Here is a 288,358-nt window from a genome sequence, read left to right as displayed (position 1 = left end):
TCTGTAGATGATAAATTGTCAGCAGTGTTTCCCAAACATACTAGACTATCACAGGTGTAAGAGTAGTGTTTTGTTATGCATTGACAAAATGACTGAATTGAAGATAAACTAATGTATTAAATGCTAATAGTAAAAGTATAAAGAACCACATTCCTCTTATTTTACACGTTTGTGTATCTCGGCTACATTTCGTATGTCCTTACCAATTTATACACAAAATATGACTTGTGAATCTAGTGAGCTGATGACCCAGACGTAGACACCAATGATATCATCAAAACATGGCTCACACAATCTAATGAGATTTTACATGAACATGCAAATGAATCGATGTGCATGTGACTTTCAGCTCAGACCAATAGTGGTATGAGATTTCAGTAACCATGGGCAACATGCAGTCCACACCAAATTATGTCACCTGTGAATTGAACATGAATATCAAACCTGTCGTATGACTTATCTGCTCTCTTTTGCTTTTTGCTATAAATGGAAATGACAAAAAAACCAGAAATTACACAACTTAATGTCGCATGCAAACTAATTACGGCTCTAATAGCTAATGATGTCATTATCCTTACACGCTAACTATATTGATGACTAATTTCCGTTCAATAACTATTTTTGTGGTTTCCAATATATTGCTGGCTGGCTATCGGTTTATTGGTTTAGTCGTTTGAAAATATCTTCACTGTATAATTAGAATCGTCAGTTCTGACTACTCACTTACAATATTAGATCATTTTTCATTCATACAAATGAGTATGTAAATGATATTTGAAATCATGACGTAACAAAGCACGTGAAATCATGACGTAATAAAGCATGAATAGTTTATGCTATGAAAACAACGTCATGTCATCACGTGTCTTGCTAAGTTCTATAAACATAGTTTTCATAACGTCAGAAAACTAAATGGTAAATCTATGTACATCATACAAATACAGGCTGTTATCGGTTAAATTGCCAATTACCATACCAGCGTCACAAGTCTTCAGGCATCCTGTTGACTACCTTGATAGATTTCCTGATAAACTGACAGCTTTCATGTTTGTATGGTCTATTTTTAAGTATGTCTTGTTTTTCGTAAACACTCAACATTCATTAGCGGCGGTTCTCATTTTTTCGTGTTCTTGAATATTTGACATTTTCAATTTTATTTTGGTTACGTATAACCAATCAACCAATCATATCGGGAAATGTGTTTATGTTCCACACCATTCTATCACTAATTGTCTTGTCCTACTTTTCAAGGGCGTACTCAGATTTCATGTCAACAATGTACCCCGTCATAACGAGTTTGGGTAGCCCTATATCACCCCTACAACCCGCAACATTTTTACTCTTTTATAACCCAATGTCCTCCATGAAAGCATAAAACAAATCATAATTAAAGTGTAATAAGTCCAATGTATTAATCTGATGAGTTATAAGGTTGAAGGCATTTTGTTCGTTGGAAAGTATGTCAATGTCAAAATTTCCGATTCAAATATCAAATCTTTCCAACTTAAATATCAAATCGTTCAATTCAGATGTCGAATATTTTAATTAAAGTGTCAAAATATTTCAATTACGTCAAACATTTCAGTTCATGTAGTCAAATATCCCAATTCAAATCTCAAATATTTCAATTCCTGCGTCAAATATTTAAAGTAAAAAACCAAATCTTTCGACTCAAATGTCAAATCTTTCAATTCATTTGTCAAATATTTCAACTGAAATGGCAGATATTTAAATTCAAGTGTAAAATAATTCAGATATTGCAATGCGATGTCAAATATTTCAATTCAAGTGTAAAATAATTCAATTCAAGTGTCATATTTGTGTGAAATAATTCAATTTACATGCCAGATATTTCAATTCAAGTGTAAAATAATTCAATTCAAGTGTCCGATATTTCAATTCAAGTGTAAAATATTTCAATTCAAGTGTCATATTTGTGCAAAATAATTCAATTTACATGCCAGATATTTCAATTCAAGTGTAAAATAATTCAGACGAAATGACGATATACTCACAGTTTAACCATAGACGTTGGAGCTTGTCTATGACGTCATTGTAATCCTTTTGATATGACATCATTTTTACAGTCTGTCTATTGTATTTGACATCATTGTAATCATTTTGATGTCATTTTTAGTCTGTCTATTGTCTTTGACATCTTCGTAATCATTTTGATATGACGTCATTTTTAGTCTGTCTATTGTCTTTGACATCTTTGTAATCATTTTGATATGACGTCATTTTTAGTCTGTCTATTGTCTTTGACATCTTTGTAATCATTTTGATAAGACGTCATTTTTAGTCTGTCTATTGTCTTTGACATCTTTGTAATCATTTTGATATGGCGTCATTTTTAGTCTGTCTATTGTCTTTGACATCTTCGTAATCATTTTGATGTCATTTTTAGTCTGTCTATTGTCTTTGACATCTTTGTAATCATTTTGATGTCATTTTTAGTCTGTCTATTGTCTTTGACATCTTCGTGATCATTTTGATATGACGTCATTTTTAGTCTGTCTATTGTCTTTGACATCTTTGTAATCATTTTGATATGACGTCATTTTTAGTCTGTCAATTGTCTTTGACATCTTTGTAATCATTTTGATATGACGTCATTTTTAGTCTGTCTATTGTCTTTGACATCTTTGTAATCATTTTGATGTCATTTTTAGTCTGTCTATTGTCTTTGACATCTTCGTAATCATTTTGATATGACGTCATTTTTAGTTTGTGTATTGTCTTTGACATCTTCGTAATCATTTTGATATGACGTCATATTTAGTTTGTCTATTGTCTTTGACATCATTGTACATTGTACATTGTACATTTCATGTACATATATCCACCTGATGACATATTTACAGTTTGTCAAAGGTTTTTGACATCAATGCAATCTTTTTGAATGACGTCATATTTACAGTTTATTTATTGTCTTTGACATCATTGTAATCCTTTTCATATACTACACCTGATGTCATACTTACACATTGTAGATTGTCTTTGTAATACTTTTCATATGACGGGCATATTTAACATTTTTGTATTGAATTTGACGTCAGTACAATCCTTTTGTATGACGTCATACTTAGAGTTTAAGGGAGCCTTCAGTATTTACAAAGGGGGGAAAGCCGGAGGAAATCACACATGGTCTGTTATGAAAAACATGACCCTCCCCCATTCCCCATTTGTAAAAAGTTACACTCCCCTTTGTCCCATTTTGTAAAACATGACCCTCCATGACAACTGTATATAATGAACGTTAATCAATATCCCCATTGTATGTATACATACATACATACAAATTAAATGATTTTGACTCTGTATTAGAAAGCAATATGTCTACATATAAAGTGACAAACAGTAAACAGTAAAAGACTGGCTAGTGACCTATCTCTTATAATCATACACAATCTAGTTAGTATCTAAAACGTGCTTTCCATGTTGTGTATACTTTGTCTGATCTGGTCACTTGTAAAAGTTCCCTGATATCATCATCATCATCATCATCATCATCATCATCATCATCATCATCATCATCATCATCATCATCACCTTCATCTTCAGTATTGCCATTATCAGTGTCACTTTAATCTGACTCACTGTCACTACTTGAGTCAGTACATGTATCACTGTCCGTGTTCTCTATGACATTCAAAACTAAATCATCATCATCATCATCATCATCATCATCATCATCATCATCATCACTGCTACCATCACCATCATATTTTCACAACAACATTCACGGACAGTGTGAGTGATAAGGTGAGATGGTACTCAACGATTTTCTTACAATATATGTATTTTTATTTGTGTATTGGCATGTAAAGTACTTGTAAAAACTATGTTGAGTGCTCATCTCACTTTTACATCTCAAAACACACACACACACACACACACACACAAACAAATTGACAATAATTGAATCTTCAATTTGGTCACAAAACTACGGATTGTAAAATGTTAAACTCCCCCAAATATTTGTAATGCAAACTATGACCCTCCCCTAAGAATAGGTTTGTAAAATGTGACCCATCCCCGATTCCTCCGGCCTTCCTCCTTGTAAATACTGAAGGCTCCCTAACTATTGTACTTGACGTCATTGTAGTCCCTTCCGTATGACGTCATACAGGTTATCTATTGAGTTCGATGTCATTGTCGTCCTTTTGGTATGACGTCATACTTAGTCTTTCTATTGATTTTCACGTCATTACAAATCTTTTCGCTTGTCGCCCACTATCCGACGTCATACTTACATGTTTTCCTAGTATCTTTGACGTCATACTGACAGTTTGCCTATTATCTTTGACGTAATTGTAACCATTTTCGTATGCCATGGCATCATACTTACAGTTTGTCTGTTATCTTTGACGTCATTGTAATCCCCTTCGTATACACGTCCACGTTCTGGTTGATGGTTTGGTTTCTCTGTTGTACCAAGCAGTTCAAATTCCCAGTCTTCCAAAGTACCAGGTTCGGATTTTTCATTATGCCCTCGCTGAAATGAAATGACAGTCAGTCATACAGTCAGTAAGTCAAGCACTCGGTCGATAATTGCAGCAAAATGCCTATTTAATCAGCTCTTTATTTTTAAATAACGCATATAGTGTACATTATTATGTAACCAAACGGTTAGAGAGGGGTTGTGTTAGTTATTACCTAACATGAAATTCCCATGAAATAAGTTAGTACATTAATATATATATATATATACGGTACCTTTTAAAACCAGTTTCTGATATAACTTTTGACATATGTTGGAGGTTTTTGTCAACAACTCTTCCTTGTAATTTAGTTCGAACTGAGGTTTAAAACAGATTATGTATTTTCGATCCTTTGGTCTATCAACATAGATACGTTGATTTCATCATTTGCTGCCGTGTAAACTTTCGTACAAAGATATCTGTCAACGACATTTCATTTTATTGCCCCTTGCACAATACTTACCAAGTCGCTTACAGTAAGTGTCCAGTCACCCTCCGGATTTTCTCCCCATGTGTGCACTGACATAAATGCCCAGTTTTTAAACCCTTCTCCGGATTTATCTTCTGACCGTTGTGAAAGGAGCATAGTTTTCGTGCCTATGGAGAAATCAATAAGAGTAAACCACTTGTTTCTGACACCTCTAAATAGTTAGTTCTAAGTACAATATAATTTAAGAATTGACTATGCTAATGACATGTACAATTACACAAGCTATTGTAATTTTCAAGCAAGGGTGTACCTACCGCTAGGAGATTCCATGTACATTTGAATTTGTCCACGGCAAGGATGAATTATAGATACTATCATCTTAACATGTTCCAAATATTTAACATCAGCAGACTTTTGATTTTTACAACGACTGCCATCAATCTTGATTGTGATTGAATCACCAATAGGTATCGTCCTGTAAAGATAAACTGACTTAACACAATATTTTCTCAGAATATTCAGCACATGATCGTTTGGGCTACACGGCAACGTACCTCGTTTTGACTACTAAATTTCATTGGGACTTGAAAAATCACAGATATAGAGCTAAATTTCTTGCATAAATCATGAAATTGCAAGACTATACCCTTAAGGAAGGCATTCAGTTTAAATCTGGTAATTAGGTTATATCTTTGGAACGCTTACTTATTCAATATAATTTGGTACATACATTAACCATGAGAAAGCGCATATGTCATAAAGTTTGCTGATTTAGCTTAAAGATTTAATGAATAATTTGCATTAATGTTCGGTAATTAGGCTATATCCTAAGACGGCATACTTCAAATTCATTATAATTCAGTACATACACTAACCCTAACCAAGCGTATGTGTCCTATAAAAGTTGTTGATGTAGTTTATAGTTTTATTTTGAAAAAAATGCATAATTAATATTTTAGGTAATTAGGAAGCTCCAAATTTCATATAATGTGGCAAATATACCAACCATAATAATACGCACCTGTCCTGAGCAGTTTGTTGATACAACGTTTACTTTTAATGAGTAATTTGAATAATTAATTATTCTCAGTAATTAAGTTGTATCTTAAGTATGCACTCCTCAAATTCCATATAATTTGGCATATACATTAACCCTATCAATGCACACTTATCCAATAAAGCCTGTTAGCATAGATTGTAGTTTTAATGAGTAATTTGCATAATTAGTATATATGTCAACCATAACAATGCGCACATGAGGTTGCTTGACGTAGCTTTTACTTTTGATAAGTAATTTGAATTGATGGTCTTAAACAATTAATTTAGCCCATACATAAACCAAGAGAAAGCATACATATCCTCTAAAGCCTGTTGGTATAGTTTTTACCTCCCGTAAAGGGACGTATTAAAATGACGATGTCTGTCTGTGTGTGCCTGTCCGTCCATCTGTTTGTGTATGTATATATATATATATGTGTGTGTGTGTGTGTGTGTGTGTGTGTGTGTGTCTGTGTCTGTGTGTGTCTGTGTCTGTGTGTCTGTGTCTGTGTCTGTGTCTGTGTCTGTCTGTCTGTCTGTCTGTTACATAATTTTCTTTAAAACGGCTTGCTCAATTATAATGAAATGTGGTACATATAATGGTAGGGATAATGGCTAGACCTGATTAGTTTTTGAGCAAGGTCTGTTTATGTTAATTAGGACAATTTGCATATCAATGAAATCGAATAATTAAGCAATATCTTGTTGCTGTTAATTAGATTCGTGTGTAATTTGCTTGGCACATTGATAACGATAAGATATAGATTGAAAGATCAAAAAAGTTAGTAATATCTGTGACTTTTAAATTACAATTTGAATTATTATATTTACTAGAATATGAATTTAAGAGAAATCGGAAGGCTGCCCTCAGCTACCTTCCGATGTCAATGCAGTTAGTGTTATATGTTATCGAGTGAGGACACTGCCTGAGCTAGATATGTCTCGATCAGACCAAATCCAAAACATTTGGTGAGTATACATATACTATATATTTAGATCTCCCTTTGGGTCTAGTGGGCCTACATTTCAATTGAGTAAAAAAATCCCTGTACGATGTTCAGTTCCATCAGAATGCAATGAAGTCACAAGACACGCCGCCAAAGGTAATATATGCGCAAGATGTCATCTGACCGGAAACTCTTGAATGTCTGTAGCTCTGGACTTATCATACATACCATGGGCTCTCCACTGCTGTTGTTCCCTTCAATGGGAATATCCCGATGATGAGCTGCCCATTTTGCTAATTGATATTGTTTGAACTTTCAGGAAATGGGCCATATCTTAATAAGAATGCATTCCAACAATGTGTGTAGGAATGAAAACCTGTGATTTGCCCTCATGGGAGGCATTCAGTTTAAATCTGATTAATTTTAATGCATAATTTGCATAATGCTTTTCGGAAATTAGGCTGTATCTTAAGAATGCAAACTTCAACATCCATCAACCTTATCAAATCATACATTTGTGATATAGTTGCTTATGTAATTTTTAATTCTGATGTGTAATTTCCATAAATATCAATATTAATATTCGTGGGATATAATCAGTTCTTGCCATTACCCTATGGAACATGTCTACCAAATTTCGTTTGAATTGATGCAGCTGTTTTTTTAGAAAATGGTGATACAGATAGACAGACAGACACACACACACACACTTCAACCCCTATTATAAATACATGTACATCTCCTTCCTTACGGAAGGAAAACACTGTTTTTCCAATCTGTAATGGCTGTACATCTGATGAGAAGAAACCAATAACACAGAGACCATATGGAAACAATGGAAAACATAACTACCTGAACTAGACACTCACATAAAAATTTTTAAAATAAAATAAAAAATCTACCTACCCCATCTATTCTAAAATTGAATAATCGGATCCACACATTTGTTTACGCCTTACCTGGCTTCATAGTTAACATCCTTAGCAGTAATGATACATTTTTTGGATTCAGCGACAGAGATCCATTTATCTGGATTAGCCATGTCTATCATAGCCTTGGCATTCAGTATACCAAAACCGAATCTTTCGTCGACCTTTAACCCTATTCCATTTGTTTTGAACGTTCCTGGACTATTGGCCTTTTCTACCGGTCCCGGTTCAGATGTCCATACAATGATATGTTGTACGTCTCTCCATGTCACTTCAGGACTGTAAGACATCATTAGATAGGATTAGTCACCAATATATGTCTTAGGACAATACCAGTCACATTGTAACTACAAGTCATCGAGGAGAAATGATAAAACCATTAAAGCATGAATATTTCTGGCTAAATAAAGAAAATGTTTCAAAATAAATAAAACATGTCAAAATAAAACATGACACAACATGACATGACATGACATGACATGGTTTGTTTAGTAGTTAAACCCCGGTCTATTGTACAAAGCAAAGACACAGGATGGATAACTGAAAGAAGAATACACCAAATTTAATTGTACATTAGCATCTACATCTATTTCTACGCTTACTTGGGTAGAATTTGAATCTGGTTAATTTGTACAACATTATAATTCTCCATCTTTCATCAATAGGAGAATTTACTGAAAATATGTAGTTATATATTTCTCAGGTAGGTCAACATGAAAGTAATAAAACTATGCCTAAAAAACGTAATTTGTGAAAACCTGGAAAGGTACTTGGGATTATGAATGTTTTGGCTTGCATTTCGAACATCACAGAACCAGTGACGCAGCCTCCCATTGTTACGACGTAAAAGGTTAAGGGTATAAATCTCGTATTTGTTTGTTCGAACGCCTACACCTTTGGTTGCATATGGTAAAACAAATGATATAAAAATAAAACGAATTTGTGACATTTATGCCATATATGTTTTATAATTTTTAGGAATTGGGATTTTAATGATAGAGAGAGAGAGAGAGAGAGAGAGAGAGAGAGTTTGAAGACAGTAGTTGAAAAAACAAATCTGTCGATGGCCACATTAATCACCATAATTCCACCAAAAGCATCTGAAAACTTACTTTGCCTCCAAAAGTAAAGCGATTACACCTGCTGCTAATGGAGCAGACGCAGACGTGCCAGTATGCGATGTGGTACATTCATCATGTAGATCGGCACTAACGATCTTAGCATCGCCACCATTGCCACTACTTAGAGTTGTTGCCAAGGTCGAAGAACATCTTTCAGCATACCAAGGGGATTCCCCTCGTTGTGAAGCACTGCTAACTGATACAGTGTATATACTATCGGTGTAACCATCACAATCGCAGTTGTCGTCAGAACCACCACCATTGCCTGACGCCCACACGTAGATGGCGCCCTTGCCTTTACGACCCTGCACACAAAAACATGATGCTTTTCAATTGATCATTGAAACCTATAGTCAAAGAGAACGTTATTGTCGACTTGTAAGCGCTTTTATAGACATGACTGATTCTTTCGTCAACAACTAAATACGGCTTGAGATTGACGCAAAGTACAGTAATTTGAAGGAATGAGCCAATCACCAACATTTTTTTTCTAGTAGTTAAACAGCAACAGTTGAAAATTTCGGAGAGAATGTGCCAGTCTAAATTTAGAATTTTAGTGTCCTTTAGATATGTCTACAGTATGAAATTCAAGCGGGAATTCATTGTTAGGTATCTGACAACTAGTATGTAAGAACACAGACAAGTAGCAGGTCAGTTTCTTTGGCCGGAGAGGGGGGGAGCTCGCTCCATAATTAATATCGAAAAGACTGACCCCAATCACTAATTTCTAAAACACGATGACCCCCTCCACAAACACACACACACACACACACACACACACACACAGACACACACACACACACACACACACACACGTCATATTCACGTGATGCTAGGTATTTGATCGTGACTCAGAGTAGACTGCTTGACCATATGTCTCCCAAACACCATTATGTCATTAGTGACTACACAAGGATGAAATAATTATTTTTAAAAAGTTTAATAGCAACATGATTATAAATGGTAGGGGGAAGAGCTTGAGATGCCGGGAATATGTACACATTTCAGTTGAGGTCCTAGGGGTCTTCATAAGCTGTAGCCAATGTGTAGGTTATTAAGGCAGGGGTCAGAATTTACCGCAGGGGAGCTGGGGAGAAATCATTTTGGTCAAAAATGTTCGCAGCCCCCGCTTTGCGCTCTCAAAAAATTTTATAGTCCCCCGAAATGAACCCAAGACTTTTCGTAACCCCATCCTTTAGCTACACAAATTTTAATGAGTACACCCCGCACACACTTCAGTAAACACTTTGAAAAATTAGGGCATGTAGGAGGCCATTTAATGGCATAAAATTTCAAACCATACACATTATCGAAAGACATAGAGTACTTGAAAATTGTCTTCAATACCCCAATTTTACTCGAGTCAGTACATTAGCATACAACTGCAGGGCTATATTAATTGCACTTTAACTTACCTATTCAGATATATGTTGGCAGACACACACTTTTTCTTGGCTATTGACTGCCTCATAATTATATGTATGGTAGGTAAATAAAGTGTACAATTTTGCAAACTACAAGTTAAACGACTACTCATGAGGTTTGAAAGTTCAAAAAAGTCTCCAGAGAGAGAGAGAGAGAGCGAGAGAGAGAGAGAGAGAGAGAGAGAGAGAGAGAGAGAGAGAGAGAGAAAGAGAAAGAGAAAGAGAGAGAGAGCGAGAGAGAGAGAGAGAGAGGGGAGAGAGAGAGAGAGCGACCGAGCGACCAACCAACCGACAGACAGACAGACAGACAGACAGACAGAGGAGGGCATACACAAATACATTCGCATGGCTGTCATCGAACTCATCACTGAATATAGCTTTTAGAAGGTATTGCGGAGAAATCGCGAGAATTTTTTAATTTACTCTAAACGACCGCTCCTGTGGTTTAAAATTAGGTCCAAATCATGAGCAAAATATCCCCCCCTTCAGAATTTTCATGCCCCCCCCCTTGAACCCTCAATTTGTCCATGCCCCCCCCCCACAATTTCTCCCCAGGCCTCCCCCTGCATGTAATTAGCAACTACATAGGGTTGAAATATTGTTTAAAAGGTTTAATAGCGAATCTTGACAGTTAAAAGATAGGGGCAAGAACTTGACACGGGAATATGTCCATCTTTCATGGGGTTCCAAGGTTCCAAACTTTACAAGACAACACCATCAAGTATTAGGAACTACTCTTTATACGTAGGGTTACAATATGTTCTTTGAAAAGTTAAATAGCATCATTACTGTATAGGTCAGCTCACCTAATGGTAGTATCATTGGTAATTAGTTATTCTAGGTAACATTTCGCAGTTTGGGGTAATGGCGTATTAATCTTTTCACTGAAGAGTAGAAGATCTAGATTAACTTCTTTTTATAAAGTATCTATGAAATTACACCATTACGAAACCTTCAGCTTAGTTAAGCTGGTGAGCATGTTACATGACATGTTCTGTAACAAGTGTGATAGGTAATACATGTGTATAGTTATGCTTGAGCGTCACTCTAGGTGAAGTAATAGAGAATATAGGTAATACACGGGGACAAGAACAACAGCCACAACGCAGACAAAGTCATACCATTTTAGAAATAGATTTTTGTTTCATCACGATCTAAAACACGATGACTCCCCTCCCCATCCAAAATTTTCAAAACAGGATGACCCACCCCCCCACACACACACTGTCAATTTCTAAAACAGGGAGCCCCTCCTGGCTGAATAAACTGACGGGTCCCTAAGGTACACCGTGACGTAGATTTTCTCAAGTCTACGAGATACTTTTAATCTTTATTTGAATAAATATTATAAACATAAATTTGTTCTTTAAATTTTCTTGTGCGTGAAATAGTCAACTAAGTCAGTGATTGTAAAGCAGTAGTGACATCATTTGTAGCCCTTGGGAGACTACTAGCAACTGGAAAACGTTTTAAAATAAGTTGACCACATTTTCCTTCACAAAATTTGAAATGAATAATAGATTCAAAGACATTAACAAAAATCTCCCAAGGAACTGATGCCAGGCAGGCCTTGATGGGGCGCCCTCACACACCCGTCAACTCCGGTGAGGGCAGAGCGACTCGACTCGACATACCGTACTGTCTATCTGACAACGTACCTTGGTGGTTCCTGTTATAAATGCTTGACGAGCCAGAGTACCTGGTCCTTCTACTGTCTTGCCATCATCATTAGGTCCCCAACTAGCACTGTAGATATCGATATGTTCCAGATTATGACTCAGTGAACTTCCCTCTACACTGTCTGTAACCTCTCCATCTAACATTCGAATCCCTGATTGGAAGGAGATGAACATACGTGGTTAAGTTCATACAGACACACGTCTTGTTCTTGAACGATTCTTGGACTGATTATAAACCTAAAACTTTATTTTAAAACGTCAGCGTTCACACATCACATAATGTAGCTTTAGTCTTCTCACTGTGGTAACTCTATTATTTACCATATTATAAGTTAAGCATTGCCATTTATCGATTTTACAATTCCAAACTAAGACTGCAAAGTTGTATTTTAAAATCCGATCTCAATAGACAAGGCAGAAATGACATGTGACAAGAACACGTCCAACTTTATGCTAATTACATACTAAGTTCACCATATAACTTTTAGCATTATTTCAGTATTAATGCCTATAAGGCCAAAAAAAAATCTGGTTCCGGTCAGGGTAAACTTTCTAAAGTGGTGCGACGACGCGCGTTTTTTTTTTCCTAATTTTTTTTTTCGCAAATTAGTAAATACACATTTTTGACACTTTACATGCTCTCGGAAGATGTCATACAACTCTGGAAGTTGGCACTGTTGTATGGCAAGTTTTGTACGATGCGGATCAATCATCCATTAGGGCATCACTAGTCACATTTACAAATTTATCTTATCGCCCAGTGATTTGCAGTTATAATCCCATCCAAGATAATAACGAGTCTTGCCTTGCAACCACTGTATAATGTCATTGTGCAACTTGTAACGTTACATAACGAGAAATAGGTCTGTCCAACGGACGTAGAGGAGGCAGTGTTTTCATTCGAGCACCGTCCATCATCAGTCTGATACGCAGTCTGCATACGCTACGATGTTCGACACGTCTTTCCATCTCATCGCAGATGGAAAGACGTGTCGAACATCGTAGCGCATACATCCAGAGCTAACTGCTTACGCTACAGGAAAATCTTTGTATTCAGAAGGCAGAACGAAACGATCACCAGAACTAAGAACACCTCGAAAGTCAGCTGAATTGATATCAACATTTCGATTACTCACGACGTACTCAAACTTCAGACATTTTCGAAACATGTGAGCGGTTTACCACCTAGCACAATGAACACACTATTTCCCGTGATTCCCATCAACCACGCTCATCGTACATATTACGTACACATATCGTACGGGGGGTTATATTATGGGTATGCAACAGTACTAGAAGAAAAGGGTACCCGTTACCAAATAGAAGTGCGCCATCACACGAGTTAAATTTTTCCGCTAGCCTTGCATACAGTGTTGATCGAAGGGAAATTTTAAATAAGGAACGGGAAAGCAAAAATTATCGGAAAAAAAAGGATCGACGCGGGGGTATTCAGGGCACGCGCGCGCTGACCAGAACCAGAAATATTTTTTTTTTGGCCTAACAATTAATTGGTACACTGCATTGTGGGTAAATTAACAGATACGGTTATCTTGTGAAGTGAAATAATCACCAGTAAGTAAACACAAAGAGTAATTAGTATGAAATGCAATCGGGCCCAAATTAAACGTGTCATTTTATTCTAGTCAATGTCACATTTTCACCTAGGCTATAGTCGATGCCATATCCTGTTATCGAACGATGCCATATTCCGCTAGTTAATTTTGGCCTTGTTTGCTCGCCATATAATTATAACTTGAGGGACAATATTAAGTAATTAAAACACTACCTCCAATTTTAGCATTATAAGAAACGCCAACCCCGCAATATTTATTGTCAGCAATCATGCCAATTTCTCCAATACACCGGGTTCCATGTCTGTAAAAACAAAATAAAAACCCGTCGAAAGTGACCTTTTGATACTAATACAGTTTATAAATGTGTGAACAGGTAGGTTCCATTGGATGTATACCGTATGAGTAAATTCCATTCCATTGCCATCATATTGTGAGATTAAATATGCAAATCAAATATGTACCCTTGTCTATACATCATATTAATTAATCTTAATAATTAAAATGAAATTTGTTATAAATTAAATTAAATTAAATTAAAGTGACACGTGTAGGAATTCCCCTGAGTGCTATAACCAGCCGAGCTAACGTGCCAACTGGTAGAATTGTTCCTGATGTGTTCTTTCTTTCCTGAACCCGAAGGCGAGAAATTTACACACCACCATATTTCTACACATGATAAAAATCTCCATCTATGAGGGCACTAGTCACCGACACACAAGAAAAATGATGCGCTATGAAAGCGACGCATGCGCACATGTAATGGTAAGTGAAAATTTGCATGCCATCAGCTCATTTTTTCCTTCCGTAAGGAAGGATATACTTTGGGTTGGGGGGGGGTGGTGGAAAATTCTGTTTGTTTGTTTGTCTGTCTGTCTGTCTGTCTGTCTGTCTGTCTGTCTGTCTGTCTGTCTGTCTGTCTGTCTGTCTGTCTGTCTGTCTGTCTGTCTGTCTGTCTGTGCCATCGTTTTCTCCAAAACGGCTAACTCAGTTACAACGAAATTCTGCACATGTGTGCTGTAGGGTACTGGCAAGAACTGATTAGGTGTTGATAATTAGGCTATATCTCAAGAACGAATTGCTTCAAATTCATTATAACTTGGTACATACATTTGCGATACCGAAGCGCACCTGTCCTGACAATATTATCGATGTAGCTTTTAGTTTTAATAAGTATATTTTCGGTAATTAGACGCCATGACCTAAAGTGGGGTGACAACGCGAATGTTTTTGTTGATTGTTCATGATTAGTTGTGCAGTTGTCTTCCCTGAAGTAGCAATTAATGTAGGGTTGGTTGATTGGACAAACACGAGAAAAAAGAAGATCGAGGCAGGGTATTAAAGTGATGCAAACTCACCAGAAAACATTTTTTTTCTCGGCCTTAAAAACGCCCACTGTGAAATTTATGCTACAACTTTCTATAAAAGCTTCCCATTATTACATGTGTGGTTAGCTGTACGATCGCATCTGCAGGCAATCATGCTGGAGATTTCACCTTCATAACTACATACCATCTCTTCACTATTTCAAAATTGAAAACCTTGTTTTTACTTTGTTTGATAGTCCGAGCAGCCTAGGAAGCTGCCAGTGAAAACTGTGCCAATGCCAGTGAAACCATAAATATAGGCATTCAGCAGGAGACATTCTAAATTTCCTGGTATATAAACGGTGAAATTTCACATTTACTGGGAATTTACCGGCAATTTTGATTGTTGCGCTTGCAAGAAATTTATACGTCGCAGTGTAGACTCTGACTATGATCGTCAGCAACGAGTAGTAATAGACGGTGCATCATCAACCTGGAAACCGGTCACCAGTGGAGTACCTCAAGGGTCTGTGCTTGGTCCCGTGCTATTCCTGATATATATAAACGATAATGATTGTGGAATGCTGTCTAAAGTTAAGAAATTTGCTGATGACACCAAACTATATCGCCCAGTTTATGATGGAAATGACACCAACACATTACAAACAGATCTGGACAAATTGTACAAGTGGTCACAAGATTGGCAAATGAGTTTCAATATTAAGAAATGTAAATCAATGCATATTGGTACAAATAACCCATCAAATGTCTATCAGATGAACAGCATACCACTACAACATACTGAAGAAGAGAAAGATCTTGGTGTAATACTCCACTCAAATCTGAAACCTTCTACTCATTGCATACAGTCAGCGAAAAAAGCAAACAACATGTTGGGTAATATCAAAAGAACTATTACATACAAATCGAAAGACATCATTAAGTGCCTGTACAAGCAATTAGTGAGACCTAGACTAGAATACTACAAGCATGGTCACCATGGCTACAAAAAGACATTGCCACATTGGAAAAGGTACAACGACGGGCGACCCGACTTGTTCCGAAGCTAAGAAAATTGCCATATAACCAGAGACTTCATCATTTTGGTTTAACAACGCTAGTGTTACAAAGTATATAACTGTATTATAAACACAGTAATTGTATCTAGGTTACCCGACCGTGTGAGGTCTAATTGATTAATGAGATAGTAATACGAGCTAGACCATGTTATTACTTGTAATTAAGTGAACGTTTGCAAGTGTCACTACAAGTGATAAATCACAACTTTTAATGAATTCAGCCTTAGTAGAAAAGAGTATTTTCAAAATAGATTATCTCTGAATTAAATTAACCGTAGTTCATAAACACTTCCTATATAAGGAAAAGAATTGAAGTTTACTGTAAACATGTTATTTACTAACCATATTTGTATTACGGAATGAAGATTTTAGATTTGAATAAAATGTGAATGTTGGGTGTATGCTAATAAGCTACTTTACACGGAGAGATCTTGCGGGGCGGAAGAGAGCAACACGTCTGGATTTACGGTGTCTGATCTGCGTCGTAGTAGGAATACTACGGGGAACTATTGTTTCTATCTAGTTTGAACAGCCGTAAGTGAAGGAAAACGAATTCAAAGCTCTCGTATTGTCGGTTTAAGCATACACCTACTTCACCAAAAGTAATATTCTGTGTGCTTGTGAGTTTATCCCCTGAATACGTGTCCTGAGATTCTGGTACCTCTGAGATTGACTGTGTGCGTTTGAAGTTACAACTTGAATTTGGTCAATAACTATCAACACCAAAGACAAGTCTGTAGCACTGGTGTGAGATCCGGGCAGTAAAACTGGTGAGCGACTCCAGGCAGGATAGCGTTATTCAAAGAACAAAATTCGTCGAAAAAGGACTTTGATATGATATAAAGAAAGGGAACCAAATGACTTTGAAAATGCGTTCTCTGAGGCGAAGACGGCAGAAATATCTAAACTACCGGTTGAAGATTTTCAACAATCGTCCAACGAAGGATTAAGGAACATTCCGAAAAACAGGACTCTGGAAAATTTGTTGCAACACACAATGGATTTCACTGAACAATTGCGCCAACAGAATGACATTCTCAATCGCCAAAGTGAAGACTTGAGATCTAAGGTACAATCTCAAACATTTTCTGACAATAAGGGGGAGGGAGAAAACTTTTGTTAGGCAGACAAATTTGCCGCAATTTCAATAAGACGGGACATGCATGTTCTCAGCAACAAAGCTGCTATTCATGTGGTAAATATATCACATTGCGAGAAATTGCCAGAGGCTTCCTCGGGGTAGATTTTATCCAAAAAAAAAAAATTACTGAGGCGTGTGAGAAATGTCAAATCATCAAACACTTCTCACAAGCCAAAGTGAAATTCTGTAAAATTTGCTGATTCGATGGTTCTTAACAGTAATTGAGCAAGGTTAGAACTTTTATCAATACTATTAGTACCTAAATTGCTACTGGTGCAAATGTCACCATCATATCTACAAAATAATTTGATAAAATTCTTCATTGAGATGATTTCTGAAAATCTGAATACAATTGCATAAATTTACCAAACAATCAGCAAATTCCTATTTTGAGTTTTGTACGACTTCCAGTATATTATGACAATCAAGTGGTCAAAACTCCGGTGCATTTAGTTAAAAATTTAGACAGAGATTTCATTCTGGGGATGGATTTCCTAAACAAACGACATAGGGTAATTATTGATCTAGCACGTCAACAAATTATTTATACATCGAAAAACCGCTCTAGGACCATCTCAAAAATATCATACCCTCTAGGTGTAAATGTGTAATTTCGGCTAAGCTAAGGGGCACATTCCCAAATGGACTTATAGGATCCACTATTAACGTGACGTTATTAAATTATGTAGGAATTCAGACTACACGAGGTTTAGCAACTACTACTTTCAGCCACTCCCAGACGGTACTACTTTACATAACTTTGACATGACAGACAAACATTTGCATAATGAGGTACAACCCTCTTTGGAACGGGAGGAATTCAATTCATTATTCAACTTTACTGGGCAGTAGTCTGATTTGACAAGTAGCTATGGAGAAATAAACAGGCATTTGTTGATAAATCTAAATAGAACATGTACACTTAAGGTCAATTTAGGAAACAACCTGTTTGATTGCTACAGACGGTCTCTCATACAAGACGTTAACATATCGCGTCGTGTGAAATTGATTATATTTGAATATTGATATCACATAGTATAAAAAGTTATTTAAGGTCAATTGTTTTGAGCTGTCATTTAAGAGTGCCTGTATGATTGATTTTGCAAGTTTCTTATTTTATCTGGAACAAAGACAGCTATGATTGTGTGAGTGATTGAATTAGTCTGGCCAGACGTTGAATGATAGAGGCCCTGAAAGGTACTTCTTCAATGATTGCTCAAAACAACGGGAAATTTTTGATAACAAAGACATAGTCACTATAATTACCTTTTCTCATTTATCACTCCTATCAGCGAAAAATGCTACCATCTTATTGCCTTATTTGGTGAGGACAATACTGTTGTTGACTGTATAGTTAGTGAACCGTCTCATTTGTCACCGCTCTCAAACAAAAAACAACAACATTTTATCACCTTATATGGTAAGGAAAGTGTTTGGCTACACCAAGCCTTGTTTTCTTTCTGATGGAAAATTTCCAAAATATTTTATGCATGGTCACACCATGTATTTGGTATGTAATTATGTTTTGTTTTAAATGTCTACATTTCTGTTCATTTAAGGTACTCTAAATTATCGCTACACCGACTACAGTTCCCCTAGGTACAAGTCTTGACAATAACTGACAGTGACCTTTTGGTAGAAACAATAATTTATAAACAGATTATAGATTGAATAAATCTGTTTGATGAATTTACTGTAGAGTCTGTCTCACTTCGTTTGAGTCTAATATGAAAACATACATGTTTCTTATAGTCTGTTTGGCTTTACATGGTTTTCGACTCCAAGTTGAGTAACTCTGATATTATAATGTTTAGAAATATTAAGTTGGATTATATAATCAATGTTAATTTAAGAGCATTGAATATCGTATAAAATAATTGTGTTGATTAAGACATGGTGGAGAAATGCGTTAGTATTGATGAAACAAGGCATTTTGTTAATAGTGTATAACACTCCTTCTATAACGTTGGCATATTTACCTTTCTTAAATAGGTTATGTTAGATATATCGTTGAAGGTAAAAGTCTTGTATTGGGTCTATTTATTTGATAAGATTGCTATTCAAATGATTCACGGATGCAATCGACTAGTCAGTAACTTGTTAAAACTTAATCGGGAAATTCCTGTTGGGAACTGTATCTCTAGATGACAAGGTCTAACAGCTGTACAAAGCTCGACATAGTAACGACAGTTCAATCAATTTTAAAGACGGTTCACTAGGATATATCTTCTTATTCTTCACTCTGAGTGGGGTAACTTTACTCTTATCATTTTTTTTTACTTGGCCTTAATATTATAATAGATGTGGAAAATGAGAAATGTGAATATAGCATTACAAATACTACTGACAAACAAGTTGAAGCACAGCAAATTTCTTGGGATAAATCTACGAACCCATCGCCTACACAAGCATTTGAACCTAAGCAGAACACCGATTATATCAATATATTATTGAAGCACTGTGTATCTTTGCTCTCTGTTTCATATTCATGGCCACCTATAAATACTGCCTTCGTACAATTAAACAATATTGGCGAAAACTAACAATTAAGAATAGAGATCGTGAAGAGGGTCCTGGTGAGATGTCTAGCATTCCGATGCTACCCACTCAATCTAATGATAGTATGAACAATAGTAATAAGGACATGACACCCTTGACTGTCTGTACGATTCATGACAACCCCTTAGAAGGCCCCTTCATTCATGAAAATAAGGACGCACCTAATGCGACTATTGACATACCAGACGTGACTGATACACGGTATCATAGTGTTGATGCTAGTAAATCCAGCGCTAATAAGACCTTAAGTACTCCGGTTAAACATGATAAGGCTAATTCACAGTGTGACCCCTTGAGTTTAACTTGGTTTACAATATAAAGGTAGCGTCACTGGAATTTTGATGGTTGACTATAGTCAATTTTGATTTCTGACTTTGAATTTATTATTAATGGTACCTATTATAATGATGATTTCAATTTTGACGTCAATTTGTAACATTTTATTGAGTTTTTTTTGTATAATTACTTTTGAACTTTATTACTTATTGAAATGAGAACATTGAACTCTGAACGATGAGATCATTTCAACTATGACTGTTGAAATAATATTGAACTCTACACTGTGAGACAATTTTGAACTTCTGATAAGAAGAAACATTTCAACTATGGACATTTTGAGTAATAATTAAGATAATGCGTTAAGATTAGATAAGAGATATTTTAATTTGTTGAAGACAAGTATTTTACGTTTATATAAGACACTTTTTCCATTTTAAGATAATTAGATAAGAGTGTTTACGATTTTGGATAAGTATATTTTAACTTTCAATGCCGACGTGTGATTTTCTGTCGACATAAGTGATTTCAATAATTTTATTAACATACTTTTATTAACATTCTAACATTTAAGTAATTTCAGAGACTTTGAACTTTTACTAATATTTTAACATTTTAACTACAACCAAAAACAACAAAAAAACAAAACAAAACAAAAAAAATAATTATTACCAATTTTCTATTCTTTGATTACATTTTACCTTACACAGAATATCTTTGAATTTTGAATTTTACTCAAATTATTAACATTTCTATACCTTTTATTACTCTTTTATTATTCTTTTCAATTTCAATTGCTTAATTGTTTTGGGGACAAAACACTATGGAGTAGGGGGTGGTGTTACAAAGTATATAACTGTATTATAAACACAGTAATTGTATCTAGGTTACCCGACCGTGTGAGGTCTAATTGATTAATGAGATAGTAATACGAGCTAGACCATGTTATTACTTGTAATTAAGTGAACGTTTGCAAGTGTCACTACAAGTGATAAATCACAACTTTTAATGAATTCAGCCTTAGTAGAAAAGAGTATTTTCAAAATAGATTATCTCTGAATTAAATTAACCGTAGTTCATAAACACTTCCTATATAAGGAAAAGAATTGAAGTTTACTGTAAACATGTTATTTACTAACCATATTTGTATTACGGAATGAAGATTTTAGATTTGAATAAAATGTGAATGTTGGGTGTATGCTAATAAGCTACTTTACACGGAGAGATCTTGCGGGGCGGAAGAGAGCAACACGTCTGGATTTACGGTGTCTGATCTGCGTCGTAGTAGGAATACTACGGGGAACTATTGTTTCTATCTAGTTTGAACAGCCGTAAGTGAAGGAAAACGAATTCAAAGCTCTCGTATTGTCGGTTTAAGCATACACCTACTTCACCAAAAGTAATATTCTGTGTGCTTGTGAGTTTATCCCCTGAATACGTGTCCTGAGATTCTGGTACCTCTGAGATTGACTGTGTGCGTTTGAAGTTACAACTTGAATTTGGTCAATAACTATCAACACCAAAGACAAGTCTGTAGCACTAGAGCAAAGAAGGACTCAAGGTGATATGATCCAAACATACAAGATTCTAAATGGTCTGGATTCCTGCAATGTCTCATTTCAAATATCATCAACGTCTACATGAGGTCATAACTTAAAGCTTGCAAAGCCATCCGTCAGACTAAATACAAGGAAATATTTTTTCACTCCCAGGATCATAGACAAATGGAACAGTCTACCATCACATGTGGTGAATACAACATCAGTCAACATTTTCAAAAATCTGTACGACGCTCTGCCTTAGTATTATTCTTGAACTAAAGGGATTTCTATTATCCATCTTGGGTACCTTATCCCTGAACTGAACTGAACTGAACTGAACTGACTAACATACTCTGACTCCAATGTGAAGACAGACAAAGTTGTTGACGTTAGATTTGATTGACACTTCCTTTAGATAACAATGGACGACCATTCACGTGAGCAGTGTACTCAAATTTGGTACGTTTGTATTTGGACATGACTATGTCGGCAAGCCTTTGATTCCGACACAATTTGCCCTGTTTCTGGTTTTTTCATTGGCTCCTCCGGTTTGCCCCGGACATTAGTGATTTTAAAGATTTTTCTTTTCTCCAGCTAGTAAGCCAGGTACAAGTGATGGAAATGATGAACAACCTGCTAAGGAAGCGATCAGTTTTTACGCGGCCGGGGGTGGGCCGGTGACTTCTTGTTCGTGTTGTACTTAAATATAGTGACCCCCCCTGTGATTCATCTACAAAACAACCCAACCCCCAATCCCTGACAAATAAACATACTGACCCCCCCCCCCGACATCTGTTGGCAAGAATTATTCTTCTTCTGCTTGCAAAAGACACTCTAGATTCTCAAAGCACAATACAGCACACTCCATTGTTAATTTTACTTCTCACATTTACAGTAATTTTAAGTGTATCTGGTAAATTGCTGTCCCAAATCCATTGCTCCACATGTATAAAGCTCTTTAGACAGGAACCCTATGAGAAGTGTGATTGTCTGTTCATGGACATGCAAAATATTCATGGTTTAGTAACCAAATGTTCTAGGATATCACTTAGATTGAATGAACTATTACCATTATAAATCAGTTCAGCTAATTATAAAGTACAATATTAGAAATGGAGTAATATAATTGTAAACCTAGAGATTTCAGTAAGTTTCAAAGTAGAGAGAGAACTGGAAACAGTATGGGGAGAAGTGCACGCTACGCGCGTGTGCGCCTGCTATACAAGCACAGTGGGGGAGGGGATGTCGGGGTATCCCCCTCCCACGGTAAGAGCTTTTTGAAAATGGAACACCATTTGGATGCCATTTAGAGCACCATTCAGAAGTAAAACTTAACTTAGTTATATCATGAAAATATTACTAATTTTAGGGTTTCAAAATTTTAAATCATTTCAAGTCATATTGACACAAATAATAATAAAAAGATCAAGTAGAAAGTGAGAAAATTTGGGGAAACATGCACAGTGGAGGTCAGTTACCATATAAATATACAAATTCATTGAAAGTGTTTCTCTATTGCCTATGTTTGTGCGCAATTGAACATGTTCAGGTCAATGGAGGCACAGATTTTAGAGTCAGTCCATCCAGTAAATTTCAAGGTATTTCATTTCTTATGTGTTATGTGTACAGCTACACATGCAAGTTTTTATATCACATGATGGCACAATGCAACTCATGGCCTGTAATATTGAGAAGTCATTTCTAACTAAACTGTTGCTTAAAAGGTGCAATGTTATGACTCCATGTCACATGCTTGGGTTGTATCAAGAGACAAAGAGCTTATGTTATAATTGAACGTGTATCTATAGCCATTGTTACAGTTTATGGTTTATTGTATGCACATACATTTGTTATATAGATATTAAAGTACAGCAGGGTGGTTCATGATTTCGTTCAGTTGTTGAAAATAAGGTGACCCCCCCCTTTAATTCACTTTGTAAAAATGATGGCCACCTTCTGTAAGTCCCAAATTAAGGTGCCCCCCCCCCTGCCGTAAAAAACTGATCGCTCCCTAATCGCAACAAGACAACAGGCGACGTTTCAAATGTGGTGGCTTCAAAAGACCAATAGTCACAGTCTGGAAAATCTGAAGATGTAAAATTGACATGATGGCTTGGACAATTTGAATGGATGAACATCCATACCAGAGAAGACAGCAAGTACCTAATAGATGGCAATATTTACAGAGTATGATGTCGATATTGGAAATTCTCGAAAGGGAAGTCTGATTTCGCGTTGGCACGGGAACATTGGTTGAAAAACAAACATACTTTAAATGGAACACTCCATTTCGGCGATACACGTTCGAGCGAATTCAAAGACATATATTTCACGAAACCAGCGGCGGCCACAGTCCCTTGGTGACAGCCTTCGGTATAACTAGTAGTTGAATGGTGATAACAAAATAGCAGAAATAAAAATAAAGATATTATCTATATGACCTATCTCATAGCCAAACAAGAACTGCCATTTTCACTATTTCCGAGTACTATTGGTTAGGGTGTGTACAGTTTTAACTTCGGGGGGGGGGGGGGCGGAGGATTTTCCGGGGGGGGGGGGCACCAATTTTTCTCAAGAAAAATTAGGGGGGGGGGCTAAACAAAAATTTCACTATTTGTTAGGGGGGGGCACAAAAAAACCCCTAAACCTGAATGTCAGGATGGACAAGTTCCAGATATGTATATAAAATAAAATATAGGCAAAACCGAACACTTGACTGTGCACAATGTCCTACAGAAGTAGCATTTAACATGGATTGATGATAAAACAGTGCACAAACCTATTAAATCACAATATTTGTATTCAGTGAAACAAAAATTGACCGGCGACTCTGCCACTTCTCAAGGTAACTTTCCCATGAAATTGTGTCGGACTTGTTTCATCACAATCACTGTCTGAGATATCAGCCGTGCTTGAAGTTTCAGAGTTATCAGAAAAACAATCATCACTGTCTATAACACCTATTATAGCATTTTCACTTTCAATCTATGTGTTGCTGTATCTGTGTTTCATCTGTGCGTATTTTTGTTAGTGGTTTCAGGGGGGGGGGGCATGAAATAAAAACAAGAAGTCTTAGGGGGGCAGATAATTTATACCAGTTTTTGTAGGGGGGGGCACCAATAAAAATCCCTTGCTTCATTAGAAATCCTCCGGCCTCCCCCTGGAAATTAAAAATGTACACTCCCTTAGAAAAAATGGCGTCGGTTTGAATTTCGTTTATTATTTGCCGTAGAAATGGGTGTGCATATTCCGCGTACTAGGGGATCACGAAAGCCAAGTGAAGTCGGGGATGGCAAGCTTTCCTGTGCTGAGAATAGGAGGCGGGCATTTGAACAACATTTTTGACAACTAACTGCCATTGGGACTTGAAAAAATCACAGATATAGAGCTAAATTTCTTGCATAAATCATGGAAGTGCAAGACTATACCCTTACGGGAGGCATTCAGTTTAAATCTGGTTACACACATGGTTTAGTGAATCTTTTTGCAATTGTACGCTATTCTAGGTATTGGCTTAATCTGTACTCATCGTCAACGAGATCGTAGATTTGGGTAATAAAAATTAATGCATGCATACATACATACATACATACATACATACATACATACATACATACATATACATACATACATACATACATACATACATACATACATACATACATACAGTATTGTAATAGTAATCATGAACTCTTTTTTATATTGACCCGGGTTGACATTTTAAATAAGCTAATATCTCTATCTTCTCTGCCTTTCACTTGGTAACTTACAATACGTACTGTGGAAGGTACATGGGGGGGGGGGGGAATCGGGGGTTTGTGGGGGAAATATCTTGTTTAATTTATAGTTGAAGAAGCAAAATCCACTTGGTGACTGGAGTAGTACTATTACAGTAGCTGAATAAAGAAAAGTTAATGAAATATTGACTGTTCCCTACTTACTTGTTTGCCTCTGAGTATGTCTTTGTGTATGTTGGAAATGGGTCTTCATCGTTATCGTTGTAGTCCCAGCATGCATCGGGGTCGTAATTTTTTCGTAAGTCTATGTGCGTCCATTCAAAACCTGCCGTCAAAACATCACGTGATTATTTAGGATATTTACTGTAAAAGATTGCGATTTTGTTGATGATACATATACAAGTGATTAGGTGACCATTTCGAAATCATTACTTTACCCGCTAAGTTTTAGAGTTGGTTGCTATAGGCAACGGTATCACTATGTCAATGTAAAACAAATAATAAATATTAATAGCTTCACCACTTATTCTTAAAAACTTTTTGGGGTCATGTTTTTCATATCAAATATATGACTGTCCTTTATCAAACCTATAATCGGGGCAACCCGTTGCTTCTTGAATAAATAAACAAGTAAATAAATAATGAAATATGATTAATTTTCATCTTACTGTAACTGACCTCCACAATCTGTCGATATGTCACGGGAATGTAAATGAAAGAAGTGGAGAATCACTAACATTCAGTATAAACGTAATAACCATTCTATGTCATAGCTAGTTATTTTATGAAGGTCATTTGACGTACGACAGCTGTTTTACAGTCTTGCGTAGATGAAATACACACAGGATAAACGTTAGTTGGCACTAACACTCACCATCATCAAGTACTGTTACAACTACACCTTTTCCCGTGATTCCTTGTTCCCACACAGGTATGACGTGGAGGTCTAGCTTTGGCAAGTTTGTGGATGACCGTGTGTCGTGCTAAGGTGGAATGTGAATGATTGGTTAGCTTAAACTTTGCAAAATTGAAAATGTCTTATCAGTGAAGGGTAGTCGTTGTAATACACAGAGTCTCAATATTATAATGTTTTTTTTTGTCCGACTCTTGTTATGTTTCTTTGACTGGTGGTGCCAAAAGCAGTCTTGTTACTGCTGCCTGTCTTTAGTTTTAAGTCATTTTTTTATTATTATTTCAATTAGTTAATGTGGTAATATCATTCTTACTAGGACTTTCTTAGGATTAGAATTATTGACATAAAAGTCCAATGTTTATGATCCATGGCAATATCGTTATATTTTACCATGTCGGACCTAATACACAGCTAAAATCTATCTGGTCTGAATCAGGACTGTGGCATGCCAGTTTGATCAGCTCTGTCGCACACCTGCGGCAGGATGTATTTTTAGCTGTGTAGGAGATATATAATCACTTTATTCAATTCAATTCAAAATAAATCATAACATAGAATCTTACCAAGTACCATTGTTTTGGCCACTCATCGTCGTTAAATTTTACAGCATCTTTTTCGACCAGATCTCTCTTTACTCTTGTCCTAACGATCTGCTGTTCTACCCAGTGAACCTAAAGTGCAATTCAACGGTAACATTGTATAGCAATCTAAGTAATACAAAAACGATGTAGCTCTTAAATTTCCTTCTTTCTTTTTTTTTTTACATTTAATGAAACTGCGTCCTCAAGTGGTAAGCTTGGATTTATAGATGCCGTCGATTAGATTTTTGATTAAATCATCCACGTTATCATCATGTATCGGTTATTACACCATGACGTCACCATGTACTAGTTTAACAATATGACAACACACAATAAGTTTAACTACGGCATTTTGTCTACACGACTGAGTTTTATTGTCTGTGTTTTTTGGTTAGGGTTTTTTCACCACACAGGTAGATTTACCGGCCGGGAACACCCACACAGGTAGATTTACCGGAACCCCTCCTTAACTAATGGTTGTTTGTGTAAGGATAATCTAACATTTAACAAACAAGGAAATGTAACAATACTTTTTCGTTATGTAAATATCGTCGACGTAATCAATACGGTTGTCAACGTAATCGACAAGGTATCAATACCGTAGTATTAAATAATAATAATTCCCTGGCTAAAAAAATCACTGGATCTTTCTCGACAGGAAATATCAGATTCACAAATATAAATACAATTGTACATCTTCTAGCATCGAATTTCACGTATTTTATACCTTAATTTTGTTAATACGGACTGTAAGAGCTGATCGTTTGACTACAAAATATAGAGAAGGTGTGTTATTTACTCTTATGCTAATAACTCTTCAATAAGTTCTAGTCGGAATGGTGTACACGGTATGTAGACATTGTTAGTTACTAGGCTACTTACCCTTTGGTCTTTTTCCAATCTTTTGGTATGGTGATGTGCACTTCGCTTAGAACGTTTGGCTATTTCCCGATGAGAGAATACAAAGTAGTCTTGTAAGCCACCAACCTACAGATTTAGACAGTATACGCTTTACGTTAGCACGTTTATCGCTCTTTTGGCCAAAATCATTCTACACGCCATACTCTACATTCACCCTATGAAATAAATATGCGACTGCTGAATGTTTGCATGTTATATTTCACCTCAGAGAATGTTTAGAAAACAATATGTTTAGATGAAAATTCCAGTTACTATATGTTCAGTGGTTCACAAAATGTGATTGTTTCCACTTTCCAACCAGACCATTATAATCCGTCAGAGGGCGCTAGATGTATGCATACGAAAGGAACTGCCACGTAGTATGACGTCATCATATATAAACGAGAACAAACATTCTTATAAAAACAATACGAAAAAAACTTATATGTTTTGTTTATCTGATTAGATAACACAGCTGTCGCCGACAGTCCACGTCGGAAATGAAATACTGTATTTCCAAACTAGACGCTATTGATGACAGTATGACGGGGCAATATTCGCTTATTGCAAGTTTCCATACATAGCAAGGATATTGTTAAAATGTATATTTCGGAGGATACAATATTAATGGTCTTTGATTTTTCATTGCTATGAAGACTTCTTTTTTCATAAAACGCTATGTGAAGGTAATGCTAATATTTTCCATATGTTTAATACCTTAATAATAATATAACCGAACTGGCCCCTGTATCACGCTAAGAGAATAAAACATGCTGCCACTTTCCTCAGTTTTATGATATTATAAACATTAGTTAGATAGTTCTTTCAAGCATTTGTTAACAAAGTAATCACCCCTTGTTTCAGCTCCAAAATAGAACATGTGCTCTTATATTAGTATTTCATTTGTGCAAATGTGTACAACACTTTTTAGTGTGTTTGTACATCATTCTCCTCCACTGTGTAATAACCATGTTTAATGAGTTTTAATAGCAGGAAGTACTTGAATCGAGTGATTCAATATGAGATCTAAAAATATCTTTACTTGAACGCATCAGGTAACCTGCTATAACATATATTTCCATGTTGAAAGGAAATTCAAAACAGGAAAGCCATAAGTCACACTTTATGACTCTGTGGATGTCTTCATTATCTGTGTTGTGTAAAGTAATATAAACGCCGAAAGTAAATTATAGTGTTTAGGTTTATTGTGATCGATGTAATTCAACGATAGAATATGTGAATGCTAGAGTGGCTAGTACAGGAGGTACAAACAGACCGGATATCAAAGTGATGATACACGTTAGCTTCATCTTCAATGCATGTTTTAGGTGAGGTTCTCACTTAATACAATTTACTTCGTCAAATTCTTTTCAGTAGGTGAAAATTCATAAAACCTATTCCTTGGAGATATGCATTTGACCTTACTTCTGTGAGCTCTGTTCTGTACTGCAAGAGTCTGCGTGGGGCGATCGATACACTTCAGCTCTTCTAAAGGCTGGAGATATTCCTTATACGTCTAACTGGACATATTCCACTAAACACTACTACGTGTAACCGGAAATATTTCACTAAAAAATAATACGTCTAACTGGAAATGTTTTACTAAACACTATTATGTCTAACTGGAAATATTTCACTAAACACTAATACGTCTAACTGGAAATATTTCACTAAACACTACTACGTCTAACTGGAAATATTTTACTAAACACTACTACGTCTAACTGGACATATTCCACTAAACACTACTATGTCTAACTGGAAATATTCCACTAAACACTAATACGTCTAACTGGACATATTCCACTAAACACTACTATGTCTAACTGGACATATTCCACTAAACACTAATACGTCTAACTGGACATATTCCACTAAACACTTATACGCCTAACTGGAAATATTCCACTAAACACTACTATGTCTAACTGGACATATTCCACTAAACACTACTATGTCTAACTGGACATATTCCTCTAAACACTACTATGTCTAACTGGACATATTCCACTAAACACTAATACGTCTAACTGGACATATTCCACTAAACACTAATACGTCTAACTGGACATATTCCACTAAACACTAATACGTCTAACTGGACATATTCCACTAAACACTACTACGTCTAACTGGACATATTTTACTAAACACTACTATGTCTAACTGGAAATATTTTACTAAACACTACTATGTCTAACTGGACATATTCCACTAAACACTACTATGTCTAACTGGACATATTCCACTAAACACTAATACGTCTAACTGGAAATATTCCACTAAACACTGCTACGTCTAACTGGACATAATCCGCTAAATAGTATAATGTCTAACTGGACATATTCCACTAAACACTATAATGTCTAACGGGATATATTCCACTAAACACTACTACGTCTAACTGGAAATATTCCACTAAACACTAATACGTCTAACTGGACATATTCCTCTAAACACTATAATGTCTAACTGGAAATATTCCACTAAACACTAATACGTCTAACTGGACATATTCCAGTAAACACTACTATGTCTAACTGGACATATTCCACTAAACACTAATACGTCTAACTGGACATATTCCACTAAACACTACTATGTCTAACTGGACATATTCCACGAAACACTACTATGTCTAACTGGACATATTCCGCTAAATATTACAATGTCCAACTGGAAATAATCCCCTAAACATATCTATGTCTAACTGGACATATTCCACTAAACACTACTACGTCTAACTGGACATATTTCACTAAATACTACTACGTCTAACTGGACATATTCCACTAAACACTATAATGTCTAACTGGAAATATTCCGCTAAACACTACTATGTCTAACTGGAAATATTCCGCTAAACACTACTACGTCTAACTGGACATATTCCGCTAAATAGTATAATGTCTAACTGGAAAGATTCCACTAAACACTCGGTGATGATATTGACAATATTCTACAAACATATTTACGTCTAACTTGAAATAGTGCGCTAAATGTTGAAATAATTCACCGAACAGTTGTATGGTTAGTTAATATATTCATTGACGCACTCTGATGCACATTTAGTTCGATGTGTTCTTCTAAACACTGCACACACATACTATCTAATAAAACCACTGCACACAATACTCTATTCCTCTATTGAAACTACTGTTTGTACATCTAGCATGGCATGTGAGGTTATTAGTTTATTTAGACTTAGTCCAAATAATTTACTAAAAATACGTTCGTCTAAGAAAAAAGTAGTATTTTAAGCACGTATTCTGACTCGTTTCAGTTAGGTATAAAATATATTCATTTTCATCATAGAACTGTTTACATGACCAGAAGTATTCATTCTCCTGGTTGATCAAATAAATCACAAAAGTTATGAATTATGATTAGGTTCGTGAACCACGACAGATCAAAAGTAAAAAGGTTGAACGGTTTGTATGTTATAACCTTTGTCAATTAACTTTTTCAAATATCTATGCAATTTCACAGATGAACACTTTGATAATAACATATTTCCTAGCTGTGTATATTTGTACACTAAAACTTGTATCGTTAAAATCTGTTCTGCTGAAACACTCAGTAATACATTACAACACAAGCCATTTTCCAAATTGGATGAAATTTAGCGGCATCACTCGATGAATATATCCGAAGGCAATTCTTATTTTAGAAACAACGAATCTCTAAAACAACTATAGTGAAATTGCCTTTAGATCTTTCCTCAGATGTCCTAAGGAGATATACGCGAACGAATGGATCCAAAATCCACGATTTTTAATTCGTATGCTGGCAATGCTACGACATTATACTTTCTATTCATATTGATTTCCCTAGCGGACAAGGCCTTGATAGCATTTTCCTGAAAATTGATATTTGGTCTCAGTTGTTTTCCTTGCGAGGATTAGATTAATCTTTCATATAGGACATATAGGACTGTTTAGCTTACTCTATAATAACTAGGTTTTCTTTTAATTCATGGCTATGAAGTGGCTTATAGTACAAAATGGACAGTGTTTACCACAACTCTCGTATAGTTATCTTTTAAACAATTAGCGATGTTGGCTGACAATTTCACATATATATAAAAATTGGGAGTGTAATAATATGTGTGGTACAGTTTGTGGTTTATACATATAGTATTGTACATATGGTATTGTACATAGTACAGTTTGTGGTATTGTACATATGGTATTGTACATAGTACAGTGTGTGGTATTGTACATATAGTATTGTCCATAGTACAGTTTGTGGCATTGTACATATGGTATTGTACATAGTACAGTTTGTGGTATTGTACATATAGTATTGTACATAGTACAGTTTGTGGTATTGTACATATGGTATTGTACATAGAGTTTGTGGTATTGTACATATGGTATTGTACATATGGTATTGAATGTGGTATTGTACATATAGAATTGTACATAATATCGAGTGTGGTACTGGACATAGTACTGTACATATTATTGCAAGTGATAAGGTATGTGGTATGACGTATGTATGTATTGTAAGTGGTATCACATTTGGTATTTTAAGTGGAATGCAATCCACGTGGAACATTGCTATTGGTGTGAAGTTTACACTTTTAGAATAATTTTATATATGATAACATACTATTACATATCACAAATTAGATAAATATGTGTCAATTAACCCTAACATGAAACATGAATCATGACGGAAGTAAAAGTATAAAGAAAATATAGATAGCGTCAAGTCATAGCATCGCATGAAATCATAATACATTAGCATACCCTTATACTAACAATAAAACATGAAATGAATTGTTAACAGGTGGCATGTTACATGACAGAAGGGGGGTGTAGTCATGAGTGGAGACGGTTAGTCTAAAAAACGGTTTAGTGAAGAATTAAACCGATTATTTGGAGGCCGTCCTAACCCTGTCCAGTTACATACATCACGTTTTATAATAGCAGGTGTTTTGTTATCATCTTCAATGGGTTATTTACTTCATTCAAAGGCCATTGGCCCAAAATACAAGTCACTATCAACAACAACACAATATGGTAAAAAGTTACAGTTCCAATTTAAATGCTCCAGCTCTTACTGACAGAGCATGCTTGAGAAAAATTTCAAGACTTTGTAAATCAACTACTTCACCAGATGATAACTGTCAGTACGTTCACTGACTTCATTTCTAGGTCTAAGTACTTTCACTGACTTCATCCCTAGGTCTTAGTACTTTCACTGACTTCATCCCTAGGTCTTAGTACTTTCACTGACTTCATCCCTAGGTCTTAGTACTTTCATTGACTTCATCTCTAGGTCTTAGAATTTTCACTGACTTCATTTCTAGGTCTTAGTACTTTCACTGACTTCATCTCTAGGTCTTAGTACTTTCACTGACTTCATCCCTAGGTCTAAGTACTTTCACTGACTTCATCCCTAGGTCTTAGTACTTTCACTGACTTCATCCCTAGGTCTTAGAACTTTCACTGACTTCATCCCTAGGTCTAAGTACTTTCACTGACTTCATCCCTAGGTCTTAGAACTTTCACTGACTTCATCTCTAGGTCTTAGTACTTTCACTGACTTCATCCCTAGGTCTTAGAACTTTCACTGACTTCATCTCTAGGTCTTAGTACTTTCACTGACTTCATCTCTAGGTCTTAGAACTTTCACTGACTTCATCCCTAGGTCTTAGTACTTTCACTGACTTCATCCCTAGGTCATAGAACTTGCACTGACTTCATCCCTAGGTCTAAGTACTTTCACTGACTTCATCCCTAGGTCTTAGTACTTTCACTGACTTCATCTCTAGGTCTTAGAACTTTCACTGACTTCATCCCTAGGTCTTAGTACTTTCACTGACTTCATCCCTAGGTCTAAGTACTTTCACTGACTTCATCCCTAGGTCTAAGTACTTTCACTGACTTCATCCCTAGGTCTTAGTACTTTCACTGACTTCATCCCTAGGTCTTAGTACTTTCACTGACTTCATCCCTAGGTCTTAGTACTTTCACTGACTTCATTCCTAGGTCTTAGTACTTTCACTGACTTCATCCCTAGGTCTAAGTACTTTCACTAACTTCATCCCTAGGTCTTAGTACTTTCACTGACTTCATCCCTAGGTCTTAGTACTTTCACTGACTTCATCCCTAGGTCTTAGTACTTTCACTGACTTCATCCCTAGGTCTTAGTACTTTCACTGACTTCATCTCTAGGTCTTAGAACTTTCACTGACTTCATCCCTAGGTCTTAGTACTTTCACTGACTTCATCCCTAGGTCTTAGTACTTTCACTGACTTCATCCCTAGGTCTTAGAACTTTCACTGACTTCATCCCTAGGTCTAAGTACTTTCACTGACTTCATCCCTAGGTCTTAGTACTTTCACTGGCTTCATCTCTAGGTCTTAGAACTTTCACTGACTTCATCCCTAGGTCTTAGTACTTTCACTGACTTCATCCCTAGGTCTTAGTACTTTCACTGACTTCATCCCTAGGTCTTAGTACTTTCACTGACTTCATCCCTAGGTCTAAGTACTTTCACTGACTTCATCCCTAGGTCTTAGTACTTTCACTGACTTCATCCCTAGGTCTTAGTACTTTCACTGACTTCATCCCTAGGTCTTAGTACTTTCACTGACTTCATCCCTAGGTCTTAGTACTTTCACTGACTTCATCTCTAGGTCTTAGAACTTTCACTGACTTCATCCCTAGGTCTTAGTACTTTCACTGACTTCATCCCTAGGTCTTAGAACTTTCACTGACTTCATCCCTAGGTCTAAGAACTTTCACTGACTTCATCCCTAGGTCTTAGTACTTTCACTGGCTTCATCTCTAGGTCTTAGAACTTTCACTGACTTCATCCCTAGGTCTAAGAACTTTCACTGACTTCATCCCTAGGTCTAAGTACTTTCACTGACTTCATCCCTAGGTCTTAGTACTTTCACTGACTTCATCCCTAGGTCTTAGTACTTTCACTGACTTCATCCCTAGGTCTTAGTACTTTCACTGACTTCATCCCTAGGTCTAAGTACTTTCACTGACTTCATCCCTAGGTCTTAGTACTTTCACTGACTTCATCCCTAGGTCTTAGTACTTTCACTGACTTCATCCCTAGGTCTAAGTACTTTCACTAACTTCATCCCTAGGTCTTAGTACTTTCACTGACTTCATCCCTAGGTCTTAGTACTTTCACTGACTTCATCCCTAGGTCTTAGTACTTTCACTGACTTCATCCCTAGGTCTTAGTACTTTCACTGACTTCATCTCTAGGTCTTAGAACTTTCACTGACTTCATCCCTAGGTCTTAGTACTTTCACTGACTTCATCCCTAGGTCTTAGAACTTTCACTGACTTCATCCCTAGGTCTAAGAACTTTCACTGACTTCATCCCTAGGTCTTAGTACTTTCACTGGCTTCATCTCTAGGTCTTAGAACTTTCACTGACTTCATCCCTAGGTCTAAGAACTTTCACTGACTTCATCCCTAGGTCTAAGTACTTTCACTGACTTCATCCCTAGGTCTTAGTACTTTCACTGACTTCATCCCTAGGTCTTAGTACTTTCACTGACTTCATCCCTAGGTCTTAGTACTTTCACTGACTTCATCCCTAGGTCTAAGTACTTTCACTGACTTCATCCCTAGGTCTTAGTACTTTCACTGACTTCATCCCTAGGTCTTAGTACTTTCACTGACTTCATCCCTAGGTCTTAGTACTTTCACTGACTTCATCCCTAGGTCTTAGTACTTTCACTGACTTCATCCCTAGGTCTTAGTACTTTCACTGACTTCATCTCTAGGTCTTAGAACTTTCACTGACTTCATCCCTAGGTCTTAGTACTTTCACTGACTTCATCCCTAGGTCTTAGAACTTTCACTGACTTCATCCCTAGGTCTAAGAACTTTCACTGACTTCATCCCTAGGTCTTAGAACTTTCACTGACTTCATCCCTAGGTCTAAGAACTTTCACTGACTTCATCCCTAGGTCTAAGAACTTTCACTGACTTCATCCCTAGGTCTTAGTACTTTCACTGACTTCATCCCTAGGTCTAAGTACTTTCACTGACTTCATCCCTAGGTCTTAGTACTTTCACTGACTTCATCCCTAGGTCTTAGAACTTTCACTGACTTCATCCCTAGGTCTAAGTACTTTCACTGACTTCATCCCTAGGTCTTAGTACTTTCACTGACTTCATCCCTAGGTCTTAGAACTTTCACTGACTTCATCCCTAGGTCTAAGTACTTTCACTGACTTCATCCCTAGGTCTTAGTACTTTCACTGGCTTCATCTCTAGGTCTTAGAACTTTCACTGACTTCATCCCTAGGTCTTAGTACTTTCACTGACTTCATCCCTAGGTCTTAGTACTTTCACCGACTTCATCCCTAGGTCTTAGTACTTTCACTGACTTCATCCCTAGGTCTTAGTACTTTCACTGACTTCATTCCTAGGTCTTAGTACTTTCACTGACTTCATCCCTAGGTCTAAGTACTTTCACTGACTTCATCCCTAGGTCTTAGTACTTTCACTGACTTCATCCCTATGTCTTAGAACTTTCACTGACTTCACCCCTAGGTCTAAGTACTTTCACTGACTTCACCCCTAGGTCTAAGTACTTTCACTGACTTCACCCCTAGGTCTAAGTACTTTCACTGACTTCATCCCTAGGTCTAAGTACTTTCACTGACTTCATCCCTAGGTCTTAGTACTTTCACTGACTTCATCCCTAGGTCTTAGTACTTTCACTGACTTCATCCCTAGGTCTTAGTACTTTCACTGACTTCATCCCTAGGTCTTAGTACTTTCACTGACTTCATCCCTAGGTCTAAGTACTTTCACTGACTTCATCCCTAGGTCTTAGAACTTTCACTGACTTCATCCCTAGGTCTTAGTACTTTCACTGACTTCATCCCTAGGTCTTAGAACTTTCACTGACTTCATCCCTAGGTCTAAGTACTTTCACTGACTTCATCCCTAGGTCTTAGAACTTTCACTGACTTCATCCCTAGGTCTTAGAACTTTCACTGACTTCATCCCTAGGTCTAAGTACTTTCACTGACTTCATCCCTAGGTCTAAGTACTTTCACTGACTTCATCTCTAGGTCTTAGTACTTTCACTGACTTCATCTCTAGGTCTTAGTACTTTCACTGACTTCATTTCTAGGTCTAAGTACTTTCACTGACTTCATCTCTAGGTCTTAGAATTTTCACTGACTTCATTTCTAGGTCTAAGTACTTTCACTGACTTCATCCCTAGGTCTAAGTACTTTCACTGACTTCATCCCTAGGTCTTAGTACTTTCACTGACTTCATCTCTAGGTCTTAGTACTTTCACTGACTTCATCCCTAGGTCTAAGAACTTTCACTGACTTCATCCCTAGGTCTAAGTACTTTCACTGACTTCATCCCTAGGTCTTAGTACTTTCACTGACTTCACCCCTAGGTCTAAGTACTTTCACTGACTTCATCCCTAGGTCTTAGTACTTTCACTGACTTCATCTCTAGGTCTTAGAACTTTCACTGACTTCATCTCTAGGTCTAAGTACTTTCACTGACTTCATCTCTAGGTCTTAGTACTTTCACTGACTTCATTTCTAGGTCTAAGTACTTTCACTGACTTCATCTCTAGGTCTTAGAATTTTCACTGACTTCATTTCTAGGTCTAAGTACTTTCACTGACTTCATCCCTAGGTCTAAGTACTTTCACTGACTTCATCCCTAGGTCTTAGTACTTTCACTGACTTCATCTCTAGGTCTTAGTACTTTCACTGACTTCATCCCTAGGTCTAAGAACTTTCACTGACTTCATCCCTAGGTCTAAGTACTTTCACTGACTTCATCCCTAGGTCTTAGTACTTTCACTGACTTCACCCCTAGGTCTAAGTACTTTCACTGACTTCATCCCTAGGTCTTAGTACTTTCACTGACTTCATCCCTAGGTCTTAGAACTTTCACTGACTTCATCCCTAGGTCTTAGTACTTTCACTGACTTCATCCCTAGGTCTAAGTACTTTCACTGACTTCATCCCTAGGTCTTAGTACTTTCACTGACTTCACCCCTAGGTCTAAGTACTTTCACTGACTTCATCCCTAGGTCTTAGTACTTTCACTGACTTCATCCCTAGGTCTTAGTACTTTCACTGACTTCATCCCTAGGTCTTAGTACTTTCACTGACTTCATCCCTAGGTCTTAGTACTTTCACTGACTTCATCCCTAGGTCTTAGTACTTTCACTGACTTCATCCCTAGGTCTAAGTACTTTCACTGACTTCATCCCTAGGTCTTAGTACTTTCACTGACTTCATCCCTAGGTCTTAGAACTTTCACTGACTTCATCTCTAGGTCTAAGTACTTTCACTGACTTCACCCCTAGGTCTTAGAATTTTCACTGACTTCATTTCTAGGTCTTAGTACTTTCACTGACTTCATCCCTAGGTCTTAGAACTTTCACTGACTTCATCCCTAGGTCTTAGTACTTTCACTGACTTCATCCCTAGGTCTAAGTACTTTCACTGACTTCATCCCTAGGTCTTAGTACTTTCACTGACTTCATCCCTAGGTCTTAGTACTTTCACTGACTTCATCCCTAGGTCTTAGAACTTTCACTGACTTCATCCCTAGGTCTAAGTACTTTCACTGACTTCACCCCTAGGACTTAGTACTTTCACTGACTTCATCCCTAGGTCTTAGCACTTTCACTGACTTCATCCCTAGGTCTTAGTACTTTCACTGACTTCACCCCTAGGACTTAGTACTTTCACTGACTTCATCCCTAGGTCTTAGCACTTTCACTGACTTCATCCCTAGGTCTAAGTACTTTCACTGACTTCATCCCTAGGTCTTAGTACTTTCACTGACTTCATCCCTAGGTCTTAGTACTTTCACTGACTTCATCCCTAGGTCTAAGTACTTTCACTGACTTCATCCCTAGGTCTTAGTACTTTCACTGACTTCATCCCTAGGTCTTAGAACTTTCACTGACTTCATCCCTAGGTCTTAGTACTTTCACTGACTTCATCCCTAGGTCTAAGTACTTTCACTGACTTCATCCCTAGGTCTTAGAACTTTCACTGACTTCATCCCTAGGTCTTAGAACTTTCACTGACTTCATCCCTAGGTCTAAGTACTTTCACTGACTTCATCCCTAGGTCTTAGAACTTTCACTGACTTCATCCCTAGGTCTTAGTACTTTCACTGACTTCATCCCTAGGTCTAAGTACTTTCACTGACTTCATCTCTAGGTCTAAGTACTTTCATTGACTTCATCTCTAGGTCTTAGAACTTTCACTGACTTCATCCCTAGGTCTTAGTACTTTCACTGACTTCATCCCTAGGTCTTAGTACTTTCACTGACTTCATCCCTAGGTCTTAGAACTTTCACTGACTTCATCCCTAGTCTAAGAACTTTCACTGACTTCATCCCTAGGTCTAAGAACTTTCACTGACTTCATCTCTAGGTCTTAGTACTTTCACTGACTTCATCCCTAGGTCTAAGAACTTTCACTGACTTCATCCCTAGGTCTAAGTACTTTCACTGACTTCATCCCTAGGTCTTAGTACTTTCACTGACTTCACCCCTAGGTCTTAGAATTTTCACTGACTTCATTTCTAGGTCTTAGTACTTTCACTGACTTCATCCCTAGGTCTTAGAACTTTCACTGACTTCATCCCTAGGTCTTAGTACTTTCACTGACTTCATCCCTAGGTCTAAGTACTTTCACTGACTTCATCCCTAGGTCTTAGTACTTTCACTGACTTCATCCCTAGGTCTTAGAACTTTCACTGACTTCATCCCTAGGTCTAAGTACTTTCACTGACTTCATCCCTAGGTCTTAGTACTTTCACTGGCTTCATCTCTAGGTCTTAGAACTTTCACTGACTTCATCCCTAGGTCTTAGTACTTTCACTGACTTCATCCCTAGGTCTTAGTACTTTCACCGACTTCATCCCTAGGTCTTAGTACTTTCACTGACTTCATCCCTAGGTCTTAGTACTTTCACTGACTTCATTCCTAGGTCTTAGTACTTTCACTGACTTCATCCCTAGGTCTAAGTACTTTCACTGACTTCATCCCTAGGTCTTAGTACTTTCACTGACTTCATCCCTATGTCTTAGAACTTTCACTGACTTCACCCCTAGGTCTAAGTACTTTCACTGACTTCACCCCTAGGTCTAAGTACTTTCACTGACTTCACCCCTAGGTCTAAGTACTTTCACTGACTTCATCCCTAGGTCTAAGTACTTTCACTGACTTCATCCCTAGGTCTTAGTACTTTCACTGACTTCATCCCTAGGTCTTAGTACTTTCACTGACTTCATCCCTAGGTCTAAGTACTTTCACTGACTTCATCCCTAGGTCTAAGTACTTTCACTGACTTCATCTCTAGGTCTTAGTACTTTCACTGACTTCATCCCTAGGTCTTAGTACTTTCACTGACTTCATCCCTAGGTCTTAGTACTTTCACTGACTTCATCCCTAGGTCTTAGTACTTTCACCGACTTCATCCCTAGGTCTTAGAACTTTCACTGACTTCATCTCTAGGTCTTAGTACTTTCACTGACTTCATCCCTAGGTCTTAGAACTTTCACTGACTTCATCCCTAGGTCTAAGTACTTTCACTGACTTCATCCCTAGGTCTTAGAACTTTCACTGACTTCATCCCTAGGTCTAAGTACTTTCACTGACTTCATCCCTAGGTCTTAGAACTTTCACTGACTTCATCCCTAGGTCTAAGTACTTTCACTGACTTCATCCCTAGGTCTTAGAACTTTCACTGACTTCATTTCTAGGTCTTAGAACTTTCACTGACTTCATCCCTAGGTCTAAGTACTTTCACTGACTTCATCCCTAGGTCTTAGTACTTTCACTGACTTCATCCCTAGGTCTAAGTACTTTCACTGACTTCATCCCTAGGTCTTAGCACTTTCACTGACTTCATCCCTAGGTCTTAGTACTTTCACTGACTTCATCCCTAGGTCTTAGTACTTTCACTGACTTCATCCCTAGGTCTTAGTACTTTCACTGACTTCATCCCTAGGTCTAAGTACTTTCACTGACTTCATCCCTAGGTCTTAGTACTTTCACTGACTTCATCCCTAGGTCTTAGTACTTTCACTGACTTCATCCCTAGGTCTTAGTACTTTCACTGACTTTATGTATGTATGTATGTATGTATGTATGTATGTATGTATGTATGTATGTATGTATGTATGTATGTATGTATGCATGTGTGTGCGAGTTTGGGTGGGTGGTTGGGTGGGTGGATGGATGGATGGATGGATGGATGGATGGATGAGTGAGTGAGTGAGTGAGTGAGTGAGTGAGTGAGTGAATGAATGAATGAATGAATGAATGTGTGTGTGTATGTGAACAGATGGATGGATAATGTACAGTGAAAATTTAAAAATTGGAAAGATTGATCAATAAATCAAATTGATTTGTATATTTACTTTGGTTATATATTGTGGTATGTATATTATATTTGGTTACGTAATGTGGTATGTATATTTACTTTGGTTATGTATTGTGGTATGTATACTTACTTTGGTTATGTATTGTGGTATGTATATTTACTTTGGTTATGTAATGTGGTATGTATATTTAATTTGGTTATGTATTGTGGTATGTATATTCAATTTGGTTATGTATTGTGGTATGTATATTTAATTTTGTTATGTAGTGTGGTATGTATATTCAATTTGGTTATGTATTGTGGTATGTATATTTAATTTGGTTATGTATTGTGGTATGTATATTTAATTTTGTTATGTAATGTGGTATGTATATTCAATTTGGTTATGTATTGTGGTATGTATATTCAATTTGGTTATGTATTGTGGTATGTATATTTAATTTGGTTATGTAATGTGGTTTGTATATTTAATGTGGTTATGTAATGTGGTTTGTATATTTAATGTGGTTATGAAATGTGGTATATATATTTAATTTGGTTATATAAGTCAAATTCAAATAAACAGATTAGTAACGTTTTAAAACTTGTATTTTATACATGTTAAATCATAATAGCATGAGCAGTGGAGTCTTGACTTTTCGAAATCAGAACTGACCTAACGAGCTTGCCATTTCAGAATAGGTATTGGAAGTAATAACCGATAACCGTGGTTTTGGTGATACAACATGTACAGTGTGGTTTTATCGAATTCCTTGTCATAAGGTATTACAGACCTTAGAACAGATACACCTTGGTGAAATGGCCAGACGAAGTGATTTCTCACCTGCCAGCTTTGCCCTTTGACAGAAACCAATTTGACACTAATCACTATTTTGATGCAATAAAAACAACATTGGGTGCACATAATCATGCACTTAAAGTTTCAAAAATCAAATTGCTTTTCATTAAGACAATGCATGACCCCATTTCTCACTCGTTTCACAGAAAAGAATGTCCATTTCGGAAAATAAAGAGAGATTAAACTGTGACTCTTATTGCCCTGACCTATCCGATCGTTTCATCATCTCATCTCATCTCATCTCATCTCATCTCATCTCCAGGTTGATCCATAAAGTCACTCTTGTTCCATCTATCATGGCAAGTCACAATAATCTCAGTTGTTCATTGTTTTCTGTCATCCTATTACACATCTCACAAATTTGGTCCAAATAGTGATTGAAGTCAACCGAGTGGCATCAAATACGAATGCAATAACATAAAGTGAATTCAAACTTTGAAGCTGTACGAATTTTCATCAATATTATAACAGAGGTCTGAAAGTTACAATGACATCACGCCCTAGTTCAAGTATTTTGATATAGTCCTGCATGTCAACAGTTCAAAGTAATACTCGTACGTCTTCAGCTTACGTCAACTCATCTTACCCAAAAAACCCAACATTTCCTTGTTTTTTCTTTAAGTGTTTTTTCTATCCCATATATGTCATACTGAACAAGAGTACATTTCAGATTTCGGAGGGCTTAGTGGATGTGAACAGTCAAAACTAAAACAGCACTGCATGGGGACCAATCTTTTATTTCAAAGCGGATGTTGGAATAGGATAAAAGCGAAGGACAAGTCGATTTGATTTCTAAAAGCATTTTATAAGCCCCTGTTATTAAGAAATAAAATGGCCTAGGCGTGTTTTTGATTGGCCCTTTGACTATCTCCTGACTATAATAACAATTACAAATGGGAGATTCCTAGATTTAAATTCACCTGAAATATACAATTCAAGATTCATTGAGGAAAGAGAAATATATATCAGTCAATGTTTAAATCACTTTTGAATTGGCGAAGAGTAAAACGTGCAGTGTTATCATTAAAGGTCACCATGATTGAGTAGATGTTTACACATCGTAGAAGATCAATCAATGACGGTATGCATTTCAACACGTGCAAATGTTATAGGAAATTAGTAAGAGTGGAAATACAGTGATTAGGAGAAACACGTCCGACTGTCAGGCTAACGACACATCTATTTTAGAAAACCCTATAAATGTGACAGAAATACTTAAATTGTGTTTGCTAGCTCCTTTAATGTGAATTTCAACTCAAGCCTCTCCTATTCGTAACCTATCACGAATTTGTTAGAGGTAAGACACTCATCCGTGATGCTCTTTTGTGCATAAATGTGGCGATTATCGACTTCAAACATTAAACTTGTAGCCCTCGAGGGTACATTGTTGATTTAATCCTCACCTGTCCCGGAAATTGACCCCAAGAATGAAATAACACGGTTTTATAATGCGTTAATCGAGGCGTTGATAAGGTTATGGTGTTATTTTACGGGAAACTGTACTGTTCAGCTGGCCTTTGTGTCAACATTACATCAACATCTCGATTGGTAGATAAATATCCACTATTTGTTCACAGGCGGCACTACTTCTTACTTCTTAATCTATTCATGGTACTAGTATATATACGAGGACTATCCTTGTAAAAACGCTTTCGTAACAAGACAGCTTTTGAACTTAATCAAAATCACGTACACAATATATATATATATATATATATATGTATATGTGTGTGTGTGTATATATATATATATATATATATATATATATATATATATATATATATATATATATTAATCGTTAGCTGACAAATGAATTAATATATTGTCATATTTAATTTACATGAATTTTTTATAAACCCTACGTTATCATTAGTTATCACCCCTGCCAAAGATTATAATCGTGTAAGTGTGTTCGCCATGTGTGAACTATTGTCATAGGTTTAGTGATTTTTTTTTTGGAGGAAGGGGGTTCTGACATCGGTTTTTGTGTATTAATTTGTTGCGCTCTCTCTCTCTATCTCTCTCCCCTCTCTCTCTCTCTCTCTCTCTCTCTCTCTCTCTCTTTCTCTCTCTCTCTCTCTCTCTCTCTCTCTCTCTCTCTCTCTCTCTCTCTCTCTCTCTCTCTCTCTCTCTCTCTCTCTCTCTCTCAATTTTATTCATATTTTAACTGTTAAAATGTAAACCCAAGTATTATTTGAGTCTTGCTTGTGGGCACAAATTTATTATAATAAACTACCAATTATTAGACAAAATAATACCATAAAGGTTAAATGTGACTTTATAAAGTTGAACTGTGTGTACATAGAACATTGGTAATTACGAAGATGAAGTCACGATGCACATCAGATTGAAGGGCTACACGTATTCGATGTGTAAGCACTGATATATGATAAACGGGATTATTTATCAGCGAAGAGAAATGATATTGTCAGTTCACGGTGGATTCTAATTTTACGCTACAATATGTGCGTACAGCTAGTATATAACAGATTAGTTGGTGAACCGTACCATACCGAATCATTGTTCACATCACAGCTCTGTGTTTTGATGTGCGCAATAGCCCATGTTGAAATACATAGCAATTGATGCAAAGCTCGTTGGGTATTGGTGTGTGAATGACATTCTGGCGTTCTTTGCATGGATGGATACAGTCCAAACATAATGGGGATATGAAATTGACATACAAAATGATCAAGGTGTAATTATTTCTGTCTTGGAGTGATAACAATAAGTATTTTTAATTTGCTGTCTGTCAACAAATGAACTATATGCGCTATATATGCCACACACACACACACACAAAAAAAAACAAAAAAAAAAAACAAACAAACAAACTAACTAACAGGCAGGCAGGCAGAAACACAAACAAACAGACAGACAGACAGACAGACAGACAGACAGACAGACAGACAGACAGACAGACAGACAGACAGACAGACAGACAGACAAACAAACAAACAAACACATATGTGTTTAATAACTAATTACAAATGTACAAGAATATCTCGAGAAAGTGACGTCCTGTAGAAAATTGTCAATCTTCATTGTTTTGAAGGTATATACGAAATAAAAGTTTATAATGGCAAAAATAACGTTGATGCCCAAGTGAATGACACGATGGCTCAATCCTGATAACTGCCTGTACATTAAGGACAACACGGGCAAGTATATTTGAATTCTCACTGTACAACTATGCTATTCAGCATAGATCTATGCAATGCATCCAATCTAGACGTCTACGCACACATTAAACAGTTCAATCGAAATTGTAAAACTATATGGCGTCTTGTCTTTCGACGTTGGTGAGAAAAATAAAACCTAATTATATCTTTAATGGATTCAAAATTGCTCACAATAACAGTCCAATGTTGGCATCAGCCTCGATATCAGAAATAGACTAATTAGCCCAGCTGACAGTCACATTGATTCATGTTCTTAACAGCTTTATGCCTTGCCATAATTCCCGATAATTGTGTCCAATTTCGACAAGCCATCACCAACGTAATCTTGCCGTCGCCATGCAAACGATGTAAGATTTTTAACCAGGTCCGAATCACGACAAGTATACATCTTTAGTCACGACACAACCATTTGTTTTCATTTCATCCATGTATTTAAAATTTTAATCCATTTGCACCGTACATGAGTGACACATCATATTAAAAATTAACTCCGATGCTTTTAAAAAAACCGATACCCACGTTCTTGACATATTTCAAATTTCATTCATTTTCAATCTTTTTCGTTCTTCATTTTTGGTGATATAACCATAGCAATCCTGATTCTGGATAAAGTATATGTGAATGCAGCTGTGACCTTTATGTAAAAGTAATTTTGAAATCATTGAGTATCCCCAGGTTATGATCATACATTATTACATCACAATTAATGTTACAATTATCGCTACTTCACTTTGTACTTTCGTTTCCAATAAATAGTCATCCATTTGCTATTTGAAAGGTTGTATTTCAGTTAAGGAGAAACACAAGACGAAAGAAAATCAGAAAGAGCCGTCAAGCGCTTCGGGGAAATACTGTCTTTCCAAATAAAATTCCACCGAGCATTGTTTGACATCTATTTGCGATTCAACAAGATGAAGAACTTTCTTATTCTATCCACGTTAAGAGGGAAAAACACGATAAGACTTATTCCCAAGTCTTCTTCTCCTTCTTTCTAAAAAAACAACCATTTTCAACATGCTAACGATTCTGAGATCTGTTTAATATTTTGTCAGAGTGAAGCCACAAGAGGCTTGCGGAAAGAAATAGTCTGTGTTCTGCTTGGCGAACTACACCTGCCTACTAACAGCCAACTACGGATCCTATTTCGTGATATTTACAAAATTGATGAAGTTAGCCCCAAGAAAGAGATCGAATAACGATTAAGGGTTATAAGTATTCTTTTGAATGGCTTCAGTTGAACTTAAAACACTGCAATGATTCATTTGAAACACTGGATCAGATCAATATAAGCTAGTCACAAATACTACGTTTAATTGAGCAGAATGTTGTGCAAACCAGTCGGGGATACTGTTACGTAGATTGGTGTTACCAGGTGTATAGGGGTCTCTTGGGTTGCACTGTAATGTGTTCAATGCATCAAATCAACGGATGAAGCCTTTGCTGTTTTACTTACATATGGAATCCTATGGAATGATAAAAACAACTGGTTAACTGTTCTGTTCGCCCACTAACTCCGTATGTTTGCTGATTGTTTAGTCCGTATGTATGTATGTATGTATGTATGTATGTATGTATGTATGTATGTATGTATGTATGTATGTATGTATGTATGTATGTATGTATGTATGTATGTGTGTGTATGTATGTATATATGTATGTATGTATGTATGTATGTATGTATGTATGTATGTATGTATGTATGTATGTATGTATGTATGTATGTATGTATGTGTGTGCGAGAGAGAGAGAGAGAGAGAGAGAGAGAGAGAGAGAGAGAGAGAGAGAGAGAGAGAGAGAGAGAGAGAGAGAGAGAGAGAGAGAGAGAGAGAGAGAGAGATATTAGGCGAATGAGTCAGTAAGTGGATGAATTGCCGTGTGTATCCGTATTGGATTTTATGGGTGAGTGGGTGGGTGCGTGGATGAGTGCGTGCGTGCGTGCGTGGGTGGGTGGGTGGGTGGGTGAGTGAGTGAGTGAGTGAGTGAGTGAGTGAGTGAGTGAGTGAGTGAGTAAATCAACGATATATTCATTGGGACGTCGGTATGTTTAATATATATATATATATATAATATATATATATATATATATATAATATATATATATATATATATATATATATATATATATATATATATAATATATATATATATATATATATATATATATATATATATATATATATATGGTACGTATAATCACAAGAAAGTCGAACTAAACGTCAGTTAGCTATACAGCCGGCGAGATATTTTCATTGTTGACGACAACATTAATTTACAGGCCTTTCTCTTGAGTATTCCGTTTCCTTGGGGAGCACTCAAACATGTACATTTAATATAGAAACAGGTAGTCTTGCTGCTCGTATGAAATTACTATTTGCAGGCATGGAAAGATAATCAACCAATAATTCAACTGTCTGTGGAATACTCCAATCCGCGACTGGGAAGAGCACTTTCCTTATCTCTTTTTTTTGTCATTTTGCCGTATACCAACTGACTATCTGCTTTCATTGTAAATTACTTCAAATTGCTAGATGGAATCAATTCATCCAAATAACTTATAATTTTCTACATCAAAGGACAAGTAAACCTTTGGGGAAATTAAAATACACCGACCTTTTACAAATGCAGCCCCATGAAAAGTTCAACGATGAAATTAGTGTTTTTCAGGAGATAAATTATTATTTTGATTAAGTCTGTAAATCTGTTTTGTAAAACCTTTCAAGTGACTAACTAACTGTTCAAAAGTCTAGTGTGTTTGATAATATATACATATATCTGTGAAACTGTGTTTTTTACGTGACTATACATGTACATAGATTAATTCTGATTCATCACGATGTGCACTATGCACAATACCCTAACAATCGCTCACTTTACAGCCTTGTCGTTACACTATTCTCTGCATAACCTAATTTTTATTTGCATTTTGATGTTTAATAAGGAAATGGATTGCCACACAATTTAACCGAACAGACGATATATGTATCTAGCTGACAAATACACTCTTTGGGTTTCTATCGTGGCGTCATTGTTTCAATATTGACGTCATCAACTTTCACTACATAAATACATAAATAGACATTCAAATACATCAAACATTTCAGATTTAACCTGGTGTGTACGTTTTTAACATATACATATTACACCAATTAACTACTATATCATGAATAATTATAAATGCACGATCTCAGCTGTGTCAGATCAAATGATTGTGTGTGTGTGTCTGTCTGTCTGTCTGTCCGTCCATCTGTCCGTCCGTCCGTCCGTCCGTCTGTCCGTCCGTCCGTCCGTCTGTCTGTCTGTCTGTCTGTCTGTCTGTCTGTCTTACCGTATGTACATGCGTGTGTTTCTATGCAAGTTAAAGTGTGTGGTACTAGCCATTGCTAACGTAGTATAAACGTTTCAAATTCCCAACACAAACAGTATAGAAAGCTGTATCTGAGTTTATACTACGTTAGTATATGCGTATGTATGTATGTATGTATGTATGTATGTATGTATGTATGTATGTATGTATGTATGTATGTATGTATGTATGTATGTATGTATGTATGTATGTGTGTGTGTGTGTGCGCGCGCGCGAGTGTGTGTGTGTGTGTGTGTGTGTGTGTGTGTGTGTGTGTGTGTGTGTGTGTGTGTGTGCTGTTAAGATGTGTTGTTCATAACGCTGTCCTACCTCCACACATAGATAACCAATCGTTCTGTCTGCACACATTCTGATTTTTGCCTTACGTACGTAAATGAACCGAGACGATATGTGTCTATTACTACTAGTATATCGGATTAAACTTACAAAGACGATGTGTGTTTCTTTTAGCTGCTTTAAGAACATTACCCGCTTTCAAGAAATGAACCACCAATAATAAATATTGCATGTAACATTGGAACGGACATATATTGTCTTCAGACAACAAGTGAAACCCGAGTGCGAGGAAAAGCGGACGTATAAATTATTCAACGTCTCGTTACATTCTAATCTTAAGAATATGCATTGTAATCGGCATCATTAGTAGTAGACAAACACTATTCTATCAAGTGTACCACGCACACAGCTTTATGATACTGTGCTCTCACAGCCCATCAGTAGATGAAATATTAAGTCCTGTCCTTTGGGTATACGGATACTTGTGAATATCTGAAGCTTTCTTTTAAAAATGAATATCCACACCCGCAGCGACGAGGAAATAAATATGTTACGGTCGGAAGAGAGCAAATACACATGGTAAACACTATTAGTTGTAACAAAGCTATTCTGTCAAGTTTCATCAGAAATCGAAGAAGTCGTGTATTCCACCGCTCTTAAATTAATTTCATCTGACATTTAAGCTACATCTGGGAGTAATTATGGTGGACTAGATTAGATGTTCTTCTCCCAGTAAACCCTTTCAATCAATCACTTTATATTTGCAGGTGTTCAAATTAAATACGTGATATGACGCAAACCTACAGTTTCTCACATAGTCAGTGTCTCATATGAATAAATGCACACAAAAGCATATTTTGGGGTAATGAATTTATTTCACATTTTTAAAAACTTATTACGCTGTTAAAATGGATATGAAATAATATTTGACATAGACAGAAAGTCGAATGATATCACCATCTTTGTTGTATGAAGTGTGGTATTCAAAATGACATTTAAATCAATCCCACTCATTTTGAGACAAGTGTGGTCGTCAAAAATGACAAGTACATCAACCCATTTCATTATTGTCTATAAGATATAGATAGGTCATGTCAAAATTACTCTCCATGGCATAAAGAGCGTTGATGTCATAGTAACTCCGATATATATCATATAGACAGTATGACATCACCAATCTATATCCTATAGACAGTAAGTATGACATCACCAATCTATATCTTGTAGACAGTAAGTATGACATAACCAATCTATATCGTGTAGACAGTAAGTATGAAATCACCAATCTATATCCTATAGACAGTAAGTATGACATCACCAATCTATATCCTATAGACAGTAAGTATGACATCACCAATCTATATCCTATAGACAGTAAGTATGACATCACCAATCTATATCCTATAGACAGTAAGTATGACATCACCAATCTATATCCTATAGACAGTAAGTATGACATCACCAATCTATATCGTGTAGACAGTAAGTATGACATCACCAATCTATATCCTATAGACAGTAAGTATAACATCACCAATCTATATCCTATAGACAGTAAGTATGACATCACCAATCTATATCCTATAGACAGTAAGTATGACATCACCAATCTATATCCTATGGACAGTAAGTATGACATCACCAATCTATATCGTATAGACAGTAAGTATGAAATCACCGATCTATATCCAATAGACAGTAAGTATGAAATCACCAATCTATATCCTATAGACAGTAAGTATGACATCACCAATCTATATCCTATAGACAGTAAGTATGACATCACCAATCTATATCCTATAGACAGTAAGTATAACATCACCAATCTATATCCTATATACAGTAAGTATGACATCACCAATCTATATCCTATAGACAGTAAGTATGACATCACCAATCTATATCCTATAGACAGTAAGTATGACATCACCAATCTATATCGTGTAGACAGTAAGTATGAAATCACCGATCTATATCCAATAGACAGTAAGTATGAAATCACCAATCTATATCGTATAGACAGTAAGTATGAAATCACCAATCTATATCGTGTAGACAGTAAGTATGACATTACCAATCTATATCCTATAGACAGTAAGTATGAAATCACCAATCTATATCTATAGACAGTAAGTATGACATCACCAATCTATATCCTATAGACAGTAAGTATGACATCACCAATCTATATCCTATAGACAGTAAGTATGACATCACCAATCTATATCCTATAGACAGTAAGTATGACATCACCAATCTATATCCTATAGACAGTAAGTATGACATCACCAATCTATATCCTATAGACAGTAAGTATGACATCACCAATCTATATCCTATAGACAGTAAGTATGACATCACCAATCTATATCCTATAGACAGTAAGTATGACATCACCAATCTATATCCTATAGACAGTATGACATCACCAATCTATATCCTATAGACAGTAAGTATGACATCACCAATCTATATCCTATAGACAGTAAGTATGACATCACCAATCTATATCCTATAGACAGTAAGTATGACATCACCAATCTATATCCTATAGACAGTAAGTATGACATCACCAATCTATATCCTATAGACAGTAAGTATGACATCACCAATCTATATCGTGTAGACAGTAAGTATGACATCACCAATCTATATCGTGTAGACAGTAAGTATGACATCACCAATCTATATCCTATAGACAGTAAGTATAACATCACCAATCTATATCGTGTAGACAGTAAGTATGACATCACCAATCTATATCCTATAGACAGTAAGTATGACATCACCAATCTATATCCTATAGACAGTAAGTATGACATCACCAATCTATATCCTATAGACAGTAAGTATGACATCACCAATCTATATCCTATAGACAGTAAGTATGACATCACCAATCTATATCCTATAGACAGTAAGTATGACACCACCAATCTATATCCTATAGACAGTAAGTATGACATAACCAATCTATATCCTATAGACAGTAAGTATGACATCACCAATCTATATCCTATAGACAGTAAGTATGACATCACCAATCTATATCGTGTAGACAGTAAGTATGAAATCACCGATCTATATCCTATAGACAGTAAGTATGAAATCACCAATCTATATCGTATAGACAGTAAGTATGAAATCACCAATCTATATCGTGTAGACAATAAGTATGACATTACCAATCTATATCCTATAGACAGTAAGTATGACATCACCAATCTATATCCTATAGACAGTAAGTATGACATCACCAATCTATATCCTATAGACAGTAAGTATGACATCACCAATCTATATCGTGTAGACAGTAAGTATGACATTACCAATCTATATCCTATAGACAGTAAGTATGAAATCACCAATCTATACCCTATAGACAGTAAGTATGACATCACCAATCTATATTGTGTAGACAGTAAGTATGACATTACCAATCTATATCCTATAGACAGTAAGTATGACATCACCGATCTATATTCTATAGACAGTAAGTATAACATCACCGATCTATATCCTATAGACAGTAAGTATGACATCACCAATCTATATCGTACAGAGAGTAAGTATGACATCACCAATCTATATCCAATAGGAATAAAGAATAACTATGACATGTCCACTCTGCGTCCTACAGAGACGGGTTACATCTTGACGACCGTTATATAGCCGATACTAGTCCAACTGTTAGTCTGTGATTTGTATTGTCACAGTGATTAACTATTATATCATAAGGATATTTTAATGGTTATTATAAACAACATTTATTCTTGACAGCAACATTGGATATTAATCATACCGATGTAGATGTGTGCATAAGTAAAAGATGGAAAACCTCATTGTAGTAGAGATATGATTAAATAGTGTACTGCTGTCTGGGAAGCCATCAAAGTTCACCTCAGTTATTTCGAACATGGATAGTGCAGACCTAATGTCATGCTGGAAACCAATGTTTGCCTAAATCGATATTATTCACGAATATGATCCAAGCAAGTTTCCCTTTTTTGATGAATATTATGTTTTTAGCCTTCGATATGAATGGGCTTTATATTAAATCCAGCTAGATTTCAATTGGGTTGACATTTAATAGGCAACTAAGAGATGACAATGGCTTAGAGATGGAATATATAGCAACACAATTTATGTAATTTGCTCAACAAGAAAAAACACCATCGTCATTTAATATCGATCATAAATAGCTACACCCTTGGCTAGCCATTATTTTCTGCTAACCTTTACCACTGCATGATATTACATTATAATGAAAGCTGATAAATCATATTATATTGAAATTGTTGTCCCTGGAGTCTAAACATGAAATGGTTGTCCATAATGGAACAGGTGTGGAAAGCAAATTACTACTCTCTAGGTTTATGTTGTTAATGTATAATCCAATAGGCTAGTGACTAGTAAATCAGCAATCAAATGCTACCGTTCTCTTTTCAACGGATATCGTACCAAACTAACAAAATATCCAGATGTGGATGATCCTACATTTTAACAACATTCATAATAGCATGTAAACGTTGTTTTGGTTAGCTTTGCGTTTTTACTCAAGGTTTAGATGAATGTTATGTTAGTTAGTCGTATCGTTGTCGGTACAGAGATGTATACTTTGTAGAATTAATTTTAAGCCGCGATGTCGTCGTTACGATAACGTTTGCCCGTCGATGGATTCTTCATTTAGAAATGCTTAACTTAATTTTGGTTTGTTGTTGTTCGTTTATCTTAAAAACATTTATTTTCCGAATTGACGGCCTTTATACTGGGCATAAAAATGACAGTTATTAGTTTCAGCAGTGTAATTACACATTATCAATTAAATTTATGATTTCACGTAGTAGCTAATTTTACCAACAAAATATATTTAATAAGGAAGTAATCCCAAAAGACTATTGTCTTGTCAAAGTAAAGCTGTCATAATTTGTATATCGATGTTCGTGATATGCTGTAACTTCAGAGTTTAAATAAGTGACTGTGTATCTATTCGCTGTGCGAAGAAGTTCAAGTACGATAGGTTTCAATCCAGGGCTTAATACCCTAATGAAAATACGACGTTACAATAAACCATAGGTTATATATACACACGGAGTAGGAATACTAGAAGATTAACAACATAACATTATAAACTGAAATGCACACATGGCTAGAGAATGATTAGGAAATCCACTCAAAAATATATTTTGAAAGAAGAACATATAGCTTAACAAAATAAAATGATCATTTTTTTGCATAGTCATTAGTATGTATCTTGGGATATGGATTTGCGATGTCGCTTTATTGTATATTACAACAGCCCTAAGCTCAATTCTTCGTGACGTAAGCAAGTTGTATTTTATGCATCCAAGTAATATATCAATGACCCATGATTAGTAATATATTTATTCCTAGAGATATAAAGATAGATTTACAGTAGCATTGAAACTCATTAACTATAATACATTGTGAACAAGGGGACAAAAATGTGTTACAATCTTAAAAAATTACTAAATTCAGGGCAGCTTTGAAAGAATGGAAAAATCGTGAAGTATTTAAATATCAATATCAATATGTAATATTATATATATATATATATATATATATATATATATATCAGACTCGACATTTAAGAATGTTCTGCAACTAATATTACACTGAGCACTGTTCTCTCCAGTGAGACACATATGAATGTATATACAAATGTATATACACACATATATAATCAGTAATAGTAGTAATAGTATATAGACGTAATTATAAATATGTGTACAACAAGTGAAAAATAACATGATAATCAGTATTGACATATGTGAGTATGGTCAGGGAGTATGGTAAGTCTGCTGATTGGATAAAGGTTTTTAAATCTGCTTTGAAATGACCTGAGCTGTTGGTTGGTTGCGGATGTTGATTGGGATACTGTTCCACACTTTGGTACCAGCATATTTGACAGTGGCAAGCCTTATGGTTCACTTTTGGGTTGCTGAGGTCATTTCTGGCTATCAGTCGTGTAGTGTGAGAATTATTTATTGAGGTGACGAAATCCCAAAATGTGTCCGGATAGCTTGAATGCAATACGTCATGAGCAAAAATGACAAGCTGTAGTTTGTGTTGTTTGAAAATGTCAAGGATATTTAGTTTTCTAAAATAATGGTGCTGAGTGCATCAGCAACGGTGTGGTTTCTATGGTAGTAATTCACTTCTTCTCAGAATTCTTCTGCCACTAGAAATGATATACTGATGTGTTTTCTGACATTTTACCGTTTGCAAATTAACTTTCCTTAGGTTGCTTTTATTTCTACCTCTGGGAATACAACGTAGCTATGATATGTGTATATTACTGCAAGCAAAAGGCAAAATATGAATACTTTGCAAGTTGTTGTCTTTTCATGCAGCACAACATTACAATAATGCACGGCGTAAAACACAAAAAGAACCGAAATGTTAGACAATAAATTAAATATGTACAGCAATCATATAATTTAAAGAGCATCAGACAGCATAGTGCTATACAAAACAATCATAAAATAGTTGAATACTTGGAAAATGTCTGATTGACAATGATGTAAAGGCAAGTAAATAGATAGACACTAATTATTCCTTGGATGAAGTGGACTTTAATAAAGCCAATAAAATTATAAGAATAAGATTACGTTAAATAAAACATTTATGAAATGGATAACATTAATCAATTGCTCTCCATATTACTTCACCAATTGGCTGGCTTAATACACACGAAATGACCTTTCAATCCGAAAAGGACAAAGGTAAAATTGTAGTCACTATTCTGTAAGGAAGTTACAGTATGTCGGAAAATACTTTGTACTGATACTCTACAGTTACGAATGTTACGCCGGTCAAGCATGAAATGACGTCTTTTGAATCAATGCAATGAATGTGACGATTATTAGTATTATTATGACGGAAAGAAGATCTACTAAAATAACTCATGAGCTGTGTTCATCTTTCACGCTTGATATTTCACTACCTAACTTGTTCATACACAAAGCTTGACATTTAATGTTAGCGAAACAAACCTAGAAGATGGGATATTTCCTTTTGTAACAGATTTCAATTAAGCAACCTGTATAGACAGAATTTCCTCCCCATGGATGCAGTCAACTTGTTGTGGTTTATATACAGAGTTTGAGTTGATAAACTATAGTGTCTACTTTAAATGTCCTCAAAATATAAGAAGAAATCACATAAAGGGCTTTCATTTTCAGGCGATGTAACTTGATATAAAAGAAGTACATTATTTCTGATATCGTTCTCAGCATGTCCTTAGGCCTCCTACCAATACTTCTACCTCCAGGGACTGCTCTTAACAGAAAGTGTCTGCACAAGAATACTGTTGACAGCAGATTGCATATCCTGTCCAGTAGAAATTCCACCAGGGTACGGAACTAGTGTAATTGGCATTGACGAGCACTTAAAAGATAAGTATGTTGAATTCGCCCGTGTTTTTCAAACTGTGAAATTTCACTGTTCACTGAAATGAGCGTTGATTAACTTTGTTCAAGATGTTTTAATTTAATGAATACGACTAGTATGAAGACTAGTTGCTTTGTTCGGTTTAAAAAGTGCCAACACTTAAGAGTATTGTGTACTAAGTGATATAAATACAGCTATTTAGGTTTCCTTCGTCTCTCAGTAGTTTCATTTATTCAGCCTAACTCAATATTACTTTAATGTGGTCATGTAATAACGACGATGCTTGATCCATTTTTACAGATTTTGTGAGGTGCTCGTAAAGTATCTGGCATATCTATTTTAATGTATTTCCGTGCTTCAAACGTGTACAATCTATTGTAAATAGATATATTTTAGCAGGACATATTTTTGCTAGAAGATGGCTGAGGAAGTCTTCATTTCCTAGTGCCATGACTTCTGATGTCGATATTATTTCTGACCAGTTCAAAGGACGGCTATGTCTAACAAGTAGAAAATGACCCCTATTGGGGGTAAATTTTGTTAGTTGACCATCGCCACACCCCTCCTCAACATGATCTATTTTACCAACAATTGATATACTATATAATACAAAAGAATAGCATACGATAGACAAGTAGTGCCTTTCCATAGTGACGTCACTGAATAGTGTCATTGTTTCTCCTGTTAATTCTACGATGAATACTGGAGCCTTTCGACAAAAGTGGAGTGTGTTTAAAGGTTGCTGCATACTCTGATTGCTCAATAATGCATACTCCACTTTTTTAGACTGGAAGGAATGCACGTCACGACATGACAAATATTCATATGCAGATTTACCACCACCAACCCCTCCTCTCCGACATAACTCATCTGAGTCAATTTACTCTTTTTAACGAAATACACATTTTCTGAAATTTGCTGGTAGTTCTCTGCCACTCACTTTATATGATGTTGCCGACGGGTGTATTATTCAAAGTAGCAATCACATGTATCAATGTGGAGGTCAAAGGTCAGCCAGGTCGAGGATAGCTCATATATTTTCCTAGTATGAATCGTGACATGTTTGCAATGCTGACATTGACTTATCGATCTCATCAGTAATGTTTTCAGTCTAAATGTAAGCTAAGCATGAATTGAATGAAAATAGAATGTACAATTTCCATCTATCGTACAGATGATTATCATAAAGAGGCATTGTCATATATTTCATATTTCACTTTAGAAGACATTTATCACATACAGTGATAACATGGCGATGTCAATTCTACCATACCCTTACCCATAATACTATTGTTTTCAGAGACACTCTAACCTCCATCATTTATTAATTTGGATATAAATATTTTCGTGTGATAGTTCATTTCGAATGTACGTCTGTGTTTTAGATGTTTTTATCTTTCATAAATTGTCCTAATTATAATTGTAAAAATCAAGGCATTTTGCATTTTAAATCATGAAACAATGAGGAAGAGCGTCGTGACGAGTTATATCTGTGTTGTGTGCATACGTAAATGATGTCAGCTTGACATATCTCGCCAGGTGAATTTAATGTGACCTTCCAGAATAAAGGTGATAGAGTTGAATTGTTATTCGAGTGTGTTGATATCAATGTTATTGTACCAAGTCCCTCAGGTACACACGATATAGACCTTTACAGTTTAAGACGAAGGGAGAAAATACACATGACGATTACGTACATATAGACATTCAAGTAAGATGTCAAAGGTGAAACTAAGTGATCATAGTAAACACGATGCAGGTACTAGGTTGTCCTAAGACCATCGCAGACTTTCAAAAGACAGTGTATTAGTATTACATTATTCAGTTGAAAAATGATTCCATTGAGTCCAGCAATGAGAGAGAGAGAGAGAGAGAGAGAGAGAGAGAGAGAGAGAGAGAGAGAGAGAGAGAGAGAGAGAGAGAGAGAGAGAGAGAGAGAGAGAGAGAGAGAGAGAGAGAGAGAGAGAGAGAGAGAGAGAGAGAGAGAGAGAACTCGTGATCAAAACATATGGACAGGGTTTACACTGCAGAATACCCGTATAAAATTTGAATAACAAAATAAACATGACACACGAATGGATTTGAAAGAATGATATAACTTTGGCGATTTGTCATACGAGGATTCCAAAATGCTGATAATACACATGTAAGTTGACCTTTTAAAGCGAAACTTCGCTCTATTAAAAAAATCCAATCGGATCCTGGATTGAAATCACTATAAAAGGCAGACTATTCGCAAGATAAATGTAAAACGTACATTAAGCATATCCTTTTGTTTGTGTGACATTTTTCAAAAGTGACGTCTGCGACGTTATCTGTTATAGCCATAATATTACAGATCCCTGTATTGATTGTCGTAAAAGCAATCTTCTAGATCTTTATCCAATGCAGTATGCAGACAATTGCAATGATATGAAAGCACTGCGTTTTACATGTTTTAGCATTTAGTCAAGTCCAGTGAATGTCATGATACGGAATTATGGGTAATATGACATCGTCGTTTTCCATCCTCTCTGGAATGTAGTATGCATGGTATACATAGAAGTCAAATATAGCTACTTACTATAAAGTACTATTTTAACACCCCACTCCCTGCACCATCCACCACCCCCATCCCCTGCACCATCCATCCCCTCTTGATAATAAAAACACGAAATATCCATAGCAGCATGGAGACTTACACTCTTTTTCTATTATATCATGTATATTTATCATTCGATAAACCTATCTAGACCAACCATTTCCACACTTATTTGCATCGATGAAATTCGCAATATAAAATGTAAACTAATGTATAAGATAGAGCTAGTTAAAACCAGCAAAGTCACAGTAATAAATTGTGATCAACCGATACTTACACTGGTTATTGTGATAGGATTAATACTAAACTAACCATTCATGATATTTTGTACACCTATTACTTTTCAACCATAAAAACGTAATCAATTTTATTCAACAATCACTCCTATTCCATGTGGTGTAAGGTCTTTGGTATTTATTACCTCTCTATTATTCAAATAGTAGAATTTTTCAAATAAAATGATCAATTCGATATCTAAATCAGTGATTATCGTGTATTTCAATATTGGGTAGTATTATTATAGTAGACTCACATATCTACTGATACAATTTACAATGGGAAAAGTTTTGAGTACGACAGAGTCCCGTCACATAATGAATGTAACTATGACACAGTGAAAGTACAGCAGAATATACCTCATATACGAGTGTAAATATAAAAAGACACATACCTAAATTGATGGATTCTATTGTTGTTACATATGTTTCACCCCGCAAAAAAACCAATTTCATTTAAATAATATAACCGTGAGTTCAAGTAAGTGCTTGCGTGTAATGATCGCGCGCGCTCATTTGTATACTCATAATTTATAATAATGTTTTCGGTATTGCACCAGTCAGTGCAAATGCCACTAGCGTGCGCGAACGCAAATACAAGTAATGATTGGTAGATAATATTAGTAATACATCATACTGTGACAATCAGAGTTTAAAAAGTATGCAATTGCCAGAGAATGTCACAGAGATAACCTCATACAGAGATTTGTTTAAGTCTGTATTGTTGCACAGTTCACTTGTCAAATCCCGGCTTAAAAACGTTTAGGACTCAAGAGGTAAATTCTTCACAGAGAAAATATTAAAATTGCTGAAATTGCTCTGCGAAATCCGAATTCAGGAAAACGTCTCAGAAATGGCAGACGTTCTTAGCAATTGAGGTTGAGTGTTACGCTACTATGTGACAAATCGGTATTGCATGACAAAGCTTCCGATCTCCTAGTGATCTTCATCTCTCATTACCCCTAGCCAATACAACCATTTACGTATTACCAGATACGGATAACCTGTTATGGCTTCATATATCACAAATCTATCAAGTTGCCATGGCAACAAGGTAATCAGGGAGGGGTGGGGCAATGTAACAATTGGTGCGGGAGTAGAGAGCTCGAAATGTGTGTTTATGTTTCCCTATGTTTTCCTTTTTATATCTTGGACAATACCTATTTTACCCTGCCCTGTATACCGATGATATGTAGTACATAGTACAACAATAAATGCCACAAATTTTGGGTTAGATATCCAGTTGTATATTCTCAGGCACAAATGTTGGTTTGATCCGTAAACAAAGATTAACAGGTGATTTCCTAATCTTTGATTAAGATCATTAACATATGACAATAAAACATCGCAGAAGATAGCCAGCTTCTAAATTGTCTTGACTCTGTACATCTAAGCTCTAATATACGTTAGATACACTTACTAATAATAATATAGCTCTAATATACGTTGTATACACTTGCTTCAGAAAACCTTGTCACGTTTGCCTTTAACTTCTCTACAATCGACTATGTTCACTAGTTTATGTGTTCACATTTTATTGTCAAATTACTATGAAAACGGGGAAATGAATAATGTGACGTCATATTGTATTAGCGACGTGGCAGATATTGATGCAAATTGAATAAATGATTATGAGACCACTACAGAAAATCTAGCGTTTTAGTTTAACAATCGTCTATGGTTTGGTAAATATAAACAGAAACGAAGAGAGGAGAGGAGAGGAGAGGAGAAGAGAGGAGAAGAGAGGAGAGGAGAGGAGAGGAGAGGAGAAGAGAAGAGAAGAGAAGAGAAGAGAAGAGAAGAGAAGAGCAGACCAGAAAATTAAGAGAGAAGCACAACGCAGAAAAGAGGAGAGAAGGGAAACTAGGTGTTTTAAATTAGAGTAACTGTACGATTATAGAATTATTTGTATTCCAATACAGGTCACGATCAGTTTGGCATAGAATTATGATTGCTGTATGACACGACATATTGCAAAAAGTAGACATAAATAGCTACATGTACATGACATGTTTAAATAATTCATCATCAGACGGCAAAGAGAAAGCCATCAAGTATGATCATTATTTTTTTCATTATAAAAGAGCATAAAGGATCATCCGTTGACACGAGTCTTGCTCGATTCAATATTTTTCATTTGCTATGTACAAGATAAAGCAGAGGTTTTCTTGTAGCTGTGCCTTAATAAGTGTTTAGTACTATGCTGTATATTAGAAACTCGTCTCTGACATCACCTAATTATACATAAGTACTGTGACGTCAGATCGGAGTCTCGTTGCTACGTGACAGCTGTACATTTTAACATGACTAAGGTATAACTCTCCCCACTCACACTTGTTGATCTAAAACAGTGGATCCAATGACTTACATCCCAAACGAATATACACAGCTGTTCTGTGACGTCATACTGTACAATCATTGTGTCAATACGACAAGGAGGACAAAGTTGTTTGAAAAATGAAGCAGCTCGAATCACTCGAAACTTTGTCACGTGGAAAATTTGAAGTCAACAATAGAATTTGACTGTTCTCTATCTTGCCTTCAAGAAACCCATCAATATATTAGTATCCCATAGAGTGAACACACTGTTTGACGTATAATATGGATACATTTGTAGATCGTTTTCTTCTATTAAAAACAATGCATAATAACTCCTGTTGTTCTGAGATCGGATTGGAGTTTTCGTGAATAAAATGACAACAAAGATTTATACTTTTAGTTCTGAGGCATATATATAACAATAATAGGAATCTCGTTTAATGTGTATCAAAATCTATCCCAGCTAACTATCTTTGCTTGTACGACACATTTTCCTTCACATTCAATATCCGAATTTATTATCGTCATAATCGTTCACCGGCTTCTTATTGAACAGCATAGTTGTTATACTGCAGCGTTAAAAGAATTGCTACCACTTGGTAAACCTCGCCATTTTAATAAGATATTCTTTTGTTCAAGGCATTTACTATGACTTCACGTTTTCTGCAAATTACTGCCAGATGAAAAAACTCGTAAATTCAAGATTATATGTGCGCTTTTCTACCTTTGTTTAGTCAATACCGCTTCACATCTAAATAATATACTGGGAATCACCCAAAACGTAATGGTATTTGTTCAATGTTATTTCAAATAACATTGACACTCAGTAAACTAGTCAAGTCATCTCGGTAAGTATTTAACATGACTTGTATTAGCTGACATGAAAAAAGATAATTGATGTGAGATTCGTATTTTATGATTACTTGTACAGAATATTGTGTCATAACACCGTACAAGTAGCAGGTTCTCAAAGAGAATACTCTAGCATAACAAAACGAGGAAATCTTTCGAAAGACGAGATGAGTTTTTTTATTCCAATATCGTTGTATTTCAACTTTTCAAAAATATACTTTGAAAATTGAAACTAAGTGTATTATTGAAAACATACTTTGCTGAGCCGTTGTGGAGAGAATTTATACACCTATGACTGAAATGTTAAAATCAGGCATCTAATGTGTAACATGTTTTAAACATCTTTCTAAATCCTTTGAACTGTTGCGATCTTATCACCTGCCATTTTAAAATCCCATTTGAATGTATTGACCTACACTCAGCTCACTTACATTATCACTCAATACACAACCAGTCGAAATTGCGCAGGAGTAGGCATTCTGAAGATCCATTTGACAACACTTACTTTTCAATGTGAATTTCTAGATGTATTCTGGCCTGGAACGTATGTCACATGGGAGTTGACACGTGATCTGACGTCGTCAGTTCATTGTCCTTCAACCTACAATTGTAATATATTTTATCTACTTCTGATTCGATGAGGGACTTTGGAGACAATTCTCAAAATAAAACATGATGATAAGAAATGAAAGCGGTTGATATTACTGTTTGTGAGAAAAAAAGCCAGACGTACCAGTTGTTGTTCAAACACAACAGCATCATTTATTAATCTTAACCCATTTCAGTTTTGCTCAGTGAAATGACGACTCTTGCTGGTGCACAACAATTTTTTTCAATATCAAAGGATGTTTAGTTTGTGGTGTCGCCGCTGGAATCTTTTGAATATACATTGAGATAGGGTTGAAAGAAAGTGACCTTAAATAAGACTTAGGTAAGCTACTTTGAGGGGGTGTACCTGCAGCTTTGTCGATATCTTCTTATCACCCTGGTATAAATACTAAATTCATATGAACCTACATAAATTTTATTGAATGCTAAACCACCATGTCATTGTGTGACTGGTGTGGTCTGTAAAGAGGTTATGTAATTGTCAGGCGTGTACCTTCCTATGTTGTCAAACACTTATTTAACAAGTTAAATATTGTAGTATAAATACTAAATTCATATGAACCTACATACATTTTATTGTATGCTAAACAACCTTGTCATTAAAGGATACATTATTATGCAACCACACACATTTTACTGTAAGAACAGCGGTAAACGTCTTATTTACAGTATAGCATATTTTCTTTCCAAACTCATTAATATTAATCATTTCTCAAAAGATAATTGCCTTTATATTTATCCCATCTTTTCGATATACATTTAATTCCACACACTATTCCTATCATTAATTCCACACAATATTCCTACACTTAATTCCACACACTAATCCTACCCTTAACTCCACACCTATCCTTATTTCCACACACTATGCCTATCCTTAATTCCACACACTATTCCTATCGTTAATTCCATACACTATTTCTATCATTAATTCCACACACTATTCCTATCGTTAGCTCCTTAAATTCCACACTATTGAATTCCTTAATTCCACACACTATTCCTATCGTTAGCTCCTTAAATTCCACACTATTGAATTCCTTAATTCCACACACTATTCCTATCGTTAGCTCCTTAAATTCCACACTATTGAATTCCTTAATTCCACACACTATTCCTATCGTTAATTCCTTAATTCCATACACTATTTCTATCCTTAATTCCACACTATTCATATCGTTAATTCCTTAAATTCCACACATTATTCCTATCCTTAATTCCACACACTATTCCTATCGTTAATTACTTAAATTCCACACTATTCATATCCTTAATTCCACTCTGTTCCAATTTCGAATTCCCTACACTATTCCTTCTCTAAGTCTTTACATGTCCAACACTCTCATAAATATGTAAGATTTTTGTAAATGTGAATGGTGAAATATTTACATGCTAGCAACAAAGAAACTGTTGGCTGCGATACTATGAAATATTTTTGTGAGTAAATCACTTAAAGCGGGAACTGACGAGTGAAATTGTCCTTTGTAGAAAGTATCCATCTCCTCCAGTGCTAGCATTTACGTATAATCCTATATTTATACATGCTTTAAGGTGTTCATGTAAGAAGCAACTAAATTTGCCTTTAGTGTATCCGAATCCGGTAGTCTAGATTTCTAAACTGGTACAGTATTACATTTTAAAACCTCATTATTAATACCAGTCTAGTCAAAACGGTTGTTCGAACACATATAGTTGTGCCCCCCCCCCCTCCCCAACCGTGTTCATATAAACACGATGACGTCGTGGCGTCCCCACATGATTTTAGTTTAAACAGACTGGAGGTGGAGTCCTTGTTGGAAATTTGCATATCAGTGCAGTCCTAGAAACGTTAGAAAGGTCAAAACGTTTCTTTATCAAATGAATATTAATGATCGATGATGACAGCCTATCAGCGTGTGATGGATTCCTACTGATATTCACCCTTTGCGCTTCGTTCACTACAGGGGAGCACCACAATTTAACACCTTTTGTAACCGTCTTGCCTAGACTGGTATTAGTAATGAAGTTTTTAATACGTAATACTGTAGCAGTTTAGAATTCTACACTAGTGTATCGGGAGAGTACAACATAGCTAACAAACTTGTGTTGCTATACGGAGCTAGTCGATCCAAACCAAATGTTCATTTATTTATGTGTAATAAGACACATATGATAGATTTTATCAGTGATAGGCAATAGACGGATATCTATAACACACTTTATCAATGGTAAGCAATAGACAGATATCTATGACAGACTTTATCAGTGGTAAGCATTAGACAGATATCTATGACAGACGTTATCAGTGGTAAGCAATAGACAGATATCTATGACAGACGTTATCAGTGGTAAGCAATAGACGGATATCTATGATAGACTTTATCAGTGGTAAGCAATAGACAGATATCTATAACACACTTTATCAGTGGTAAGCAATAGACATATCTATGACAGACTTTATCAGTGGTAAGCAATAGACAGATATCTATAACACACTTTATCAGTGGTAAGCAATAGACATATCTATGACAGACTTTATCAGTGGTAAGCAATAGACAGATATCTATGACAGATTTTATCAGTGGTAAGCAATAGACAGATATCTATGACAGATTTTATCAGTGGTAAGCATTAGACAGATATATATGACAGACGTTATCAGTGGTAAGCAATAGACAGATATCTATAACACACTTTATCAGTGGTAAGCAATAGACATATCTATGACAGACTTTATCAGTGGTAAGCAATAGACAGATATCTATGACAGATTTTATCAGTGGTAAGCAATAGACAGATATCTATGACAGACTTTATCAGTGGTAAGCATTAGACAGATATCTATGACAGACGTTATCAGTGGTAAGCAATAGACAGATATCTATGACAGACGTTATCAGTGGTAAGCAATAGACAGATATCTATGATAGACTTTATCAATGGTAAGACAATTGAAATATGTTAAACCATTCTTCCAGTTTCAAAAGTTTAATCTCATTTACCTAACTATTTAAACTAATGTCCAATATATCACTTTCTGTCGTTCACGTTTCAACTTTGTAACCCCTATACAGCTTCCTTTGTTCTTTTTTTCTTCTTTCCATTGACTTGAATTTCATAGCACAGTATCGCACTTTTAACACATATCAGAATGTTACTTTTGTCATATAGTTGTTATGTTTCTATTGTTATCGATTTTACTTTATCTCAATACGACAGTCCTAGCCTCTGTAGCATTGACAGGCTGAAAAATTGCCTGGTAATCATTTCCTCAACACTGCCTGCAAACTCAATAGTTACACTTAATTAATATTTTTTCAAGTCACGTGATGCCTATATTGTCAAGGTTACCCGGATATTACCTAGTTAATTGTATAAATATGTTACCTTTGTGCAAATAACCTCGAAAGTCATATGCTAGTTAACGTTTTGTGCTGATTTTTCCATGGTTGCAGATAATGAGGTGTGATCAAAATATTAATTACTTGCAATGTAAACCATCCAGACTGTCACGAAGGCCAATAGAAGTTAAGCTTATTAAAACTTTCGCCCTAACTTGTTTTTCCTATATATGTATGTAAAATCAGATCAGATAATTCATATATGTTGCAAGTGAACATATCTATTGTAAGCGTTCTTAGGAATCTATTTGCTTACAAGTTATTAGCGTAGTAGGCATACAGATATCGTGGTAAACGAACCTTGCTTTCCAGTGCTAATGCGAAGCACTAAGAAGTGCCTTTATACTGATTGCAAGCATACATGTACAAATATACTATAATATCAATATAATAATATATGTTAATCATAATACACATAAAAGATGGTGTTTTCTTTTTCTTCTCTTTTCCTGACCAATATATATTTCGTAAAGTCTCAAATAATGTCTATCTCTAGAGTAAAATATACTGGTATAATGTCTGGTCTGATTTGTCCAAATAACGCCATTAATGGTAAACTTAGACACGTGGAAGACATGTAGCTGCAAATTTTAAGTACTTAAAGTATAAGAGTGATGTACCAAAAACATGGGGAAAACGGGGAAAACGGGAAAACGGAAAAGAACAATGTAATATAATTAACTTTTGTGAGTTATCTTAAATGCATCATCTTGAAGTTTGTGGACTACAATAGTGTTGATCATATCTATTCACCAATACTCCTCTGTACTTACGCTATAGTTACTAAATGTTGATCGATTGTTAAAAATAGATGAATAACATTAATATCGATATTTCTTGCCTTGGTAAAGAAGCCGACACTATTTTCCAATACTTGCGACTGCACATATGTGAACGGCGTCAATTTGGGGAACGGTGAAGAATCGTGTAAAAAATGTTACAGTTTTGGGTCAAAACAAGGTGATATTTCAAAGATAAAATACCACGCTAGATTGAGTATCATAAAATCGTTTGCTATTAATCAATAATATAAAATCATGACCTCGTAGAATCCAAAATCGAGAGATATATTAATAACTATTGATGTTTGGCAGCTGCAGCAGAGTGAGCAATCGATACGAGACCGCTGCTTCAAATTGTAGTGTATGAGCAGTCGTGTGAAAGAGTGAAAATTGAAATCCAAACAATCAAACATAGCAATTGATGTGATTTCTGTCGACATCGAATCTAATGAAATCTGTGATGTGGCCATATTATTTCTACGGTGATGAGGTCACCATGGTAACGTCATCCCAACTTATCCTGCTGTGTAAATATCAATTAGAATTATTCAAATTGATATAGATCTGAATTTAATATTTATAACATTGATAACATTGTGTATCAATAAAATTCGAAGGGGTAAAGTTTCTATTATTTAAAAATAACTTGTAATAGTTACAACCACCCATTATTGTTGGTGTGTTGGAAAATTTGGTACACCACGAAACAACGTCATTATACATTCAGTAAAAAGACGCTATGTTTTTTCCAATACAGTTTTGAGATTTATTGTTATTATGGGGCGAGGTATGTTCTTTGCCGTATGGTTTTTTTTTTTTTTTTTTTTTTTTTTTTTTTTTTTTATTTATTTACATAACTGCTCTGTCAAAAACATCTTACATATCACAAGCAAGCTGGAAAAAAATAAATATACATACAACAAAATAGTTACAGTTCGTAACAAATAAATATAAATTAATCCGTCAAAAAAGCATTGCCCCGAATAAAAGTGTTTGTCATACTGAAAGCAAATACAAAGGTTAACAATAGTACACTCTCAAAATAATAATCTTTTCCAGAATGGTAAATAAGTACATTTCTTTGTTTGATTTATTTTGTACATAAAAGATAGATATTTGTGAAATAAGTCACATTTGCCGTATGGTTGGTCTCAAACTAAATTACAGTCGTGGGCATTTGAAAAATATTTGGCGATTGGTATGTATATGTGGTGTTATGGTCTGACGTCACCATTCACGTTAGTGTAAATTAATAATATTTTCATGAATATGAAATTAATATCACGATTCGTTGTGAATGGATTTCCGACGACCTGTACAAATACCTGTAAAGCTGTAAATGTAACACAGACGTTAGTTGACAGGTTATTAATGATAGAATTACAACATGTGCAATGTCCATATGGTATAAACATGCCAATCTTACAATGTAGACATCTGTTGTACGCATTGCCGATTCTGTGTATCTTCAAACATATCAGTTGAATTTTAACCACAAATGACAAAATGTTACCTTTTTTTCGTTTTGTGTCAGACTTCATCACATTTTGTACGTTCAGAATGCGTGCTTGATGAAATGTGTAGTTAGTTATATTAAAACAGCGATGGTGGCCATAAAACGTATAGTTGTTTATTATTTCGTTACTCAAATACAGGTGGAATAAAATGATGTGACAGCTATCATGTATTTTTTAGAAAAACATGTTTCATCCTGCCAAAATGCCCTCTGCCATGCATGCTAATAATAATAACTCACTATGATATCTGCTGATAATTATAACCCACTACGATGCATGCTGATAATTCTAACGCACTGTAATACCTGCTGATAATTATAACTCACTATGATGCATGCTGATAATTATAACCCACTGTGATATCTGCTGATACACTCTTTGTCATAAAAGCTTAGCATTTGTGTGTTTATGAGACACGCACAATCCTTGTTTGAGACACACTGAATCCTGGTCATAAGAGCTTAGCATTTGCCATTTTGTGAAACAATTTACTCTAAAACAGGACACATCAAAATATGCGTCAGTTAGAGGCGACAAAACAAACAGCCCGTGCGAAACCACACACCAACTTACGTCTGTATCGACTGTGGTTGACGCAACTCTTGACGTCTTCTATTTTTCATTCATTCATTTCTTGTCAATTTGAAAGTCAATATGTACATGTCAATGATGACCACATAAGACAAAAGGAGAAACAAAATGGCAATTTGGAGTCCAAAAACTAGTTTTCCGCTAATCGAGTTTGGCTCCATCGCTAATGGAAATAATAAGTTAATTTACGGGCTTAATTAAACGAACGTACAGATTATAAACATAACACAGACACAGAACTAATTATGACAAGACAAAGAACCATAATGGAAAATTTACACATCAGAAATGATATATTTAAACGCTTTTCTGAATTTTAATTTTTATGTCAGATTTTTCATATGTATTGGAAGACTATTCCATAGTTTAGCACCTGCATATGAGATTGAAAATTGTCCGACAGTCGTGTGTGTGATAGGAATAGATAGATTTTGATAACACCTTAGCTTAGTTTCATAACTATGGTCTACACTTTTGAAGTAATCATTCAAATGATGAGGGAGATATCCATTACATAATTCAAAAATAAAACTTCCAAGACTTAGTTGATAAAGTTTATAAATATCGAGAAGATCTAAATTCCTAAATAGGCGAGAAGACGGCTGCCTGAAGCTGGAGAATGTAATACAGCATACACACATTTTCTGTATTTTCAGAATAGAAAGTAGATACGATAGGAATGTACTCCCCAGAATTCCAAACCATAGGTGATGTTGGGCTGAATAAATGCTTTGTACAGTAAGAGTAAAATGTGTCTAGGTACAAAGTGTCGCAAACGAAATAGAATACCAGACCTTTTCTGAATATTTTTGTCACCTCCTCAACATGGTATTTTCAAGTCAGGTGTTTATCAATTTTTGAGTAAATTGTTGCAGAAAACACCCAAATGCTTATGCCCAGAATTGAGGTGTTCGAAACACACTGAATCCTGGTCATAAGAGCTTAGCATTTGGGGATTTTCTGCAACAATTTACTCTAAAACAGAACACATCAACCGGCCGTCAACATAGATTGACAGTACAGGCAGTCTTCACGACGGGTGTTTTCGATCATGGATGGGTGGGTACCCATGTTTGTTAGCGAAATTTCTTTTCCAGTAATATTTCAATGAAAAAGAACACCCCCCCCCCCCATTATTTTCTAGTGAATCCGGGAGAAAATCACAGGAAAACCCCTTCTTTCCGAAATCCGGGAGGTTTTACCTTCAAGGACACCTAATCCACACACTGCACACGGTCCTGGATTTAAATACATACTGATAATTCTAACTCACTATGATGCATGATGATAATTATAACTCACTATGATACATACTGATAATCGTAACTCACTGTGATACATGCTGATTATTCTAACTCACTATGATACATGCTGATAATTCTAACTCACTGTGATACATGCTGATAATTATAACTCACTGTGATACGTGCTGATAATTGTAACTCACTTTGATATATGCTGATAATTATAACTCACTGTGAAACGTGCTGATAATTATAACTCACTTTGATACGTGCTGATAATTACAACTCACTTTGATATATGCTGATAATTATAACTCACTATGATACATACTGATAATTCTAACTCACTATGATGCATGATGATAATTATAACTCACAGTGATACATGCTGGTAATTATAAGTAACTGTAATACATGCTGATAATTCTAACTCACTATGATACATGCTGATAATTCTAACTCACTATGATACATGCTGATAATTCTAACTCACTATGATACATACTGATAATTCTAACTCACTATGATACATGCTGATTATTCTAACTCATTTTGATACATGCTGATAATTCTAACTCACTGTGATACCTGCTGATATTTATAACTCACTGTGATACATGCTGATAATTCTAACCCACTGTGATATATGCTAATGATTATAACTCACTAACTATGATACCTGCTGATAATTCTAAATCACTGTGATGTCTGCTGATAACTATAACTAATTATGACGCCGGCTGATAATTATAACCCACTGTGATACCTCATGATAATATAGCTATGTCTGCTGATAATTATAACCCACTGATACCTCATGATAATATAGCTATGTCTGCTGATAATTATAACGCACTGTGATGTCTCATGATAATATAGCTATGTCTGCTGATAATTATAACACACTGTGATGCCTCATGATAATATAGCCATGTCTGCTGATAATTATAACACACTGTGATGCCTCATGATAATATAGCTATGCATGCTGATAATTATAACACACTGTGATGCCTCATGATAATATAGCCATGTCTGCTGATAATTATAACACACTGTGATGCCTCATGATAATATAGCTATGTATGCTGATAATTATAACACACTGTGATGCCTCATGATAATATAGCCATGTCTGCTGATAATTATAACCCACTGTGATGCCTCATGATAATATAGCTATGTATGCTGATAATTATAACACACTGTGATGCCTCATGATAATATAGCTATGTCTGCTGATAATTATAACACACTGTGATGTCTCATGATAATATAGCCATGTCTGCTGATAATTATAACACACTGTGATGCCTCATGATAATATAGCTATGTCTGCTGATAATTATAACACACTGTGATGTCTCATGATAATATAGCTATGTCTGCTGATAATTATAACACAATGTGATGCCTCATGATAATATAGCTATGTCTGCTGATAATTATAACACACTGTGATGTCTCATGATAATATAGCCATGTCTGCTGATAATTATAACACACTGTGATGTCTCATGATAATATAGCTATGTCTGCTGATAATTATAACCCACTGTGATGTCTCATGATAATATAGCCATGTCTGCTGATAATTATAACCCACTGTGATGCCTCATGATAATATAGCTATGTCTGCTGATAATTATAACACAATGTGATGCCTCATGATAATATAGCTATGTCTGCTGATAATTATAACACAATGTGATGCCTCATGATAATATAGCTATGTCTGCTGATAATTATAACACACTGTGATGTCTCATGATAATATAGCTATGTCTGCTGATAATTATAACACACTGTGATGCCTCATGATAATATAGCTATGTCTGCTGATAATTATAACCCACTGTGATGTCTCATGATAATATAGCTATGTCTGCTGATAATTATAACACACTGTGGTGTCTCATGATAATATAGCTATGTCTGCTGATAATTATAACACACTGTGATGTCTCATGATAACATAGCTATGTCTGCTGATAATTATAACACACTGTGATGTCTCATGATAATATAGCTATGTCTGCTGATAATTATAACACACTGTGATGCCTCATGATAATATAGCCATGTCTGCTGATAATTATAACTTGTTGTTTTTAAAATGTTGAAATAGTCTCTGCTTATTTATGACATTGTGTTGAAATTATATTGTTGGGTCACATGTAAGTCCTCAAAGTCTAGTCTCGAAATATCAAACGTTACATGTTTACTTTAGCGTGAGTCGCCAAACTATAAAATTCTCGTTAGTTTTTACCATAATTGAAAATGCAATCCAACGCCTCAACACTTTAATGCAAAAATCAATTTCAATCTCGGAGTGCAATTACTCCCTTTGTGGTGATAATATTTCGGGGAAGTTTCCGACAGATTTGATGGAACTAAGTAGTGAAAGTTAATGTCAGACCAACTGCTCGTTTGCTCTAAGTTGATCGTAAATCGTAATTAATGTGTTCATCCTGTGCATGCTGACACTACATTTCAACATTCGTTCATTCATTTTTACCGCTTCTAGTCTTATGGGGCATGATCTTGAGTTACACATGTGCAGATAGTAGCCAATGGGAAACTGTGTTCTTAAATGGTTTGGAATTTTTTAATAATTGGGACTGGAAAGTGACAAACGTAATATACGCACAAATTGTATGTCACAAAATCTAACGATAACAGAACTACATGTTGACACATATGTTTCATTTCACCAATATTAATTTTCTGAATTCAAGCTGTTATTAATCTTTGTTTGTAATTCCGGCCATATTGCCATACGCAGTTTCACCAGCTGACAGATACAATGCAAATCTGATGTAGTACTGTGCAATTTTGAATTTTAAACGTAGCTTCGATTTCTTTGCAAGTAACTACAAGCTTAGTATTGAACAGAACTTGTCTGCAACGTGCAGTAGATATCAATGACATATGTAAGTACTGGCAGAGTAATATATGGGAAGGACGTCGATCATTTCTGAATACGTTCATTTGGTTATAAATGTGTGTTGATTTGAAAATAAAGTGTTCTAAAATGTAACCTTTCATCCAGGAGTTATGTTATAACGTCACAATGACTTTGCGAAAAGCTTCATATGGCCCATTGTCACGTGACATTAGACACAATCTAATACCCGTTCATTTTTGTAGCATTTCGCTCATTCTTTTTCTGACTATATCGCTATCAAACGTAGATACAATTGACAAAACGTTGAACTGATAATTCAAAGCTATAAAATTGTAATGAAACATTTCTTCCTTGAGTTGGATATAACACTGATTTTTAGCATTGAACGGTTCACCAACGACAGCAAAGCCCCACACTAGATGAACGGTGTCATCGGTAACGAATTTGTATGATACATGGTTGACGTCTTGCACCAAATGTTACGACAATGGTATATTTGTACATTATTAATTTGACGGTATTTATGGATGATTGCGCTAATGTAATGCTTTTTTAAAAGAACAATAGCGAAAATAACATTCTGTCTGTCTGTCTGTCGGTATGTTTGTCGGTTTGTATGTCTGTGTTTGCCGGTATGTTTGTCTGCCTGCCTGCCCCTTATCATCATCTCATGGATACAAGCGTTATAAACAATAGAACGCAATTTGACATTTGGAATTGAGTTTCAGCTGATCAGCCATAAATAGTGATAAAAAAGCAATTACTAACAATAGTTTTAATTAGAAAATTCCCAGGGTAGAATGGTCCATGGAGAATGTCGGCATGATTGAATGTGTATAGTAGTACTTACAAACATACATTGGATCTTTATTTGTACGTGTGCGTCAACGAATGTTATTGAATATAAGTTATAGTGCTTGATTTTATTTCATCTACGTTGTAAATACGATTACACCTGGCATTCTGTAACCTTTGACCTCCCCATATTGCATTGATTTGATCCGTTTAGTTTGACTGTAAATATCAGTCTGTTTGACTCATGCTTGTGTCACTGTCACCTTTATAGAAGTAATAACGAGCAAAGGTAATACTTAGGATTTTAAAAACCTGACTTAGATATGGATGCGGCACTGAAGTAAGTGTGAAACTTTCTCACAGATGTAACACTTTATTCGTAACACAAGATTATACAATGACGTATGTATTTCTATAGTAATATAATATTTTTGATCCGTTACACGCAACTTTCTCTGGGGTTAGGAGCCGCTTGTTACCTGTGAATACTTTGATCCTATATGTATGGAAAAACAGATTTCGCATGAATTATACAAAACTTGTGGAATTAATGCATCTGTTTGCTATTAGGATAGCATATCTTACAGCATGGTTAAGGACTTGGTGGTAATGAACACTATGTACAGAAACGGAATAAATAACTCTATAGAATTACAACATGAGGTTATATAATAGACGTCTATCTTTCATGGCCTTTTTGCCTTCCTTGATGTTCATTCAATTTATAAAATATTGCTGTTTTTCTCTTATGTGTATCACTAGTGCTTATAGATCATTGGTAGTTGCGATAATTTTATTAAGTTAATTTCAAGATTTCTTTGGGGAATAAATCGTTTTTCTTGTAATGTCATAGTGAATCCTATTGTTTCAGCCTAATTGTTCCATTCTAACCAGGTTTTTCATGTCATCCATCTGTTTCAAGCGTCTTGTTACTTGTTCTCGGATTTCTTTATAGGTTTACTGCCTTCACGTTTAAGCTTTCTTTCTTTCCAGCACAGTTTTTCGTCTTTCCTTTTATTGGCCATGGCGTAATGCCTTTCCTTAATACACTGTTGATTTTAATAATGTATAGCACTAGGATCACACTGGGTCTTTGCATTTTGAGACTGAACTCTATCTTAGCTAATGGCAATTTTAGATAATTCTTCCGTGACCATTTCCTGATAATTGTGATAGGAATGATTTCAAACCATAGCTCGTAGCCATGTGCGCATTGGTAACCTGTAACAGGTGTCGGGGCGAACTAGTAATAAGCTTCGGCAGACAAGAGGTATTTTGCTTAGAGAGATTTGATCTTATAGTTTTCACATCAAGGGTAAATGCCAGAGGCGGTGTAATCCGGGTGAAGAGTTAAGAGTAAAAAAATCCATCTATGGAAGCAACAAGGTCAATCCTCTTGTATGGTTTGGTGACTGACAATCTATATTGTACTTACATTCCCTTCTCAAATTGTAAGTCAAAATATAACTTAAACAACTGGGTACAATGTAAATAGCAATTTCTGCCAGAGAAGGATCTTAAATCTAGTCTGAAGATTGACAGTTTACATACAAACTATATGACGACGTGTAATTTACATATCAGTTGTTGTATCGTCATTATTGTACACACATGTTTTACGCTGACACATCTGTGATATCTGTGAATATGTTTTTTAGTTTTTGGCAGTAGGTGTGATTGTATACGTGGTGATTCCTGTCAGTTATAGAGATAGTACTATGCGTTTGACATTGTTGTCGTAGTGATGGTAGTCATATTGGTGGTGGTGATTTGCAAGTCTATTTAACTTGCTGCGTATTTGTTTGTTTGTTTGTTTGTTTGTTTGTTTGTTTGTTTGTTTGTTTGTTTGTTTGTGTTGTTTGTTACAGCACATATGGAGATGACTATAGAAAGTTTACTTTAAACACGTCCACAAAGCCAGTATAAATATTGTCACACCATTGCCTCTATGAATATAAGGAATGTGTAAATAAAATGATAGAAATTTAAATGTAATACTATTCGTCAATACTGTCAAGGAGTAGATTAGATTAAAGACATGTCCGTATTCAAATTACTAGCAGACATACACGATCTCTTTGACAGCACGACTCTAATAATTATACATAGTTGATTAACCGTGGAACAAATGGCGTCAGGTCCATATTGAATTAATCGTGTGTCGTCGAGTGCTGGATTGCCCTTATATAATATGCAAACATTATCAGTTTTGACACAGTTATGTTATTTCATATTCCGTGCTAAATGAGAACATTCAGACTAAGTTTAATTTTGTCGCTATAGTTATACATCTTATTTCCTCAGATGATTTTCAAATTAAAAAAATTATTAGGACTGTGCTTTTCACAATTTATGACCTTAATTGGTAGTTCCAATAATTATGTCTTGTAAATTGTCATAATTGAAATAATGAGGCAACGGAAAATAATTAGGAAATAAACGTAATAATAGTGAAGTGTTCGCAAAAATTGTATAGATTTCATTATTGAGATGTGGTTGACAAGCTACGATGTTGTAGGGTTAATTATGTACGGAAATTAAACAACTGAGTATCGGTGATTCAGGTTATGGAAATAGTAATTGTCATGTTGTTAATATATAGCATACCTTCAATCATACAACCAGCATATTATAATAAACTACATTGAACAATGTAGTTTGTATTTTTGGACGTGCCTCTGTTATAGGTAAAACATGACACAATTCAAATATGAAACAGCTTTTCATTTTTGTTTCATTCGACAACAATTTTCATTGTGGTGAGACGATAACACTTTTACTAAACACCCGTTGATAGCATGAACAAAGGAAACCATCGCATTGTATGCAATCGATAATGAATGTCGTTTTATGGCCCTCATATCCAAAATCCACACGTGAAATGGTCTTTACGGTTTATTCTGTATTGCCCTCTATTCCAACTGTGCACTGTCCACAGCCTTGTTGGAGACGATTTATATCAAATAGTCCACTGTTAGCAACTCAGTCAATTCAACGTCCATACAACTAAATCATCGTCACGGGTTAATTCAGTGCCGTACAAAGTGCTATCGGAGCCGATGGGAGTTATAAGCATTTGGTAATAGAACTGTCTCTCACGGTTAGACAATCAGTCTATATTCAGTATTAGATATGCATATATGTATACAAATACTATCCAAATCTAACCATGTATGTACAAATTATAGGTATAAGGGAATAACATCAACGGCAGCGTGTGGCATACATACAGTGACGCTTAGAGGAAATACGAATTTCCTATATTGAAAATTGACTATTTGTGAAATCGAGAGCCAACATATAACATACAGGGATATACTGTATTATTCTCGTCTTTGTTTCTACATCCACCCATCCATCTATCCATACTACCGGTCTAGTCCTCCGGTATTAGGCGACGGATGTTTACCGGTATCTTACAAAAGTTCTGTATGTAATCCCACCTAGCGTGATGCGGGCAATGATGTTGTATTTTATTGATATTTTTTAGCAGGCTTTGATTGACGGCCTTTTTGCATTAGTTATATTTAGATCTTGATTGTTTAATTAACAGCGTTGGTCATGTGGTCACCATATTTTGTGTTTGAAATAACACTCTATAAGTGTATACTGCCAGAATGTCAATTAATTAATTAATTGATTAATTAATTAATTAAGACCTGTGTAATTAATGTAAAAAGGGTCATTGGTATATTTAATCACGAATTCGTACCAATGTGTCGAGATCCGTATTGACATAACCTATATTATTAAAACTATGTATTCCACAGTGTTAACAATAGAAAGAGCAACGTACCTTTCCTATATATTCGTACCCATGTTGTTCGGCTACCAAGTGAGCCTCAGTTTCTCCTCCCGGAATATGTACGGCCCAGTCGTTAGTGAAGTGACCATCGTCGGCATGGACGCCAACAACTGTATACACTGCAACCAGTACTATGATAGCATAGCTGAATGTAGACGATATACGGCTTATCATAACTTTGAGGAAAAAATAAAAAATTCAAACCAAAATAATAATTTGAGGCGATAAGTTGATCACTTCGCTCTTTCGCACTTAAACTCTCCCCAGATATGGTTGGATGTAGGAATATTTCTCACAAGCGTTGCATATTAGTAAAAACACAAACAGATTCACGTTTATAATCTCTCGCTTGAGAGCGTGTCCCCTCGAAGACAGCTGTTGAATTAAGCTGGGCGTATTTATTCGCTGGAAAAGCTGGTACTTTTTTTCTGATATCAGGCAACGTCACTAATTACCCACAATTCAGTGCGGGAATTCGCGCTCTGCAAAGCGCTAAATGATGGATGGGTTGATGGCGGGCGATGCGTGTTTATACATGCATATGCTTTTTAGAGAGCATGTCAGTCACTCCCTTGAGATGTGTATTAGTCAGCTTTGTGTGGTTTGGCAAATAAAATCGTCATTAAAAAAAAGTGTTAGGAAAAGAAAAGTACCACCCGAAATCATGAAAATAATATTAAACTTTTGAAGTATAGAGATAAAGCGTCTATCAATGCGAGTTAAATAGATTCCAATTCCTTTCACATTAGATTTTATTTTGTCTGTTTAGATGTCATGTACCTACAGCAACATACATATGGCGACGGTCTTGGTTAGAGGTTGTAGTGAGAGTAACACTATCAACTGATAGCCTTGTCACTGACGTCGCTCAGCAACCGATCTATTTCAGGTTTACCATCGTCGTTACTGTGATAGGCACCAGTGTTGTCATACAACATAAGTACTAAATAGGCTTTCGTAAATGTTATTATTTAGAAATTCGAGTGAATGGAATTCTCTTTAAAATGGAGACATAAATGATAATGATTGAATGAATTGGAAGAAGCTCCAAGGTGACGCACAATCGTAGACAGAATAAAAGACGCACCCTTTAGTCTCTCAGCTAATCATGTGTAAATACCACATCATTTTGACCGTTTTTCCCAGACATTTTAAAGTGCGGATATTGTGTCTCCAAGATTTATCGTCTTGCGTTCGTCTTTGTTATATATATATATATATATATATATATATATATATATATATATATATATATATATATATATATATATATATATATATATATATATATATATATATATATATATATATATATATATATATGGAATATTCTTAATATCATGGCGTTTATGGCTCATCGTAAGTGCCACAGTGATACTCGAATACTATGTCGCATTTACACAACACACCATGTTCACGACAACATAATTATTGGGATTCACAACACGGGGAAAGAGTGTGTTTATTATCCTCTCACAAGTCCAATATTTACTCTACAGAACGATTGACGAAACTGTCTTGGCTATTGAGTTTCTCGAGGGATACTAAAGGGTCGCTTAATTATTCATGGCAAGGGACAAATGTAACATTTTCAATCTGTCTGTGTTCGAATGTCAGTCAATCTCAGTTTGATGCTGTCCATTTGCATTTAAAGCGAATCGATAATGGTATGGATATAGTCTATTTGTAGCTATACAATGATCATCGGGGACAGCTGGTGTTGAAAAACTTAGCCCGCCAAAAGGTAGAGACTGCCGTCTTTACCGTGACAATACAAATGTGCTGCCCGGGTATCGACTAAATGGGTGAATGACATTCATCCAGGCAAGCAATGTATGATTTGATAGGTATACTACGTACACATTCTATTGGATCGACGGAACACAGAAAGAATGATGACTATATCCGCCGATAGTGTATCACCCCCTGAACTGTCAATAACTGGCCAGGGCCTAAGTGGGGGTTTTGCGGCCCATGTGATTAGATGAGAAAATAACGCCATGCAAACTGGCATGCAAAGTGTGAGGAATTTGTGTTTTTAAAAGTGAAATTGCTAGAGATAATATTTAGTTCTATCACTATAGTTTGTTTAGTAATGAAATCACATCAGTTCAGATATCAATCCCATTGCATTGCAAAGACAGATAACATAACATGTATAGCAATAACATGACAGGATAGATTAATGCATATGTAAATCTTTACACTGACGACGTCTTTACAAAAGTTATGTACCTGACAAGGCCTAGAGAGGAGGAAAGGAGGACGTTTGTACTGCCTACTGCAACACTGACAAGCCCTAAAGGGGAGGGAACATTTATGTTTCCCAATACAAAAGTGACAAGGCTTAGGGACCGGTCAGTTTCTTCGGGCCGGGGGGGGGGGGCGGTGGATTGGGAGGGGGTCACCGTGTTTTTGAAATTGGCAGTAGGGGGGGGGGGTCATGAGGCTATTTTGAAAATTGTGGATGGGGTCATTGTGTTTTGGATTGTGATGGAAGAAGACTTTTCTACAATGGCATATAGCCTTGTCTGAACTGACTGGTACATGTATAATTTATTTTATTGTCCCTGTTTCTTACATAAATTCTTTAATATTACTTCACGTAAGAGTTCAAACATACCTCTACGCTATACATATAATATGTATTATCTAGCTACCACACTAGTTACAGAACATGTTATGTAAATGCTTGACTGTTTCACAATTAATGCTTCACTTATTACAATTTGGAGCAAAAATGAACTTGAAGGTTTCGTAATGGTTATCTTCAGAGGTAGTTTATAAAAGAATTTAGTCTAAATCGTTCTACTCTTCGGTATGACGAGTAGATGCACTTTCTATTTTGGACACTACATGTTATCGACACTACAAATCACCACATCTCATCAGATTCTATTTTCTATTAAGTGTTATACACTAGGTATGACCATCTAAAGTTCTCTAACATACCAGTGACTTTTAATACTATACATGCAATATTAATGCCACTGTACCAAGTTACGGGGCCATTTTTATGTGACATGGGAAACTCATTTAAAACTTACATTTACGTTAGCTATTCAAAGCTTGGAAACATTGCCTTAATAGAAGCCAAAAACTGCAGATCTGCCAGGAGGAAAACCCCAAGGACTCCCTCACCCCAGAGGTCACTCATGCAGTTAACCAACAATCAGACGAACCAACCTTTTTACATGCAGCCATAATGGTATTAAACTTTTCTTAAGAATTTCCACCCTATGCTAATTTGAGATGATATTGACTTCTAAGATTCGAAATGTTTGCCAAGATAGTCAAAAAATTGCCTTAAAACTCCAAATCTTCCTTACCAATGATACTACCATTAGATGTGCTGACCTTTATTATAATGATTATGAACATATTTCAACTCTATGTAAGTATGTAAGATATAAATAATTTCTGATACTTGATGGTGTCTTTTAAAACTTGGAAATTATTGCCTGAAATTGTCGTAATAGCCTAAAGATGGGCTTCAAGAGTAACAAAACCTCCAGAACTTCTCCCCCCCCCACACACACACACGAGGTGGACATAATTTATCCCAGTGTCAAGCTCTTCCCCCTACCTCTTACTGTCAAGATGCTATTAAACTTTTAAGTTACTTTAAAAATATTTCAACCCTATGAAGTTGCTTTGTACATGTTGGTGTTGTCTTGTAAAGCTTGGAAATTATTGCCTGAAAGTGTCTGAATAGGCTAAAATGGGCTTTAAGAGTTAAAAAACAACCTATAGAGCTTCTAGGGGGAGACCCCAAGGACCCCCTCCCCCATGAGAGTGTATATATTTCCTTCTCAAGCTTCCCCCTATCTTTCAAGGTCTGGATGCTATTAAACTCCATTTTGAATATATTTACCCTGTGTTGTCAATAATTATGTGATAGTGCTATCCCAGGATCTTGTAAAGTATTTGTGAGACAGTCAAGCAGTCCACGCTGAGTCACGATCAAAAAATACCTGTTATGTGAATATGGTATATGGGGGGGGGGGGGGGGAAATCAGCCTGTTTTTGGTTTTACAGATGGGGGGGGGGGGGGGTCAGTGACTTTTTGTCGGCCCGATGGCAAAATCCCCCCCCCCTCCTCCCAGGCTCGAGGAACTGTCCGGTCCAAGAGAGGAGGGGACATTTATGTTTCCCAATACAACACTGGCAAGCCCTAGAGAGGAGGGGATATTTGTGCTTTCTACAACAACACTGACAAGACCGTAAATAAGAGGGGCACACTGACAACAATGATGAAGTCATTAAATTAGAGAACTTGTGGCTATCAATTTCAGTCAAACATAACAATAAAAGAGGGACATATTTGACTACTAGTAAAACAGTCCCTATCACTATGTACAATGCTTTATTACATAGTCCTAATTTAAATCTATAAAACCTCGACATATACAGAATGAGTGCAGTCTTTATTATTATCATCACCATCATCATCATCATCATCATCACCACCACCACCACCACCACCACTACCACCACCACCACCACCAGCATCGTCATCCACAATCATTACCATCGAGTGGTATTGTGCTGAAGTTACAAGAACACATAATTAAGAAACCTTAATAGGATATACTACAGTTCAGTTTATGAAAATATAAGTCAACATTGATAAACACAAGAAACTTGGGAAATTTAGGCGTTCTCTGTCTGTCTGTCTGTCTGTCTGTCTGTCTGTCTGTCTGTCTGTCTGTCTGTCTGTCTGTCTGCATGCATGCATGCATGCATGCATACATGTATGTATGTATGTATGTATGTATGTATATATATGTATGTATTATGTATGTATGTATGTATGTATGTATGTATGTATGTATGCATGCATGCGTGTGTGTGTATGTATGTATGTATGTATGTATGTATGTATGTATGTATCTATGAATGTATGTATGTATGTATGTATGTATGTATGTATGTATGTATGTATGTATGTATGTATGTATGTCTGTCTCTCTCTGTCTCTCTCTGTTTCTATCTATCTATCTATCTATCTATCTATCTGTCTGTCTGTCTGTCTGTCTGTCTGTCTGTCTGTCTGTCTGTCTGTCTGTCTGTCTGTCTGTTCACCAACGAACGACAGCAAAACCCCAAACTAGATGAACGGTGTCATCGGTAACGAATTTGTATGATACATGGTTGACGTCTTGCACCAAATGTTACGACAATGGTATATTTGTACATTATTAATTTGACGGTATTTATGGATGATTGCATAATAACACAAGTTTATTACGCTAATGTAATGCTTTTTTTAAAAGAATGATAGCGAACATAACATATCTGTCTGTCTGTCGGTCAGACTGTCTGTCGGTATGTTTGCCGGTTTGTATGTTTGTGTTTGTCGGTATGATTGTCTGCCTGCCTGCCCCTTACCCCCCTACCCTCTCTATCTCTCCCAACCCACAATGACTGATTTATTAATTTATACTCAAACATTTATTCGAATCAATCTGCCTTAAATAAATAGTAGGCGTTTATTCTAAAATATTCAAGATTTCAATATAATTATAACTAATATCACAAAGAGAACGTAGTGACTTGGTTATTAATCATTCAAGTCGTTATTTATTACAACAATATTTACAATAATTGAGGTTCTAAGTGCCCTCGTAAATTATGCCATAGCTGTTAACTCGAAATAGCGAAATTCGGAGATCTCATCAAGTTTTGCACCCACACATTTTTGTCCTGAAACACTTGGCGAACTGCCAAAAGTCGTAAAACTGTTAACAGTGCGTTAGTGTATCTTAAAAGTACAACAGTACCCTTAGGGTTGTTAAGACGCCTCAATTTAGTATTCATTAACAAAATACTAGGTTTTGATTAACTTGTAGTGTCATTAATTTGCATAGTACAACCATCATTGTGTTATTTGAATAGAAGTGTTATACCATGACGTCATCAAAATAGGTATATCAAGATAAATTCTTCTTTATTGCATAGTTGTGAGTTTGAATTGATCTGTGGACGATAATATATGTGTACATGTTAGCAATGGTATAACTTTAAGATAGTCGGAATGTCGGAGTATTTCCTATGTCGAAGAAGCTTATTTGTGTATTGTAACTGATACTATTGATAGTAATACAAATATTATTTTTATAACATATATCGATTTTTAACCTGTTGAATAAGATATTAAGTGAAAACTTTGACCTTTGTCCTTTTCACGAGCAATTCTCCATCTTGGTGATGCCAGGCTGTCATTCATTAACCTGACATCACTGAGCTGTCACTGATTTGGTGCCAGGAGATTTCATTTTACTATGGCAACAGGATCAGTTTTAATAAGAAAAGTGGATTTCAGTAATGCTCTTGTCAATCTGACTTTGTTTGTGTACGGATTTAGAGATGACTGTGTGACCCTTAACCTTTGATAGGTTAGATTCATTTCATTTGAATGTAAACTTCCTTAAAATGTGCCTTGTCAATCGACAACACGATATGGTCAATGTGGTGACATTTAGTAGTATTTTATAAAGTAGAAGGTGCCTTGAAGTAAAATGTCTTGGGTTTTGTTTGTATTCTTAACGTTCTTAACATGTATTAAGATAATAGTATGTAAAATGTATGTACATAGAACGTATGTAATATCTACAAATACATTGGAGTTGATCAGACATCATTTGTATTAACGCCTGTAATTAGTCATTTTATAATGACTTAAACTCTGATCAAATTATCTGATCTTAACCTACGCCAAAACAGTACAATTGTATGTGCCTCAACCGTAGTTAGGTTTCACGTCTCAAAGTCAACCTTTGGAGAAAGCCATATTTTCAAGCACAGAAACTATTACACACGTCAATCAAATGCATTGTTTTGTATTTATCGGGCCATGAACTCGTATGTTTTTGAAACGGATATCAAAATCGCTTTAAAATGGAGAATTTCTCATCTAAACTTTAAACGAACATTTAGAGATAAGTGTGTGCAAGCAATGCATTAGGGCTGTTAAATTATCCATGACATATATAGGTGCTAAAATAGGGTTATTCTTATCTTCAACCGCCAGGGGAGATAACAGATTTCAATCTCAAAAAATGAAAATGAATTAAACTCATTTGGAAAGATCTGGCGTCAAGGGGAATTGTCTAATTAATAAAACACGTCAAAAAAGTGTTGTACCTCAGGCGAACATAGGTTGTAGTCGTTGGGGTATAGTAACTCAGAGGTTTATAGTGCATATGTAGAATTAAGGGTTTTTATATCATAGTCGCTGGAAGCTATAATATCATAATAGTGTTTGGGATTATCATCATCATGTGTACCTGTCATGACGTATTGAACAACATCTTTAGCGATACTGATAAAAACTGACCCCTTTTAACGAACAAGAAGATTGAAGACGGCGGCGGCCGTGGTGATGATGATGGTGGTGGTGGTGGTGGTGGTGGTGGTGGTGGTGGTGGTGGTGGTGATGGTGGTGGTGGTGGTGGTGGTGGTGGTGATGATGATGGTGGTGGTGGTGGTGGTGGTGGTGGTGGTGGTGGTGAGGAGGAGGTAGTAGTAGTTGTAGTAGTAGTAGTAGTAGTAGTAGTAGTAGTAGTAGAAGGTGGTGGTGGTGGTGGTGGTGGTGGTGGGGATGATGATGATGATGATGATGATGATGATGATGATGATGATGATGGTGGTGGTGGTGGTGGTGGTGGTGGTGGTGGTTACGACGACGACGATGATGATGATAATCATGATAATGATGATGATGATGATGATGATGATGATGATGATGATGATAGGCAATAGAGGAGGATAAAGGAAACATATAAGCTGCACAGTGGAAAGGAGTCTCTACTACCTAACATGGAAACAAACTTTGCCACATCGAGATGACAATGAAGCAGAGAGAATAGATGTGACGGAGAGGTGAGCTTGGCAAACTATCATTGCTCTGCAAACTATTATTCCCTGGGATTATATATTTTATCGTACTTGTGCTAGCCATCATCCCCAGGGGCGTGCATATTGTACCGAAACTCTGCTAGCCATCATCCACAGGGCCTAGGGTAGTGTATATTCTATCGTGGCTCTGCTAGCCATCATTCCCAGGTTATGTATGTTCTGACATGGCTCTGCTAGCCATCATTCCCAGGTTGTGTATGTTCTGACATGGCTCTGCTAGCCATCATATCCAGAGTAGTGTATATTCTATCATGGCTCTGCTAGCCATCATTCTCATTGTAGTGGATATTGTCTTGGTTGTGCTAGCTATCATTCCCAGGGTCGTGTATGGTGTATTGTAACTCTGCTACCCATCATTCCCAGCGCCGTGTATAGATATTGTGGCTTTGTTAGTGATCATTCCCAGGGTCGTGTATGTTCTATCGTGCCTCTGCTATCTACCATTCCCATGGTCGTGTGTATTCTATCGTGCCTCTGCTATCTACCTTTCCCAGTGTCGTGCATATTATATCGTTACTGTGCTAGCCATCATTCCCAGGATCGTGTGTATTCTGTCGTGGATCTGCTAGCCACCATTCCTAGGGTAGTGTATCTTCTATCATGGCTCTGCTATCTAGTAGTAATTCAGTACAACGGCTTTTAATGATCAGCAAAGTGATATACACGGCAAGGCAACAACGTAAATCCAGTTGTTGTACAATTTGATAACAATCGCCATAGTACTCCTGATATTTCAATTTCGGGTGTTTCTAAGGCTACTGAAAATGAAGATCTTCTCAGACAAAAAGAGGAACAAGTCATATTTCATCTTGGAACAATGGAGAGAATTAATAGAGATAAACGATTCAATTAATTCCCTATTAGTTCGTATTAGCTGCTATATTCTTCTTTTCTTCATTAATCATAACATAATAGATTTCCTACACTTTCAGTATAGTATATGGATTTAGGTCATAGAAGGGTTAATCCCATGACATCATAGAAGGATTAAACCCATGACATCATAGAAGGGTTAAACCCATGACATCATAGAAGGGTTAATCCCATGACATCATAGAAGGGTTAATCCCATGACATCATAGAAGGGTTAATCCCATGACATCATAGAAGGGTTAATCCCATGACGTCAGCTATTTATATTTTTACTGGACAGTATAATTATTCCAGTTCTAGCATCGTTTACAATTACATAATATATCACTAGCTCTATTTTACATACTTGTTTCAAAGTGTTGCACTAGTAACTGATGTATTTATCAATTGTTTGATTTTATTTATTTATTTATTCAGTCATTCATTCATTCATGGTACTTTATTTGATTATTGTTTCTTTGTTCTGCTGTTTGTGTTTGTTTCTTTGGTTGTTTATTTATTTATTTATTTATTTATGTTTGTTTGTTTGTTTGTTTGTTTGTTTGTTTGTTTGTTTGTTATTTGAGGATGTGCTAAATGATAATGTATTTGTCGTCAAAATAGGTATTCGTTTCAGACTGGTCTTGTCTCGCTCACTTTCGCTATAAATAAATTAACTACAATCGTATTCATTCTTAAAATTATGGTCTTTACTGTGAAGTACCGACATTTCATCATGCATCGATTATTTTACAATTAGCGTTCATTCATATCATCTATACAATGGGTTTCGTTAAAAACAAGACTGCTCACAGCAGTTGTCTCATTGTCAGTTTTTATGACACAGGGATTATAATGTTGTGGCCTACCTGGTACAGTTTTGTTGAAATTGTCGGCATGATTGCAACAAATATGATATAAATAGCTAAATATATAAACTTCGTAAATAAGAAAATCATATTGATAGTATTTCAAATATTGGGTGACTTGTAACCGGCGAATCCCTGTAAAGAAATATATAGTTAGGTTATTAGTAATAAGAAAGCAGAGTTTGTCAAGGAACGACCACATTTATCAATCATCATGGCACAGGTTATTTCATTATTCACTTCGCTATTTACTGACATCAAGTCAGTAATTAGTATAAAGTATAAAGTAATGGGATCAACCCTGTACATGTTTTCCTATTTGTATTTTACATCAAAATTACCAAGTGGAGGAATGCATCATACCACCCCCTCCCCCCACCCCCATAGTAGATGCGTTTTTCGTCATGTACGGTTACATAATATATACTACATGTGATGTAGATTCATGATGTAAACATCAAACACTAAAATTTTAAAACGTGTGGATTCAACTCTAGTTTATCAAATTTTGATATTTTCTCTTGTCAGATGTGAGCTCCATCAACAACATAGCCAGGATGTTTTAACAATTTAGCTGTACAGCAGGTACTTGTACCGCCTTAAAGGAAGTATATTGATTTCATGAGAAGAAACTCACATGTGACCTGTCTTCGTCCCTTAGGCAATACCGGTTTCTATGTATTGCTTAGCTTATAATAGCTTGCATGTATATTTTGTGTTATGGCCTGATTTGTATCTATTGGGTATGGATTGAAAGTAGAGGAGAGTATTATATAGTGAATATTGCCACCTGTTTGTAAGAGACTTGACTGTTACATCTCCTCCATAACGGTTAATGGCAGCATTATATATTCAGGTATATCGTTACAAATGATTTCTATGTAAGGTATACATCATGACTTAGATTGACTATCGACATAGTACATGCAGAAAACGTTCTCAATAACAAGTTGGCTCTACCACAAAGTGCTTTACGCTTTTTCAAAATATCTTTATTGTCTTTCAAGCTATCAATAAAACAGATCGATGGTGCATCTGTCAATCTCGGTCGAAACAGGAATGTATACACTTTACCCAGGGACGAAGTAGGCCAATAATACCATATCACTTCCCTGTATTAAAGTTATTAAACTGTTACGATGCTTACCATGAAGTATATAAACTTTCTCATGCGTAATAGCATTATTATGAGGGTTTAAATTTCTAGTTTATTATTTGCCGTGGAAACGGATGTACATATATATCCCGCACATGTAGGGGATCACGAAAGCCGAGTGAAGTCGAGGATGGCAAGCTTTCCTGTGCTGAGAATAGGAAGCGGGCATTTGAACAACATTTTTGACAACAATGTTCTTGTAACGGCCAGTTTCAATTGGCAATATATGGTTTGAAATCCTTAATTTTGTAACAGCTATTCTATCAAAATTGTTTCTTACAATAGATAAATATTTTTTCACGTTGAAAAGTTAACTTAATTTTTGAATAAACATGAAGTTTGTTGTTACTTGCCACAGATTTCTTCCATTTCTTTCTAGTAGGCGATTTATAATTCTCACCAAGTATAAAATGGGAACAGTTACAAAATGAAAATACTGAATGAACAAAATCAAGATATATGGACTGGTGTTTTTCATGCAACCTCATTTCTAATTTGTATGAATAATCAAGTAAAGATGCCTCTTTAACTTGTTTTAACCGAAACCAATATTTGAGAACATTTTCAATAACAGTAATTAATAATGGAAAACGACCCAATTCATCTAAACATGCATGAATACATGATGTTTTGTTAACTCCAAGCATATATCTGCATGCTTTTATGTGTGTTGATTCAATATCATTCATCACAGGCTTAAGAAAGTATTCATTGAATTTGCCAACATCAACTCTACGGAATATGTAGGCACCCCAAACTTCAGATCCATATAATAATATTGGTTTGACCAAGAGTCAAAGAGATGCAATTGAACATCAACTGAAGCTCCATTATGTGTATTCAGTACGTTAGTGTAAGCAAACAGAGCTCTCAAAGCTTTGTTCTTCAAAGCTACTTTAGTATTTTTGAAATTACCTGAAGGGGTTAATGAAATACCTAAATAAGTGTATGATGCAACAATATCCACTCTTTCATTATAAATAAAGAAACTATATTTAAGTGGTTTAAAATTAGCATTGAACACCACAACTTTTGTCTTTTTAAGACTCACTGTTAGTTGCCATTTGTTGCAAAAGGATTCAAGTAATCTGAGTGAATGTTGTAAACCATGGTTAGAAGTTGACAACAGTACAATATCATCAGCGAACACAAGGATCGATAATTTCTTATCTAGCAAAAAGGGAGGATCAATACATTTTCTGTGAAGTAATATTGGCAAATCATTAATGAATAGGTTGAACAGTGTGGGACTTAGATTACAACCTTGTCTTGTACCAATACGAGAAGAAACGAAACCAGTATGACCAGTTGAGAGTTTGATACAAGACTGAATATTATCATAAATACACTTGATGACATTCAAAAATTTACTACTGAAACCTTGTTTTGATAATTTGTAGAACAATCCTAAATGCCAAACACTATCAAAAGCTTTCTTAGATCTACAAAACAAGCAAACACATGTTTTGATCTAGTTTGTAGAAGTTAATCAATGTCTTTAAAACAAATACATGATCTGATGTACAACAACCTTTCTGAAAACCTATCTGCTCACAATTCAACAAGTTATTCTTCTGAATGAAAATATGAATTTGATTATTTAAAATAACAGTAAAAAGTTTACCAACACAACTACTTATAGTAATCCCTCTATAATTTGAAGGGTCATCTTTTGAACCGGACTTATGAATAGGGACAATGAAACCTTTACTCCAAACAGATGGAAATATTTCACTTTTCATAATTGTATTAAAAATTCTTTAGGATCATTTTTCTCAGCATCGGCAATAACAGACAGCGTATTTTCTCTAAATTTCCTTTTACTATAACGCAATTGGTTTGTGTATATTTTCTGGATCATTTGGAGATTTGTGCAGTAATTTGCCAATCCTAATGATCTCTTTCTTCAAAAGATAGCAGGAATTGCAAGGCTTACTAGTTTTCCACTTGTTATTGCGTGATTTCTTTCTGAGATGCTTACAAGCAGAGTGAACAGTATCAGTAAAGTCGCTAACTAATGAATTAATACCAGTCATATCAGTTTCATAATTCTTACTGACTAAGTTATTGAAATTACATGTGACTACTGAATCTGTCAAACTCTTGACAAAATGGTTAGGATCTGACCACACAAAAGATTGGTGTGAATCATTAAGATTAGAACTACAAGTTATTGAAGTATTCACTACATCTGTCTGAGTATGTACATGTGGTAGCCTAAACCCAACAGAAATCATACAATGATCAGAAAAATGAGTTGGATAATCAACTGTGTAGTATACAGGCTGACGAACCTCTGGCTGTGTTCTCACTCTCAGTCACATCCAACTGCTCTCAACCTTGCGAACAATGCATTATATTTTGCATGTATAAATGACTGGTCTTCATTCACTGACAAGGAAATCAAAGTCATACAATAAGGTCATGAATATATCTAAAAGGAACTGCACCGTACTATAGTAATAGTACCGTTGTACGTATGCGTACGTGTTTTGTTTTTGTTATTCATCGGCGCGGCGATATATGGGCCGGTACGTAAACGTTGCTATCGCAAGTAAAAATTCCCATTATGTGGTACCAGCTCATAACGTTATACTAGTATGTTCTTTAAAGTGTAATTTATGTTTCTTATCTAGTGAAATAACTTTCAATTCAATTCAACATTAGGACTCGTAATCACAGCCAACAAAAGACATCGTATAAATGTAATACAATACACCAGGACACAACATCTTATCATTCATGATCGTTTTTCGTGAGTTTGAGAGTAGTGCAGTAGTAAGACATCATTGACCAGATTTAAACTGAATGCTCTTCCGTAAGGGTATCGTCTTGCTATCATAAATATAATTCAAACTCCCTGGTCAAACCACACATTGCGCCCTCACTGTGCACTGAATATATAGAGGTCAATGTAAAGGTCACCGGTGTTACTACAATTTTGTAAAGTAATACACGAAGGCTAGATGTGAACAACAGTATTGAAGACCAACAATTTATTTCCGTAGGCTTATAGATTACATAATATTGTTATAAATCATACTTTATTACACCTGATGAATGTGTTCAATGAAAGTGTATATTTCCCGAGATACTGCGTTAATTACACGATCACATGGCTCACACCAAACAGCAGTAGCGTGATATTGGGAGAAATTGCAGAACAACACGGTAAAATTAGAAAGTTCGATGTTAATATCATACTTCCTAAATTTCTCATCGAAAATCTACGAGATTTAAATTGAATGCCTCCTGTAAGGGAATCACCAATTATGCAAATTACCTAATAAAATGATATTCAAAAAAATATGGTAATGAACACACAGACATTTCTGCCCCTATATTATCTCCTTCCTTATGGAAGAAGAAAACGTTTGGAAACTTATTCTCTGTATGTTGAAAAGAAGCAAGCTGATTAGAACTTCCAAATCTTTTGTGAGAAAATCAGTGTAGACTCAAGTGTTGACGTCCCCCTACCAAGCAACATTCAGGCATGGTTTAAAAACATGGACGCTGCGATCGTGTTCCGGCAGTGACGCAATTTTCCAAAGACTCGAAGCAAAATGCTCATCGCAAATTTCCAAAAAAAATCAATTTTTCATAATAGATATCGTACTTTTGTCAAAAATGTCATACAAATCTTTAATCACCTATGAAAACTACGTAATTTGCAGGCAAAAAGTCAGAAACTTTGGAAACCTATTTACATACACTTTGTATATTGCACAATTAGTAGATGCCATTTACCGGAGTTTTCCGAAAACAAGCCCATCCGAAAAGTTGCCCATGGGCGATCATTTGGCCGGTGGGCGTCTAATGGGTTTTTCAGATTCACTACAGCAAGAATTTTGCCTTGTTATATTGGTAATGTTAGTTTTTATTTAGTTCGAATGTTCCATTGAAAAAAACCCATAAACTTAGAGTGCCAATAAAAAATGGATGTTTTTTACACGAGGAGAATGTGATCGTGAAGGTAGGTACATACACGTTTGTGCTGAGATCGATCAACAAGTCGGCAGATGACTCATGGAGACCCGCAGACGTCACTGTCAATGCGACACACTGGGTCTAAAAATAGGTCAGGGTAATTTGCATGATGAGTGTGCACACAAAGTGAATTACATCGAGTGAGAGTTGAAGTAATGTGTAATGTCATGTATATATGAGTTCATGGAGATTTAACGATCAGTATAAGGCTAATGTCAAGTTTATCCAGGGTGAACAAATCATTTTGTGAACTGGTGGTCCCCGGACCAGTGATGAAAAAAATGCAGTGGTCCTGCTAAAAAAAAATAGTGGTCCAAAGTCCCGCTAATGTGAAACATTGAATCTTGCCTATGAATCTGTATATTCAGACGTACACTATTTTTAGTTGAACAATATCCACTTTATAATAATAAATATAAAGTTGACATGCTTGGTTTCAGTCAATTGACAATTCTATTCTATTTGTAATGGTTATTTTTGAGGCATTGACACAACAATACAATCAATGCTGATAGAATGATAGCAAATAAAATGTTTCATTTGATATATTTGAATTATTATAAAATGAAATTATTATTCTTGTCTTCCTAATTGTTGTGTCCCTAAACTGGTATGTCCCCATTAGTTATGATATAGCCACATGGCTGTTGAGTGTTGACTGCCAAATAATCGCCCTGAGCTTCTATTTAGTTCCTCTGTTGTGGTTCCGAATATGCTGATTTTTCGAATAGTGGCCCAAGGCTAGTTTTCGGAAAACTCCGGTATATGCAAATTTCCCTAATTAACATGAACAGATCTCTTTCAAAAACTAATCAGTTCTAGCCAATACCCCAAACATTACATGTACCAAATTTCAGTATAATTGAGCCTGCTGTTTTTAAGAAAATGGTGACACAGACAGACATACAGACAGACATACAGACATACAGACAGACAGACAGACAGACAGACAGACAGACAGACAGACAGACATACAGACAGACAGACAGACAGACATCCCCCTTTTAATACCTCCCGTACCCTTACGGGAGGTAAAAATGGGTGCACAGAAAGTTCAACATGATGGCAATAGGAGAGCATCAGAAACGTGTTATTGAATTGATTCATCTTGTTTCTGTTCCCAATGTCACTTATCAAGTATAAATTAAAACTTTGGACATCTTGTTATCAATCTTCAGTATTATAGACATTCAATGAAGTACAGCAAACCGTAATATAATAAGTTTAAGATTGCCAGTGAGTAAATATATTATAAATGTTATAAATTTACCGTCACATTTACTTTGCCATAGTTGTTGTGGTGTGACATTGTTACAGCCAATGGGTAAGGATCAATGAGCCAGAAAATAATGCTAGCCACTCGAAAATCCAATATGGCGGCCATTTTTCAAGATGGTCGCCAACCTAAATTATTTCAGCTTCAAAATGAGCGGTCTTATCATATATAAATAGTTTATTCATATGTTTATGATGACATTGAATCGTATTTCACAACTTATGAACAGCTAAAACCTTAAATGTTTTCATAATTTGAACTTTTATTTGATCTTCTATGCACAGCTAAATGTCTGACTTTCAGGTTACAATGTTATCTGCCGTATACTTAACTTAACCACAATGAAACACTCTACTTGCATCCTTTGGAGATGTCTAAGGGTCACTTAGTCAGTAAATAACACTATATATAGGTCACTCGAAAAATCCAATATGTCCATTTTCCAAGATGGCTTGCAACATAAATCATTACAAACTGCCTTTCGGCTTCAAACGGTTTAAATTTGTCAATAAATATTTCATCAAACTGTATAATCATATGTTTTTGATGTTATGCAATGTATTTCACTACTTATGAAGAGATAAAACCGTTCTTTCATAATGTTATATTTTATGTAAAATACATTTTTGTACAGATAAATGTTTGCCTTCAAGATTACAATGTTTTCTGCCTTAAACTTATCTAAATCACAATGAACACCATGCTTGCGTCCTTTGTTAATGGTGTTGATGGCTATCTTGTAATTGAGACCACAAATAGCATCTTCAAATATGGTGACAATTTGTCAGGATATCTGTTCACCATATTTTGACAAGTGTACCAAAATGAATCGTTCAACTAGGTATATAGTCAAGTATTTGTGATCAAATTGAATCATGATACTTAACGCATCTTTTCAAATTAAACATGTTAACTTTCAAAATGTTTCTCTTCTGTTCATAAAATGGACAAAAATCTTAATGATTATTATTTTACTAACCGGACACTAAGGTAAATCATAAGGAAGGTTAAATATTAGGATGAAAAGTGTGTGTGTGTGTCTGTCTGTCTGTCATTTTTGTCTCAAAAATGGCTGGCTCAATTTGAAATTTGGTGCAGATACTCTTTAGGATAATGGCTAGAACTGATTAGGTTTTGGTAAACATTTCATCAATATTAATGAGCTATTTATATAATTAACGGTTTTGGGTAATTGGGCTATATCTTAAGAATACACACTTCAAATTCAATTTAATTTGGAACATACTTCAAACATAAGAAAGGGTACATGTACTGAAGAGCTTGTTGATATAGCTTTAGTTTTAATGAGTAATTTGCATAATTAATTATTTTCAGTAAGTGTAAGCTTCAAGTTCAAGGTAATTTGATGTGTACATTAATGATGCCAGGGTGCACATGTCTCATAAAATTTACTGATGTAACACTTAGTTTTAGTGAGTCATTAGCATAATTAAGGATTTTCAGTAATTAGGCTATATCCTAAGAATTCACCCTTCAAATTAAAAATAATTTGGTACATATGTTCATAGTAACAATGATCATGTACCATACAAAGTTTTCATAATGTAGCTTTTAGTTTTAATAACGCATTTGTATAATTATGGGTTTTTAGTAATTAAGCTAAATCTTAAGAATGCACGTTTCAAATGCAATATAATTTGCTACATTCGTCAACAATAACAAAGTGCATAGCTTCTAAAAAGTTTTGTGATGTAGCTTTTACTGTTGATGACTCATTTGCATAATTAATGATTTTCAGAAATTAGGTTGTATCTTCATATGCATACTTCAAATTCAATAGGATTTGGTACATACTTCACCCATAACTAATCGCCTATGTTCTGTTACAATTACTGTGTGTAGAAATGAAAATCTAAAGATTTTGCCCTTACGAAAGGCATTCAGCTTAAATCTGGCCTCTACTCTTATGGTTAGGTTACATGATAGGTCACAAATAACAAATATGAGTTCCAACATGATGGAATGTTTCCATAATGACTGTCATGTCTACTGAGCAATCCTGCCAACTACGTTATTAGCCTAAAATGTAATGCTGAATGTCGTATCATAAATATTTCAACAAATTATTCAGTGATATTCTAGTTGTAAGACTATATCATATATTATAATTCACATACAGCAGGGATTGTATCTCTTTCAGAAATCAATTTCTCATCTGAAAGTAGTGTATATACATTAAAACACTGGACTTTTAAGCTTAGACAGTTTTAAGGGATGCAGCTATCTCAACAACAATTCCATTTTGCATTGTAACTGGACAATTTTCGCCATTCGACAAAATACTATAATAGTAAACTTAGTAAACAGTTCTAAAGACGTCATCAGATACCAATCCAAAAATTGGCAAATTCGCTTCGATCCTAAGGCTGTCTCTTTCCACCAGGGACTTAAAGACATGTAACTACAGAAATATTAAGCAAAGTATAGTTAAGTATAGGAAAGCAAATTATAGTAGCGTAAACTGTAGTATAGTAGTATAGCCAAGTCAAGCATAGTCAAGACAGTACAGTACAGTACAGTACAGTACAGTATAGTATAGTATAGTTAGTATAGTGTAGTACAGTATAGTATAGTATAGTATAGTATAGTATAGTATAGTATAGTCAAGTATAGTCAAGACAGTACAGTACAGTATAGTATAGTATAGTTTACACCACTTCACGTGTGCAAACCCTTTGTTTCAATAGTACACGATTGCATTGTCATAATTATATCATTTCTCTTACACCAGTATGCAGCCATTGTACAATATTTGATAATCTTGTTCCAACTACCATCTTGGAAACTTGTTTGTTCGAACTTGCTTGAAAATTAGACTATACAATTGGAACCTAACTCTAGCCATGATGACGTCACATGATACTGGTCTATAGAAATGGTATTGAGTAACGTGTCCTGCAACATTCATGCAAATATTGTGCACTCTTTTCACAATAGAGCTCGAGAACTCTTGTCACAAGTGAAAGCCATGGCCAAAGAAATTGTTTTACTTGGCAAATCTGATGACACCATGACTAAAGTAGCACGTACAAAGCGTGGCCTATTTGACTCTGTTGGTGCCATATTGCACATAAATTATTTGGTGTTTCTACGGACAAACAAATGAAGACCTTGGTAAAACAGATGGAAATTATCGAGAAGACTACTTTTTCCATGACTGACTAACTCACGGACATTGACATGACTCTAACGTCCTTTTCGGAAATCACGGACAGACGCATTCTAAATTTATGACAGCAAATTAATTCTACGCATGATATTGTTTCGGCTGTGTTCATAAACTAAATTCCATACAAACATATATAAATTCTACGGAGACACGTATCTCCAGAAATGAATTGAATATGATAATGCTCGCAGGACTCAGAGAACTATCCTTGCATAATTCAGAGCGGATCCAACTCTTGGATAATTTAGTTTTTAGATATCAGACTCACCTTACGGCTTTTCATGCCCTTCTTAGTGGGTTTTTACCTATTGAATTTGTTAGTCATCAACAGTTGAGAAATGTATTGACTATGGTTAAAGATACCTTGCAAATAGACCACCCCAAATTTTTTATTATTCACGGTGACCTAAGTTATTATTATCAAAACAAAGGTATAATTTTTCATCAAAGCAAGAAATATCTTTATATACAGCTACGTGTTCCCCTAGCCGAACAGAACCCTGTTTTTCGTCTGTGTCATATTTTCGTTCATCTTATCCCACACCCAAAGTAATTCCTTCTAAGACTTCCACTTCACCTCTCAAAAATTCGTATACGATGTTGAATTCAATGCCAGATTATTTAGGTATTTCAGAGGAAGAAAATTCATTCATTGAATTGTCAAATATCGATCTATATCATTGCCAAGGGAAAGATATGTTGTATTGTGATCACCCCTTTATGATATATTCCCACGAATACAATTATTGTGCCTTCGCCAGTTTTGTTTATGACAGCTCAGCTATCTCAAGGTTCTGCGCAAAGGAACAATTACTTTGTTCGTACCATGTCCTATTACGGGGTCACAAGCTTTCGTAGTTAGTTTAATGTCCTGGGATGCAAACTAAAGTTATCGATGATTGCGAACTCTGCCTTGTGGACCTACCATGCGAGTGTGCACCTTTATACCAACAACGTGCAACTACGTCCGAGTTTAGATTTGTCGCATTGCAAAGGAAATCACACTTTCTCGGTCAATTATGTTGCGATCTTGCACTTTGTTAGCGCAGTATATCACCACCTTGACTTCTCAAACATTTCAGGCAGTAAGAGTTACGCATCTCCGTGGACAATAGAACTATCTGACCTTGATCTCTATTAGTACGATTGGGAAAGTTCCTTAGCCTCCGAAAATTCACTACGCTTGAATCTTTCAAAAGTCGCCAAGGCACATTCTAAAAACACGAAAACGTAAATATTCTCCCCCTCGGCAATATGCATCGTTATGAGTCTTGTTATTTGGACGTATTTATTTTGAAAGTTAGACGAATCAATCGCCAAGTTCAGACAGTCCTACTCTTAGGTAGCACTTATAACTAAATGCGATATGACTAAGGCTTCCCCTGTGATTTATTTACCTAAAACTGTCTTGCCCCCTGTCACTGAGATGCCCCATATTGGGGTTGACTTTTCGTTTTATTTTCAATATTTCTTAGCTTTTCTTTCAGCTATTATACTTTTCAGCTTAGGTCGCTTGTTAGTTAAGAAAACTAGGTCTGTTCTGTCTTCCAAGGTCAATTTTCCCCACATACATTCGTCATCTGATGTTCTCTTAGAATTAACATCCGCTTCTGAATCTATTATATTGTGGGTCATGCGAGCAAGGATTGCTCCAACTCGTATAAAACTTGCTGCCAGAAAGCCAATTCTTTCGATAAAGCTTACACGGGCTTCTTTCGTTCTACCTTACTAATGAGTTGGAAGGATCCTATCTTAATCCTAAATTCTGATGATAATTTGGACTTAAAGTTACCAACCTCCGTCCATGTACTTCTTGGTAGCTCAACCTTTTTGAAGGAATTCTAAGACAACAACATGTTTGCCGATTGCTCATAGGTCACCTTCCTACTTATACAGAGATCTGTTTGGAAAGTAAGCTAACTGTAAAACTGCCCACCACGAGTATCTATGATAAAGAAATGCCAGAGTTACGAGGCAAGCAGGGTTGACTTCGAATTTCTGACGTAAAAAAGATTCGATGATGCCTCTACTACCATGTAATATACGATCTCGATGTTTTCGTAAGTTCAATCTTTCGAGGCATTCGTCACTCTATAATTGTTTGGTTTATACTATTTCATTCTCACGATTTCAATGAATTACTTAATTTAATGCCACAATTTGCTATCTTTAAACGGGTATTACAGTTTTGATTTTGATGTAATTTTAATGCCACAATTTGTTATCTTTAAACGGGCATTACAGTTTTGATTTTTGATGTATACATTCAAATATGACAATTAGTCATAATTTTGAGAACGTTGCATCACACATTGCATCTTATATTATTGTTGTATCTTTTTTTGAAAGCACCTTGATATTACTTCAGAAGACTTGGGGACAAGTCTTATAGGAGACAGAACGAAGTCATAATTATATCATTTCTATTACACCTGTATGTAGCCATCGCACAATATTTGATAATCTCGCTCCAACTACCATCTTGGAAACTTGTTTGTTCGAACTTGCTTGAAAATTAGACAATACAATTGGAACCTAACTCTAACCATGATGGCGCCATATGATACTGGTCTATATAAATGGTATTGAGTAACGTGTCCTAACGTAGGAGACATGTCTTAACGTTCATAAAGTTAGAAATTAAGTTTAATCTCGCTCTTCTTAGGGATAGGTTAGCTAGGTGATGTTTTGACGATGTCCGTGGTTGATTGCTCGATGCATACGACGCCCTGGTTGCGGACACTTGAAGTCGTGATGCTTGAAGATCCATGGAATGCTGGCGTGCTGCAGAACTGTTCAGCCCGATACCGTAACTTAGGTATGAATTAGGTTTCTAGTAACTTTAATATATCTAGATGTATCAAGGTGCTTTCTCCTTGGATATTAAATTCATGATCAACGGAACCTCAAACCCTGACCAAGTGTGAGTTTATCCAGTGTGTGCCAACTTACGATTCTGTGTACCTCGAGCTGCCAAGTTGAGTGCTTTCCCCTATCACGAGCTATACCCCGAGAGCGTCCATTCTCCTCTCGACGGCAACTTCGTACAGCATCGACATTGTGTAATATTGCACTCGTCCAGTGCATTATCCAGATATTGCACTGGCACGATGTAATATCAAGATAATGCACTGTACGTTACAATATATTGCATTGCACATACTTGTACAGATCAAACAACACCAATCAAGCAAGTGAAGATGGCAAAACATTCATTTTAATCCCCATATTTGTTCAAAGTACATCAAATATTTCTTGTCAATATTTACATGTATCACATTTCCCTCCGTTTGATTAATATTCACTTAGACGTGTCATCCCAAATTCGTACTTCCCTCATTTTGCCTTTATTTTCAGTTCTACAACTTTGTCAGTATTACTTCCAATTTGGCGATTGTAGCGGCGTCACTGCATTGAATGCAGTACACTGCTAACATAACATTCTTGCTCAGTACTCGTTCTCTGAAATGGTAGAATTTTCAAAAATATGTTAATTTTTCTGTGTCACAAAAGTCAAAGTTGTACAACTCTTCGTCCCATCCCCGTTCAAACCTTGCCAAACTATGAACTGAACTCCAGCGAACAAGACAGTTTTATTACAAAGTGTCTGTACACCTGGTGACGTCACAATGAAACTACGTCACTCAATAACCATTTGAATAGTACACGTGCTGCCACGCCTGGACGTTGTTTCACCAGTGACTAGGCAATGTATGAGCAAAGCTCAAACACGAACACAGAACTGAAAAGGTTGGTTTTCTATATAATTATTCACTTTGTTAGTAAATGATGATACGCATGTTAGGAGTATTTTAATGTACAATTGTGCTGTTCGGCTATTACGCTGTACTGGAGAAAAAACCTACAAAACTCGTTAAATAAAAAACTCCGGAGTAAGCTTATAACTCCGCCATAGTCCATCTCGTTGCCAATTTAATGACTGGTCTCAAAATGAAATGTTTTATATCACTTAAATCCGTTAAACTTACGAATGGCAGACACGGGGTAGTACTAAATGTATGATGATGATGAAGATACCCCTGTCCTCTTCACTGTCGTCATACATGCTCTCGTATTGGTAGCAAACGCCCGAATGTGAAACGCTCCCAAGATCAGATATATCACGTGATTAAGAAGTACCAGGTAGTTGTACATGACTATCCAATCATTAGACTTTGAAGCAGGTGTTTGTGAACATTGATTTGATAGTTTTCGACATGGCCTAAATTTATTGGTCAAGTAATATTTACATTACGCATTCGGTCGGTGCAATATCTAAACTACAGCACTCATCTCATTCGTTAACCATTAATAGTAGAGTAGAGTAGAGTAGAGTATGTTGCTGTGCTGGTTTTCTCAGAAGCTCCATCATTTGTCTATGCAAAATAGTCAATTACAGTATAATGCAATATTCATATAAAATATCACCGGAAAATTGGCGAGTCACACAGTGGTTTGTATTTCAGTAATAACAATCTACGACAAAAAACTTCAATAACATATTTTTATTTAAAAATTCTCGACTACCTAATCAAAAGCCTCTTCGAACGGTAATTTTCCACTCTGGGAATATGGTAGATGGTATTATCTGGAAGAAATGTAGATACACAGTACTTAGAATTCTAACACTACTTTATTTGGTTGCATTAATATGGCCATGTACAAATAGAATATTTGCCATGACTTATTTTATCGTACAAACCAGTGGGTTTTATGTCAGTAAATATAACTGTTACCATTCATCCATTCATACATATAATTTGCACTGTCTTGTAATGAATTTAATAGCGTCACTTTCGTTCAATAACCACGTGCCTTTTTTATTTGTACGGAGTCCCCTTGTGGTTTTGGGTACTATGCACTGCTCAGCTGTGCGTGTTCCTCATAATACTAACTCGAATCTTTGGTGTCTTCGGACAACCGACTTGAATGGGCCCAAATTCTTCAGATTCAATGCAACCCTCTTCTCTTGCATCACAACAATTTCCCCTCGCTTTCATATGTCCATCCAAAACGAATATTTTCATACAATCTATCATAGAAATAATGGATCGGTATGACTATATTGATAACTTGTATGTATGATTACTTAAACTTGTGCATTACTCAAAAATAAATCTGGAAAATACATGAAAGTAACTATTTATATAGAATCTACTCAAATAGCTATTTTTCATACCTTCATGTTTGCAAATTTCTTTGTGATAGTTTTCGGACCATTTCTTAGTAAAGAAACACTTAATACTGTCAATGTGTTTAGCTATTTTGCGTCCAAGTTGTCACCATCCAGTGGTAGGCTTGTGGAATGCAATGTTCCCATTTGGTGAAACTATTTTATTGTACTCCACCTGTACCATCCAGTGGTAGGCTTGTGGAATGCAATGTTCCCATTTGATGAAACCATTTTATTGTACTCCACCTGTACCATCCAGTGGTAGGCTTGTGGAATGCAATGTTCCCATTTGATGAAACCATTTTATTGTACTCCACCTGTACCATCCAGTGGTAGGCTTGTGGAATGCAATGTTCCCATTTGATGAAACCATTTTATTGTACTCCACCTGTACCATCCAGTGGTAGGCTTGTGGAATGCAATGTTCCCATTTGATGAAACCATTTTATTGTACTCCACCTGTACCATCCAGTGGTAGGCTTGTGGAATGCAATGTTCCCATTTGATGAAACCATTTTATTGTACTCCACCTGTACCATCCAGTGGTAGGCTTGTGGAATGCAATGTTCCCATTTGATGAAACCATTTTATTGTACTCCACCTGTACCATCCAGTGGTAGGCTTGTGGAATGCAATGTTCCCATTTGATGAAACCATTTTATTGTACTCCACCTGTACCATCCTTCTGCCACACGTTTACGATTCAATTCACCAGCGTCACTACCACTACGTGAATGCAGTTCATTGAAAACTTTCAAAAGACTCGCACTTACACTTTCTGAAATGAAAAAAATAAAAGAACAGCATGGTTATAGTATAAATATACAAAAATGATACCTTCATGAAATGACGAAGTGGTGGAAAAGAAACTTTTTGTTTTATGAAGTCATAAAATTGTTAACTTACATGTCAACATCCAATGCTCTCAGTAACTTTGTTTTAAAAACTGTACACGCCGTGGATTCGAAATACTATCTTTGGTGCGCACATCGTCGTAGTAGAAGGTACCATGTACCGATTTGTAGTAACTGTAGTGGTAGGTGGTGCGACATCTGATACACTTTGATAAGTGCAATTTACCATTTGCAGGCTCACTGTTCTAATGGTAAAATGTGCATGTCCTATGCACATCTAATTTTAACTGCTTTCCACAACATTCACGTACTTTCGGTAACAGTGTATAGGCTACAGTATTACCTAACCCTTCTCCTATTGTAGAAGCGTATTGGTGAAGCAGACGTTCAAGGGTATCATCACTGTATTGTATGAAATTATCACCTAGACGTGGAAATAGTCACGGGAACCGTTGAATGTTGAAGGCAATGTCTGCTGCCGTGAAAGAGCTTTTGCATATATTGTTCATAAAAAATTGCAATGTGTTGTTCTCGGCCTTTAACTCCTTGTGGCATTCTTCTTACAACAAATGAACGAATGAATATATGCTCCAATTTTGTGAGTGGACGTATGATTTCGTCAAGTTTACTGAAGACATCCATTACAACTGTTTGTGTGTTGTTCAACAGTATGCGCTGTCAGAAATTTATTTTCACAGCAACAGGGATATCGTGGATGCATTGACAATATGTGACAATGGGTGTTATAGCATAGAATTAACACTATTTGCTATCGGTGAGTGTAAAAATTGGTGTAATCCTTCGTTTGCGTTTCCCAGGAATTGACTATGTTTTCATTAACATTACAATCATGACGATGATGTTGGAGACGATAGTCTATTTTTATTTCTCCACTTTCTAGGAGTCATGTATATACTATGGTCTATGTTTACCATTTTAAAAACGAAAACTGAGATATTAGACAGGTACAATGGTCACGTGATATTTCCATTTTGACTGTATATGCTTCCATTCACGCCAGTTATTTCCAATCAATATTATAGAGGAAGAGTGTGAACAACACTGTGTTGGAAGATATGTCTTCAAATACCACTTGTCAACTCTGCATACCAGTCCTTTCTCAAGTTCCGCTGGGACATAAATATGTACTCGAACAATCCAATCTCATTTTCATAAAGTGGTCTCTCTCAGCAGTAGACGACAAGGTCATTTACGAACTGTGTGACGAAATAACATTGACCTGTAAGACTTTTCCGATAAAAGACTGGGTCATTAGTGTTTTACGTCAAAGCTCAGCCCACTCAAGACGTCTTTGTATACCATTGCGTTGATGTGCCAGAGTTTATAATTCAGTTGTCAACGCTGTAACATGCGGATCGAAGCCTAGATCAGACAACTGTCATGTCCATATATGTAATATAAACCTTTGTCCGAATACATAAATGCTTCCCTTTTCTTCTCTTTTTTGATAATGAATACATTATTTCTCGTAGGAAATACTATATATTTAATTAATTCCTCTGGTTAATCATGTACATATACTCTGTACTATAGGTGTCAAGTACACATTTGAAGTTGTATTTTATTGTTACCAAAAAAGAAAAATCTTGAGATTTTTACATTTGGGTTTACTCGTTTAGCATATCAACAACCACAGGCATGTAAATCTGACTCCTGTTTAGCACAAGATTAGTGAAAGATATACGTATGCTCATCATGCTCATTGTTTGTTTGATCGTGTGAAAATACAACAGACAAATCTAATGTAGTCAAACAGATTGTTGTATCCTACATGGCAGGTTCAGGGCCTGGTATGGAGGTCTCCAAGACGGGGATGCGTTGCTATGAAGAAAACTTGATTTGGATGTCACTGTAGATCCCAAGACCCCAGGTCACATTCAAAACCATCGCCAATGCAAATGCACACCATTTCTAACAGTCGTTGTGCACCGTATGGGGAAATCGAAAATACAGTGAAGGCAGCCAACAGTTTTGTATACTATGTGTGCATTGTGAATATTCAAAATAATTCACCAGTTCAAGTTGATGTCGAAATGGTTTATGCTTGAACATTTAAAGTTTTGACAATGGTTCGATGTAAAATTATCTAATAAATGACAGCATAAAATGATACTCAATATTACGTGTCCAAAAGATCAGAGAGAGTTGTTTCCGTTGAATTACAGAGTTGCTCTGTGACCATTCACTACTTTACTACATCAAGACTGATTTCGGTTAGATTTTAAAATGACATAAATGTAGCTTCCCCTGTAAAAGGTTTGAACGGTGCCTCGTCTAATTATTTCAGCCGCGACGGTAGAATCCCCGATGAAAGAACTATCCGCCAGTTGATACAGATTTGTGATGAAATGGATACATGGCACCAATCCATTGGCCTTTACAAGAGTGGAGGCAGTGCCTATGATAGGCCTTTACAAGAGTGGAGGCAGTGCCTATGATAGGCCTTTACAAGAGTGGAGGCAGTGCCTATGATATGCCTTTACAAGAGTGGAGGTAGTGCCCATGATAGGCCTCTACACGAGTGGAGGCAGTTGCCTATGATAGGCCTTTACAAGAGTGGAGGCAGTGCCTATGAAAGGTCTTTACAAGAGTGGAGGCAGTGCCTATGAAAGGTCTTTACAAGAGTGGAGGCAGTGCCTATTACAAAACATCCTTTTTGACACTAAACAATGGACCAGCCGAAATGAAAAGGTATTACTAACTGAAAGAATGTAAGTACAACTTGTTGATGTTTGATTGTAGTATTATTGATGTTTGTCTTGGTCAACCATACAACATCATATATGGTTGGACGAGAGGAGGGGACCTAGAGATGGGGGACTAGGGGAATTGGATACAGACTACCACCCTATACAATCACATCACCAGTACAACAGCGAGAAGAATTTAAAATTCTCTGCCTAATATTCAAAGTCCTTAACGGTTTTGCACCTGGCTATCTTAATAAGTTGCTAACCCGACGTAGCCCCAGCCATGTTTTACGCAGTAACTCACGGAAAGACATTTACTTACACCAACCACTCAGCAATACTGTTTATTATGGTGACACAGCCTTCTCAATTTGTGCCCCACACTTGTGGAATGCTCTGCCATCGTATCTGCAGTGTCACTTCATTCCAGGCATTTAAATCAAATACTAAATATTTCTTCAACAAGACTTTTGCTGGGGTCTGTTTTTGTACTCGTGTTTCTGTGCTTTGTAAATCGCATTGTGATAGTTTTATGGAATGCGTTTTATAAGAAAATTAGATTAGATTAGATTAGATAGATTATGGTATACGTACTTTTAGTGTATGAATTTTCTAAATGAAGTCGGTTGTGTCTTCATGTATGTTGTTAGTTGTATGAAATAATCCACATATATTCTGAGATGTGGTTTGTCGGATTTCAGCATCCACTAATAATTGTTCGGCCATAAATTTTGTAACTGTGGGTGAATGTTTGTGTACATTTGGTAGCAGTTACCACTGAGGTGTACGTACATTGTACTTTGATATTTGACGTATCAAGATAGTTTACATTAATGTCTCCTAATCAATGTACCTTTGATATGACCGGACACGTCACTTTCAACTTGTGCAATCTGCCGTTCATTTCACATTGTATTTATAATTGTGCAACACTCTGTTACATTCTTAAAATGTAGTCGCTAATCTATTATAGCAACACCTCGACATTTGTCAAAAGGTTTGTGGAGAGTTGGTCATTGTTTGATAGTGTAATTTTTCTAATACTTCCATGACTTTGGCTGTACTTCTTTACTAGATTTTTCGCATCTACACAATGCGTTATAATGTCTACTTATGCGCATTTACCTCGCATTAATTCACAACTAGGTGTCACCAGTAAAGCAGAGGGTCAACTCATTCTCCAAGTCACTGGATGGTGCTTCAAAACTATTGGATGACTGCAGCGAAAGTACTCATTGGCGAATGACAGAAGTTACTTTGAAGAAATTGAGAAAAGCCCGGAAAGACGCGAAAGAAACAGAAGAAGAGTTAATTTCGAGTGATGGCACAGTGGACCAGCATGATGTGCGGATGGTGACCAAAGAGACCGTGGTGAAAGGAATCAATCTGATCAATTATTTCTGAATCATTAAACAGAAAAAAATCTCGTCAAAATGTAATCTAACGACAGAAACACCGGTTAAAGAAAACGACACCTCACCAGCTATGCACACCTCCAATTATGTTGCTAAAACAATTTTGACATTCAGGGACACCATCGTTTACCAGACTTCGTTCAGCTTAGTTAAGCAAGAAGTACAGGAAATACCTACTGGTACAGTCCGTAACCCCTTCATAATACTAGATCACTATGGTATGTGTCAACACGACACCTCAAGAGGTGATGGCAGGAAGATAGGTCGAGTCGTTTATCAAAGCAACACGAAGGAGACGACTGCTGACCAGTTGATACAGTATACTCACATACATTTGTCACCTAGGCCAGTGGTATACTGGAAAACTGAGGAGGTACGATGTAGATCTGATCATGGAGGGTCTATGGTCTGACCAAGTTTGAAGCCGCAATCGAAATCGATGTTGTTATCACACCAGCACACACTTTCCCGAAAGAGAAAATTACAAGATCCGAAGACTGACAATGACACGGGCACATGAAATAGCTAATCACTCGACAATAGCCAAGATTACACCACTTCACGTGTGCAAACCCATTGTTTCATTAGTGCATTATCTACACGATTGCATCGACATTGTATAATATTGCACTCGTCCAGTACATTATCCAGATATTGCCCTGGCACGATGCAATATCAAGATAATTCACTGTACGTTACAATATATTGCACTGCACATACTTGTACAGATCAAACAACACCAATCAAACAAGTGAAGATGGCAAAACATTTATTTTAATCCCCATATTTGTTTAAAGTACTTCCAAGTTGGCGATTGTAGCGGCGTCACTGCATGCAGTACACAGCTAACATAACATTCTTGCTCAGTACTCGTTCTCTGAAATGGTAGAATTTTCAAATTTTCAATTTTCTGTGTCACAAAAGTCAAAGTTGTACAACTCTTCGTCCCATCCCCGTTCAAACCTTGCCAAACTATGAACTGAACTCCAGCGAACAAGACAGTTATATATACATGGCTCTTTCATTTTGGGAGAGTTGAAATGTCATTTTTTCGGGGCTAGAGTTTAGAAGAAAGCCTAGTACGATAATAACAGTATATGTCTTTTTAGAATGTTTTTGGTGTACTTACGGTGATTTCCCAGTTTTTCGTCCAAGTATTGAACCGACGGCAATTTTGCTGATACTATCAACATGGCGTCTACATACTAGCTGCTAGCAAATTACCTGGTACTGTACTTTATTACCTTGTATTCGTTTACTGGTTACATCTGTACTCAAGTTACTTGTGTTTTTTGAAGACTGCTTCGGTGGACACATTCGTGACTTTTGAAATTGCAGTCATCAGTATTTGACGCAAACAGTTTTCATTTTTTCTTCGTGTCGTTGTAACCATCGTACTGTGTATGTTAACACCTGTTGCGTTCATTATCGAACAATGGTTAAGACAAAGAGCAAGAAAACCACAAAGAACTTTTATGCTGTAGCCAGAGGTCGTCAAATTGGCATCTATGACACCTGGAGCAAAGCTCAAAAGCAAGTTGACTCATTCAGGAATGCCCTGTACAAAGGTTTTACTACTTCCGATGAAGCAAAGTCCTTTATGTATGCGTATGGCATTTACAGCTTCCAAACGATATGCGACAAATCAACGAACTCTCCGGATTCGCCATCATGTGCTCGCTCTACAGTGACGCTCCCTAGTCCTTGCGCATCCACAAATCAGTCAGATATGCCCACCTTTATATCCAGTACGCCGTTATCAATTGGAATCAGTTTCTCTACGGACACCTCTGCTATGTGTGACGTCACTACAAATACGAACTCAACTAACTATGCTGTGTCAAATGATTCATGCCCTTTTTGTAATTCTCCTCACAACTCAAATATGATCCGATGCGCTGATTGTAAGAAGATGATACACTATATCTGCTCCGAATTGCCAGCCTATCAACTGTCAATTTTCACTACAACTTCGCGCAAATTTACCTGTAAACAGTGCACTCAAGTCAGCGGTAAGATCTCAACAATTCTCCTTTCAACAACAACAACAACAACAAACAATTCCAACGAATCACAGCTCAAAACTGCTTTAAAGGTAAATAATCGCAAACTTTCTATCAAAGACAAAGCACTGAAACTCAAAGATGAACTTATTGACAGTCTAGAATACAAACTTCGTGAAATTGAAAAGAACCTAGCATCTGAAACAAATCACAATAACACTCTTCGCAAACTCACGGAAGATTCTACCTCAGCTCATCTTTATTCTGTAAGATCATTAGAAGAATCTAATGAAAAACTTCAACAACAACTCCTTCAACAGTATTCCACAATTGATGATCTCACACTAGAAGTTGCAAAATTAAAAAGTCAACTAAATCATCAAACAAGACCAATACCCAAACCAAGAAAGCGAACCAAGTCTTCTCAAACACACGAAATTATTCAACCTTTGAGACAAATTCCCAAGCCAAGATCTCAAACACCAACTACTCATATTCAACATCTTTCCCGTTCTTCATCTCAACCGACCCAAGATCCAATATATACATCTCAGCGTAGAGAAAGAACACACGCTTCTGTCCACTCTGCTAATCGCATCAGCCAACAGGAATTGTCACAAATCAAATCAGCTAAGCCTCACCAGAAGCAACATATCTCCTCTCACAGCAAGAAACTGCTTGTAATTGGTGATTCTATTGTTCGACATCTTCAGTTTCGTTCTAAATTCATCTCCTGTACCAAACATTGCTATCCTGGCTACAAAATCGAAGAGATTGATCCTACAGATATTGTCACCGGTGATGAAGATTATATTTTACTACACATTGGTACTAATAATCTTCCGTGTGACTCTTCTGAAGCAATTAAAGAGAAATACACTTCCTTGGTTGAGAAGTTAAGATCTTTGAATAAACACGCTACAATCATCATTTCTGGATTACTCTTTCGAATGGATCACCCTTATCTCAACAACAAAGTTCAACTTGCAAACAATCTTCTCGGCAACTTCTCAGTGTCACAAACTCAAATGCTCTTCATGAACAATAACACTACTTATCCTGATCAAATGTGTGTTTTCCTTGATGCGAGTGGTTTACATCTAAACAGCCTGGGCTACAATAAATTTGCTGCCCACATCGTGAAACACATACGTCACTTAAATTTTATCAAACTCTCGAACCTACAAAAGATGTCTTAACTAACACTTCTATGAGCGATTTGCCATCCCTGTTTACCAGCCATTCCAAAGGTCTGAAGATTATTCATTGGAATATCAATCGAATCAGGAACAAAATATATGAAATTCGGGAAATCTTGACTTCCTCCCTCACAAATACAATTATTGGATTTAGTGAAACTTGGTTGAACACTAATACTTCTGATACTTTCATGGACTTACCTGGCTTTAATTTGGTTCGTCGTGATAGATCAGTCAGAAACGGTGGTGGCATCATTGTTTATCTGAGTGATAATATCTCGTTTACTCGAATGCCTGATCTCGAATCGTCTTTCATTGAACAAGTTACAGTCAAAATTACGTTTAAAAATACTCACCCTTTCATTCTGAGCTACATTTACAGACCACCTAATAGTAGTGCCGCATGGATTGATCATTTCCAAGATATCATGGATAAGTTGTATGAAACTGACCTCGAGCTGATTCTTCTTGGTGACTTTAATATTAACTTGTTAGTTAATAACGCAAAATGGACATCTACTATTGAATATTTTTGTCTCAAGCAACTCATTGATACACCTACCAGAACAACTGATACTACTTCTACCTTAATTGACCATATATATACCACCAACCCTATAAATTATTCTAACACAAGAACAATATCTCACGGACTCTCCGATCATTCCCCCATCATGACAGTTAGAAAAATCCATTCAACCAGAAAATCGGACCATAACATTATCACTTACAGATGCTTACGTAACTTCAATGTAAACAACTTTGTTAGTGACCTGAAGTCAGCAGACTGGTCAACTCTGCAAACTACAAACGACCCTGAACTTGCCCTAAATAGTTGGATTTCAACTTTCTCCAGTATCTTCAATAAGCATGCTCCACTCAAATCCAAGCGAGTTCGTTATGCAAATCTACCTTCCTGGCATACCCTTGAACTTCATAATGCACGCAACGTTAGAGACAAGTTGAAAGCTTCAAATAATACCGTTGAATACAAGAAACAAAGGAACTACGTAAACATGCTTACATCATCCCTCAGGAAAAATTATTACTCTAAGCTTATTGCCGACAAATCCCATAACATCAATATTTGGAAAGCCATTCATGATCTTCATCCCAAGTCTTCTCCGTCTAAACCCTCAAAGCTATATGTTGATGGCACTGAACTGACATCTTCTATGGATATTGCCGAAGCTTTCAACAGACATTTCACTGACATTGCAGACGCTCTCAACAAAGATATTATGCATGAGACTTTTGATCCCACTAAGTTAAATAATTTTGTTGACTCTAAAGACATTCATTACAGCTTCCGAATTCCACTTATCTCGCAAACGAAGGTTTTGAAATTCCTTCTAGATTTGGATACTTCTAAGTCAACCGGGTATGATTTTATAAGCGCTAAGATTTTGAAATCTACAGCTCCTTATATTGCTACACACATTTTTAGAATTGTTAACCTCTGCATAATCAATAATCACTTTCCATCTGCTTGGAAAATTGCTAAGGTGCTTCCTTTTCATAAAAGTAATTCTACTGATAAATGCTCCAATTTTCGACCCATTTCTATTCTACCATGTTTATCCAAACTTTTAGAATCCCACGTTCACCAAAGTCTGTATCTTTATCTCAACAAGTTTAATCTTCTTTATTCGTTTCAATCGGGCTTTCGTCCGGGTCATTCTTGTCAGACTGCTCTCACTTATTTCGTTAATCAGTGCTATACTGCAATAAATAACAATAACTGGAGTGGTATCATTTTTCTTGATCTCTCTAAGGCCTTTGATCTTATTAACCATTCATTGCTTATTCAAAAACTTAAACTCTACAACTTTGATTCTTCGGCTATAAATTGGTTCACTTCATATCTTAAGGACAGAAAACAGTTTGTTTCCTTTAAAAATTGCAATTCTTCCATGTTATCTATTAAGTCTGGCGTCCCTCAAGGTTCTATCCTTGGTCCTCTTCTTTTCCTCCTTTATATCAATGACCTCCATTTAGAAGTTGAACACTGCCATACTAATACCTATGCTGACGACTCTACTCTTCTATTTTCCTCCCCTGATATTTCCATAGTAAATCAAACTATTAACGATGATCTGTCTAAAGTTCACACCTGGTGTAATCAAAACCATATGATCATTAATACAAATAAATCCAAAGCTATGGTAATTCCCCCTAAAAAGAACCTTTCTTTGCCCACTTCCTTTTCTGTTTTCTATAACAACGCGTCTCTTTCTTTCAGTGAAGTTGAAAAATCACTCGGACTTATCATTGACTCTACACTCTCATGGACTTCACATTGTCAACATTTGCATGCAAAAGTATCTTCTAATCTTGCAGCTCTTCGTCACATTGCTAAATACTTAGATGTATCTACTAAAAAACTTTTCTACTTTAGTTATATTCAGCCCTTTTTTGATACTTGTTGCAACATATGGTCTCATGCGAGTAAAGGTGATATTGACAAATTATATAAACTTCAGAAGCGTGCAATCCGGCTAATTTTAAATATTTCTACCATTGAAATGCAATCCAAAGGGATTTCCAGTATTGACCTTTTTAAACGACTTCATATTTTACCACTTGAAAAGAGATTTCTATTTAATAAGTACATTCTGATTTTTAAATGTCTACATAACCTGGCTCCTATGTACCTCTCTGACCTCCTTCATAAAAGGAGTTCAAGTAACCAAATGGGTACCCGTTCCTGCACCAACAATCTTTTGTATTTACCATTTCCAAATTGTCGTATTTTTACTCAGTCATTTAGTTTTGAAAGCTCCAAACTTTGGAACATTTTACCTACTCACCTTATCAGTATTACGAATTTAACTTGTTTCAAAAAATCTTTAAATTCATACCTATTTGAATCTCTTTAATCCTTTTACATTGTCTGTGGTCTTACAATTTTATCTCTTTTACGTTTCATACTTTTTAATGTTTTTCAATTTTTATGTGTGTTACCTTGTTTTGTTTTTGTTGTTTGTATTGTGTACATTTGCTTTAGGGCCCCTGGGAAGATTAGGCTGGACCTAACAGGGTCACCCTTTTTCTTTTTTGAAATAAAAGTCGTTATTATTATTATTATTTATTACAAAGTATCTGTACACCTGGTAACGTCACAATGAAACTACGTCACTCAATAACCATTGGAATAGTACACGTGCTGCCACGCCTAAACGTTGTTTCACCTGTGACTAGGCAATGTATGAGCAAAGCTCAAACACGAACACAGAACTGAAAAGGTTGGTTTTCTATATAATTATTCACTTTGATAGTAAATGATGATAAGCATGTTAGGAGTATTTTAATGCACAATTGTGCTGTTCGGCTATTACGATGTACTGGAGAAAAAACCTACAAAACTCGTTAAATAAAAAACTCCGGAGTAAGCTTATAACTCCGTTATAGTCCATCTCGTTGCCAATTTAATGACTGGTCTCAAAATGAAATGTTTTATATCACTTAAATCCGTTAAACTTACGAATAGCCGACACTGGGTAGTACTAAATGTATGATGATGATGATGATGCCCCTGTCCTCTTCACTGTCGTCATACATGCTCTCGTATTGGTAGCAAACGCCCGAATGTGAAACGCTCCCAAGATCAGACATATCACGTGATTAAGAAGTACCAGGTAGTTGTACATGACTATCCAATCATTAGACTTTAAAGCAGGCGTTTGTGAACATTGATTTGATAGTTTTCGACATGGCCTAAATTTATTGGTCATGCGGTATTTGCATAGTACACGATTAGCCAATCATTATACTCCAAAACATGTGCTAGTGAACGTTGAATTGTTAACTTTCCACATGGCTTAATTTGATTGGTCAAGTAATATTTACATACAAGTGAGTCGACGTGGTGTAAGCTGCTTAATGGACTCGAGTCATGCCATAGTTTAGATATTGTACCAACCTCGTGCTCCGCTGCTACACAATCGGTCGGTGCAATATCTAAACTATAGCACTCCTCTCGTTCATTAAATGCACAACTCTGGAAGGTGTTGTCGTCGCGATGGCCAAACCAGGAAACTGCAAAAAGGGAGACGAAAATCGGGAGCTAGACAAACCACAGGACAAGAAGAAAATTCTTTTTCCCGCAGGAAACAACAAGAAACAAAAAAAGCCGCTCCTCAGAAGATAATACAATGTAATGCGTCGGTTGAAAAAGTTTCACAATGTTTTCATGGCAATCAATTTTGGAAGTAGGGAAAAACATGTTATAGAAAAGAGTCCACATACCTTAACTCAAAAGTTGTGGTTACGCATTGATTTGGCATATTAGCAATTTTTTTAACCACTCAGTCCAAGAAGAGAACGACTTTTTAAACTTACTCAATTGCGACATCTTAATTTCTCCTGTCACTGCTGCTGAAACACATGATGTCAGCACTTCATCGAAATTGGATTACAGAGTGCATGTGTATTTAATTTTCATTACTGTAATGGAGGTGTGAGCTACTTAGTCGTTTTGAACGTTTTATTCTTCATCTGGTTGATTTTTATTAATATGCTTTATTCTGTAAAAGTGAATTTATGGCATGAATAAAATTACAGTTCCGTTAAATCTATTCTGTGCATTCATCGAATGTGTTGTATGTATGAAATGTATTTCTATCTAACTCTCCGATTCTGATTTTTTTTTTAAAAAACCCTCCGATTCTGAGTCACAATAAATTCATAGAATGCATTTTGTGCAACCCTGGAATGTAAAAAATGGATTACTTGTATTTCGTGCAAGCTCCCCAGACCGTCGTCCGATGATATAATTTATTTCAGGCAACCATACAATGTAAAAAATGAATTAAATGCATTAAATGTATACCGTGCAAGCTCCATGGATCATCCCCAAATGTATTCGTGCAACCCAAGAATGTAACAAATGTACATGTATTTCGTGCAATTAAGCTTCCCGGACTGTCAACGTGTGTCGTCTTTTGTGTGCATGTGTGTGCGAACTTGTAGTACTTGGTTGATAGTTGACGAGTGTCACGTTACTGGGAAAGGAAATTTGACAGCTGTCAAGTCCATTGAACTAAACTTCGTAGAGAGCAGTCAGTAACGTATCTTTCCACAGATATTACACTACAGTCACTTGTGAACTAATATTCCGTTCCACGATATACGAAACAGTCACCGGTAACGGTATGTTTTGAATATCGTAAATACTATAATAACGTCATTACTTTGTATTATGATCATCCTAGTAGACTAGGATATCACCATCCTCGAATGGCATATTAGTTCACAAGTGACTGTGCATTACACCATGCATGGATCTATCTCAATGTAATAGATCCGTGATTACACAAACGATATTTCCATGTCTGTGTCTTAGTAATTCCAGACAGCAGATTAATTGATGACTAGAAGTAGTCTCGCCCCGACACTTGCAGTGAAAAAGCATCGGACAAAACAATCATGTACGTCGTTTCCAAGAGTAATTACCGTGTTACCTAGCTGCACTTATTTTAGCCTTGGCTTTGTTTTCGCAATAAGCTCAATCTTTAAAAACCATGTTTATATTACTTGCTTTTCAGTCTTCCATTATCGAGGTTTACGAAACTCAACTGCCTAAAATCTGGTCATTACTATTTTGCTCAATAAGGTCTTTGTAATGTGTGATTTTCGCCTGGCGGATTAACTTGTTGACTTTATTACACTGCTCACGATAAAGTTGTCCATTAATTACAAGCTGTTCGTTCCGCCATCTACGTTCGAGGGTGCGATGTTGCTTTTTCGCAGATAGAATTTTGACAGTACACCACTTGCAGTCAGGATGACGGGTTATAAAGCGACTTTCGAGAGGTGCGTGCCTGTTGAATACATCTTTCAGATGACCGTTATAATTGACAACGGTAGTTTGTACATCATCCCGGGAAGATTGCATGGGAGTGGCTGCAATGTCCAGTGCAATGGCACCTGCACGGCGATAGGTAACTTTGGTTTGAAGTAATGGTGGTTTATAGGCAGCAACAGATTTATTTGTATAGGGAAATGATCAGAAAGATGAAGTTAGTCAATGGCCGTGGATTGAATTATAGAATCAGTATTTGTAAATATCAGATCCAAGGTATGGCCGCGAGAATGTGTTGGTTCATTTACAAATTGCTTGAGGTTGAACGATTCGATAAGATCCTTGAAATTCTGACTTTCTGGTTCTGATGTCTTCTCCCAGTTGAAATTGAAGTCACCGAGTATGACAATGTTACCTGCATATGATGCAGTTGTTTCCATCCAGAAGAGATCCAAATTCATTGTGGAATCGATTTACAGCGAATTTATTTTTGGTGTTTGGAGGTGGTCGGTAAATTATTATGATCTTGGTAGAAACACCATTACTGCATATATTGGTTTCTACGGCTTCAAAGCAAGTGACATTAGATAGCGATTTCCATGATGTGATCTTGATGGTTGACTTGTATATAAGTGCAATACCCCCACCTGTTGATTTAGCACGAGGACAATGTCTGAATGAGTAGCTAGCTGGCGTTACTTCACTGATGATTGGTTCATCTCCTGAGTCTTTTAACCATGACTCAGTTACAGCTAGTGCATCAATATTTCATGAACAGATTAGACCAAGACAAAAACGTTTGGGATTTAAATAAAAATATTTTGGTCTTTAATTGACTAACGTGATACACAACAGTTAAACACACTACAATTGGGAGTTTTAAGTTGATGACGGTTTAGAAGTCACACTGGTACATGTGGCAAACACTGTATTTACTCTTTGCTTGGTCTGATTGATTAAGAAGTTGACAGTCCATTTTTCGAACTGTGGTGTATTCAAGGTACCATTGTTCTTCGAACGCAGCAGCTTCACCCATAGAATTTAAGAAGGTGGCTGGTGCTTTCAGTGACACATTTCTACATAGTTTCTCAAATCCAGGATTTCCAAGACATACTTCACTGTTAGCGACGATGGATAAAAGCTTTCTCACAACTATTTGCGTTCAGCCTGACAGAGAGCCCTTCAAACAGCACACATTTTTGGAGTTGTCTACCATGGATTTCAACATCCCATGTGCCATTTGAGTTCACTGTCACGGTGTGAGTCACTTCTACAACCATTGCTGTGTAGAATGCAGTACACTTTGGCAGCTACCACTTTCACATAGTACCCATGCACCTTTGCTATCTGTGCAGTTGCTTCCATAAGATGCTGACTCTCAGAGCTGTCACCACTTGGTGTGAAACATATGCATCACGACAAAGATTGACGATCAAAATCTCGTAACTTTATGGCACAAATAACCGGTTTTCCTCTGGACGTCTTCTTTCACCTGAATATTTCCATACGACAGGTATCACAAATGCAGGGTGGATGAACGTCATTGTCATCCTCATTGACATTCACACTGACAGCAGACAAAATGTGACGTAATTTTCTAGACCGATAAAGAATTTTTTGACTGCCAACATGGCTACTTCAAATAGTATGGTACTACAGTTTTATGAATCGTCCTTGGTCGCTGATTTGAAGTGAAATGTCATCGACAGTCGAGCAGAAAAAGTGAAGATTGAGAAGCACCTCATGATAGTAGTAACTCAGACCACTCTATATTTTCAATAGTGCTCTGAGGTAGAAAGTAGGGAGAATAAAGCGTCGCATTGTAATCAACAAGTTTAGCAACCACCACCACCACCACAGCAGTCTTACTAGTGGGTTTTCACCTTAGCACGTATACCGACAGTCAACTACGATCCCCTCTTTAATGAGATATTCATATGGAAATATGGACGTTAAACCGTGAATGAACACGACCTAAACAACAATACAGTCTATTGATAATATTAAACGTCATTGAAACCATCTGTAATGCTATATGCAAATCTTTTGATTCCGCCAATCAAAAATCGTGGTTTGGCTCAGACACTGCAGGGACCGGTGGTTTTAGAAATAGGTGTTCTCTCAACTTTATAACACCGCAACGTCTTTTGCTAAGACGCTGGCAAGCAAGTTATAATGAGATGTCAATTGAAATACTGAAGTATCATGTTAAATCATCCTGAACATAAAGTTTGCACTGTATCAAGACAAAGAGTAAAAATGTATGTTGGGGAAGGGTGCTTAGAGACTTCTCTAACGTCTAATAGTTTACTGTCCTAATTACAGCATTTTCAATGCTTTGGAACTAGAATGACAGCATTTCCAGTATGTAAACAGTGGAATGACAACCTTTTCTGCAATCAGTTAGTTGGATGACACCCACTGCACTCTAAAACCAGTGGAATGACAGCTGCCACTCTATAAAATACCTGGAATGACAGCATTTCCAATGCTTTGGAACTAGAATGACAGCATTTCCAGTATGTAAACAGTGGAATGACAACCTTTTCTACAATCAGTTTGTTGAATGACACCCTCTGCAATGTAAAACCAATGGAATGACAGCTGCCACTCTATAGCATAAGTGGAACTACAGCATTTCCAATGCTTTGGAACTGGAATGACAGAATTTACAGTGGGTAAAGTGTGGAATGACAACCTTTTCTACATTCAGTTAGTTGAATGACACACTCTGCACTGTAAAACAAGTGGAATGACAGCCCCCCCCCCCCCCCCATAGCATAAGTGGAATGACAGCGTATTCAATGCTTTGGAACTAGAATGAAACCAGTGGAATGGCAGCCACCACTCTAAAGCATAAGTGGAATGACAGAATTTCCAATGCTTTGGAACTGGAATGACAGCATTTACAGTGGGTAAACAGTGGAATGACACCCTTTTCTGCATTCAGTTAGTTGGTGCATTGGGTGTCATTCAAGTAACTGAATGTAGATGGGTGTCATTCCACTGTTTACCCACTGTAAATGCTGTCATTCATTTTTCTGTCATTTGGGTTGTCATTCGTTTTAGGGTCATCCGTGTCGTCCTACTTGCAGACGGTGCACACGTTTCGTTCAACACCATTCTGCAAAAAGCAATGTAACCCGCCTATATATTGGGTGCAAAAACACCAATAAGAAAAGAATTACATACAAAGTTATCAAATATTAGCAATCGATCAAATACGTTCTACTTTACATCTCTTTAAAGATAGTAGTCGCTGGTCCTGTAAAATAGTCACAATTTCCTACAAGAACAGGATTGTTAGTTTTTTCTACAGTACTGTCCAGTAGGATTGTCAACATTTCCTATAGGACTGTCCTGTAGGATTGCCAGTTTTCCTACAGGATCGTCCTGTAGGACTGTCAAAGGACTGTCCTGTAGGACCGTCAACATTTCCTACATGACTGTCCTGCATAGTCAACATTGTGTACAGGACTGTCCTGTACGATTGCCAGTTTTTCCTACAGGACTGTCCTGTAGAATTATCAAGAATTTCATAGAGGACTGTCCTGTAGGACCGTCAATATTTCCTATAGGACTGTCCTGTGGATATACCCTTTAACAAAAATATGTTTGCTGCAAGTTTACTGCAATCTAAATTGTTTGCCAGAAGCCAAAAAAAAAAACTTGCAGAGGTCTACTAAAACGGTCGTGGTTTGAGACGATGCCCTCGATCGGCACAGAAAGTTGGTTGTATAATCAGTGAACTCCACCTGCTACAGTGACATTAACAATGTATAAGTAGCATCCTGAGCTGACAAATATACATCCTCCAAATATACCATATTTGGACATTACATAACTGTCGCAATAAACACTAACTTTATGAGGGACTGTGTTATTGTTAGAATTTTGTGATTGATTAACAAAGACATGATTGTGTGGGTGGGTGGGTGGCATGGCTGTGATCTCAGGACTTAATTTTAGCGCAACGTACGACTTTGACTAGCTGGACTGTGAGTGAAGGTACGAATCGTAACGATACTGTATCGAACTAGACTATGGTTTCACGGCTGGCTCTTCGCAGGATGAAGAAGGAAGGGACTTACTCCGTATGCAAGCAGGACTAGAAAGCATGAATCTGCGGTTCATTTTCTTCAAAGACAAGTTTTGTTCTGATTTGTTCTACATGGTGAATTCAGGAGTTGAAAAATGCTCGCAAAAATGAGTGCGCAAACTAGAAATTGTGTAACTTACCTCAATCTTACTCAATCGCGCTACTATACAACAAACTACCGTTTACCCTCAGACACAGACAAGTAATGTGCCTCAGCCCACTATAAAGAAGGTTTACCTAAGGAAGACACCATCTTTGTAATGAAACGTCGCGTCGTGTGACCTTTGCCCGTAACAGAGACGGCTTAGCAACGGTCATATGAAAAAGCCACGCCCTGGTAACCCACTTCGCCCATTGCTACCACGAAATTCAACCTATTAAAGATCAATGGGACTTCACACAATTGATACAAATGGATTAACTCGATCTAAAACAAAGGATAAGAGGTTTAATTCAGTTATTCTTCTTGTGGGTTATACTTCCATGCTAGTAGTACCATGGTCATTGCCAAAATAGCTTCATCTCCAAAATACCTTGATTTGAGCTAAACAGCAGCTATTGGCTATTTATTGGATTGATAATTAAGACTGGGGTGAGCTTGTGAAAATTGGCGGCATTGCCAAATTAAAAGTGAAAGAACTTAACTTGTCTATGACTCCCTGATGTTATCTTTGTGATATGCATGACCATATGGATGTTGCTATGGGCATGGTCTTGTTGCTAGGCATATTTGCATACACTTTTTACACACTCAGATACCTCCGGATTAATTTTAAACCTATCTGCTCAGTAGATTTGGAATTAAAGATTTTTCACCAAAGAGACACATTTTTATACCTAATTTACATATCACTGATGGGATCATCATGTCATGAACAAGGTAATACACCCACCAAATATCATGACAAATTGAATCCATCCAGCTGTTTTTGAATAAGTTGTTTACACACACACACACACACACACACACACACACATACTTTGTCATGCCTATCGCACTACTGAACCTTTAATAGTTCAGTTGTACTAAAAATCTTGTACTAACAAGCCATTGAGAATGACATAGTCCCTGCTATGACTGGGTTTTAAGGAATTAGCACTACTCTGATCACGCAACAACACTTGTGAACCTAAATCAAACAGACTTAGATATGTTGTGTCTGCTTGTCGGACATGGAACATGCCTACAACAATAAAGGATTGGTCGGGTATGGGGGATCATATCAATATGAAAATGGATATGCAAATGTATGTCATAGAACACTGTCCTAATACCAACTCTGAATGAGATCTGTTCAAGCATGTCTGAGTTATGGCTTTGGACATGGAAAATTCACAAACAAAATGGCTGCCAGGCAGCCATATTGGATCGTATCATGACGAAAATGGATATGCACATGTATGTCATAGAACACTGTCCTAATACCAACTTCGAATGAGATCTGTTCAAGCATGTCTGAGTTATGGCTTTGGACATGGAAAATTTGCAAACAAAATGGCTGCCAGGCAGCCATATTGGATCGTATCACAATGAAAATGGATATGCACATGTATGTCATAGAACACTGTCCTAATACCAACTTTGAATGAGATCTGTTCAAGCATGTCTGAGTTATGGCTTTGGACATGGAAAATTTGCAAACAAAATGGCTGCCAGGCAGCCTTTTTGGATCGTATCACAATGAAAATGGATATGCACATGTATGTCATAGAACACTGTCCTAATACCAACTTTGAATGAGATCTGTTCAAGCATGTCTAAGTTATGGCTTTGGACATGAAAATTCACAAACAAAATGGCTGCCAGGCGGCCATATTGGATCGTATCATGACAACAATGAATATGCACATATATGCCATAGAACACTGTCCTAATACCAACTCTGAATGAGATATGTGTGAGTATGTCTGAGTTATGGCTTTAGACAGGGAAAATTCGCAAACAAAATGGCTGCTAGGCGGCCATATTGGATCGTATCATAAAACAAATTGACGTGCATATGTATGCCATAGCATGTTGGCTCTGTACCAAGTTTGAAAAAAATCGGTACAGGCATCTCCAAGAAACGGCTGCGGACGGACGGACAGACGGAACCCAATCCATAAGTCCCCGTTCCGGACTTCGTCCGCGGGGACTAAAAAGAATGTCTGCAAATATGCCTAGCAACAAGACCACATAATCATTTCAGAAAATTTAAGGTTACCATCAACAGTTGTGCTAAAATGCCACTTTTGTCACTTTTATATTTATTAATAATTGTGTGCATATAAATAAACTTTTACATTTATGTAATATGATAATCCAAAAGTAATGTACATTTTTTACAAAATAAATGTTGACAAAAAAAAGAAATGATTAATTGCCATGACAACATGGCTTTCTGTCAGTTAGCAGACTACTGCTTACAATGGTAAGTATTCATGTAAATCACATGGTGACCTTTGACCTCTGTGTTAAAAACATCCAATGCATTAAAAAACTAACACATTTATACCATACAATATAAATTTATACATTCTGACATTCAATATGTAAACATTTGACTCCAGGCCATAGTTCATTATTAACAAAAATGTACAATTGAAAAACAAAGAAGTTTACCAATCACACGATTATTATGCTTTTCATGTAAATTTAAGTATTTTATTCTTTTAAAAATATCATAGATTATTTAGAATTGATCACTTGTATATCTTAACTGTTGTGCCTACATTTACTGATCTGATACAGCCCTGTATATGTTGTTCCTACATTTACTAAAAGATGTTGTATTTATTAATTAATGGTCAATATTATCTGTAGCTAGTGTAGTGTAGTGTAGTGTAGTGTAGTGTAGTGTAGTGTAGTGTAGTGTAGTGTAGTGACAAGTTTAAAGCTTGAGCAAAAGCTTGGTTTTGAATCTGTTGTCATGTAGTATTTTTCAATCAGACAACCCCAATCTATCCATGAAAAATTGTCAAAATACCAAAAATTAGACAATTCCATGTACATGTTAATCAGTGGTTAATATTGTCCATAAGTACATGTAGTACTAGCAGTACAGAAGAAGGCTGAAATCATAATCGCTGCTGAGGGCGCTGGGTGCACTGATTTGCGGGTGTGGACCCAAAAATCAATTTGTTCTAATTAATTGTGTATATATAAAGCTACCACAAATATGTTTATCCACAGTTGCAGTTAGTGCAGTTTTAAAATGTGTCAACATTCCAAATAAGTAGAATTTGTTCTTTGATTAGGAACTTTCTATTGGTTTCTTCACACTGTAGTGCTGTATAGGTAGATCTCTTAACTTCTCTGCTGCCTAGTGATAAATAGAGACAGACAAAAATAAAAATCAACACCAACTTTTAAATAAATACCCCAAACCTTTACTGGAAATAGTTCAATCCTTTGATTTAGTGGAATGACCTCTCTACAAGTATCTGACAGTTCTGTACACTGGATTGATGTACATGTGTAAACAATCATGAAAGGGGTTCTAATCATTGACTTCTTTCTAAACAACTTAGAGATTACTGGCAATCATTCATGCTTCAGCAAGGACAATATGATAAAGAAGACAAACATGAGAACAGAAGTGACTTATGTATTGCCTCAATTTCTACAAGATTTGAAAGAACTAAGTTAAGGCAACAGGCAACCTAGCCCATCACATTGGGTAGATAGGTTGGTTTTATTTTTACAGTGTTGGACAAGGATATAAAAACAAGCCATATATAATGATGGCAAACCATTTCAAGTTGAGTTTATATAATACTTATTCAGTCATTTTGATTTTATTTCTTGCAATTTGTCTGTATGGCAATCAATTTCCATCAGTTTTACAATTAGGAAATGTACACAATTTACGGTTACAAAAATTTTGTAGCTCCTCTCCCCTCTTCTCTCAAAAAATGTTAAACCCACCAAATTAAACTCAAGAATTATCTTAACCACCTCTTCTGTTACTATACACTACACTGGAGATATAAAATTATATGGTACAATGATGCATTAAAATAATAGTGATAACCAACTACAATAACAGTCCCCCAAATCAGAGTGCTTTACAAAGGATGTGGATTTCATTATGCATTTAGGAGATGTCTCATATGAGCTCTAACCTATACATGGAGGTACTTAGCCAGCCACCTTCCATCTTGATTTGGGAGAAAGACATTTTCACTGTGATTGCTACTGATTTGCATGGGAGGAGACAACTCCAAAGGTGAAATTTTTTTGAAAATAAGACAATGTATGAGGCCATCTAGAGGCATAAAATATCAAACCATATACATAATTTAAAGTCTTACAATGCTTGCATTTGGTATTACAATACCAGAATTGGGACAATTACACTATGCAGTACACATTATCTGGCTATGAAGTGTATTTTGTTGTGGCAAAGCTGTAAGACATTTTGTGGATGTGCACTTGGTAAAATACTTCTCCTGAAGTTTAATTTGGTTCTAAAATAATCACAAATAAAGAGCAAAACAATTGTCAAATTCCCCTTTCAGACTATCAGAATTTTGACTTCTCAGTTGTCGTAAAGTTTTGCTCATTCCTTTTAGTGCACATTGGATATGCAACAGGTTAGTTTAGTCTCAATTCACTTCTGTATGCATCATCAGAGCCAAGTAAACCACTGTATAAGATATTATATAATTTGGAATTGACTCAAATGTATCAAAAATATACAGAAATCCCCTAAAATAATTTTGAAACAAAATGTGAATAGTAGTCCAGCAGCCATTTTACTGATATGTGAAGCCCAAATTTGAACCTGGAGGTACAGGCTGTGTTGCTATTTGCACTTGGAGGTACAGGCTGTGTTGCTATTTGCACCTGGAGGTACAGGCTGTGTTGCTATTTGCACCTGGAGGTACAGGCTGTGTTGCTATTTGCACTTGGAGGTACAGGCTGTGTTGCTATTTGCACCTGGAGGTACAGGCTGTGTTGCTATTTGCACCTGGAGGTACAGGCTGTGTTGCTATTTGCACCTGGAGGTACAGGCTGTGTTGCTATTTGCACCTGGAGGTACAGGCTGTGTTGCTATTTGCACCTGGAGGTACAGGCTGTGTTGCTATTTGCACCTGGAGGTACAGGCTGTGTTGCTATTTTCACCTGGAGGTATACAGGCTGTGTTGCTATTTGAAACTGGAGGTACAGGCTGTGTTGCTATTTGCACCTGGAGGTACAGGCTGTGTTGCTATTTGAACCTGGAGGTACAGGCTGTGTTGCTATTTGAAACTGGAGGTACAGGCTGTGTTGCTATTTGCACTTGGAGGTACAGGCTGTGTTGCTATTTGCACCTGGAGGTACAGGCTGTGTTGCTATTTGAACCTGGAGGTACAGGCTGTGTTGCTATTTGCACCTGGAGGTACAGGCTGTGTTGCTATTTGAACCTGGAGGTACAGGCTGTGTTGATTTAAGGGTTGATGACAAGACGACAGTGACAGTAAGTTGAGAATACAAGTACCTGTTCTGCTGTAAGATCTCTCTGGGCCTGTGCTAACATCTCGTAACCAACCATGAATTTCTTAACTGTAGCAGATCTTAACAGTGGTGGATAGAAGTGGGCATGCAGTTGCCAATGGTTACAATCCTCCTTGTAATATTCACCACTTGGAGCACCTACATTGTATCAAAACAGAATGAATCATTTGCATAGTAATGTTATTTTGTTTGTTTTGCAAAATAGTCCCTTCTCTGTGAGAATTTGTTGATACATGGTTAAATTATAATGAGAAAGGAACTATTTGTATATCAACATGTACCATAAATGATTGAATGGTAAGAGTGGCCTACTTACAATCTGTAGCTGTATGTTGCAGGTTTGAGTCTCACTGCTACTGTTTATCTATAAATGGCTAAAATTATTCAGCTAGATGTGTACTGTGATTATGCTCTAGTCAACCCAGGGGTAAACTATGTCCATCACATCCATTGTGCTCTAGTCAACCCAGGGGTAAACTATGTCCATCACATCCATTGTGCTCTAGTCAACCCAGGGGTAAACTATGTCCATCACATCCATTGTGCTCTCGTCAACCCAGGGGTAAACTATGTCCAGCACATCCATTGTGCTCTAGTCAACCCAGGGGTAAACTATGTCCATCACATCCATTGTGGATGGAAACCCAGTGGTAAACTTTACCAATCACATCAACTGTGGATGGCAACCCAGGGGTAAACTATGTCCATCACATCCATTGTGGATGGCAACCCAGTGGTAAACTTTACCAATCACATCCACTGTGGATGGCAACCCAATGGTAAACTTTACCAATCACATCCATTGTGGATGGCAACCCAGGGGTAAACTATGTCCATCACATCCATTGTGGATGGCAACCCAGTGGTAAACTTTACCAATCACATCCATTGTGGATGGCAACCCAGGGGTAAACTATGTCCATCACATCCATTGTGGATGGCAACCCAGTGGTAAACTTTACCAATCACATCCACTGTGGATGGCAACCCAGGGGTAAACAATGTCCATCACATCCATTGTGGATGGCAACCCAGTGGTAAACTTTACCAATCACATCCACTGTGGATGGCAACCCAGTGATAAACTATGTCCATCACATCCATTGTGGAAGGCATTTTACAAATACTGTATGTCATATTATTACCAATATATATATTGCTGCCAAATAAATCAACTTTTTCTAGCTCTAACAGTAGAAAAGGAATGTCCTTCAAAAATGTGCCTTTATAAAGTATATAATATTTGTATTCTACATGCATACAAAGTTGAACAGTTGAAGTTACCATGCCAACCCATTGAGTAGGGGAACGATGTTTCATATAAATTGTCATACTTGGTGAGAAGTGTCTTCATGATGTCTGCTAAATCTACAAGGTAAATACAAAGAATAGCATCATATTACCTCTATTAATAATTAGTGATTTATACAGCTTATGAAGAATTAGATACCTCCTGGTATATAGTGGCAATATCAATTCACTATGTCTTATTAATGTGTAGGCAGTTGATCCATAATGATTTATTATCAGTAATCCTACACCATCTACATATCATTTTATCATGTGTGTGTGTGTGTGTGTGTGTGTCTGTCTGCCTCTTTGTCTGTCTGTCTGTCTGTCTGTTTTGTCAGTGCAGATTAAAAATATATTAAAAATACCACCAATGGCACTGTACCACAACTGTAGTTGGCTGTTGGTAAGGGCGTGGTCTTGTTGCTAGGCATATTTGCATACATTTTTGGAATCTTTATTAACTTGCCTACCCTTCCCATTTTTCATCTTTGCAATATAAACCATTGTTTAGCCATTGCTATAGGCGTGGTGCTGTTGCTCGGCATATTTGCATACATTTTTTGAAAATTTATTCACTTTTACCTACCCATCCCTGTTGTTATCTTTGTAATATGCATCATTATTTCACTGTTGTTAAGGGCATGGTCATGGTTGCTAAGACCAATTGTGTCAAAAATGTTTTCAACAATAACTGCAGAATAACACCTATACCCACCAAGTTTCAACCCATTCACCATGCAGTATCAAGATATAAGTTTTTGACCAAAATTTAGATTTTTAGACCTAACTTGCAATCGCTGATGGGAATATCACATTATGAATACAGCTTCATCTACTCATCCCCAGATGCATCCCATTAAATGCTCAGCATTATAGTTTTGACCAAAAAGACACTTTTTAGACCTAATTTACATATCACTGATGGGATCATCATGTCATGAACAGGTTTTAATCTGAACACCCCTAAGAATGTTCCCACCAAATTTCAGACTGATCTACCCAGTAGTTTTCGAGTTTAAATTTTTTGACCAGAAATCACATATTTTTTACCCAACGCACACACCAGTGGTAAGATAATTTTGATTTGAACAATTTCCCAACTAGACACCCAAGGTAATACACCCACCAAATATCATGGTAATCGGTCCAGCGACTTTAAGTTGTTTACACACACACACCCACACACACACACACACACACACACACACACACACACACACACACACACACACACACACACACACAGACAGACACTTTGCCATGCCTATAGCACTACTGAACCTGAAATTTTCAGTTCAGTTGTGCTAAAAACAGTCAACTTTTATCATAATTAATAATAGAATTAAAAATGTAAACCAAAATTCAGTTGTGCACTAAAATATTTATCATTGTGGTGACTTTATCAATAATTTATGTATGGAGAGTGATTAAAACAACACACGAATAGTTTATAAAGCATAGCTAGGCTTAACAGATTTCCTTTTCTCATAAAATCTTTTTAGAAGACATACCATCTCTTTCTTCATTGGTCAAGTCAGGAAGTCGTAGTCGATGTTGTTTTGGGAGTAGTAATGTTTCATATGGCCATACAGCCCAGTATGGCACAACTGCAAGCCAGCTACCATTGTCTACAACAATTCGATCCTGTAACAAATCAGGAACAAGTTAACATCAGTCGGTGAGTGTGTGTGTGTGTGTGTGTGTGTGTGTGTGTGTGTGTGTGTGTGTGTGAGAGAGAGAGAGAGAGAGAGAGAGAAAGAGAGAGAGAGAGAGAGAGTCTAAGAGAGAGACAGGGACAGAGAGAGAGAGACAGACAGACAGACACACAGACAGACAGACAGACAGACAGACAGAGATGTTGACTAAAATATTAATTCCCCACCCCCCTTGCCATGAATTCTGACCTTAGCCTTAGGCCACTACAACATTGATGGATTAACCAATAATATGGTTGATACAGGACTTTTAGAGTTACAGCTTTCTGAACTTGAGATGTTATCCAGTATGTTCCCTGTTCTGTACACGACAATAAGAGAATACATTGATGGAAGTTCTACATGTATACCTCGTTGTGAATCTTTTCATTTGTGTATTCAAATTGAACTGCATCACTTGGTAAGTGCTAATGGTATCACATGACACTTGAATAAAGTTTCCATGGTGTAATTTTGTATCACTACAGGGCAAGGATTAAACTTGAAGGGGGGGGGGGGTTACTTAGAGCTAGAAGGGCTCACAATTTATCTGGGGAGGGTTCTGTGGAAAGTTGGCCTAGTAAAGTTGTGTAACACCTCTCACACCCTTGACATAGAAGAACCTATGCAACCACACTACTCACTGAACACCCCAACAAATAAAATAGCTTGTTCTTATATGTCACCAATCTCGCCTTCTGATTGGTCGAGAGCCCTACAGATATGTGTAAGTTGCCAAATACCATTCCATATATTGTTACGAGGGGTCATTTTGGTAATAATAGTAGTCTACAGTGGAATACTATATTACTGTTAACAGCTTCCGGAAAACTTTCGGAAATTCTATTCCACTTTGGAAAGGTATCTTTTTTTGATTGATAAAGGGTTAATAGATATGCTGCTCACTGTAGACATATCAAATCATGTCATAAACTTGCATTTGACACTTTCCTTTTCAAGATTAACCCATGTAAAAAGTTGCCATTTGGCCAAAAAATTGCCCAATTTTTTGGTATTTGCCAAAATATTGGCCAATATTTTGACACTTCCCAAAATATTGGCCAATATTTTGAGACTTCCCAAAATATTGGCCAATATTTTGTGAGTTTGCCAATATATTGGCCAATATATTTTCAGCTCTCAAATAAACTGCCCAATATATTTTTCCTAAATGAATGTATTTGGTCAATATATTGGTTTCCTTTAAACAATTTTACCATTTTGTCCCCACAGTTACAAAATTTACTACTTGTAACATGTTTTAGTCGAGGTATGTAAAGGTACTTAAAATGTTAAACTGAGACCATGAACTGAGAGTCTCAGTTGCAAAAAAATAGCCATCTGAGACTAGTCTCAGTTTGCCAGTCTCAAATGGCAAAAAAAACTTCCATGGTTAGAGCATGGAAGTATAACTACTTCCATGGTTAGAGTGTTTAATATGTTCTTAGGATTTCGATACTTGTTTGTGTTTGTATTGTAATCAATGTTGCCTTCCATACATACCTTTTGTTATTCTGTGTATATGGTGTCAACTCTTTCTTTTGTGTAGTTATCATGTGATCTGTATGTGTAGTTTACTAAGCCTTTGTTTTGTTTCTAGCATGGATGTATTCATAGACCCTTATGATGTATTAGGGATGCATCTATGTTACTTGTAATCAGTGTGTGAACTTAAGGGAAAATGACTACTGGTCATAAGGACCGACATGTAGCAATTGCTGCTGGTCCTTAAGGAAAACTGATAGTATAGTATTCCACTATAGACCCAGATATTCCACTATAGATACTACTGTTTTATCAGAGTCTACAGTGGAATACTATATTACTATTTTATCTGGGTCTACAGTGGAATACTATACTACTGTTTTATCAGGGTCTATAGTGGAATACTGTATTACTGTTTTATCTGGGTCTATAGTGGAATACTATATTACTGTTTTATCTGGGTCTATAGTGGAATACTATATTACTGTTTTATCTGGGTCTATGTGGAATACTATATTACTGTTTTATCTGGGTCTATAGTGGAATACTATATTTACTTTTTTATCAGGGTCTATAGTGGAATTCTATATTACTGTTTTATCAGGGTCTATAGTGGAATACTATATTACTGTTTTATCTGGGTCTATAGTGGAATACTATATTACTGTTTTATCTGGGTCTATGTTGAATACTATATTTACTGTTTTATCAGGGTCTATAGTGGAATACTATATTACTGTTTTATCTGGGTCTATAGTGGAATACTATATTACTGTTTTATCTGGGTCTATAGTGGAATACTATATTACTGTTTTATCAGGGTCTATAGTGGAATACTATATTACTGTTTTATCAGAGTCTACAGTGGAATACTGTATTACTGTTTTATCAATATTATGGGCTGTCAATACATGAAGTCATGGTCTACATGTAAATATTATGGGCTGTCAACAATACATGAAGTCATGGTCTACATGTAAATATGGGCTGTCAACAATACATGAAGTCATGGTCTACATGTAAATATTATGGGATGTCAACAATACATGAAGTCATGGTCTACATGTAAATATTATGGGATGTCAACAATACACGAAGTCATGGGCTACATGTAAATATTGACACTAAATAGGACAGTACAATACAAATTGCAAACAAATGCAATGTTTCAGTCCATCTACTGTGGACCTTGTTCACACACTCATAATCAATGACTATTTACTGTCATTTCTATTCAACACAAGATATTTATAGATCAGATCTTAGAAATTGTAAAATGGAACAAATTAATGGTCGTCCACTGGTTTTATACATTTCTTACCTTTTTATCCAACTCTATTCTGACATAATCAACAAGCATTGGTGAGTTATTTCTTTTATAATAGTCTTTTTGACTGTTGTGTTCACATCTGGCTTCATTTGGTAGAAAAGAACTTGCCCATACCTATGAGGTGATATCACATGTCATTGAGTTGTCAGACTTGTAACCATGGATCTATGTGAGGTGTGAGATGACCTTCAACAAAATATACAAGGCCGCTGGCCATGGTAGTTCAACAGTGGTTTGAAACATTGACTGTGATTGGTAGACTAACTGACCCTGGTAGGTCCACAGTGGTTTAAAACATTGACTGTGATTGGTAGACTAACTGACCCTGGTAGGTCCACAATGGTTTAAAACATTGACTGTGATTGGTAGACTATTGGACCTGGTAGATCAGATATTACAAACAGTTTTCAAGTTCACATTCCTCACAATGAGTGAGGTTTTAGTGAGGTTGTATCAAATGTTTACTTGGATTAAAACTCTCCATAAATAAATAATAAAACCAAAGTTTACAAACCTGACAGTGAGGATGGGGATTAGAACATCCCATAATAGCACCTTTGTTTTCAAATATCTGAAATAGAAAATAAAAATTTCATTTTAAGAGTTGCACTTTTTATATCAAACTCATAAGCATGTATCTCCTCAAATTCTACCCATGAAATGTACATTCTCTGTAGTTAGACTGATCTTCATTTATTTAACAAACTTAACAAATAAATTGTACATATATACATGAACACGTTAGTTCTTTCTTTGTCTATTATATATTATATCATATCCTGATGACTCAAGACCAGATCAGACCAGAATTATCTGAACCCATTGGTGTTTTATTCCCAGGTTCAGTGTACTGTGGTAGTAAGTCCATCTATCAACCACTCACCTGAACCCATTAGTGTTTTATTCCCAGGTCCAGTGTACTGTGGTAGTAAGTCCATCTATCAACCACTCACCTGAACCCATTAGTGTTTTATTCCCAGGTCCAGTGTACTGTGGTAGTAAGTCCATCTATCAACCACTCACCTGAACCCATTAGTGTTTTATTCCCAGGTCCAGTGTACTGTGGTAGTAAGTCTATCTATCAACCACTCACCTGAACCCATTAGTGTTTTATTCCCAGGTCCAGTGTACTGTGGTAGTAAGTCCATCTATCAACCACTCACCTGAACCCATTAGTGTTTTATTCCCAGGTCCAGTGTACTGTGGTAGTAAGTCCATCTATCAACCACTCACCTGAACCCATTAGTGTTTTATTCCCAGGTCCAGTGTACTGTGGTAGTAAGTCCATCTATCAACCACTCACCTAAACCCATTGATGTTTTATTCCCAGGTCCAGTGTACTGTGGTAGTAAGTCTATCTATCAACCACTCACCTAAACCCATTGGTGTTTTATTCCCAGGTCCAGTGTACTGTGGTAGTAAGTCCATCTATCAACCACTCACCTGAACCCATTGGTGTTTTATTCCCAGGTTCAGTGTACTGTGGTAGTAAGTCCATCTATCAACCACTCACCTGAACCCATTAGTGTTTTATTCCCAGGTCCAGTGTACTGTGGTAGTAAGTCCATCTATCAACCACTCACCTGAACCCATTAGTGTTTTATTCCCAGGTCCAGTGTACTGTGGTAGTAAGTCCATCTATCAACCACTCACCTGAACCCATTGGTGTTTTATTCCCAGGTTCAGTGTACTGTGGTAGTAAGTCCATCTATCAACCACTCACCTAAACCCATTGATGTTTTATTCCCAGGTCCAGTGTACTGTGGTAGTAAGTCCATCTATCAACCACTCACCTGAACCCATTAGTGTTTTATTCCCAGGTCCAGTGTACTGTGGTAGTAAGTCCATCTATCAACCACTCACCTGAACCCATTGATGTTTTATTCCCAGGTCCTGTGTAATGGTAGCCCATTCATCAATCACTCGTCTTATTTCAGCCAATGACATGATTGGTAAGGTAATGTCTGACCAGGGATGGAAACACATGACCTGACTACAAATAAAAGAATATTAATTAATTACATGTACTTGATTTTAAGTGGTTTGATCGACTTATACACCTGTATGTTGAATGTGTGCAGGTTCAAATCTATGATTTCAAGTTATACTGCCTCATCAAGTAAAATTGATTTTTTTTTATCTGCCAATATTGTTTTCTGGTGTGTTTTTTATCTTACATGTACTTATTTCTTGGTATACTAAGAAAGGGTATAAATTATGCTTTCAGCTTCATCAGCTAAGTCTGAAAATATTGACAAGATCAGTAACCATGGTTTCACTTTCAGCCGTGTCTCACTCACAAGAAGAGTGCGAATTTGGGTGGACTCCTGGAGTAATGACTCAAAAAGTCGGGGACGATTACTCACACTGAGCCCGCAGGTGCTATGTTTGCCGGGCCTGGGTGACTCTGGGATATGCTGTGGACTGACTGGGAAAGCCTTGACAGTTCCACAGCAACGTGATATAGAGTGTGCTACATAGCCCATAGCATGCAGTGACTTCAAAATTACGGATATTTCTTTATATTTTCTGAATAGTACATGTAACAATATACATTTGAGTCTATTCCAAATTATATAATTATTTTATACAGGGGTTTACTTGGCTCTGCTGATGCATACAAGCATGAATTGAGATTAAATTAAGCTGTTGCATATGCAATGTGCACTAAAAAGAATTGAGCAAAAGTTTACGACCATGGGAGTGGGCTGAGCAGTCAGTGGGCCATCAAAAGTTTGAAAGTCTTGAAATGTTTTGCTCTTTATTCGAGATTTTTTGGAACCAAATTAAACTTCAGGAGAAGTCATTTACAAAGTGCACATCCGAAAAATATCTTTCAGCTTTGCCACAACAAAATACACTTCCAGATAATATGTAATGCATAGCATAATTGTTTCAATTCTGGTATTTTATTACCATATTCAAACAATGTAACACTTTCAATTATGGCTATGGTTTGATATTTTATGCCTCTAAATGGCCTCCTACACTGTCTTATTTTCATTTTTTTCACCTTTGGAGTTGTCTCCTTCCAATCAGTAGCAATCAAGGTGATAATTGTCTTACTCCCAAAACAAGATTGATGGTGTCTGGCTAGGTACCTCCCTGTATAGGTTAGAGCTAATTAGAGAAATCTCTGTATGCGTGTGAAATCAACATCCCATGGAAAGTAATTTCATTCAGAGTATTATTGTTGTTTGCTATCACTGTTATTTTAATGTATCATATTGTACCACATAATTTCATATTTCCACTTTAGTGTAGGTGACAGAAGGGTGGCTAAAATAATGCTTGAGTTTCATTTGGCGGGGCTTAACATTTTTTGAGAAGAGAGGGTGAGAGGAGCTACAACATTTATTTAACCGTGAATTGTGTACATTTCCTAACTGTAGCCATGCAGACAAATTGCAAGAGATAGTATCAAGATGACTGAATAAATTCTATCTAAACTCGACCAGAAATATTTTGCTATCATTATATATGGTTTGTTTTATCCTTGTCAAGCATTGTGAAATAATGAAATCGACCTACTTACCCAATGTGATGGGTTAGGTTACCCGTTGACCAGCTTTTTTATTATTTCTAGCCTTACATATGATATTTAATTGCATATGCTAAAAAGATATTATGTAAATTGTATGCAAATTTATGTAAATTAGCCACTTTTCTAAATTTTAAATGCATGATTGCACCAAGAGAAAGTTAACATAAACTGAGAAGACTCCCTAGTTCATTGGGGCATTAGAAAGTGATGGATATCACTGCACATCAGCCATTTCCATGATTGTTCAGGTATTACAAACATATCACTTTCAAGTATTTTAGCAAGTAGATCAATGTAAATTGTAATGTACACCATATTTAGACTTCATATTGGATAAAATTTAAAAAAACACATCTAAACTTGGTTAGTTTTTAAGAATGATGACAAGGCCCTATAACTTAAATGCAGCAGCTGGAATCGTCCAGGGTTCAACCCATGATTTGATAGGGTGGTTAGATCCAACCTATGATTTGATAGGGTGGTTAGATCCAACCTATGATTTTATAGGGTGGTTAGATCCAACCTATGATTTTATAGGGTGGTTAGATCCAACCTATGATTTTATAGGGTGGTTAGATCCAACCTATGAATTTATAGGGTGGTTAGATCCAACCTATGATTTTATAGGGTGGTTAGATCCAACCTATGATTTTAAAGGGTGGTTAGATCCAACCTATGATTTTATAGGGTGGTTAGATCCAACCTATGATTTTATAGGGTGGTTAGATCCAACCTATGATTTGATAGGGTGGTTAGATCCAACCTATGATTTTATAGGGTGGTTAGATCCAACCTATGATTTGATAGGGTGGTTAGATCCAACCTATGATTTTATAGGGTGGTTAGATCCAACCTATGATTTTATAGGGTGGTTAGATCCAACCTATGATTTTATAGGGTGGTTAGATCCAACCTATGATTTTATAGGGTGGTTAGATCCAACCTATGATTTTATAGGGTGGTTAGATCCAACCTATACTTTTATAGGGTGGTTAGATCCAACCTATGATTTTATAGGGTGGTTAGATCCAACCTGTGATTTGATAGGGTGGTTAGATCCAACCTATGATTTTATAGGGTGGTTAGATCCAACCTATAATTTTATAGGGTGGTTAGATCCAACCTATGATTTTATAGGGTGGTTAGATCCAACCTGTGATTTGATAGGGTGGTTAGATCCAACCTATGATTTTATAGGGTGGTTAGATCCAACCTATAATTTTATAGGGTGGTTAGATCCAACCTATGATTTGATAGGGTGGTTAGATCCAACCTATGATTTTATAGGGTTGTTGGATCCAACCTATGATTTTATAGGGTGGTTAGATCCAACCTGATTTTATAGGGTGGTTAGATCCAACCTATGATTTGATAGGGTGGTTAGATCCAACCTATGATTTGATAGGGTGGTTAGATCCAACCTATGATTTTATAGGGTGGTTAGATCCAACCTATGATTTTATAGGGTGGTTAGATCCAACCTATGATTTTATAGGGTGGTTAGATCCAACCTATGATTTTATAGGGTGGTTGGATCCAACCTATGATTTGATAGGGTGATTAGATCCAACCTATGATTTGATAGGGTGGTTAGATCCAACCTATGATTTGATAGGGTGGTTAGATCCAACCTATGATTTGATAGGGTGGTTAGATCCAACCTATGATTTGATAGGGTGGTTAGATCCAACCTATGATTTTATAGGGTGGTTGGATCCAACCTATGATTTTATAGGGTGGTTGGATCCAACCTATGATTTTATAGGGTGGTTAGATCCAACCTATGATTTTATAGGGTGGTTAGATCCAACCTATGATTTTATAGGGTGGTTAGATCCAACCTATGATTTTATAGGGTGGTTGGATCCAACCTATGATTTTATAGGGTGGTTGGATCCAACCTATGATTTTATAGGGTGGTTAGATCCAACCTGATTTTATAGGGTGGTTAGATCCAACCTATGATTTTATAGGGTGGTTAGATCCAACCTATGATTTTATAGGGTGGTTGGATCCAACCTATGATTATATAGGGTGGTTAGATCCAACCTATGATTTGATAGGGTGGTTAGATCCAACCTATGATTTGATAGGGTGGTTAGATCCAACCTATGATTTGATAGGGTGGTTAGATCCAACCTATGATTTTATAGGGTGGTTAGATCCAACCTATGATTTTATAGGGTGGTTAGATCCAACCTATGATTTTATAGGGTGGTTGGATCCAACCTATGATTTTATAGGGTGGTTAGATCCAACCTATGATTTTATAGGGTGGTTAGATCCAACCTATGATTTTATAGGGTGGTTAGATCCAACCTATGATTTTATAGGGTGGTTAGATCCAACCTATGATTTTATAGGGTGGTTGGATCCAACCTGTGATTTTATAGGGTGGTTAGATCCAACCTATGATGTTATAGGGTGGTTGGATCCAACCTATGATTTTATAGGGTGGTTAGATCCAACCTATGATTTTATAGGGTGGTTGAATCCAACCAATGATTTTATAGGGTGGTTGGATCCAACCTATGATTTTATAGGGTGGTTAGATCCAACCTATGATTTTATAGGGTGGTTAGATCCAACCTATGATTTTATAGGGTGGTTGAATCCAACCAATGATTTTATAGGGTGGTTGGATTCATTCAAAATTATGCAATAATATCAAGACAAATTAGTAGTATTCCAATCAGAGAAAGTTAGGATTCTTGGTCAATATTTAATTTCATAATGTTTTCTTTTCTCATATATCGTACAGTCTATATTGTCATCGTAATGGACATTTATTCTAAGACATTGTAGCAGTCACATAATATATTCATCATGTCATTCATTGTGGTGGACATTTATTCTAAGACATTGTAGCAGTCACATAATATATTCATCATGCCATTCATTGTGGTGGACATTTATTCTAAGACATTGTAGCAGTCACATAATATATTCATCATGCCATTCATTGTGGTGGACATTTATTCTAAGACATTGTAGCAGTCATATAATATATTCATCATGCCATTCATTGTGGTGGACATTTATTCTAAGACATTGTAGCAGTCACATAATATATTCATCATGCCATTCATTGTGGTGGACATTTATTCTAAGACATTGTAGCAGTCACATAATATATTCATCATGTCATTCATTGTGGTGGTGGTGGTGGACATTTATTCTAAGACATTGTAGCAGTCACATAATATATTCATCATGCCATTCATTGTGGTGGACATTTATTCTAAGACATTGTAGCAGTCACATAATATATTCATCATGCCATTCATTGTGGTGGACATTTATTCTAAGACATTGTAGCAGTCACATAATATATTCATCATGCCATTCATTGTGGTGGACATTTATTCTAAGACATTGTAGCAGTCACATAATATATTCATCATGCCATTCATTGTGGTGGACATTTATTCTAAGACATTGTAGCAGTCACATAATATATTCATCATGCCATTCAATGTGGTGGATATTTATTCTAAGACATTGTAGCAGTCACATAATATATTCATCATGCCATTCATTGTGGTGGCCATTTATTCTAAGACATTGTAGCAGTCACATAATATATTCATCATGCCATTCATTGTGGTGGACATTTATTCTAAGACATTGTAGCAGTCACATAATATATTCATCATGCCATTCAATGTGGTGGATATTTATTCTAAGACATTGTAGCAGTCACATAATATATTCATCATGCCATTCATTGTGGTGGACATTTATTCTAAGACATTGTAGCAGTCACATAATATATTCATCATGCCATTCATTGTGGTGGTGGACATTTATTCTAAGACATTGTAGCAGTCATATAATATATTCATCATGCCATTCATTGTGGTGGACATTTATTCTAAGACATTGTAGCAGTCACATAATATATTCATCATGTCATTCATTGTGGTGGACATTTATTCTAAGACATTGTAGCAGTCACATAATATATTCATCATGCCATTCATTGTGGTGGTGGACATTTATTCTAAGACATTGTAGCAGTCACATAATATATTCATCATGTCATTCATTGTAATGGACATTTATTCTAAGACATTGTAGCAGTCACATAATATATTCATCATGCCATTCATTGTGGTGGATATTTATTCTAAGACATTGTAGCAGTCACATAATATATTCATCATGTCATTCATTGTGGTGGACATTTATTCTAAGACATTGTAGCAGTCACATAATATATTCATCATGTCATTCATTGTGGTGGACATTTATTCTAAGACATTGTAGCAGTCACATAATATATTCATCATGTTATTTAGTTTTGTGAAATTCAAATGACTAGATCAAGCTCCTATACATCGCTGCCTTCAGTCGCACCATGTTTACCTTATCATGTTCACCACCTTTTTGAAGTGGATATTGTGACAAACAAATGCACAACTTTCAAGGTGTTGATAATAATTATTTGATCTATTTGATCAATAGAATATACTGTCTCAATTCTAAAATATATTCTGTTATATTACAACTATAACAATTCCACCAAAAGCTAGACTGTAGTGTATATATATAAATTTAGTAGTTGGTATGGCAACCAGCAACCAGCGTTCCTTTACACATCTTGCCAAACTCTATTCCATTGATCTGGAAATTTCATCAAACAGGAAAAGTGATTAAAATCTGTGTTGTTTTTATGAACAAATCTGTTGGCAAATAAATTTTGTACCATTTATATTTGAACACTATGCTTTTTATGACAAAATCCAATATGGCTCCTACTGAATGCAGCACGGCATTGAAAAGCTTGATCAGAAGTTGTGGAAGGCAACTTTTTATGGCAGCGGTGCATAGGATCTTGGTGAGTAATTAGATTATTTAATGTGTAACTATTTCTAGCTTCTCACTCTCCAGAAATTTAATTCAATTCAATAACAGTGACTAAATTATTGATATGATGTATGTGATCATTCAAGAAATATGTATCTCACCATTTTCCAAATGCTGACTCTGATCTGAGCAACTCATGTTCACTAGGTCCTACAGACAGAAAATATACAAATATATGAATTTCTAAAAACCATACCTAGTGATATGGTGGCTGTATTGATTCAAGGTCAAAGGTCAATTTGTTCTGAACCCAATTGGTTGAACTTAGATAAGCATTATTTCTTGGCAAAGAGATCATGTTTTCTTGTTAATGTTTTTTTATCGTTTGAAAAACAATTTATGGAATGCCACTGCTACTATTGATCCCTGTCAAATTACTACTAAGAGAACATCAATTAAATTCTTTGTTTGCCGTCCGTGTGTGGACTGGGTTTTTGGTAATTTTGACAAAAAAAACCCAAATTTTGTTTTGCTGAAAGGCTGTATTTGATTTGATTGTAAATGGACAAACAAATATCTTCAGAATAACAACACATCTCTAAATAGTTGTTGAAGAAAATTAAACTTTGGATTCTGACAGAGTAATAGATTTAAATGCAAACACATAACGGATCAACTGGAAAGTGAAATTTTACATCACATCCCAATGCTTGCATTGTGTTTTTTCTGTGTTTGATTTTTTCCCAGTCTGTCTGGTAGGTTTTGGAGAAATTCAAGGATAGAAAAGAATGTACTGAATTGATGGAGCCTAATTAACGTTTCATAAATAAACTATTAATTAAAAACATAATTATGGCAAAAACTAACATTACCTGGTGATGGGGCACCTTCATCTAACAGTGCTGGGAAATCATTATCAAATACAAATACGCTATCATAATCTGGATTTACCTGTAAAGATGATATATTTAGATTAACTATAGATAAAATATATTCAGATTAATTATAGATAATACATTCAGATTAATTATAGATAATACATTCAGATTAATTATAGATAATATATTCAGATTAACTATAGATAATATATTCAGATTAACAATAGATAATAAATTCAGACTAATTATAGATAATATATTCAGATTAATTATAGATAATATATTTAGATTAATCTATTTAGAATTGATATACATGTATCTCGTCATATAAAAATATTGTTACCTTGCTATTAACTAATCATACAATATTGGATATTATTACCTACCTTGCCATTAACCAATCATACAATATTGGATATTATTACCTTGCTATAAACCAATCATACAATATTGGATATTGTTACCTTGCCATTAACTAATCATACAATATTGGATATTATTACCTACCTTGCCATTAACCAATCATACAATATTGGATATTATTACCTTGCTATAAACCAATCATACAATATTGGATATTGTTACCTTGCCATTAACTAATCATACAATATTGGATATTGTTACCTACCTTGCCATTAACCAATCATACAATATTGGATATTGTTACCTTGCCATTAGCCAATCATACAATATTGGATATTGTTACCTTGCCATTAACCAATCATACAATATTGGATATTGTTACCTACCTTGCCATTAACTAATCATACAATATTGGATATTGTTACCTTGCCATTAACCAATCATACAATATTGGATATTGTTACCTTGCCATTAGCCCTTGTGTTACCAGGACACAGTGGATTTTTGGGATCATGCCTAGGTACAGTGTCATCTGGAGGTTTTTCAACTTGACCCTTCCATGGTCTTTTCATCCGATGTGCTGAGACAAGTACCCAATCACCACGTAATGGATTATATCGTACATGCTGGTGATCTATATGACAACATGTCCACAATAAATGTTACCCCATCATATACAGATATCACTGACTTTGTAACATTTATGTAATGACTAATTTAGCTGTATAGGGCTTGAAATTAACAGTAGTCCCATCCGGGGTACTCCCTCTACCGTATACCCACCTATTGGGTATACGGTAGACTGTCGACAGTCGCTTGTGCCTTTTTTTCCTACATTTTATTTAAACTTAAGTTGTCGCCACGCTCCGATCTGGCACAACATTACTATAATTGCATAATGATATCGAGGTCCGAAGGGCCTTTGGCCCTAAATATCAGTATGCGATTATAGTAGTATTGCGCCGGATTGGAGTGTGGCAACGACTTTGATAAAACGTAGGAAAAATAGGTGCAAGCGACTTTCAACAGTCTAGGTATATGTATATGTGCCGCCCTTTGGGGTAGGGCTTTCGCTCTTTGGTCTAACATGGCTACTGTCTTTTGAGAACTAATGAGTCTAAAATGGGGTCCACATTTCACAATTTTTCATTTTGTTTGGTCTAAAATGGGGTCCTGGAAGGAGCTCCTTAATAAATTCTCGACGAGTTCAGAATTTTCCACTGCTAATTCCCTGGTTGAGATAGCATGCACACTCCCTGAAACACTTGGTTCTAGATATCGCCCCATAATGCATTGTTACGTTAACTGCGCATGCGTAACATTGCATCCATCGTTCAACCATGCGTTCAACATTGGTCTAAAATGGGGTCTTCTAAAAAGTTGAATGGTCTAAAATGGGATATTGGTTTTGGGTCAAAATTGGTCTAAAATGGGGTCTGGGGTTGACAGCATTGGCCACACACCCCTACCAGACCTGGCCAGTGGTAACCGATTCCTTGGGCTACCACTTTTTGAAATTGGTAGTCCACTGGGACTACCAAAAGAAAAAAGCTCATTTTGAGCCCTGCTGTATGAAGAGTGGAAACCTAGAAACTGGAAAGATAAAAACACAAAAGTTTCAAGCTGTAATTTTAGATCAGACAAATTGACACTACCATCAATATATTCATTGAAATTGTTGAAATATCCAGACATGACATTGCAAGTGTTATGTTAACAAAAATCAAAGTAAGTGAATTCAAATTTCACTGTTGTACAATATTATATCTTACAAAACAGTTTTAAAAACTGTTGTAGTTCAGCTAGTACATCTTTACTGTTATAGGTTTTATAGGTGTCATAATACTAATAGGAAGAGGGTGAAAAGTTATTATAAAAAGTGATTTTTCATGATTTGAATATGGTTGACAAAGGAATCAACTAAACTATAGTTGGAAGGGAGAGACATGAACATCAATTTCACCATAGACCGATCCACTCCTGGGTGGAGGGTCTATAATTTAACCATCAATCTATATATATGTAGTATTACATCAATTTCACCATAGACCGATCCACTCCTGGGTGGACGGTCTATAATTATAACCATCAATCTATATATATATATATAAGTATGTAGTATTACATCAATTTCACCATAGACCGATCCACTCCTGGGTGGAGGGTCTATAATTTAACCATCAATCTATATATATGTAGTATTACATCAATTTCACCATAGACCGATCCACTCCTGGGTGGAGGGTCTATAATTTAACCATCAATCTATATATACGTAGTATTACATCAATTTCACCATAGACCGATGATCCACTCCTGGGTGGAGGGTCTATAATTTAACCATCAATCTATATATATGTAGTATTACATCAATTTCACCATAGACCGATCCACTCCTGGGTGGAAGGTCTATAATTTAACCATCAATCTATATATATGTAGTATTACATCAATTTCACCATAGACCGTCGATCCACTCCTGGGTGGAAGGTCTATAATTTAACCATCAATCTATATATATGTAGTATTACATCAATTTCACCATAGACCGATCCACTCCTGGGTGGAGGGTCTATAATTTAACCATCAATCTATATATATGTAGTATTACATCAATTTCACCATAGACCGATCCACTCCTGGGTGGAGGGTCTATAATTTAACCATCAATCTATATATATGTAGTATTACATCAATTTCACCATAGACCGATCCACTCCTGGGTGGAAGGTCTATAATTTAACCATCAATCTATATATATGTAGTATTACATCAATTTCACCATAGACCGTCGATCCACTCCTGGGTGGAAGGTCTATAATTTAACCATCAATCTATATATATGTAGTATTACATCAATTTCACCATAGACCGATCCACTCCTGGGTGGAGGGTCTATAATTTAACCATCAATCTGTATATATGTAGTATTACATCAATTTCACCATAGACCGATCCACTCCTGGGTGGAGGGTCTATAATTTAACCATCAATTTATATATATGTAGTATTACATCAATTTCACCATAGACCGATGATCCACTCCTGGGTGGAGGGTCTATAATTTAACCATCAATCTATATATATGTAGTATTACATCAATTTCACCATAGACCGATGATCCACTCCTGGGTGGAGGGTCTATAATTTAACCATCAATCTATATATATGTAGTATTACATCAATTTCACCATAGACCGATGATCCACTCCTGGGTGGAGGGTCTATAATTTAACCATCAATCTATATATATGTAGTATTACATCAATTTCACCATAGACCGATGATCCACTCCTGGGTGGAGGGTCTATAATTTAACCATCAATCTATATATATGTAGTATTACATCAATTTCACCATAGACCGATGATCCACTCCTGGGTGGAGGGTCTATAATTTAACCATCAATCTATATATATGTAGTATTACATCAATTTCACCATAGACCGATGATCCACTCCTGGGTGGAGGGTCTATAATTTAACCATCAATCTATATATATGTAGTATTACATCAATTTCACCATAGACCGATGATCCACTCCTGGGTGGAGGGTCTATAATTTAACCATCAATCTATATATATGTAGTATTACATCAATTTCACCATAGACCGATGATCCACTCCTGGGTGAAGGGTCTATAATTTAACCATCAATCTATATATACGTAGTATTACATCAATTTCACCATAGACCGATGATCCACTCCTGGGTGAAGGGTCTATAATTTAACCATCAATCTATATATATGTAGTATTACATCAATTTCACCATAGACCAATCCACTCCTGGGTGAAGGGTCTATAATTTAACCATCAATCTATATATATGTAGTAATACATCAATTTCACCATAGACCAATCCACTCCTGGGTGAAGGGTCTATAATTTAACCATCAATCTATATATATGTAGTAATACATCAATTTCACCATAGACCAATCCACTCCTGGGTGAAGGGTCTATAATTTAACCATCAATCTATATATCTGTAGTAATACATCAATATTTTACAGAGTAATGTAAACATGTGGTAATTAGTAACTTAGCATTGTAAAATAAAGTTGACCTCACAAAATGTTTTTCTTCCTTTGTGTTTTGTCATTCTTTTTATTTTTGCAGACAATGCAGTCAGTACCAAAATGTTTCGTGGGTAAATTCCAAGTTTAATCTTGTTGTAGTAAGAACAGTCGATGCATCAAGCTTGAACTTGAAGTTGAAGTTGAAGGGGGTGTGGTTCAATGACTACACAAACGGAAACAAAGCTTAGAGTTGTAGATCATTTGATTGTATGGGCTTGCGTCAAGAATTACAACACGGTCTTATACATAATCATAAATTGTAGACAGACTCGATTCTGACTGTCGACTCAAGTTAAAATTAAAAAACTCCTGACAACGGCAACACAAACAGTCACCATCTAGTCTGAGTGACAATCACTTCCGGAAATTAAATCGCTTCGTCGATCTGCAAGCAGGGCTCGTCATTCTTTCATCATCGGCCTAGTAGTGTGACACGGTTGCACGATGTAATAACACCAAATCTTGTGACAGTTCTCTCAATAGATTCACAACAGTCAAGATACGTGTATTATACCTGCTGCATATAATGACACTTGCAATGATCAAATTATCACGTGGATTCACATCACCCTAATCTGATCCGTGATCGATGACTGAACTACAAGCATTGCCACAAAATCGTTGAGAACTGATCTGACCAACTGTCTATGTCTCACCTTTGGGGTCAAACTTTGCCTCTGCCATTTACTTCAACAAACTTCCAAGTTCTCGTTCAAACACCGTCGACGCTATATAATGAGAGCTGTGCACAGCTGATTATGTACGAGTACTACTACTGAGCTGCAGCCTAATTTCCGAAAGACACCGTTGATGGCGCACACCATATACTAAGTCAGTAGATAGACCATGAGTCAGTATACACTTCCAATGCATGCCGTTCTGCACTTAGGGGTAGACCATTCGATATCCTGGGGGGGGGGGGGGCTTGGAAGATTGGTGGAGAGTCATTATTTTTTTTTCCCACCTGCTTGCCTGAGAATTATTTTTTTTCTCCTTCGCCTATGCTGGCAACTTTTTTTTTTCTTTGCTTCTTTGAGATATCCGGATTTTTTTTTTACGTCAACGTTGAACACCTACATTTGTTGCCACAATTTTCTGTTTGGTTTTCACACAGGGTAATACAGAGAGTAAAAAGATGCTGTTCTATATCACACACATATTTTATTTAGAAAACTACATATTTCATACATGTTTGATTTTCAATTAAATAAACATCATTGACAGTTTTTATGCCATGGTATGATGACACACTGAAAATACAAATCGGAAACTTGATTGATGAGCTCAAACATTCAGATAGACCGTTCAGTTTCTCCAGCTTGGGGGGATGGGGGTGTCAGTGTTTTTTTTCCATTGGGCAGACAAAAAGTCACTGACCCCTGTGAATAAAGTTTCATAGCATCTGACAGTAAGCTGTAAAGGGAAAAGCTTTGAGACTGGGATATGTCTACCTCTTGTGTGAGTGTGTGTGAATGTGGGGGGGGGGGGTTCTAGGGGAGAATTTTTACTTCTAAAGGCAATGTTTAGGCTATTCACAGACACTTTCAGACAATAATTTACAAACTTTACAAGACAGCTCTAACATGTAAAAAGCAACTACGTGAGGTTGAAACATTTTTGAAATAAAGTTTCATAGCATCTTGACACTAAGAGGTGGAAGCAAGAACTTTGATTTGAGACTGGAACATGTCTACCTCTTACGGGGGGGTTCTAGGGGGTCTCCCCTGTTAGCCCTGGAGGTTTTTACTTCTAAAGGCAATGTTTAGGCTATTCACAGACACTTTTCAGACAATAATTTGCAAGCTTTACAAGACAGCTCTAACATGTAAAAAGCAACTACATAAGGTTGAAACATTTTTGAAATAAAGTTTCATAGCATCTTGACAGTAAGAGGTGGAGGAAAGAACTTTGATTTGAAACTGGAACATGTCTACCTCTTATGGGGGAGGGGGTTCCATGTTATACAGGACATTCACAAACCATTAGCGGTCCAAGTGCAACAAACCCGCGGGCTTGCCTGGCGAAAACGGGTGTCATAAAAGTTGTTTGCATCTCTAAAGCTGTTTGTAGCGTTACTTATAATAGCCTAATAAATTGATAACAACTGATATAAGACGGAGATAAGGTTTGCCTCAATTGCAGTCCATGCAGACGGCCGAATAGAGGTTTTACAGCTGTTTACTTGTGTTATGTAAGAGCCCATCATCACATGTGTAAATATTGGTACTCTTTGATAACAAGCCAACTTGCTTGGCTAATGGCTTGTCCCAGTAATGAAAAGTGGGCCTGTAATATTGGTATAGGGGCATTGATATTGCATGTATAGTAAAGTTACTGATGTGTTAGAGCACTTTAGGAGGTCATACCTAGTGTACAATAGAAACTTGAATTTGAGTTGTGGTGTCGATACATGTAGTGTCTGAAATAAGAAGTATATTCATCCCTTCTGACAAATTCATACTGAAGAGACTAAAACAATTTAGATTAAGTTCTGTTATAAACTATCCAATAGTAATAGTAATAGTATGAAGATTACCATTACAAAACCTTCAAGTTCACTTTTGCCCCAAAGTGCAAGATAAGTGAAGCACTGATTATGAAACAGCCAAAAAATTACATGGCATGTTCTGTAACTAGTGTGGTAGCTAGGTAATACATGTATTATATGTATAATTTTATGTATAGTTATGTTTGAACCCTTACATGAAGTAATATTTAAACCATTTATGAAAGAAACAGAGACAAGAACAAATATATATATGTACCACATGCTAACGAAACTGACTGGTCCCTGACATGTGTTTGAAACTGTTTGTCATGATTTGACAAGTGTCCTGGTTGGAGAGGTATGAGCAAGTTGAACAGTATACTCGAACCTGTGCATCATTTCCCTGCCAAGACATTTTTTTTTCTAGCAGCAGTGGTCCATCTTTTTTTTTCCATCACCCACTCATATCCGGATTTTTTTTCCAAGCAAATCCACTTGGCATCTTTTTTTCCCCCGAAATCTTCCAAGCCCCCCCCCCCCCGCCAGGATATCAAATGGTCCACCCCTTATATGTAATGTTATGTTTAGTTTAGTTTAGATTAGTTTAGTTTAGTTCAGTTCAGTGCGGTAAAACGACAAGATCGACAGCACAGATATACAAATAAAAACTGATAGTGTGGTACAAATTGTTGAATTACTTGGATAACCCACTAAGTCAAAGACTTCTTGAAAATTGTACCAAGTACCATAATTATGAACAGAAGATACTTTGGTAAACTCAGGACGGAATCAGATTGTATCAGCATGAAAGCGTGGTTAAGCCGTAGCTGGCTCACTCTACCTTGACATCCAGAATACCCAGGGCATCAAACTGATCAGCACCTATGTGTGATCTGGGTGCACCATGAACCGTACAATTTTGTTTTGTGCAATTTGGAGTTTCTTTTTGAGTTTTGGTAAGAGCAGAGTACCAGGATGAACATGAATAATCAAAGTGACATTGGATTAGAGCAGTGCAATGGGTTTTGCAGAGTTTTTGGTTGAGAAAATGTGCCTTGAAGAAATTTGAGCCTTGAATTGGTTTTCTTAATCATATTTTGAACGGTTTTGGAGCCCTGACAGCCGGAATTTGGTCAAGATTGAGTCCAAGATATATGACAGATTTGCTGGCATAAACATCTCACGTTGATTACAAGTTATTTCAAATTCAGAAATCTTATGCAATTTGCGTTTTGAGCTGATTAGAATGAGTTCTGTTTTCCCGAGGTGGAGAGAAAGCTTATTGTCAATCAGCCATTTGTTACATGAGTCAAGTTCTTTGCTGATTCGAAATGCTCACATTCACTATCGCTATTTTGCTAGACGACATGTTTGTGAAATGTATACTGGTTTTAAAACTTTTAAAAAGCATCTGCAAACACCTTAAAATGACCTTTTTTCAGTCAGTTCCCTTCGGATTTACTTCGAGAGTTTTGGGTATTTCAAGTCCCACCTAGACCACAGGATTTTATGACGTCATAGAGGGACATCGTTAGCACATAGCCTATGATGAGTCAACAGGTGAATAAAACTCAACAGCATTGTGAAAAAATACATTGCCGGTGGTGGGGGGGGGGGGGAATTCTTTGGGGCAGTTGTCGGGGGAGGGGGCAGTTATCCTGATACCCATCACAACATACTTGGTGTCTACATAGAAAGAAAGACATGGTCACAAATATGTTTGATATAAAGTGTTTATTCAGAACAGCAAAATAAAGTGAGATGTGAAGCTATGAAACGAAACACATCAAATGCTTTGATCTTGTGAGGACATATAATAAGTTGAAAGTCATGTCAAGGTGTATGTAAACTATGTATACATTATATCAATTTGGTTTTACAAGATTCAGTTATCTGTCATTTCCCTGAACCTAAAGTTAGACAAATTTACTCCAAAGATATTAGTCAGTTCTAGTTGTCATGGTAACAATATTGGCATTCAATGGCCAGATACTTCAACAAAATGAACATTTATAAGTTAGGTTTGAAACGATCTGACCACAGACACTTGTAGGTCCTTCTAGAATTCTTTCATTCAAAAAAAGTTGATCTGAAGGTAGAGATATGTTTTCTTCATTCCTTTTTATGCAGCCACAGAAAACTAAATACAATTTATTATTACTATAGAATTACAGTCAAATGTGCATACGTAAAGACATCAGATGATTTACAGGATTTGTTACTGGTCGATTGATTTGGGTTGGCTTTCTGGTATCACTTCTCTCATATTGTGTTTTATATTAACAATTTTAATATAGTACACATTTCTAATTTTGACTAAAATGTATTGCCTACATATAAACCATTACATATACATGTATGACATCCAAGAGTTATGTTTAATGTCATACTGGCTTTGAAATACATGCCACATACTATCATGTAATACTTACTACATAGGTTTCTATAGTCACATTGACTATGTACAGGTTTCTATAGTCACATTGACTATGTGTACAGGTTTCTATAGTCACATTGACTGAGTACAGGTTTCTATAGTCACATTGACTATGTGTACAGGTTTCTATAGTCACATTGACTGTGTACAGGTTGTGTATTGACACTGAATGCTATGTGTACAGGTTGTGTATACTATACACCTGATTACATATACATCATTTGAATGATACAATGTACACTGACAGTTTTGTCTTTCACGACATCACAAGATTAGAGTGTCCAGGAACCACCATGTTACTACTACAGCCTGTCATGCTATAATTCTCAACTAGATTGACCCATGTATAAAACACCACTGCCTACTACTACAGTATACATTTGTCAGTAAGTCTTATATACTCTTCAACTTTAAACTCAAAGCCAATTGACAAAGAAATGAAAACAACAGGCAAATGTTACAATAGAAAATTTACATTCTCAAAAAATGTTCTGAAGTATCACTTTGAAATGTATTTATTAAATGTATGTCATGTTTGTGTGTAAAATGATATCACTCTAAACTCTGTGTTGTCAAAAATACTGTTTGAAGGAAAGTGATGACAACCACAAACTTAAAAATATACTGGCTACAAAAAGAAACTGCATGAGATATGTTTTTTAATTTTACACGTACAAGTTCAAAACTGTCTATACATAATGTTTTACTGAAAGTCCAATGTTATCACCTACTATAGTATCCAAGTGACAATAGCGAATTAGCGTCAATGTTACCACCTACCATACAGTACCCAAGTGACAATAGCGAATTAGCTCCAATGTTTGTCTCTCATCTGTGGGGGGTCAAAGTTGCTACAACATGTTAATCAACAACAAGCAAAATTATTCCTCTTGGATGAAAATATATATTATATATATCATGCAGAGTTTCTTTTTTTGTGACCAATATACATACAGTTGTGATGTACATAGGGTGGATACAATACTCAAGTAGAATTAACATATTTAAATTCAGGGTGGTGCATTCTTCTCTTCACTTTGTATTTTGAAAGTAGTTAATAAAGTATATGAAATATCCTGATCAGATAATCTGGTAAGTTTATTAATTGTCACTTTACAGTAAAGTCCCACCAGCTTTAACGTTATCATATTGTATATTCAGTTTTGCCTATTGAATAATACACAAGTTTAACATGAAATGGTGTGACCATTCTCATTTGTCTGTCTAACTAGTCACTAATGATGACTGTGTGTAAATAATCATGAACATGGCACAGCCCTTTACTTCATCAACTGTTAATTTATTGCTTGCTGAACAATTTGGATTACTAGGTAATCAGCACACTTCAACAAGTATATAACGCCAAAATAATAAAAGATTATCAAATTATGGGGGAACATAGTTGAGTTACAGCAAATGGAACTTGGGAATAAAATGTGACTGACCACTGGTTTAATGAACATTTAGTCAGATCAGAACCATCAGGGCAATCTACATTATTTCAAGCAGGTAGAAATGAACACATCAGAAAAGTTTGAAGATTTCATAAGAAAAATGAATGACTAATGTTGTAAAGTTTCAATACTGTACAGTTTGTGTTTCTAATGTAAATAGTTACAATGTACATTACAAGTACATATGGACGGTTTCATTATGTATAACAACTTACAACTAGCTGTGGTGGAAAAATACAATCTGATCCAACGGAATTATCTGGCATGCCCAGTCTAGTCTATCAAATAACGGTGATTTAATTCAAACTAATATCAATCAAAATTCATTTGAAACTAAGACTTCCATATATACATAAAGAGGTCCTCTCCCCCTACCCCTTCAATATTTGGTTGAGTAACTCATAGTGTACTCACATACTTAGCTAAGCTTTATCTTCCATTACAGTTGTCATATGTCAAGACTTTATTTCTATGTTATCTTTTTTACAATGGTACAGCAGTCTCAGGATACCCTAGGTACAAAGATTACAATGTACCACAACACATCAACTGATACCGCATTTAACAATCCAGACAACCTGTAAATCAAAGCATAATCTGACCCTATCAATTACATTCCCATATTCCTGTTTATACCAAGTTTCAGCCATTTTACAGCTACGCATCGCAAGAGGTACTCTAGATTTAGCAAAGTGAGGGATGAACTTTTTGTCATGACCACTGATCATGTATTAAGTAGCGAATACAATGTGTGTGAAAGAACTCTGGTGTTCTTAAAAAGAGCATTACAGTAGTGATTAGACATGTTTTGATTACTGGTAGTTGGTAATAAAACAGTACAGTGGGAATAAACACTGAAAATGAGTGAGTTTGTATGTTATCTTTAATGCTACAATACTCAACTATTCTATCCCTCACTTCCAGCCCTAAAATAGCTTGTAAACAGCACTCCTAGTGGCAAGACCATGAAATATGTTATCTTTTCCATAACTGGAATATGGCATATTATCATATCTGTTCAATAAATGTATTGGTGAACATAAACCCTAATCCCACTATGTGCCTGTGTTCTGTATATCTTACTGGCAGAAGAGAGCTCTTCAATCTGTATACATATACACACCACACCATCAATTTCGGAATATTAACCCCTACCCGTCTATAACCCAGTTAGTAGATATTGTAGACAATCATTGGATCTCCTTGATATACAACACAGTAGACAAACTAGTAGTTGGCTGCAGTGTAACTAACAATGAAACTGACAGTATATAGACGCTTAAATACTTTAAACTTGCAATGGCTGTAACTGGGACATTTTTTAAAACCACTAAAATATGGTCAATTACTTATACAACCCTTGCACTAGTTGTCTAGAAATACTGTTGATCAGAATGTTGTTTTATCAATAGTAGTCAATTAAATCTGGCTTTGTATGTGCCAAAAAGTTGTCTCCTTATCACACTATCAAGCACAGCCCACATATATTTGTACAAAATAACATTGGGTGTCTCTGATGTATTTTCACACTGTGTTTTCTTATCAGTTTGTATATGTCTGTAAACGTTAGTCATATTGCCATGTACAATACGTCTAACTTTCACAGACATAAACAAACTGATACCAGTATTACATGCATCTACATCTGATGTACCCACTATTGTGTTTGTATCAATGTATGACAGTTTGATTAGTGTGATAAGGGCAAGACGTTTAGGCACTTTCAAAGCCACATTTAATAGTCCACCACTGATAAAACGAGGTTCTGATCAGCAGCATTTCTAGACAACTGATGTAAAGGTAGTAAACAGACATTGTATCTGTAAATTAGTGGTCAGTGTATACATAGTGTAATGGCAGGTTTAAATCTTGATTGGAAGCTAGGTTTTAAACCTGTCAACATGTTAAACTGCAATCTAGTTGTAACTGGAGTATCATTTTCCAATCAGACAACCACAATATATTCACTGAAAATTGTTAAAATACCAATAATTAGACAATTGTACATGTTAATCAGTGGTTGATGTTGTCCATAAGCAGTACAGAAACAGGTTGAAATAATTAGACAATTGTACATATTAATTAGTGGTTGATGTTGTCCATAAGCAGTACAGAAAAAGGTTGAAATAATTATCATCATAGAGGGCACTGATTTTTGGGTTGTGGACCCAAGTATCAATATGATTTGATTTGTTGTGTATACTGCTACAAAAATACTTTTACCCACTGGTGTACATGTTTATGGTGTACAATATTACAAGCAAGTTACTGTACCTAACAAAACAGTTTTTTTTTTAAAAATGTACCAGTTGCAGCTGATGCACCAACTTTTAGGTCATCATACAAATATTTAACAAATATTACAAATATTTATCAACATTTTTGATAATTTGAATTGGATGTTAATCTCTGGGGTCAACAGTTTTGATTAACAATTTTCTTGGAAACGAGACTGTGACTTTACAGACATTTGGTGCTTTTATGGTCAGTGTAAATGCTCCAAGTCATCTACTGCTGGTCATCAAGTACAAACACTTCTATCACATCTATGGCATCAAGGTATCCCAAAATATTACACAGCCTTGGACACTGTCACTCAACTATCTGTACACAGCTTTGGACATTGTCACTCGACTATCTTCAAACTTTCTTTTTTACAACAATATGAAAGGATTTGGCAAAAGCTTCATGCAAATCACCCTATTTTGACTTTTATGAAAAGTCATCAGAAAGACAGTCAATTTAACTGAATATCAACCTTTGTAACTGGGTAGGAGCATATACAGGATAAGTAGGCTAAACTCAATGATCCAAACAACAAGATTGTGCTTTAAAATGCGTGTTCAAAAATGACACAAAAAGAGAAACTTTAAAACAGAAAACATTTACTATTAGTAGGACGGATTGGTGTCAGTGGCCACTAGAGGGCAGGCTTCCCCACCTCTACAGTGACTCAATTAAAGCTATATATATTCATAGGAAAATGTTAGTTTCTGTGATTGTGTATAAAACACAAAAAACAACAAACTTCCAGTAGCTCATAAAAATATACAAAAAATTCTCCATAATATTCAATATTACAGTTAAAACATTTTCTCTGATATTTACATCAGCAAGAAAATTATATACAATTTAATCTGTCCAAACATTAACTTGTATGTAGTGGTGTTTTTTTACTTATCGATAATTTGTTACATTTACAAAAGTGTACAACTGGACTTAACCTTGTACTATATATTTTACACACTTTTAATACACACAAAAAGTGTCATATTAACTTAACAATTTTCCACATCAATCTGTAAATAAATTTCACTGACAAAAAAGAGTAAATAAAAAAAACTGCAATAGACAATACATCTAACTAAGTCTAAACACCACCAGTCATAATACTTATTTTTGATGCCACATTGGAGCTGGCTGAAATACACAAGAGGCATTTCAACAGTTTGGAGTGTTCATGAGTTGCGACTGCTGACTTGATTTGGTTTTTAGCAGCTTTCATTCAGTTCTGAGCCAAACCGCGTTTGTGGCCATTCTTCCTGGCTTTCTGCAAACTTAAAACTTCATCAACTGAGAACAACTGCATGGTTCTCCCGGAGCTCCAGTTGCTGTTTTGGAGAGAAAAGAGTGGAGGATGTTCAAGTTACGAGAGACAATGATCAAAGTACTCTCTCTTGTAACTTCAATATCGACTACCACACACAAGAGAGGAAGAGAGGAAAACCTTGGATTAATCATTACAAAGACACACCACACTATAAATTAAACAGAACAAGACACTATAAATTAAACAGAACAAGACACTCTAAATTACACAGAACATGACACTATAAATTATATGGAACAGCACAAGAAAGGGAATATGTGAATAGGTTATTAATAATATTAGTTGTTATTTTAAATTTCCCACACTAATATTAATGACTTTTTAAAGTTAAATAAACAATTAGTCTGGTCGGACTGACTATACAACAAGCAGAGTGAACTTGAAAACACAGTAAATGTTCTACAACACACTCTGACCAGAGAAATTGTTCAATGAATATTATACATTATGTATAATGTAGTAGGAAACATAGATCAAAGAATGTAACTGTTCCTCAAATGTAACATTTTGATTTTAAGCAGATATACCATTATATAGCAGCCCCCCCCCACCCCCCATTCTGTCATGTTAAATTGTTAAATTTCATTTGTATTCCATGCATGTGGACCAAAACTTTGCATAATGGTATATCTTTCATCATAGGATTTCATTAATTTAGAATTATGTTACAATACTTTAATATTTCAATAAAGATTGCAATGAGAATTAGAGACCACAATATGAACAACTATGCTTCACACACTTGCTACACAACCATGTCATGCTATGCTATTCATTTCATACAGCTTGGTTTTTCCATGGTGGATACAAATATGTATAATAAACCAGCAACAGTTTTTTTTTTGGATGTTGTTGTTGTTGTTATTTTGACAGTGAATTTGTCTCTGGGACTATGAAATAGTTTCACCTCATTGATATGATTGCATAAATTCATTAATTCATTGTTGATTGAGTCCATACAAAATTTCTGAAATAACACTTGGTGGTGTAACAGCTGAAGATTTATAACACACATCCAAACTATATACTAGTGAAATGTACAAGTGTTATATGCTTACCTTTAATCTAAGGTTGTTTGAAGCTCCTCTTATTCTTTGAGACTTAGTGGACCTGCAATATGATATAATAGGTTAGGTAACTATAGCAACATTAACACAATCAACACAGGTCAAGTCAATGTGATATTCTATGCACACAAACTTGGAGTTCAAAATACCAGTGTTTACATTAGATGTATCAAAGTCCTTCTCAAATCCTCCACTCACATCATTAGTGATTATATGTGATGACACTGGCATGCAAGTTTATATATGTGTGTCTGATAATTCTCTGTTGTAGTCTATCTTGTAAAACTTTGTGCAGTGCATTGGACCTTTTATGTGTAATGCAGAGTGTAATTCTAGAATCTTAACTTCTCCACTTGTATATTTGAATGTATAGACACAAGAAATTAGGGTTCAAGACCATTCTGGGTATACATGTATGTACAATAGTGCAAACATATCTTGATGGTTTACAACTTTACCGTTATGTAAGAAAAATATAATGTATTACAATGCATTAATAAAACTTAATATTTTCAAAGTGAAATTGTTGTTTGTTGTACAACATGATAGAATTGGTTTGTTTGCTATTTTGTCTCCTTTGCAATATCATATGATTTTAGACAGAATGACAGAGTGATGGGTTTCCACTGTGTTTGATTGTACATGATATAGTGATTGTATGTGTACCTCTATAATCTAATTGTACACAATTACTCAATACATGCATACATGAAATAGTTTTTGTATAAGTACACATACATGATATACTTGACATTACAGTATTGATCAAAACTGACATGCACCATACTTGCACTGATAAGGTGCACACAGGTATATATATACTGTGATTTAAAACTCAATGGAAGGAAGCATCTCATGTCATCAGATATACTGTTACATGGTATCAAAAAATTTAGTGTTTAAACTTCCTGAGGGACTTGATTCAGATTTGTTAGCTGCCTGGTGAAATGTACACAATGTAGTGTTTTCTAGTGAAATGTACACAATGTAGTGTTTTCTGGTGACATGTGCACAATGTAGTGTTTCCTGGTGAAATGTACACAATGTAGTGTTTTCTAGTGAAATGTACACAATGTAGTGTTTTCCAGTGAAATGTTCACAATGTAGTGTTTTCCAGTGAAATGTACACAATGTAGTGTTTTCTAGTGAAATGTACACAATGTAGTGTTTTCTGGTGACATGTGCACAATGTAGTGTTTTCCAGTGAAATGTACACAATGTAGTGTTTTCTGGTGAAATGTTCACAATGTAGTGTTTTCCAGTGAAATGTACACAATGTAGTGTTTTCTAGTGAAATGTTCACAATGTAGTGTTTTCTAGTGAAATGTTCACAATGTAGTGTTTTCTAGTGAAATGTACACAATGTAGTGTTTTCTGGTGAAATGTACACAATGTAGTGTTTTCTAGTGAAATGTACACAATGTAGTGTTTTCTGGTGAAATGTACACACTGTAGTGTTTTCTGGTGAAATGTACACAATGTAGTGTTTTCTGGTGAAATGTACACAATGTAGTGTTTTCTAGTGAAATGTTCACAATGTAGTGTTTTCTAGTGAAATGTTCACAATGTAGTGTTTTCTAGTGAAATGTTCACAATGTAGTGTTTTCTAGTGAAATGTTCACAATGTAGTGTTTTCTAGTGAAATGTACACAATGTAGTGTTTTCTGGTGAAATGTACACAATGTAGTGTTTTCTAGTGAAATGTTCACAATGTAGTGTTTTCTAGTGAAATGTACACAATGTAGTGTTTTCTGGTGAAATGTACACAATGTAGTGTTTTCTGGTGAAATGTACACAATGTAGTGTTTTCTAGTGAAATGTTCACAATGTAGTGTTTTCCAGTGAAATGTTCACAATGTAGTGTTTTCTGGTGAAATGTACACAATGTAGTGTTTTCTGGTGAAATGTACACAATGTAGTGTTTTCTGGTGAAATGTACACACTGTAGTGTTTTCTGGTGAAATGTACACAATGTAGTGTTTTCTGGTGAAATGTTCACAATGTAGTGTTTTCCAGTGAAATGTTCACAATGTAGTGTTTTCCAGTGAAATGTTCACAATGTAGTGTTTTCTAGTGAAATGTTCACAATGTAGGGTTTTCTAGTGAAATGTACACAATGTAGTGTTTTCTGGTGAAATGTACACAATGTAGTGTTTTCTGATGAAATGTACACAATGTAGTGTTTTCTAGTGAAATGTACACAATGTAGTGTTTTCTGGTGAAATGTACACAATGTAGTGTTTTCTGGTGAAATGTACACAATGTAGTGTTTTCTGATGAAATGTACACAATGTAGTGTTTTCTGGTGAAATGTACACAATGTAGTGTTTTCTGGTGAAATGTACACAATGTAGTGTTTTCTAGTGAAATGTACACAATGTAGTGTTTTCTGGTGAAATGTACACAATGTAGTGTTTTCTGGTGAAATGTACACACTGTAGTGTTTTCTGGTGAAATGTACACAATGTAGTGTTTTCTGGTGAAATGTTCACAATGTAGTGTTTTCTGATGAAATGTACACAATGTAGTGTTTTCTGGTGAAATGTACACAATGTAGTGTTTTCTGGTGAAATGTACACAATGTAGTGTTTTCTAGTGAAATGTACACAATGTAGTGTTTTCTGGTGAAATGTACACAATGTAGTGTTTTCTAGTGAAATGTACACAATGTAGTGTTTTCTAGTGAAATGTACACAATGTAGTGTTTTCTAGTGAAATGTACACAATGTAGTGTTTTACTGGAATTGTATAAACACAGTACTGTACATGTGTCAAAGCATGAATTGGGATGCTTCATTCCAAAGAGTTATATACAGGAACAGAAACATCTTGGTAAATTTTCGACAAGACATCATCTTCTACTCCACACACAACAATTGATGTCATACCATTACAGAGACAGAAAAGAAACATAACAGGTTACAGCATGCATTGATGAAGTTTACTATTATGTAAGATAGGAATTTGATTACATGTACTACATGACATAGGGTGGTATTAGTTCTATTAGTTTAAGGCTACCTCTGATTATTCCATAACCAAATCGGTCAGACGGTGTTGACACTATGAATCTGTAAGTTAATATTATAAATGGGTCAAAACTGAAATGTTAGTACAAATGAACTACAATATGGAAGTACTGATGGAATAACAATGTATATTAGTAATTGTTTTTGTACCTGCAATGTAAACACCATACTATGTATCTACATGGCTATCATGAAATCATACATATGTGTAGACAAAATAGTCCTGTGTCCCCCCATGAAAACAATGATGGAGTGTATGAGAATTTAGATATATTATTATGTTAATGTCTATTGTTTTCAAGAAATCTTAGGATGGGCCCCACTATCTTGTACTTGTAGTTATATTGTAGGTCAGTATCTGCTAAATCATGAAATATGTATATGTCAATAATGAACAACACATATATACAATTCATGTACAGACAGTACTACCATAACTTACATTCATACAAGACAAGCATGAAAACAATATAACATGATGTAGAAATGCATCTTTACACAGATAGGTTGATGACAATTAATAAACATGACACCATGTACAAATATATTTTAATATGCATTTAAAATAATTAATAAACATGACACCATGTACAAATATATTTTAATTTGCATTTAAAATAATTAATAAACATGATATCATGTGCCTCACTGTACCCTCTAATGAAAAATGATATTTTGTTGTTAGAGATACAACATGAGGTTTCTTGCGAGTCACAATATGGTGAAGGGATAATTGGCAACACTAAATTTCCTTTCATCAGAAACAATTCTGAGTGTTAGTGGCACGTCAAAATGACTTAAAAGGCACACTGAGGCACCTTCACAGCATGGCATTGGACAAGATCTAGCTATAATTGTCTTACCTAAGTGTTTCAACGGTTGATGCGTGACCCTCTTTACCACTGCCTTGTCTTACATTGGATATCAGTTCTGGTCTCTGTACAACAGGGGCAGGTCCAGACACAACTGAAAGGTTTAGAGTGGAGCCTGCTGGAGGGTTGGAAGTCATCTTCAGGATATTGGGGAATGTGTATGCATCACTAGTGACATAGCCATTTGGCGTTGTGCTTGATATATTACTCATGGCACTAGAGTTGCTATTTGGATTTCCTAGTCTAGGGTTCAATCTTGATTGTGAACCTGTGAATAGAAGAAAGACACGTCAAACAACATAGTTACACAAAACCCTTTGATCTAACAAAGACAATTTGGGAAATAAAATCAGTCTGTGGTATTCACATGTCTCACATTACAGTATACTCTTATACACCTACTAAATGACTTGTTCCAATTATTATTATAACTAATGAAATTATTCACACTTACAAAGATAACTTACTTTCTCAAACACGTTCTTACTATGTTAACAACATACATGTAGTCTAATTAATGAGAGTGCCAACATACCAGAATTCTCTCTTTGACTGGCATTTGCACTAAGAATTCTCCTTGGTTGTTGTGTCTGTTGTTGAGTGGCACAATCCATACATCTCCAATCACTTGCAGCACTTGAAGGTTGACTGGTGATGTAAGAGTTGGTTCTGGAGCCCATGCCAGCTGTCCCACTTAACCTTGTATCAGTATCCATCAAATTAGCCATTTGTCGCCATTCATTCTCGGGCATGACACTACTGATCATTTTATTAGCAGCAGTGAAACCTTTGCGAGGCACAAAACGATGGCGTTGAGCCATTGTGGATGGTACATTGTTCTGAGATGGCAATACTTGGCCAAGCACACGACTGTTTCTGCCAAGAGAACTCTGCCATTGGTTACCGAGTGTTGACATCAAGGTGCTGTGGTTGCTACCATACATATGTGCCTTATTGTTGGTCATAGTAGAACCCTGGTAGGAGAGAATTTCAACTAGTATGTAAGATATGTGGAAAGATTTCAACTACATGCATATCAGGAGAATTATAACAACTATCACTACATTGCACTAGATCAAGAGAATAACACTTGCCACAAAACATACAACACAATATAAAATACAACACATCATATGACACAGCATATCATAACATAATACAACACAACACAACACAACACAACATACTTTGCAGCATACTCATGATGATTAAATAAAAGTGAAATTAGACAGGCTTTAAAAGTAGGTTTACAGATAAGCATTGTTATAAAATAATCAGAGATAATGATTGATCCGTCTAATAATTCAACCACAACAAACAATTAGGGGAAAATTCTTTTTTACTGCAGGGGTAGTAAATTCATCAACTCAACAAACACACAGTGTCAGAGTATGTCTAGTCTTTCTACACTGACAAACATCAACTATTAACATATCACAGGGTAAGTACATGTACCTTTAATGTCAGTGCTAGCTGGAATTTGCCTTTACCATTTATTTTGAATTATCTACATTGTTTACAGATGTTACAGATGTGCTGACCAAACATGTAATCGTTCAGCATGATTGACATTTTTGACATGATTGAAAACCTAAAATTTCAATTGTGTATTTCAAAAATGTATCATGCAGCACAATTCACATTAATAGTTTTAAAAGCCGACATAATGTAGATGTTAACGTCGGCTTTCAAACATGTCAAACATTTTGGTATGCCTGATTGATATTTTAGTCAACTTTCAAAAATGTCAATCGTGCAGCATGTTACATTTTTGGAATGCACGAGAGACATTTTTGACAACAGAAACACAAAATGTTGACTGTCCTGAACATTTACATTTTTGGTCGCCATGACCGACATTTTTAGTTTGCATGCCCGAAATTCAAAAATGTAAAATCATTGACTTCTATCCAGGGATGGGTTTTCTCTGTAACTTGTCCATTTTCATGTGTTGTGTTGCTTGCTTGTTCTAATTCTGTTCTGTGCCTGTTCAAATGCAGTTACTGCTACTGTAGCTTGTTTTCTTCCTCTTGGCATTACGCAATGAACAATGAGTGACGTCATTCAGTGAAGTAAATAAATCTTCAACACATGATTAGTTGCTATCTGTAACAGACTTCTCCTGGATATAGAATATTCAGTAGCTAGTAATATTGTATGTTGGAAGAGATCATCAATTTGCTAGTTTCATTGTTGGGTATATTTATTCTCTGACTTCTAGCCCGACTTAGGACTAACATCCCTCATATCACTTCAAGTGGTTCGCTGCTTGGGGTGTACTTCATATGCCATACAAAGGGACAATAGTCCAGAGTCTGGTAGTGAGTCTAACTCACAGCTACACAAAAATCACATTTATATCGGTTTCCAATGACCTTCAACCCTATAGAGTGTATCAGACTTACTAGTCATTATAACAGCTTTTTCTCTCTGACTTACAAATTCACAAATTGGACAGTAACAGTAAAGCTCCAGACCAACTGCATTCAAGTATGATTTGAATCTTTGCTATCAGATTTTCCAGAATGATCATCCCCATTTAGAGCTTTATAACAACAACTGGGTTAAATAGGTTGATTTATTTCATACATAAAGTGCAAGTAGTGTTCATTTCAGTGGTTTAACTTCTAAAATCATCAGCATTGTGTCCAATGTTATCATATCTTATGATTCTTGTTGTTAGATAATATACAACCTTTGAATCAATACCAGTGACTTTTAATGAACAAAGTGAGTGGTGGCAACGCTTCAAGCAAAGACAACAAAATTATTTGATACAAAAATAAAAGTGGGTGCCTATGATCTAGGTTCATGTGACAGTCTTATCAGTTTATTATGTTTGTGAAAGTTGGTCATGTAGTAAATAAACTTGTATGTGTGGACTACTTTGAATTTAGCACCAACAATCACACTAGATTGTTATCACAGTGTAGCATTCTAATCTGTACAAACAGTTGGTTGCAATCCAGGATGGAATGGTGTTTATGCTTTGATAAGTTACCAACACTAATTTGCATGAAACTTATATTATTCCTGATTGTCACAAATAAGCAAAGTCATCGGTATTTATTCCTGAGTTGTAGCAGCACTGTGTGCAATGTATTGATGGATTATTGTTTACGACAAAGTCATCGGTATTTATTCCTGAGTTGTAGCAGCACTATGTGCAATGTATTGATGGATTATTGTTTACGACAAAGTCATCGGTATTTATTCCTGAGTTGTAGCAGCACTAAGTACAATTTATTGATGGATTATTGTTTACGACAAAGTCATCGGTATTTATTCCTGAGTTGTAGCAGCACTATGTACAATGTATTGATGGATTATTGTTTACGACAAAGTCATCGGTATTTATTCCTGAGTTGTAGCAGCACTATGTACAATGTATTGATGGATTATTGTTTACGACAAAGTCATCGGTATTTATTCCTGAGTTGTAGCAGCACTATGTACAATGTATTGATGGATTATTGTTTACGACAAAGTCATCGGTATTTATTCCTGAGTTGTAGCAGCACTATGTGCAATGTATTGGTGGATTATTGTTTACGACAAAATCATCGGTATTTATTCCTGAGTTGTAGCAGCACTATGTACAATGTATTGATGGATTATTGTTTACGACAAAGTCATCGGTATTTATTCCTGAGTTGTAGCAGCACTATGTACAATGTATTGATGGATTATTGTTTACGACAAAGTCATCGGTATTTATTCCTGAGTTGTAGCAGCACTATGTACAATGTATTGATGGATTATTGTTTACGACAAAGTCATCGGTATTTATTCCTGAGTTGTAGCAGCACTATGTACAATGTATTGATGGATTATTGTTTACGACAAAGTCATCGGTATTTATTCCTGAGTTGTAGCAGCACTATGTGCAATGTATTGATGGATTATTGTTTATTACAACTGTTACTTGAAGTGGGCGTTTATTACTGATTGCAACCAATGGTTGCCAGGTTTACATCATCTAATACAGTGCTGGGTTTCCAACATTTCACTCACACCACTAGTAAGTTAGAATATCATCAATTGTAATTTGTAAAACATATTCACATTTGTTGGTGATTGTTTCTGACAGCACTTACAAGGCTGTAATTTATGATACTATAAGTTACTTAGATTATATACATGACATTCTTTATCATCTATTCATCTGGTCCATAACCAATCATTATCGTACCTATGCCTTTTGAAAAAAATAATTGTTTTTGAAATGTCTTGATTCTACTAATTGATAAAGGCTGTAATACTTGTTACTTGTACACTCCTACATGTCATTCTTACATCATTATTTTACATGAAAGACACCACATGACAGCACAGATGACTGAATAGAAACATTGATATGTATGGATTATGTTTATTTCACATCTATCTATACCAAAAGTTAGTTTGGGCCTTCTATATCTTTTAGCACCACTGGCTGATAATTAACATTGACTACATGTATGCATGAACACCTAGTGATTGAATTTCCTCACATGGAAATATGTCCAGCTATCACATTGTAATTACAAGTACTTAATAAACTGGATAAAGGCAAAGTCCAGCTACATGCACCTGTTGTGTGTTGTTGGCTTACTTAACTGCAGGTAGAGTACTACAAAACTTTCCATTAAATAATGCCCTACAGTGGTACAGATTGGTAGTCATGGAAATAGGTGAAATACAAATAATTTACATGATTGATGTCACCCATCTACATCACTACAACACTGTCACTAGGGGGCAGTGTTCATTGGAAAGGTCTATTATTGTGACAATCACAAGACATCATGGCACATGACTGTACATTGTGGAGTACAAAAGAGAGGATAGTGGTAAACTTTGGAAGTTGTAGTAAAGCTATACTATTGGTAGAATGCAATTAGTGAGGATGGAAGGTTAAGGGCTGAAGCTCACACACAAACACATGAACACATAATATTAGCATGTATTACATATAAGCAGTCCAGAATTTCAAAATAAATCACCTGCGGCAGCATGCCATGTGAGCTAGTAGTTGTGTTGTTTGTCTGTTTCAAGCCACTGCCCAGCTCTGATGATAAGTTAATGTTGCTATGCTCACTAATAGTTAACTGACTGGTTTTGTTGTTGAGGTTGTTGTGTTCAGCTTGTGGTGGCCCACTCTCAGTCTGCATGCAAAAAATGAAACATGGACATGCCTCCTCCATTATTCCATGAATGCCTGCCACATACTTTTATGACAGTGCATTTGGGATGATATTTGTAAGATATGAAAAAAGTCTCATTGCCCCTTGCAAAGAACCTTATCAATCATGGAAAAAAATGCAGTTTAACATGTCAGTTGTCATGCCAAGCCATTGATAAATTTGCTTCATGCATTAAAATTACCCATATACTGCCACCAACTGATTTTAGTATGTACATATACTCTGATAAGACACAGCCACAAAAAACCTGCTGTAATTAATAAATCACACAGTCAAAACAAGTAAATAAATCAAAACAAAACAGCCAGCCATGCAAAGACAGGACAAGAAGTCGTCGGTGTAATTCCTAAACCCCTACACTACCACTACTACTGTTATCTGACCTGACATCAAATACCCTATATTCTATTCTATTCTATTTACCTTCTTCTCTTTATCAGATAGTTTCAATCTCCTACCACACATGCTGCACACTGGTTGTTGTCTGTCTAGTGTACTTTCCTCTGATGACTCAAAGTCATCGCTACTAGCAACTAAGCTGTTTTCAGGTGACTTGGCTGAGTCTACCACTGTTTTATCTGTACTCTCACCTTTGCTAGGTTTTATCTCACATGAAGCTACTCTCAGTATACTCTTGTCTCTCTTTATGATTTCATTCAGTTCTTTCTGTGCTTGGTAGAAGTGAGGACTCTTGTCTACAATATTCCTGACAGGGATTGGCTCTAAGTGGTCTAAGATCTGATTTTTCCTATTGTAGAAACTACTTGCTGTTAGATGTTTTTTAGATTTAGGACTAACTGATCTGGCATAGTCATAGCAGTCACTCTCATCTTCTCTATATCTCTGTTTGTCCTGCATTAATTCAAATGAAAGAAACCTAAACAAAAAGTACACTTCAACAGCTAGCCTTAAACTCTTCCTACTGTAAGTACAAACTCTAATCTCAATGTTGTTTATCACCTACTCTACAACTAAGTAATGCAGCTAATATAACCTTTGAATCTCACCATTATGTGCATAAAACTATCATTTTATAGTCACTTTTTTTGACACATCTCAGCTTCACTTTTGATAAAATGATATAATACATTTTATGGAGGTTATTCAAAAACAGGAGTCTAGAAGAAATTATATTTTGAAGAAAATTCATAAAATTAGAAATTACAGTATGTCTAACAAATACTTTAGTAGTGATACAGTTGATACTTTTTTTGCATCCCTTACAGTATTTCTTTTTTGCTTTTGCGTATAGATATTCTTTCTTTTCCTACCCTTAGATTTACTGAAAAGTTAAAATGCTAATATCATTGCATCTTACTAAGTGATATATAACAACAATACCCAGTATATTGGTGAGTACATGCAAGGTTTGAGATATTACTAGAGACTAGATTCATGCAAGTAGTGTATTATACTTACATTTGGCTGCCTGTCTGCATTCTTCATAACGCCAACAGTGCCAGGAGTACAATGTAATAACCTGTACACATGTTCTACTACACCGAGTCCACGTACTAGGTTGTCACGTTGTAGTAAGGCACTGATGCGTTCCAATTCTTCCTCCTCACAGATCTCAAGAGGGAGGGTGGTGTCTATGGGTTCAAACTCTAGAGCTCTGCTGGGAGTGCATGGCTAGGTAAGCAAACAAAAAACATATAAGACTGGTATGTTTTATCAATGGTATGAGGAATGTGGAGTCTACTCAAATTCTTATTTCACTTTATTAATGTTACCCACAAAAATTATGATATAACATCTCCTAAAATATAGTAATTTTATCAGAGTTCTTGTCTCTTGGGTTCTAAAACCTGGTGCAAATAAGTGGAATATCAAGACCCCAAAACATGGTTTGCTTGCAAGCTTAAACTTAACAATAAATACAACATCTTTACTTCTAAAGAGTGACAATGGCAAATAGAATACAGAACACACTTACACTGTTTACAGTGAAGTCAAAATAAACTTGTTTGATATCAAATGTTTTAAACCATAATGTTAAATTAACAAGTAATGAGTGTAAAACAAACACAGAAATGAAGAAACTAGTACTGTATACATACATCACTACGAGACCTGTCATGTGTTAGTCTACGTGGGAGTGGTCTTGTAACAGGTCTAGCCCTTCTTCTAGCTGTAGGACTTTCAGGTCTCATACCATCTCTATCCTTTTTATCTTTTCCTTTCTTTAGCATACTTTCAAGTTTCTCTTGTTTCTGCCGTATTTCTTCTCTTTGTTGCCTACATTGACAAACACATTAATGCATGCCTTGTTATCAACTACAAAGTTATCATAATTTAGGTTTTGGGTAAAATTTCTTTATGTGAGTGGACATACTTTTAATTCTTTCAGTTTTACTTCTCAACTGAAGTTAGTTTGTCTTGTAATGTAAATTACTAATACATGTAATACATTGATCATATGGTCAATTAGACTAATACATGTAATACGTTGATCATATGGTCAATTAGACTAATACATGTAATACATTGATCATATGGTCAATTAGACTAATACATGTAATACCGGTACATTGATCATATGGTCAATTAGACTGATACATGTAATACCGGTACATTGATCATATGGTCAATTAGACTGATACATGTAATACCGGTACATTGATCATATGGTCAATTAGACTAATACATGTAATACATTGATCATATGGTCAATTAGACTAATACATGTAATACCGGTACATTGATCATATGGTCAATTAGACTGATACATGTAATACCGGTACATTGATCATATGGTCAATTAGACTGATACATGTAATACCGGTACATTGATCATATGGTCAATTAGACTAATACATGTAATACATTGATCATATGGTCAATTAGACTAATACATGTAATACATTGATCATATGGTCAATTAGACTGATACATGTAATACCGGTACATTGATCATATGGTCAATTAGACTGATATTTCTGATAACACACTGTCATAATTAAATCATACTGCAATCACTTGTGAAAATGAAGCCATAGGATTATCGATACATAATATTACTCACAGAAGTTGTTTGTGAATGTCTTATCAGCCATTATGAGTTTGTAGGGTTCTCTTAAACAATGTTCTTCCTTCACCAAAGTTTTTTTTTTCAATATAATTTTAATGATGATAATGATTACCAATCAACATTTTATTGACATACCTTGCACATTCTCCCCTTGCTTTGGAAGCAGCAGTTTCTTGAAATAGTGAGCCACTGTGTTGGAAGTACTTGTCATACTTCTCAGAGCCTTCACAAGGATAGATTCTACGGAAGTTACCCATGTGTTTGTCTTCCCATTTCTCAATGATTTCCAGATAGTTGGCCTGGGATTCTTCAAACTCTTGTTGCCTGTTGACAAAACCATAATAAAGACATAGGTCTAACTATTTACATTTAATGTCTGCTATAAATTAAAGTATATTTTCTTTGTTATCAAGGAAATCTAGCACCTTTGCCTTTTTCACTAAGGTGGTCTTGGAATCACACAATTTATACTTCACTTACCTAACTTCCTTTGGCTTTTGCCTCTGGAACAACCTTTCCTTGACCTTCTTCCTTTCTTCATCAATATATTTCTTCCGGTCAAACGGCGTGAAATTAAGGATGTTGTAGGTATCATATATGAGAGTTTCTTTGACTTCCTTGTCCAGAGGAGCATCAGTATGAAAACTGGGTGAGTGGTTGACCTGTGTATGCAATCATAACAAAGTATAGTCAACTGAGTTCAAATGACGAGCACACTCATGATCTGATGGGTCAGAACAGAGGTGAACCTCTTTGGGTTGGGCAAATTAGTTAAGAAACAGAGAATGTAGGTCAGCTGTCAAGCAATTACCAGGCTAAGCATGATCAGGTGATATTTAGCCTTGCTGCCAAGAAAGTAGTCTTGCAAGTTGCTGCTAGACGTTCAGGCTTTCTTCTGATATGATAAACGAATGTTCATTGTGAAAACAAAGTTGGCAGTGAGGGCTTGCCCAAACGCCTAGCTTATGTCATTTTCAGACTTGACATTCCATTGAGAAGACGTATGGCCGTGGGTTAGGCCATGTATGCATATATATATATATGTTAATATATTCAATAACCCATGACCTCTACAATATTAAACTACTATGTCTTAATCGGATTATGGTAATTGTGAGTTTGATCAGGGTGTAAACGTTGTCATTCACACATTTCAGTAAAGGTGGTTATTTTTACAAGCCCCTCCTTAAGCTGAATATACATGAAAAAATTAGCTATTGTCCTCTGTTTGTGCTTGTCGTCAAAGTGGTTCTCTGATTGGCAGCTATTTATATTCCTGAACTGCAGAGATGACCTTTGCTAGACCTTGGATGTTCCATCCTCAATAGCGATGTTCGATCGTGTGTCGTATTGTAATGGAAGAACATCTGAAGTCTAGCAGCTAGACTACCAAGAAAGTGGCTAGTATGACTAAGTCAGATAGATCAAATATTAGTCAGATCAAATATTAGCTGTCCTTGTGACTAAGCCAGATCAAATATTAGCTGTCCTTGTGACTAAATTCTTCATTTCTCCCTGTCTATATAGTATATGTATAGTTTGTTTTCTCTGTAAAGTTCTTCCAACACTGATACATATTTCATTGCAAAAGTAGATAACATCATTGTGCTACTGTTGTACAAAGAAGTACACTTTTTTTAACCTGCTCATATGTACAATGTAATTGTACATATATCTATCAATGATTCAGGTTTGTGACTATAGCTGAATGTAAGACTTACTTCAAGAAGCCAAGGCTTCAACCTCCTGTCCAGCAAGACATCAAACCCTAGGATTTCAAAACATGCACTGCCTTTCATGTGATTTGGAAAACACGTCCTGTAGTTGTGTTTCAGGATGGGATGTGCTGATATCAAAGTTTTGATAATACAATCCTCAATATCTTTCCAAATCTTGTTACAGTCGTAACCATTATCTTCAAACCATTTGTTCACTGTTGTTATTCTCCTATGAAGAGAACAAATGGCATAAACTTTGTAAGAGTGGTGATAAATCTACAGCAGTGTTTATAAATACACTGAGTGAATTCCTGTCTTTGTGAACATATGAGATGTACAATTACTAAGAATCAGATAACACAAACTACAAAACTACATACTCTCCTGTAACTTCTTACCTTTTGCTTCCACAATCATCATCACGTACAAAATTATCACTGTGTTTGTTGATGGCGTAGTTGGTGAGATGCATACAGGCTTCATCCTAATAAGAAACATTCAAAGTTGTCAGTCATGTCAACATCATTGAGGTTCATGCGTATGCCATTTTGAATGGGGCAGTGATGCAAAGGTCCTATGTAACTGGAACTATTTTTTTTCAATTTTTTTGTTCTCTCTAAATGTGGAATAGTTTAAGTTTATATGCTTTGTGTGTAAAATACACATTAAAAGATATATGTAGCATTCTACTTACTGTCAAAGCATTGTCAATAATCATTTAATATTGATAGAACTCAAACCTGGCATACATGTATACTACATATTAAATAATTCAATCACATAATTTAGTACACACACACTCACACACACACACACACACACACACACACACACACACACACACACACACACACACACACACACACATGTCAAAGAAACCCTTGACATGCTATCAACTGAGTTAACAACATTAGAAATCAACTTCTAATGTCTTTGACAGAAGACTGGTAATTTCATTCATTAAAAGGATTCAACTGTCTCTAATACGGGTTTGGTGTTTTTGTCCTTATCTAAAAATTGGTGAAGAAAAGCAAAAATTTCTCACAACTATTGACCTGACAATACTGTGTGTACATGGACTTTAATTCATTCAAAATCCTAATCATGCTGACAATCAGAATTACATTTAGGATATTTTAATAAAATGATAGCATACAGGTAATTAATAACATTGAGTAATGTGGGTTCTATATTGGACACATATTGCCTGGCCATAAGGGCTATAGCACCCGTTTATTACACCCAAGGGACTGTGAGTTACCAGAATCACATGCTATTTCCCAAGGCCAAAGGCCGAGGGAAATAGCATGTGATTCTGGTAACTCACAGTCACGAGGGGGTAATGAACGGGTGCTATAGCCCGAATATAGGCCAGGCAATATGTGTTTTATAATATACCTCATGCTGTGAACTCGCGGTGGCAGACGACATCGTCAGAAGCTGCCATTTTCACCTGCTGTGAACGCACGGTGGTCATGTGACCATGTAAAAGTTGATGGAACTATTTCCCTAGGGAAATAGTCATTCTATTTTCCTATCATGTGACTGATTCTAGCGAATCATGGCACAGCATTATCACTAGGTATATTATAAATCAACTTACCCTATTGGGTGATGTGGGTTCTATATATCAACTTACCACATTGTGTGATGTGGGTTCTATATATCAACTTACCACATTGTGTGATGTGGGTTCTATATATCAACTTACCCTATTGTGTGATGTGGGTTCTATATATCAACTTACCACATTGTGTGATGTGGGTTCTATATATCAACTTACCACATTGTGTGATGTGGGTTCTACATATCAACTTACCACATTGTGTGATGTGGGTTCTACATATCAACTTACCACATTGTGTGATGTGGGTTCTATATATCAACTTACCACATTGTGTGATGTGGGTTCTATATATCAACTTACCACATTGTGTGATGTGGGTTCTATATATCAACTTACCACATTGTGTGATGTGGGTTCTATATATCAACTTACCACATTGTGTGATGTGGGTTCTATATATCAACTTACCACATTGTGTGATGTGGGTTCTACATATCAACTTACCACATTGTGTGATGTGGGTTCTATATATCAACTTACCACATTGTGTGATGTGGGTTCTATATATCAACTTACCACATTGTGTGATGTGGGTTCTATATATCAACTTACCACATTGTGTGATGTGGGTTCTACATATCAACTTACCACATTGTGTGATGTGGGTTCTACATATCAACTTACCACATTGTGTGATGTGGGTTCTATATATCAACTTACCACATTGTGTGATGTGGGTTCTACATATCTAACTGTGGCAAATCTTGCTAGTCCATCAGCATGTACAAATATCCTGAATGGGTCACATGACGTCACAAGTACATATATACGTAAATCAAATTTGAAATTATCTATTAGGAAGGGCTGCAAATAAAATAAAAAAGACAAAAGAATACATTATATTATGGTATGTATAAAACAAGAATGATTCCTCTAAAGTTGAGTCAAATTATATTGATAGGTAACCTTCTAAAGAATAACAAAATGACTGATTTATGCATTTATAACCAAATGACTGATTTATACATTCATAACCAAATAACTGATTTATACATTTATAACCAAATGACTGATTTATACATTTATAACCAAATGACTGATTTATACATTCATAACCAAATAACTGATTTATACATTCATAACCAAATGACTGATTTATACATTCATAACCAAATGACTGATTTATACATTCATAACCAAATAACTGATTTATACATTCATAACCAAATGACTGATTTATACATTCATAACCAAATAACTGATTTATACATTCATAACCAAATAACTGATTTATACATTTATAACCAAATGACTGATTTATGCATTCATAACCAAATGACTGATTTATACATTCATAACCAAATGACTGATTTATACATTCATAACCAAATGACTGATTTATACATTCATAACCAAATAACTGATTTATACATTCATAACCAAATGACTGATTTATACATTCATAACCAAATGACTGATTTATACATTCATAACCAAATGACTGATTTATACATTCATAACCAAATAACTGATTTATACATTCATAACCAAATGACTGATTTATACATTTATAACCAAATAACTGATTTATACATTCATAACCAAATAACTGATTTATACATTCATAACCAAATGACTGATTAATGCATTCATAACCAAATAACTGATTTATGCATTGATAACCAAATAACTGATTTATACATTCATAACCAAATGACTGATTTATACATTCATAACCAAATGACTGATTTATACATTCATAACCAAATGACTGATTTATACATTCATAACCAAATAACTGATTTATACATTCATAACCAAATAACTGATTTATACATTCATAACCAAATGACTGATTTATACATTCATAACCAAATAACTGATTTATACATTCATAACCAAATAACTGATTTATACATTGATAACCAAATAACTGATTTATACATTCATAACCAAATGACTGATTTATACATTCATAACCAAATAACTGATTTATACATTTATAACCAAATGACTGATTTATACATTCATAACCAAATAACTGATTTATACATTCATAACCAAATGACTGATTTATACATTTATAACCAAATAACTGATTTATACATTCATAACCAAATGACTGATTTATACATTTATAACCAAATAACTGATTTATACATTCATAACCAAATAACTGATTTATACATTCATAACCAAATAACTGATTTATACATTCATAACCAAATAACTGATTTATACATTCATAACCAAATGACTGATTTATACATTCATAACCAAATGACTGATTTATGCATTCATAACCAAATAACTGATTTATGCATTCATAACCAAATGACTGATTTATACATTCATAACCAAATGACTGATTTATACATTCATAACCAAATGACTGATTTATACATTTATAACCAAATAACTGATTTATGCATTCATAACCAAATGACTGATTTATACATTCATAACCAAATAACTGATTTATACATTCATAACCAAATAACTGATTTATACATTCATAACCAAATGACTGATTTATGCATTCATAACCAAATAACTGATTTATACATTCATAACCAAATGACTGATTTATGCATTCATAACCAAATGACTGATTTATACATTCATAACCAAATGACTGATTAATGCATTCATAACCAAATGACTGATTTATACATTCATAACCAAATGACTGATTTATACATTCATAACCAAATGACTGATTTATACATTCATAACCAAATGACTGATTTATACATTCATAACCAAATGACTGATTTATACATTCATAACCAAATGACTGATTAATGCATTCATAACCAAATGACTGATTTATACATTCATAACCAAATGACTGATTTATACATTCATAACCAAATGACTGATTTATACATTCATAACCAAATAACTGATTTATACATTCATAACCAAATGACTGATTTATACATTTATAACCAAATAACTGATTTATGCATTCATAACCAAATGACTGATTTATACATTCATAACCAAATGACTGATTTATACATTCATAACCAAATGACTGATTTATACATTCATAACCAAATGACTGATTTATACATTCATAACCAAATGACTGATTTATACATTTATAACCAAATAACTGATTTATGCATTCATAACCAAATGACTGATTTATACATTCATAACCAAATGACTGATTTATACATTCATAACCAAATGACTGATTTATACATTCATAACCAAATGACTGATTTATACATTCATAACCAAATGACTGATTTATACATTCATAACCAAATGACTGATTAATGCATTCATAACCAAATGACTGATTTATACATTCATAACCAAATGACTGATTTATACATTCATAACCAAATGACTGATTTATACATTTATAACCAAATAACTGATTTATGCATTCATAACCAAATGACTGATTTATGCATTCATAACCAAATGACTGATTTATGCATTCATAACCAAATGACTGATTTATACATTCATAACCAAATGACTGATTAATGCATTCATAACCAAATGACTGATTTATACATTCATAACCAAATAACTGATTTATACATTCATAACCAAATGACTGATTTATGCATTCATAACCAAATGACTGATTTATGCATTCATAACCAAATGACTGATTTATGCATTCATAACCAAATGACTGATTCATGCATTCATAACCAAATGACTGATTTATACATTCATAACCAAATGACTGATTTATACATTCATAACCAAATGACTGATTTATACATTCATAACCAAATGACTGATTTATACATTCATAACCAAATGACTGATTTATACATTTATAACCAAATGACTGATTTATACATTCATAACCAAATGACTGATTTATACATTCATAACCAAATAACTGATTTATACATTCATAACCAAATAACTGATTTATACATTCATAACCAAATGACTGATTTATACATTCATAACCAAATAACTGATTTATACATTCATAACCAAATGACTGATTAATACATTTATAACCAAATGACTGATTTATACATTCATAACCAAATAACTGATTTATACATTTATAACCAAATGACTGATTAATACATTTATAACCAAATGACTGATTTATGCATTCATAACCAAATAACTGATTTATACATTTATAACCAAATGACTGATTTATACATTCATAACCAAATAACTGATTTATACATTTATAACCAAATGACTGATTAATACATTTATAACCAAATGACTGATTTATGCATTCATAACCAAATAACTGATTTATACATTTATAACCAAATGACTGATTTATACATTCATAACCAAATAACTGATTTATACATTCATAACCAAATAACTGATTTATACATTCATAACCAAATAACTGATTTATACATTCATAACCAAATGACTGATTTATACATTTATAACCAAATAACTGATTTATACATTCATAACCAAATAACTGATTTATACATTCATAACCAAATAACTGATTTATACATTCATAACCAAATAACTGATTTATACATTCATAACCAAATGACTGATTTATACATTCATAACCAAATGACTGATTTATACATTCATAACCAAATGACTGATTTATACATTTATAACCAAATAACTGATTTATACATTCATAACCAAATGACTGATTTATACATTCATAACCAAATAACTGATTTATACATTCATAACCAAATGACTGATTTATGCATTCATAACCAAATGACTGATTTATACATTTATAACCAAATAACTGATTTATACTTTCATAACCAAATGACTGATTTATACATTCATAACCAAATAACTGATTTATACATTCATAACCAAATGACTGATTTATACATTCATAACCAAATGACTGATTTATACATTTATAACCAAATAACTGATTTATACATTCATAACCAAATGACTGATTTATACATTCATAACCAAATAACTGATTTATACATTCATAACCAAATGACTGATTTATGCATTCATAACCAAATGACTGATTTATACATTTATAACCAAATAACTGATTTATACATTCATAACCAAATGACTGATTTATACATTCATAACCAAATAACTGATTTATACATTCATAACCAAATGACTGATTTATACATTCATAACCAAATGACTGATTTATACATTCATAACCAAATGACTGATTAATGCATTTTCCCAACTTGTAGTTTTTTGTGTGTACAAACAATTGTTTCTTTCCATACAAACCAATATAAAGACAAGAGGGTTGACAGGCTAGTGAGTCTTTTTACCTTTGTAATGTATTGTTGACACAACATATGTTCTCCTGGTCGAATGTCTCTGGAGGGATTTTTGGTGACAAAGATTCCTTTTCCCTGACATCCACTTTCTGGTTTACAGATAAATGTCTTGTTCTTTTTGGCTCTGCAGAAAGCTTGGAAATCACCATAACTACATACACAATGAAGAGATAAAATGACTCTGTCAATACTAGCTAGGGCCTACCATTCTCAGGATTTTCAGAATTTGACTGTTACACAATGCTTGAAAGATGCTTACTGTATGGGTATCTGGGCAGTTATTTAGATCGAAGAAATAAAGTTGGTCTTTAGAAGGTTTTCATTTTCTATACTGGCTGCAGAAGTGCTCAATTATGGTAAACAGTCCTCTTACGAAAAAGGCAACTACAAATTTAATGAAACAAAAAAATAGACAAAAAAAATCAAAGGAAAAAGCTGCAGCATTTCAATTTGATTATTGCATATCAGCTACCAATAGACACACACATTTTACATCTATTCAAACTTGAGAGAAATCAATGTCGTATATTTGTTCACATATATATGGCCATCACTGTGCTCTTTTAGAAATACTGTTGTTTTTGCTTGCTACTTACTCAGCTGGTAGGACCCATGACCTAGGGAATACAGCAAACTCCTTAGGAAAGAGTTTTAAGAGGCGGTTCATGTTGCGAGCCAGTAAATCTTTTCGACAAATTTCACTCATACCAGGGAAATGGTTTATTTTCTAAAGATAAATGGAGATATAAATAAATAAACTGAATTAGATTATTATAAACAATACAAGATATCTCAAATTTCTCTTGACTCACTTCTCTTGAAATAATCTAACATACTTGATGACTAATATACAGTTTCAATTAGGCAGCACAATATTTTGCATGTCTCCCACAACATTTTAATGTTACAAGTTAAATAAAACACAATACAGACACTGACAGTACACAAGCATAAAAAAAGAATACATTTTATCTCACTGTGAACACAAATCAACATCACTGTTGGATGAAACCAGCAAAATTCAAACACAAAACTGTTTGTTATGTTCACAGTAAAAAGCAACATTTCTTGTGCATGTGCACTATCATCAGTGCTAATCATCAGTGCTAAGCCTTGCATTTTGTCTGTGTATTTTGAGACAAAAGACGCTGGGTAAGATGTGGAAAACAAAATGCCGCATAACTGAAACTCTATAGGTTTTGTTTTGGTAGTAAACCTGGCAGCAAAAGGTGAAAATAGTAGCAATGTAAATCATTTTGTATCCAGTTTCAATGCATTACTATTTCTATACACAACACATGTTGACACACAAAAAATGATCTGCTCAGACTACAGAAAAAGTAAGGTGACACATTAAATTTATCTTGAAAAGCTCTGACGATGGTAAAGTATGTCTAAGGAAGTCATACATACATACAATGCATGTAAGTACATGGACTTGTGGTTCTGGTTTGCAGTATCTAGACTTGACACTAGAGGGCACCATTTACAGTAAATGAATAAATGTGACTTACTTGAAACCTTTTCATATCCATAACACGTTCTAATGCAACTGAATAATCTGTCCAATACAGAGACCAGTCCTCATCTTCACCAACTTCTTTAAATCCAAACCTTTTGGCAACTCTTCGAACTACAAAATAAAAAAATATCAGTTTCATATACAGTCTTTACAACAACTGTACAGTGTACTACAACTTCAAGTACATATTGATGCCCAGAACAAGAAAAATGTACAAAATACTGACAATACTTGGTTTTCAAATTTCATGCTCTCTAGAAAAGTAGGGAAAAGGCATTTTAAAACAGATATGGCACCAATGGCATTGTAGCACAACTGTATTTTGCTGTTGCTATGTGCGTGGTCTTGTTGCTAGGCATATTTGCATACACTTTTGGAATCTTTATCAACTTCCCTGCCCTTCCCACTTTTCATCTTTGCAATATGAACCATCATTTAGCTGTTGCTAGGGGCATGGTCCTATTGCTAGGCATATTTGCATACATATTTTGAATCTGTATTCACTTATCTACCCATCCCTGTTATCTTTGTAAGATGCGCATCATCATTTCACTGTTGCTAAGTGCATGGTCATGGTTGCTAGGGCCAATTGTATCAGAATGTTCTGACAATAACTGAAGAATAACACCTCCCGAAACAATCCCACCAAGTTTCAACCCTATTCACCATGTAGTTTTAAGATATAAGTTTTTGACCAAAATTGACATTTTTAGACATAATTTGCATGAGGCTGATAGTATCATCACATTGTGAATACAGCTTCATCTAAACGTGCCCTGATGCATCCCCATTGAATTTCAGCCCAATCTGCTTGTTACTTTTGGAATTATTGATTTTTGACCAAAAAGACACGTTTTTAGACCTACTTTGCACATCACAGATGAGATCATCAAGTTATGAACATTTCTTAATCTAAACACCACTAAGGACATTCCCATTAAATTTCAACCCACTCTGCTCAATACAATGGAATTATAGATTTGGACCAAAAAGACACATTTTTAGCCCTAATTTGCATATCACTGATGGATAACACTAAACACCATTAAGAAAGTTTCTATCAAATTTCAGACCAATCTGCCCAGTATATTTTGAGTTTAAGTTTTTTGACCAAAAATCACATTACATGTATATTACTTAAATCACACACCAGTGGTAAGATCATTTTGATTTGAACAATTTCCCAACTAGACACCCAAGGTAATATACCCACCAAATATCATGGCAATCGGTCCCATGGTTTCTTACTTTAAGTTGTTTACACACAGTCACACACATTATACGCACATCCACACAGACAGACAGACACTTTGCCATGCCAATACATACATGTATAGCACTACTGAACCTAAGAAGTTCAATTGTGCTAAAAATGTACATGTACACAGGAGTTATTTCTGTTTTATTTTAGGCCATCGATACCTTTCCTGTATATTGCTATTGGCTAGACTTAAAGTCAAGTAATATGATTCAACAATGAATCTTCATATCTAAAATATCATATATTGATGGTCTGTTAGTGTTACAGGTAAACTGTTCATATTTTATAAACTAAATGTTGAGGTACTTACATTCTAATGTCTAAGTACAAATGTATAGACTTACTTGATTCATATTTACAATTTGAAGTATTTATACCAATCCATCTGAAGAAACAAAAAAATAAAAAGTTAGGATTAGTCATATTCATAATTATAGTAGTTTGCGAATATCAAAACATTAATGAGTCAAGTTCTTCCATGTACAGTATCTGAGATACAAGCGTACATGTAGCCTTTACATTCATTTACATGTACATGTATGTGTTATTATATGTATGTGCAATTCCACAGGATGATCTAATACTTAGGGCTCACTTGAAATTCTGATACTGCCAATGGCAATTTTCAACATTTTATTTCTGACCATATCATAACTTTCATTTCCAGTTCTGATTAGTTTTAAGGAGTAATTACACATAGGAAGCTTTTCCTGGTCATTCCAAGACTTTCCACAATTTGATTAACATTTCAGGATATTCAAGGATTGTCTAGGAGCATACATGTAAAAACACAGTTTCCACCTATTAAAACTTCAACCACAATTTAGTTTCCATGTACAAGTATATTAAAGATGTAGTAAATGCATATTCTCACAATCCTGTAGTTTACTATGAATTTGACACTTCCTTTATCTCTGAGTCTACAATTGTAAATTTAACACATGAACCTGGAACTATTTTCACACCACTCTACCAGTGATATCAGTGGTTAGCTTGTCAGATGTTTATAGAGCATGCCTAGTTTTCTTAGCACAGGCTTTAGGAAGGAGAGATGCAGCAACATGAAACGCATCTCTTCCAGAAGTGCACTATCTACATGTATTTGTACTCAAAGTTATACCTACATGTACATGTACATTGTTCTCTGGCGATAAATGTCTGAACAGAATTACATGATGTATCAGGGCTCGAAATTCGCGGTAGCCCCGCGTCCACAGACTACCAATGTCTGTCTCTGGGCTACCAAATTATGTGAGTGGTAGCCCAATTGGGCTACTAAGTTTTGAATGAAACTGTGACACCCTGACTCCGACACCTTCCCGGGCCGAGGGCCTCCGAGGTCGCAGTCCTGTGGGACGTGTTCTCGCCAAAATTAGCGTCAAAATCAGTGCGTCTTTCCAAATTTACATCCACACTACATGTATATCAAATGTACACGAAATACATGTACACTGTACACGTCATTCTTCCGTTCATCGTATACACAGCTTGTACTTCCAAAATGTCACAACAAAACATTTATATGCAACAATACTCTGTATAGCGATTTAATGTTATCTTTCTGTACTTTCAATTTCCCATGGTTATCACTCTCTGGAAATCTGCTCTCCGGCCCGGGCCCTTCCGATTCTTCTCGGAGTCGGGGTACAGTACACTCTCGGTATGGTACGGTACAGCACTGCTGCAGTAACTAAATTCCATAACATGAATGACAGCTTTAACTTTCAACTTGACAGAGACACAGTTGTAATGGTGTTTGATAAAATTTTATGCTGATGAGAACTGTTAACTTGGTATACACCTACAGATTCGTTTATTCTTGAACGATGCCTAAAACATTCCGTGTGTAAACCATGCTCACGCAACCCCTGAGAGCATGCAGTGGTGAATGGTAAATTCACGTAATGTATTCGATCTAGTAGTAGTAGCAAAGCTCAAAAGAAAGTTGAAGTTTTAGTGAGAATGAAATGGTGACATGATGATTTGAATTTATCTTAGTGAAGTTTTCAGCATGGACCGTCTGCTGATGTGGTCTTAGACTCTGTTTGATTATCTCTTCACCCATGAATGGAAGGGGCTTTGCCGTAATGGCCGTCATGTACGTATTAATACAAATCCTGTCTAACCCGTCTGTTAATAAGTAACCAATCACGTGAATAGATAATGATAACATCATATAGTTTCTAAACTACCCAAGACGTAGTCTCCACATCAGGAAATGGCCATGGGGCTTATGAAACTGTTTATACGTTTTCCATACGTTGAATCATATTCAAATTTTACAGGTTTCACTGCACCAAGAGATTTAGATAATAGTTACAAGTACGAATTGCGACTACATGTTTTTTCTTCATTGCAATGATAACCGTACGTTGTAAATGACACGGCCCCAGAGACACATACATGCAAAAAATTGTGTCCCCAATGTCAAATATGGCATGAAATACACACAAATAACGTGTTAACGTGACTCTTAAGTTATTCAATCAATCATCGAATTCAATACATCATATAGTTACATATATACACAGACACCATTAATTTAGGAATGCATGCATATGGGCTACCAGTCATTGCTCTCGGGCTACCAAATTTAAAAGATGGTAGCCCACCTGGGCTACCAAGAAAAAAAACGAATTTCGAGCCCTGTGTATCTATATTTGTAACAAAAGTTACATAAACTGGGAAGAATGCACCACTGGGATTAATTGGTTTGAAAATCAAAGTACAAAGCATGTAACTCAATTACCCATATGACAGCTAGTTTCTGGGCCTTTTGAAACCACTACAAAATTTCATTATTCACTATTGTGTTTGCATGGAAATTATCTATCTATTGTTTTCCCATAGGGCACATTTGGTGTGTTATGGTTATTTTGAAGTATACAAAATGTACATGTAGTACAATGTAACATGGCCCAGGATAGATTACATGTATGTGATAACTTTGTTCTCCACTGAAAAAGATTGCACGGTGGCCCTGACCCCTATGGATTTTCTTGAACAAAGTAACAGCAGTTGTACTTTTGGTCGCTTGCTGCATTTGCCTGTAATAAATTCTTATGTTACAAAAATGTATGCCTCTCACAACAAATTGTACATTTCAGTCTGTTTTCTTAGAGGAGATTTTTCTGTTTAGAAATTCAAATAACTATGTACAAGATTGACACTAAATGTACATTTTGTATTTTCCTGTAATTCTGAGGGAGAGAAAACCTTGAAATGACGGAAGTAAATTTGACACAGCTGAGGTGATGGAGGAAGTTAATCTAAGGTGTGAAAGTGTTATGTTCAGTTACTGTGACACTATATCATACAATGTATGTATCTAGGACATAATAACATGAATACCATGGCAACCACCACATTGAAATGATATTGGACAAGATAGCTGTCCACTCTATTTGGTTTGTTTTGGATAATTGACATGACAGCAAGAATCAAACTGTCAGATCCCATTGACATATTCAAAAGAAATGCAATTCTTTCCATTTCATCATGCGTGATTTGTGAAAGGCTTTTAATGTGCTATGAACTGTATGTATGTTTTAATGTGAAGAATAAAGATTTTCAATTAATAATACAATAGAACGGTGATGGTGCTTTGGTTAATCAAATCATTCAAAGATATACACAATTTATATTTCGGCAAACAGTTATGTTTTTTAAGATACCCCAGTAATTTGAAAAGTCCCTGTCTATTGTAAACACAAGAATGTATTAATTTACAAAGGACATATTGTTTGCCAGCAGATCATGATGAAATAAACTTTTATGTATCTGCTTGTCATTACAAAGGTTTAGTTGGCTTTGTAATAGCTAGCTAGGTCACAGGTACATGAACAATACAAACAAACACAGAACAGTACCACTTGAAAACTGTTTTAGCAACAACCACACCACGATACCTCACAAATCTCTGCTCTAGCTACAAATGTAGGATATACAAGCTTTGTGAATTTTTCACATCTGTTTTTATCATGTTGATTCTTTATCTTGGATGCCAAGGTTTTTCAAGTATCTGTCAGAGTAAATGTAATTAGCTAGACATGGGAAAGTATCTACAAGTCATACAGGTCATAAATAATGCTAGGTGATAGCCTGACAGCTTTTATCTATAAATGTATTGTGTTCAATGGCCATGGCAAAATGCCATCATTATATCCCCTCTATGGCTCCAACCAACATGGTCAACTCAGGCTGGTTATAACAACAACAAATCTGTCTGCATTGTCTAGAAAATAAGGAAAAGAATTTGCAGCACTTTGCCACTCTATATGGAAAGTTGGTCTATTATTAACTACTGACAATAGAGTACATTGTATTGTGAAATATAGGCAAATGAAAAAGCAACTGTACATGTATATAGTCTTGTGCAGTTACAATGTACGATGTCATGTCACAGTGAAAAAACTTGTTAACTTTATGTACTCTCAGACGCAATCAATAGTTCCTACCTTTTCCGTTTCTTCTTTTTCTTCTTTGTTCCTATTCCTTGGTCTTCAGCTTTTTCATCTTGTTTACCTTCTTCCTCCCTACCCCCATCGTCTGCATCACTTTCCCCTCCCTCCCCATAGATTTCTAAGTCCCCCTCCCCATCAACTTCAATTAAATTGTCTTCATTGTCACTTTGTTGGTCATCATTAGGTTTAGTTTCATCATTGTCTTTGTCTTTATCTATCATTGTTCACAAACTGTAAATAATCAGAAGACATATACATGTATATATTAACAAAACCTGTATATGTACAATGTACAATGTAGGTGAACTGAAGTCAATTGAATTGACATTCATTTCACCAGAAAATTAAAACAAAATATACATTCTTTGAAAGTAATACACAACTGAATTCTGGTGAAGGCCATGGAAATAGTTCCCGAGGAACTAATCAAAGTCCATGGACCCAAATTTCATGAAAATTAAGGGGTACAAACAGTTATAGCAATAAGGTTGTAAAATGTATACATTGTAGTTTATGCAAAAAGTCTACCAACACATTTCGTACACAACAATAATCCTAATTATCTTTTGGTGAAGACAGACACGTGTCTCAAACCAGTCTCCCCTCTCCAAGCCTACAATGTATTTGATATGCCACACTGGTACTGACACACACCAACTTCTTATTACTCATCAAAATTTGGTGTTCCCCTATCCTATGAAATGACTCACAAGAAAATACAATTTCTATCATTCTGTCCCACAACAACAATTTCTGTCACTGAGTGTCACTCAGTTATTAGACTGTCACTGCATAAATGTATTTTAGCTCAGAGTATTAAAAGTTTGTCTTTATCTACATGTACATTGTACATCCATTCCAACAACAGTTTATGTATGCCATATGAACATTGTTACTTTACATAAACAACAGACAATACCATAAACAATATTCACCTCATTTCTAGTAACACCAATTATGTATCATCATACACTCTTAACTTTTAAAAGCATGAACCATTAAAATTTAAACTTGTATTTCTTTACACTGCAAATAATCACTAGACATGTTGTTTGAAATCTAGTATTACTTTCAATTGCATTTATGTTATATTTGATTAAATTCAAATTACAAATGTAGGTTTGAAGAGTTGTTATACAAATACAACAGAATTTACAAGAGCTGTCGTTTTGGTGCTATAGATTTTAGGGTTTATATTTTCACAAAACATTCTGGAAAAAAGAAAGAGTCATCAATATTCATGCACAATGTATAAAAGAGATGTTTACCAACTGATATGAGCAGAGCTGAGACATCCTTTCTTTTTGAACTTCAAAAAGCAAGTTTGATTAATGTACAGTGACCTTTACAGACACTTGTTTACATATTTTGTTGTTCAAAATCAATTAGAAATATTGTAACAACTTTCAAGATACCTGTACAGTAAAATATATGACATTACATATATAAGCATACAATTAATCCTAATAGGAGATTTGATTTATTTTGTCTTTTGTTATCCACTGATACCAGTATCAGTGCTGTGCAATCAAAGTACAAACTTACAATGTATATAAACTAAATAGGATGTAATAACCATACAATATCATTACCTATCTAAACTTGACTTGTTATAAATGTACACAAATAAATGCTCCCTCTATATTGTACATGTATGATAATGTATCATGAAGTCATTGAAAGAATGACCTTTTTTCAGAAAAAACAAAAAGTATACACAATTATATGTATATTTATTGTTATTTAGTCTTTTAAGTATGGGAGTCACATCTGTTTGTTTTGTTATTAGCTGCGTAGGAAAAGTGGCATCATTACAAGAGTGTACATTTTATACATTGTACCTATGTCTCTACAAACTACAATGTACATTGTCAATGATGACATTCTTGTCAATCCATCACCCCTTGAAATAAAGGGTTATATTTACATCACGTCATTGCTTGCTTGAGATATATATTACATAACAACATGAATTGCACACCTTCAGGATTGGCTAGACAATGGAATTAATGACTTTATCCTTCAAGTTTATGGGTGTCATCAAAAAACAAAGTACAAGTAAGAAGTATACATTGATATACAGTCAACTGTATTTCCTGTTGTTAGAAACGTACATCTAATATTTATTTACAGGTATGCATTCACTGTAAATAGTGTATGTAGAGCCTTCTCACTTCTTTCCTAATCTACAACTAATTAGTGTTAAAATATTGATGACTTGTACTGTTTTACAAATTATCGATAATTGTTCTTGTTCAACTGGTTACATACGGAATGCACATTAATGATTCAACAACAGCGACAATGTATTGTGTGTATTGGTTTGAAACTGTTGTTAGTCAAGCTATTACTCACCTCCCACTAAGTTATACTGAGGTGCCTTGGTTACTAGATACATGCATGTACAAGTACACACTCACAGTATTGCAATCAAGCACTGGACAGATTACATGTAGTTTGACAACTACAGACATAGCCTACAAAGAATTTCAAATGTACAATTTTTATCTGCTCTGTATACAAATGTACTATGAGTTGAAGAATTAAATACTCTTAAATATCTTTTATAAAACCCAGATGCCTATCAAGCAAACCAAAATGTTATCAGATACACACACAAGTACATATATTGTTACATTTTGTATGTTCCGGGTTGTATTCTACAAATATCAGTTTGAAATCAGTGCTACAGCAGCTGTGTTCAGTCATACAATGTATGCATCAATTCAATACATTTTGTATTGAGAAATGTAATGCATCAGATACAAATCTATCCTGTCTGTAGGTTAGTGTGGCTTCTGATGATGAATATTGCCTTACAAGTCTGTTACTCACTAAAGACATCAATTAATGTAGATCAACAGCTAACACTAGTAACAGGGATCTGTTATCTACTGTATCTACTGTACATGTTATTGTATCTACACACCAGCTGCATGTACATTTTATTGGTAGCAGGAAGTTCATACATGTAGACTCAGTCATTCCTTGCATGATACAAACACTGTCCATCAAAGAATCTTTGTCAACTCACAGGTGAAACTTCTACATCTCTCAAACTGCATTTTTGTTAGCTTTACATCAAAATTTACTGAGAAGGGTATCATATTCTTAATTTGTGGAATGTAACATTCAAACCCATATACAATTGACAGTTACACAGCTTTGAGTATTTTTATCATAGAAATACTTATAAAGTTATATTTGCAAGTGACCATGCAATTATGATGACTTCTGAAATACCAGGATGTACATGTACATGTACATGTATATGATGTAATGATGTATACATGTACTATCCTACACTAGTAGTAGAGTTAAAACTGTCAACATGGAATGTACACATACATCATTACATATTTTTATATTACATATTAATAATGAATATAGCACACTAAATACATTTGCATTAATATTTTGACAGTGTAATGTGACTGCTTTTATTTCAATTTTGAATAGTGAGTGTGAAATGAATGGTGTACATGTATCTGTATGTCACCATGAAAAGGTAACAAAATACTGTAGTTTTACACTTGGCAATAAGTTAGCAAATGTGAACAAATGATTACATGTAGTTGTTTGAAAAATACAATAAAGTACTTTGGGTTAGAGAAACAATGTACTTTGCTAACAAAAGGTAAAAATTTAACAGTAATTGTTGTACAATGTACATGTATCAATATATAACGTTTTCTATTTAAGAATCACTATAGTATTGTGTCTTTTGTTATGATATACATGTAAGTATATGAAAATAAACTCATATTGTTCATAAAGTGTGCCACTTGTCTGCTTCTCAACATTTTTTCAAGGGCCTGTGACTATTTCTACAACTTATTTCTGACCTTTTTACATGGGCCTGTGACCTGTGACTATGTCTACAACTTATTGACTATTGTATTATTGTATACTTGAAAAGTGATGCAAATATCACTAGTTCAGTACTACTAAGATGACCCATGTTATTCAGCAAGTATTTGATTTCTACAGTCTATATTGAATTCACATGGTAAATGTTGGGAACTTAGGACTACAGTATATACATTTTTGTAGGATCAGCACAAAGTCAATACCGAAGTTTAATATATCATACAGCTTCCTTCTGCATAAACACTTTCATGTAATAATTGTATTGTGATGGTAGTGAAACAGAGAAACAATGAATTGTTTGTTAATCCAGTGTCACTCTAACTAATTACTTGTCTTTGTACATCTACTGTCACTTACCCATCAACAGACATGTAACCAGAGATGACATCATTTACCCCTTATTCAATTATAATGTCAACATTACATTTATTTAGCACTTTCATTTCACATTACATATGTTTTGTCATTAAAAAGTCATGGCTGCATGTACATTTATACTTCCTATTTAAACCCATCAAAATATGACTAAATTGACCTACAAGTACATGTACACCTTAGAGAACCCAAACTAATTACAATTACATTTGTATCTAAACACAATCATTAGCCCACAACTGTAGTGGCAAATATCTCAAATATACTTAGGGTGAGGTGTTCTGGAGTTTTCAAACAGAGGTCAGTAATCTCTTTAATTAACTGATCAGTCAGTTTTTTTATATTACAACTACATATAATGAAACATTAATTTATAAGTACCAGTACCAGTAATAGGTACTTTTCTTTACAACTGAAATGGTTATATACACATTTGATGCAACTTTCCAATAAATGGTTGGTTTATTCATCCTGGGTTTCAGCTAAACACTGAATGTCTAACTGGTTGCAATTTTGTTTTTGTTGTTGCAATAATCAATTTGATAACTTTCAAAGATTTCACATCTTTCTCACTAAGCTGAATAAATATCAGCCATGGCCCATGAACTGAACACATATAGCTGTAAAATACAAGTAAAATGTATATAGTTTCAATAAAAGAGACATTTTATGTGGTATTCTGACTCTATTTTTTACAAACAGTTTGCCATTACAATTCTGTGTTCCCATAAACACCAATAGAATACTGTACAACAAATGTATAGTGCCATGCCAGGGCTCGAAATTCGCGGTAGTCCCGCGTCCACAGACTACCAATGTTTGTCTCTGGGCTACCAAATTATGTGAGTGGTAGCCCAATTGGGCTACTAAGTTTTGAATGAAACTGTGACACCCTGACTCCGACACCTTCCCGGGCCGGGGGCCTCCGAGGTCGCAGTCCTGTGGGACGTGTTCTCGCCAAAATTAGCGTCAAAATCTGTGCGTCTTTTCCAAATTTACATCCACACTACATGATGTATATCAAATGTACACGAAATACATGTACACTGTACACGTCATTCTTCCGTTCATCGTATACACAGCTTGTACTTCAAAAATGTCACAACAAAACATTTATATGCAACAATATTCTGTATAGCGATTTAATGTTATCTTTCTGTACTTTCAATTTCCCATGCTAATCACTCTTTGGAAATCTGCTCTCCGGCCCGGGCCCTTCCGATTCTTCTCGGAGTCGGAGTACAGTACACTCTCGGTACAGCACTGCTGCAGTAACTAAATTCCATAACATTAATGACAGCTTTAACTTTCAACTTGACAGAGACACGGTTGTAATGGTGTTTGATAAAATTTTACGCTGATGAGAACTGTTAACTTGGTATACACCTACAGATTCGTTTATTCTTGAACGATGCCTAAAACATTCCGTGTGTAAACCACGCTCACGCAACCCCTGAGAGCATGCAGTGGTGAATGGTAAATTCACGTAATGCATTCGATCTAGTAGTAGTAGCAAAGCTCAAAAGAAAGTTGAAGTTTTAGTGAGAATGAAATGGTGACATGATGATTTGAATTTATCTGAGTGGAGTTTTCAGCATGGACCGTCTGCTGATGTGGTCTTAGACTCTGTTTGATTATCTCTTCGCCCATGAATGGAAGGGGCTTTGCCGTAATGGCCATCATGTATGAATACAAATCCTGTCTAACCCGTCTGTTAATAAGTAACCAATCACGTGGATAGATAATGATAACAGCACATAGTTTCTAAACTACCCAAGACGTAGTCTCCACATCAGGAAATGGCCATGGGGCTTATGAAACTGTTTTCCATACGTTGAATCATATTCAAATTTTACAGGTCTCACTGCACCAAGAGATTTAGATAATAGTTACAAGTACGAACTGCGACTACATGAATTTTCTTCATTGCGATGATAACCGTACGTTGTAACAGTAAGCCTCATACGGTCCCTCTTTATGACACGTCCCCAGAGACGCATACATGTACATGCAAAAAATTGCATCCCCAATGTCAAATATGGCATGAAATACACACAAATAACGTGTTAACGTGACTCTTAAGTTATTCAATCAATCATCGAATTCAATACATCATATAGTTACATATATACACAGACACCATTAATTTAGGAATGCATGCATATGGGCTACCAGTCATTGCTCTCGGGCTACCAAATTTAAAAGATGGTAGCCCACCTGGGCTACCAAGAAAAAAAACGAATTTCGAGCCCTGCATGCTTCATTTTACATTTAATGTTTACACCTGGCTATACCTTTTTACAACTCTGCATACTGTACATGTATATCCATCTACTTGTAACCTATGTTAATACTGTTGCTATGTCTGCTAACCTCTAGTTAAACACACTTTCTGAATTCACAGACTTTAGTACAATATTACACAATAATTAACAAATATGTGGCGTCCCACGCGATTTTCCTGACAAAGTCGGAAAACTCATTTGAGATTCAGAAGGGTTTTCTGAGCCTTTGGGGTGCCGACGTCGATTTTCAGTTTTCACCACATTTGGATTGTGGACATCATTGGCTATAACACAAACACCAAAATTTGTATAAAAAAGAGTTTTTTAGCTTTCAAAACGGGGTTAGTTGAGGGTAATGCATCAGCTTTAATCCAGTTTTCGCCAAAAAATGATCGCACCGACATTCTTGTTTGGCTGGTGAGTAGAGTCTGACACTGGTCACTAGACAAAGACCGTCCATTCATAACGCATGCTTGGACCATGAACTACCTCATAGCGAGTGTCTTGATACATACGGTGGTTTCTAATCTGCTAAAAGGCTCGACACAAGACGTTGCCATGGGAATTCTTTAATAATAAATGAAATCATACTTTGCTGGAGTTTTTATTTATCCTATCAAGAGTCAAAGCCGTCACACCAGCTGATCGGTCATTGCGACTTTTCAGACGTCTTCCCATGACGGAACTTGAGTGTAATCACGTGATTAAATGGCGCGTAAAGGCCACATGGGAAATTTGTTTACAGTTGCTATGCTGAGCGAAGAAACTGCGCATGTGCATATAATATAAACAAATCACTAGGCGACGCGACATGGAGCTCGAGGTTGTGGATGGCTGCGGTGGCATCAGCTCCCAAGACATCTATTCAAATTACAGTGATGATGAGTATTTTGATAGGGGCTTGGCAACAGAAAGTGATAATGACGGTAGTATTTGCAGCATAGATTCAGAGATAGTCGAGGAAAACGTTCAATTTGAGTTTGGGGCTTTTGATCGTCAGGAAAACGAGGCAATTACGCGCTTTGTGTCGAAGGGATGTGGATGTAAACTTGACAATGGTCAAAATTGTTCTAGTCAATTTACGAAATCTGAAATCCAAGAATTTTGCTTACAGAGCCTTGAGTTGTGTAGAAGTCAGCGTGATGTTGTAATTTTAGGTATAATACGCTCTCTGATAAACATGGATAAACAAACAAATTGTTCAAAACGGAGACACCAAAATGAACGTCAGCGAGTTCGCATGATATTTTACGTCCACGGAAAGCGAATTTGTAGAAGTGCCTTTTGCTTCTTTCATTGTATTTCCAGAGATAAATTACATACTTTGGAGAAGCAGTATGCTGCTCACGGCCTCCACATCCCTCAACACGGCAATAAACGGAGACTTCCGCACAATGTCACATCCCTCACTTCAACTAAACAGATCGTTGAATTTCTTGTCAATTTTGCTGAAATTCATGGGTTGGTTTTACCTGGTAGAATCCCAGGTTTATCACGTCGAAATGACGTACATAGCATAAAGTTATTACCGTGTCATTATACTAAGTCTGAGATTCATAAGCAATATGTTTCTGCAATTGACTTGCACAACGAGTTGTGTATTACACAAGAGAACAAAGTATCTGCCGTTGGGTACTCCAAATTTTGTGATATATGGAACGATCTTTTGCCTTTTATTGTAGTTGGCAAACCAATGACAGATCTTTGTTGGCAGTGTCAACGAAACAGTGATCTGTTCAGCAAGTGCCAAGGGTTATCCGATGATCAAAAAACAGAAGCGGTGAGAAAGGCTTCGGAACACGTTGAAAATTACCAGACAGAGCGTCAGTTTTATAAATCTTGTTGTGAAAAAGCCAGGGATGTATTTCGTGAAATGAAATCTGACGATGACTTGGTTGATTACATGCACTATTCTTTTGATTACGCACAACAAGTTCATTACCCCTTTGATCCACTACAACCGGGACCCATCTTTTTTAAAACTCCCCGCAAGTGCGCAATATTTGGAGTGTGTTGCGAAGGTAACAGCGAACAAGTTTTCTATCTCATTGATGAACATTTCAGGAGTAGTAAAGGAGCCAATTCTGTCATCAGCATGTTTGACCACTACCTGACAAATTTTGGTAAAAATGAAACTGATGCACAGTTGAATGCTGATAATTGTACAGGACAAAATAAAAATAACTACGTCATTTGGTATTGCTCGTATCGCGTCATGAGTGGTCTCCATAGTAACATTAATTTATCATTTCTTCCCGTCGGCCATACAAAATTTTCACCTGACCAGCACTTTGGAATGTTCAAAAAAAAGTTTCGCATTTCTAAAGTAGACAGTTTGTCAGATATTGTCGATATCGTAAAAATATCTGCAAAATGTAATACAGCCCAGTTAGTTGGCCTAGCAGACGGTACCGTTTTGGTCCCCTTTCGTGACTGGAGCTCTGCACTGGGAAAATACTTTAAGAAAATACCTAATATCACATCTTATCATCATTTTCGATTTTGTGATCAAAACCCTGGCCAGGTCTTCGTTAAACAACAACATTCAGATACGGAAATAGCTCTGAATTTATTAATAGATCCTGAGAGGAAATCCATAGATAAAATAATACCATGTGAAGTGCAACCTGTTGGATTGAGCTACGAAAGACAGATGTATTTGTATAATGAGATACGTTGTTTTGTTAGAGATTCGAGAAAGAAAGATGAAGTGTGTCCTAAACCAGGGCACCCAACAACAGCGGGTCACGTAAAGGAAACTACGAAAAAAATACCGGATGTAAACGCTGATGCCACCGCAGACCGTCCACAATTAGAAGTTACCAAGCCTGAGAACAACAGGCGAAAGCGTGTATACACGTGCTCACGATGTCGACAGGAAGGACATCGCATAAACAAATGTCCAAAAAAAGTTTCAGAATAGCTACATGGAAACATGCGTAAAGTAAGCGTGTAACTCCATTCAGCCATGACATCAAGTTCGGGAGCACGTGAGTTGGTTCCCTGTCAGTTTGACGATATTGCTGCAGCCGTTCCTTCAGTTCAGAGGGCGAACCTGCACCCAGAAGACGAGGTGTGTTTTATAGATCAACACTCAGCTGTTACCGAAGCAGTTGTTGCAATAGACAGCGAAGTGATGAAACTCAGACCGAAACTAGAAAATCTGATACTGACTAGTCATATTTTAGGACTCAGTAACCGCCTCGAAGCACGTCCCATCACTGATGCCTTAGAAGGTAAGTGTGTGTCGGATTTTCACGAATGTTTAATATCTCGTATGGATGGTGATGTAAACATTACTGGGCAATTACTGCAGGTGTGTTCCATACAACATGTACAATGTTCCAAGAGGTAAAGGACCAATTCTATAACCGTTGTGGTATTTTTTTTCTGCTTACAGATTTGATGAAAGCAAACAACACTCTAAGTTGTAGCCTCCATGACTATAGTTTGGAGGTCAAGTCAGTGATTGATGGTACATCTCCTAGGGTATTCCATGGACCGGAATACAAGTTATACCAGACAACGAAAGCACATAAAACACCTTATGACTATACCCAACATGAGGCCACGACTGCCAGAAGGATCGACCCATGCCCTCCCGCTACTCATGATCCGAGGTTGGATGAAAGTTTGGACGCATTTGAAGATTCAAGAGGATATCTTCGTCTTCGTAGGCGGGGCGACGGTGCATGTAATAATACTCCTGTGACCAGCAGTAGTGAGGTCGCCGACTCGGGTGATTCTAACGACGAGCAAACCGATCCTGACGAGCTATCCTTGCGTTCTCGCAAACGTGGAAAGAAAGCCTGGGAACCCGACTCTTTGGACTTTTAAAGTTTTATACTTAAAAACTCGTTTATTTTTGAAAAGTTTCACATTTATATTTGTCATGACGATGTTTTGAAACTCTCAGATACGAGTCAATCTGGTTAAAATCCGATGTAGATGTCGGCTAATCGTGCACTGCTATCTTACCATCGTTATTTAGCTTGAATTGAACCTTCGTAGTACATGTTTACGTTTTTAGCCTGATCAGGCTAAAAAATGTAAACATGTACCAAGAAAGTCAATTCAGGCAAAATAACGAAGGTAAAATAGCAATGAACGATTAGCCGACATCGACATCGGATTTTAATCAGTTTGATACGAGTATAAAGTTGGCGTCAGATTCAGTTTCAGATTCAGCTAGCGTCAGATCCGAAGACACCCGACGGACTCGATCAAACCTGAATTGATACCGTTGAGACGACAGGGGAAGATTCCACCCCACAAGCTTTTGATGGAAGTTGGGATGTCTCTGCTTTTACAATTTTTATTTGGGGAAAACACGTGAAATAGAGTTGAAATACTTGTCACCGAGACATTGATAGTTCGTCCACTGTATGTTCGTTGGTTGATACGTTTTGCCAATAATTTACACGGCGTCAGTAAAAATTAAATTTAAGTGCGTAATATGTTGCCATACTTATGTTTTATGCACATTTGAAAGCCTCTGAGATCTAGCTAGACATGTACCAGAGTTTGGTGATACTGATAAAACTTAGAAGGCCTCCAGATCTAGACGCAATTGGTAAGTCTTACATTCAAGTGTCATTGTAACCGTGGATGTATTAACCTATTTTTAGGTATTTGATAAAGATAAATAAAGATTTTTGTTGAGAGTATTGTTCATGAAACTGTGTCTACCTTTCACTTTGTGTATGTGTGTAATGTGTCATAAGTTTATTATTTATGTCCATTTTGAAGTAGCCTGAAGATTAACACATTTAAATCACACATTGAAAAATATATAACTTGTAGTACATTGGCTATTTATCAAGAAAACAACAGCATTGGGCTGATAGATCAGTGCAGTCAAGATGATATTAATCTGAGTCAGTTAATAATGTCTGTCACCCTATGATGGATCGTAATTGTAAAGGGTGTATAATTAAAAGATACAGTGTTTTTTTGTAACTGCCTCGATGTTCACTGTGACATTTCTGTCACAACAAAGAAGAGTTGGTTCTTGCCATATTGGTACATTCTCATTCCTGTCTCCATTGATATTTCTGTCACAACAAAGAAGAGTTGGTTCTTGCCATAGTGGTACACTCTCATTCCTGTCTCCATTGATATTTCTTGAATGTTCTTGTTGTTTCAGAGCAAGTATATTTGCAGTGACATGTGGTTTTACGGAAAGATTTAAATACATGTAACTTTATAAAGACACACTAAACGCGTTTGACTTCGTGTGTGAATGCATGTATGTGTGGTCCGATTTCCCCTTTTGTTGAGCGCTATATTTACACTATGTGTATTAAGTTCGAGAAAATAAAAAGGAATCAACAACCAATACGAAAATTACACATAACTTGGTCATTAATGTATTTTTAAAAACCGTGATTTAGTTTTTGTTGTATTCAGTATTCTTAAAGGTATCGACAGAAACCCGGCTTTGAAGTGTTACAAACTTTAAAGCTGATTCTCTCGAAAACTTTTGTATGAAAATTGAGCTCCTCCTTGTTCATAAACCGTCGATTTCATCATGAAAATCTTGCCGCATGAACTTAATTTTTTTTACACGTCTTCCCCACATATGGGACAATCGAAAATTGTCATTATCTCAGTTTTGTCAAATCCGACTTTGTTAGGTAAATCGCATGGGACGCCACATATATGGTAGTTATATTATCCAAGTTATTTAACAGAATTCCAGTGATTATCTCAAAGAACTCAAACTATTATTAACAAGCCATTGAGAATGACATAGTCCCCGCTATGATTGGGTTTTAAGGAATTAGCACTACTCTGATCACGCAACAACACTTGTGAACCTAAATCAAACAGACTTAGATATGTTGTGTCTGCTTGTCAGACATGGAACATGCCTACAACAATAAAGGATTGGTCGGGTATGGGGGATCATATCAATATGAAAATGGATATGCAAATGTATGTCATAGAACACTGTCCTAATACCAACTCTGAATGAGATCTGTTCAAGCATGTCTGAGTTATGGCTTTGGACATGGAAAATTCACAAACAAAATGGCTGCCAGGCAGCCATATTGGATCGTATCATGACGAAAATGGATATGCACATGTATGTCATAGAACACTGTCCTAATACCAACTTCGAATGAGATCTGTTCAAGCATGTCTGAGTTATGGCTTTGAACATGGAAAATTTGCAAACAAAATGGCTGCCAGGCAGCCATATTGGATCGTATCACAATGAAAATGGATACGCACATGTATGTCATAGAACACTGTCCTAATACCAACTTTGAATGAGATCTGTTCAAGCATGTCTAAGTTATGGCTTTGGACATGAAAATTCACAAACAAAATGGCTGCCAGGCGGCCATATTGGATCGTATCATGACAACAATGAATATGCACATATATGCCATAGAACACTGTCCTAATACCAACTCTGAATGAGATCTGTGTGAGCATGTCTGAGTTATGGCTTTAGACAGGGAAAATTCGCAAACAAAATGGCTGCTAGGCGGCCATATTGGATCGTATCATAAAACAAATTGACGTGCATATGTATGCCATAGCATGTTGCCCCTGTACCAAGTTTGAAAAAAATCGGTACAGGCATCTCCAAGAAACGGCTGCGGACGGACGGACGCACGCACGCACGGACAGACGGAACCCAATCCATAAGTCCCCGTTCCGGACTTCGTCCGCGGGGACTAACAAACCATGTTAGGTTTGCTTCTACTACTAGCCAATATAACCCACACATACATGTACATGTACATTGGATAGCTGTTAAATTGAACCCTGGGAATTAATTACAGCCATGGAAAACCATAAAATTAGTGCTGGATATAATTTCTACTTTTCCATATACTACTGGCAGACAAACTGTGCTAATACCTGTCACATGACAAATTTAAATTTTAGTGTACATTTGGCTTTGACAATACAGATCCAAAGAAGTACAAATGTACATTGTACATGAAAACTTGATCCTGTCAGCAAGCATTTCTGACTGTTCACTGTAAATAAATCAAGCACAGTCAGGGTGCTAAAAATGATGTTGACTGCCAGCCACAGACTGCACTACTTGTTTGTCATGTCAACTCATGTTTAATCAACCACTTTACTCATTTTATTCTTCTTATTCAAATGTACAAAATGTACTTATCTGGTTTGAACTGGAATGTTTGATGGAGAGCAAGTACATGTACATATAACAGGCTACATTCATACTCATACATTCTTCTGAAATTTGTTGCCGTTGTTGTGGACAACCAGAATATTGTCTTTGAAAATGATGACAATGACCGATCTTACAGCTATATCTGTTATCAAACAGTGCTTATAGAAATGCTTTTGTTGATGATGGCTTCAAAGCAGCATTTATCTACATTGTACATTGTACATGCACTGTCTACATTGTACATGCATTGTCTACCTTAGCTAAAATCAGATAATTTATCCACATGCATTGTCTACCTTAGCTTAAGTCAGATTACTGAACTGTCACAAAATATAACAGTACCACATGCAATATTGAATTAATGTACACTGTGGACTCATTTCATCATCAGATAGAAAGTCTGTACCTGGCTACTGCAAACTGTTAGCACATTCATACAATGCAGGAGAGAAAACATCAACAAGACACTGGACATCTGTATCATGTTTTGGTATATCATTAGGGTCAAAACACTGATTTGTGATAAATAATTACAAAAAGGAGTTGCTTTTTTTTTAAAAAAGCAAATGATTTAATGACTGTCCCAGTGTCAAATGGTAGTAAACATGGGAGTTGAGATGTACAAGCACTTTGGTAAAAACTTCTGATGTTTTTGTCATGTAGTTTTATTCTTTGTAGCACTTATTACTAGTATGACTGTATCATCAATAACTGTTACATTGAACACTATATAAGTACAGATATAAACAAAATTACATTCCAAACGCTATTAATGTATGGCTAGTCTTAGCCTTGACAACCCTGACATCAAAGCCAACAAACCAATTTAACACTTTGAATTATTCAGAAAGTCTAGGAAATGAATTGGTTACTAAACACAGCAGGTACTGGCCTACAAATGTATGTCAATGAATTGTTTCTACTTTTCAACATCAATTTGAAGACAATAATTCCACAAACATTCAAAATCTGCAATGTGAGAAATACAATTTGTGATAGTATGGTCAGTAAACTTGGTTTTTACAATTCAATTGCATTCAAGTCAACACATTGCAATTGTATATGCTTTACACTAACACTGTGATTAATTCATGAACATTAATAAAACAATACAACTTACATTTGTAAAAGCCATTCTACTGTATGGCACACAATTCCAGGTATAACTATACATTTTATACACTTATGATGTAAATACTTCAACTGTATTATCATATCATACGAATTTACAATTCAAGTATTATGAGCATTCAAGTCAGTTACATGTTAAAGTACTATTTACACATTCAGTCACTGAGTGAAGGATTGAAAAATACTACATGTATCCTAAGATGTTTTGAGAATGTGACTACATACTACATGGACAAGGATATATACATGTACAAGTCTATCTAATCTCACAAATGTTTTTTGATGAAACACATGTATTTGTACTGAAAATTAAATGATCACATGATCTGTTGTAAGGCTGTACAACATGGCATGATAACAAGTATGGTGTGTATGGAATTTGACACATAGATTAGGTACAGCTTTAAGCTGCTTATCAAACTTGAAAGGTAATTTAGGTGTCACTACCATGATACACATACCACAATGTCATATTGGAAGGCTTGACACTAACAAGGTAAAGTCCATGTCAAAGTAAAGAATTTAGAACAAAACTGTGACTGATTACACCACACCTGATAGTCTGATGCACATAATAATACTTTTCAGAACTGTCACCAATTGTTTGCATGGTCAGACAAAAAAGTAATCCCTACAATGCATGAATAAATTTCAAATTATTTTTCATTTGATAAATTCAGCTTCAAAAACACATTATTCACTTTTTTTATTTTAGGCAAAACATGAATTGAAATAAATATACCCTAAATGGGCTGTCAGGATCTTGAAATGAAAGACTATCAATGTGTACAAATAAGTCCCTGTGATGTACATGCCTATAGCCACTGGGATTAGCATTTGTATGGCTTCATTACAAATGCAAGATGCACACTACAATAATGCTGAGTGGATAGAATGAGGTAAATACATACAAAACTATATTATATAATGGTTTCAAATAATGATTCAGGGAGATGGTAGCTTTCTTATAAATGTACAAGCCCAGTACCCATGAAGGGACTTATTATTATTCACTAGGGTAACTTCTATATTGCTCATAAGAATTTCATCAACAATAGCCTGTGGGTACAATTATTTATAACCATAAGTTTACTGTGGTATCTTTACAAAGAGATTTGATAAACAGCTCACATACTAAATATTTATGATATTATATCAGTTCTAAAATACTTGTAGACCATATGAATCTTAATCAACTTAAATGAAACAATTAAACCTGTTGAGTTATTCATATTTTTCTATGTAGAACAGCTATTCATAATAAACTTTGTATCTAAACACTGAAAACAGGTGATGTATAACAGTTGAATTGTGTCAAATATATTTATATATCCTTCCCAATATATTTCTTTGTTGACTTTGAAGTTTCAGCCCAGGAAAATATGAATGACTATAATGTCTGAGGATTTGTTACTATACTAGTCACTAGACCAGCGGTGAGAAAACCCTTATGTCATGAGTATTTTCCTGCTGAATGAAGAAAAATATTTGGGAATACAATATGAATGAATAACTTGTGAGAAGCTATTGGCACGTTGTACCCATAAAGAGAAAGAAGCACCTGACAAATAGGAATTTGTTTTCTCTTTTAATTTACTAACTACACAAAAATTGTTCAATTTGATTTTTCAAGCACAGGCCAATACTGTGACATATTTACCATACTGTAAAAAACATGATTGAACAAGCAAATACAATATCTTTGGAAGAAACTTAAAACACTGACAACATGCATGCATGTAAGTTGTATTTATATTTTAACATGGTGGTAACATTGAAATTTGAGATTATGAAGGGTTAATTAATCTCATTTTGTACAATTAATTTACAAGTTGCTGAATTCTGAATTGACAAACCTTTCAGATGAATGCATATCCTACTTGTTACGACATCGGAAACCTACAAGTACAAATTGAAAGATTTATTTAGTGAGTGCGTTACTGACAAAGTACGATGTATATACCGTTACATGTAACTGAAGTTTGAACAGTTTATTCAAGAAAGCCGACGTGCACAAGCACTGAAGCAGACGGGCTGTATTTCGGAAGACGTACATACCATTTGCATCCAGATGCAATACACTAGTGTTTTGACACCTAATATGTTTGTCCGTCAAATTAATGCGTCTCGACATTCACATTCACACGTCGGTCGTTTTCGAAGGGTGTGTTTTCGGGAGCATGCCAAACAAACATTGTCGGCCCCCTTGATTGTGTACAAATAAAACAATACACACGTACACTGTGAACATTTTGAACATTGCGAGAAAATAAAAACAATGACAGAGGTATTTGGCCGACTTAACTTTAACACCTAGCCTTATAATATGTAAAGTTTAGTCATAGCTTCTGACACCAACGTCACCCCAAATCACCACGAACTTTACGTACGTGCCACTATGATGGTGCTATGAATCAAGAAGTTAGTAATCGACCTTCTCAAATACAATCGTGCCACCTTGCACGGTACGAAGTTCGAAAAAGGTGTCTGTATGTGATACCAGAATGTATGCTTACCATAGATCAGTAACCAATAGAGCTGAATAATAAGATCACGTACTAAAGATTCCTTCCAAAGTCTTGACAAATATGTGTTAAGTTGAGCAAAACATTGTAGTTTCAAACAGTATAAAACAGTATATCAACGTACATCGTTCACATAGACATGGCGTAGTTGGTAGTATGTCTGAGCTACTTCATGTCATATCATTCCGCATAAGCTGTAGAATGTTGCTCAAATATCTATGAAAATGCTATATGAATTTTCTTTGATAAAAAAGCATTGATATATATGCAAAGTACTTTGGATTTTCCCAAATATTCAAAAGAAAGGTCATTCTGAAAAGACCGGGCTGGAACTTCTTTATTTTCGCGGAAGCTAATGTTTGTTAAGGGAGTTAAAGAACCAAAACAATCTCTATACGGAAGCTGACTTCTGATTGGCCGTTGGTTGCCGGGTAAACGGACGACTTTTGCGAGTTTCCAAAGAGGTTCCTGAACAAATTTTTAGGGGGATATTAATCTACAAAACGAGTTCAACGATTAGGAATATGCATCCATCTTTTTTTCTCAACAATGTAATTCTCCGCGAAACACAAATGAAGAAAATGAAATATTGGCATGACCTTTAAAACCTTTTAAATCTCACACAATCTCGCAAAACGTACGAAATCCTACGAGAAGCTGCAACGTGTAATGCACATGCGTGTACATCGTAATCAAAATGGCCGCGCACGGTGAAGTCGACGAATTATTCGAGATCAAAAATGCGTTTTACTTAGGTAATTTTCAGCAATGTATTACCGAAGTACAGAAACTGAAGGTGAGTAAACTCTTTCTCGATTCTGTGGAATTTCACGCGAAATACGTCATTAGTCATTAGAAAACGTGCCACCTAGGTGCACTTCCGCATTTCCCGTCTGCTCGATCAGTCGATATGATGTGATGTGTCAACATGGAACCGCTAGCCCTGCTTGCAGACGTAGTTTGGATTCCAACCGCGGTTTAATGGTAACGATACTGTATAGGAACTAGAATATAGACGCTGAGATGGAGTACGGGATTCGATTTTGACAATGTCCCTAAAGGAAAGGAGGGTTACATTGTCGGAATCAAGCCCCAAGTTACACCGTCTGAAAGAAGGGCTACCGCCGTACCGTTGCCTTGTCTGTGGGGATCTCTGCTATGCTTGTTTTCACAGGCACTCGAATCAATGTGTATGATTTAAAAGAAAAATACGTCTTATTTACATACAATACATATTTTTTTCTACACATTGATTTGAGTGCCTATGCTTGTTTTTGTTCACTTGGCTGGAAGTGAGAGTTATCGCCATCATTTAAGATAAAGTATCGGACAGAAATACATGTAATATACGAAATTACAAATGTAATAATTTGTAAATTTACATGTTCATCTGTGAAATCGAAGCCGGGACTCGATTCTGACATGGGGATGATACATTTAGAAGTATATCACTACCTTCATTGCTCAGTGTATCATCATAACACTGCTAACATACAACTCATAGTACATTTGGTCTTGAGAAATTCGAGACTCGGTTTAAACTGATATCTTCCTCATCTCTGGGGATGAGAGGTGCAAGAATGAGAAAATCAGAACCATGGAGGTACATGTATCTCCAGATCCCTTGTATGATAATATAAATCATGTAATTATATCAGTATATTGAATTTGATGATGCATATTTTATTTAAAGATCTGATTGGTCTGGACATCAAAATAACTGTGCTGAAATAGTTTCATACCTCCAAGTGGGAATAAGTATACTAATTTCTGAGGATCAACGTTGTCTGCATCCATCAATGCTAGTCGTCCATGCCAAGCTGATGACTTCCCTAGCTGGAGGAAAAATTAATGAGATTTCCCTTGCTTTAGCCTAGGGTGGCACAGTATACATGTAGGCCTATCCCAATGCTCTTGACACCACAGAAAACAGACAAGGAAAGGCAGATCATGTACATGTATGTACATGTAATTCTGCCACAAAATGAGCCAAGCTTTAGACTTTTAACAAGTGAACTTGCAAATGTGCAAAACAACAAAATTACATGTACATACAGTATTAAAATAATCCGTTGTTTAAATGTTAGTTTTGTGATGTTGTCCTTGACTTCATGTTAGGAGATCATTTATATTGGAAAGAATCAAAGTAATAACAAATTCAGGAGATATTCAAATTCTGAGGCTCATCTATACATGTGAGGATCAACGTTGTCTGCATCCATCAATTCTGAGGCTCATCTATACATGTACCGGCACTTTATTTCCATTTCTAAGCTACATGTACCTGTTACTGATGTACTGTAGTTTGTTTTCCTACTAAAAAGTACTATTGGACAGTTTTGTTGCAAATTCAATACATAACTGTTATAATATTTATAATACCATTAAACCATCCCCTTGGGATGGTATACATGTACCTCTTGGTTTTGACCAATTGACTCCATATATATATATATACATTCACTGACTTTCATGCATATATATGTATATCATATGACATCAAGTGGTCTAACCTCAGGGCATACCATCCACAGGGATGATTTTAATATTGCTTTAAATATTTTCAGTGGTATCACTTACTTGAATACTAACTACATTATAACAGTATGGATTTGATTATAAATTTAGCTGTATTACATGTACATGTATGTAGTACTTTCCCAAAAATATATGTTTGAATTTATTACACCAAGATCACTATTGTGTCTGCAGAGATACACAATGATTAGTTGTCTATCATATGATTTTGTCAAAGTAGTAATAGTATGGTTTCATATACATTCAAAGGTATAGTTGTACTTATTTCTATTATTCCTGTGATGAGTTTTTAGAGTTTATTTTAACCCGTTAATTTTTTGTTACTTTTCTATTCACAAGGAAGCAGAACAGGTGAATTGTTTTTTGTTTTTTTGAATATTGGTTTTACTTGGTTGATAGAATTTAAAATAGATTTTATGATCAGATGTATTTCCATAGTTGATTCATCTGAGTCACGAAATCAAACATTTACATGTACATGTATGCCTTGGAAATGCAGTTTGAGCATAAATCTTTTGAGACTGCAAGGTGTTGAAACAATTACATTTAAATGTGTGTACATTTCCATTTAGTGTCAAATCATACCCAGAAAAGAAACAATACAAACATTTTGGAAGCAATCTGTATGTACTGTATGGTACTTTTCAGGAACAGAAACAAACCATCTACTTTTTCGTTTTGTTTTCTTTCATAATGACTGACAATTATACAAATTACATCTATTGCAACATTAATAAATTTGTATTTCTGTTATGAAATAGATATGATAGATAAAGGTTGTAGCAGTTATGTACATTGTTTACAAATGTAATGATTTCTATTGATAAAATTACAGGCAATGTACATACATACATGTAGATGCTACAATATGAATTCAATTGCATGCACTACACTATTGGTCTGAGATTCACCACTTGATATATACATTTGTACATGTACTAGATGTATACACTATTGGTCTGAGATTCACCACTTGATATATACATTTGTACATGTACTAGATGTATACACTATTGGTCTGAGATTCACCACTTGATATATACATTTGTACATGTACTAGATGTATACACTGTAAATTAGTTTTGTGGTATAAGGTTACTAATCCAATGCATGCAAACCACTAGCCCTTTGTCAAATAGAGAAATTAGGTAGTTGGTGTAATGTGGACATTTAGTCAGGTACTTTCAACTTCAGCTACATTTGTAGTTCCTGGAAACAGTTACATGTACAAGAGTATAGTATTTGCATGATCTTGTGAAAAGTGAATTATACAAGTAATACTGTATGGTATGTACATGTCAGTAACCCCTCAGTGATATTAGCATGGAACCAAACCCTATTTCAGGACATTTTCTTATACCCACATTTTTAGTGACGTTGGTATGGATTCCAGGCTACTTCAGAAATCCCCCATTTTCCAGTTGTGTGGACTTTTAATGAACATTTCCAGAAAGATTGTCAGAGCTAGTGTTTCCTGCTTTTTATTGCATTGGAAACCTATTTTGTGACACAGTTGATAGCATGATAGTATGTTGACCCTTCTTGAATATACAAGACTTACAATGTACTACTACATGTACAATAAAAACAAAATCACAGTGATTGACAAGTGTCATACAAAATGTACATGTAGAAGAAAATGATGACTGTACACACAAAAACATATACAACATGTTCAACCTGAACACATTAAAAACTTTAATACCCAAAACATTATTTTAACCGGACAAATGTTGTTGGTCTGAGTCTTTTTACACCATGTTACATACAAATGTGTTATGCTTTACCTTAATTTGTGTAATAACTTTTGGCTCTGTTGTCATGGATTTACATATTCCTGAGACTTACATTTGTAGCTAACAGAGAGTTTGATATGTAATATATTATGTGGCATTGTTATTTTCCGGTTGCGGTTGACGTCAGAAATGCCGGACCTGCTGCAGCACTATAGTACATTGTATAAGGCTTAAAACTGTGAAACAGAGGAGGGGAAATCTGGTAAAACTTGAGTACACTGTACAACAATAGCTTTTCTTACATGTACAATGTACATGTACCTTGCAAGTTGTATACCATAATGTTCACTGGGAACACCAGCACCAACCCAAGGGAACTCCAGTTGGTTTTACCTTTTTACTAGCATAAACAAAAACCCTGACATGTAATAGGTATCAAAACTTTGGTATGCTAGAGATGTGATGAAACCTGGTGAAATGTAAATAGATATCCTATTTTCAGCCTATGTAAAGTGTACAGCTCAGTTCATATCTACTCAGCACAGTGTGTCACATTTACAAAATGTACTTCTAGTTCATCATTGGAAAGTGTACTTCAGGATGATATGGATAATACAGTATTATTTCAAGTACTGGAAAACTTAGCTTGCTGAATTTAAAACAATTAAACAGTTGTAAACTTTTTCTTTTATCTGCCCATTTTAAGCTACATGTATGAGTAAATCCTCTTTCTACCAGGATGGGGGTTGTCAGTATAGCTGATATCAATTGCAATACATGCAGACACCTTTTCATTATGTACATAACATTTGTACCTGAAGTGTCTATATACCACAGGTGAAAAGTGACACAGACTTCACTGGCAAGTAGATTTGAACTGTGTTGTAAAAATGTGACAGTAAAGTTCCTGTGGCTATTATTTACTGTAGCATCAACTGTCACACAGACAGTGTATTCATTCTATCCTGGTGGTGACATGAATGGTTGAGAAAGAGAGACAAACAAAATGATGAAAGTAAACTAATATTATCTTGTTTTTGTCTATCTGTAGACACCAAATTCTGATGTAAGAGCCGATGCGGAAGTATTCATGTACAGAGCTTATATTGCACAGGTAATTACTCTTGCTTTATACTATGAGAAAGAATGTACAATGCTACATACGTAGGTTTAGAGAATCAATTAGGTAGCACAATGTTTTTATGTCTCTCACTATATCCTTAGCAATGACATAAATGTAAAAACTTTAAAGTCAAAAACTGCTGGACCAATTGCCATGATATTTGGTTGGTATATTACCTTAGGTGTCTAGTTGGGAAATTGTTCAAATCAAAATGATCTTACCACCAATGTGGGATTTGTGTAAAAAAAGATGTGATTTTTTTGTCAAAAAACTTGAACTCCAAAACTTGGCAGATCGGTCTGAAATTTGGTGGGAACATTCTTACAGGTGTTTAGATTAAGAATTGTTCATGACATGATGATCCCATCAGTTATATTCAAACTAGAGCTAAAATGTATCTTTTTGATCAAAAATGTTTAATTCCAAAATAATTGAGTTGATTGGGTTGAAATTTGATGGGCACTTTCTAAGTGATGTTTAGATTAAGAAATGTTCATAGCATGATGATCCCATTTATAGTGATATGCAAATTAGGTCTAAAAAGGTATATAATTCCAAAACTGCCAAGCAGATTGGACTGAAATTTAATGGGGATGCATCTGGGCATCTGCAGCTGAAGCTGTGTTCACAACTTGATAATCCCATTAGCGATATGCAAATTAGGTCTAAAAATGTAAATTTGGTCAAAAACTTACATCTTGAAACTGCATGGTGAATGGGGTTGAAACTTGGTGGGGATGTTTCTGGAGGTATTATTCTGCAGTTATTTTTGAATTTTTTTTGGTACAATATTACAAAGATAACAAACAGGGATGGGTAGGTAAGTGAATACAGATTTTTAAAAATGTAGGCAAATATGCCTAGCAACAAGACCATGCCCATACCAACAGCTAAATGATGCAACTATGAAAAGTGGGAAGGGTAGGCAAGTTCTTAAAGATTCAAAAAATGTCAGTATGCCTAGCAAAAAGGCCACACCCATAGCAACAGCCAAATACAGCTACAACGCTATTGGTGCTATTTTATATACATGTATTGAACAAATGTATGCATTCTGTTAATGGAAGATGTAAAAAAAAAAAACTTCATTCTGTTAATTTATTCCCAAAACCTATTAGAACCTACATTGCAGTATTTCTTGTACCTCATTTCTGTAGAAAAAACCATTAGCGTTAGATAAACTAAAGATGACAAGACAACACCTGGATATGTTGATTATGGTGATACATTTTATGTATCCCATATAGACAGAATGTGCATGTATGGTTCAATTTAACTTACTCAAGACTCTTATAGTTACTGTCAATGTTTTATCAAACTAAAATGTGAAATTTTCTACATGCACAGAGTTTGATAGCAAAATTTCTGATATGAAAGCACAATTTTGTCAATTACTGTCAGCAAAACAAGAAATATTAACACTTTATGGTAAAGAAAAGTATATTAATAGATAATTGTTTATTTTGAATTTCATAATTTCTTACACCAAATACTTTTTTTCAGCGTAAATTTGGTGTTGTACTTGATGAGGTACATTCATCGTCATCTCCTGAATTGCAAGCAGTCAGAATGCTGGCAGATTATCTGGCTAATTCTAGTAAACGGTATGTGTACATTCACACTGATATCAAAAGACTGTTCTAGTAAATGGTATGTGTACATTCACACTGATATCAAAAGACTGTTCTAGTAAATGGTATGTGTACATTCACACTGATATCAAAAGACTGTTGTAGTAAATGGTATGTGTACATTCACACTGATATTAAAAGACTGTTGTAGTAAATGGTATGTGTACATTCACACTGATATTAAAAGACTGTTCTAGTAAATGGTATGTGTACATTCACACTGATATCAAAAGACTGTTCTAGTAAACGGTATGTGTACATTCACACTGATATCAAAAGACTGTTCTAGTAAATGGTATGTGTACATTCACACTGATATTAAAAGACTGTTGTAGTCTATGGTATGTGTACATTCACACTGATATCAAAAGACTGTTCTAGTAAACGGTATGTGTACATTCACACTGATATCAAAAGACTGTTCTAGTAAATGATATGTGTACATTCACACTGATATTAAAAGACTGTTGTAGTCTATGGTATGTGTACATTCACACTGATATTAAAAGACTGTTGTAGTAAATGGTATGTGTACATTCACACTGATATTAAAAGACTGTTGTAGTCTATGGTATGTGTACATTCACACTGATATCAAAAGACTGTTCTAGTAAATGGTATGTGTACATTCACACTGATATTAAAAGACTGTTGTAGTCTATGGTATGTGTACATTCACACTGATATCAAAAGACTGTTCTAGTAAATGGTATGTGTACATTCACACTGATATTAAAAGACTGTTCTAGTAAATGGTATGTGTACATTCACACTGATATCAAAAGACTGTTGTAGTCTATGGTATGTGTACATTCACACTGATATTAAAAGACTGTTGTAGTAAATGGTATGTGTACATTCACACTGATATTAAAAGACTGTTGTAGTAAATGGTATGTGTACATTCACACTGATATCAAAAGACTGTTGTAGTAAATGGTATGTGTACATTCACACTGATATTAAAAGACTGTTGTAGTAAATGGTATGTGTACATTCACACTGATATTAAAAGACTGTTCTAGTAAACGGTATGTGTACATTCACACTGATATCAAAAGACTGTTGTAGTCTATGGTATGTGTACATTCACACTGATATTAAAAGACTGTTGTAGTCTATGGTATGTGTACATTCACACTGATATCAAAAGACTGTTGTAGTAAATGGTATGTGTACATTCACACTGATATCAAAAGACTGTTGTAGTAAATGGTATGTGTACATTCACACTGATATTAAAAGACTGTTGTAGTAAATGGTATGTGTACATTCACACTGATATCAAAAGACTGTTGTAGTAAATGGTATGTGTACATTCACACTGATATCAAAAGACTGTTCTAGTAAATGGTATGTGTACATTCACACTGATATTAAAAGACTGTTGTAGTAAATGGTATGTGTACATTCACACTGATATCAAAAGACTGTTGTAGTAAATGGTATGTGTACATTCACACTGATATCAAAAGACTGTTGTAGTAAATGGTATGTGTACATTCACACTGATATTAAAAGACTGTTGTAGTAAATGGTATGTGTACATTCACACTGATATCAAAAGACTGTTGTAGTCTATGGTATGTGTACATTCACACTGATATTAAAAGACTGTTGTAGTAAATGGTATGTGTACATTCACACTGATATCAAAAGACTGTTGTAGTCTATGGTATGTGTACATTCACACTGATATTAAAAGACTGTTCTAGTAAACGGTATGTGTACATTCACACTGATATCAAAAGACTGTTGTAGTAAACGGTATGTGTACATTCACACTGATATTAAAAGACTGTTCTAGTAAACGGTATGTGTACATTCACACTGATATTAAAAGACTGTTGTAGTAAACGGTATGTGTACATTCACACTGATATCAAAAGACTGTTCTAGTAAATGGTATGTGTACATTCACACTGATATTAAAAGACTTCTAGTAAATGGTATGTGTACATTCACACTGATATTAAAAGACTGTTCTAGTAAATGGTATGTGTACATTCACACTGATATTAAAAGACTGTTCTAGTAAATGGTATGTGTACATTCACACTGATATTAAAAGACTGTTGTAGTCTATGGTATGTGTACATTCACACTGATATTAAAAGACTGTTGTAGTCTATGGTATGTGTACATTCACACTGATATCAAAAGACTGTTCTAGTAAACGGTATGTGTACATTCACACTGATATTAAAAGACTGTTCTAGTAAATGGTATGTGTACATTCACACTGATATTAAAAGACTGTTGTAGTCTATGGTATGTGTACATTCACACTGATATCAAAAGACTGTTCTAGTAAACGGTATGTGTACATTCACACTGATATTAAAAGACTGTTCTAGTAAATGGTATGTGTACATTCACACTGATATTAAAAGACTGTTCTAGTAAATGGTATGTGTACATTCACACTGATATTAAAAGACTGTTGTAGTCTATGGTATGTGTACATTCACACTGATATCAAAAGACTGTTCTAGTAAACGGTATGTGTACATTCACACTGATATTAAAAGACTGTTGTAGTCTATGGTATGTGTACATTCACACTGATATTAAAAGACTGTTGTAGTCTATGGTATGTGTACATTCACACTGATATATCAAATAGACCCTGACCAGTTTATGATAATTGTCACTCTATCAAACGGACACTGAACAGTGTGTACACTATTGTTTGTACATTGTCTTTTCTTTTTGTAGAGGTATGTCAATGCCGGCAATGCTTGTGGTGTTTCCATTAAACTTGCATCACAAAGCTTTTGAAACAGCATTTCTTTTTTTAAATTGATTAAACTTTTGATTTGTAAAGGAAATTGTATTATATCAGACTTATTTGTACATTTGATGTGTGTAATACATGCATAGTACATGTTGTGCATAAGGACAGTATTAGCAGAATTTTACAGAATTCTATATCAACCATAGTACAAGATTTTATTTTATTTTATTTTATATTTTTATTTTTTTTTTTTGGGGGGGGGGGGGGGGGGGGGGTGTCCCAGAACCAATGTTAGTACAGTATTAGCACAACCTACATGAAAACAAAAGAATCAATAATGACACTTATAGAGGGTGCCCTCAGGTTAAACATGAGTATCAGTACATCTGTTATGTTATTGCATATCAAATTAGAACTATTGTATATTTTTATTAACACTTAATAACAGTCATATTTTACTTTTGACATATAGGTCATATTGTCATTTGTTCCTTATTTTCATAACATAATATTACAATACTGGAATATTGTTCACCTTGTTCCTTTATTCCCCCTGTGATAAGTATTGATATTGGTTTTCTTCTTGCAGGGATAATATCTTGAAAGACCTTGATAGTAAAATGAGTGGAAGTGTTGACATCACCAACAATACATTCCTACTAATGGCTGCATCAATATATTTCCATGAACAGGTAAATGTTTATGTGTAGATAATATGTTTGTATGTATTAGACTCTAGAGAAAGAATTGAAGAGTGGTTTGAAATCTTAAAAATGAACATTTTATAATCCAGAGCGATGTCGTCAAAATTTGCAAATGTTTAAAATGTATCACACAAGAAAAGAAAATACTAATATCTTGTTTGAAGGGAAATAAATGATACAGCATCATTTTCAGTTTAGATGATGTGTCCTTTACAACCTAGTAATGTGTGACAGGGTATTTTGTGTAACTCAGAAGGGATTTTATAGTGTGGTAGAGTTATTCAAGTAGCATGCTTGTAACAATAGAATGTACAATCCCCATGCCATCTTAAAGGCCCACAATTCAATCCCATGTTCTTGTATTAATCCCATCAGTTAACCTACAACTTAAAGATTTAGATATAGATAAGATATTCCTATTCAGGACAAACTCTTTCTATAGGTGTGCCAGACAACTGTTTTTATCACCCTGGTAACCCAAGGTTTAAGCCCTAGTCAAGATGGGCCTTTAAAGTAAACTACACAACATTGTTTGTTTTGTGTGGAGGAAGTGTTCTGCCTTTCATGTGCAAAGTTTTCCAAATATTTACTTCAGATGTTTGTGTACATAATGCTTATCAAGTAGCGAAGGCAAACTATTTTTTAATTTAAAAACCAAACATTTGTTTGCAGAGATCAATCATGTTAACCCAGTTAGACTTAGCTAAATAAACCAATAGATACCATGGTACTCTGTATGTTGTGAGCTGTTGTCATCATATCCTAAAGTTGAGAGATAAGTAGGTATCCTTAACTTGAAAGAAATTATCATGCCAAGTCATTTTAACTTACTGATATTTGATGTTTTATTTCAGAATACTGATGCTGCCCTCCGGTGTCTACATCAGTCAGAATCTCTAGAATGGTGAGTTGGACCTATCACTTGTTAGTTTATGTGGATTATTAGTTGAAAGCTGAATGTTGTACTGCAAAGACAGATTGAATGGTCTAAATTTATTTCCATATATGGGATATAAATTGTCATATTATTTGAACAAATTGATCCTTTACAATAGTAAGCAATAGAGATACATGGTACCTCTTACAGAAATCGCTCCAGTTTGAAATGATCTCTACTTGTGTCAGATTATTTACTCTTTCATGGCAAATTCTTTTTCTTTTTTCATACTCAGTGCTGTTTGCAAGTGATTTGAATTGATTTAGACTTTTATTGAGTTCTGATGGTCAAATGATTAGAATGGGTTCATTGGTTTGGAATCTGTAAGTTGCCAGTATGAGACTTACTGTTTGGCTTTGACCAACCATGATAGTGTCCTAGTCAATCCAACTGTATAATTTAGGGCCTGATAGGATAAAGGTTTCAATGTGAATGTTTACAGAGGCAGCAATGGATTGTATGCTCCTTTGGGGAGTTGAGAAAGTATAAAAGGACCAAGTCACCATTGTGCCACTATCACAATTTTTATTTTCTTCAAATGGAAAGTCATCTCTGTTGGTAAACCATAGCATTGAGCACTTCAGTCTTTGTCAACAGATTGACCCACTATTCAGTAAACTTTACCTTATGGACACATGTTTTGGCACAAAAGCCCAATTCAATACCAAAATTTTATTGTATTATTATTATTGTAAGTAAGGATGGTGTTTGAGAACTGACACTGGTAGATAGATAGTCCAGTGTTGTCCATATAAAGGTTACTCTCCTTCAGTGTGTCCTCTAATGATATTAGCCAAGTGTTGTTGTTCTGGGTCAAAATGCTAAAAACTGGCATTTCTTACACGTCACCACATAGTAAGAGATAGGAGAACATCAAATTTTGGTGTGTCACTAGAAATTGTGTGCGTCAGTGGTGCATCAAGATGGTTTAGAGGGCACACTGCTCTCCTTCCTAAAAAAATACTGTGCAGTCACTTCTAAAATTCAAAATAACTGCCACCTCAAAAGAGAGTTCATTTCTTCCTAGGCCATTAATCCTATAAAGTCTATTGCCTATATTATTTTTATTTGTGTATATTTATGGACTTCTTAAAAGCTAAACTTTAGCATCATTGTAGTCTGGATGCCAACATGGTTTCTAACTAAATGTGAGTGGAGGTGTAAATAGTAAGGATACTGTATAGGAACTACACTGAGTGGAGGTGTAAATGGTAATGATACTGTATAGGAACTAGAAAGTGAGTGGAGGTGTAAATGGTAATGATACTGTATAGGAACTAGACTGTGAGTGGAGGTGTAAATAATAATATTGTATAGGAACTAGACTGTGAGTGGAGGTGTAAATGGTAATGATACTGTATAGGAACTAGACTATGAGTGGAGGTGTAAATAGTCACGATACTGTATAGGAACTAGACTGTGAGTGGAGGTGTAAATGGTAATGATACTGTATAGGAACTAGACTATGAGTGGAGGTGTAAATAGTAACGATACTGTATAGGAACTAGACTATGAGTGGAGGTGTAAATGGTAATGATACTGTATAGGAACTAGACTGTGAGTGGAGGTGTAAATAATAATATTGTATAGGAACTAGACTGTGAGTGGGGGTGTAAATGGTAACGATACTGTATAGGAACTAGACTGTGAGTGGAGGTGTAAATGGTAATGATACTGTATAGGAACTAGACTGTGAGTGGAGGTGTAAATAGTAACGATACTGTATAGGAACTAGACTGAGTGGAGGTGTAAATGGTAATGATACTGTATAGGAACTAGACTGTGAGTGGAGGTGTAAATGGTAATGATACTGTATAGGAACTAGACTGTGAGTGGAGGTGTAAATTGTAATGATACTGTATAGGAACTAGACTGAGTGGAGGTGTAAATGGTAATGATACTGTATAGGAACTAGACTGTGAGTGGAGGTGTAAATGGTAACGATACTGTATAGGAACTAGACTGAGTGGAGGTGTAAATTGTAATGATACTGTATAGGAACTAGACTGAGTGGAGGTGTAAATGGTAATGATACTGTATAGGAACATTACTAGACTATGAGTGGAGGTGTAAATGGTAATGATACTGTACAGGAACTAGACTGTGAGTGGAGGTGTAAATAGTAACGATACTGTATAGGAACTAGACTGAGTGGAGGTGTAAATGGTAATGATACTGTATAGGAACTAGACTGTGAGTGGGGGTGTAAATGGTAATGATACTGTATAGGAACTAGACTGTGAGTGGAGGTGTAAATAGTAACGATACTGTATAGGAACTAGACTGTGAGTGGGGGTGTAAATGGTAATGATACTGCATAGGAACTAGACTGTGAGTGGAGGTGTAAATAGTAACGATACTGTATAGGAACTAGACTGTGAGTGGAGGTGTAAATGGTAATGATACTGTATAGGAACTAGACTGTGAGTGGAGGTGTAAATAGTAACGATACTGTATAGGAACTAGACTGTGAGTGGGGGTGTAAATGGTAATGATACTGTATAGGAACTAGACTGTGAGTGGAGGTGTAAATAGTAACGATACTGCATAGGAACTAGACTGTGAGTGGAGGTGTAAATGGTAATGATACTGTATAGGAACTAGACTGTGAGTGGAGGTGTAAATAATAATATTGTATAGGAACTAGACTATGAGTGGTGTAAATAATAATGATACTGTATAGGAACTAGACTATGTGATTGGGGGTGTAAATGGTAATGATACTGTATAGGAACTAGACTGTGAGTGGAGGTGTAAATAATAATGATACTGTATAGGAACTAGACTGTGAGTGGAGGTGTAAATGGTAATGATACTGTATAGGAACTAGACTGTGAGTGGGGGTGTAAATGGTAATGATACTGCATAGGAACTAGACTGTGAGTGGAGGTGTAAATGGTAATGATACTGTATAGGAACTAGACTGTGAGTGGAGGTGTAAATAATAATATTGTATCGGAACTAGACTATGTGAGTGGAGGTGTAAATGGTAATGATACTGTATAGAAACTAGACTGTGAGTGGAGGTGTAAATGGTAATGATACCGTATAGGAACTAGACTGTGAGTGGAGGTGTAAATAATAATATTGTGTAGGAACTAGACTATGTGAGTGGAGGTGTAAATGGTAATGATACTGTATAGGAACTAGACTGTGAGTGGAGGTGTAAATGGTAACGAAACTGCATAGGAACTAGACTGTGAGTGGAGGTGTAAATGGTAATGATATTGTATATGAACTAGACTGTGAGTGGAGGTGTAAATGGTAATGATATCGTATAGGAACTAGACTGAGTGGAGGTGTAAATGGTAATGATACCGTATAGGAACTAGACTATGTGATTGGAGGTGTAAATGGTAATGATACTGTATAGGAACTAGACTATGTGATTGGAGGTGTAAATGGTAATGATACTGTATAGGAACTAGACTGTGAGTGTAGGTGTAAATAATAATGATATTGTATAGGAACTAGACTATGTGAGTGGAGGTGTAAATGGTAATGATACTGTATAGGAACTAGACTGTGAGTGGAGGTATAAATGGTAATGATACTGTATATGAACTAGATTGTGAGTGGGGGTCTAAATGGTAATGATACTGTATAGGAACTAGACTGTGAGTGGAGGTGTAAATGGTAATGATACTGTATATGAACTAGACTGTGAGTGGAGGTGTAAATGGTAATGATACCGTATACATTCATTATGTAGGAACTAGATTGTGAGTGTGAGTGGAGGTGCAAATGGTAATGATACTGTATAGGAACTAGACTGTGAGTGGGGGTGTAAATGGTAATGATACTGTATAGGAACTAGACTGTGAGTGGAGGTGTAAATAATAATATTGTATAGGAACTAGACTGTGAGTGTAGGTGTAAATGGTAATGATACTGTATAGGAACTAGACTGTGAGTGGAGGTGTAAATGGTAATGATATTGTATATGAACTAGACTGTGAGTGGAGGTGTAAATGGTAATGATACCGTATACATTCATGATGTAGGAACTAGATTGTGAGTGTGAGTGGAGGTGTAAATGGTAATGATACTGTATAGGAACTAGACTGTGAGTGGGGGTGTAAATGGTAATGATACTGTATATGAACTAGATTGTGAGTGGAGGTGTAAATGGTAATGATACTGTATATGAACTAGACTGTGAGTGGAGGTGTAAATGGTAATGATACTGTATATGAACTAGACTGTGAGTGGGGGTGTAAATGGTAATGATACTGTATATGAACTAGACTGTGAGTGGGGGTGTAAATGGTAACGATACTGTATATGAACTAGACTGTGAGTGGGGGTGTAAATGGTAATGATACTGTATATGAACTAGACTGTGAGTGGGGGTGTAAATGGTAATGATACTGTATATGAACTAGACTGAGTGGGGGTGTAAATGGTAATGATACTGTATATGAACTAGACTGTGAGTGGGGGTGTAAATGGTAACGATACTGTATATGAACTAGACTGTGAGTGGGGGTGTAAATGGTAATGATACTGTATATGAACTAGACTGTGAGTGGGGGTGTAAATGGTAATGATACTGTATAGGAACTAGACTGTGAGTGGAGGTGTAAATGGTAACGATACTGTATAGGAACTAGACTGTGAGTGGAGGTGTAAATGGTAATGATACTGTATAGGACCTAGACTGTGAGTGGAGGTGTAAATGGTAATGATACCGTATAGGAACTAGACTGTGAGTGGAGGTGTAAATGGTAATGATACCGTATAGGAACTAGACTGTGAGTGGAGGTGTAAATGGTAATGATACTGTATAGGAACTAGACTGAGTGGAGGTGTAAATGGTAACGATACTGTATAGGAACTAGACTGTGAGTGGAGGTTTAAATGGTGACGATACTGTATAGAAACTAGACTGTGAGTGGAGGTGTAAATGGTAACGATACTGTATAGGAACTAGATTATGAGTGGAGGTGTAAATAATAATGATATTGTATAGGAACTAGACTATGTGAGTGGAGGTGTAAATGGTAATGATACTGTATAGGAACTAGACTGTGAGTGGAGGTGTAAATAATAATGATATTGTATAGGAACTAGACTATGTGAGTGGAGGTGTAAATGGTAATGATACTGTATAGGAACTAGACTGTGAGTGGAGGTGTAAATGGTGACGATACTGTATAGGAACTAGACTGTGAGTGGAGGTGTAAATGGTAATGATACTGTATAGGAACTAGATTATGAGTGGAGGTGTAAATAATAATGATATTGTATAGGAACTAGACTATGTGAGTGGAGGTGTAAATGGTAATGATACTGTATAGGAACTAGACTGTGAGTGGAGGTGTAAATGGTGACGATACTGTATAGGAACTAGACTGTGAGTGGAGGTGTAAATGGTAATGATACTGTATAGGAACTAGATTATGAGTGGAGGTGTAAATAATAATGATATTGTATAGGAACTAGACTATGTGAGTGGAGGTGTAAATGGTAATGATACTGTATAGGAACTAGACTGTGAGTGGAGGTGTAAATGGTGACGATACTGTATAGAAACTAGACTGTGAGTGGAGGTGTAAATGGTAATGATACGATATAGGAACTAGACTGTGAGTGGAGGTGTAAATGGTAATGATACTGTATAGGAACTAGACTGTGAGTGTGAGTGGAGGTGTAAATGGTAATGATACTGTATAGGAACTACACTGTGAGTGGAGGTGTAAATGGTAATGATACTGTATAGGAACTAGATTATGAGTGGAGGTGTAAATAATAATGATATTGTATAGGAACTAGACTATGTGAGTGGAGGTGTAAATGGTAATGATACTGTATAGGAACTAGACTGAGTGGAGGTGTAAATGGTGACGATACTGTATAGGAACTAGACTGTGAGTGGAGGTGTAAATGGTAATGATACTGTATAGGAACTAGATTATGAGTGGAGGTGTAAATAATAATGATATTGTATAGGAACTAGACTATGTGAGTGGAGGTGTAAATGGTAATGATACTGTATAGGAACTAGACTGTGAGTGGAGGTGTAAATGGTGACGATACTGTATAGAAACTAGACTGTGAGTGGAGGTGTAAATGGTAATGATACGATATAGGAACTAGACTGTGAGTGGAGGTGTAAATGGTAATGATACTGTATAGGAACTAGACTGTGAGTGTGAGTGGAGGTGTAAATGGTAATGATACTGTATAGGAACTACACTGTGAGTGGAGGTGTAAATGGTAATGATACTGTATAGGAACTAGACTATCATCATAGGGACAAATATGACTTTGACCAACCCATCATTGAAGGCAGTCAAACCAGTGTTCCATAACTATGTCACAGTTTGAGTGTGGAGATATGGTAAATTCTAAATATTTACAACGGTACAAAAATGTTACAGTAAAAAGAGTAAGGGTGGGAGGGAGAGGTGGGGCAGGGTGGAAAATTCTAAATCTACCACTCTGTATAGAAGCACTACAGTAAAAAGAAAAAGAGTGGCCTCAGTAGTGTGGTCAATTCTGAATACCTATCACTACAGTAAAAGAGGGGAGAGGGGCAGTGGGGTGAATTCTAAATACCTCCCGGTATCTACCCCTCTGTAAAAAAGCACTGTATCATTTTTCGTCAGTGAACCAGACCTATTTCATATTCATCAAGCCATGTGTGCCATTTGACGAAGAAAAAAAAACCTTACATTAATCAGTGAAGCATGTAAATCAATCTGTGTGTGCCTCCAGCAGTATGTGTATGATACATGCAACAATGACCAATTAGGGAAACTGAATCTGAAGTACTATATCTATTAGAATTATTATGTACTTGGGGAATACATGTACTAGATGAAGTGTATACAATGTACCTGTGTACACTTTGAGGGGTTGATGCTGATGACCTTTCCAGAAAGACAGGAAATAACATCTTGCCAGTATATTGACGTAATGTCTGACACAATCAAAGTACATGTACATTGTTATTATATGGCAATAAATAAGTGGTCATTGGCATCCTTTCAAAGTTAAACTGAAATAAAGTAGAACAAGCAAAAGTGCTTTTAATTTCTCAGTGGAAAGATATTTAGTTGTATTTTAATAAAACTATCATAATATGCTAAATTCAGTGTATACATTAAATGGTCATATGTGTTTTATGTTTAATATTCTGTTAACTGATACTTGGTTAGACAATACATTTGAGATTCATCACTGGAAGGGAGGGGGGAGTCATCTTCTGGTTTGTAGGGATGTGCTGCTCTGGTGCTAAATTTCATATCCCATTTAAAAATATTTACCCCCATTTCAGACCAAGTTCAACTTGTAATGGAAGGATTGATAGCATTTTAGACCAAGACTATTATGATCCCATTATTATAGACTGTAAAATGTACATGTACATGTAAACCTACATTTTACAGTGTCTGGAATAAAACCAAAATTGTATGTGATTATGATATGTTGTTTGTGTTTGTGAGAAGCAACTACATGTATATATTAATGTGTTTTGCTGCACCTGCAGTTGATGAAAGAATAATGGAATTACCATAATTTAATACCCATGGCGATTCACCTCTTGTAATTTATCTACCACAGGAGGGTATTGACAAAGCTGGCCAGTCTCTCTAAATATTACACAGTGTTCAAATGCATCATAAATCATTGGAATGATCTGCCCCACATTTATATACACTGTAGATGGGAAAATTAATAAGCTGCCAATGTGTCGACTCTATGGTAGCATTTTATGTGCCTAGCCTACAGGGGTGGGGGGGGGGGAGATCTAGTGGCTTGATCAAATGGGGTATGGGTGGGGAAGGAGATAAGCTTGAGAAGTATTCCATTTCATAAAGCTTTTATCTTCTATACCTACAATGTAAGTAAATAAACTACTTACTCTTATTCAGTTTATCTAAGAGTCCTATATATAGTTATAATATAATGAATTGAAAACTTACCTCATCAATATTTCTTTTTACAGAAAGATGTGAAAACTGTAATGAGAAGAAATTTATAGTCTCAATTTACTTGACAATTTTCTGGCAAATAATAGATTTAAAGTAATTGCCCTAATACTTTTTTACCCCACAATTTTCAGTTACCACTAATTAATGGTGGCAGTTCTTCCCACTGTAGTTAAATAAAATTGATTTTCATGTTGTACTTCATCCATAGTAAATAAATGTAATCAGAGAGGAGTTAATCACAATCATGGTAATGTCATTCAGATATACATATATATGATATACAGGCACATATTCAGCTTTTTTTCCACCATTAGTTGAATACGTAAGTTGTTATTGTAATGCAATACATTCATGTTGTTTTATCTTGTATTACCTGCCTGTACTTGGCATTGTATATTATCTTATATTACCTGCCTGTACTTGGCATTGTGTATTATCTTATATTACCTACCTGTACTTGGCATTGTGTATTATCTTATATTACCTGCCTGTACTTGGCATTGTGTACTATCTTATATTACCTGCCTGTACTTGGCATTATGTATTATCTTCTATTACCTGCCTGTACTTGGCATTGTGTATTATCTTATATTACCTGCCTGTACTTGGCATTGTGTACTATCTTATATTACCTGCCTGTACTTTGCATTGTATATTATCTTATATTACCTGCCTGTACTTTGCATTGTATATTATCTTATATTACCTGCCTGTACTTGGCATTGTATATTATCATTTATTATATACATAAACCCTCATATTCCCAGGGTGTGACGTCAAAGTATAGTAATATGAAATCCATACATTTCATATTACTATACTTTGACCTCACACTATAGTAATATGGTCGGAACTACTTTGAATTATTTGTAAACATCATCAACCTGAACAGTTACGATGTTGTTGTTTGAAAATATGGTTTCCTTGCTATTCATGGATTGCTGAACATCGACCATCATCATCAGTGTAAACAATCAGCAAATACACCTCTTTTGGACACATCTATCGCTTTTCGTACAGCCACTAACATCCGTAGACATGCTAACATCAACATCGTAAAAACTTCCAGTTGTGATATCTGCGCAATGCTGTGAAATCGTTGTCTGTTAAATTCAACTATTGATAGAATTTTTGAACGACTTTTGACAACGTGTTTTTTTTTAACTTGCCAGTGTTGATGTTTTTAACATATGACTCTGAGCCGAGTGTAGGCATCCGTTCGTGTTCGTTAGTCAGTCTCTCGATATGTCTCATTTTCCCCAATGAAAGTGACTAAGAATTAAGCATCGCTCTCGACAAATGTCCCGTCGTAGCCCCATCACTTCATAACATTAATGCGTGTTCAGCGTAAGTTTGAGACTATTTTAATTTAAAATTGTCATTATAATAGAAAAAAAATAGTGGGTCTATGTATATAATAAAAAAATAATATATATAAATATTACCTGCCTGTACTTGGCATTTTAGTGTATTGTTATGATACTAGTTTCCAATTTGTAACTCCCCTTTTCAGGCTTTCAAGGCAGTACTTGAAGGGTGTTATTACAATGGGTTACCATCCATTCATCCATACATATCTCTGACATGCAATTGGTGATTTCATCTAAACCTGGTACAAGGGTCATATACTATAGGATGAATAATCACAAATATCGTATTCATATCTTTTACAGTGCTGCCTTATCAGTCCAGATATCTCTGAAGATGGACAGAGTAGACTTAGCAAAGTGAGTAGATTAATTCCATTTATCATCATTTGTCATTTTAGCTCTGTTTTTGTTTGTTACTTAACTACTTGGTAAAGGGGTAGTGTAGAAAATCAGTATGTGAATATGTTGATAAAGAGAAATGCCTACATTACCTTTATGACAGTATTTACAATTTGATATTGTTCCCCGCTATGTGTCTTCATTCTGCCAGGGAAAGTGATCTGAGGGGTCTTGTCAGTAGAAGAGTAGTGACCATCTGGTCGCCGTTACAGAATGCCTCTTGCAAGGAAAAACCTTTTTAAAAAATCGTTCGTTCCAACAGCTGTGTCTATTTTAAACTCACTGTAAAGTCATTTTAAACTCACTGTATGTATATGTATATGTATATATTGTACTTGTGTAAATTGTTTGTAAATTGTGTTTTGAGCCGAAAGACAAATTTCCGCATTCATATACGGATAATAAAGTTATTGAATTGAATTGAATTGAATTCAATATTGTTCCCTGATATGTGTCTTCATTCTGCCAGGGAAAGTGATCTGAGGGGCCTTGTCAGTAGACAAGTAGTGACAAACCCTAAAGAACATGAGTATTTAATAACTGAATGAAGAAAAATATTGGGGAACAGCATAATTGCACCTCCTTAAATGTAAAATATGAATCAAGCCTAAATCTGGAAAATAATGGCTATTTGGAATGTTTTGAGTCATACTTCAAGCACCACAGAACCAGTGACATAGACACAAGTTGTAGTGACATATAACTACCAGGGCATATAATCCATATTTTCTGTTCAAAAATAATAACTTAACTTAACTTGTGCATGGTACAATGAGTCTTACTCCTACATTACACTACATAGTTTGGGTTCATTACATTTATACAGAGTAAAAAGTGCAGGAATAAGTTCATTGAAATTAGAGCACTGTGTGCATAACAATATATCATTTCCTTGCGAATTCAATGTGAGGAGTTTACTCAACCTGTGTCACTCAAGAACAGAGCTGTTTTCTAATTAATGTGAGATGTAAATACTTTAGTGTTAACCTATGTCTAGTCCCATGTGTACAGTCAAAGCCACACATACATGTACACTTCCACTGTCAATCAACTGACTTCATTGACATTTCCAGTACTTTGCACAGTTTCTACTCTCATTTTGTTCCCTTTACAAATTGCATACTTACAATGTCAATAACCTCAGAGGAATATATACATTATTTGTGAGGATACTTAATCCAGGCCAGAGACTAATGGAATAGGCTTATTTGGATTCTTATCTGGGTTTTAAAAAATCCTCTATCACAGATTGACCGTAGAAGTTTCCTCTCGAAATGTGAAGTCAGGTTATGGTTTTTGGAACGTACTAGTAATTTATTAAAGACAATGACATTGTGTGTTACAACATAAGAGGTGACAGCAATAACAAAAATGGATTGTAATGAAAGATTTAGTGAGAGTAATTTAATTATGCCTGATATAGAGAATGTTGTACTATAAACCATAAATATATTTTACAGTGAGTGAGTTGATTATTAGTCTTTGAAATCACAGACTAACAATCATATGTAATGCTAAATGTTAGAAGACAGACTAACAATCATATGTAATGCTAAATGTCAGAAGACAGACTAACGATCATATGTAATGCTAAATGTTAGAAGACAGACTAACAATCATATGTAATACTAAATGTCAGAAGACAGACTAACAATCATATGTAATACTAAATGTCAGAAGACAGACTAACAATCATATGTAATGCTAAATGTCAGAAGACAGACTAACAATCATATGTAATGCTAAATGTCAGAAGACAGACTAACAATCATATGTAATACTAAATGTCAGAAGACAGACTAACAATCATATGTAATGCTAAATGTTAGAAGACAGACTAACAATCATATGTAATGCTAAATGTCAGAAGACAGACTAACAATCATATGTAATGCTAAATGTCAGAAGACAGACTAACAATCATATGTAATGCTAAATGTCAGAAGACAGACTAACAATCATATGTAATACTAAATGTCAGAAGACAGACTAACAATCATATGTAATGCTAAATGTTAGAAGACAGACTAACAATCATATGTAATGCTAAATGTCAGAAGACAGACTAACAATCATATGTAATGCTAAATGTTAGAAGACAGACTAACAATCACATGTAATGCTAAATGTCAGAAGACAGACTAACAATCATATGTAATGCTAAATGTTAGAAGACAGACTAACAATCATATGTAATGCTAAATGTCAGAAGACAGACTAACAATCATATGTAATGCTAAATGTCAGAAGACAGACTAACAATCATATGTAATGCTAAATGTCAGAAGACAGACTAACAATCATATGTAATGCTAAATGTCAGAAGACAGACTAACAATCATATGTAATGCTAAATGTCAGAAGACAGACTAACAATCATATGTAATGCTAAATGTTAGAAGACAGACTAACAATCACATGTAATGCTAAATGTCAGAAGACAGACTAACAATCATATGTAATGCTAAATGTCAGAAGACAGACTAACAATCATATGTAATGCTAAATGTCAGAAGACAGACTAACAATCATATGTAATGCTAAATGTTAGAAGACAGACTAACAATCATATGTAATGCTAAATGTTAGAAGACAGACTAACAATCACATGTAATGCTAAATGTCAGAAGACAGACTAACAATCATATGTAATGCTAAATGTCAGAAGACAGACTAACAATCATATGTAATGCTAAATGTCAGAAGACAGACTAACAATCATATGTAATGCTAAATGTTAGAAGACAGACTAACAATCATATGTAATGCTAAATGTCAGAAGACAGACTAACAATTATATGTAATGCTAAATGTCAGAAGACAGACTAACAATCATATGTAATGCTAAATGTCAGAAGACAGACTAACAATCATATGTAATGCTAAATGTTAGAAGACAGACTAACAATCATATGTAATGCTAAATGTCAGAAGACAGACTAACAATCATATGTAATGCTAAATGTTAGAAGACAGACTAACAATCATATGTAATGCTAAATGTCAGAAGACAGACTAACAATCATATGTAATACTAAATGTCAGAAGACAGACTAACAATCATATGTAATACTAAATGTCAGAAGACAGACTAACAATCATATGTAATGCTAAATGTCAGAAGACAGACTAACAATCATATGTAATGCTAAATGTCAGAAGACAGACTAACAATCATATGTAATGCTAAATGTCAGAAGACAGACTAACAATCATATGTAATGCTAAATGTCAGAAGACAGACTAACAATCATATGTAATGCTAAATGTTAGAAGACAGACTAACAATCATATGTAATGCTAAATGTCAGAAGACAGACTAACAATCATATGTAATACTAAATGTCAGAAGACAGACTGACAAACACAATGACTATTTAAACACAGAGGTCTTTGTACATTTCTTTGTTTTATGATTTTTGCAGATTTTATTTTACTTTCTGTTCTGTAAACTTTTTTTTTAACAAATTGAGTACCATTTGATTGCAGGAAAGAGCTGAAACGAATGCAGGAACAGGATGATGATGCAACATTAACTCAATTGGCACAAGCTTGGTTTAACTTAGCTGTGGTAAGTGTGTTCATATTGAATCTATGGTAATTAGTATGGTGGTTTGTTGAATTCAGCCCAATAACTAAACTTAGCTGTGGTAAGTGTGTTTATATTGAATCTATGGTAATTAGTATGGTGGTTTGTTGAATTCAGCCCAATAACTAAACTTAGCTGTGGTATGTGTGTTCATATTGTACATGTATATGTACATAGACTAAGTTACTAGTAAGTTATATATTGTACATGTATACATAGTTTAGTCAGACTAAGTTACTAGTAAGTTATATATTGTACATGTATACATAGTTAGTCAGACTAAGTTACTAGTAAGTTATATATTGCACATGTATATGTAGATAGTCAGACTATGTTACTAGTAAGTTATATATTGTACATGTATACATAGTTAGTCAGACTAAGTTACTAGTAAGTTATATATTGCACATGTATATGTAGATAGTCAGACTATGTTACTAGTAAGTTATATATTGTACATGTATATGTACATAGTCAGACTAAGTTACTAGTAAGTTATATATTGTACATGTATACATAGTTAGTCAGACTAAGTTACTAGTAAGTTATATATTGCACATGTATATAGTTAGTCAGACTAAGTTATTAGTAAGTTATATATTGTACATGTATGCGTACCTAGTCAGACTAAGTTACTAGTAAGTTATATATTGTACATGTATACGTACATAGACAAACTAAGTTACTAGTAAGTTATATATTGTACATGTATACATACATAGTCACACTAAGTTACTAGTAAGTTATATATTGTACATGTATATGTACATAGTCAGACTAAGTTACTAGTAAGTTATATATTGTACATGTATACGTACATAGTCAGACTAAGTTACTAGTAAGTTATATATTGTACATGTATACGTACATAGTCAGACTAAGTTACTAGTAAGTTATATATTGTACATGTATACATACATAGTCAGACTAAGTTACTAGTAAGTTATATATTGTACATGTATATGTACATAGACTAAGTTACTAGTAAGTTATATATTGTACATGTATACGTACCTAGTCAGACTAAGTTACTAGTAAGTTATATATTGTACATGTATACGTACATAGTCAGACTAAGTTACTAGTAAGTTATATATTGTACATATGAATACAGATCATTTTTGAGTGCATTATCCTTTTCTTGTGTCGCCGTGCAAACAAGAGGTGCAACACAACAGAATAGTAGTTGTGTTTTCATCTAAAATGGAGCCAAAGTGTATATGATGTACAAATGTACCTTTGTATGTGTATTTTATAAACTGGATATCAGTTACAGACTGTCTAGTTCATCAAGTACATGTATGTTTGCAGTATCTTTTCCTCCTAAGTTCTGGCATCAAAATTTAGTGATGTCGTACTAAACCTGTTTGCTAGTTAGCTACGTAAATGAAGACTCTGCAGCTTTTCACTTTCCTATAGGTGACAACAAGTGCTTAAGAGCAGTTATACCAAAAATAGTGATGTGAGAACAGAGGTCACACACTGAAAAAGAAAATGAAAGCACTACAACAAACAAGGACATGGTAGCTCCTTATCTAGATTTGATGAGATTTTAACATCCCCTTGAGTCTGATATTTTATAGACTTTGTCTGGATCAGTTTACTGGTAAACAATATGTCTACACTGTCACTGAATACAAAAACGGCTTCAATTGCCAACTTGTTTGTACCAGCTTGTTTGCACCTATTATGGGAGTTTTTGTTTTTTCTTTAAAGTGTTGTTGCACCTTTGAAAGTGCTGAGCTTTTTAGTTTCAACCATCTGTGTAACATGAAATCTCTCATATCCTCCTGTCATTCTTCACATCTACAAATGTACATCTATCTCTTTCAATGTTAGCCTCAACCTTCTCCATTTGCCCAGTAGTCAGTGTCTGTGTATTCACTTTTCTCTCTTTCCATACTTTCAATCCCTTACTTTTGCACCTAAAGCTTTACTTGAATAGATTAGGGACCTTATAGATATCCTGTATCATATTATTATCCCCAGTGGTCACAGCCCAGAGGAGGCTTTAGGAATATACCATATCCATCCCTTAGTCTGTCCGTCTATTGTCATCCATATCTCTGACACCCAAACCTGGCACAAATGTGAACAGACTTCAGTTACAGATGTACGACAGTAGAGTATAATTATCGTCATAGATATTAAAAGAATTACAAAAGGACAATTTATGATATTTGTATAATTTATTCATACTGAAGAAAGTTATTTTAATACAGTTATAATAATCTTATTTCTGTATGCATTATATACAAAGTCAATGAAGTTGACCAAACGTATGTTAGCAATGCCTTTATCGTGTTGTGTATCTTTTTAAAAACAGGGTGGTGAAAAATTACAAGATGCATATTACATCTTCCAAGAATTAGCAGACAAGAATGCATCAACACCACTGTTATTGAATGGTATGGCTGCTGCCTATATTCACCAGGCCAAATTTGATGAAGCTGAAGGTGTCTTGCAAGAAGCCATAGAAAAGGTAAGTATCTGATTATTTCTTAGTAACTTGTGAATGCCAAACAACGGGGTGAATAATATTTGAAAGTACAATTTATTGTTCAGACATGGTTATATAAATAAAGATAACATTAACACTGTTCATTCAATGTTAATAACACACTTTCCTGCTCCAAACTTATAGAACTAGGGTTAACAGTACAGACACTGTTCATTCAATGTTAATAACACACTGCCGTACATCAGACTTATAGAACTAGGGTTAACAGTACAGACACTGTTCATTCAATGTTAATAACACACTGCCTTACATCAGACTTATATAGAACTAGGGTTAACAGTACAGACACTGTTCATTCAATGTTAATAACACACTGCCGTACATCAGACTTATAGAACTAGGGTTAACTGTACAGACACTGTTCATTCAATGTTAATAACACACTGCCCTGCTCCAAACTTATAGAACTAGGGTTAACAGTACAGATGCTGTTCATTCAATGTTGTTAAACTGAAACGTTGTGTGTGTACCTAAGGAGGTAAGAATGTAGAACAACGGAACAACTTTATAGAAGATATGTATTTGTATTCAAGCTAGGAGGCTATACTGTTAGGGTAACACATAGATGTAGGTTAGGTATAGGAATAGGGTGAGACATCCTTTCGCAAACACAATTTGTATCATCTGAAATGGATGGACACTGTTTTACGTAGAAGTTCCAGGTAGAATAAGTATACCATTCTTATGTATACTTAAACGTAACTGAGAACACAGTATTGTAAATTATAGTGAACATTTAGCAGTTTTCTGTTATTTATGTATGATGCATGTCCTATACATAATAATGAAACATCAGTGTAAAAGGTTATTTGTGAAATAGGTGGCAGGTTCAAGACCCTTGTTACAATGCTTAAATGTACAGTGATTAGAGAAACCGTCAGATGTAAGAAGTGTTTCAGTAACAGGGTGAAATGTCATCTAATTCTGACTCTGAAATGTTACGATATAGTCTGAAAAGAGATTGACTTTACCTATTACTATGATGAAAATCCTGATTGGCATATAAATAGATGATTGGTACGTAGTGTGTGGGATGAGAAATATGTTGACGAAACAGCATTAGTGATGAATGATAGGAATACAGTGATTTGGTATTCAGTACTTGTAGAACAAAGATAATAGAAGAGAAGGAATGGTAGTTGTAATGTTGATTAGTATGCAGTCAATATCATAAATCATGGATATTCATACACATTCCACTACTAGAGTTCAGACATTCATGTTAAAAGTTAAAGTATTAAAATCAATTCATTTTAGTGTGTACATACGTATATTGCATTCATGTTAAAAGTTAAAGTATTAAAATCAATTCATTTTTAGTGTGTACATACGTATATTGCATTCATGTTAAAAGTTAAAGTATTAAAATCAATTCATTTTAGTGTGTACATACGTATATTGCATTCTTGTTTAGACATTGCAAATTCATTTGTGAAAGTTAATGATGGCCCCTGACAAATCTATTCATACCCTGGTACAAAGAAAAAATCATTATCCTTAACAACAACACTGCTATTAAAGGAACCCTCAGTAAAATTACTGAGGAACACACTCATGACAGGTACTGGAGTATACATTTTGTATTTCATCTAGTATTTGATGTTCTGAACAAAAATGGCTTTTGATCCCCCATGAAAAATTTCAACAAATTAATGTGATTAAATCAGTGATAGTAATGATTACGCTTTGACTAGAATTAAAGGCTGAGAATAGATGTGTCAAATTTTTAACTTCCATGAGGGAAGGTTATAATTTAGGGATAAAAAATCTGTGTCTGTCTGTCCCTGTCATCATTTTCTCAAAAACGGCTAGCTCAATTCAAGCGAAATTTGGTGTACATGTTCTTTAGGGTAATGACTAGCTCTGATTAGGTTTTGGCAAACATTTCATGAATATTAATGAACAATTTCCATAATGAATTTTTTTCATAATTAGGCTACATCTTAAAATGCATTCTTCAAATTCAATATAATTTGGTACATACATTGATGATAAAAAGTGCATGTGTCATAAAGTTTGATAATAGAGCTTGTAGTTTTAATGACCCATTTGCATAATTAAAGATTATTTTCAGTAATTGGGTTATATCTTAAGAATACACACTTCAAATTGAATATAATTTGTACATAGTTCAAACAAATCAAAGGGCACATGTCTTGAAAAGTTTGTTGATGTAGCTTTTAGTTTTAAGGAATCATTTGTATAATTGATGATTTTCAGTAATTAGGCTATACATGTACATGCATCTTAAGAATGCACACTGTTAACTCAACATTTAAGACTTGCCCTTACGGAAGACATTTTGATTTAAATCTGGTTACTTGATTATAAAGAGTCTGTTTGTATTCTTACAGTCATCGTTGTATACTTAGACTAGAAGTGTTTGGCTTGGATTAAACAAAGTCATCAACAGAGAACTACAATAATACAAAATAATCAGTGATGTTTATATTTAGGATTAAAAGATGTGAAATTGTCATACAAAGTGTAAGATGCAGAGCTAGTGAAATGAACTCTTTGTGTGAACATGTGTGTGTCTGTGATTGATATGGTTTCATTAAGATAATGTGTATGTTGTGTATTTTTTATGTGTGTGTGTGCGTGCGTGTGTATGTGTGTGTGCACGCATGTGTGTTGTGTGCGTGCATGTGTATGTATGTGTGTATGCATGTGTGTACTTTGTGTGTATGTATGTGTGTGCACACGTGTGTGTACATGTGTGTATGTATTTGTGTGTGCATGCATGCATGTGTATGTCATGTGTGCATACATGTATATGTGTGCACGTGCATGTGCGCGCATGTGCGCGCACGTGTGTGTGTGTGTGTGTGTGTGTGTGTGTGTGTGTGTGTGTGTGTGTGTGTGTTATTGTGCTTTTGTTCATGGATAGAGTGTGTATGTCATGTGTGTACATGTTATTATGCTTCTATCCATGTATGAGTGGTGTCCTTACTAGTACAATGTACTGCCATTGAAATCCAGCCTATTTTAAAGATGTAATATAACTAATAACAAAACCCTATAGGCCTTCCAGAAATTAAGTTTTCTATATCCCAGTTCTAGTACATACCATGAATCACATTGGGCTGACAATTAATGGATGAAATGTTTCTCCTTTATTTTTATTTTATATCACTTAGTATGTATTCATTTATTGTTTATTTATTTATTTATTTATTTAAATCAATAACAAGATAGAATGTTCTCGTCGTATAAGTGTTTTTTATATACCATATCTAGTTGATATTACCCACCGACAGCAGATAGGTGAGCCTTTGGTTTTCCAAGATAGATACAAACTAACACTATTGTCACAACATGTTGATACAACAGTGATAACCTATTTAATGGGTGTTAGTTTAATTATAGTCTCAGTAGGGAGGCATCTCTGAAAACTAGTTTATTTAGAGTTCCATAAACTTGCAGTACTGTTTTGGGACTTGCAATGTGTACAGCATGGTGATCACAGGGTGATTAGAATCACACAACAGAGGAACCGCTATCTCCCACTTGTATAATCTATCACATTGAAGAACAATAGATTTAGTGTGCATTTATCTTAGTAAACTGAAGGCTAGATTACCAGTGTTGTAAGATATGATCAATGTCCTATTTATAATGTTATCTCTATTCTTTGTAGGATTCTAACAATCCAGAGACTCTGATTAATATGATTGTGTTATCTCAACACTTAGGCAAAGCACCAGAGGTAAGATACATGATTGTCAATTTATGATGCAACCATGGGCAATTTACTTAATAATTCTTTTTGTTTATATCTAAATTGATGCGACTAGAGAGAGGAAATAGCTGGCAAACCCTAAAGTCAGCTCTGAGGATCATGTTTTAGATATGAAAAGTGAATATATCATGAACAAATATTAAATGATAATAATGTTGACATGAATTACATCTGATGATAATTATGTTCTTTGCTTGATAGACTTGTATGTTATGGACTGGTAAATGTTTTCAAAAGATTCCTCTAAAGCTTGAAATTCCATGACAATGCACTGAGTGCATTAATTGATTTGTATTTCAGTAGATGTTTGGTGTTATACCATTTCATCAAACTCTTTTTAGTTCTAATGGAATACAATAATTAACTGCAATATGTTTGATAAGAGATAAATTTAAAAAATACTGTTACAACAGCTTTTGATAACATAGCATGGTATGGTCATATAACATATGTTATTGTACTTAGCGCTTAAAACAATATACCATCTTTTTCCCAAACGACAACCAAAAGATGTCTATAGGTGGCTACGTAGCAAGTGGGCATGCATTAAAGGAGAAGGCCGCTCTAGGAAATAAAGGCATTTTGATAAAGTGTGGGTTCTGGAGTAATTGTGTGTGTAGGCCAGTGATTGAAGAAGTCCTTTAAATAGTGTTTAGATAGTGTACAAACTGTGTACATGTATAGGCCATCCTATATAGTGTTTAGATAGTGTACAAACTGTGTACATGTATAGGCCATCCTTTATAGTGTTTAGATAGTGTACAAACTGTGTACATGTATAGGCCATCCTATATAGTGTTTAGATAGTGTACAAACTGTGTACATTTATAGGCCATCCTTTATAGTGTTTAGATAGTGTACAAACTGTGTACATGTATAGGCCATCCTTTATAGTGTTTAGATAGTGTACAAACTGTGTACATGTATAGGCCATCCTTTATAGTGTTTAGATAGTGTACAAACTGTGTACATGTATAGGCCATCCTATATAGTGTTTAGATAGTGTACAAACTGTGTACATGTATAGGCCATCCTTTATAGTGTTTAGATAGTGTACAAACTGTGTACATGTATAGGCCATCCTATATAGTGTTTAGATAGTGTACAAATTGTGTACATGTATAGGCCATCCTTTATAGTGTTTAGATAGTGTACAAACTGTGTACATGTATAGGCCATCCTATATAGTGTTTAGATAGTGTACAAACTGTGTACATGTATAGGCCATCCTATATAGTGTTTAGATAGTGTACAAACTGTGTACATGTATAGGCCATCCTATATAGTGTTTAGATAGTGTACAAACTGTGTACATGTATAGGCCATCCTATATAGTGTTTAGATAGTGTACAAACTGTGTACATGTATAGGCCATCCTTTATAGTGTTTAGATAGTGTACAAACTGTGTACATGTATAGGCCATCCTTTATAGTGTTTAGATAGTGTACAAACTGTGTACATGTATAGGCCATCCTTTATAGTGTTTAGATAGTGTACAAACTGTGTACATGTATAGGCCATCCTTTATAGTGTTTAGATAGTGTACAAACTGTGTACATGTATAGGCCATCCTATATAGTGTTTAGATAGTGTACAAACTGTGTACATGTATAGGCCATCCTATATAGTGTTTAGATAGTGTACAAACTGTGTACATGTATAGGCCATCCTTTATAGTGTTTAGATAGTGTACAAACTGTGTACATGTATAGGCCATCCTTTATAGTGTTTAGATAGTGTACAAACTGTGTACATGTATAGGCCATCCTTTATAGTGTTTAGATAATGTACAAACTGTGTACATGTTACTGTTGGAGGCCTGTGATTGAAGTGGCTCTTCAGGATGTTCAGTGGACTTTGCTTTGAATAATAACATCTCAGTAAGTCTTCCTTTTCAGACAGTACTATGCATGTAGCTGATAATTCTCTGGGGTATGGTTGTATGTTGTTGTGATGACTTGACAGTCATGGTGGTGTGATTACTACACATATCTTGCATTATAAGATTATTTATAAGATTATTTTACTCTAAAGAATATTGAAAAACAAATCTGTTCACTTGAAATGAAAATCAATTTTGTGACCATGTTACAGCACTAGCTCCAACATGTGCCCGTAGGGTCATTCACAGTTTGTGACGTGGTTTTTACAGCTCTGTAATTTTTCCCTCAAACTGACTCAGAAAGCTTTTAGAGCTAGAGGTGATGTCAGACCAAATTATAGAGTTGGAGAGGTATTGGTATCAAGCAGTGACAGATTTATATGTTGTTGTTTGAAATCCATAGTAACCCAAACCTTAGGTCTTAGTCAAGAGTCAGTGCTCATTACTTTATAAACCTAATTGGATTAGAATTTCATGCTGTCTTAGTTTCCTGATCATTTGTTGGCTTTAGCAAGTCGTGACTTCTTTACACGCATCAACAATCCAGCTAATTACTACCAAGCACCTAATATGGAGACAAGCCTGAGTGAATCTGTGTTCTCTGCTACTTGAGATAATGGCTGTACAGATAGAGTAGCTGCCATCAGTACTCTTGTTAGGAATAGTAAAATATACACATAGTATGACAATGTCAAAGTGTAATAACCAACGGAGTAGTGAGTACAAATAACAACTCTCTCCCTAATATGTACAGTACACTCACTATTGTGGATGTTATTACATACAACATAATAACCCACTGTACAATATTATAGATCTCACAGTGTGATGTATGTATCACAGTTTGATCACTTCTCTGAACCACTTTATCAGTTTGCTTTGACATTTGGTGTGTATATGTATGTACCTAGGGTTGAGCCTAGTCAGTTTGTTCAAAGCAAGATGATGCCTGTCTGTTTCTATTTTCTGTGTTTTTGTTGAGTATTTTTGGTTGTGATTGTAGAGCTGAAAGTGGACTTCAGTGTCACATATATATATTATATATACGTAGGGTCCTTTAGTGTGTTATATCACAGCATAATAACTACCACTTGTAGCTTTCCATCTAATTCATCATAGAAATCTCAACAATAGTTACTGTAGCAGTTGGAATTATATGAGTGTATGTCTGCCAATATACCTGTACTGATCTAGGGAAATATAGTATTCAGTGTAATGAAGAATTAGTTATACATTGTTAGAATGAGTAGTATTTATGGATAAGTGAGTGAATGGATGGCTGGACACACACACCCACATGCACGCACACACGCTGCACACAAATACATACACATACATTACAGTGACACATGTGACAGTGAGATCAACTGACATGATAAGATAAAATTCTTGCTCTTTTTATAGAAATCAACTTGCACAATGTGACCAGTATTGACAGAATAGTTTTATAAAACAGAATCTGTTCTCCAGCCAAACTGCCATTGATAGTAGTTCTATTAACACTAACAGTGTAAAGGGTTGAAATAGTGACACCTACTAAAAGCATTGCTATGCCTATAACAATCTTTATGATACATGCTTTATTTCATGACTTGTAAATGAGATTTTGAATATGTGATGTGTGACTTTAACAAGTAGCCTTGTTACCATTATCCCATGTATTCTACCTGCAATAGATGACTAGGAGTAAAGCAATTCCATTTTTGACGTATTTCATATAACCTTGTCCTGTAGGTGGCATACAAAGTCATAATACTGTTTCTAAAATGCACCTTATGAATCTTAATTTGTATAGAACTGTAGTTAATACATTATGCATGTGTATTGGAAAGTGATCCATCAAAATATGTGTAGGGCATATAGTGACAGCAAGGATCTCAAAACACTGACAGGTTTTATCAAAATATACAATAATGTCATATAGTAACATCACAGTCCCTCTATTGTGTGATAGAGGGGCTTTGGTAACATAGAGAAGCAAAGACACCTAAAGACAGACTTAGTACAGTACGTACCATCAAGAAAGAGGCTTCTTAATAGCTAATATGTTACATTGATAACATACTTAGGTATACCTACAATACATAATACTTTTATTGCCATACTATTGCTCCTAAACCACAGTGAACTCAAACAGGATCTAGTTGCGTTCTACCCATGCAAACAGGATGTATTTATGTACATGTATTACACAATGCATACAGGATGTATTTATGTACATGTATTACACAATGCATACAGGATGTATTTACAAATGTATGTACATGTATTACACAATGCATACAGGATGTATTTATGTACATGTATTACACAATGCATACAGCCCTACTAGGATGTACCTGGATACTGGTACTACCCATGCTGCAAACCATGGGTAAGTAATTGGCCCAAAACTGACCAAGTACGGGCAGAGTTACGAGCTCGCAAGTCTCAAGTATGAGTGACTTCAGGGGTTCCTGTTTCATTGCATGGCTGTCTGCTGCTTTTCTGTGTAAACTACGGAGCAATAACAACTGGGTAGGTTCACAATCAGGCTGCGACTCTAGCCATAACAAACACGGAGAAAGCATAGCTGCCGCTTCGCCGTGCAATGGTACTGGTTCACACGGGACATCGTTTTCGACTTTATCTTAAGTTTCACGATCACAAACCGCGCCGCGCTCATTCACAAGTCGATCGTCATTCATCAAACTTCAAATTTTTACCGAAACATTACTTTGATATCAGAACAATAGATTTTTTCGGTGGACACGTAGTCAGTTCGGATGACCGATCAATTCGGATATTCGCCACGTACTCGCGGAATACGACAAGCGTGAGTCCTCTGCGTACTCATCGAAAATTAGGCCAACTGCAAGAGTATGATGTCACCCGTATATGGAAATTACGAGTTCAGACGTCACTCGTACTTGAGACTTACGAGCTCGTAACTCTGCCCGTACTTGGTCAGTTTTGGGCGAATTACATACCTCTGCAAACAGGATGTACCTGGATACTGGTACTACCCATGCTGCAAACAGGATGTACCTGTACTAATGTAAAATACAATATTTACAACATAGAGCATCTTGAAGCAACCACTACCATGCATGGTTGTGTCAATAAAGCAATTACAGACAATTTCTAAAAACACAATTTTTTGCTAGAAGAAAAGTGACAAGTGCTATCGTATTAGATTGACAGTTATTGAGATAAAAGGAATGCATTTTACCAGCTGTTTAGTGCCAAATACAAATAATGATATTATAGTGTTAAAACTAATTAGTTCCCGCTCAGGCACTAAATTTGACTGAATGGGCCACCATATTTGAAGTTGAAAATCAATATTTCTGTATAACTCAAAACTTTTAAGGTATGTAGACTCTATTCAAGTGTTTACCCCCACAGTCTCAGGTGCAAGCTTTCTTTTGAGACATTGACTTTCAACTTGACTGTCAGAGTCAATTATTAAAACCAAGCCATTTTTTGCATGTCATAGACATTATCATGTGTTCAATAAAAATCAATATTTAAAGCATAACTCAAAAATTATAATACATAAAGACACCATTCAAATGTCTTCCCCATGCTATCCAGTGTAAGCCTGACAGTTGACCTTGACCTTCAGGGTTATTTATGAGAATAAGGTGTTTCTTGGATATTGCAGACACTTTGTGGTATTTAGTGTGATCATATTTTTTAAATCTCAGGTACATTAAATAAAGAATGAAGGAAATACACACATGTATGTATTGTATCCATTAGTCACTCTGAAGTAAAGTTTGAAGGACTATGTTTCTTATGAAAACTTGTTAAATTTACAAACATTTGGCAAAATGCAGTTTTACAAGTACAAACAAAGGTGCATATACATACAATAAATTAATCAATTTCCAAACTTGTATGACAAACATGCCATAAAAACGCTGCAATTTTTATATTTAACTGCACATTGATATAGGCAGAGGTTCTTTGTATGTTATATTACTGTAAAAGACAATAAATTAATCAATTTCCAAACTTGTATGACAAACATTCCATAAAAACGCTGCAATTTTTATATTTAACTGCACATTGATATAGGCAGAGGTTCTTTGTATGTTATATTACTGTAAAAGACAATAAATTAATCAATTTCCAAACTTGTATGACAAACATGCCATAAAAACGCTGCAATTTTTATATTTAACTGCACATTGATATAGGCAGAGGTTCATTGTATGTTATATTACCGTAAAAGACATCCCAGCTGTGTTATAAGTGATGTGAGGTGATTGAACTATCACTTGTATGTTAAAGCTAGGTGCAATCTCATCAGATGTCTATTCCTTGTAATATGATGACGTAGAGTGCTTGTAATCTGTGATCTGTGTAGGTATGACTGTTTCCTGTACAACGTACCTCATTAGGTAAAAGCCACAAGGCATACGTAGGGTAATCAGTATACTAGACCTTTACAGGTTATCATGCACATACTGATGCCTTCACATAGTTTATTGACTACATTTTGTACTCTTACACAACTGATGGTATATCTGTACTTAGTTTATTAACTACACTTACACAACTGATGGTATATCTGTACTTAGTTTATTAACTACACTTACACAATTTATGGTATATCTGTACTTAGTTTATTAACTACACTTACACAATTTATGGTATATCTGTACTTAGTTTATTAACTACACTTACACAACTGATGGTATATCTGTACTTAGTTTATTAACTACACTTACACAATTTATGGTATATCTGTACTTAGTTTATTAACTACACTTACACAATTTATGGTATATCTGTACTTAGTTTATTAACTACACTTACACAACTGATGGTATATCTGTACTTAGTTTATTAACTACACTTACACAATTTATGGTATATCTGTACTTAGTTTATTAACTACACTTACACAATTTATGGTATATCTGTACTTAGTTTATTAACTACACTTACACAACTGATGGTATATCTGTACTTAGTTTATTAACTACACTTACACAACTGATGGTATATCTGTACTTCGTTTATTAACTACACTTACACAATTTATGGTATATCTGTACTTAGTTTATTAACTACACTTACACAATTTATGGTATATCTGTACTTAGTTTATTAACTACACTTACACAACTGATGGTATATCTGTGCTTAGTTTATTAACTACACTTACACAACTGATGGTATATCTGTACTTATTTTATTATTGGGGAACACTGTTCACAGTCAATGTGAAAGCTACATGCATTTTTCGGCTCTGTAAAAAATCCATGAACACACGCTTTATGTAACAAGTTTTGCTCTCCTATAGTTATACACCTCGCATGCAAGCTATAAAGAACTTATTCCAACAGAGTATGTGTGTTCCACTAGCAGTCTGGAGGTGCAGGATTGGGTGTTTTTTTACAACCTCTCTAAGGAAAGTGTATAGGTAGCAGTCATATTTGCACTACCAGAAATGAAATTCTTGAGACAAGAAAAAAATTCTTCACACAAGAAAAAAATTCTTGAGACAAGAATCAGTAGGTTAAGAATTGCAATTCTTGAAAATTCTAACCGATAAATTCTTATATCAAGAATTTTTTTCTTATGCCAGGTTTACCCAAAAATCTTGTCCTGAGAACTTGTTTCAAGAATATTCAAGAAAAATAATTCTTGTCCCAAGAATATTCAAGAAAGAGAATTCTTGTCTCAAGAATTTTCAAGAAAGAGAATTCTTGTCCCAAGAATATTCAAGAAAAAGAATTCTTGTCTCAAGAATAATCAAGAAAGAGAATTCTTGTCTCAAGAATATTCAAGAAAGAGAATTCTTGTCCCAAGAATGTTCAAGGAAAAGAATTCTTCTCCCAAGAATATTTAGGAAAGAGAATTCTTCTCCCAAGAATATTTAGGAAATAGAATTTTTGTCCCAAGAATATTTAGGAAAGAGAATTCTTCTCCCAAGAATATTTAGGAAATAGAATTTTTGTCCCAAGAATATTCAAGAAAAAGATTTCTTGCCCCAAGAATATTCAAGAAAGAGAATTCTTGTCCCAAGAATATTCAAGATGAAGAATTCTTGTCTGAAGATTATTCAAGAAATAGAATTCTTGTCCCAAGAATATTCAAGCAACAGAATTCTTGTCCCAAGAATATTCAAGAAAGAGAATTCTTGTGCCAAGAATATACAAGAAATAGAATTCTTGTCCCAAGAATGTACAAGAAATAGAATTCTTGTCCCGAGAATATTCAAGAAAGAAAATCCTTGTCCCAAGAATATTCAAGAAAGAGAATTCTTGTCTCAAGAATATTCATGAAAGAGAATTCTTGTCCCAAGAATATTCAAGAAAGAGAATTCTTGTCCCAAGAATATTCAAGAAAGAGAATTCTTGTCTCAAGAATATTCAAGAAAGAGAATTCTTGTGCCAAGAATATACAAGAAATAGAATTCTTGTCCCAAGAATGTACAAGAAATAGAATTCTTGCCCTGAGAATATTCAAGAAAGAAAATCCTTGTCTCAAGAATATTCATGAAAGAGAATTCTTGTCCCAAGAATATTCAAGAAAGAGAATTCTTGTCCCAAGAATATTCAAGAAAGAGAATTCTTGTCTCAAGAATATTCAAGAAAGAGAATTCTTGTCCCAAGAGTATTCAAGAAATAGAATTTTTGTCTCAATAATATTCGAGAAAGAGAATTCTTGTCCCAAGAATATTCGAGAAAGAGAATTCTTGTCCCAAGAATATTCGAGAAAGAGAATTCTTGTCTCAAGAATATTCAAGAAAGAGAATTCTTGTCCCAAGAATATTCAAGAAAGAGAATTCTTGTCTCAAGAATTTTCAAGAAAGAGAATTCTTGTCCCAAGAATATTCAAGAAAAAGGAATCTTGTCCCAAGAATATTCAAGAAAAGAATTCTTGTCCCAAGAATATTCAAGATGAAGAATTCTTGTCTGAAGAATATTCAAGAAATAGAATTCTTGTCCCAAGAATATACAAGAAATAGAATTCTTGTCCCAAGAATGCACAAGAAAGAGAATTCTAGTCTCAAGAATATTCAAGAAATAGAATTCTTGTCCCAAGAATATTCAAGAAAGAGAACTCTTGTCCCAAGAATATTCGAGAAATAGAATTCTTGTCCCGAGAATATTCAAGAAAGAGAATTCTTGTCTCAAGAATATTCGAGAAAGAGAATTCTTGTCCCAAGAATATTCAAGCAACAGAATTCTTGGCCCAAGAATATTCAAGAAAGAGAATTCTTGTCCCAAGAATATACAAGAAATAGAATTCTTGTCCCAAGAATGCACAAGAAAGAGAATTCTAGTCTCAAGAATATTCAAGAAATAGAATTCTTGTCCCAAGAATATTCAAGAAAGAAAATTCTTGTCCCAAGAATATTCAAGAAAGAAAATTCTTGTCCCAAGAATATTCAAGAAAGAGAATTCTTGTCCCAAGAATATTCAAGAAAGAGAATTCTTGTCTCAAGAATATTCAAGAAAGAGAATTCTTGTCTCAAGAATATTCAAGAAAGAGAATTCTTGTCTCAAGAATTTTCAAGAAAGAGAATTCTTGTCCCAAGAATATTCAGGAAAGAGAATTCTTGTCACAAGAATATTCGAGAATGAGAATTCTTGTCCCAAGAATATTCGAGAAAGAGAATTCTTGTCCCAAGAATATTCAAGAAAGAGAATTCTTGTCCCAAGAATATTCAAGAAAGAAAATTCTTGTCCCAAGAACATTCAAGAAAAAGAATTCTTTTGTGAAGAATAATCAAGTAGTCCTTTAATGAAACATTTATCCCAAACATAACTTGTAAATGTTAAAACTTTTATTACATAAATAATGACAATACAACAATAAATTGACTTTTACACAATCCTTGACTTGACTCACTGTACCATGCTTGGCACTAAACTTGGAGAAGTCAAAGAACTTAATAATACAATAATATTCAAAATATATCAATGTAAATTTATAAAACACCTATCCTTTAACACATCCTGAAATGGGATCAGCTGACATGTCACGCAGCCACAAAAGCCACCAAAATACTAATAAAACTTCTCTCAAAAAAACATAACTTGTAAATTGCAAAATTTCTATTACACAAATAATGACAATACAACAATTAATTGACTTTTACAGACATCACAATCCTGGACTTGACTCACTAACTATACCATGCTTGGCACTACACTGGGAGAAGTCAAAGAAGTTAATAATACAATAATAATAAAAATATAATAATGTAAATTTATAATACGCCTATCCTCTTGAGAGCTCAAGGTGCTCACAATTATTTAATTAAGTCTAGCACTTTGGCATTATACTTTAACACAACCTGAAATGGGATCAGCTGACATGTCACGCAGCCACAAAGCCACCAATATACTAAACTTCTCTTTAAAAAAAACGTTCTAGCACTGTCAAAGAAAATCTGTACAAAACTATAGTCAAACCACACTTTAATTGATGATACATTGGCGGCCTGGACCCCAGGAACACAAAAGAATATTGAAACCCACCACAAAAAAGAACTAGATTTGTACTTGGGGATCCGGATTACAAACCAAAATCAAGTTCCAGATCACTACGGTCCAGCAAGGTTGCCATTTATTAGTCACTGTCCTCATTATTGAGAAACCTCTGAAATGCCTCTAGACTTTTTCTATATGCTGTATTCTTTATGTCATGAGGGTTAGTGAATTTATCCTGGAGGACCTGTTCTTCCAGGAAGAGGTAGGCCGATGCCACACTGTCATGGTAACCAACCTGGAAGGTGTACAAGACACCTAGGAAGGTTACAAACCCTTCCCAGATGTCTTGTACTTGGCACAGGGCCTTCCCTTCCAGGTTGACAAACGTTGAATCATAATTTAACACCATAAAAACTGATCTTTTCTTTGACTTCTTGGCAGCGAATGCCACACTTTCCCCATCCTATTCAAATAGAAATAAGATACTGGATTTATAATCATAATTAACATCAATAGAAAGATACAATATGTTATCTTATTACACATTGGCATTATTACAGAAGCTGTCATTGGTCAAAATCGAATCACACGACCTACTTTAAATAGACTAATGCCAGGGTGGTGATATTGCCCACCCGTGCACAGACTAATGCATGGCACTATTGCCTGCTGGATTTATATTGAACGTAAGCCGAAAGAGTGCCAGCCACTGTGTGTAAATTAATGAAAGCTGAAAGTTATGCATACATAACAGTATATACCTATAAGTGTGACAATACATACCTTGAGATATTCTACAATCATATCTTTTCTCTTGATACCATTTGGAGGTGAACTTTTTCCTTGGAATAGTTCTGGTAGAACCTGTAGTGCCTTCTTTGTCTTTTTCTCTGTGAATAGAATGAACATGACATGAATTTCACATCATCATGTTTAATGAACATTATGTTCATAAGCAAATAAAATCCCAACACAATATAATTATGAAAATGTCTGCATGCTTGTTAGCTTTGGTGTTGAAAAGAATTATATCTTCGAAAGTGTTTGGAAGCAAGTATATTAATATGATATGAATTATGGTTATGAAAGCAAGTAATGTATTGATGATCTACTTATAAATGACTTTCTACGTTTTCATTTCCTGCCAGAATGGTTTTTAACAGGACATTTTTCAAAAAGGGACCCATCAAGGTGAACACAAATATTTGTCTCTACCAGTTGCCTTCATTGCAAGTTAGTCTGTAAACTACGCTGCGATAGTGCACCATAACACACATAAGGCTACCTTTCACAAAGGTAACCCAATATGTGTGATGATGCACCATCATATGGCATATATTTCCTCAAGTATTGCACATTACTGAGATTCCTTTGGTCATGCAACATAAGATAATACTATTCTTAATCTAGATGCCATATCTTGGGGTTCAACAGTTCTATATCCCTAAACCGGTAGACCTGATGGTCTGTACTGAACAGAAATGTGTTAGAATTTGATATTGAATTACTTAACAAACTGACTCATTTCTTTGGATGTCATAATTTAGTGAAGTGATTCAATCTCATTTCAAATTCCGAACAGAACGCTGTTAAATCTCTTTGGACCATGGTAAGTAGATGTGAGAGAAAGAATTGAACCCAACTTCTAGCATCTAGAGTATGTCATCTATAATATTTCCAAACTACACACGACATGCTCCTAACTTGACTCACCAAGTGTCCAGGAATGTATGCCACCAATACCTTGTATGAGATCTTTGCAAGCAGCATACTGCAATAGTTTGCTAGCCTGGTCCTCCCATCTACTCTTCAATCTCACCATAAACTCTGTGTGGGTTTCTGTGCTGTTTGGACTGATGTGTCTACGGAGTTCATTTTGAAGCTGTACAAAAAGAAACGAATACTGCATTGTTCAAAAATCCAAATTATCCAATTGGGATATATTATATATATATATATATATATATATATATAATTGACTGGATGTAGATAAAACCACATAAAAGTGCTCAATACGGGTAGTAAAGCGAATTATATACAGGTTTTGATAATGTGGTTCAAATTCTCAAAACATATATATATATATATATATATATATATATATATATAAATAATATGTGTGCTCTTTTGACTTGTCATTGATGCATTTGAATATGACAAATTTGACTATGAACCACCACCCCCCCCCACACACACACACACACACACACACACACAATCTAGTACCCAATGTTTCAGGATGATAGTTGGTAAAAGATGCCAAAGTTCAAATTACATTACACTACTTAACTATAGAGTTTTGCCTAAATTCCAAGACTGATCAGATGTTATGCAAAGCTTCATCTTCTCAGTACAGTGTTTCCCCCAGTCTGTTATTTATACGGTACTTACATGGAATGGGTTCCTCAAAACTGGATACTCCTTCAAAATACAATTTGGCCCGTCCTTATCTGCGTGTTTTAAAACCCACACTCTTCATGCAGGAAACTGGAGATCCATAAGTTGGCAAATAGCCTGCTCGTTTTGTGTTTTTTTTTTCCATTTCTTTTTGAAGAGCTATTTTATGGCGAGCCATTGTGGCATCTGAATCACCTGTAGATGGGTAAATGTGAAAGGTCATTGTGGTATTCTAAAATTTATGAAATACAACTGTTACACTTTTTATTACTTAAAACAATGTTTAGAAACTCGTCCACCCTAGGACTCCTTTGATATATAACAAATGTTAGTGTTAGTCACATTTGATAACATCCATCCCATAAATTGATATATCATCAAGAGACTTACCTGTTTCATTTGCATTGGAGTTGCTGGAACTGTTTGATTCTTTGGTTACAGTGTCTCTAGAGGGGTCTCTCTTCTTGATGTTAGTATTACTATTATCACAACTGGTGCTATCTCCTTGCTCTCCTGATGAGTTTATCTCCTCACTATCAACCATCTATACAGAATACATATTATAGTATACATACAATTATTTATGTGAACATCAAAATTGGAAATGCTGAGCCCTTATCTATAAAAATAAATATCAGATGCTTTACATGGCATCTGCATAACTTAGTCATGTATCAGTGCATTACATGCTTTTAAAGTTGTTAAAACAGCTTGAACAAAGATATGAATTACCTTCAGTTGTTTTGATTCATTGGTTCTACTCTCACTGGTGGTTTTCCTTTTGTTCGGGCCACGAGGATTTTTTATTGGTTTCCTATTTGATAAACGCTTTAAAAGCTTCCTCTTCAGTAAAGCCTATACAATATTAAATAAAAAAGAATTTACAGTCATGGAAGTATTGTGATGTAAATTATGCCAGTTGGAAGCAAAACATACAACAAACAATGTCATTATTTGGATGATGAAATGCATCAACGATTTCATAATAACAAGCAGAATACCTGAATATGTTCCTTGCGTAAGTCATCATGACCCAAGGAGGACAATTGCAGAAACTATGACTTGACATACACAATTAAAACCTAACAGAAAAGAAAGTAAATGCTTACATGTGGCGTCTGTGGTGCATTTTTATCGGTCAGTCCTGGGTAGCGTTGGACTAACTGTTTTGCTATCATCTCCATTTCAACAGATGTGGGAAATCTATCTTGTTCCATTGTCGTAGCCATCATGATTGAAATTTGATCTTGGATAAGGGCATTGATCGTCAATGCCGCTGGTTCTAAGTCCTCAATTTCTTGTACCAAGAATTCTTGCTCAAGAAAACTCAAGAATTCAATTCTCGTATCAAGAATGCATGGTTGACAAGAAAAAGTAAGAATCTCATTCTTGTACCAAGAATTCTTGGGCAAGAAAACTCAAGAATTCAATTCTTGTATCAAGAATGCATGGTTGACAAGAAAAAGTAAGAATTTTATTCTTGTACCAAGAATTCTTGCTCAAGAAAACTCAAGAATTCAATTCTTGTATCAAGAATGCATGGGTTGACAAGAAAAAGTAAGAATCTCATTCTTGTACCAAGAATTCTTGGGCAAGAAAACTCAAGAACTCAATTCTTGTATCAAGAATGCATGGGTTGACAAGAAAAAGTAAGAATCTCATTCTTGTGCCAAGAATTCTTGCTCAAGAAAACTCAAGAATTCAATTCTTGTATCAAGAATGCATGGTTGACAAGAAAAAGTAAGAATCTCATTCTTGTACCAAGAATTCTTGCTCAAGAAAACTCAAGAATTCAATTCTTGTATCAAGAATGCATGGTTGACAAGAAAAAGTAAGAATCTCATTCTTGTACCAAGATTTTCTTGGGCAAGAAAACTCAAGAACTCAATTCTTGTATCAAGAATGCATGGTTGACAAGAAAAAGTAAGAATCTCATTCTTGTACCAAGATTTTCTTGGGCAAGAAAACTCAAGAATTCAATTCTTGTATCAAGAATGCATGGGTTGACAAGAAAAAGTAAGAATCTCATTCTCGTACCAAGAATTCTTGCTCAAGAAAACTCAAGAATTCAATTCTTGTATCAAGAATGCATGGTTGACAAGAAAAAGTAAGAATCTCATTCTTGTACCAAGAATTCTTGCTCAAGAAAACTCAAGAATTCAATTCTCGTATCAAGAATGCATAGTTGACAAGAAAAAGTAAGAATCTCATTCTTGTACCAAGAATTCTTGGGCAAGAAAACTCAAGAATTCAATTCTCGTATCAAGAATGCATAGTTGACAAGAAAAAGTAAGAATCTCATTCTTGTACCAAGAATTCTTGCTCAAGAAAACTCAAGAATTCAATTCTTGTATCAAGAATGCATAGTTGACAAGAAAAAGTAAGAATCTCATTCTTGTACCAAGAATTCTTGGGCAAGAAAACTCAAGAATTCAATTCTCGTATCAAGAATGCATAGTTGACAAGAAAAAGTAAGAATCTCATTCTTGTACCAAGAATTCTTGCTCAAGGAAACTCAAGAATTCAATTCTTGTATCAAGAATGCATGGTTGACAAGAAAAAGTAAGAATCTCATTCTTGTACCAAGAATTCTTGGGCAAGAAAACTCAAGAATTCAATTCTTGTTTCAAGAATGCATGGTTTGACAAGAAAAAATAAGAATCTCATTCTTGTGCCAAGATTTTATTTAAGAAAACACAAGAATTCAAATCTCATATGAAGAATATGTATGGTACATTTCTTGGAGTTTCTTATAACGAGAAATGCCTTTCTTGATGTTAAGATTCAATAAGAAAAGATTTCTGACAAATTCTTGGGGTAAGAAAAAATTCTTGTGTCAAGAATATATTCCATACATTTTGGTATTTTGCATACTTGAACTTTCTTATTTATTCTTGAACATGCTTGTTTGTTCTTAAATTTCTTGTGTCAAGAATTTTTTTCTTGAGACAAGAAAGTAAGAATTTTATTTCTGGTAGTGTTGGAAGAAGGCATGTCAGTCTATTTGTTTGTCTGGTAATGTTGATATGTCTGCTGATGAGTGAGATGTTGAAGTTAGCCCAGGACCTCCTAAAGCTGATAAGCAACTTCAACAGGGTGTCAGGACTTGGCAAGCCAAGTTAACTGAACATAATTTTGGTAGCAAATCAACTAGTGGAGCAGGATGAAATTAAATGTAAACCCAGAACAAGTAGAGGGAATGGTTGAGCAGTTGAAATCATTCATTGAATCAAAAGATTACAACCTCACATCAGTCCATCGATAGCAGGTTTGCATAACTTGAAAATAGACAGTCGAGTTAAGAGAGTGTATAAAAGGTGTTGAAAATGAACTTACAGATGCAAATCAACATAAAACTGAACTTGAGTCGGGGAAACTAGAATTGAAACACAAACTGGACAGGATGGAGTCTAATCAAGATTATATGAACCGATAGTATGTCATCTGGCTGTCATGGTCATGGTCATCCATATATCTGACACCCATAAGTGAATTTAAACCAAACCTGCCACAAATATCATACACTATAATGTTCACATGCACTTTATATAATTTCACCTCCATGGCAAAATTTGAATGACATGCCTTTGTGGTAACACTGTATTTCAGGTATGGTTAGAATTATGTATCATCGTATGTATCCATGTGTATACTATGTATGTGTGCGTTTCCCAAATCTGTGCAAAGAAAATACAAGCAATGTGAATCACCTTTTGAAGCTAATTGTCACCGAAAGCACTGTCATGTGATTAAAAAAGAACACCGTGAACAAATGGAAATGTAGACTGTATTTCTCTTACCATACATTTTGGCCTTGTGTCAAATGATGTACAAGATGTACATGTAAACTGAATGCTTCACGTTAGGGACAGTTTTTAATCGTTGCACAAAGTTAGCAAATGAGGTTTGCTTGATTTGACTCAGAGATATTGAGGACTGGTATTAATAGGTGAATTGTCCAAAGGTAATAGAATGGAGTGAACATGCAAAGATTATTTATAAATATCACACATAGTTGTGAAATACATGTACTGTACAGAAATATTAAATGTTCTGTAGTTTCAAATAGTTGAATAATGACTTTAAAAAAGCAAGTGAAGAAGCCATTCCAACACATTGATAGTACATGTATTTGTACTCATAGGTCCTCTACAATTGAAGTAACATGTAAAATTACACATTTACTGTATTTGAGTAGGTAGAAGTTTGCCTTTTCCTGATATCAAACTATTTGCTGAGCTTCTCATACAAAGTTGTAGAGATAACATGTTTGGATTCACATTAGTAATGATGGATGGTATATCTGACTGCACCTGAAGTAATCTGTCTTGTATTATGTGATCATTTTTGACAGTGAACACATTTTTATGTCTTCAGTAATTGTTTCAGTCTTTTGTTTCATCAAACCCTGATTATCAAAGAAATAGTTCTTAAAAAATGGCATGAGTATGTTATAAAATATGGCATATGGAAACTACATTCTGAAAACCATAAACACTAATATGTAAAATGAGGTTTTCCTTTGGTTCAAGTATGACATATAACATGTGATACTATCTGAACAATCCACAGTGAGCATGCTCAGATGCAAAGGACTGTGGGACTAGTTGTAGCTGTAGTATTTTACCTACTTTAGGGTGATTAAAAGGGTCCTTCTGAAAGGTAGCTTAGGACCATATTCATTCAAGACTGGGTAATTCTTGTTTACTGAACAACTTGGCCACCAAGCTACAGTCAGAAAGACTTGAATATTTATGGTTGCAAATGATGTGACAGATTATTTACAACTGTTAAGGTGATTAATTCATGTTTATTAGCCCCAAAGTGCAAAGCCTGGATGGGGCTATAGGCATGACCATGGTCGTCCATCCGTCTTGTCATTTCCCAATATCTTGAAACGACACCATACGTAGATACATTGGCAGCCATAGTGAATTCACTCAATCAATGACAATGTGTAATATGCCAAAACATACAGTTATAGTACGTCAGAGCGCTCTGTTCAAAAAGACCAGGAGCACAGAGTGCAGGCAACCATGTTATCATTGTTTGGTCATTCTCTTTCTTTCAATTTCGAACGTTGAGTGTTATATTGTAAGACAAATTCTGGTTGGCTACTCAGTACTGGATAACCTATGGTAGTGTGCAAGATGTATGTAACGAGCACTCACAAAAGAACAAACAACAGTATACGTAACAGCCAAAAAGAAATTGTGATGTGTACACTTCATCCGATTTTGATCAGATTGAGGTTGGACATGTGTCTGTCATTGTCACATATCTTGAAATGCCACACATGTAAATATATGGGCAGCCACAGATACATGCACAGGTTGGATATGTGTCTGTCATTTCCTTCTATCTTGAAATGCCACACATGTAAAATATATGGGCAGCCACAGATACATGCACAGGTTGGATATGTGTCTGTCATTTCCTTCTATCTTGAAATGCCACACATGTAAAATATATGGGCAGCCACAGATACATGCACAGGTTGGATATGTGTCTGTCATTTCCTTCTATCTTGAAATGCCACACAGGTAAAATATATGGGCAGCCACAGATACATGCACAGGTTGGATATGTGTCTGTCATTTCCTTCTATCTTGAAATGCCACACATGTAAATATATGGGCAGCCACAGATACATGCACAGGTTGGATATCTGTCTGTCATTACCTTATATCTTGAAATGACACCATACATAAATATAGGGGCGGCCACAGATACACTTGTGCAGATTGGACAAGAAGGAATGCCATTGATGTCTTGTGGCAATGCAATAATAATAATAATGTTGGTTTCTTATATAGCGCTTTCCCACTCAATGTAACCAACATTTGCTGCTATAGTAGGTGATAACATTGGAGCTAATTCACTAATTGTCAATTGGGTACTATAGTAGGTGATAACATTGGAGCTAATTTGCTATTATCAATTGGATACTATAGTAGGTGGTAACATTGGAGCTAATTTGCTATTATCAATTGGGTACTATAGTAGGTGATAACATTGGAGCTAATTCACTAATTGTCAATTGGGTACTATAGTAGGTGATAACATTGGAGCTAATTTGCTATTATCAATTGGATACTATAGTAGGTGATAACATTGGAGCTAATTTGCTATTATCAATTGGGTACTATAGTAGGTGATAACATTGGAGCTAATTTGCTATTGTCAATTGCATACTAAGATAAGTGGTAACATTGGAGCTAATTTGCTATTGTCAATTGGGTACTAAGGTAAGTGGTAACATTGGAGCTAATTTGCTATTGTCAATTGCATACTAAGGTAAGTGGTAACATTGGAGTTAATTTGCTATTGTCAATTGGGTACTAAGGTAGGTGTTAAACATTGGAGCTAATTTGCTATTGTCAAATTTGGTACTATAGTACCTGATAACATTGGAGCTAATTTGCTATTGTCAATTGCATACTAAGGTAAGTGGTAACATTGGAGCTAATTTGCTATTGTCAATTGCATACTAAGGTAAGTGGTAACATTGGAGCTAATTTGCTATTGTCAATTGCATACTAAGGTAAGTGGTAACATTGGAGCTAATTTGCTATTGTCAATTGCATACTAAGGTAAGTGGTAACATTGGAGCTAATTCACTATTCTCAATTGGGTACTATAGTAGGTGGTAACATTGGAGCTAATTTGCTATTGTCAATTGCATACTAAGGTAGGTGGTACCATTGGAGCTAATTTGCTATTGTCAATTGCATACTAAGGTAGGTGGTACCATTGGAGCTAATTTGCTATTGTCAATTGGGTACTAAGGTAGGTGGTAACCTTGGAGCTAATTTGCTATTGTCAATTGCATACTAAGATAGGTGGTAACATTGGAGCTAATTTGCTATTGTCAATTGCATACTAAGGTAGGTGGTAACATTGGAGCTAATTTGCTATTGTCAATTGCATACTAAGATAGGTGGTACCATTGGAGCTAATTTGCTATTGTCAATTGCATACTAAGGTAGGTGGTAACATTGGAGCTAATTTGCTATTGTCAATTGGGTACTAAGGTAGGTGGTAACCTTGGAGCTAATTTGCTATTGTCAATTGCATACTAAGATAGGTGGTAACATTGGAGCTAATTTGCTATTGTCAATTGCATACTAAGATAGGTGGTAACATTGGAGCTAATTTGCTATTGTCAATTGGGTACTAAGATAGGTGGTAACATTGGAGCTAATTTGCTATTGCTATTATGTATAGACAGTTTTGAGCTGAACAATTGAGGTGAAAAATTAAAAAAACATATCTCATGTACAGTTTCTTTTTATAGCCAGTATAGTATATGATAAAGGGAGATGTCTAAAACACATAATATACATGTAGTATAATGTCATTATAGTATATCTCACCAGTTTAACAGACAATTTTTGGATATCAATGTGTACACGTATTTTGTCTTTGAATGCACTGGCTTCACCTCATATAATGAAATTACAGTTTTGCTCCAAAAGTGTACTGTTAAATTCCATTACACCAGCTCAGAGCCATTCTATGAGCGTGATCAAAAGAAAAAGAAAATTAAATAAAAATAAAAAGCACCATACTTCTCCGGCATATATTATTTTTAGCAAGACTATAAGTGTGGTACTAGGAACACATTCATAACGGCATGACCCTTCCCAAGATTTCATAGTAGTGCACTTCCAACATAGTAGTATTATTAGAGGAAATACTACTTCTGTGGGTTTTGAAAACCGTAATTAGATGGTCAAGGTCAAAGCTTGAGTTAACATGACTAGACATGTGGAATATTGAATCTACCAAGGCCTCAATGCATATCCATTACAGTATGCTGTATGTGTAGATGTATCTTGGGGGATATTACATCAGATTCTATAGTCTGTGTATATTAAAGTATGCTATATGAGTACATTTATCTTGGGGGATATTACATTATGCTTTATATATACTTTATATATACTTTTTTTTTCCCATTGGTGATGTGATTACTTGATTATTTCATTTTCCTCACCTGATATGTAAAAAAAAATTTCGACCTCTGGCAAATAAATAATGTATATAATATATAATATACATCTATGGTCACTGTGTATATTAAAGTATGCTATATGTGTACATGTATCTCGGGGGGATATTACATCTATAGTCAGTGTGTATATTAAAGTATGCTATATGTGTACATGTATCTCGGGGGGATATTACATCTATAGTCAGTGTGTATATTAAAGTATACCATATGTGTAGATTTATCTTGGGGAATATTACATCTATAGTCTGTGTGTATATTAAAGTATGCTATATGTGTACATTATCTTGGGGGATATCACATCTATAGTCAGTGTGTATATTAAAGTATGCTATGTGTGTAGATTTATCTTGGGGGATACTCCATCTGTAGTCAATGTGTATATTAAAGTATGCTATGTGTGTAGATTTATCTTGTGGGATACTCCATCTGTAGTCAGTGTGTATACATTTTTGGTGGATAATTTTAGCCTACATGTAGACCTGTAGAAAACATGTTCATCAGGTCGGTAAACCTAGTAATAATTATTTCAATATAGGACTAATGCTTCAACATTATTTCCGCTATGCTAACTGACATTTAGATTTTTTGAATTTTTGCTCATCCAATTCATCTACTATCATTCTTCAGTTACTCTGGTAATAGGCCACACCCCCACCACACATAACATACACAAAACATTAACATAAATTACAATAGAATAGAGACTGTTTGTAATGTAACCTCTCATGAAAACACCTAAGTATGGATTCATCATGTGACCTGACTGCGTGATTTAAATGTGTCTAATTACGTATTCAACCAATCAAATTGTATGGCGGAATGCCATTCGAGATCAGTGTAACTGAAGAGTCATAGTAGATGAAAGCTCAAAAAATCTAAATGTCCTTTAGGATAGTGGAAATAGTGTGATAACATTAGACCTACATGTCTACAAGTAGGCGAGGATGATTTAAGCTGATTATATAGAATTTAAATGTATTATACATAAAATGTACTTGACATCCCTTGCTATTGGCAGAATTCAAACCTGGTATTCAAGCGTTAAATATATAAATGATTCATTGATGTAAGTTACCATACATACATGTGAACTTCAAACTCAAGGACTTGACCTGTCTTCTGCCATCATATGTGGGAAGTCAGTTTGTGATGCCATCAAAAACATGCATCAACAATAACATTACATGTAATGATGTAATACCAGAATAGTTTAACTGTATTTCATGTAAGAATATTCTGTAAACCACTCAAATAATGACCATTTCCCTAATCCAACATATTTGTGGCTACTTTCAACTACCACTTCATTGAACTTTCTACTAATACAAGGAAATGTTAGCTATAATACTAAGCTATGCTTTGTGGTTCACTGACTTCAATAATAAGAGATCTTTGAATGGACTGTTTCAGTCATTAGTGTATTTTACTCCTGTGGAGTAATCCAAGCTGCTAGCTTATTTGCTGACATTAAATGATATGACAGAATTCTATGATGCGTGAGTACAAGTATGGCGTACTCAAGGTATTTACTCAAGTGCTTGTGGTATTCATTGTGGCTATACTCTTCATGAGTATAGCGTATAAGCAGAAAACACTGCAAGTACAAGTGTGAATACCTCCAGAGTACCCACACTGACATTCACATCGCACAGGGGTCTGTTAATATTACATATATGTTTATCCCAAAAGAGCAAATTTCCATAAGAATCCTACTGTGTGATCATGTCATTTTGTGTACAAGGAAAGATTGCATATACATTTGCATATGATTTGCATACAGTATGCAATAATATGTTAGGGACTGCATTGCAAATGCATCACTAGTGTAAGTAATCACTAGTACATTATATCATTATGCATAATATAGATGTAAAAGCTAACACGGTGGTTTAAAACATTGAGAAGAACTCAAACTTCTTGAGAAAGCTTGCTAAGGTATGAAAGCAGTCAATGATTCAAACTTCTTTGTTTTCATTTAACTACTGACACTGTGAGATGATAAACTTATTACAGTGATCTTAACATTAAATTACTCTGACCTATTTATATATATAGGTACAGATTTAGTCATTCAATATTTAATAGCATGGAGTCAAAGTTCACTGCTTAAACTGATTTATTTTTCTTTTATTTTTAATTTAGGTCAGTAATCGTTATGTATCCCAGCTAAAGGATGCTCACAATAGTCATCCATTTGTAAAGGAATATTTGGCAAAGGTAAGTACCAGCAATTTTTGTTCGCATTTTGACTCAAGTCAATGAAATATTACTGGACTTCAATTACCAAAAGTTTGCACAGGGCAGTTAATTAGAATGTTTCAGGGCTTACTTCCTGGGACCATTATTTGACAGTTAAAGTAGAACAGGTTGAGCTTTTCACTAAAATCTCAATTGAACTATTCTTGTGTATATGCTTACAGGGCAAAAACAAACAAACAAAACTCAATTTGAGTGGACCAATCACATACGTCTGTGGCTGTTTGTCATACAAGGTTGGGAATACGTTACTAATCAAAACATAGGAACCCGGAAGTACACACAGTTACTGAACATGACACACTAAAGATGGATTGAACTACCTAATTGCAAGAAATGCATTAGAAATCAGGTTACGTGATTGGTCCATTCAAATTGAGTGCCTGGGACTTATGAACATCTAGATTTTTCAATGCAAGATGGTAAGGCGATGGTAAGGCTTAGAAATTGTCAGAATTGATGCCTTCCCATTGACTATGACATAACTTGCACCTGGTAAATATGTGACTTCTAAGCATGGTTGTTCTAGAACGATGGATTTTTCCTGATCAGAATTCAATAAAGTCTTGCAACCAAAGCATTATTCCAAGATTAGTCATTCAAACCTGAAGTCTGTTATACCCTTATAAAATCTTCACACCAAGAGTATAAATTTGTTATTTGATATACCTACAGTGTATAGATACTATTACTAGTATTAGCTTAGCATAAAAGTTTGTCAGTTTTTATATACCTATAAGGTTTAAAGAATATTAAATCCAAAAGTATAAATTTGTCATTATGTATATACATGTTCCTAAGGCTTTTAAAATCAAGCTGAGAGTATAAATTTGTTAGTGTGCCAATCTTTTACTGCTATAGATCACATTCTGTATAAACACAATCATGTTTTGACTCACCAAGCTATCTATTCAAATAGTGGAGTAGAATGCTAGTATGTATGAACTAATAAGAAAACATTATCCTCTTGTGATGTACTGTCATATTTGATTAATTTGTGGTGGTATAATCAATTCATACGTACCAATAATAAAAGCATAAGAAGTGAAGTGCTTGAGGGTTATCAGTGTGTGGTCATGTATTACTTAGGTAGTTTAGTGTGTGGTCATGTATTACTTAGGTAGTGTAGTGTGTCTTAGAAATGATTTAGATAATCAAATTAACTACTACTGATAATACAATCACATCTTGCATTTTTTACATATTTGTAGTCACACATTGCCTACACTGTGGTATAATTAGATGTATGTTTTTTCTTCGTTCAGCAAGGAAAATACAAGTGCCCTAAGGGCTCTTTGTTACTATGAGTTGCTAGAGAAGTAGTGACAACCCTTAGGTTATGAGTATTTTTGAAGAATAATATTGGAAAGTAATATAATTATACTAGCGCCAGTAATATCAAATAAAAATAGAGGAAAGTAATGGAAGTTTTGGATGTGATGACTCATATTTAAAATGCAGCAAAACCAGTGATGTAGCCACATGTTGTTGTGACATAGACATGCATTATCTGGGCGTAGAACGACCAGCGGATAAATTCCATATTTGTTGTTGAACCTGGCTCATGCATGGTATAATAGCCCTGACGTAAATTTTATCTTAGTAGAAAATTATATGTTTGATTGTTCCAAACACAAACTTTCAAATTATTACCTGAAATGTTCAGAGTTCAGTGTGTTCTGAATAGGTGGTCAATCTGTTGACAAAGACCAAACTGTACAGTCAAAATTTCACTTAACAATTTTCAAGTTTGTGTTTACAACACAAGTTTTAACTTTAACTTTAGTAAATAGAAATCATATATGTATGGTGTTAAGACAACATAACAATCGGTATGATTGCTATATAGAGACTTAGTTCAGTATACAGTATACAGTATACAGTACAAGTCTATTGTTGTGTGTGCTGTGTATCATTCATACCTATACAGTACAAATCTATTGTTGTTGTGTGTGCTATGTATTATTCATACCTATACAGTACAAGTCTATTGTTGTGTGTTATGTATTATTCATACCTATACAGTACAAGTCTATTGTTGTGTACTTTCAACAATTATTCAGAACTAACATTTATTGTTTCTGCTTTTTTCCAGGAAAATGAATTTGAACGTCTTGCAAGGCAGTATGTATCATCTTAGAGCAGTTGTTCCAGCTGATATATGATTTTAGGGGTTGGAGAGGGTTATGCACTGTTAAATCTTTTGGGTCATATCAATAGAATATCTCCACATCTTTCAATTATATGAGATTGATATGTATTGGACATTATCAGTTATTTTATTTCTAGATTATGTCATAGATGCACAGTAGATGGATTAATACAGGGAAGGCCCAAGCTGAGCCATTGCAAGTTCTGTCTATATTTTTTCATCAGGGTAAAAGGAACATTTATAGTTTAGAAGTTTGACTTTCAGTGACCAAATTACAGAGGGAAAACCAAAGTAGTCTGTTTATATCAAAAGAGATTAGATGACACTGTTTTACTAGCTAAAGTTAATACATTCAATACTATTTAAACCAAATCACAATTATTTTGCAATCAAGAATATAGCCTGGTTACATCGCAATCTATGATTTTGCTTTGCTGTTTCACTAACTGCTTGTATTTCTAGCAACAGCAAACAGTTAACATGGTTTGAAAATTTTATGCTCAAACTGATTTTAAAAAATGTACTCACACTGATTGGTTACAATGGGGAGTGATAACGTTCATCACCCTAATTGACTATATTCAAATGAAGTCAATATGTAAATGTGTTCTCATCAAGATGAGAAGAAGAGCAGCATAATTTACATATACATGTAGTGAATATTATGTAAATATCTATGAACAGGCATGCTGATATCTGCCATTGGAAGCATGGCTAAATTGATGGTTAGTAAGACAGCAAAGCAAAATCACAGATCGTGATGAAACCAAGCTAATAAGAATAATGAGATGGATTTATCTTAAGTCATTTTGTTGACTGATTTGTACATTTCAACGACATTGATGATAAGTAGCCATTATAACAACTTACTGAATTTGAACTGCAAGTAATTATGTCACAGATTCAGTTAACGTCATGTTGATACTGCCAGTCATTCCAAACTAGAAGTAGTTATTGACTCTAACATTGGGAGTCATTTAAAAGTGTTTGTCAAACTGAATTGAAGAATTTATTTATACTTTTACTGTTCTCTCATATGTTTCAAATGCTGTTATATTTGTTGAATGTAATTAGACAATGTTGACATTTGATTATTATTATGATATGCTAATAAAACAGTATCTAAATCTGAAATATTTACCAATCTTTTTGTGATATATATACCATATCTATGTTCGTGTATCTGCTTTCCTCTGCCATACACATACAAATATATCACTAAAAGTATGACTGTGTTAGTAACTCTGTAGACACTGATCAAATGGCATATGGAATAAATGACCCAAGAGTAATAGAAATGATGCCATGGAAAGTGACTGCGTATCCATTTGAGATGACTGAATAGACCAGAACAGAGTGATTCGGACAAATGCTACGTAACATAGTCACTTCAAAAACTAGTTTCCAATAAGTTAACTTCACTACAATATAAAGCAGATTTAAACTGAATGCCGCCTGTCAGGGTAAACCATAGGTTTTTTTTACTACACATATTGTCATACTGCATTCTATAGCCTAATTACCAGAAAAATAAATTATGCACATTAATCATTAAAACTAACAATTTTGCCAACAGGCTTTATAGGATACATGTGCGTTGCTACGGTTGATGTCTGCCAAATTACTCATTAAAACTAAGCTACATCAACAAGCTTTATAGCACATACTTTGTTATGCTTAATATATATATATATATATATATCAGACAATTGTCTGATGATCGCGCAATGCGTGAAACTCCGAGTTACAACCAAGAAAGAGTTCCAGTACTACCAAAACTATTGCGCTCTGCCACTGCGGTATAGAGCACTGTCTTAGCAGATTGACATTCACCGAGTTATATATATATATATATCACAAATTCCATATGCATTTCTTTCTACATACATACATATATACATACATGCACGCACACACACACACACACACACACAGACAAACCCATAACATAACCTCCCCTTACGAGAGGTAAAAATGGAGTCGCATATCAATTTCTATTCTACAAAGAACAGAAACCATAAATTGACATTTACTTGGTTCAGTGGAAGAAAGAATTGCATTTGTAACTATGATGCTTCAGTTTGCATTACCTCCATAATAGTATTGATTGTCACTAGGGCCACATCTAGACGTGTCTGGGTGACGGGTATTATACTATGGACAGTAAAATATACTTACTTTGGAATGATAAAGTGGAAATGAATGTGACATGATATATTCTTCATTATTATAGAATAGTTCAATGACTACATTATGGATATCTTGTTATATCACCATTAATCAAGGCACATCTGTTAACAGCTTTCTAACTTTTTACAGCGATCTACTATTCCTGTTCAATGCCATAGAACATTACGTCGTATTGGATTTTGGCAACTGTAAATTTTTTACTACTCATCTAACCCATCGCATGAACGGCCCATACATTATCACACTTCAGCTAGAGTCTCAAGGAAAGGATAATACTATCAGCCCATAGTACAATGTATGTAGGTTTCTCACTTCAACATTTACAATGCCTAGAGGGTGCTATTCCAATGGGCTCCATCTATCCATGTGTGTGTGCATCCATCCATCCATCCATGATACATCATTTCTCCGACATGCAATATGCAATTTCAGTCATACCTGGCACATAGGTGGTACGTATGCATGTCACTTTTTTTATGATATATGCAAATGTTTCCAAATGGGAGCCATATTTGGATTCAAAAATCAATATTTGCTATATAACTTAAAAAACATATAGGTACTTTATTCAAGTGTCTATCCCTATATAATCAGGTACTAACTTCCTTTTAAGACATTTGACATCCAGGGTTTATTATCAAAGTCAAGCCAATTCCTGCCTACCACAGACATTTACATATTGCCAATATCTTTTAAATCATGTTTACAAGTAATATTGAAGAAAAGAATTACACACAAGCATTAATTTTGGTGCCCATATCACTTTTACTGAATGGCAGCCATATTTGTAGTTAAAAATCGTTGTTTACAAAAACTTCAATATATAGAAACGCCATTCAAGTGCCTATCCCCTTTTTTGAGACCTTGACCTTCAGGGTCAATTATCAAAATCAAGCTAATTCTTGCTTATCACAGACACATTGTAGTATTTACATATTGCCAATTTCTTTTAAAACATGTGTACCAAGTAATATTGAAGAAAAGTAAACACAAGTATTATTTTTTGGTACTCATGTATTTTTTACCGAATGGCAGCCATATTTGTAGTAAAAAGTCACTATATTACTGCATTATTCAAAAACTTCAACACATAGACTTTATTCAAGTGTCTAACCTCGTATAATCACACACAAGCTTTCTTGTATGAGTGACTGTTGACCTTTACCTAGACCTACAGAGTAGACCATCAAAAATAAGCTATTACTTACATATTGCAGACACTTTGTTCAGTCTGATTAATATCTGATGTAGGCCAGTCACATGGTTTCCTTCTGACCAGGCCATAACTGATGGTTCTTTTTAATCTTTCTTCATTTGAGCTACAGTGAACCATTTGATTGGCCTACTGGAGCATCACTTATGTTCTTGTGGGCTATTGTTCACGTGCAATATAATATACAAAAGAAAAAAAAGATGTCGGCTAATAGTTCATTGTTATTTTACCTTTGTATTTTTACTTCAACTGGCCTTCCTGATACATGTTTACGTTTTCCATCAAGGTGACCATCAAGACGAAAACGTAAACATGTATCACGAAGGTCAATGCAAACAAAAATACCGAGGTAAAATAACAATGAATGATTAGCCGACATCTACGTCGGATTTTAATCAGATTGACACTTTGTTGCAATTAATGTCTTAAACACACGACGGCAGCCATATTTGTAGTGAACAATCATGATTTACCACATAACTCAAAAACGTTAATACATAGAGGCTACATTCAAGTGTCTACCGCCATATTGCCAGGTTTAAACTTGCTTTTGAGACATTGACCTTGACTCCGATCTTCAGTTTCAAGTATCTAAATTCAGCAGCACTTTCAGACACTTTGTAGTATTTATTTGTTGACACCAATTTCTTTTCAATCATGTCTCCATTCAGTCAAATAGAAGTAAATTATTACAGGGGTCCCTGTCTTCTAGGAAGACTTGTTATTTCAAAAATGAAAGCTAGACAATTTAATTACAATCATTAGCAATTGCATTATATAAGATTTAATTCCGACATATTTCATTAAACAGTTTGTGTTATGTCTTCAATTATTAGGTTATCTCTGTCAGCAATGTCTCTAGGGAACAGGAAGTACATTTCTTGAAGCAGATTGCAATCCACCCATGTCTATCTACACAAATCTAAACAAATGGAGTGTGACGAGGTAACTGTATTATGTGCACTAATGTCCAAGTACAAAAGTATACAATTGACAATCATATATGGCCAGGAATAATACAGTCCTTATCAATTAGTATCATCCTGACATTTGGAATAAAAATTCTTTGTCAGAAGGTAAGGCAAGATAATGGTGGGCTATCGGCAAGATAAATATCCGTGTTCTATAAAATGGAACGATATACCGTAAAAAGTATAGAAGATCTAAGAATCGCGCACAATAAAGGCCAAAACTCGCGCCCTAAACGATAGACTGGACGTGTAGTTAGCTGGGGAATGACGTATTAATAGTTTATCATTTCATTGGTTCTAACGTTCCGAGGCGGAAGATAATGTTCTCCTCTTTCAACCTCGGTTGATCTTCATTACCAGAAACCTTGCAAATTCACCTTGGGGCGACACCACTAATATCTTCATTGTACGATAAAAAAAAACTAAATTCTTTTAGTTTGGGGGTGGGGTTAACCCATTTTAGTTCCCATCCTACAAAAACGATTTTACTGTTTGTACCAATAAATACAACTATAATACCTTTAAAATCATGTCAAATTGAGATATGGAAGAATTTTCGCTAATTGGGTACACGGCACCAGCATACACTAAAGTGTGAATAAAAGAGCTATGGTTTCCGCACTAGATACTTGCTTTGTACTCGTACATACTACTTCAGGCTGATTTGAAATAGATTGTGCTGTCTGAAACAATGTTAAATTTTGGCCAATTAAGTTCGAAGGGGATGAGAGTCTGAGGCCTATCTAGAATAATTTAGTGTTTTATGTTAAACTGAGCTGTAGCTCTCATATATATATATGTGTGTGTGTGTGTGTGTGTGTGTGTGTTAGGACTACCATTGCTATCAATTTGCTATCAATGAATGCAAGACGCGATTTAACCACTCCTCACCTGTACGTCATCTTGCCAACAAGTCACATAGATGTATGCAAAACTCGACCATTTCATTGCGATAGAGTGATGACAGATAAGGAATGGGGTTCAGATATCTCATATTGCAACTCTAAATTTACCATAGTACGTTTGGGTTAAAAACTTGTTCAGTTTCGTTATTCGCATCTAAATATAATGTTGATGTTCACTGTTCGGGGGATGGGGCGCAAATGAGACAAGAACACGTTACGTCTTATCTTGTTTCCGATATTTTCAATATAATGGTATACTATAATAGCAATAAACCACCCCTGGGAATTGTATACCAAGAGGTTTTGACCAGTGAACGAAATATATACACACAAATGAAATCATTTTATTAATGTATTTCACAACAATTCATTTTAAATTTGCTACACTGTCAGTAGTGCTGTTTTACCAGTCATTCTACCGAAGTCCTCGTATGATGAAATTTAGTGATGCATCAGGCATATGTCGACTTATAATTCAAATATTATTGGTGTATTAACCAACTTTGACAGATGGCATGTTAAATCACACACATTATTCATTTTCTTGTGTACATAAGGCAAGGTAATAAACGTATGATATAAACGAATTATTCATGGTGTAGTTTATGTATTTATATTTCTCTATTATGTTGCCATTAGCAACCATTCTGCTGGCATAATGCGCATGATAAAGTCTGTTATATGACCGGAATTTCATTTGGTTTATGATCACACACGCTTTATACGAGTGTTGTTGTCGAGTTGTTCTTAAAGATAACACATAAATCTGGTGATTCGGAAATTTAAACTTTAGCCAGATGTTCTGAAATATGATTGTGTGATTTAAATAAACAAGTCAATAAAACAAAAATACGTTTAATAAGATATAACTGACACCAACCTATCGTTATTACATTTCACCACATATTGCCATTTAATAATGTACATCACCCCACACCACCCCCACCTCCACTAAAACACCTACCAATCCGAAACTAAAATTGTGATGTTTTTAGCTCGAACAAAACTCTATTAGTGTAAAGAAAGATAATATTGCTTACCAACCACTTATATAATGTACGTTTTATGTAAATTTTGATAGAGAACAAAGCATGCTGACGTTATTTTAGTTTCATTGGAATGTAGACAGGTTTCTAGTATATGATGAACCCAAGACATAGCGAAGTCCTATGTTATCAAACAGTCGTGTGTATGACGTGGAATGCGTCTGAGCAATGTACGCCCTGCCAGACATAGAGACTTGTAATATTTCTTAGATTGTTGTTTTCCTTGTCTACAGACTTAACATGATAACTTTTTGACCTGAATATATTTCCCCTACCTTTATGGAAAGAACTACCGAAGTCCTCTTATAGTATAGAGGCCCCCACCCCGGACAACTTTCCCAGGACAATTTGTCCCCAGACAATTGCCCCCGTAGGACAACCCCCCCCCCCATACAAATTTGCTCTAAAGTACTAATTTAAAATAAAAAGAACAGTAACGGTCATAAATAGTAGATTGAGTCTTGAGAATTTAAAAAATTCTCGTCGTCGCACCATTTTAGATAAAATGTCCCGACCAGACACAATTATTTTCTTCTTCTTTTTTTTCGGGGGGAGGGGGGGCTTATTGTAGTTTAAAACTACAGGTTGTGGGCTACTCCCTTGAGAAAGTCGAATCTTGTACTGTGGTCGATATAGAATTCTGTTGAATTAAAATTCTGCTAACACTGTCCTTATTCACAACATGTACTATGCATGTATTACACACATGAAATGTACAAATAAGTCTGATATAATACAATTTATGTTACAAATCAAATGTTTAATCAATTTAAAAAAGAAATGCTGTTTCAAAACTTTTGTGATGCAAGTTTAATGGAAACACCACAAGCATTGTCGGCATTGGCATACCTCTAAAAAAAGAAGCATTTTCGTAGCCCTCCCCCCCCCCGGCTACACATATTTTAATGTGAAAAGACAATGTACAAACAACAGAATATACACTGTTCAGTGTCCGTGAATTTACTGTAGCAAAGGACCTCCTTACATGTTATACCTTCATCTACAATAACGCAGTCATTATCACCCTCGCCACTAATAATCAATCAATATGCCCATACTTTACTCTTGCAACAAAGCGTTTTTTCTTGCTTTGAATTGCCCTTCATCGTAACTGTTATAATTATCGCAAGATGTTAACTCTCTTGTAGCACTTCATATCAGTGTTTCTTCACATCATAGACATATATTCTGAAGTTGCTTTTTTTTATCTCGTGCACACAAATAAATTGTACACACACACACACACACACACACACACACACACACACACACACACACACACACACTTTCATATATTTCATTATCTATTTATTTATTTATTTATCATATCATATCATTTCATATCATAATTTACGGCAGGGGGGGGCTTGGGGAAATTATTTCGGCCGGTCAAATTCGCAGCCTGCCCTCCTTCGCGCTCTAAAAAAATTCACCCACCCCCTCGATATGAACCCAAGCATTTTCGTAGCGCCCCCCCCCCCGGCTACACATATTTTAATGTGTAATTATACAGTATCCCTCCCCTCCCCTCCCCCCCCATCCCCGCGCCACTTTAAAGATGTATGGTATATGGTACACTACATTAAACTAACAGTGGAAATCAACTTTAGCGTCCATACATAACAATGAGATCTTTCTTTACAAATACTTGTGGGCTCGTGATAGCTAGTGGGGAGGGTTTGGGAGGGGGTGTTCCCCTCCTACAGTAAACAAAGGGACATTTAGGAGGCCATTTAATGACATAACATTTCAAATCATACACATTATCGAAAGCCATAGAGTACTTAGAAATTGTCTTCAATACCCCCAATTTTACTCGAGCCAATACATTATTATACAACTGTATGGCTATATTACCTACACTTTAACTTACCTATCTAGAGATATTTTAACAGACACACACATTTGCTTGGCTACTGACTACCTCAGTAGCCAAGATACAGACAGACAGACAGACAGACAGACAGACAGACAGACATGCATTAGCATGGCTGTCACTCAACTCATCACTGAATATAGGTCTTAGAGGGTATTGCGGCAAAGCCGCGAGAAATTTTATAATTTTAAGTACTCAGTAAACGACCGTTCCTGATAATTTGCTTCAAATCATGAGCAAAATATTTCGGACCATCAGAATTTTCATGGCCCCCTTTGAACCCTCAATTTTTTTTCATTTCCCCCAGCCCCCTCCCCACCGTAAATTCTGACCCCAGCCTATAAACTGATCGTGAGTCAAATACCAAAAATGCAACAGTCGAATGTTCAATAGACTAAGTGTGTATACAGTTACTACTACAGGTTTTTTTCTACATATGCAAAGTACAGATATTCCCATTCATACATGATGTATACAATCCATAGTTCAGTCCTGAGTCAAACAGTGTACTTTATAGGATAAATAAATAAATAAATAAATAAATAAATAGATAGATAGATAGATAGATAGATAGATAGATAGATAGATAGATAGATAGATAGATAGATAGATAGATAGATAGATAGATAGATAGATAGATAGATAGATAAATAAATAGAGTTGCAGAAAATTGTTTATATCAAAGACTATATATATACAGTTTACAGGTTTACAAGTCAAACAGTGTCCAAGTTCATGTTTGCTATATATTTATAGTCTGCCTTATGTCTAAACTGTTTTGAATGAAAATTCTGATGGTCTGAGGGGGGGGGGGCTCCCGAAATACTTTGCCTATATAGTGGAAAAAACTGTAGTAGTAACTGTATACACTCAGTGTTCGCTGTAAAAATTGGTGATGACAGTTTTTTATTCCAAGTGCTGGTGAGGCTGTTTGAAAAGAATTTGGCACAGGTGGATTTCTGACATAAAAAGTTCCGTAGTTTAAGTGGGTGACCTCTAGTGGCACTTTGTGAGTCACATTGGAAAGTAGTCCTGCTTGCATACGGAGTAATCCGGGACTCGATTCTGACAATTGTCCCTCCTTAGAGTCAAGTCAGCAATATAGACTCGTGCACCGCCTGTAAGCAGGGCTAATTGGAAAGATGCTGGTTCACAGAGTATTTACCATGGAGATACTTCCATACTTCTACCATATCTCCCCCTCATCGTTCTGTATGTGCATGGATGTATTATGGGATACATCCATGGTATGACATACTGGGAATATGTTAATCGTCCATTGTAGCTCATATCCCTCTCATTACTGCAAGCAATTTGGTGGCTCTCCGTAGCACATTTTCAATTAAATTACAGTCCTTGACAAAACGTGGTGACCAAACGACATTGGCGTACTCCGAATGTGTTCGCATACTTGTAGAAAGCTTTTGAATTGGTTTTTGCTTCTTTGCCAATATTACGTTCTAAGTCTCTCACTGCCTTTCTGCATGACCATTTTGCTTGATTCCTTGCCTTCGTATACACTTTATAATCCTTCCCATCCATTGTGGTACGATACTTCTTATGAGATCTATGCTTTGCTTTAACTTTGTCGATTGTTATTTTGTTGAACCACATATGAATTCTCTTGGTGAATGACTTCTTGAGTTTAGATTTACGAATAAATGCTTTGACAGCTAAGTTCATTTTGTCCATAAAAATATCACAAGCTTCTTCAGTGCTTTTATTGATAAGGATCTCTTCCCATATATATGTTTGCTATGAGGCCATCAATATTTTGAGTCATACTGTATAAACCCATCAACAGCTATAGGCCAATCAGATTGGAAGGTCAACAGCTATTGGCCAATCAGATTGGAAGGTCAACAGCTATTGGCCAATCAGATTAGAATGATTACAAACACAAAAAAGAAAAATATTAATTCATAACAGTTACGATTTTTCAAGTAAACTCTTATAATCAGGTTATAGACGTGGCCGACGGTCTTTGATGCCAAGTTGTCAAGGATAATATTAAACAAGAAAACTACAAGAAAATAAAAATTTGATGTCAAAAAGTGTGACTACGTGTATTCTCTGAATATCTAAAGAGTTATACTATAGACGTTAGAGTGAGTCTCTCCGCTATATTTGGCAACATTTGATGTGATTGGTAATGTGAAACGATGGAGTAGAGGGGTGCATTTATGGCAATTGTATCGAGTTGAGAGTAAAGGGGTGCATGTATGGCATTTGTATCGAGTTGAGAGTAGCGTTATCATAAATTCAACGTATGACATTCGTTTGTCACAAGTTACCATTTCACAACAATATGTACCTTCAGTTGTTTTATCTTTCCTGTGGTGTCTATTGTATACTTTCATAATCATACATCGTTCTTCCGACATTGCAAATTACATACACATGTAAATTTCCATGTTACATACTATAGTTGCTGAAGTAAACAATGTACATTCCCCTTAGGGTAAACATTTGATAAGTACCCTTCTAAACCTGATATGGCAAGAGGATGTACGAGTCGTGTGTATGAGGGCGTGGGGGATGTACGAGTCGTGTGTATGAGGGCGTGGGGGATGTACGAGTCGTGTGTATGAGGGCGTGGGGGATGTACGAGTCGTGTGTATGAGGGCGTGGGGGATGTACGAGTCGTGTGTATGAGGGCGTGGGGGATGTACGAGTCGTGTGTATGAGGGCGTGGGGGATGTACGAGTCGTGTGTATGAGGGCGTGGGGGATGTACGAGTCGTGTGTATGAGGGCGTGGGGGATGTACGAGTCGTGTGTATGAGGGCGTGGGGGATGTACGAGTCGTGTGTATGAGGGCGTGGGGGATGTAGGAGTTGTGTGTATGAGGGCGTGGGGGATGTACGAGTCGTGTGTATGAGGGCGTGGGGGATGTACGAGTCGTGTGTATGAGGGCGTGGGGGATGTACGAGTCGTGTGTATGAGGGCGTGGGGGATGTACGAGTCGTGTGTATGAGGGCGTGGGGGATGTAGGAGTTGTGTGTATGAGGGCGTGGGGGATGTACGAGTCGTGTGTATGAGGGCGTGGGGGATGTACGAGTCGTGTGTATGAGGGCGTGGGGGATGTAGGAGTTGTGTGTATGAGCTAGGGCGTGGGGGATGTACGAGTCGTGTGTATGAGGGCGTGGGGGATGTACGAGTCGTGTGTATGAGGGCGTGGGGGATGTAGGAGTTGTGTGTATGAGGGCGTGGGGGATGTACGAGTCGTGTGTATGAGGGCGTGGGGGATGTACGAGTCGTGTGTATGAGGGCGTGGGGGATGTACGAGCGTGTGTATGAGGGCGTGGGGGATGTAGGAGTCGTGTGTATGAGGGCGTGGGGGATGTACGAGTCGTGTGTATGAGGGCGTGGGGGATGTACGAGTCGTGTGTATGAGGGCGTGGGGGATGTACGAGTCGTGTGTATGAGGGCGTGGGGGATGTACGAGTCGTGTGTATGAGGGCGTGGGGGATGTACGAGTCGTGTGTATGAGGGCGTGGGGGATGTAGGAGTTGTGTGTATGAGGGCGTGGGTGATGGAGGAGTCGTGTGTATGAGGGTGTGGGGGATGGAGGTGTTAATGGATGTGGAGGATTTTGATGAGAGTGTATGTGTGGAAGGGGGGTGGAGGTTATACATAGACCACGCTAGATAACGATAGATTGATTGATTACATGGGTCATAATGTGGATAGGTTTCATTGTCTATGACAACAGCAACAACAACAACAAAACATACACCATATTCCAAAATTATCTATTTTATTTTATAACAGAAACAATAAAAACGCTCTGACATATTAATAACATTTTTTATTTAATCATTACTGAGATGTAAGCAATTATTGGTAGGTATAAAATCACAATCTCTTGATTAAAATAGTTTGTGACCAAATAAATACTCTGTAAATACAATTACTTATAATATATACATATACAATTCTTATTAAATGACAGCTCTACTGCCTTTAATCAGGATTTCGTAGTGACATCAATAACAAATTGAATTACAAACCATTTAAAACTTTTTCAAAATGTTTAAAAATACATATATAAGATATTTTATAAATTTACAAGATTTAAATTTAACTGTCTCCACACTTGATCTTTACGTTATACCATGCACTGACAATAGATTTATTGTCTATGGTTATACCATGCACTGACAATAGATTTATAGTATATGGTTACACTAACAATAGATTTCTTTCTATTGTCTATGGAATACCATACACTGACAATAGATTTATTGTCTATGGTTACCCCATACACTGACAATAGATTTATTGTCTATGGTTACCCCATACACTGACAATAGATTTATTGTCTATGGTTACCCCATACACTGACAATAGATTTATTGTCTATGGTTACCCCATACACTGACAATAGATTTATTGTCTATGGTTACCCCATACACTGACAATAGATTTATTGTCTATGGTTACCCCATACACTGACAATAGATTTATTGTCTATGGTTACCCCATACACTGACAATAGATTTCTTTCTATAATCTATGGTTATACCATACACAGTCGATAGATCTCTCTCTTTTGTCTCTCTTTTGTCTATGGTTATACCATACACAGACAATAGATTTCTCTCTATTGTCTATGGTTATACCATACACAGACAATACATTTCTCTCTATTGTCTATGGTTATACAATACACAGACAATACATTTCTCTCTATTGTCTATGGTTATACAATACACAGACAATACATTTCTCTCTATTGTCTATGGTTATACCATACACAGACAATAGATTTCTCTCTATTGTCTATGGTTATACCATACACAGACAATAGATTTCTCTTTCTTTTGTCTATGGTTTGTCTTTATTTCTATGCTTATAGTTATACCTTTTCGTCACTGGCTATTTTCTCCAAATGTCTTTTAGAAACGTAAGTTGATAATATTGTTTATGTTTTAATATTATCATTGGTGACCATAATAAAATGGTCTGAAGCATCCATAGATAGTGTCATTCCGAAAAATATATTTGTGGTATTTCAACAACCTCCTACAAATAGATTTCACTACATGAAATATATAAAGGCAAGAAAGTATTAACAATAACTGTGTATAAATGTCACTTCAAATACTTATGTACAAACTAACGCGTAAATGCGATAGAGAATAAACAGATAAAACTAAACTAAGCGTGTAGGTCTTTCAAGAAAACAGCAAAATTGACAAATGGATGTGGCGATGTTGCTTTAAAACCATCTATCAATCGCATAGGCGACTGGATGCTGTAAATGTATCATTGGTGACGATGGCGACTGGATGCTGTAAATGTATCATTGGTGACGATGGTAACTGGATGCTGTAAATGTATCATTGGTGACGATGGTAACTGGATGCTGTAAATGTATCATTGGTGACGATGGTAACTGGATGCTGTAAATGTATCATTGGAGATTATTTCTCTCTTTTATTTTACCCCAGTGTGCGTTAATTTTCGTTGGGGAATAAATTTTATATTGCACAAATCATGGAGAAACATTCAAATAATGATTATGTATTTGACAAATTGACACAATGATATGATTAGCTGCTAGTTATATTCTGTTACACTCCCAAGACTACCACATTACTTTTACACTATTGTTTTACCGATATTCCCAGATGGTGTTCTTTCCATTCTACCAATGTAAACAACTAAGCTTAGTATTCCCGTTCACTATCCATTATTTATTCCATTTTCCCGATGTACGCAATATTCCCGTTGTTTATCCATTATTTTGTTCCATACTACCGCCGTATATCTAGTATTCTATCATTTCTTCTATCTTACCAATACATACACCTATTACCACTGTGTATCATGACTAACCGTCTGCCTACACACTTCTTACTACAGTGGTAATAGTGTAATTACCACAGCAAGGAGTGGTATGCACTCAAATAACACACTCGTTTGGGGGGTTTTCCATTTCTGGGGCGTCCACAATTCTCGGTACGTGAAATAACTTTTTACATCATGCTAGAGGGTCAAAATAGAACAAGAAGGTCGACTTGTTCTCATGCGCGCCTATATTAATGCATATGAAGCGCGTGGAGCGGAAGTTACATGGTGTCAACCAAGAGATAGAATTTTGTTATTTTTATGCATCGCCTCGGCAGTAATATTCTATTTCAGGTACTGAGAATTACTATCCCTCTGGCTATATTTATTTTTTTAAGGTACTATCTGAAAATAAATGTCAATTGGTTTGGGGGTTTTTATCTTCAACTCGCAAGCGTTTTGAATAATCTTTCAAATCGGACTTTCGATAAAATTTTGTTGACTAGTGCCCAAATTTTATTTCATGCCCAAAAATAATATATTTTTTGTTTGCAAATGTCACCGCATTCAATTGTTCTGCAACGTATTTGACCGTATTCAACTTTTACACTTCATCATAAAATGGATTTTGTGTACCTTGATTTACAGTTCCAATTAATAATTTAGATATGAGAGTTATGGAAAGGTAGTCGTATATATGCATACTAGCACAACATATATGTATTAAAAACTAACGTGGTACAGTCTGTAACCAAGTCTTCACTTTCAGCTGACGTCGGTACACAAAATACTCAAGATAATGGAATAACACCTTGAGAAGAGCAAATCAGAACCGACACTGCATGATGAGGTTGGTAGAATATGAGGTTGGTAGAATATGAGGTTGGTAGAATATGCACAAGGTGATCTGAAAACGAGGCCTCCAAAACAATCATATCTGAATATGGTGAAAAGCTATACCAGTTGGCAGACATAATTCGACATATTCATCAATTGGAATAATTATTTAAGGAAATTTAAATATGGAACAGAAATTTAAATATCATATAGTCATGACAGACCGTGTCCCTGTAATAAACCATAGACTTGGCTATCAAACTTAGTTGTTATCATCATATATATATAAATCCTTGTGCCCTCGACGTTTCAATTTATGAGCTAAATTTCACAAAATGTTATGCTTTGGCATCACGGATACGATACATATATATGGATATATAGATATCCTGTTACTATCACAGCACTGAGATGAAGTCTACTTTATATCACTGATTTAAGATTGATGAGAAAGTGGGATTGATTTCCACGTCTTTTCCCAATCCTGTTTTCACAAAGCTCTCCTATCTCTTTCAGCTCCCTCAATGTACTGTACACCATGTAATAGTAGAATGCTGTGATGGAAAACAAAAACAAGTTTCGACCGTTTTCGAACAAGTATTAAAAAATTTGAATAATGGAAAAACAGTGCTTGTAATTAGTCTGCATGTTTTTCAACCAATGTTTTTTGTCAGTGTACCTTGTTTCGTGATTGATGATTTCACAAAAGACTGGAAGAAGCGCACAGTGATAGTACGGTCACTAGCGGGGTAATTACTCCAGAGATGTAACGTCCTTGGTAGATAATTACTCACCCACGCAATTCTCCCTAGTGGGCTTATTAACTACTGAGATCTGGCCCTTTAAAGGCAATGTGCATGTTACTTAACATCTCTCTAAAGACTGTAGACCATACACAAGTCATACCACTTTTTACATTAAATTCCATTACAATGTTTAGGTGGAATACGTCGGTTTTCATGTTTCCGCGTATCTTATGTGGGATTGAACTTTCTTGACTTGATAACTCAAATCCAGTGGTCATTATATTAATTGAAAATGAAGATTTAAAGATACATTTCACTCAAAGTGTTGTAAAATTAAAATTGTGAAATTAATAATGTAATTGAATGCAAATGTTAAATGCAAATCGATGAAAAATGAACTTTTCATACTTTTTAATCGCTTTCGCGCTTCAAATTTAATTTCAAAATTACGAACTGAACATCGAATACGACCTGCTATTCATCGACTTTAGTGTATTACACAATTAAAGCAGGTTTTTATTTTGGGATTTCAGATCACAAGTAAATGACGAGTTGGTAAAACTATTCTGATTTGCAAATGAGCATAATTTCAACGTTGTAAGGGTTCGAAGATTGTAATTGCATGTTGTAGTAGTTTTTATACAATTAGGAACATATGTACTGAGAGAAGGGCTGATTTTACTGAGTATAATATTACGTTGGGGTCGTTCGTTGCCGCTGACAGCCGACCATTGTGACATGGATTAAAATGTGAGTGTATATATGACTATCTTAACTTTCTATACACATATGATATCCTCCATCGACCTAAATTAGAAGGAGTCAATGATTTTATGAATTCTATCAATTCACAATGACAATTTAAAGCAAGTGAGAATATTTAGACTTACGGTTAGGCCCGAAAATACCGAATGTAATTTTGATAAATTGCATTATACATTGCCATGTAGCTTTATGTTACAACGCTCTCAGTAACCTTTCTACACTGAAAAGCGCGTTCTCATTTTATTTCGGTCAGGGCAAACCATTTCCTGTTTTGTTTTAAAGCGGTTATTCCAATTTCGAATCCAAACGCAATTTGAGTGTAAATTCCAAGAAAACTGTCTTAGTTTCCTGTTGACAAATAAGAATCCTTACCCTGTGGTAATGGTAATCAAATCCTGACAAGTAATTTACATCGATTATGATTTCTTGGAATACACCACGAATATGTAAGTGTTATAAAAGTATTCTATTACAGGGAGTCATCTCAATAAATTACATACTGCCATAGCACGGTAATGAGTTCTTAGAAGTCATTAGGACAAAGGTCAAATCCTAACGTGACATTTAAAAATAAAGACCCGAATCCGTAAACAACGTTGTCCTTATCGAATTAATCTTCTCTACGGTCACATTACTTGAACTATCAGTAGCTTATCCTGATGAAGCGTTCACTAATGATGTTATTAATGGCAGTGTATACATTTATACATTTTTGTAAACAACAATGTGTTGGTACAGCCCTGTTACTAAACTGATAAGACAGCCTTGTCACTATATTCACGTGACACGTGTAGCAAGAATACAGCCCTGTTACTATACCCATAGGTATACGTAATAACTGAGTAAAGGCATGTTCGCTGAAGAAAATATCAGACTTATCCCAACAAAGAATTATAGTTTTCCTCTTCGCACATTAAATCATTAAAGGGGAATGCCACACCAGGAAATCAAGACATTTTCATGAACTATGGGTTCTGGAGAGTCATTTCATTATTTACATCACCTACAATTATTTGCAATTTCAGAGTAACACTAAGGTGATCTTCATATGGTATCTTTGCTATTGGCTGTTGCATCATGGGAGACAGAAATATATTCAAGTCGCCTCTGTTTCCTGGATTGGCGTTCCCCCCTTTATTCAACGAACTCTTTCCATCGCAATGTGTGTGTTTATGTACAATTGTCAAATTCGTTCATATGAAATTATTTCCATTCCGTGTGTATTTCTACTTCATAAATATTATAGCAGAGTTACACATACTTTACGTTTACATTTCAGATCATACTTCTGATTAGATTTCAAAATTTATGAAAATATTAATTTTCATCACAAATATGAGTGATTCTTGTCAATAATACCCTAACCCTCCCTTTGAAAAATACAATTCAACATAATTCAGTTTTTGGTATTTAAGTAAATGTTTTTGATATTATAGTGAATGTAATATACTTGTTTGTACATGGATGATAGTGCATATATATATATATATATATATATATATATGTCAAATATTACTTTCCTTATAACCCTTAAACATGGGTTGTCTCCTTTACAGTCACTATAAATATGTTACAGATGAACATAGAAATGTAAATTCGGTTGATGAATCGTTTCCTCACACCATGTTGTTAGTCAATCTCTATGATCACCCTGTCTTTTACAGCTGGTATTCGTTCGATTATAAGTCTCTCTGTTGTTGTATTAAGTACAATCGTGCAGTGTTTTTCCATCTACACTACATCCTCAATAGGTGGAAGATGTCCTCCGGCTATTTTACCTATTTCCTTAATGTTGCCGCCGACTCCTCCAAGTGCCGATAGCATACTGCTTGTAGCTGCGATAGAGATTGAGAAAACATCTCCTGGACGACGATTAGCATGGTGACTGGTTGATTGTGTTAACGTACTAGTTGTGATGTAACCACTGTCTCGAGGGACCAGACGGTTACGTCGTAAACTTATACTTGCAGTAGGGTGATCTCCCGAGTGAATCTCCGTTGCCATCGTTGGTGGTGGTTTAGGGCAACAAGTACATCGCAGTACGTCCAGGAAACATTGTCTAAATTTCCTATTAAGAATTCCATATATCAATGGATTGGCTGCAGAATTAGCAAATGACACCATCGATGCAATCGCAAATGCTAAAAGGAGGGAATTACTTGGGTGATATGAAATGAGCAGATAAATAATACAGTAAGGAGTTACACAAATCACAAATACTCCCATCACGAAGAACAAAGTAACAGCTGCTTTTTTCTCTTTTCTCATATTAAGCTGTTTGGGTTTAGACTTTTTCCGTTTTGACCCCATGGCCGAAGTATCCCCGTGATGTGAACATCCGGCAGTTGGTACCTCACTCGTTACCTCTAGAGAGGTAACTCTTCGAGATTGCTGACGAGCGACTTGAAAAATTCGGTAGTAACAAAAAACGAGAACTATGAAAGGTATTAGGAATGATGTTGTTAGATAGAAAACAGCATAAGAACGGTCCATAGTCCAGTCTGGTACACATATACAGTTTGATGGAAGGAACACGTATCTTGACCATCCAAACAGTGGGCAGGATGCGTTGATGACGGATAGTGTCCAGAGACCCAATAATAGAACAGATGCTCTAAACGTAGTAACTATAGTAGTATACTTCAATGGCATTACTATGGCGATGTATCTGTAAAAAAGAGAATATTTACTGGTAAATCAAGACAGGCAACTCTTGATAGATTTTCCGTTTGAGACTACTACAACACAATACTATGCTCTCAATAGTCGATTTTCCAGTTAAATATGCACTGCGCGAGAGGACGTCGTGTCTTTTGTTACATTCAGTCTGTTTTGTCTTTATTACATACATACATACATACATACATACATACATACATACATACACACACTCTAACTCACACTCAGGCTTAGGCAGACATACTTAGTATAACCAGATTTAAACTGAATGCCCCCCGTAAGGGAATCACTTATTATGCAAATAACTCATTAAACTAAAAAACTATGGTAACAGGCTTTTTTTGACAAGCGTGCTTTTTTAATAGGTTAATGTATGTCCGAAATTATACGAAATTTGAAGAGTGTGTGATACTGCGTAATTACTGAATATCGTAAATGTTGTAGCAACAATCTTCATAGGACAGGTGCGTATTATTATGGTTGATATATGTATCATATTATACAAAATTTGAAGTTTGCATTTTTAAGATACATCCTAGTTACCTAAAATCATTAATTATGCAAATATTTCATGAAAACTGTAAGCGATATCGACAAATTTTATAGGACATATCCACTTTGTTATGGTTAACGTATGTACTAAATGATATTGAAATTCAAGTATGCATTCATATGATGAATCTTAATTACCGAAAATCATGAATTATGCAAATTATTCATTAACACTGTAAGGTACATCAACTAAGTTTATAGGACATACACAATACGTTATGGATAATGTATGTACTGAATTGTATTGAAATTGAAGTATGCAGTCGTACGATATAGCCTAATTACCAAGAATCATTAATTATGTAAATTATTCATTAACACTGAAAGGTACATAAAAAGCTGTACAGGACATATGTGATTGTTATGGTCAACATGTGTACTGAATTATATTGAAATTGAAGTATGTATTCTTAAGATATAGCCTAATTACCGAAAATAATTAATTATGCAAATTATTCATTAACGCTGTAAGGTACATCAACAAATTTTGTTGGACAAATGTATGTTGTTATGTTTAACGAATATACTAAATTATATTGAAATTGAAGTATGCAGTCCTAAGATATTGCTTAATTAGTTGATGTCATTGATATGCAAATTTCCCTAATTAACACGAACAGATCTCGCTCAAAAACTAATCAGCCGGCCAGCCGTTTTTAAGAAAATGGTGACACAGACAGACAGACAGACAGACAGACAGACAGACAGACAGACAGACAGACAGACACACACACACACACACACACACACACGGACGGACGGACGCATGACAGACATACAGACAGACATCCCCCTTTTAATACCTCCCGTACCCTTACGGGAGGTAAAAATAGCGCTAATGGCGTTGTAGCACAACTGTATGATTTGCCTGTTGCTATGGGCATGGCAATCATGCTGGAGATTTCGCCTACATTAAACATCATACCATCTCTTCACTATTTCAAAATTGAAAATGTTGTTTTTACTTTGTTCGATAGTCCGAGCAGCCTAGGAAGTTGCCAGTGAAAACTGTGCCAATGCCAGTGAAATCATAAATATCGGCATTCAGCAGGTGACATTCTAAATTCACTGGTATATAAACGGTGAAATTTCACATTTACCGACATTTTACCGGTAATTTTGAACGTCACACTTGCAAGTAATTTATACGTCGCAGTGTGTAGACTCTGACTAACATATACTCTGACTCCAATGTGAAGTTAAGACAGACAAAGTTGTTGACGTTAGATTTGATTGACACTTCCTTTAGATAACAATGGACGACCATTCACGTGAGCAGTGTACTCAAATTTGATACGTTTGTATTTGGACATGACTATGTCGGCAAGCCATTGATTCCTACATAATTTGCCCTTTTTCTGTAGTTTTTTTCATTGACTACCCCGGTTTGGTGATTTGAAAGATTTTACTTCAAGGTCTCTCCACAAATCATGACAGTTTGACCAAGTACCTACACAGCGGCGAATAACTGATTCCAGTCTGAGTAAACGATATATAACTCATTTCTTTTCTCCAGCTAGTAAGCCAGGTACGAGTGATGGAAATGATGAACAACCCGCTAATCACAACGAGACAACAGGCGACATTTCAAATGTGGTGGCTTCAAAAGATCACAATCGCCACAGTCTGGAAATCTAAAAATGTAAAAGTGGCACGATGTCGATATTGCAAATTCTCGAAAGTGAAATCTGATTTCGCATTGGAACGGGGAAAATTAGTTGAAAAACAAACAACTTTAATGGAACACTCCATTAAACACTTCCACGTTCGAGCGAATTCAAAAACATGTATTTCACGAAACCAGCGCTAGCAGCGGCCAGTCCCTCTGTGACAGCCTTTGGTATAACTAGTACTTGAATGGTGATAACAAAATAGCAGAAATAAAAATAAAGATATTATCTATATGACCTATCTCATAGCCAAACAAGAACTGTCATTTTCACTATTTCCGAGTACTATTGCTTAGAAAAAATGGCGTCGGTTTGAATTTCGTTTATTATTTGCCGTGGAAACGGGTGTGCATATCCCGCGTACTAGGGGATCACGAAAGCCGAGTGAAGTCGGGGATGGCAAGCTTTCCTGTGCTGAGAATAGGAGGCGGACATTTGAACAACATTTTTGACAACTAACTTTCATTGGGACTTGACGAATCACAGATATAGAGCTACATTTCTTGCATAAATCATGAAATTGCAAGACTATACTCTTACGGAAGGGTATAGTCTTGCAATTTCATGATTTATGCAAGAAATGTAGCCGTAGCTCTATATCTGTGATTTTTCAAGTCCCAATGATATAAATCTGGTCTTTACATTCGATACATTTATCGTACACGACGCCTAAACCTTGGGACTCATAAAAGGTACGTCGTTCTACTGGAGGGTCAAGTGTTTCGACCAATAAGTCTCACAAGGCTAACTTTAGGGCTATCAAAGTGTCCTCACACAGTCTGGATCAATATAAAAAAGACTGTGAATATAAAGGAATATAATTTTGATAGTGTACCTAGCTAAACAATGTGGGTGTGAGTTCTGACGACCGTGCTAAACCCACGACTTTTACTGATGATGCCCCCCGGTGTTAGTATGGATACATCGGTTAATGGAACTCTTGAGTATCCACATCGCGCCTAATGAGTTATACAAATAAATCGGAACGGACTAGGGGAATTATTTGTCCCATAAAACATGTCAGTATTTAGAATTGTGTTGTGAGCTGTGTAGAAAGCTAGAATGTGCCTAGGGAATCATGTTTCGTGACCACGTTTTTTTTTCAAATCACATCAAAGCTTGCCATATGAAAGTTTATTCCTCGTCATTTTGGCGTTCATTGGATTGTTTTCAAGAAAATCGACACTTAATATTTTGCCACAGAGTATTCGGCCATATTAGATTCTAAAATGGATTAAATTTGATATCATATTGACCTCATTACTTCGAAAATTTGTAAGGTAACCTCTTTATTTCGAAAATTTGTAAGGTAACCTCTTTATTTCGAAAATTTGTAAGGTAACCTCTTTATTTCGAAAATTATAAGGTAACCTCTTTATTTCGAAAATTTGTAAAGTAACCTCTTTATTTCGAAAATCTGTAAGGTAACCTCTTTATTTCGAAAATTTGTAAGGTAACCTTTTTTTCTTGATTTTAACTAAGAATAGGTTTGACATTTGATCAAAGTTGTTTGTTTATTCCCAAAAGCAAAAGTTATTTACTACATATTTGTGTTTCTTCTTTTTATATGAGATATATATAAGAGATGGTGAATGCCGATGGATGTTGTTCTCTTATCGACACTGTCCTATTGATACATGGAGATAACACGTGGTGTAGTTCGTACTATATTACATAATATGTATTGCCACTTCTGTAGACATTTTGACGTAAACACTTCAGTTCAAAGTTGAATACATGATTATGTTTGGTACCATCATTGCACACTGACGACCAAACAAAATTCCCCTTGTTTATTGGGTTATGATTTGAGATTGAAAATCACGGGTTATTACTGAATAAGTCACAACGAATACTGTGCAGTTTTACCTGTTTTATACGGTGTATTTATGGTTTCTTCCAAATACATGTACAATGCCTAGGTGATTCAACAAATATTTTCAGATTCCCTTTTCAATATAAACTCTGCTCCAATACTGAGGTGCACAAACAACTAGCTAGTCCTTACTAGATGGTGCCAAAATCTAAGCAAAGAATAGCACCAATGTCAGGAACTTGTTTGATCTAACTGTTGTTACCATTATTGGAGGAATTTCAACGCACAACCATACTTAAAGCTGAACTATGTATATGTAACGACTTTTCCATCAACTTCACCTCTTTGTGCTGAGATCTGCAAATTGTAATATTTATTTACACGTGGCCCAGTAACACTTCAGTCGATTGTCAAATGTTACATTACAACGTAAACTTCCAAGATACATTACTGTTTGATGACAGAATAAATTTAGATTTCAAATAATCCCCCCCCCCCCGCCACAATTAATTCTGAGAGCACCAATTACCGTAACAACCTGTCCTTGAACGGTAGAGGTACAAAACTGAGTACCAATATGTGGCGCCATTGTATGTCGTATGTACATGCCGTTACGGTTCAAGTCGATCGCTATGTGCACACCTAACGTGTAATTTGATAGTAATTACATTTATTGTGTATTTGGAATAAAGATCATATCCCCAGGGACTGCACTGTACAAGGATAATCATTATGGATCGATGTTGCAATTGAATTGGTGACGTCACGAAGATGGAAACCGTTCCAATACTTGATAACTACTTACATGGAAATCACCCATAGTTCACATTACGGTTAACGATTCAAATTTATGAAGAAAACTGGTTGTAAAATGTCACCAATGATAATATATATTATCCATATTAACCTATACGTAGTGTGTATAATATTTCTGACTAGGGCAAATCCCGCCAAGCTCTTGATAATTTGTTGACAGATTTTATTGTTGTTTATCTGAAACATCTTTCTTTATTAGAAATGGTTTGAATATTAATATCATAATAATACATTATTTTCACTAGATTAAAAATTATACAACTGTAAAACTATTACAAACTCGGTAAACAACAAAATACCTTTGAACAGACGTGGAAACAAAGACAACAATAGTTGACAAAACAACTAATCAAGTTTGACTCAATGAAGAAAAATTACACAATATATGCACATTTACAGTGAGAAAAATAATAATGAGATGTCTCGATAAATAATGACCAAGATACAGAATATAAGTAATGACCATGATACAGAATACAAATAATGACCATGATACAGAATACAAATAATGACCAAGATACAGAATACAAATAATGACCATGATGCAGAATACAAATAATGACCATGATACAGAATACAAATAATGACCATGATACAGAATACAAATAATGACCATGATACAGAATACAAATAATGACAATGATACAGAATACAAATGATGACCATGATAAAGAATACAAATAATGACCATGATACAGAATACAAATAATGACCATGATACAGAAAACAAATAATGACCATGATACAGAATACAAATAATGACCATGATACACAATACAAATGATGACCATGATACAGAATACAAATAATGACAATGATACAGAATACAAATAATGACCACCATACAGAATACAAATAATGACCACCATACAGAATACAAATAATGACCACCATACAGAATACAAATAATGTCCACCATACAGAATACAAATAATGACCACCATACAGAATACAAATAATGACCATGATACAGAATACAAATAATGACCATGATACACAATACAAATAATGACCATGATACACAATACAAATAATGTCCATGATACAGAATACAAATAATGACCACCATACAGAATACAAATAATGACCATGATACAGAATACAAATAATGACTACCATACAGAATACAAATAATGACCACCATACAGAATACAAATAATGACCACCATACAGAATACAAATAATGACCATGATACAGAATACAAATAATGACCACCATACAGAATACAAATAATGACCACCATACAGAATACAAATAATGACCACCATACAGAATACAAATAATGACCAACATACAGAATACAAATAATGACCATGATACAGAATACAAATAATGACCATGATACAGAATACAAATAATGACCATGATACAGAATACAAATAATGACCATGATACACAATACAAATAATGACCACCATACAGAATACAAATAATGACCATGATACAGAATACAAATAATGACCATGATACAGAATACAAATAATGACCATGATAAAGAATACAAATAATGACCATGATACAGAATACAAATAATGGCCATGATACAGAATACAAATAATGACTACCATACAGAATACAAATAATGACCACCATACAGAATACAAATAATGACCATGATACAGAATACAAATAATGACCAAGATACAGAATACAAATAATGACCATGATACAGAATACAAATAATGACCATGATACAGAATACAAATAATGACTACCATACAGAATACAAATAATGTCCACCATACAGAATACAAATAATGACCACCATACAGAATACAAATAATGACCATGATACAGAATACAAATAATGACCATGATACAGAATACAAATAATGACCACCATACAGGATACAAATAATGACCATGATACAGAACACAAATAATGACCATGATACAGAATACAAATAATGACCATGATATAGAATACAAATAATGACCATGATATAGAATACAAATAATGACCATGATACAGAATACAAATAATGACCACCATACAGAATACAAATAATGACTACCATACAGAATACAAATAATGACCATGATACAGAATACAAATAATGACCATGACACAGAATGCAAATAACGACTACTATACAGAATACAAATAATGACCATGATACAGAATACAAATAATGACCATGACACAGAATGCAAATAATGACCACCATACAGAATACAAATAATGACTACCATACAGAATACAAATAATGACCATGATATAGAACTTATAATATGTGATGATAAATAGTAAAAAAAATATAATAAAAAGATGGCAACTATTATTGGCTTATGAGGTACTCATTAAGGTTATATGAAGGTTAGTAAATATCGACAGAAATTGTACAAAAGTGACAGAAATCGAACGAAACAAACTCAGATCATTATTATAACTATGTTGGTTCGATTTCGTAATACATTATGTTAGATTGTAGACATAATCAACAAACAATTTGTACTCCACTACATGAACGTTCCATCAATCATAGTAATCATTCTATTAGTGTTAAGGAATGTCAATTTATTAAACATAATTTTGTATACATAAGCCTTATACTTCACGCTGCTAAATATCAACAGTGCAAAGTGTGTTTGAGTCATATATATATATATATATATATATATATATATATATATATATATATATATATATATATATATATATATATATATATATATATATATATATATATATATATATATATATATATATATATATATATATATATATAACAGACAGACAGACAGACAGACAGTCAGACAAACAGACAGACAGACAGACAGACAGACAGACAGACAGACAGACAGACAGACAGACAGACAGATAGATAGACAGACAGACAGACAGACAGACAGACAGACAGACAGACAGACAGACAGACAGACAGACAGACAGACAGACAGACAGACAGACAGACAGATAGATAGATAGTGGATGATTATATCATTGACGCCCTTTTGGTGTTTTTTTATAACATTAAGGGATACGAGTGAACCCATTGTAGTACAAAATCTCGAGGATAGGTTTTGAGAGAAAAACCCAATCTGTGTTGTTAGGGAAACCATTGTATCACACACCCATAAAGTCTGAGTTTGAAATAACCGATTCCCAGACCGTTTGATAGATTCATGCAAAACATACATTTTATGGAAATAATCAAGTATATATTGTTTATTTAGTTTGTTTCCTAGCCCAAGGCAATTAACTAATCTTATCTTATCTTACACCCTCCCCAGAAACCTCAAGTGTACACTGTCAGACAAAACCCGACACCTGTTTATATATATACTACAATATGTATAGCTGTCATATATATAGAAGTGGGATATGTCAGTGAAATTACACGCTGGCATTTCTGATCTATAGGCCTACTCTATCATTTCACACATATCACAGAATCCATTTTTCAGCACCAGACTGTAATCTCTCTGGATTTCAACTTCACTTAACATCCTTATTTATGGACTACAAATACAAGTGAATTATCCATAGCCCCTTGCCACACATCCTGTCGTCTTCTTATTTCTGTGCAATTACAAAATGCGACATTTCGATTTTCTTGACGAGCTGAAGAGAATCAGTGTTGATGCATTCTGGGAAATATTCATCTATATTACAACGAGATCACCAACGTTTGTAGTTGTATTACTGTACACTCTTTGCCAGTCTTAACCCTCGAGTCATTCGACCGAGTACTAAATTCCTTTCTTAAATAATTAATTCTCTGTGATGACGCGGAGTTGATAGTCTTAACGTTAAATTGACTATGTATGCTGGCACGAATTCCATTATTATTGAGTCAAGTACAATCGTGTATGGCCTGTAGTCAACGATAAATGATCTACTATCTCGACACATTTGATAATTTGTAATGAATTTGTGGTCTTATTTTGCAATACAATGTTTTCTTTCATATGACTGAGACAACATTAACATTAACGTATTTTCATACTGTTACAGATCCGCGTGTGATAAGAGATCTATATATTGTAATAGTCTCAATACGCGTCAGTATGACAAGCTCAAGTCCTACGAACTCAGATACATTTAATAATGATACGACTTGCCACCCCTAAAGAAAACACTTTATTTTGATATAACATAGTTATTAGTTTTTCTTCTTGAATAGACCACCACTACGTATACGATTGTCGCCAAACTACTAGTATCTTTAGGTACTTGTGATCATCAAGAAATGTATAGACAATCATACTTAATTCTATGTTTCTGACGACCCGACCAATCCTATATTTCTTCATTCTGGTCAAATCCTTTTTTTTTAAACCGACGTACTCTACGGCGGAACAGGGATTAGAAGAAAAATGACGTCACTAATTGTCAAGTGACAACCCAATGTGTATCTGAGTGAAAATTATCATTTATTGCTTTAATTCGGGAAATTTTATAATGGAATAAGCTTATGTTGTTCAAAGTTTCCTTCTGACTTTAATTGTCATTTCTAAGTCAGTCAGAGTGTTAAAGTTTCAACATGTACTCACTTACAGACGTACGTCATATAGGTGTTACTATCAATAACGTAGAATTAAGTACGATCATCGTTAAGTAACGGTAAATGTCTGTAGAGGCAAGGAAGTGTAGATTTTAGTAGCTCCATCACGCCATTAACGATTTTTACAGTAGTTTTGTTAAGCATCAAAGCCAAAGCAACTCTCGTGCCAAAAGGGTAATCATTTTATTAACACGTACTGTGTTTAAAGTAACAATCTTTGTTATTTCGGCCCTGATTGACGAATAACGACGTCTTGGTTTGTTCCAAACTATTATTCTATACCAACATTACATCGTTTAAATTTACAAATAGTCACATTAAATGTATATGCTTGTTACTTCTGTAATACAACCAGACGTAAAATTGTATTATTTTATGATTAGTTTAATCTGTAACTCTACAGCCATAACTTTATGACGTGTACTGAATGTATTTCCTCGCTTATTCCCTGAGTTATGCACATCCTTAAATTCGCTTGTCATTTTAAAATTAAATTCCATTCTTGTTAAATTATGTATGAAAAACAAGACAATAATTTATGGCTGCAGTAAACATCTGTATAACCTCGTTCGTCGACAGACAATTAGTAAAGATTAGACTATGAAATCTAAGCTCAATGACGGTACTAGACGTAAACAGCCATGGACAACGATATTTGACATCGACATTAATATCCTTACTCATTGTAAAAAAAATGCAGAAGCTTTACGTTTGTACGTTAGGGACCGGTCAGTTTCTCCAGCCTGGGGGCGGTAGATTCTTAAATCGGGCCTACGAAAAGTCAATGACCCCCCCCCCCCCATCTGTTAAACCAAAACAGACTGACCCCACCTCCCACTATCACTTCATTCTAAAACATGATGACCCCCCCCCATATATATAATATTCATATGACAGGTATTTTTTAATAGTGTGAACTGCTTGACTGTCTTGCATCTACTTTATAAGATCCCGGGCTAGCACTATCATAATTATAATTATTGGCTACACAGGGTAAATATATTCCAAAAGGAGTTTAATAGCATGTTGATAGTGAAAGGTAGGGAAAAGCTTGAGAAGGGAATATGTACATCTATTATGGGGTCCTAGGGGTCTCCCCCTAGAAGCCCAGGAGGTTTTTAACTCTGAAAAGTCAATTTTGAGACTATTCAGACATTTTCAGAAAATATTTTCCAAGCTTTACAAGACAGCACCAACATGTAAAAAGCAACTACATATGGTTGAAATATTTTTGAAATATAGTTTGATAGCATCTTGACAGTAAGAGGTAGGAGAAGAGCTTGAAACTGGGATGTGAACACCTAATGTGGGGATGGTGTTCCTCTAGAAGCCCTGGAGGTTTTTTTACTCTCATGCGGGGGGGGGGGGTCCAAGGGGTCTCCCTCTAGAAGTCCTGGAGGAGGTTTACTCTTAAAGCCAATATTTAGGCTATTCAGACCCTTTCAAGCAATAACTTAATCCATGCTTTACAAGACAGCGCCATCAAGTATCAGAAATTATTCTTTATAACTTACATATGGTTGAAATATGTTCTTAAAAAGTTAAATGGCATCATTATAGTAAAGGTCAGTACATGTAATGGTAGTATCATTGGTCGGGGAGATTTGGAGTTTAAGGCAATTTTAGACTATCATTTCACATCTTTAAAAGACAATATTAGAATTGGGTGAAAATATTTAAGAAAAGTTTTGGGGGTGAGGGAGTCCTTTGGGTTTTCCCCAAAAACCTAACGTAAATGTAAGTTTTAAATGAGTTTCCCATACCACATAAAAATGGGCCTGTAACATTAATATTGCATGTAAGGTAAAGTCACCGTTATGTAGAGAACTTTAGGTGGTCATACCTTGTGTATAATAGAAACTGGAATCTGATGAGATGTGGTGATTTTTAGTGTCAATAACATGTAGCGTCCAAAATAGAAAGTGTATTAATCCCTTCTGACAAGTTCATACTGACGAGTAGAATTTAGATTAACTTCTTTTATAAACTATCTATGAAGATTACCATTACGAAACCTTCAAGTTCACTTTTGCCCCAAAGTGCAATATAAGTGAAGCATTGATTGTGAGCCAAGCATTTACATGACATATTCTGTAACTACTGTGGTAGCAAGGTAATACATGTATATGTATATGAACTAATAAGTAATATTAAAGAATATTAAAGAATTCATGTCAGAAACATGGACAAGAACAAATATTTACATGTACCCCATTTCAGACGAGGCTATATGCCATTGTAAAAAAAAAATGTTTTTCTTCCATCACAATCCAAAACACAATGACCCCCCCCCCATCCACAATATTCAAAAC

General features: G+C 35.4%; 6 protein-coding genes and 1 long non-coding RNA gene across 10 annotated transcripts in view; 2 read left to right on the top strand and 5 right to left on the bottom strand.

Annotated features, from left to right (window-relative positions):
• LOC144443255 (neuroendocrine convertase 1-like) overlaps positions 1 to 78,137 on the bottom strand; it is a 79,429-nt gene extending 1,292 nt beyond the window's left edge. Inside the window, exons 1-13 of one of the 2 annotated variants that reach the window (XM_078132685.1) lie at positions 77,759 to 78,137; positions 27,640 to 27,744; positions 26,740 to 26,847; positions 26,138 to 26,246; positions 25,468 to 25,588; positions 13,839 to 13,927; positions 12,032 to 12,204; positions 8,941 to 9,254; positions 7,859 to 8,107; positions 5,229 to 5,389; positions 4,948 to 5,081; positions 4,352 to 4,498; positions 445 to 480 (exon numbers count right to left, since the gene is read on the bottom strand). In XM_078132685.1, the coding sequence (XP_077988811.1) occupies positions 457 to 480; positions 4,352 to 4,498; positions 4,948 to 5,081; positions 5,229 to 5,389; positions 7,859 to 8,107; positions 8,941 to 9,254; positions 12,032 to 12,204; positions 13,839 to 13,927; positions 25,468 to 25,588; positions 26,138 to 26,246; positions 26,740 to 26,847; positions 27,640 to 27,744; positions 77,759 to 77,941 (1,917 nt within the window). In that variant the 5' untranslated portion in view covers positions 77,942 to 78,137 and the 3' untranslated portion in view covers positions 445 to 456. The remainder of the gene's footprint in view (positions 1 to 444; positions 481 to 4,351; positions 4,499 to 4,947; positions 5,082 to 5,228; positions 5,390 to 7,858; positions 8,108 to 8,940; positions 9,255 to 12,031; positions 12,205 to 13,838; positions 13,928 to 25,467; positions 25,589 to 26,137; positions 26,247 to 26,739; positions 26,848 to 27,639; positions 27,745 to 77,758) is intronic. The other variant, XM_078132684.1, reaches the window with a different exon arrangement.
• Positions 78,138 to 123,137: 45,000 nt separating this feature from the next.
• Positions 123,138 to 146,024, bottom strand: LOC144443508 (galactose-1-phosphate uridylyltransferase-like). The gene is made up of 11 exons (XM_078133012.1): positions 145,888 to 146,024; positions 141,614 to 141,783; positions 140,781 to 140,859; positions 140,070 to 140,118; positions 133,419 to 133,548; positions 132,070 to 132,126; positions 131,547 to 131,669; positions 128,558 to 128,690; positions 127,038 to 127,121; positions 125,737 to 125,891; positions 123,138 to 123,576 (listed from the first exon to the last, which is right to left on the bottom strand). The coding sequence occupies exons 1-11, from the start codon at positions 145,913 to 145,915 to the stop codon at positions 123,508 to 123,510; spliced, it is 1,077 nt and encodes a 358-aa protein (XP_077989138.1). The 5' UTR covers positions 145,916 to 146,024; the 3' UTR covers positions 123,138 to 123,507.
• A 6,718-nt stretch (positions 146,025 to 152,742) lies between these two features.
• LOC144443445 (tubulin polyglutamylase ttll6-like) lies at positions 152,743 to 184,291 on the bottom strand. 3 transcript variants are annotated; one of them, XM_078132924.1, is made up of 16 exons: positions 184,198 to 184,291; positions 180,085 to 180,125; positions 178,472 to 178,590; positions 177,554 to 177,684; positions 176,949 to 177,108; positions 172,411 to 172,554; positions 170,522 to 170,607; positions 170,127 to 170,352; positions 168,886 to 169,067; positions 168,541 to 168,729; positions 167,435 to 167,612; positions 166,794 to 167,006; positions 160,724 to 161,162; positions 160,180 to 160,456; positions 156,279 to 156,330; positions 152,743 to 155,221 (listed from the first exon to the last, which is right to left on the bottom strand). In XM_078132924.1, exons 3-16 carry the CDS (start codon positions 178,490 to 178,492, stop codon positions 155,180 to 155,182), a joined length of 2,340 nt encoding a protein of 779 aa, XP_077989050.1. In that variant the 5' UTR covers positions 178,493 to 178,590; positions 180,085 to 180,125; positions 184,198 to 184,291; the 3' UTR covers positions 152,743 to 155,179. The 3 variants fall into 3 exon arrangements, with proteins under 3 accessions (XP_077989050.1, XP_077989048.1, XP_077989049.1); XM_078132923.1 differs by lacking the exon at positions 184,198 to 184,291 and adding an exon at positions 159,309 to 159,358 and having other exon boundaries at positions 155,132 to 155,221; positions 180,085 to 180,116; XM_078132922.1 differs by lacking the exon at positions 184,198 to 184,291 and having other exon boundaries at positions 152,743 to 155,305; positions 180,085 to 180,116.
• Positions 184,292 to 184,333: 42 nt separating this feature from the next.
• LOC144443200 (uncharacterized) lies at positions 184,334 to 201,685 on the bottom strand. Its single transcript, XR_013481673.1, has 3 exons — positions 201,543 to 201,685; positions 200,883 to 200,925; positions 184,334 to 184,434 (listed from the first exon to the last, which is right to left on the bottom strand). It is a non-coding gene; the product is annotated as an uncharacterized LOC144443200 (long non-coding RNA).
• On the top strand, positions 193,603 to 194,570 carry LOC144443571 (uncharacterized). The gene is made up of 2 exons (XM_078133103.1): positions 193,603 to 193,969; positions 194,134 to 194,570. Exons 1-2 carry the CDS (start codon positions 193,702 to 193,704, stop codon positions 194,568 to 194,570), a joined length of 705 nt encoding a protein of 234 aa, XP_077989229.1. The 5' UTR covers positions 193,603 to 193,701.
• A 529-nt stretch (positions 201,686 to 202,214) lies between the features above and the next one.
• On the top strand, positions 202,215 to 258,765 carry LOC144443189 (coatomer subunit epsilon-like). Its single transcript, XM_078132575.1, has 11 exons — positions 202,215 to 202,347; positions 206,877 to 206,939; positions 208,452 to 208,552; positions 211,906 to 212,008; positions 212,875 to 212,924; positions 222,571 to 222,624; positions 226,156 to 226,237; positions 228,582 to 228,737; positions 232,417 to 232,485; positions 255,396 to 255,470; positions 257,605 to 258,765. The coding sequence occupies exons 1-11, from the start codon at positions 202,249 to 202,251 to the stop codon at positions 257,647 to 257,649; spliced, it is 897 nt and encodes a 298-aa protein (XP_077988701.1). The 5' UTR covers positions 202,215 to 202,248; the 3' UTR covers positions 257,650 to 258,765.
• Positions 258,766 to 275,735: 16,970 nt separating this feature from the next.
• LOC144443203 (histamine H2 receptor-like) overlaps positions 275,736 to 288,358 on the bottom strand; it is a 15,716-nt gene continuing 3,093 nt past the window's right edge. Inside the window, exon 3 of the mRNA XM_078132596.1 lies at positions 275,736 to 276,672. Coding sequence (XP_077988722.1) covers positions 275,736 to 276,672 — 937 coding nt within the window. The remainder of the gene's footprint in view (positions 276,673 to 288,358) is intronic.

This window comes from Glandiceps talaboti, chromosome 12 (assembly GCF_964340395.1).
Source record: "Glandiceps talaboti chromosome 12, keGlaTala1.1, whole genome shotgun sequence".
Classification (NCBI taxonomy): Eukaryota; Metazoa; Hemichordata; class Enteropneusta; family Spengelidae; genus Glandiceps; species Glandiceps talaboti.
The sequence above is the reverse complement of the archived record's forward strand: the minus strand, read 5'-3'. Positions and strand labels throughout refer to the sequence as shown.

Excerpts from the sequence above, each read along its gene's own strand:
- LOC144443508 (XM_078133012.1), bottom strand. The coding sequence starts at position 145,915 with ATGGCAGAGGCAAAGTTTGACCCCAAAG. Across the intron at positions 141,784-145,887 it reads GGCAAAGTTTGACCCCAAAG|ATCACCAGCATGTACGATAT; the intron begins GTGAGACATAGA and ends GTTGTCATATAG. Across the intron at positions 127,122-128,557 it reads GACCAATGAAGAAAGAGATG|ATTTAGCAGACATCATGAAG; the intron begins GTATGTCTTCTA and ends TTTACCTTGTAG.
- LOC144443445 (XM_078132924.1), bottom strand. The coding sequence starts at position 178,492 with ATGGATATGAAAAGGTTTCAA. Across the intron at positions 156,331-160,179 it reads TCAACCGTTGAAACACTTAG|GTCCACTAAGTCTCAAAGAA; the intron begins GTAAGACAATTA and ends ATCATATTGCAG. Across the intron at positions 155,222-156,278 it reads CAAACAACCTTAGATTAAAG|CAACTGGAGCTCCGGGAGAA; the intron begins GTAAGCATATAA and ends TCTCCAAAACAG.
- LOC144443571 (XM_078133103.1), top strand. The coding sequence starts at position 193,702 with ATGACATCAAGTTCGGGAGCACGTGAGTTGGTTCCCTGTCAGTTTGAC. Across the intron at positions 193,970-194,133 it reads CATCACTGATGCCTTAGAAG|ATTTGATGAAAGCAAACAAC; the intron begins GTAAGTGTGTGT and ends TTCTGCTTACAG.
- LOC144443189 (XM_078132575.1), top strand. The coding sequence starts at position 202,249 with ATGGCCGCGCACGGTGAAGTCGACGAATTATTCGAGATCAAAAATGCG. Across the intron at positions 212,925-222,570 it reads CAGTCAGAATCTCTAGAATG|TGCTGCCTTATCAGTCCAGA; the intron begins GTGAGTTGGACC and ends TATCTTTTACAG. Across the intron at positions 222,625-226,155 it reads GACAGAGTAGACTTAGCAAA|GAAAGAGCTGAAACGAATGC; the intron begins GTGAGTAGATTA and ends ATTTGATTGCAG.